A 226288-nucleotide genomic window follows, 5' to 3' on the forward strand; every position below is an offset into this window, starting at 1 on the left:
ATTGTTCGCTGTTGCTTTGCATTCCAACATTGAATTGCCTGTACTAAAATTTGATAAGTATCTTCTGGAATTATATTTTCTGAAATATTAATTTTCATTTTCTTCTTATCCTGAATTAAGTTTTTCATATTTATTTTATGGATCTTACATATGTTATATCTTATATGTTCGTTTATTATAGAGATTTCTCGCTTAAATTAAACCAATTTTTCTGACTTTTTTTTGAAGACTTCAATATTTTTTTTTATTAGAAAGACAACTTACGCGTGGGAATGCATTTCCTAAAATTGACATATATATATATATATAAATATATGCGTAAGCAAATACAGGTTACAGTTATTAAAAATAACGGGATTTTTATGTTTAAAGAACTTTCACTTTGACAAGTGCTTGTTCCTATTTAAAGGTTAGACCGGGGAAAGTTAGTAGCAGAGATAAATTGACAACGTGCGTCTATGTTTAGAGCTTTTTTTTTCAAAAAAGTGCCAGAAATAACGCGGATTCTTCTAAACTGACCGTTTCATCTTTCACTGTAGTTATGTAAGGATTCGCGCATCAGAGATATTGGGATTCGTATTTTTGAACAAAAACATAACTTTAGGCATCCATTGCTATTTTATTTTATGAAGAAAATAGTAGGCTGTATGAAATAAAAAAATTGTAAAAATTTTAGTCAGAATTGCCGTTTTTAAGAAACAAGTGGTCTGAAAAACGGCCAATCGTTATTTGATTTTAAAAACCATTGGAGGGTTTTTTTGTTACTTAAAAAAAAGCTTAAAGTAGTTTTAAATTTTAAGCTTAAAGTTTGCAACAGAATAATTGGCAAATAACATTTTATAAGTTTTAGATAAAATTTTGTTTATAAATTAGTAAAAAAAAAAATTCTTTGAATTTTGCACTTAATAATCATTTTAACAGTTTACAACTTACCCCTGTGTGGGGTAAGTTGGAGTAAGTTTTTTTTTGATGAATGTGACTTCAAGACTCATTTTCAACTCTTCAAGATTACATATATATTTATAAAAAAAAAGTGCCATTAGGGCTACGGAGTTCAAAGAGTAAAAGCAGATGGAACTAGCCCTAGTCTCTCCATACAATATTAAACACATAAGATACAACAAAACGTGTTTAAAAATACATAGGCTTTAGATTTAATTATTTTTTAAACTCAATATAAGATACCCAGTTTAAAAATACAAGATACGCGGTTAAAAAACTTTACCAAGGTGTTAAATTTCATTTTATTCTCTAAAACTTTTTTTAATAAATTAAATAATCAACAAAAAAAATAAAAACAAAGGTTTTTTTAAAGTTCTAGATATATTCCAGGTTTAAAAAACACTTCCAGGGGATTAAAGCAGTAGTGACCGTCTTGCCAAGATATTTAACAAATTAAGTTTAAAGGTACAGACCAAAGAAGAGGTTTGAATCTGAGCTTGGTTAAATGTATTTAAATAATTACTCATAATAAATGAATAAAATCGTTTCACTAATGAAAGAAATATTTGTGACCGTTAGTAAATAAGTTGCAATTAACCCTTTTAATCAGATTTACAATAAAATATAATCAAAGTAAATACTATTTAAACATTTCAATAGAAGTATAAAGAACATAAAAAAATTTATTACACAGACAGCGTCAGCAATTAATAAAAATAACTTTTGAGATTAATCTAATAAATATAAAATACGAACAAATTGTAAAAACATTACGTCATATTAAATATACGAAAATAAGCCAGCTCAAAATCAGTACAATAAAAATTAAGCCCCCAAAAATATTTTAAAGTTATTAAAAAAATATATATGAAAATCATGTTATAAAAATAGAATAAAAAATATTAATCAAAAACCTATCAATAAATAAAATGTTCATCAAAAATATTCTTTGAAATAAAACTGCAGTAGCTTCAAAACTGGTGTCGAGTTATATTTAGGCATTAAAAAATTTAAGAACTTGAATAAATTATCGCAATGAAACTCAAAAAAGTTTATGCAATCAGCGGCGTATTTATGCCTCCCATAATAATCTTATCAAATTAAAATTTACTCGGACATTTTTTTATTGAAACAGACATTTTAAACTAATGTGGTATCGGTTTTAAAACCATCTATTTCATCTTCTTTTAATTCATCATTAAATTTTATGTTATGAGCAATTGAATCTCCTGAACTTAGAGAACGAGATGGAAAAAAACGAGGCTCAGGAGAAAAGCGATCATCAATACGTCTACTATTCAATGGATAACCTCTATCGTTATTTACTTGTGGGTATTTTAGATTGGGTTGAGAATTATCAACATAAATTCGGTTATTGTATGGGGGAGTATAAGCATGTGAAGAAGGTGTGATATTTGAATTAGTTGATCGATCGCTCCATCTATATGGTTTAGGCAATATAGGTGGTTTTACAGGATAACCCATTTCAGAAGCCAACTCATCTTCATCAGCCTGAGATGGAGTGTATGCCGGTGGAGCCGAATTAAAATCATATGGGGGAGGAGCATTACTAGGATAAGATGAATCTAATCTTGAATCCAATTCCATGGCAAGCTCACGTTTAGTTTTTTCTCGTTCAAAAGCATCTTGGAAGCTCTCTTTGTCATCAGAACCACCTAGCGTAGCCCTCAAAAAACTGGATTGCCTTGTTATTGGATTTTCTGGTATTTTAGGTTGCTTCTGGATGTCAGGTTGAGATCTACTTAGTGCAGGGTCAAAAGGAGTTTTTGCAGGTCTTCGAACTTTTGGCATATCAGGTTGTTGATATATTGGACTTTCTTCAGCTAACATAGGTTCAGATCGAGCAAGCTTTTTTTGTTCTGTTAGATCTGGCCGTCCAGGACGAGCTCTTGGTCGATTTAAAACCTCTTCAGATCCTCTTCTGTGAAATAAATATACTTATCATAAAATATTATCTAGCATTATAAATTGCAAAAACACAAACGCACAAACATTTATGTATGTATGTATGTATGTATGTATGTATGTATGTATGTATGTATGTATGTATGTATGTATGTATGAATGCATGTAAGAGGGAGGGCAAGAAAAAGTACAACTGGGGTAAAAGTAAAAAAAAAAAAAAACCTAGTAATTTAGTAAAAAAAATGAGGTACTTCCTACATGTGCACGACTAAATTAGTAACTACTAATTAATTAAAAAGTTAAATGAATATGCTAATATTATAAATACTGTATAACCATTATTATATATAATTAAGACTGTTACTTCTCTAAAAAATCTGTTGAGGTCAATTTAGTGTTTTAAAGGATGTAATACGAAAATTTGAAATTATGATAGTTTATTAGATTTGAAATTATGATTCAAAACTTTGTATCAATTCAAGCATTATATTTTCATATCTTCGTCTAAATATCAACACCATTAACCTATATAACTCAAACAATGTTGTCACATGTAACCAAAACATTTTTGAAACAAAAGAATAAAGTAGATTTACAAGGTTTTTCTCTGTAAACACTTCATTTTAAATTTATTTTATTGAATTTACTTAAAAATAATTAATTTATAATATTAACAAATTTTTCCAAAAAGAAAATATTTTTCATCTGCTGCAGGTAAATAACGAGATTCAAGCAATTACACGTAATGGTTTTTGTTAATCTTTTAGCAAAATAGTCAAATTATTAAAAATATTTGTTCTCATGTAGTGAAAACAATTTGGGCATATTTTATTTGGACATTTTTTAACTTGATGTCGACCTTATTACTTTGTTACTATTATGTTATTTTTTAACTATTATTTTTACCAATATTTTCTTAATACTTTCAAATTTTAATCTAAGTTTTTTTGGTAGTGGGTTTTTTTAGTGCTACCAAAAAAATTGTCATCGTATATTGTCAAGTATATTGTAAATAATGTAGTAGAAACAACTATTATAAACAATTAATAATAAAATTGAAAATAATTACAAACATAATTACTATATTTTTTGGATTTTATTAAACATAAAAATTACCGATTTTTTCCTTTTGATAAATTGCCATCAGATCTCTTGTTAAATTCTGATAAAATTTCTTTTTTTGTTTTCTTATCCATAGAGTCACTCCAGTTTTTATGATTTGGATCATTAGAGTAATGGTTAGCAATTGATGTTGGATCAGTAGATTGCTGTTGTGAATCACTATCACTGTCATGAGATTTTCTAACAGATTTTGCGATACTATTTGTTGATGACCTTAATGTATCACTAAAAATGATTGCATGCAATATTTTATATTATGGGATAAAATATGTGGAATATATTTATGGTAATAATATGTGAAATAAAATAACAATAGAAATATACAAAGTAAAGATAAAATTAAAGATATGTAACATATTATTAAAAAAAAATCCATTTCCTAACTAGTAAAACTTGTAACATAGATAAACAACTTATGTATGCAGTTTGTTATGTAACAGTGAAAATTTAACAATATTGTTTCTATGTTTTATGGTAAAACCTTTGTATTTAATTTTTTTGCTGACCTGATGCTGACCTCAAGCAGATTAAGGTCGGCAAATTATTGCAGACCTCATTTTTTCTGATTCCGAGGGCTGTAAATTAAGTAGTTCACGACTTGAATTCCCTCTATGCCTCTGGAAGTACCGCACTCAACCTGTTTTTCCATTAAAAAAGTGTTTCAGAGTTTAGGGTTATAAGAGTTGCAAAAAATTTTTAAAAAAAAAAAAAATAAATTGTGTAGCCTCCTGAAGAGTCTTGGGGAAGTGAACCATGAGGAAGCGAATCATGGGGAAGCAAATCTTGGGGAAGCTAATTAAGAACACCCAGTTCAATGAACTTCACTAGATAATCATCTTTTAAATTTTTAAAACCACTATTAAATCATTTACACTGTTATTAAAACACTTACAATTTATAAATAACTATATATGAAAAATTAATAAAATTATGGATTTAAAATCAGTTTATTTGTTTTTAATGATAAAAGACAAAAATTAAATAGTTTTATTCACAACTTATTGATTTATTCAAACTTATTGATGGTGAAGACTTCATCGAAAAACAAAATAAAAAAAAATTTGAATACTTTTTCTGAGTAGCTTAACTTAATAGTTTTTAGTTAATGTTCATCAGCAACTGAAACCACCATGCTGTAGCAGAAGTGAGATCCTTTTCAAGCTCAAATGCCCTCTCCAAGCAATCAGAGAGTATTGGCTTCTTATCAAGACAAAAATAAACGGTAGTATCACCAGCAAATAATGCTATCTTAGATGTGAGAATTTCTGTAATGTAGATTAAAAAAGTATAGGGCCATAGATAGAACCCTAAGTAGTAGATAGAACCTAAAGGAACCACTGAAGTTACAGAAAATAAAAAAGAGTGCTGACTATTGAGGTTAACTTTTACTACACTTAGTAAAAGTTAACCTCAATAGTCTTTATACTACAATTGGTAAGGAAGGATTCAATATTCTTAAAATAATTACCTGATACACCTTAAGAAGAGAGCTTATGGAGAAGACCAGGATGCCAAACTTTATCAAAAGCTATAGAAAATATGAGAATAATAGTCCTATCCTCTCTACATCTATCTAATACACAATAAAACCTATCAGTTATTACTGTTTACAAATTAGCAGTAGAACGAGAAGATCGGACCAAAAGTTGTAGAAGAGTCTAAGCAGGAGATCACTTTAGATACAAAAGCTGGAGTGATACGAATGTCAACCTGTTTGTTGGCTATCAGGTAGGATGTGGTTAGTGGAATCAAGAGATGAGATTAATGAAAAGTTTTTAGCAAACTTTTAGCTTTTAGCTTTGCCTTTAGGTGAGGTAACAAAATCTGAACAATGCAAGAGAGGTGGAATAACAAATTTAACCTTATTATAGACACAGTAAAAGATTCTTCAGAAGTCTCATATGAAATACAAGATTTCGTGACATGAGAATAGTGGGCTTTGGCGATAGACAAAACCTTTTTACAATGGCTTCTAATGATAGTAAACAGACTTCTGTTTTCTGGAGAATTGTTTTGGCAAAATAGCAGCTGCACAACAAGAGGAAAACCACGGAGAAGAACGAGGCTTGACTTAGAATCATTGAGAGGGAATAAAAGATTCCATGCCAGCCTGAATCCAAGAAGTTACATAAGAAACACATTTGTCAGCAGGAAGATGAAAGATTTCTACCCAAAGGCCATTACAAAGATAATCACAGAAAGAGTCTCAGTCAGTTTTAAGAGATATGATGATAGTATATATAGATATAGATTGTAAGTGATATGATGATAGTATATACAGATAGATTTAATGAGAGAAAATGGTTGTGTTTTAAAGACCCCATAATTAATTTTTCAAAAACTCTACATGATATTAATGAAAGAAGTTGGTAGTTTCATACATTAAGTTTAGATTCTTTTAACTGATTGTTTCCTCTCTCTCTCTCTCTCTCTCTCTCTCTCTCTCTCTCTCTCTCTCTCTCTCTCTCTCTCTCTCTATCTCTCTCTCTCTCTCTCTCTCTCTCTCTCTCTCTCTCTCTCTCTCTCTCTCTCTCTCTCTCTCTCTCTCTCTATATATATATATATATATATATATATATATATATATATTTAATATTAATATGTGTATGTATATGTTTTTTTTTTGTTTTTTTGTTATTCGCCTCCGAGAAGGCCGAGAAGGCCACTACAGATGAGGAGGCTACTTAATAGTGGTTATAACCCTCTCTCAACTCTATAACTCCGAAACACGAACCTTGACAAACAAGGCCGCTGCGCAGAGAAACAAGTTGAGCACGGTACTACCAGGGACATGGTGAGGATCGAACTCGGAACCTCTCGCTTATGAAGCGAGCTCTTCTAACAACTTCAATGAACTTTTGATTGCTGGGAAATTTCACCATTCCATTTAATGTTAAGATTAAATGAGACAAAAAATAGCAACCAAATTCTACATTTTTTAAAACAGATAACAACATATTCAACTCAAATAATCTAATGACTAAATTAAATTTTATCAGTATAAACCACTGTCATTTTTATTTAACATGTAAACTTTCCAACATATTTATTAAATATTATATATATATATATATATATATATATATATATATATATATATATATATATATATATATATATATATATATAATATATTATAATAATAATATTATTATTATTACATATTATAAAAACTGTTTCATAATCAGTTTTTTAACGTTTGCTTGTCTTGCATGATCTTTCAAATTTTAAAGATCTTAAAAAATACATTATGAAAATTCAAATTTTAAAGATCTTAAAAAATATATTGTAACTTGTGATGCAAATAAATCTTTAAACTTGACATCTTTAACTTGACATTTCATTATATTTACATATATTTACATTTGTTATAAGCATAATTGAACCTGGTGTTACTTTCTTCACTACTAAATCAATTTTCAATACCTAAGTTCTAAGTTAAAGCATATAGATCACTTTATGTTTTAACTTAAAATTAGTTTCTATTAGGAGTTGGTTTTGTTGCTAAAGATTATTAAATTTAAAATTTATAATAATTATAATAATTATAAAAACTTATGATAACTTATATGAAGCAGTCAGTTCCGTAACTGATTGAAACGCCACTATTCAGTGGATCTAAAAATCTTTGTGAGTCTTATTTGTATAAATAAAGTTTACAACCCACACTATATTATGACACACTATATTACAGAAATCTCCTGTAATCATAAAACTATTCAACTCTGTCTAACTTATGGTTTCACTTTATTCAGACCTTAAATCAATTCAAACTTTTAGAAAAATGTTTTATGTTCTTAAATATTTGATCCAAATTTTAAATATTTTGTGGCACAAGGAATATCTAAAAATAATATGAGTTAATTAACATTATTTTTGTTTACTTTCAAAAAGAATAAGCTTTTAGATTTAATAAAGATAAGCTTTTATTAAATAAGTTTCATTTGTTACTAACTATATAAAATAAAAATTTTATTACAATGATTCCATGTGTTTTGTTTGAAAAAAATAATTTGATCACTACTGTTACTTGATGGCAATAGTCTTTTTAAAAATGCAACTGGATTTCTTAGTGCTACTTGTTTTTGCAGTTATGATTTAATAATTACTGTTACTTGTATATTTTGTTTTTCTTTTAGAAGACTTTTTTAGAAGAAAACTCTGATTAATAAAAAACTAAACTAGGTTTATTTTATTTTTGTTCTCTTCTCTCTCTATATAAATAATTTAAAAAATCATTAATGTGGACAGTTATATCTGATCGTGGTATGTCAGAGCCATTGTTTTATGGTTCCAAGGCTGTAGCAATTAACACATCAATCAATATTAATAAATGGTTAGAAAACAGGTTTCTTCTGCTCATTCACAAGTCTCATGAACAATTTTTTTGGCCAGATTTAGCAAGTTCTCATTATTTTAAAGTCTCTCTGAATTGTATTGACGAATATGTCAATTGTGTTGACAAAGAATCCAAACACCTAAATGTACCTCAAGCACAACCAATTGTAAACTTCTGGGGACATAGCCACAAAAGGTTTATAAGGGAGATTGATAAGCTTCAATCTAAAAGCTAAGTAAATTTTTTATTCATCATACAACACAAAAAAAATATGAATCTTTCTATGAAGCATTTCATAGAAAGTTTTCTCTCTTCTAACAACTTCAATGAACTTTTGATTGCTGGGAAATTTCATCATTCCATTTAATGTTAAGATTAAATGAGACAAAAAATAGCAACCAAATTCTACATTTTTTAAAACAGATAACAACATATTCAACTCAAATAATCTAACGACTAAATTAAATTTTATCAGTATAAACCACTGTCATTTTTATTTAACATGTAAACTTTCCAACATGTTACAAAAATCTCAAAGAACTATCTACGCTCAATTTATTGTTTACTAAATTGCAGTAATGAGTATCTGAGATATTGCAAGGAACAACCCCTGGCAGCATCATGCATGAACATTTAAGTATTATATGGGAATATACAACTCAAAACAACTCAACCATTTAACATATCTCTAACCACCATCACAAATATGCTTAAATTGATTTTAGTAATTGCTAAAAGCTAATTTTATTTGCAAAAACTCATTCAAAATAAACATTGTGGATGGTATAAATTTCGTAGCAACTAAGATGTCTAACCTAACACCAAACATCATAAACAAGAGAAAAAAGACCTAAAATTATGCAAAAGATTACTTAAGCAAATGTAATTTGAATTTTTGGTTAATAAAACAAACTTTCTTTCGTATGTTAAATTATAACAAAAATCAAATTCAAGATCATTGTAAGACAAATATCACTAAATAAGAACAAAAACGGTTTTTAAATAACCTCTATGCTTTTTTTTTTAAAAAAACTTGAAGATAGCAAAGATACAATAAAATTTTTTTTCATCTGATAATAAACACTGTAAACAATACCTAATAATTAATAAAAAATTATTATTCATGTTAAATTATAACAAAAATCAAATTCAAGCTCATTGTAAGACAAATATCACTAAATAAGAACAAAAACGGTTTTTAAATAACCTCTATGCTTTTTTTTTTTAAAAACTTGAAGATAGCAAAGATACAATAAAAATTTTTTTTCATCTGATAATAAACACCGTAAACAATACCTAATAATTAATAAAAAATTATTATTCATAGGTAAAATCAGCATCAACATTCATACATTTTATACAACAGTTCATACATTCATTACAACAGTACCATATCATTTTGTGCACCGTTAAAAATAATCTTCATGAAAAGCTTTAATTCAAGTTCAGTTTAAACCGAGTTAACAAGCTAATGGGAAGTATAATTTTAATTATAATTCCATAATGGAACATCTAATAACTAATAATTTTACCACTAGCAACAACATGGTTCCAAAATGAATTTTTGAAACTAAATTGTGAGAGTGTCAAGATTTCGGTAATGCAGTGTTAGATAATAAACTTCAAGCCATCATTTAACTCAATGGTTTTATGAAAGCATCTAACACTGTATCGAATTTTTATTGGTTTTAACAATAAATTTGCTACATAGATAAAATCATTCTTGGTTATAGACACCAACGAGTAGTACTTAAAACCAGTCAGAATAATATATTATAGGTGAAGTACTACAAGGATCAGTACTTGAACTGCTTCTATTCTCAATGTTATAAACTACCATCTTTGTTAACTTTTTTATGTAATAAAAATCTGCACTGATGGCACTAAAACTCTTGCAGAGCAGGACAAAAAGAAGATACAGAGAACAGAATCAGAAAACAATGTATAAATTTCTTATACCAATTAAAACAGTCAAACTATTTGAGAGTATTATTACTTATTAAGAGCGTACCATTACCTAGTAGTACTACCTAGTAGTCTATAATAACAATTATTCAACTAGTACACAAAAAAATATTTATAAATACAATTTACCCTTTTTTTGAAGATGGTGCCAAAGTACTTGGTGAGCGCAAAAGCCTTTCATTGCTTTCATCATTTTGAAGTAAAGACATCTCAAAACTGCTTATCTTCTGACCAGGTTTAGTTGTTACTAAAGATAAAATATGTTCTTTTGTATTTTATTATTATTTTTTTATTATTATCATTTTTTAAACAACTTTGCTTCCAACAAGGCTGCAAGCAACCACTAATTAAAGTTGGAAGTTACTGGAAGAGAAAAGGTGAAGATTGTAGAGCAAGATAACAATTGACGGACAACTTAAAGGATTGCAAATTATATGAATCAGGAAAGCAAGATAAAGGAAGTGAATTCCAAAGAACTGATGTTCGAGGAAAAAAACTAGATGAATAAGCGTTTTTGGAGCACTTAGAAACAGTCACAAAAAAAGGATGAGACTTAATTGAATGACCAGTAACACGAGAATGAATTTTAGTAGATGGCACAAGAGACGCTAGCTCTTTAGAGCAGTACCCATTATAGTATTTGTAGAAAAGAGAAAGAGAAGCAACATTACGACGATGTGATAATGGTTGGAGGTTGGCTGCAAGAGCAGGTCCAACTATGTTTACAATACATTTTTGCACCTTGTCTAAAAGAAAAAAGGCATCATTAGAAGATTCGCCCCAAATATGGCAACAGTATTCCATACAAGGTACATATACATAACAGTATTCCACACAGATATGGCAATACATAATAGAATACATAACAGTATTCCATACAGATATGGCAACGGTATTCAATACATTTGAATAAGATATCTCAGGCTAAATACTTTTATTGGTTAAAATGATAGAGACACTACTATTTATCTAGCTATAAAACTTTTTTGCCATGAACCAATGACAGAAACTATGCAAGCCATTTTTTTTTTTGTGCCAGGTTTAGGATTCGAGAGCTTTTTCTTTAATTTTTGTTATTTCTATTGTCAAGTTGGTTCCTGATGGTAAGCAGGTAGATTGTTTAGTCAAGATGGTTTATCCTGCAAAACTTTTGCAAATTTATTGTAGATTTTTGAGGAAATAGATAGTGGCATATTTAATGGAGTAAAAGATTCGATCTTCAAGTTTTTTTTCCTTGAACTAAAGTTATTACCTGACTGAAAAAAAAAAAAAGTTTGTTTATATGTTTATTGATCTTTTCTGTTATGTGTTTACGTGCTTACTACTGGTTACAAGCAAATGTTCTCTTCTTAGTTCTTGACCAAGATTAATTAAGTAATTGAAAAGAGATAAAAGTTGTAATTCAAAAACATAAGATATAATTGGAATTTTGCAAATTCTAATATAGAAAAATAAAACATTTAATTATTTAAAGATACTAACTCTAAAGTCCTGAAAAACTCTAATACTTTTAATCGAATTACATATTTAATGAAATTAAAAAACGCTATGACATCATACTAAAATAACCATCTGTGAAATCTTCAGTACATTCAAACTCTTTTTGCAGACACTAACACAGTTTACACACACACACACACACACACACACACACACACACACACACACACACACACACACACACACACACACACACACACAAACAACTGAATTCATAATCCACAAAAAATCAAGGGAAAGTGATAGAAAGTGATAGAAAAATGCTTAAAAAAAAAGAGTTAAAATAAAATTAAATAGTTTAAAAAAATTTATATATGAGTTTTATATATCAAATGCTTTTATTTAAATAAAATTATATTGAACTTTTACGTACTATATATTTTTTTGTTTTTGAAATGATAACAGCAGCAAATTGTAATAAGCAGTATTACAAGTAACAAAGAAATAGCAACAACAAATATAAACCAAATTTCTCTGTAAAATGGTTTTTCCAAACCACTGCTTTTAACTAGAAACAAAATTTTTTGTATAAAATATATTTTAGAAAATAATAATTATATTAATAAAAAAAATCATCACTATCATAATAATGTCTATATTATTAAAGACACTTTGATAGAAAAATAAGCTGCCACAGAAATTACCTGGTGTAATAGGTTTTGATGGATTACTATAAGGTGATGTCCCTAATGCAGTAGTAGATCTTACACGAAACCTGTATGCTTTTTCTTGTTTTAAACCAATTATAGTATAGACTACAGCTGTTCCATCATAACGTAATTGATCAGGCGTAACAGTTTTAAAGTCAGTCCATAAGCCATTTTCTAAATAAAATGAATAATTAAGAAGTCTAAGAAGATTTTTGAGGTACTAGTTAATAGATAGTTAATAAGATAATAAAATCTCTCTGTCAAAAATAAATAAAAAATAAACAAAAAAAAAACTAAAAAATATATAAAATTTTATCATTTAACAATTTATTAAATGATAAAATGCTTTTTCAATGTATCATGTGCTTTTTTAATAATAAATTTATTATTTACTTTTTCAGCCCTCAGAATTAGGGCTGACATTTGGCAATGCCGACCTAGAAGTGTTTGAAGTTGGAAAAAAATTGCCAACCTCATTTCTATGTTTTATGGTTAAACATTTCAAACTAATTTTTTTTGCCAACCTGATGCCAATATCTATAAGATTAAGATCAGCAAATTATTGTCAACATTTTTTTTTAATTCCTAGGGCTGCTTTTTCAATAATAAATGTATTTTGTGCTTTTTTTAATAGTAAATGAATCATCTTTTTTAATGATAAATGTGTTTTGTCTTTTTCAATGATGAATGTGTTATTTGCTTTATCAATAATAAATTTGCTTTATTAATGAATAATTTTTTAAAATGATGAATTTTCTTTAATTTTTATTTGTTTTACAAAGAGATTTATTTACACTTAATAAGTGTAGGAATATTCCTCCTAACTACTATTTCAACCTCCTAACTACTATTTCAACCTAGGGAACATAAACATAACTAAAATCATTTTGCAATTTAAAAATAAAATTGTGGCAGGCAAAAATTGAAAGTTTATAAAATGCATTTTTTTTAAAAAAGCAATACTTTGTAAAAGTCCTCATTTGACACCTTTATAATAAATGTTAAATTTAAAAACTAAAAAAATTCTAGACTTACAAGGTTAGCTTTTTATTTTTTAATTATCAAGTAATAATGAATATTTATGTAATTTTTTAAGTAAATGTTGTAAATTTATAAAAAATAATGAAAAAATTGTAAAATATATCAAGTAAAAATAATAAATTATGTTTAAAATAAAGTTAAAATCTTTTTAGTAGTAGTAAGAAATAAAACTATACAGGCATTTAAGTTAAGTAGGTTTATTTACACACAAAAAGAAAGAATTTACACACACACAAAAAGAAAGAAAATAAATAAAGTCATTTTATACTACATAAAAAAACTATATATGGAAATTAAACTTTTATATATAAACAAGGCACAGCTTTTTATTCCTAAAAATTAACTTAACTGATTGTGATTTTTTATGCATTTAGTAGAATTAGTCACAACTTTATTTACCATTTTAACAAAATATTGTATTAACAAACCTAAGCTATATTGAAGATTAAATAGATCAGCAGGTATATTTCTAGTATCTCCTTCTTGCCATTGAATTATAAGCACACCAGGTTGATTTTTATAAACTTCTGGGGCATCAGGAGGACCAGGCGCAAGAGGTGGATCTATTTAATTAAAATCAGATTAAAAAAGTAAAAATAACATTTTATATTTTTTGATAATATTGACTTTTTTTAAATTTTATATTTTTTGATTTTCAATTACAAGTAAGAATTGAAAAGAAGAATCAAAGCATATTGATTGGACAAAGAAAGTTAACAGTAAAAAATTGACAAAGAACTAACACTTACTCAGTATTTCTTTTGTGTTAAATTCAATTATAGCATTAAGACCATAACCGACTTCAGTTCTAGCCGATAAGGACAAAAGATAAGATGTTAGAGACCTCAAATTTGAGATGCGAATACGTCGAGTGTGTTTATCATAATCTACTGTTGCAAAAAATCCTCCATTTTTCTCCTTGTATTGAACTCTATAGCCAAGCACTTGACCATTTGGTTCACACGGTGCAGCAAAATCAACATCAATCAAAGTTGTATAAACTCTTTGGGACAATAAATAAGGTGGCCCAGGAACTAAAAATTATTAAGATATATATATATATATATATAATATATATATATATATATATATATATATATATATATATATATATATATATATATAATAATAATAATAATAATAAAAATAAATAAGGTGGCCTGACTTTCAAATAAAAAGTAAAAAATTTTAATTTAAAAGACGTAAACAAAATGTAAGTAATTAAAGAATGTATAATAAATAATATAATATATAGTTTATACAATAAATACAATAAATAAATTTATTAATAAACAAACAAAAAAAAGCTTCACAAAAAATAACAAAATATTTTGTATTTTCATACATCATTCATAATCATCATTAAGAAACTTCTTTATCATTACATTACCTAATAAGTAATGGTCATGTAGTGAAACACGCCTGTTAAACTTTATAATTAAATTTGTTTTTAGTTGCAAACATAGTTATGATGCTAAAAGTAGTTGTTGCTATGACATTCGTTTGTCTACAGCTACTCATTATATTTGTTGTTTAAACAATAACAAGTTGTCCAAAAGAATAATTTATAATTTCCATAGTAAAATACAGCATTTTTAATATCCTTCAGAAGTAACAATTGCAAAAAAAAAAAAAAAAAAAAAAAAAAAAAATAGAACATTATTTATTGGTAACTTATTTTTTAGGCCAATCCAATCCAAAAGAATGTCAAATACAAACAGAAAAAAATTTAACACTTCTTGGAAGATTAAGTTTTATTTAGTTACAAATTATGAATCTTGCATAATGTACATACAATCATAGAAAGAAGACCAGGGTGTTAGCTAGCCCAATGGCGCCGCGTATAACGCTGAATTCCCAATGGGTTTAAAATTCCCAAAATTCAATGACCCTTTTTTTTTTTAGAGGTAAAAGGAAAATTTCAATGAAAATTCCGAATATTTTGGGAAACAATAACGATAAAAATTCCCAATATCACAAAAACGCGGTATAAAATATTTTCCTGGCTAACGCCCTGAAGACATATAGCAGACAAAATCAAAGGAAAGGGAGGGGCTAGAGATTCAATGTAAAAGTATGTACTTTTATATTTAATGTACGTGGGAGAAGACTAGGGGCAGGGATTTTAAAGAAAGAAGGGGAGGATCAAATTTTAAATTTTTGGCGTACATGCACTTTATGGATGACCCCCCTGAAAAAGCTTTTAATAACTTTTTAAAATTATGAGCTAGTGGAAAACACAATTATTATTATGTTTTTATACATTAACCAAACAAAACTTACTATCAGATGGAGTAGTAAACTGAATAGAAGGACTTTTAGGTCCATCACTAAAAGAATTATAAACTCGAACTGTTATTGCATAACTCGTATATTTGCGCAAATTTTTAATCGTTACTTCATATGAGAATGGACCTGCAAGATGTGTTTGTACAGCAGGAAATTCTTGGCAGACAGCATCTAAAGATCGCTTTGACCTCTGAACAATACTTCGGCGGCGACGATTTGAGCCTATTCGAGTAGATTCAACCTAATTAAAAAATACTTTCAAAATTAAAAAAAAAAAGAATTAGTAAAAAATGTGAAAAATTGGAAAATTTGTTCTAAACTAAAACAGCATGACTGTTGTATGTTAATGTAAATGTATGTAAATAATATGTCATAACAACTTGACTAAATGACATGACTAAAACCTTCAGTCAATGTACATTCATATGTTTAGTACATTTAGTACACAAAGCTAAAAAATAAAAAAAGGCTAAAAGCATTTTAGAGCATTAAAGTTAAAGCGAAAATTTTTTTTTTTATTAAACATGTTTTTTTTTTCTAACATTAAATTCATAATTTTACTAAAATTTCTCAGAAAATATTTTTTATAAACTTCTTAAACTAAACTAACAAAAGAAACATCAAACCTTAAAACCCTGCAAATAGCCTCTAACTGAATCTGCTACTGGAGATTCCCAGGTCACTCGAACAATACTAGCCCCTTGGAAATTTACTTTGACATTTCGAGGAGCTTCAGTTGGAGCTAATTAATAAAAGAAAATATTTTTTTTAAGCATAATTAAAAAAAACACTAAATTTTTAAATGTTTAATAAAAAAAAATTTTTTAATAAAGAATAAGAATAAAAAACTTTTGAGCAAACTTAATTTTTTAATAATTTTAACAATAATTTTAATAATAAACACACAATACTGAGCTAATAATACCAGCGTTATATTTGAGAGTATTCTTATTACTTTTTAGTTTTATTAGAGGCATCAATAAATTTAACTGGTTTTTAGTTTTATTAGAGGCATCAATAAATTTAACTGGTTTTTAGTTTTATTAGAGGCATCAATAAATTTAACTGGTTTTTAGTTTTATTAGAAGCATCAATAAATTTAACTGGTTTTTAGTTTTATTAGAAGCATCAATAAATTTAACTGGTTTTCAATCTCGTACATGCTCATCATATGGTCATCTTGAAAAAAAAACTTAGTGATAAATATTTTTTACTTGATAGAGTAATAGTATAACATATATGCCTGAGATTAATTCAGTTCCATGTTGACTTAACAATGTCAACATGGAACTGAATTAAAGATGCAGTTGTATCGAAACAAATTTTTGAAAAAAAAACTTGCTATTGATTCTTAATAAAAAATTCTTATGAAAACCTTAAATACATCTGCCAAAGTTTCTTCTCTTTTTTTATATTCATTACTCATGGTTTCATTTTCTATCACTATAAATCATTATATTCTTACTCATGGTTACATTTTCTATCACTATAAATCTTTTATTTATTCTTGTGTACTGTTGTCATATTTGGGTGGTTTTTCTAATGAGGCTCTTTCTATTTTAGACATTAAATTATAAACTTATTTGGACCTGCTCTAGCTGATAAGCGTAAATCTATCCTAAGGTATCCTAATCTATCATAAAGTTGGACCTCCTTCTTTTTTCTACAACTAATACCATGATCGCCGCTAAAGCAAGCTATCATCACCTGTTAAAGCAAAACACCTTGCTAAAGCAAGCTATCATCACCATTAATCAAAACTCAATCTTACGTGACTTGCCATTCACTAAAGTTCCATCCTTTTACTGTAACTGTTTTCTTCATACCTGAAAAAGTTTAATTTGTCTAGTTTTTATTTCGGAACATCTGTAGTTTGGAATTCTCTCCTTTCCTCATGTTTCCTCACTCATACAATTTACAGTTTTTCAAGTATTTAAGCTAAGCTCTCTTTTTTGTTTTTTTTGTTATTTAACTTCTTTCTCTCTTCTTTGGGTTCTGTTAACTCCCGATATATTTTGTGATTGCTTGCAGCCTTGTCGGGAGTGAATTTCCTAAAATAATTTATTAATTAATTTGAAGAAGTTTAAAGAGTCTGTATTATCAAGTTAAAAACTTATTATTCAGATTAATTGAAGTTAAGCTGATTACAACTTATTAAAACTTCATTTGACGATTTGTCCATAAATTTGACAAAAGTAACTCGGATGAGATTGAAAAGTTCAGACAGTTAAATTAAATCAAATCTAAAAAAATTTAACTTAAGTTTAAAAAAAGTTTTTGTATTTTTCTCCAATAAAAACATAGCAAATGCTAACTTTGTATTGTACTGTATATATGGTTTCAAAGCCTCTCTTTATTGTGTTTGCTATTTTCTAATTCCTGATACCATTCGCTGTATAAGTCTTTTATTTGTCCTTGTATGGAATACTGTTGTCATATTTAAGCTTGTTCTAATAATGAGATTATGTTATGATTAATGTGGGGGAAAATTGGATCTTGGTCAAGAAGAGTAAGTCAAAATAAGATCTCATCTTGATAGATAGAGTCACATGTATGTGACTCTGATTCATCAATTGATTCAGAATCTAAAACATTTTATCTTACGCATTGAAAGGTTTGTATCTATAAAGCCAAAGATAATTTTAGTTATATGATTGCTGTATCTTCGAAGCATTTTATATATATAATTAAATAAAAAATTCTACTATGGATGTAACTCTTAATTTTAAATTCACTTAACCACAATATTTTAAGAGAGTAGACATTTTTTTCTTTGTTTCGAAATATTTTGATATATAATTTATGCAATGTTATCTATAATTTATGCAATAATGATGTTTTGCATTCTTTGTTCATGTTTATGTTTGGTAGTTTAGTATTATGTTATAATAATATAAACATTTATGTCTTGGAATTTTATAAAAATACTTGTTCAGACTTTTTTATCATAAACAGCTTTTTTATGGGAGCAATTTAATAAGAACGATTCACCTAAAGTATTACGCATTACTGATGTTCATTCTGTTCTTAATTTTAAATTATTTTTTGCTTATTATGCTGTTTTTTGTTACTGTGAGCAGATTTCTAATATTAAGTGAATTTGAATTACTTTACTTTTTCATCTGGTTTTTGCAAATCTTGTTTTTAAGTTGTTTTACTAGTAAATATATATAAATATATTTTATATTTATATATTTAATATTAAATATTTATAAACATATATAAATATATATATATATATATATATATATATATATATATATATATATATATTTATTTATTTGAAAAAATGAAAGAATTAATTGATCATTAATAAAAGTTTTTATATTAAGCAAAGAAAACTAAATAAGAGAAAAAATATATATATATATATATATTTTGATTAATTAGTTTTATAAAAATAGTTTAATAAAAAATAAAATTTTTACAATTTTTATTCCTTTTTTTTTTTCTTGCTTTATAGAAAGACTTTTATTAATGATCAATAAATACTTTTGCTAAACATTTAAAATGTGACAACACTGGTTTTTCCACTGAGGTCTTCATATATATATATATATATATATATATATATATATATATATATATATATATATATATATATATATATATATATATATATATATATATATATATATATATATATATATATATATATGTATATGTATATATATATACACACTCACACATACAGAGCTTGAAATAACAAACTTTTTTTGTTCCGGACAATTTGTTCAATAAATTAAATTAAAGTGCGATTAAACGACATTCCTGACTATGCATAAAATGTTTTATTTTTACAACTTGACCACGCAATTTGTTTTGACAAATCAAGGCATTTTAAAATGCGCTGAAAATAAAACAAAAATTTGTAAGATAAATTATCTATAGAAATAAAAATCTTAAAGAAAAAGAAAAAATCTAAGCTCAAAAAACTAAAATTTGAAAAGGAAAATATATTTATATTATGTCTTTTAAAATTTACTATGCTATGCAAAATGCTTTGTAAATGATTAAATACATAAATTACTATGTAAATATATTAAATATATAAACTATGTAATTATTAAATACATAATTAAATATATAATAAAAATAAAAAATTACTAAATAGATAAAATACAATGTAAATATATTAAATACATAAATTATTAAGTTTACTTATTACTTTGTTGAATAAAGTAACAAAATAATTAAAATATTTACAATAAACCCATTTTATTTAAATGATCAAAGAATATTATATGTAATAACATTTATATAAATATGTATTTTTTTATAAATCTTTTCAAACTTTGGATTAATTTTAAAAACACTTTAAATAGCAAAAATTTTTAGCGCGATAACAAAGGTTATGTAACAACTCAAATTTAATTGTGTAATAAAAAGTACTTTTAATAAGCATTAAAATAACTGCAATGTTAAAATTTTTATAAAATAAATTTAAAAGCTAAAATATTTGTTTGAAATTTATAAAAACCATCAGACCAAAATAAAGTAAATACTAAACTATAAATTTAAATTAATAACTAATCGCTAAGTTTTAATATAAATGATAAAAACCAGGCTACATAATCCAAAAAAAATGTAATGTCTTGGCACCTTTTAAAAAATTACTTAACTCAAAAAAAAGATGTCTTTTATTATCATAGCCATGTGTTCAACTTCAATTTGTTTTTTTAATATAAAAATAAAAAGTTCAAAAAATAAAGTTTACAATACTGAATTTATTAATAATTTTGGAACAACTGTATGTATATATATATATATATATATATATATATATATATATATATATATATATATATATATATATATATATATATATATATATATATATATATATATATATATATATATATATACACACACACATATATATATATATATATATATATATATATATATATATATATATATATATATATATATATATATATATATATATATATATACACATATACACACACATATGTTCATGCATCCCATGAAGGTTCATGACCATAAACATATTGTCTTGCATTTCAACCTGTTCAAAACATCGTTGCAATTAATTTTTTGAGAGAACATCTTTCTTTTTTTTAAATTTATCTAAATCCATATAGCAAAAAGTGAAAAAATTGTAACTTATTTAACATTTGTTAATAAACATTTTTTTTAGTAGTTATTTTTTAGTAGGACTAAATAAAATCTTTTTATGAATTAAAATATCTAATTCATTTCAAATAAACTAAGACTTGTAAAGAATTGGAACAACAAAAATTTATGTTTAACTAATCCAAAATTTTACCAGCTTCTCCTGTTCTCCATTGATACACTGGTGTCCAAACTCCAATATTTTGATCAGTAAATGCACCAATCCTTACATCATATGCTTGGAACACTTTGAGATTAGTTAACTTGAAAGAAAGTTGTGAACTACTTACACTCATCTTTTTCTCATCATCAATTCCACCAACCTCTTTGAATTCTACTCTATAACCACGTAATTCTTGCAATGAAGTTGATGAAATTGGCGGCTTATTAAAGCAACAAAAATAAAGATATAAAGTCAATATAAAAAAAAAAAGACCAAGATATAAAAACTTTTTGTTAATAATATAGATTTCATAAATAATACCTCCCAAGCAAATTCAAGAGAAGTTGATGTCTTTCTCGTCACATAAACTTTGGTAGGACCACCTAATGTATCTGGACAAAAAATAATAACATAACTAAATATAAACAAATGGAGAAAAATAAACAAATATTTATAATTATTTTCAAAAGAACACAAATAAAGCTATATTTGTATATTGTATACACATATATAAATTATACATGCACATACACATTTATCAATTATACATGCACAAAAGCACACATAAACTAATAATTTAGGATTTTTTTTTTTTACTTAGCTTCATTATTAAAATTTATATATATTATAATATTTTTTTCTTGTTTTTTAAAAATTTATAACTTTTTTACTTTTATTCTATTTTATTCTACATTATTCTAAATTTCTATATTTCAGTATTTTAAAAATTCTATATTATTCTAAATTTATATATAGCTTATTTAAATAACTGTTTATTATCATTAAAAAAATTATTAATAAAACACAGTAAAACACAAAAAATACCTACCAGGATTTTTCGTTACTTGCTGTTTTGTAACATCACTCCAAGGACTATCACCAATATCATTAATAGCCTTGACACGAAATTGGTAAGTACTTGCTGGAAATAATTTAGTTACTTCAGCTTCATGCATTGATGCAGGCAAATTAATAGTTGGTGGGATTCCAAATTGAAATGTTTTCCAAACACCATAATCTTTAATATATTGAAGATTGTATGCTCTTATTGGTGAATTTCCATCAAATCGTGGTAACCAACTGACTACAATTGACTCAGCGCGTACGTTAGTATCTGGTATAGGAAGGATAACAGGGCTGTCAGGAGCAACTAAATTATAAAAATATTTAAATGAACAAAAAATTCATCTAGTTAATAATTAAAATTGCATATTTTGTATCTACATATTTTGTGTCAACTGTAAAATTATTGTGATTGGATTTTATTCATTAAATTCCTAAAACTTTGATGCAGTGTATAAATATAATACATTAGAACACACTAAAATCATTAGAAGGCATAGAAATGGCAATGATAAATACTTGATAATGTAATCAACTAAATGTGCCAAGCATCCAACAATAAATTAACCATATAATTTGACAATCAAATCAGCATTGTGTAATAGTATACTATAAAAGTTACACAACTTTTTCATGCTCTCATTAGTAAATGTGTTATTAGTGCCAAAAAAATAAAGCAGTGTTTAATATTTTACTATGGTCTGTTTACCATGGTTAATAATTATACAATTGTTGTTTTTGAACTTTGTGAAGCTAACCAGCAGCGTTTAAGATTGTCATTCTGTACATATCAGGGACTGTACTTTGTGCTTCTAACGCTTTACTATGGAATTAGTTAATAGATATACAGCTGTTGATTTTGAACTTTTAACAAAAGTTTGTGCATCATGAAAATGATAAAAGTTTTATTTTCATCTTCAAAATAAAACTAACTATTAGTTATTTTTTACTTTGTTCATTTTTGCAAGGAAAAGTTTGACTGCTAGTAAATCATGGAATTGTTTTTATTGCAAGCCACTCAACTGCTTTTCAAACTGTTTGTTTAGTGAACTCAGAAGAAGCTATTAAATTTTTTAAGAGAAAAAGCTTAGCAAAAAACAAAACAAAATTTTTATATAAATTATACAAAGAGGTATTTGTCTGCGCTATCACTTCTGATGGTACCCTCACTTTGAACTTTGCCTGCTCTGCTAGTGTAAAACTGCTACCTGCAAAGATCCTTCTAAGATGCTTCATATATATTTCATATTTGTCTAAAATCATTTTCAGTGCCTGGATTTTGTCGGCAAAACAGCATGTTCCTAATTAATAAGGTATAAAAACTACAAGGACGTAATTAGAATTAGTATTTTAAAAAAAAGGACAGAGAAATTTTTAGAAACATCTCTGCCATTTTTTTCAGGAGAGGTAATAGGATCACATTTATGTATGAGAGATGAAATGTTAGATTTTCCTTTATTAATGACATTATTTAAATTCTTTAAAACCTAATATCTAAGAATTAATAAAAGATTTTGAAAATAATGAATCTTACAGCCACGGCCAAAAAAGTAAAGACGCTCAAAAATTTTATTTAAAATAGGCATACAACACTAATAAAAGCGTTGATGGATAAAAAAAAAACAATTTAATACTTTGTGGCAGCACTCTTATGTTTAAGCACCAGTTTTAATCTATTCCGCATGGAGTCTACTAGTTTTTTACATAATTCAACAGTTATTTCAGTGCACCAAACTCGTTTCAGCCAATATATGAGATCCTGCATGTTCGATGGAGCATGGATTACCACTTTTCTCTTCATGATACACCAAAGATTCTAAATTGGATTTAAGTCAGGAGAGTTTCCAGGTCAGTCTAGAAGCTTCATTTTGTTTTTCTTTAGCTAGATGGCTATGACTTAGGCGGTATGACATGGAGCCGAGTCCTGCTGGAACGTATTACACTTCTATATGGCCATGATGGGTTTCAGCTTGTTTTCCAAGATTGCCTTATACTTGGCTGCATTCACAGTTTCCTCTTTTGAAATGATATGTATGCTGACACAGCCAGCATCAGATATACATCCCCAAACTATGATTTTTAGTGGATGTTTCATGGTTGGCACGGTGTATATGGTTCGTACCTTGCACTGGATAGATGTCTAACTCCGGTAACCCAAACACTAAACTAGCAAAACATCGATTCGTCACTGAAGAGTACTTTTCCCCACTGGGCAGATGTCCAATGTAAGTGCTTCTTGCAAAACAGCACTTGTTTCTTTGTCTGGACATCATTTAGCAATGGTTTCTTTGCGGGTGTTCTTCGACATAGCTGGAAGTCATCCACGAGTTGTCAACAAATGGTATGAGCACTAACTGCAATAGGCAGGGATGCAGCAATTTCGGATGACACAGCAAATGGGTTAGAAACAATTGCTCATTTAATGGCATTGTCATTGCATCGGCTGGTCTTCATGTACCTTCCTGAGCTTTTTTTGCGGTTGCTATTACTTGTTTCTCTGAAACTCTTTACAATACAACCAACTGTAGATTTCTGAACATCTATTTTCTCAGCAATATTCTGATATGACATGCCAGCATTTGCATAGGCAATAACAACAGATGCTTTCCTTGGAGTAATGTCTTTTGTTTTACCCATTTAAATGTGAATAAACTAATAAACAATAATACTGACTATAGAGTTCAATAGAATATATAATAAGTCATTAACACAAAAAATGATAAAAAGTAAAAATATGAGTGAAAATAAATATGATATAAATGCTTGGAAACAGTAGACCAGTGACTTACACATAATAATAATTAATTTACCAAGGTCTAAAATAGGTAGAATAACAAAAGAATAAGACAAAACTATAAAAAAAAGTTTTTTTTGTTGTCTCTACTTTTTTGGTCATGACTGCAGTCAAGTAATACTATAATTGATTTCTTGCAATAATAAAAAAACAAAAAATGTAAAAGAGCATCATTAAAAAAATCACAAAAAAAGTCTTAAAGACGTAAATAAACTCAAATAAAAAAGTAAAAAATCAAGAGGAAGTGCAACAATAGGATGAATCACACAATAGAATGAATCACAACATAGATAAAGCACAAGAGAAAAGCTTTAATGAAATCATAGTTTGACACATCTTACATATCTAAAGGAGAACAAAGAGAAACTGAGCACAAGCTTAGGATCAGAGACAAGAAACAAATCAAAGTTAGTAATTAGGTCTGTCAGGAAGCACTGAAAAGGTGTGCTCGGAAGCATTAAGAGCATTCAAACCCAATTTTACAACAAACTCTTGAACTGATATGTAAGTGTATGCTCAGACTAAGCATGTGAGTATGTCTTTCAGAATAAACATGTGAGTATGTCTATGTGTCTTTACAAATCAAAGGTCTTTACAGCCATCAGCACTAAGATACCAAGCTATAACAGCTAAACTTAAATTAGTCCCACAAAGAGGAAATAAGTCTGATGAATTTTGTAAAAAGTAAGATTCCATCAGGGACATCTTCTATGCGCAACATGGGTCTGATAACGCTATGATGTTTTACAGCTGTTGACAGAATTAGCCTCTCTGAAAGCTACTACAGAGTTCAGGTAACCTTGAAACTTTCTGTTTACATCTAAAACTGATGAAAACCTATTACTAAAAGTTATTAAAATATAACATTCTTATCATTTAAATTGTTCTTATTATGTTTCATCATCATCATCATCATCATCATCATCATCATCATCATCATCATCATCATCATCATCATCATCATCATCATCATCATCATCATCATCATCATCATCATCATCATCATCATCATCATCATCATCATCATCATCATCATCATCATCATCATCAACATCATTACCATCACCAACTAATAAGGGACCAGAGCTGATATTAGACCGGGGCCGTGTTTGATAAACCATAGCCGGGGCTGGGGTTATGGCTAGGGCTGTCTTAATCTTGACGAACCTTATAAATGAAATAAATATTTCATCTTGGATTTATTTTGGATTGTGTTATAAATATATATATATATATATATATATATATATATATATATATATATATATATATATATATATATATATATATATATATATATATAAATATATACATGTATATATTTTTTTTTTTTTTTAAACATCTTCGCTTCCAACAAGGCTTCAAGCAGCCACTAATTAAAGTTGGAAGTTACTGCAAGAGAAAAGATGAAGATTGTAGAGCAAGATAACGATTGACGGACGACTTAAAAGATTGCAAATTATATGAATCAGGAAAGCAAGATGAAGGAAGCGAATTCCAAAGAAATGATGTTTGAGGAAAAAAACTAGACGAATAAGCGTTTTTGGAGCACTTAGGAACAGTCACAGAAAAAGGATGACACTTAATTGAATGACGAGTAATATTAGGGTGGTCCAAATTTTACACATTGTTTAAAATGCACACCCCACAACCCTAAATGTTTTCTATATAATAAAATAATACTGGAATTAAAAAACTTTTGAAAAAAAAAAATATTTTTAGGGGTAGCTAAAGTCTCTTAGACATCAGACAAAAAAAAAAGTTCTTTTAAAGTATATCATGTTGGTTCTCAAAAAAAAGCAAAATTTTTATAAAAATTTCTAAAATAGTTATTATTTTATAAAAAACAATAGAATATAAAAATATAACAAAATTTTTTTGTAAAAATATGAATTTTTTATTTTTAGTTAAAAATGTCATTTTCTTGACAGTGAAATCTAAAATAATAAATACTAACAAAAAGAGTGGCATAAGTTAAAGCAGTAAAAACAAGATTTTAAATTTTTAACTGTGTAAAAATAAGAAACTAACACAAATGCAACAATTAAAAAACAATTTGTTTTTCAAAAAAGGAAAGCACGCCAATTGTAAAAAATCATAAAAAATGCAACTGATCAATAGCTCAATAATAATTAACAAACAAAATAAAAATAAACAAACAAAAAAATAAAAACTAACATCTTTCAGATGTAATAAGCACTTTTTCAATTGCTGGTTCACCCCATCCAACAGCTGTTCTAGCTTTGATTTCAAAAATATAGTATGAATTGTAAACAAGCCCACTAATCTGAGCTGTTCTTGGTGGTAGTTCCTTATCTCTTTGATAAGTAATCCATTTATTTTCATCTGCATTTTGACAATACCTAACTTCATAAGCAATAATAACTCCATTAGGGCGTAAAGGTTCTTCCCATGTTAACTGAGCATAGCTGTAAGTAACCACTGGAAATCGGACATCATGTGGTTTTCCTGGAACTAAACATAAACTTATATAAATATACATATATACATACATATATATATATAAGTATATATATATATATAAGTATATATATATATATATATATATATATATATATATATATATATATATATATATATATATATATATATATATATATATATATATTTATATACATACATATAAATATATATATCAGGCCTTGTTACGAGATTTCGCTGCGTAGCGAAAACGCGTAGCGAAAACTCATCAAATATATTTTGCATCGTTAGAAGTTATATTGCGTCACTCGCGTCTTTTTAAGTACCGCATTGTAATTAAAGTTATTTTATTAACACGTTAAAAATCATACAAACAGTTTGTTTTTTTCTCACTATAACAAAAGTTACAAATAAAATCTAAGTTCTCATTTAAAAAATCATTTTTATTTTTTTTTTCAAATATGAACTAAGTTTTATTTTGAAAATAATATTTTTTTCATGAAACGTAAAACAATGTTTGTTTATTTTCTTATGATTTTACAGTTGGTTTTTGGTTATTTTATTAACTGTTAATAAATTTTTTCTTATTTAATATGTGAACTCATTTTAAAGTTTTTAAACAAGAAAGAGTTTTTTTTTGTTGTTTATCAGTTACTGATAACATATTTGTGATCATAATTTATTTTCATAAATTAAACGAACGTCATTAAAACTTTACGTTATTGAATTAACAATAAACAAAATATCTTATTAATAAAATATTTACATCAAAATAAATCGTGCATTTTTTAAAATATTATGACTAAAAATAAATTTTATATTTAAAAGAAACTTATATATTTAATTCCTTAAGATAAAACTTAAAACACTTAGTTTTTTTTAACTAATTTTTAACAACAACAAAAAAATTATTTAACAAAACTGTTTCTTTAACAAAAAATCTATTAGTTTACAATTGTGGTTAAATGCTTTTACTTATGACTTTATTTCTTCTAAAAAAACGTCACGTTAACGACAATCAAAAGATAATTTAAATATTCTAAAAGATATAAGTTTTTGCGTAGCGCAAAACTGCTGAACGCGTAGGCAAATCGCCTTTTCGCAAGCAAAATGTGAGCTGCGTAACGCTTCTTAACAAGGCCTGATATATATATATAAATGATATATATATATATATTTATATAGATAAATATATATATATATATATATATATATATATATATATATATATATATATATATATATATATATATATATATATATATATATATATATATATATCATTTATACAACACTTGCTAACTCTGTAACTTGAATATAAAATTGCGCTCATCTGATGAAAACTAGGAGGGAGAAAACTATTAGTTATTTTTTGATTTGCAGCAAGTTTAATATTGTTGAAAAAAATATTTATGTAACTATTATGCAGATAGTTTTAAAGTTTTTTTAAATAAAGTAAATCATACTTTAATTCATCTTTCTATTGAGTTTGAAGTAATCCATGGTTTAATTCTCTTAGTTAAGATTACTTGGCTTTTTTAGCACTGCATACTTGTCTCGAAGAGAGTTAAGTTAATTAAAAAGAAGAATCTTCGTATGATTAGCATTTAAAACTTTGATGACTTTCTAGTTTATTTCAAATGATCCTTATCTTTATTTTTTATCTTTAAACTTTTTAAATTTTTTATTTTTAAGTTTTTTGAAATTTCTAAAAAAATATTGCTTTTACAAGAATTAATTTTTCCTTTTTTTAAAATGTGAATAAATTGAATGGTTTCTTTGAAAAACAACATAAGTCAAAATACTAAATTTTGGTAAATTAAAAAAAAACATCCATTTCTGTAGATTTGTATTTAAATAACATATTTTAATTCGAGTTTTTAGTGAAACAAACTTCAATATTTTAGGTTTCAAGTGAAACAAACTTCAATATTTTATGCTTAGGTGATTGATTTAGATGTTTGAATATCTATGACTTAAGTTGTTTTTAAAATATATATCAAATAATTTAGAAAAAATATGAAAAAAAAATCTACTTTTTTTTTTCATTTATTAAACAAATAATAACTATTAGAAAACCTCACACAAAAAAACGTCTAAACAAAATTAATATGAGATATTGCACATTAAAGTAAAAAAACAAACAAATTATAGAACAAAAAAATACAAATTTGTATTTTTTTGTAAATAAGTAATTATATTTATATAATATCATATTCATAATCAAAATCATTTGTTTGTCATGCATAAATTTTATTAAAAAAAAGTTACAATATTTTCAAGAGGCAGGTAAGGCTTAAATTTTAAATATCTTTAAGTATTTTTTTAATAATTGGGATACACCCATGTGGATAACACATTTAGCACAGATCCTGATAATGCCTACCTAGCTCACCCAAGAACGCCACTTATACGGAAAGATAGCGTACACATCAAGGTACCCTGTGATGCAAATTTTGAAATTTTTTAATTTTGTCCGCGGTAAAAAATTTATATTGAATGTTCAAATTGAGTAAAATTTTGACTTCATAGAAAAATCATGTGGAAATTTGGTTCTACCATCTTGCTGCTTGATGTTTGGTTTACAGTTTTAAAAAGTTTCTTTAATCTGTTATTTGATAGGCCCATATTTAATTGTACATTTACAGGGGCTATAGTGGTCAATTTTGGAGCGCTTGATGGTGGCTGAGCACTACTTTGAACTAAAACCAAAACATACATATTTTATAGTTACAATAAACTTTGTTTATAAGCAAAGTTTCTGGTGGCTATTTTGTTAAGCTTGGAATTGATGGTGGCAAAAATTTTCTCAGGTTTTGCCTAAGCATTGTCAATGCTGTGTTACGAGATGAAAGCAGCTCACCACGACAACAACAACTTCTGGTAAGGACTGGTAAAGACACTGGAGTCAAGAGACAAATTCTTGTTGGGGTATCAGAAGATTTGCCAGAAACACACTACAATATTGAACAAATCTGGTAACTTATTAATGCAAATGGAGTTAAACTAATTTTGGCTTGTGATATGAAAGTTGCAAATATATTTGTGGTCTTCAAACCCATTCAAGTACACACCCTTGCACATGGTGTGATGTCAAATCCAAGTGTCTTGCCAAATCTGGAAAATTGCGAACACTGGGCTCAATCAATTAAAGCCTCGAGTCTTTTCAGCAATCTGGTGGGGTTGTTGCTAATGCAAAGCTGTTCAGCAATGTCATTCGAAAGCCAATCATCTGCAGGCCTGTCAATGTTCTGATTTTGGAAATCATTCCACCGATGGAATTGCATCTCCTCTTAGGAGTTACCAACCATCTTTTCAAGATCCTTAAAACTGCTTGGATAAAAGTTGTTAAGCCCTCCACATTCAACTGAGCCCATATCATGGGGGCCAGTTTGAGGGAAATGAATGCAGGAAACTTTTAATAATGTGGAGGTGCTGCAGCAACTTGCTGGTACAAACATGGTTCCCAACATTTTGTGCATAATTGAAGCATTCAAAAGCTTCAATTTAGTTGTGAAGGCTTGCTTTGGATATATCCTTCAGCCAGATTTCACTGAAAAAATTGAAAATTTCGAAAGGTGTTACTAAATGATAACTAGTGCAAGTGTAACACCTAAAATTCATGCTGACTTCTACCACATCAAGGATTTCATCAGTCACAAAGAATCCCCCTTGGGGGCCTATAGTGAACAAACTGTCATAACTTCTCATCAAAATTTTTATCAACATTGGTTGAGGTATAAGCAAAACAATAATCATCCAGAGTACAAAGAAAGATTGTTGTGCTGCATAACTAATCTAAACAGTAAGCATCTTTAAAGAACTGCTAAAATAATTTGAGTTATTAGAGATAGTCCAGCTGAAATTCATAGCATACAGTTTATTATAAACATTTTCATCATCTTTAAAAATAGTATTATAGAGTATTTGTATAAAGTGAGTACATTGAGATATTTTTTTAATAAATATTTTGTGGAGAAAATCAAAAAACAAATCTTAAAATGTAATCTGATACTATTTTATGGTAATACAATATAAAAAATCAGGTTTAAATCGTTATTTTTTCACTTAATTTTGAAAGTAAATGTATTTAAGATGGTTTCAAGAGTCAATACAAAAAAATTTAAGAGATCTGCTTTTTTGTTTGTTTTATAAAGTGGTAGTCATTTGACCAGGTTTTGCACTTTTTTTAGCATTTTGGATGTAGTTTATACTTTAGGAAATGTTGGTATGTTCACGCTATGCATTCATGGCTAGGGGGCCATGGCCTACCCACTTTTTTTTTAGAGGACCTTTTGTTTGAGAAATGTAGGCTCCTTTTTTTAGAAATGTTGTTTTTTATTTAGAAATAGAAGAGTTGCCCCCCCCCCCCCACTTTGAAAGCCATGTTGGCGGATTCAAACCACACTTTAAGTAGCAAATCAACATTTTGGCTGATAAAATGAAAATGGTACATGTACCAATAAAATATTTATAATAAAAATTGTTGGTATTACATAGTAATACCAACAATTTTGAGGTATAAGTAGCAAAAAACTGACAAAATTTAAACTAAAACTGCCAAATTCTAATGCCTAATCCTAAAAAAAATCCTAAACCAGTCTGAAATTTTGTCAAGAGTTTGGTGTGGCTATAGGCTACATTTGCACCAACTTTTATCAAATTATATAGAGTGGTTCATATTCTACAAGTGTTTTTATTGGCGCACTATGAAGTCAAAATTCTACTCAATTTGAACATACAAATTACATTTTTTTCCGCAGACAAAATTAAAAGATTTTAAAATTTGCATCACAGGGTACCTTGATGTGTACGCTATCTTTCCGTATAAGTGGCGTTCTTGGGTCAACTAGGTTGGCATTATCAGGATCCGTGCTTACCGTGATAAGTTAAAGTTAACAGAAGTATTAAGGGTGTTTTATTAGAATTCATTAAAATAAATGCGTCTTCCTCCAGACCTTCTATGAATATTTTAGCCGTAAAAAGTCCCTTGTTTTCTTTCGAATGAAAATAATAGATAAATTGATTATAAATAAATAAATAAATTTTGAAACTAACTTTCATACCCTTAGGGACATTTTTTTCTGGCAGTTTCTTCTGACATGTTTTTTTTGTTGTAAAATAATCACCACCATTGTTTATAATCAACTACATCCTAAGATTTGGGCAAATAAAATTTTTTATCATAATAAGAATTTTCTGCAACATTCTGTATGGTGTAAATGCAATTTTAACTTTCTCTTCATTTCTCAAAATTTTTATCACAAGACACAAAAGAATGTCCTTTGATAAAAAAAATACTAAAAAAATACTGATACGCCATTTTAAGTCTTCCTGATCCTACTAAAGAATTTACCAACCTAATAGAACCCCACAACCATTCGAAAAAATATACAAACTCTTAGAATTTTACAAGAACATATGTAAATATTTCATGATGAAGAAACAAATCTCATTAGGGCTTTTTGTTTCAACTCCTTTGTGATATACAAAGAATGTGGTCTCTTAAATTGTGAATACAAAAAACACAAACAGTCAGTTTTTAATAAAGTAAATTGTTTCTTGTAAGGGAATAACTGGTGATTGTAGATTTTATCTATCATTTTTAGATCATATTGCACCAGCCTCTTTATTTTCTTAGGAAAGATTTGTAATTTTTTTTAGTTTCGAATAAAATTTTGACACGTCTCAAATTAACCATTTTTTATGCAGCATGTACTAGTTTGTCTGAGTCATTTAAGGCTTTACTTAAAATTTTTTTTTAAATTATCTACTTTTAATTCTTTGCATGTGCAACTCACATCAACCTGTGGTCGTTAAAAAAAAAAGAGAAAAATGTTCATAGAAGATTTTTATATAAAACTTATAGCTAATATAAATATCTGGATGACGCTTTGGAAACAGCTGTACAATACCAAAAAGCGTTTCACTTAAATAATGATATTCTACACTACTAGCTGGAGCGGCTTTATCACAATAATCTTTTGGTACTTTTCATTCATTCAGCAGGCTATCTTTTGTCTTATATTTAACTTCTAATTTATTACATCTTTGTCATGCATTGCTACAGTTCACCAACTCCTAACAAGATTCTTTAAAATATAGTATAATATATCACACCAGTATATAGTATAATATTTTATATTATTACCAACAGTATTAGTTGCAGTTGTCACAAACATGAAAACATATGAGAATTAATGTTTCAAATTTTACACTATACCTATAGGTTATTAATACATAATATAAAAATATACAAAATACAAAAAGAAAACAAAAATAAAAGTAAGAAAAACAACCTCCTTCCAATGTTCGTACAGTTACAGGGTTTCCTCTAAAGTTTCCTCCAACTCTAGTGTATGCCATTAGATATACTTCATAGTCAACAAACCCAACTAACTTGTTAATGGTACCACGCATAGTGAGGTTACCTGGGAAGTCTTTAAAAAGCTCTGTATCTGGTAGGTTTTTGATTGAGTAAAAGGCCTGAAAAAGCCAAGTAGTTAAAGCTTTAATTTTAAGACACAATTTATAAATCTAATTATAAAAGTATTTAGGTTGAATAGATAATGTATTAGCAGCAGTAGAAGACATTTCAACCAATCTCACTATACATGTAGCAATGGTATTTTAAAAAAATGTTTATGCGTATAAAAAAAATAAAATAATGCAGATAATTAAATAAAAATTAAACGCAAAATTATATAAATACATACATATAAATGTGTATATATATATATATATATATATATATATATATATATATATATATATATATATTGGGGGGGTTCAAAAATTAGTTCATGGAAAAGTTTTCACTAACAAATAGGCAATTTTTTGCAGACTATAATAAAGAAATAAAAAACTGCTTTTCATTTTTTTTTAATCATTTTTTTACCTTGCGCTGGCCTCATAAAATTTTCAAAAAAAATTTACTTTTATAAATTGCGTAATATACCGGGAAAAAACCTTTCTCAACCCTATTTTGGTTATTTCAATTTATTTATATTTTCTCATTATTAGGAATAACTAATAAGGATTGGAAGGGATTTAGCAGTATTAGCAAGAAAACAGAAATGTGTCTAACAAGAAAAAATAAGGTTACATCATAATTAATGATGTAATCATGTTTTTTCCTATTAAACACGTTTTCGTTTTCTTGCTAATAATAATAAAATCTTGAAGTCATAAAAAAATTAAAAATAGATTTGTTTAGTAATAATAGAAGATTTGTAGAGAGTTTTTTAGTTGTAGAGTTGTAAGTTTAGTTAGTTGCAAAAATTTTAATATAAAAATAATAATATTTAATATAAAAAGCCAAATTTTTTTCTGTGATTTAGCTACTTAGTAATTTTCTTTGTATAGCTGTTATAGTATTTTTAAAAACTTTTTTGAATCAAATGGCAATTATGTAAAATATTTAATGTAAATCATTTAAATTATTAATAGAATTAAAAAATGAGTACAAGAAAGAGAGAATTAGAGCCTGTTGACAGTGGTAGTGGTTGTTCTAGCTCTCACAAGCCCCAAAAAAGCTGATCATAAAAACAAAGAAATTGTTTTTTTATTATATTAACTAAGATAACTTGCTTTACTATTTATAGGACTATTCTGGGCTGACCACAAGACACTTATTAAAGCTATCAAGGTTGGTAAGTTTATATTCAAGGAAGACAACGCAAATGACATTGCCTTCATCAGAGATCAGATAACAGATCGCAAGATGTGTATCAAAGATCTGGGCAAAGCCAGAGCTGAATATTCAAAGCAAAAAGAAGAGAAAAATCTGGAAAGAGTGACTAATAGAATACCTTCTATTGTAAACGGTCAGGATTCAGTACTTAATACTTCAAATTCATCTGACACACTCAGTTCAAGTGGCAGTGAATATCAGCCTAGTCCTGCAAAAAAAAACTATCAAGTTCTTAATCTCAACATATTGACATTAGCAAAGACACCATACATAACACAATAAGAACAGCTCTGGGAGCCAACATATCTTCCAATAAAAATCATTGCTACTCTAACAAAGTTGGTTATTGAAAAAGTAGGAGATCCAGATAAGCTGCCTCTTCCATATTTAAGTGTATATAGAATGAAAAATAAGATACTTGATAATGATTTTAAAAAGTTAAAAAAATTATTGCAGTGTCACATCAACCACAAGGATGGCAAGCTTGAACTACGTTTTGATGGCATAATATTAAAGGATTTAATACCTGAGCACTGTGACAAAGTGAAGGACAGGATCTGTGCACTTTTAAGTTTTGGTGGCAAATATTGTCTACTAAGTGCACCAGGCATTGACTCTGGCACTGGCCTAAACCAGTTTAATGCAACTAGTGACCTTTTAAAGGAGATAGACAGGCGACAATGTGCACTCAATATGCTTTGATATTATCAGCAGCAATACTGGCAAACTGCGTGGAATTATATACAGGTGAATAAAAATAAGAATAAAATTTATTACTAACTTTGTTGTTTGAATTTTTAAAGTGCTATAGCAATTATGTAAGGCTACAGAAATATTGATCATGATTTAACTGCGTTAAATATAAAATGAAAGAGCACTATGTACTTTTAAGACTAAGATCTGACCTTTGCAAGCCCTTACTGATGTTGGCCTGCCATCACCACGTAGAAGAGGTCCACATCAACCATTTCAAAAAGGCTATTAGTTGCAAAGCCAAGTGTTGGTCTTGAAAATCCTCTTTTTAAATTTCTTCATAAACAATGGCATTTCATTGATACTGAAAGTTGCCAGCTGAATAGGTTTGAATGGAAATCTGTTACTGGAACTTGGCTAGAAGCTCAAAGTTCCACTAACAGATTTCCATCTTTTAGCGGATCTTTGAGCTTCTAGCTAAGTTCCACTAACAGATTTCCATCAGTAGGAGTAAAAACCAAAGCTTTTAAAAACTCAGAGGTTAGTTTAAAATTATTATAAGCAGACATTTATTAAAACTCTAAATAATCATTTTTAGTAGCATTTTTTTCATTGCGTTATAGTATCTAGATTTAGGAAACATTCAATAAAAGTGTAATAAAATTTTACACTGGAAAGAGATAACTACCATGACCTAGCAGAGTTATGTCTTATGTACTTGGACCCAAGCTATATCTGCAAATTTAAGAAACATGGTACTATGCACCATGCCAGATTCATGGCCGAAGGTATTCATTACATGAAAATTCTCTTTCTTAAAGATTCTGTGCAAAAGCATGTAGATCTAGATTTAGTTTCTGACTAATGAAAAAACAGGCATTGCTTCGTTACAGGTATTCAAACAAAACAAATATCAAGTTTAAATATAAATTGACTATTACTAAATTTCATGCATTAAAACTATATATTTATAAAATTACCAAGATATCATTTTTTCTTTATCAGGACTTGAATTCTATTTGGAAGATGTCCAGGTATGTTGAGGATGAACCTGCTGTGAGTGCAGTGTTCAAATCATGGGGAAACCATAGCTGGTACCTAGATCCAACTGCTGTTCCCATTGTGCTGGCAAATTCAGATGATTCAATTACTGAACAAGAAAAGGAGATGATCACCAAAAAGCTATATAACATACCCATACCAAATGACTATGACATGGATAGACATAACAATAAAGGTTTCTTACCTGAAACAAAAGACATGTCTGTACATGACTAGCAGTCAGAACTGGTTGACTTCATCACTGCTGACTTAATCACATTAATGGCTAATTTGAGATTGAGAAAGAGGGATGACAAAACTAAGTCCAAATTGATGATTTATCCAGCTAGCTCCTGGAATATTGATTTTGATTATATGGAGTTCCAGTCATATGTCAAAAACTTGGCAGTCATTAATGATTGTAGCGAGAGGATTATAAAGCTGGTACAGGAAACAGTGTGTCAAGTTAAGTCTGAGATTAAGCTGCAAAAGCTGCTCAAATTCAAAAACAACAGGACCATGCTTTCCTCAAAGACCAAAACTGCCTACTGCAAATAAACAGAAAACACCAGCTCAACTTTTAAAAGAGTTTTCTGTTATAGAAGATGTAAATGTATTAAGCTTCTGTGAAATGGACACTGAATAAGATAGCAGCACTGATTTGTTTCCTTATGTTAATGCTGTAGAACAACTGTTTGGTAACCATAAGGTTGCTAATGACAGGTAGTTAATTATTTTTTGTTGATTTTTGTAATTTTTCTTTAATACATTTTTACCATTGTTTGTTTATTATTTAAAAAGATTGACTGGGGTGGGCTCTCCTCACTTCTTTTTTTTTTTAGGCAGTTAATCAAAATACACTGCTGATTATTTTGTTTCTATAAATTATTTAAGCATACATAAAAAAATCAGAGTTCTATTTTCATCAGTAGACCCACTGCCAGAAAAACCTGGATTTCATTGATTGATTGGTTGCAACCAGTAAAAAGTGTTACAGGTCTGGCGGTAAACAATGGTTACAGGTCTGGCGCAAAGCATGAAAATGAACCTACAATGATAATTTTTGGTATGTCTTTTAAATAACATAAACATTTATTTGTTAAAATAATATCCAGTTTTTTTATTTTTTCCTTGGTATATTGCCCAATTTATAAAAAAAATTTTTTTTTTAAATTTTATGAGGCCAGCGCAAGGTAAAAAAAATAATTGAAAAAAAAACAAAAAACAGTTTTTCATTTCTTTATTATAGTCCGCAAAAAATTGCCTATTTGTTAGTGAAAATTTTTCCATGATCTAATTTTTGAACACCCCTAATATATATATATATATATATATATATATATATATATATATATATATATATATATATATATATATATATATATATATATATATATACATATATATATATATATATATATATATATATATATATATATATTTATATATATATATATATATAGATATAGATATAGATATAGATATAGATATATATATATATATATATATATATATATATATATATATATATATATATATATATATATATATATATACATATTTAAAATATTTTATGATATCGTCAGGGATAGTACAAATCTGTGTACCTAGCATTGGATAATACTGTGTATCTGCACAAACAAATAGTTTTACAGGAGAAGATTAAAACTTTATATATTTTTTATTTCAACAGGTTTTGGGCTCATTTTGGCATTCAGAGTTTTATTCATGTTTTTTGTAATATCAACAATAGATATTAGGTGTATAAGTTATTAATTTATACACTGAATATTAATTGGCTGCATTTGTCAGATATGCTGTATTATCCAATGCTATTTACATGGATTTGCCCTATCACCGACGATATTTTTATTTGAGAATAAAATACAATAACTATTTTATGTATTGGAGTGCTCAATAATAAATAAATAGGGTTTATTTATATTGTTTAATAGTGCATTATATATACTTTTCATGGTATTAATAGTTTCATGCCTAAAATGCAATCGCCAACCATGTAATAAAAAACAAGAAACAAAAAAACAGTTAAAAATATAAAGTTACAGTAGAGTGTGCTAAGTTGTCAAAACAAAAAAAAAAAGATAAGAAAAAAATAAAAAAAATCTGAAAATGCCCTCCTAATCAACTGTATTGTATTTTGAAAGAAGAAATTTGCTTGTCTGTGTTTACATTTGTCTACAAAATATTTATATTTAGATAATAACATTTCTCTATTTAATAAGTTATCATTGGTGTTATTTTTACGTACTTTTTATATAGACATAAATTGCATTATTGTGGAATTGTAAGACCTAGAATATTTTACCATTTTCCATTCAATTGTCAGGTTTACCTCACATTTTTTAATACTTCCTTAGACAATTCAGTATTGTTTTTATATTTTTTGATATTAAAAGATTTCGTATGATTAGAGCATCTAATTTTTTTTTAATTACATGATGCTTATGCAAGTTAACAATTGATCTGATGTTTAGCATACAACTGTAACTTACCTAGTATTTCTGTTAAAAATCTTGCGGTATTTATGGCCAACTGAGAAATACTGTAATATGCTAGGAGGGTAATCGGAATCAACATGTATATAACTTAGTTATCATTTGGTTTACAAAACAGTCTAAACAACTGGTCATCGAGGTTAAGTGTTACATCAAAGAAGTTCACAACTTTCATGTTGCATTTTATAGAGATAGTAAGATCGTTATTTTTAACAAAAATTGATAATAAAATTTTAATAAAATTTAATAATATAATTGTTTCCATGGGGTGGCCACTAGCATTTTTAAAAACCTCTATTCCATTGTTACAGTATAAGCCAAAATCTGTTTTGTTACAATGCTGGGATAGCTTTTCAGTTTTAATGGTTACATATTTCAGTTTTAATGGTTACATATTTCTCAGCAAATTTAATCACATCACTCAAAAGATTTTCATCGATAGAAGGATGATAACAGGGTTTTTAAAAAACTTTTATCCAAATAGCCATTCAATAAAGGTGGTAAATTGACTTCCTAGTTGTCACAGTTTATCAATTCACTGTAAAATTTGGTTTCCAGATTTAGTGTTGTAGGATGTTGTAAAATGTATATTGTATTCGTTGGACTTGAGTGTCCTTTGAATGGTTACAGTTCTAACTTGTTTTCAATCATTATTTCATCATTTATCATCATCAGTTCATCATTTATCATTGCCAGTAAAATATTATCAGTATTAGCAAAATATGAGTTTTGAAACTTTCTTCATTTTAAATTTTCTTTTTACATTAATCTTCATTTTTGTATTTTCTTTTTACATCAATCTCCATTTTGTATTTTACATCAAGAACTGCATTCCTAATTATCTGATCAAGGTATCTGAAATTTTGAGTATCTGAAATCTGAAATTTTGATAATCATTGATTAATAAATAGTGTGGTTTGTTTTGAGTATCTGAATATCTGAAATTTTGATAATCATTGATTAATAAATAGTGTGGTTTGTTTTGAAACTATCCTGTTCAATTGTATTACATAATTTTTGCAACCATGCCAATAAGTTCTTACATTTTGTGACCAATAATGGCCATTCATTTATTCTTATTAATTATAATTTTATTATTTACTTATTAATTATTTATACTCTGTATTATTTATTTTACTATTGCACAATGTTTAAATAGTTTTGTAAAAATATTCAAAAATTGATTAAATGACCTACTTTATATCCTATTATCTGCCCATTTCTTTGAAATGGTGGAACTGGTTCCCATGTTAACTGTATAGTCGAAGAATCAAGTGCTTTTGCAACAATATTAATGGGTGCTCCAGCAGGATCTAAACTCAAACAAGTTAGTTATATATTAGTTAATTATAAATTATATAATTATAAAAAGATAATTATATATTTAAAAGTTAACTATATATTAAAAAGTTTACTTTATATTAAAAAGTTAATTATATAACAAAAAGTTATTTATATATCAAAAAGTTAATTATATATCAAAATGAATAAAGTTTAAAAGCAAGAAAAAGTAAATTTTAACAATATTTATATTAAGCCATTTATTTAGAAATTACTCACAGTCTTCTGAAGTTCTAAAAAATACAGGAGTACTCCATGGACCAAAACCTTTATCATTAAACAATCGCATTGTGATGTTATACATAAGGTACTTCTGCAATCCTCGAGCTAAATAAGACTTAGCTTGGGTATCATAGTAATCAACAGTTGCAAACTGTATTTCAGGATCAATGTCTTTAGGTTTGATAATAAATTGATATTTAATTGACCCACTGTTCCAAGATTCTGATTCAGGTGGCTAGAAAAAATAATTAAAAAAACAATAAAAGCATTAAATTACAGCGCAAGTTTAAAACTATTATGCATCAGATTGAAATATTAAAAGTTTGTTGCTTCTAGCCTACTTTTGGATTTATTTTTATTAGAGTTCACTTTTTAGGTAAAGTTTATTTCTTCTTTTTAGGTTTAGTTCATTACTAGATCTTAGGTTTATTTAATACAATTTCTTAGGGCTTTAGTTCATTTCTACTTCTTCAGTTACTACTTTCTTCAGTTGCCAAACCAGGAACCTTGACAAACAAGTGGAGTAAAGTACTACCAGGGTTAGCTGCAATTAAGTTAGCTTCAAAATTAACAATAAAAATTTTTGTTTTTTATATAATAAAAATGCTTGTTTTTAAAAAAAAATCTGTTCCCTGAATGCAGGAAAAAAATACATTTAAAAAAGTATTATTAAGACAATGATAGAGAAAACTTGATAAAATGAAAAGCCTAAATGTAAAAGTATTTCTAAAAATAGATTTACTTAATCAAAGTTTCAAACAAACAACGATGTTTTTAATATTAGTAGTCTAAATTGTAAAGATTATTTTAAAAATCCCAGCTGTTTCATGCAATGTAAAATTGGGTGTTATGTTACAAGTTTATTAAAAAAAGAAAAGAAAAGAAGATTATTTCCGCATAAAAGTATAAAAATTATCCAACTTTAAAATTAAAGTATTTTTTGCCATAAACACTTTCATTTTTTAATCTAAAAAAAAATGTTAATTATTTATGCATTTATATAAACAAAGATTTTTATTATTCAAATAATTTTATTGATCCAAGATAAATAATATTTTTTTATGATGGAAGGTGATTAGAATGGAAAAATTTATCTGTGATTTCTGTCATAGCATTATAGCATTGAGCTTGGTTTTGAGTGTTTTCATCTATTAATGATCATTCTTCCACCAGCTTATCATTATGAATGTGCAAACAAAAAATGTGAAAATCATTTCACAGAACTTAAATATCTGAAATATTTTAAAACTTATTTTATTTCTAGATAAATTCCTTTTAAAAAAATTATTCTTATTATTTTTTGTAACTTTTAGTCTGACTTTATTAATCCCTCAATCTGTCTAAATTATACTTTAGTAATATTTTTTAGAACTTTATTTATATAAAAATGTTTAAACTAAATAATAAATACCAATATATAGGTTTTAAAACTATTTTCAATATAAAATAGCATGAAATTATTTAAGTTAAGTTTAAATTGCTAATACTTATGGTTAAACTTCAAAAACAAATTTTATGAGTGCTTTTAAACTTTGCATGTTTTTCTCAAACCAATAAATGCACACACTGAAGGCATTGCAACTCCCTTAATAAGTATTTAGATTGCCAATCTAAGTGCGCTTTTATATTTGTGTAAGTAAATAAATAAATATATATATATATACACACACACACACACACACACACACACACACACACACACACACACATACACACACATGCACCACCTACCAACTTATTCACCTCAATGCACAACCTACCCAGAATTTAGCTAGTTTAACCAATGAAAAGTGTAACCAATAGACTTTTCAGCTTTGGTACTACAAAACTCTTTTTCAAAAAAGTTGCATATTCATCAGCTAGAATTGCTGACACTGTTGCACTAATACAATGTATTAATCTTGAAACTTTAGTCAACTCACTGTATAAAATGCAAGCTGCTTGCAAGAACTATTATAATTCCATACTCTTTGCTCAAGACACCTACCAATTACTAAGAAAAGTAACGTCATTTATTCAGTCAATGAAGGATAAATTTCTTTTAATGAAAAAAAAATTCTGAGAAACTAGCAATCCAATTGCAGGAAAACTTTCAATATGTTTGGAGTGATAAGAAACAACCCAACTTTTCACTTTTCATGAACCGCCAAGCAGATCTGTCTACTATCCCCATTTTTACCCTGAATAATATTCAAACAAATTAAAAATTGGCAGGACCAGATAATTTTTCCCCATGCTTACTCAAATTTGCTTAAAAATTACCCTATAACTCTAAATCCTATTTAATGACCTCATAAAAAACAGTTACTTCCCTGATAAAAGGAAATTAGCTAACATAACATTGATTCCTAAAATCATATCTACTTTTTTGACTAATGACTATAGTCCGATTGCAATAACATCTGCAATACTGCAAAGCTTTTGAACACATTATCATCAAATCTATTACCTACCACACAAAGCACATCTTGGTCTCAAATAAACAGTTCTGTTTCCACTCATCCCCTAGTATAATATATGTATTATTCAAGTTAATGTGGCCTGGAGTCATGCTAAATATAATAACAAATTAATTTTTGCAATATTGTTTGTTTTTGCAAAAGCTTTGATCTTGAATCTTGGCAAGTTACTGCAAGTTAATGAATTTTTTTCTTACAATCATGCACAATATTGAGTGCTCTGCTGCTTTTTCAATGAATAATTAAGGTTTTTTTTTTACAGGTTATTTAAATTGAATTTTTAGCTAACTTTAGTATAATATTTAGCAACTGATAGGATTGTACATATAATTATTTAAAGTGCTACTCAATTTTAAATAATTATTTATGTAAAATCATTTTATTTAGAATAAAAAAATGATACTTAATTTACATACATCCCACTCAATTAAAAGTGTTTGTCTTTCTGGTGTAGATGCCCAAACTCTATAGGGGGCTTTAGATGGAACTATAAAGACAAAAGATAAACTTAAGAAAGCTTTAATGATAATGAATTGAATTTACGGAGAAAACATGAATAAGTTCACTTACCCCCTTCACTGGTTGTAATATCAGCTGATACATTGCTGTAAGGAGACGGGCCAACAATATTAAAACCCTGCATACGAAAACGATAAGTTGTACTATGTTTCAGCCCTGGTATATTTGCAGGATTTTCAAGTATCTTAGTTAAGTTTCTTATTAAACGCCAAACAGGAGGATACTGGCTAATATGATATGCAGTATCATTGTTATATTCAATCAAGTAGTATAAAAAAACAGCTCGTCCACTATCTCCAGGAGTCCATCCCAAAGAAATGTTGCTTCCCCATATTCCATAAGATTTAAGGTTTGATGGAGCACTTGGCAGAACTAAAAAAAATTTCACTTAAAATATTGCATTTGATTATTATATGATTATTATGTATTCAAGGTGATTAATATCATGAAATAATAATAATAACCTTGATAACATTTCATGATAATAATCACAAGGTGATTATTATCATGAAATGTTAATAATCACCATAATTATCAGAAAGTGATAACTGTAATAATCTGTAATAATGATCATAAATGTTTATGATCATCAGAAAATGATCATACTGTTTATAAGTATAATAATCTTAACTATTATCAATAAAATATCTAAATGTTATGTTATTAAATACAATATAAAACACAAACCAGGTGACTCAATGGTTTCAACAGATGCACTAACAAAACTCCCTGTTCCTTTTGAAGTAAAAGCAGCTACACTCACTTCATACCTTGTACGTGGTAATAAAGGTCTTATAACTGCACCTAGTGCTATAGGAACTTCATCAAACTCTGTCCATTGTGCAAGACTGTATATTCGATACCTTTAAATAAAAAATTTCTAAAAACCTATTTCCAATTTTATAAATTATCAAATAAAATTATGATTTATAGGTAAAACCTTAACATTAAGAATGATTTGTTTTATCTTTAACACTTTTATATTTAACAATAAAAAGCTTTTCATTTCCAAGGATTTTCTGTTTTTAATAATATTTAAACTATTACTACAAACACATTAATACAGTTTTGTTTGTATACATAGTTTTTACAATAATACAGTTTTGTATATATACATATATATACATATATATGTATATATATATATAATATATATATATATATATATATATATATATATATATATATATATATATATATATATATATATATATATATATACATATATATGTATATATATGTATTTGTCAGTCGATGTAGCAGCACTCCCTTGCGAGTCTGGCTATTTGTCAATCGATGTAGCAGCACTCCCTTGCGAATCAGGCTATAAGATATTCGATGTAGCAACACTCCGCGCATGATTTACAGTAAAAAAAAATAAAAATAAAAACATTTTATTAAAAAAATTAAAAATAAAAACATTTTATTAAAAAAAATAAAAATAAAAACATTGTTTATATTGTTAAAAACATTCAGAATGTTTTTAAAACATTCTGGTCAATTAAATTTGCGTTTTTGTGGTTTTTTAAAAAAACGATTTATTTGTAATTAAATTAATGGTTTTTACTTTTGTCCAACACGAAAATGTTGGACAAAAGTCAAAAGTAATTAAAAGTGACGTATGTGTTGGCGTAAGAATCACTTTTTTCCTTCCGCTCTTCCCAAAGACAACAAACTATAGATCTATATATATACAGCTCTCAGAATTTCCTTTAAGTATTTGAGGTCGGCAAAAATTCCTGACCTCATTTCTATGTTTTATGGTAACCCCTTTAAGTCAAAATTTTTTTTGCTGACATGATGGTGACCCCTAAAAGTTTGAGGTGGCAATAAATTGCCGATCTCTTTTTTCCTAATTCTGAGGGTTGTTTTATATATATATATATATATATATATATATATATATATATATATATATATATATATATATATATATATATATATATATATATATATATATATATATATATATATATATATATATATATATATATATATATATATATATTGGTAAGAAAAACTAAAATGACTGTAAAAAAAAATCCAAACAGTTACTTTCTGCTAACTTTTGGTCAAGATCTTCAATAAAGTTTATGGTGTAAGATCTTATAAATATCCTAGTAGCTTTGGATAATATAAGTAAAAATCATAGAAATCAAAATTTTTATTTCTGTAATATTTAGAATTCATTGTGACCGTTACCATTGTGAAAAGTAAAGAATTGACAAAAATTGCTAGGAGATTGAAGTGCTCTCAAAAGAAGGCAAAACATTTGAGAAATAGGACAACAGTTTGGTATGCCCAAATCAACTGTTCAAGATACTCTGAGAAGAATTAAATGGAGTATTCCAAATTTGCCAAGATCTGGACGAATACGAAAAACAACTCCAAGAATTGATAAAAAAACTCTGTGAAACCAAATGCAACAGATATTGCAAAACAACTTGGGGAACTCGAGTTAGTCCATATAAGTCCTCGAACTGTTAGAAACAAGCTAAGTATGATTTACATGATAGAGCACTTGCCAAAAAACTGTTACTTACCAAATGACATATTGCAAAGAGGGTTGCATTTGCAAAGAAATATCAAAACTGGACCATTGATGATTGAAAGAAGGTAATATGGTCGGATGAAACAAAAAAATGCCTTAATGGTTCTGATGTTGGACATTGAACATGGAGAAGACCAGGTAAATTAATGCCTCAATCTTTTATATTGATTATTTTACTTAATAAATCTAAAATGTATAGTCCAACAAATTCACAAATCTCTGTCATAACTGCCCATTGTTACACCAAAGCAAATTTTTTCATATTTTTCTAGAAATCCTAAATGAAAAAGCTACAGAAAATTGTAATTGTAAACAAAAAAAAAATTGTCCAATGAATAGAAGTTGTTTATCAAAAAATGTGGTATACAAATGTGTTGTTTCCTCTAAGAATGTACATGATACACAATATATCGACATAACAGAGGGTGAATGGAAAAAACGTTTTGCCAATCATAAGCAATCTTTTCTAAATAAAAGGTATTCAAAAGACACCATGCTGTCAAAATATATATGGGAATTAAAAGGTAAAAATATTGATGATTTTATAGTGAATTGGTCCATCTTTAAAACAGCGCCTGCATATAACAATATTTCCAAAAAATGCATACTATGCCTACAAGAAAAATTTGAAATAATTACACATGCAAACCAAGAATGCTCATTAAACAAAAACTTGAAATTAATTTCTAAATGTAGGCACGAATATAAGTTTCTCCTAAAAAACTATAAAAATAAATGAGCTCAAATGATAGTTACATTAAAACCCCCTTTATAAAAAATATTTCTTTATAAAAGCATAAGTAATCATTTCTAAAGAATTCTTTTTATAACAGTGTCAGCAAATTCCACAAATGTGTGAAAATTTACAGTAGTTGAGACATTTGCAACTTCCTGTAATTCATTTTTTGGTATAAATTGAAGTTTTATTAATTTGATCATTCATTTCTGATGAGTCTTCATTGAGGAAACACAGTGTTTAATGAAAAAAAAAGTTTGTTAAGTGATTTTCTACTAATTTATAACTGCTCTGTTTTTTTAAGAACATTGAGCATTCTATTTTGTAGAATACATTTTAAAGTTGTTTAAATATATATATATATATATATATATATATATATATATATATATATATATATATATATATATATATATATATATATATATGTATATATATATATATATATATATATATATGTATATATATATATATATATAATTAATTAGTAAAAAACACTTATCTAATTTTTTTTACTAATTAATTATTGCTCTGTTCTTTAAGAACATTGAGCACTCTATTTGTAAAATACACTAACATAATTTACATATATATATATATATATATATATATATATATATATATATATATATATATATATATATATATATATATATAAAAAGGAAAAAGTAGTCAAATTTTATTCTCTTTTTCCGCAAAACCAAGAGCAACTTAAAAAAATTATTTAAGTACACTTCTCACGTTTATGCATATTGCCTTATTTTCATTAAGTTGTATTTTTAAAATACTGCAAAGTATTTACATTTAAATCTTTTAAAATATTTTTGATGTAAAAACTGCTATCACAGTTTAGGAGTGAGAGGGGTATATGTGATCGTTTGTGACAGTAGGGAAGGGGTTAAACTTTTAGCAAATGAGTATTAATGTATATTCTAAATTAATTTATTAAGTAATTTTTATGATTCCGAAAGTTACGGTTTTTCTCACTGTCGCTTGATATAAAAAGTATCATTGTAAAATGTTATTGTAACCATCAATTCATTTTCATAATCAGAATTAGTTTAGAGTGAAAATTGAGCTACATGTTCAAATTGTTGTTGGTCAGATTTTACACTTCATAAAATAAATATATTTCAAGAAAATAAAAAAAGAACTTTTGGAATTTTTATGTAACCCAAGTTAACAAAAATATGATAAAGTTTTCTTTTTTAATTTTAATTAAAATTATTTATTTTGTTTTTTTACTTGTTTATGTATTCTTATTTTAGTTGACATAAAAATGTAAATAAATAAATAGAAATAAGAATTATATAAATATTTTATCTAGACATACAAAAAAAAAAAAAAAATTTGATTGCTAATATAAACAATATAATATAAACAAATTAGTTAATATAAACAAAAATATAAACAAATTAGTTAAAACCTTTTTTAATTTTGTTTTAGAAAAACAAATCAATTGTTTTGGGGGTGTTACATAAAGTACATCATCTATATTTGTCAATTTTTAACCCCTTCCCTACTGTCACAAACGATCATATATACCCCTCTCCCTCATAAACTGTGATAGCAGTTTTTACATCAAAAATATTTTAAAAGATTTAAATGTAAATACTTTGCAGTATTTTAAAAGTACAACCTAATGAAGATAAGGCAATATGCATAAACGTGAGAAGTGTACTTAAATAATTTTTTTAAGTTGCTCTTGGTCTTGCGGAAAAACTGTTTTCAATCTGATAACTTTTATAAATGTTATAAAAAAATCACTCAGGAAGAGTACCACCAGTTTTTAAAATTTCTTTTGTTAATTATTTTTAATGAATGAGTTCAACACTTTTGCAATTTTTTTTGTTACATAACTCTATCTCTTAATAATAGATATAAAAAATCCATGATAATAATTGCTTGGTAACCTATGTGATGCAACGTAAGTTAAATATATAGTATCGAAAAAACAAGTTCATTTTTTTAAATCCGTCACCTCTGATAAATTTTTATATATTTTTTAAATTAGTATAGAATTCTCAACATCTTGCAAAAGTTTCTAATACAAATCGCTTTTCTGATTCACAGATACCAGACCTAAAAGTTGAAGCGATTTTTTTACCTTGTTTTCCGCGTAACATAAGTTAAGTGGCATTTTCAGCAATAAGTTCACTCTCTTTTGACTCAAAACCTTTTAGCTTATTTTATTCTTTAGACTAACAGCTTTCATACAAAACAGATAAAAGTTTAATTTACAGCTTAAATAGGCAAATATTTGATTAAGTTGTTGCACATCTAACATAAGTTAAAAATGGAATTGCCCATATATATACGTATGTATATACATATACATATATATATATATATTTATATATATATACTTGGGAGCTTGACCGTGGCTTTTTAACTCCTCAAAAATGCTGAAAAAACTAAACAAAAGGAAAAAGCAAACTTAACTATAAAAAAAGGAGAAATTAAAAAAAATAATTAAAAACTATATCTATAAAAAAAAATGTCAAGTAATATAAAACTAAAAAAAAATTATTTATTTATATTTATTAATATGTTTGTTTTTTATAATCATTAAAACTTTGATCTTTTCTAATGTTTTTGACTATACTAACTTTAATTCATAAAGTCAGTATATTCAAAAACATTAGAAAAGATCAAAGTTTTAATGATTATAAAAAACAAACATATTAATAAATATAAATAATTAATTTTTTAAAAAATTAAATTTGTTGTCACCATTGTTTATAAAATTAATAAAAGATATGAGATGAATAAAAATTTTATTTAATATTCTATGATAATTTATTTAACAGTTTAAAACTTTTAAAGCATTTAGTGTAATGCAAAAGTTATTAAAAAGTTTACAAAGATTTATAAAAAAACAACTTATTTTTTCGACTATTAAATTTAATATATTCATTTAAAAGTTTGTTGAAACAATAGTTTTCGTTGTTGTTTTTAAAATTAATTGCACAATTGTTTTAAAAACATTTACATTCATTGCAAAAAGTACACATTTTAACTATATAATATCTTTTGATAATTTATATAAAATGTTTTTTATAGTACACAATCATTAAAAGGAATTTCTCACTTTATTACTATATTTTGGCGCATTTTTAAAACAGTTGTATATACATTAGAGAAACAAAAAAGAGAGTTCTAACGAGATGCTTTGAACATCTTTTTAGAACTCTCTTCAAACAAATTATTTAACAGGTAATTGGATACCTCTTACCGAACATGGTTGAGAATGTGATGGTATGTTTAATTGGTCATGACCTAAAACTCTATGAAGGATCTAAAATGAGAGAATCACTTGAAACTAACTATGCCTTAACATACCAAGAAAAAAAACACTCCCATATTTCTCAACCACGACAAATAAGCTAAAGTATCTAGTAGGAGACCTCTGCTTTAAAGAATTATACAAAAAAACAGAATTAATATTTGCTTTACTTTAATGATATTTTTTACTTTAATTAAATAATATTTTCAATTACAGTCCTTCTCAGAAAACTCTGAAAAAACAAGGAATACCAAAAAAACATTTCAATAATCCAGAAATTATTTTAAAACCTTATAAAGGTAATAGCATCGTCATATTATATAAAGAAATTTACAAAAATGACATTTATAAAATTATTAATGATAAAACAAAATTCAAACAATTTAAAAAAGATGTTACCATAATTAAAGAAATTCAACTTTATAAGGAAACTAAAAATTTTCTAGGGAAACTGAAAGCAAAAGATTTTTATAATGATTCTACAGGCAACAAAGTTTATCCTTAAGGATCCCATCCTTCTGGTATCTATGGTCTTCCAAAAACTCCATTAAACTTTTCTGAGACTACCATAAACTTCAGACTTATTGTATTATCTATTGGTACTTATAATTATCAACAAGTCAAATTTCTTAGAGATTTTTTATCTTCCCTAATATCCACTGAGTTTTGCACAAAAGATTCCTTTTCCTTTATTAAATAAATAAATCAATTCAATTTCCACAATAATTTTTTAGTACCATATGTGACAAGCTTATATACCAATATTCTGCTTCAGAAATTTATTAAAATTACAGTTAATTCATGTCTAAATATAAAATTTAGTTGCAAGTCTAAATAAAAATTATATATATATATATATATATATATATATATATATATATATATATATAATATATATATATATATAGAGAGAGAGAGAGAGAGAGAGAGAGAGAGAGAGAGAGAGAGAGCAAGAGATAGAAATAATAAATATATATAAAAATATATAATAATAAAAAATAATAATATAATAATAAAAATAATAAAAATATAATAAATAAAATATAATAATAAAAAATATGTAATAATAAAAAATATATATATAATAATAAAAATATATATAATAATAAAAAATAATAAATATTCAAAAAATCACTTTATTCTATATCCTTTGAGTTCACCAGCAGACTCTTTAGGTAATTTCCAACTAACTGTAAAAGCATCTGAATATATCCCTGACACCATTAAATCGCGAACAGCATCAGGTACTGAAATCAAAAATTTAATATTATAATAAAATTTAAAAAAATGTTAAAAATTAAAACCAATTTTTTTAAACATTTGATAATATAATTTAATATAAGCTGATATAAAATCTTCCTGTTGCAATGGAATGATTTAACTGCTTTATTTTTTTGTTTTTATTTTTACAAAGAATTGTTTCAAAGCTTTTTTTTTAAACTTGACTTACTAATAAAATGATTAAAAATTAAATCAAACTTTTTTTAAACAAGGCTTTGCTTAAACTTTCTTAAAAAAAAAAAAGAAGGTTTAACAAGCAATTTTTTACCCCCTTCACTGGTTTTAAACTGTACTGCTGAACTTCCTGGACTTGGACCGCCTGACGTAGCAACCGCAACTGCCAAAGTATATTCAGTATTAGGTTTCAAATTTGGTAATACAAAGGTTTGCTGGTATAAAGAAGAAGGATTATAATCTGTCGAATATTCTTGTTGGTCTTGTGGACGACCAGGAGGCCATGTTCTTGCCTAAAGTAAAAACAAGATGGTTACAAAGATAATTACAAAAAGAATCCCAGTCAGCTTTAGGGTAGTTGCAAGTAGATTGGGTGAGCCCAAATAAGTATAAACTGAAAGATTTATAGAGATCATGGTTGCATGGTTGGAACTACCTAAACAAGAATAGGAAGAAACTGAACACAAGCTGGGGTCTGACACAAGACACAAATCAAGGAGTGAAGTAAGTGATTAGGGTTGTCTGGAAAAAAAAAGGCGTCTGGAAAGAGAAAGGTGATAGAGTGAAGAGCTGCTAAGCAGAAGCGCATAAAAAAATGGTCAAAAGATTTAAATCTGATTTCTTGACAAATAAATAAAATAACAAAAGCAAGTGACTATGGGAGACTTTATGAATCAAAGGATATTAATACTGCAATTTTTTTTTTACAGGCTTAAACAGAACCACACTTGTAAATTTTTTATTACAATTTCACCACGGCTGTTTCATGTTTTAACAATTTAAATGAAACAAAAAAATGGTTATGTTATGAATAACTTTTAATTGTTGATCTTTTTTAAAGTTTTTATTTTACGTGAAAGCTTTAAATAAAATAAAAAACTGATTATAATTATTCTATAAAATGAATGTATTTTGTGTAAATTAAATATTTAATTATTTTAGTAGGCATGTACTTTTTGTGACTAATTTAAACATATGAAACTATTTTTTCATGTCTTTCTAAAAATCTTTCAAAAGATTATTTTTTCAAGTTATTTTAAATTATAAGTTACTTTAAATTATGAATAAATTTTAATGTTACTTTAAATTAGTAATAATGAATTAATTTTTTAAATAATGAATTTTTTAAGTTACATTTAATTATGAATAAGCACATAACAATAGTCACATACTTTTTGTTTTTCTAAAGCTTTTGATGTTTGGCATGCTGTTCTTCTCGATAAGCTTTCTTCTTACGAAGTATCAGGTAACATTTTTAAGATTATTGAATTCTTCCATACCATTAGTAGTATAACATTTGTCCTTGATGGACACCACTTTTCTTCAAATCCTGTAACTTCAGGGGTTCCTCAAGGTTCTATTCTTGACCCTATACTCTTTTTAATTTACATTCTAACAATCTTCCGGATATTCTCACATCTAAGGTGGCATTGTTTGCTGATGATACTACCATTTATTCTTGTCTTGATAAGAAGTAATCACTCTCTGATTGCTTCGAGGAGGCATTGGAGCTTGAAAAGGATTTCATTTTGACTTTTTTTTTCAGTCAACTGTTATCGCAATTATTTAGATCTTCCTTTATTTATGAACGGTAATGAATTTGATGAGTCATCTACTCTTTATCTTATAGAAACAACTCTCACTTCCAATCTTTCTTGGAAACCATATATCATATAACCTGCTCTTGCTGCCAACCTCCAACCATTACAGCACCGTCATAATGTTGCTTCTCTTTATCTTTTCTATAAATACTATAATGGGCACTGCTCTAATGAGTAACCATCTCTTGTGTACTATCTATTAAAATTCATTCTCATGTTGTCATTCAATTAAGTCTCATCCTTTTACTGTGAATGTTCCTAAGTTTTCCAAAAACTCTAATTTATCTAGTTTTTTTCCTCGAACAATATAAGTTAGTTAATATAAAATCTTCTCGTTGCAATAAAATGATTTAACTGCTTAAATTTTTTGTTTTTATTTTTACAAAGAATTGTTAAAAAGTATTTTTTTTTAAACTTGACTTACTAATGAAATGATTAAAAATTACTATTATAAAAAGACTACATTATTATTTGGAAAAAAATTTTTTTTGCAATGTTTTGAAAAAAATGTTTATACAATTTTAAAATGTTATATTCTTTTCTTTTTAATAATTTAATTTCACTTTTCAACTATTCAAACAAAATTTGTTTATTTATTAGAATTAATTTAGAAGTAATTTGTAAAAGCATTTTGCTTAACTTTTCAAAAATTTTTCAAAAGATAAGTTTTTAAGTAATTTATTTCAAACGCAATTAAAAATCTAACAAAAGGTAATTTTTGCTTTAAGTTAGAGTTTTTCCAAGTTTTATTTTAAAGCTTAAATATAGTTGTTTTCACAAGTAATTGTTTTCTTTTTTCTTTTGTTATTAAAATTTTTTTCCTAGTTGTCAGACATAAAAAAAAGAATTAAAACGCTAAGCTAAACTGTTTAGCTTACCGTTTCTTTTTTCAGCGGATTTTTGAAATGCTTAAATCATCAAAACATCTAAACAGCTGTGGTCAAGTTGTCTAAAAAAAATTATTTGCGTGGTCAGCAATAGTGTTCGATTGCAAGCCATTCCTGTCAAGCCTTTATATGTAATAGTTTTATATATGTAATAATTTATAGTTTTTATATGTAATAAAACGAAGTTTATATTTTGTAAAATTAAATTTTTTTTAATTAATAACCTTTGAGTCACAATGAACTATTTTAATTGAGTTAGCCATACATTTGGCAAGACTGGAAACGAATTTAAAATCATTATCATAGAATGGTTTTAAACTGTGGTAAAGACAATTTACTAAGGTGTAAGAAAACCTTTTAAAAACAATTAAAGAAATTTTAAATCTAAAACATTAAAGATCAAAGAATATACAATAACTATTAATTAATTTACTATTATCTTTGTTAATTGTCCATTCCACTGTTGTTGGGGAGGAGATGTAAAACTGACAGAAACAGTTGAAGCAGTTAAAACAGATACTGAAACATTTGTTGGAGGAGCAGATGGAACTAGAAAAAAAAAATAAATAAATAAATATATATATAAATCAAGGGCTATTCTAGATTGGTTTTGACAGCGCCAACAATTTCTGAAATTGGGCATAGCTTAAATTCAGAAACTGTTGACCTTTTTTTGTGAAAAAATACCCACATACAGCAATGTTTCCGCCAAATTTCCTTATGGCAGGCGCCTGCACCTGGGTACCGCCACCCAAATTATTTTCCTAGAATAACCCCTGCGTATATATATATACGCAGAAAAAATACCCACATACAGCAATGTTTCCGCCAAATTTCCTTATGGCAGGCGCCTGCACCTGGGTACCGCCACCCAAATTATTTTCCTAATATAACCCCTGCGTGTATATATATATATATATATATATATATATATATATATATATATATATATATATATATATATATATAAATATATATATATATATATATATATATATATATATATATATATATATATATATATATATATATATATATATGTGTATATATATATATATATATATATATATATATATATATTTATATATCAGGGGCTATTCTAGACTGTTTTCAACAGCGTGGCCCGTATTTGGGTGCTCATTTGGACACTCCCCAAATTACAAATTGAGGCTCTTTTTTTCGTTTTTTTTTCTCACTGCAAACTTTGTTTATTTTATGAGAAAACACCTATATTCTGCAATATTTTTGCTAAACTTTGCTGGGATGAGGGTACCACTGCCCAAATTACTTTCCTAAAATAGCCTCTGTATCTATGTATGTATGTATGTATGTATGTATGTATGTATGTATGTATGTATGTATGTATGTATGTATGTATGTATGTATGTATGTATGTATGTATATATATATATATATATATATATATATATATATATATATATATATGACTTCGAAACAAAAACAACTTTAACTAGAAATGCAAATTTAAACAATTAATTAACAATAAAAGAATATTTAATTTTAGTAAATTCCCTTTGTGTAGATGAAATTCTTATTTTTTATAAGTTATTCTGTTTAATAAGTGTAGTTTTATTATTAAAATATTATTTTATTAAAAAAATAAACTTTGATATACGATTCTAACATTTTAGGGTTAAATAATGGTCAGAAATAAATATAGTAGCTTATTTAAACAAAATGAAATCAACGATTTCAACAATGGAATTCAGCAACTTGAACTATCTGTCAAGTATAACTAAACCATCTAACTACACGAGCTTTACAACTATTCAAATATTAAATAAAAAAATATTTGAATACTCAAATAGCTCATCAAAAGTAAAATGAACTATTAAAAAAAAGTGAATAATGATAATAATAATTCAATAAAAAAAATGTTTAAAATTAATTGTGAATGATTCTATTATTCTTTAAAAATTTTTTTTTTTTAAAACATTTATTATAAAAATAAAAGTAATCGAAAAGAAAATATAAGTGAATATTTCAAAATTTAAACTTGACCTTCTTTTTGTTTTAATTGAACCTGCTGTTGAGAATGCTCTTCAGAAGCTGTTGAGGCGAATTGTTATCAAAGCATGATACAAAACGCCCAAGGTTGTCAATCATTTTTTGAAAGAATCTTATTGACAAAATTCTTCAGTGCAATATATTTATTAATTTGGCAAGGATTTTGTGTATTTTGTGGATCTGAAATAGAACTTATTGCAATTTGGAGTTCTTTTTGCAATCCAACTTGTGATGTTATTTCTATTAAATCATCAGGTGAAGAAGAGTTAGTTATTAATAATGAAATGCACATCTATAAACATTTAGAGATGTATTTGTTACATAATTTTAACACCGAATAAATTGCTGCTGCTAAAATAATTTTCTGAAGAATATTTAAAATGATTGTTAGAACTTGGTATAATTCCACTATGTAGATAAATGATCAGAGTCATTAAAACTAGATCTCTTCTACTGTCCATCCTTTTTTTGACAGCATGTATCAGTTTTTCGGCTATACTAGTTTGCATTGATTGCAACTTTTCAAAAAAAAAAATTTTCAATTCTTATAAAACTTGCATCATTTTTACTCAAGGTAGCATAAAAATATCATTTTCTGAAATGGGATTAAAATTAAAATTGATTAAAGACTTATTAATACATTATAGTATTAAAAATTGTTATTAGTATTAAAAATTGGATAGTATTAAAAATTGGATAGTATAAAAAATTGGATAGTATAAAAAATTGGATAGTATTAAAAATTGTTGAATCATTCCATTCAAGGAGTTACATCAAGTTTTTATGTATTATATATTAACTTTTTTTAAAGTTTATATACTAACTTTTTTTAAAGTTATCCCCCCAATATTTTAGTTATATTTTACTGCAAAATAGAATGCTTAAAGCCGATTTTTTAAACATTTTTATTACATTTTTTAAATTGGTGATAATTTGATCAAAGTCAGTATTTAATGTCATAATAACATCTTTTTCTTCACCAAAATCAGGATTGCAATCAGAGTACTGATCTTCTATGGGATCTTAATTTAAAACACCTAACAGATTGCCATATTTTTTTATTATGCCTGCCACTGTAATTACAAATTTAAACTTTGCATTTTTTAATTTTTCATAATTTTTCTAAAGTTACATTTTTCATTATAAAAGCTATTGATATACTTTGAAATAGTTGTCGGACATTTTTTTTTTGTTTTTGGCATTATATATTCTTTTTGTTGCACATAACCAGCAAAAGCTTGAGATTTAATCATTGCTGTAATCGCCATCAACAGCTGCAACTTTTGACAATATTTCATTTAAACATTCTTTTTTGACTAATTTCCAAACGGTAATTTTTTTTTTTTTAAAAGAATATTATTTACTCCACAATTTTCACTTGATTCTGATTTACATATTAATATGCTATATCGTACAAAGATCATCTAGGTCAGACTTAAAAAAATCCAGAAAACATTTTGAAAAAATTAGGAAATTTTTTACCTCAAGTTTAATTGAACTTTAAACTAATGGCTTTCTCAATTTTTTGAAATTTTTTTTCTTTTTTGTATGGGTAATGACTTAAAAAGTTTAATAACATATATAGTATTTATTTAAAATAATTATTTAAACTTATGTTGAACGGAAGACTCGTTGGTAATCCAGAAAAACTAAAAGTTGTTAGAAATATCCAGAATTCAATATATATCTGAAAATTTGTATATATCTGGAATTCCCGAAATATCTGTAATTCCGTAAATATCCGGATGTCTGTATATATGGAATTCCATATATATAAGGAATTCCATATATATATATATGGAATATCCGCAATTCCATATATATCTGCAATTCCTTATATATATCCACAATTCCGTATAAATCCGCAATTCCGTATATATCCGCAATTCCGTATATATCGGCAATTCCGTATATATCCGCAATTCCGTATATATCCGCAATTCCGTATATATCCGCAATTCCATATATACCTGAAAAAGATAATCCCTGGATATAGCTTCAAATATTTAATCATAGCAATGGTTGAACTTTTCCTTCCTATGTTTGTGTTGTACTTACACGGCTCCACCAATTTTTTTTTTTTTTTTTTTAAAAACTTTTATACCTCAAATTTTTTTGATAAAAACTAAAAATGCTGTAAATGTAATTATGTAAAAAAATCCCACAAATTTTAATATCCACCCTTATTATGAAGCAACAAATTGTATTTTTATCAGAAAATATTTTTACTATTTTTAATAAATAGATTAAATTTATGGAACAATTATAAGTATTGATTATGATTATGTAATATTTATAGTAAACTATTAAATTTACAACCATTTATAAGCAACTTAAATAACCAACTGTGTTTTAAAAACCAACTAAAAAAAATGGTACACAAAATTAAAACCATACCAAAAATGTATTTTCATTTCTTCGCATCAAGCCTTTGTAAAAATGTTTAGATTTTTTTTTGTATTGTCGTTTTTTTTTAATTCTTTTTAATAGTAGTATATATTCTTTTTAATTCAAATATTTACATACCAAATATTTATTTTAATTATTCCAATATTTTGCTGCAAAACTCTCTTCTTTTTTTTCTTTTTCTTTCAAAAATTATTCCAATACTTTGAAAAAAAAATTTAAATATAAAATAGTCAAAAAACATGCAAATATATTCGAAAATCAAGTATTCAAGTTGGATGGACTAAGGATAACTTAAAAAAATTTTAACTTACTGATGGATCAGCAAATAAAAGTCAGAATTATTGGAAAAATAAATTACAATGAAGGTCATCTCACTAAACATCGCAATAAAGATCATCTTCCCAAACATCAAAATTAACTGATTTTAGGTCAGTGAAACTTGTGACAAAATCATCAATTTGTTACTGTATGAGATGCAATTAAAGAATTAGAACTAAGTTTCAGAAAATGCTCAAAGAGGACACCTTGACATAGAAAATGCTCTAAGAGGACACCTTGACATAGCAGGACTATTTAGGAACAAAAAAATAATTTTTTTTAGAAAAAAATAAAAAGCTAAATTAGAATTTGCTCATGCTTATAAAAATTGGATAGCAGAACAATGGAGCCACATTTAACAAAGCAGTGAATCAAAATTTAACTTGTATCCAAAATGCAAGCAATTGAACCAAAGGTATAGAATTATAGAATTTCTTCTTCAAAATAATAGTTTAATAGGAGTAATAATAGCAATTTTAACAGGACCCTAAAGATATGTCCTAACTTATTAAAACATGGTTTAATACTAGTAAAATCAGTTTAATGAAATAGCCAGTTAACTTACCAGATTTGAAACCCATTGAAAACCTCTTGAAGCAATCAAATGACTCCATCTGACTGAAAAGAACAGTTTTTAAGGCTGGTCAGTTCTAAACTGACCTGATTTTCAAGTTTTTTTGTTTTGATATTATTGGTTGTTATTTATTTTATAAAATGCAAGAGTTTTTTAGTTAAAAATATTGTTTTTATAATTTTAGTATTTAAAAGACACATTAAATAACAATTTGTTATCTAAATACATATAGTAGAACTCCGATTTTCCACTAAATATCTCCAGGACTGGGGGTATACCACCCAAATTTTTTTTCCTAGAATAGCCCCTGATATATATAAATATATATATATTTATATATATATATATATATATATATATATATATATATATATATATATATATATATATATATATATATATATATATATATATATAAATTTAATGCATTATAATAATATTATGTCAAACTATAATACTTTAACATACAACACACACACAAACACATACACATATTACAATGGATACAAGTCTTAATTGTTTTTAAATAGAGACCTAAATATATATCTTGAACAAATAATGTTATATAGTATTTAATAAAATTTTCATACTTCCTTGTTTTGTATCAACACTTAAAATAGAGCTCCATGGTCCGATACCAGCCTTATTATATGCAGCAACTTTAAGTTCATAGCGTGTAAATAACGGGAGACCTGTCATAGTATACATTGGAGTGATTCCTTTGACATCAATGTTAGTAAAATCCATACCATAACCTGCCAGCCTATAACCAATGTAGAAACCTAACAGTTCTCCATTATGAGTTGATTGTGGTGGAATCTAAAGCAAAATAAGTAATAAAAAAACAAATTTGTTTTTTTTTAAATATTCTTATTTTAAAATGATTATACTTCTTTTTTATTTTTAAAAAACATTCATAAAACAGCATTATCGTTTTATGTTTGCTTTCTCACAATTTAGTTTGTTTTTTTTAATGAGAGGGCAATTGTTTATTGTTATTAAAAATTTTTTAACAAAATTTAACAAAATTTAACAAAATCTTTACCAAAATCTTTGCCTACTTTTCATAAACTAGTTAATCATATCTAATTATGATTAATCTAAAAAATTAACAATAATGAATTTTTTTTTGTTATAAAACAATTTCTAAATCATCTTTTCATAAATTTGTTGTATATAAAGTTTACTAAAATAAGGATAAACAATAATTGGCAAAATCATTTTAATCCGCAAAATAAGCATTCAGTTGTAAGCATTAAGCACATATTAGAACTTTTGTGACAGGATGAAAAAAATTTATTGATTTGAAACTATAAATAAGTAAACAAAATAGTTTAATGTAAAAACAAGCATAAAAAAGTAACTTAATACAAAGAATTTTCTTTTCTTTACCATAGTTTGGAAATTTTACATCTTTAAATTAAAAAAAAAAAAAATTAATTTAATTTAATAAAACAAATTTAAATTTAATATTTAATAAATTTAATTTAAATAAAATAAATTTAAATTGAAAATTTTTCAAAAATGGAAAGTAGAAAAAAATTTATTTAACTATCTGTTTTTTTATATAAAAAAAAATTAATTATTTCACAACTATGGTGAAAATGTTTTTTTCAACAATAAATTACAAATTATTTTTATAATGAAATTATGTGCAACAACTGCTACATGTATATCAAGGGTTTAATTAAGCGATCGCGAAACCCAATAATTGGAAAAATATCTGGTCTTTAAAAATTTAGTTTAAAAACTGTGAACATTGTTTTCATGGGCATAAATTATTTTAAATTTGTTAGTTGTAAGTTTATTGTTTTTTTGGTTTTTATAACTTCTCAATAAGTTAATTTGCTGATGAAAACAAAGTTCGCAGTTTTGCATAAACTAAAACTTTGAAGACCACCTTTTCTTCCAGATTTTACATTTTGCGATTGCTTAATTCAACCCTTGTATATACAACTCAAGGTATAGCTTATTAATAATGATTTTTGTAATCTTTATAATGATTTATGCAGTATAAACACTTAAAAGCATTAAAACAATATTACAATAAACAATATTATTTATAGATATTATATGCGCACTATATTTAGATATATATGTACATATTTAAACATTACACAATATAGTCCACAATAAACATATTTACTAGTAAATTCTGCAGAATTCCTATTGTGTTTGTTTTTTACTTAACTTCCTCATTTTTATCTTCTTTTTCCAGAAAAACAGTGACTTTGTTAAAACATTATTAGTATAACACAACATTGAAATAATTGAAAGTATTATCATCATAAAACAGCATCCTGGTAAACAACATTATAGTTAAAAAGCAGTACCATGTTAAAACAAATTCCTTGAAAGTCAAAATAAATGAAAAACAGTATTTTTTAATTGAAAGCAGAATCATTGTAAAACAAAATTAGGAACAATGTCATGATAAAAATAATCATTGTATTGTACTACAGACAACTTGTCTGTAGTATAATTTTTGTGATGGTGGTTGGAGGTGTCTTATTGATCCATCCAGAGGCATGCTTAGATTTGATCCATCCAGAATGAGAGGGAGGGGGAGGCATACTTAGATTTGATTTATTCAAAGCAAAACAAAAATCAAAAGTACTTCAGCTTATAAAATTTATCCACTGATACCTCTAACAAATTTATGAAAAGAATCTGCTCATTCTTTTACATTTGCAGTATTAAACATAATGCTTTAGTGATGTAGTGGTAGAGCAATAATTTTAAAAGTTCCAAGATCCTGATCAAGTCCCTGGTAGCGTAGCACTTAACTTGTTTCAAAAAAATAATCTTCCACAGAACCTCCACAGAGTGTTGACACTAGTGAGAAAGCAATTCCAATTAACTGCACTAGATTTTTATTCAAATCTGAAACTCATTTAATGAACCTTTTATGGCACTTGCAACGGTTTTGATTATTTGACTCTTTCTTTTTACTGCAGCTTGCAAAGCCCTAACCAGGGCCATGCTAATGCCTGTCAAGATATCTGCTATGAAGATATCTGCTATCTGTCAAGATATCTGTCAAGATATCTGCTATCTTAACAGAGCCATTTAATGAACACATGTTATACATGCAGGAAGTAATTGTCAGTAACTGGTAAAAATTTTTTACTTTCCTATTTAATACATTTTACTTTGTAGTTTAATGTTCAAAGTTATGGATTTTTCTTCAGAACCAAAACATCTTTAAGACAAGAGAAATTAAATGGAGTTGCAAATTCTTTATTATTCATTCTTTCAATATTGAAATAAATGGGTGAAATCTTTTTGAATATGCAGCATAAGTTGTGCCAAATGCTAGCGAGTTATTGTATTAAAAATATCCTCATAACTGATGTATATACCCACACCTTCAGTCCGACCTGGAAAGAATATTCTTTAATTGTTTGATTGTAGTGTAATTGCATTTTGGTCTAGGCTTTTAATTTTTTTTTTTTTTTGCAACTTGGTGTACTTACGGTAATTTAAAATTATTCAAATTCTAGAATTAGGAACCCACATCCATTTACCAATGTATTATGTCCAAACAATAACTTTAGACTTCTTAATTTTTTTTGCATTAGGTTTTTCAAATATTTAAAGGGATCCCACAGTGCCAACACAAGTTGTGTTTATTTTAAAGAGAATGTTTTTAAAAAATGTTTGGGCTGATTTATTCGAGTAAAACAAAATAATAAACATATACCAAGAAAAACTAACTTTGTAGTCGAAGCTTGGTGCCTCCAATTTAGTACAATTTATGAGTCTTTAAAATACACATTGCAATCTACAAACTTTATAATTCAAGTGCATTTAATTCACAAGAGTTTTAGTATAAAAAATAATGCCATTGTAGGATTTTTTGTTTTTAGAAACTTCAAAAAAAATTTTTTTCCATATACAATCAGCAAATCAGTTTTATTTGTATAACTTTTCACTAATTCTCAAATTAAAAAGAAGTTTTTTTGCTTCTTTAAAATCTAACAAAGAAATTTATTTATTTATATTTATTTATAAAGATTGTCAGGATACTTTTATATATCTTTGATATAATTATAAGTTTATATAAGTAATACAGTACAATTTCTCTAATTAAAAAATCTTTAAATTTTTTTTATTCAAAAAAAAAAAGTCAGTAATTTTAAATGACATTTATATCCTTAAGAGTCTTTGTCAAATTAACTCTAAGGTTAAAATAAAGACTGTAATTTTCAAGTACAATGATAGCATGTATTGCTTCATTCAAACTTGGTTTTGTAACATTGTCAGAAACAAAAATATGGTCATTATCAGATTCAACTTCAGTTTCAATAGCATCATATCTAGAAACTTTTGCAATGCCATGGAGCATTTAGTCAGTTAATGAGCAATTTGAGCATTTTTTAACAAAATCTTTTGTAAAAAGGTTTCATTTAAAAAAGATTGTTATTTATAAAACCTTTATAAAAGTTCACTTTTCTTTTATAAAACCTTTATAAAATTTCACTTTTCTGTCTCTCCTGTAATCACTTCGTGATTACAGGAGAGACAGAATTTTGCAAAAATATTTTCAGTCATAACCTAAGTATACATACATTGAGTGACTTAAATAGGGATAGAAGCAGTTGAGTGTACATACATTGGCTGAGGGATAAGGTTTTAGCAGACATTCTTTTAAAGATAAAGATAATCATTTAATAAGATAATATTTATTTAAGTAAGTTAGTATAATTTGTTATTATTTTAGTTATTGTATAACTATATTTAAAAAATTAAATTGAATTACACTAGATTTTTAGTTGAAATAATGAAAATAATTGATGACTTATGTTTAAATACATGCATACAAATAAGAAAAAATTAGTTGTACACACATATAAATAATGCCTACCATTTTTAAAAAATAAACTAATATACATTGTATTAAAAAAAAAGTAACAAATGTTTTACAGAATAAATTTTATTAAATATATTATTATGACTAAATAAGAATTTCTAGAATATGTGTACCTGATGAAATGTCTACAAAATAAATGCTTCTAATTATACTTTTATACAGTTAAACAATCAAAATTACAAAACAATCTTTTTTATCAGAAATTTGATAAAAATAAAAATCATTTAATAACATTAAATATGACACAAAACCAATTATACCAATAAACAAACTTAGAATATCAGAAAAATTTTATTAATATTTTTATTATATTTATATTAAGATTTTATTTAATAATTTTTAATGCGAATTTTGCAAAAATTAAAAAATGAATAACCAAATTGTTCAGTAATTTATAAAGAATTAAAAATTTTAAAGAATTTTTAGATTTCTTATCAAAATTTTACCATGACTTCATATAAAAGAACTCTTTGGAATTAAACAGACTTGAATAAACTATGTCTCTATAAAGGCACTTAATAAAAAATTTTTTTTTTGTAAAGTGTCTTTTTGTAGGCCTTGATCCACTTTAGATCCTAGTTCTGATCAATTCTGTTGCATATTGTCTAAATATATTTGTCAAAATACAACATTTATATTGAATTTTATATAAAATTTCGTGCCAATCATAGGTCAGATATAAGTCATTAAATAATCAACTTGGTGTTGTATGGATCATTTCTAGGTAATATCATGAGTATATCAGAGGTAATAGGTAATATCAGAGTAATATCATGTGTTGTGAAAAAATTTTTTATTTTTAATGATCAAAAAAACAAAACATCTACCAATAACATAAGATGTTTACAAAAATATCAAGTAATTTGCATATTTGCATGTGATTGTATATTTGCATATAACATCAATATCTACATGTAAATAAAGATAATCACCTATCAGACCCTTAAGTAAGTGACAGTCTGAAAGTTCAACATAGGATTTTAACACTATTATTATTTTTAAATAAATTATCTAAATTCAGGTTAATTTTATTAAAATGTACCTGATTTGAATATTCCTTTTATAATGCTTAGACACCATGGTTATATCTCCATGTTTAGTTTAAGATTTATATAGAGAACATTAAAAACTAAAAGTAAATTTTTTTTTCATGTTTTGCTAATCGTGCAGCTAAATGTAAATAGCTAAATATGCATCAATGTGATACATAATATGACATATCAAACACATGATATATATATATATATATATATATATATATATATATATATATATATATATATACATACATACATACATATATATATACATATATATATACATATATATATATATACATACATATATACATATATATATATATACACATATATATATACATATACATATATATATATATATATATATATATGTATACATATATATATACATATACATATATATACATATATATGTATATATATATATATATATATATATATATATATATATATATATATATATATATATATATATATATATATATATATATATATATATATATACAGATATTAAACTCAAAAATTAGCAAAAATAAGTCCAAAAAAGCCATATTTATTGGCACCTCATCAAACGAAAGTAATCGACTTGAAAAAAGAGAAGAAGAAACTAAGACAGTTCAAGATATTTTGCATTCACTAAATCTCAATGGCAATGTCAAAGCATTTAGTTCAAACCGAAAAATAAATGTGAAAACACAGCCGCAACCAACAGTTATAGTTGAACGTGAAAATAACAATGCACGCAACCAAGCAGCTGCTAAATACCTTTGTAAAGGTATATATAAAAACATCCACATTTGACCTGAAAGAACTATAGCTGAACAGGCTGAGTTTGTTAAGTTATTCAAAGAAAGACAGGAGGATAATGAAGATCTATGCAAAAATGGTATTCTTGATCAGCCCTTAAGATTTGTCATCCGCGGTGACTGGGTCCACTGCGTTGATGTCTCACAGACCCATTTATTTAACGGAAAAGAAAAACATCCATTCATTGATACCAAAGCAGCAGCTAATGCTTGAAAACCTCAACAACTACAAAACTTTTAGCAAAAATTCTACAGTAAACAATAAAAAGCAACCTTTTATAAATTCTATCAATAATAATAATAACTTCCTAAATAATAATGATAATAATGATAGCTTAAATGTCTTTATACCAATTCTACATCTTTAAACAAAGAAAAGTTACTTGAACTATCTGATAATGCTCTCTCAACATCTATAGACATTATATTTATTACCAAAACATGGTTTAATGAAATATCATCTCTGAGTTATGATCTTTTCAGACATGACAGAAATGGTCATGGAGGAGGAGTTGCTATTTATTCAAGAACTTGCCTAAACGTAATTGAATTAAGCTTTTCGTAAATTCATTCTTGTTTTACTTTTAAACATTCTGAACAACTATGGCTTTCACACTCAATCAGAAAAGTAACAAGTTGCTGATTGGTTGTATATACCGCCCAGCAAAAATGATGGAGAAAACTGCTAAAGAAATTAACAATTGCATAACTTTAGCTAAAAAATCTATTGATAGTAACCATTTTTCGAGATTATTACTCACAGGTGATTTTAATTATCCTAACAATGTTTGGAATAATGACTATTCAACAAACTTCAAAGGACCAAGCAAACCAATTGAAGCAAATTTTATTGACACACTCAATAATTCGTTTTCGTATTAATGCATACACTCACCAACATTTATACTTAAGAAAGATAAATCCATTAACACATTGGATCTTGTTATAACAGACTCTCCAGAAAAAATAAGTAAAATAGCCTTTAATTCGCCTCTTGAATGTGCAACACAAGGTCACTTACTGCTCAAAAGGAATCTCATCATTGAAAAATCAAATTACTCAACCCCATTTCTTTTTTAAAAATTATGTTATAAAAAAGGTAACTATGCAAAACTAAATGAAGCTTTTAATAGTTATGATTGGATTGCTATGTTTAAAAATTTAAGTATCAATAATTCCGAACAAAAAATGGACAGATATATATCATAAACTACGTGCTAAATCCATACCTCCTATATCAAAACACACAAAAAAAAAGCATTAACCTTGGATCACAATTGACATTATTAAATTAAGCAAAACAAAAAAAACAACTATGGTACAAAAATAGAAATACAAAGTGGAAAGTTCCATATCTAGTTAATCTTTATAACACAGTTTGTAATCAAATCAAAAAGTATACTTGTTCAGCAATTAGAATCTTTGAAGAAGATTTAGCAAAGAATAAATGCAATCCAAAAAGACTTTTCAACTATATTAATTCTAAACGTTCATCATCAAGCCCTATTAATGCATTGATCACTGAATCAGATATTAGCATAAAGAAAGTAGATAAAGCAAATGTAATAAATTTGCAATTTCAATCAGTTTTCACAAGCGGAAATGTACACACACTACCGCATTTCCAAAACAGAACATCAAACACAATCAGGTTATTAAAAATAGACCAACCTCTAGTAGAATTACATTTACTCAAATTAAATCCAAACAAATCGTTTGGCACTGACTGCATAAGTCCATCAGTTCTACAAAAGTATGTAAAATCATTAGCCAAACCATTATCGCTTATATTTCAACATTCAATTGATCAATCTGAATTACCAGAGTCCTAGTTAGAAGCCAATGTTACTCCATTATATAAGAGAGGCTGCAAAACAGATCCAGCAAATTATCGACTAGTCTCCCTCACTTCTGTTACTTGTAAAATTCTTGAGAAAATAATTAGAGATAAAATCACAGAACATTTATCTCATAATAATCTTATATCTACCTGTCAACACAGATTTGTCACAAATAAATCAAGTGTCACAAATCTTTTGGAAACTATGGATTTTATAACCTTTGCAAAATCAAATAAAAAATCGACAGATGTTATACTCCTGATTATGCTTAAGCTTTCGATAAAGTACCGCATAAACCTTTATTATTTAAACTAGAAAAATACGGAACTGTTGGTAAACTTTCTTCTTGGATAAACTATTTCCTTTCAAATCGTCGACAACGTGTTGTTTTAGGAGAAACAATATCTGATTGGGTTCCTGTCACTAGCGGTGTTCCTCAGGGTTCTGTTTTAGGACCTACTTTGTTTATTATATACGTTAATGATCTGCCTGATAAGATAAACAATGTTTGTAAAATGTACACTGATGACACAAAGATACTTGCCACTATTGAAAGCAAAAAAGACTGTGAACGACTGCAGAGTGATATTAATTGGATTACAGAATGGACAAGTATGTGGCAAATGCAACTCAACGAAAGCAAGTGTAAAGAATGCATATTCTAGGGAGTTTTAATTTACAAAAATTTGATTACTATATAAATGACCTTAGCACACACCAGAGAATTAAGCTTGAAGTAACAACAACTGAACAAGATTTAGGTATAGTTTTGTCATCTGATCTTAAATTTTATGATCAAATCACAAAAGCATCATATAAAGCTAATCGAATGCTTGGAATTCATAAATATACATTTATATCTAGAAATATTACTATATAGAGTAAACTTTATAAAGTTTATGTGCGACCACATTTAGAGTATGCAGTGTCAATATGGTCGCCTTATTTAAAAAAAGATATTAAATTTTTGAGAAAATTCAAAAACGTGCTTCAAAGATACCACACAATCTTCATAACCTTAATTACTCTATTTGCTGTTCAGCAATTAAATGCTCATCACTAGAAAAGAGATGCCAACGGGGAGATCTAATTCAAAAATACAAACTAGAGAATTTTAAAAATAAAGTAGTCTGGCACAAAGAACCTATGAAGGTCTCTCCACGAGCTGACCAACATTTACAATACCGCAGAGAAATCATAAAGAACTGTGCTCAACAGTATCATTTTTTTAACAATAGAGTTGCTTCGATTTGGAATACACTTACAGATGATATTGTCATGCAGCAAAACACAAACTCTTTTAAAAACAACTTGGACAAATACATTGAACAAAATTTAAACTTAATAATCTAACGAAACTGCAAAATGAAAATGCAGTCCCGAAGTTACTATGGCTTTCTCATTCTTTGGCGTTTAACGTTGTTGCCTGCAACAGATGAGATGCTTTACACAAAAAATGACAATAAAACTTTTTTGTGAGTAACTTAAGTTACTAATATTAATACTAATACTAATATACATATATATATATACAAATATATATATATATATATACATATATATATATACATATATATATATATATATATACATATATATATATATATACATATATATACATATATGTATATACATATATATATATATATATATATATATATATATATATATGTATGTATACATATATATACATATATATACATATATTTATACATATATATATATATATATACATAAATATGTACAAATATGTATATACATATATACATATATATGTATACATATAATATATACATATATATACATATATATGTGTATATATATATATATATATATATATATATATATATATACATATATATATATATATATACATATATACATATATATATACACATACATATATATATATATATTTAGAAATAAAAAGTAATATAGGTATATATATATATATATATACCTATATATGTATACATATATAGGTATATATATATATATATATATATATATATATATATATATATATATATATACATATATATATATATATAGATACATATATATATATATATATATATATATATATATATATATATATATATATATATATATATATATATATGCATATATACACACACATACATATATATATATATTTAGAAATAATAAGTTATAAGTAACCGAGCAAAATTGTAAAGAGTAAAATAATGAAATATACAAAATATATGAAATAAAAATTATATATATAAAGTAAAACAAAAAGATTATAAATATGAAATAAAAATATATAAAAAAATTTATTTAATTTTTTGAAAGAATTTAACTACCATCCAAACTAAGGTTATTGAATCCATGCCAATTGACGATAGGCGAAAACCATCTGGAGCTACTGTGGGAGCTGAAATTTCATATTTATAAATTGTAAATTTATTCAAAAAACTTTTGTAATAACTAAAAATTCTTTTTAAAAAAACATAAATCAAACCAAGTGCCTGAGTTTCAATCCAACTCGTTGGCTTACTATCAAATCCTTTCCCAAATTTGTTCAATGCAGCTATTTTAAAACTGTACTTTGCTCCAGCAAGTAAATTATTCACTCTAAAAGAAGTCATCTCTGGTTGAAGTTTTGCAAGAAGGGGGAAATTATCCATGGTGAAGTTACTCATGTATAATTGATAGCCTAAGTTAAAATTAAAAACAAAATTAGTCATGAAAATATTAAAATCAAGTTTTAAGTTTACTAAATTAAGTTATGAAAGAAAGGTTAGTTTAAAAAAGATAAACTTTTAAGGTAAATTAACAAACCTTTGTGTTTAAAAATATTAATTCATTTCATTTTAAAACTCTTATTAAGTCAGGGACTATACTAGTCTACTAGTACTTTTATTAGTGTTAACATATTTCCGATTCCAGTTCAAGTCCAGTGTAAACTACTTGACATATCTTATATTTTAAATATATATATTAATTTATATTTCAAATTGATGAATTAATTTCTAAAATGTTATTATTGTATTGTAAAAAAAAGTAAACACAAGTTTAAATATACTTTTTACAACTATTTTATATGGTTTCAAAATCCATTTTATTATCTTTTCAGATAATAAAACAGATGTTGCTCATTATGCTGGGTGAATAAAAAAAAGCAACTGCCTTTACTCAGCGCTTTTATACTAATTGCTCAGCTTTACATGAACACATTTTTTATTGATTTTTCTCAAATTTGTATTCACATAAGCGCAACAATTACTTCAAAAATGTTGAGTAAAAGCACTTGCTTTTTTTATTAACCTGACCTATACAAAAATTAATGAAAAGTTTCAAATAAAACTAATTATTTTAATGCAAAGTTAAAACAAGCGCAAAGCAAAATATATTCCGGACATTTTTTGCTAAATATTTTCTGCATTAGAATAAATTTGGATTGAATGAATGCTGAAATAAATATATGCTGATACACATTAACTTTAAAGTAAATCGATATATTCGTTAACCATATTTATTTATATATTTTAACTATTTTCATATTATAATTATTATTAATTTGTATACAGGAGTCGTATACAGGGATAAGCCTCTTCTGGAACCCTTGCAGATATATTTTTCAACTTATAGTTTTTCCGGATATCCAAACCAATTTCTATACATACAAGTTTAGGTATAATTTTTGTTTTTTAAGCTTTTCACTCAACATTCTAAGAAAAATAAAAAAAGTTAGAAACAACTCAGCTAAAAGCAAAATTAAGAAAGAAAAAAGAGAAAATATATTCCAGATATTTTACCTTAACAATTTTCTGCAATTTAAAAATAAGACATGGATGATCTATGCATATAAATCAACTCATATTTTAACATAATTTGCGCATTCAATGTTTGAACATTGCAAAATAATTGGTTAATTGTATCTTTAAAGAATCGTTATGATAAGAGTTATGTTTAACTAAGAAGCCAAGAAGAATATAAGAGAGTAGAACTAAAAAAATTTATAAATTTTTTATATTTCATTCGAGAAAATAAAATAAAATTAAAGTGTTATTAATGATTTATTTACTAACAACCTGTTTTATTAATGAATTATTTATTAATAACCTATATTAGGGGTTGCTTACTGCTAGTTTTAAATAATATTTTTTCAACCAAGTAAAAAAACAGACTTTATACTGTAAATAACAGATTGGTTAATTAAGTTTGTTTTAAAAAACATTAAGGCACATTAAAAATGAGAGAACAACATGTATATAAATTTTCTTTGAATATTACTTAATTTGAAGAGAGTATATAAGTAAAAAATTATAATTAAACAAAGTTTCAAAGAGTGGTATATTCTCAAAAAACAAATTTGTGACCCTGTATCAAGTCAAATGAAAGGGCATCATTTGAAGATTTGCTCCAGATATGGCAACAGTGTATAAGGACAGATTTGGGATTTATAGAGAAGAAAAAAAAATCCGGAGTAAGAAAGTGGCATGCATGATATAGAGATGCTAATTTTGCAATAAATTTGATATATGATTTCCAAAGAAAGAAAGGGAGTAAGAATTAATCTTAGTAGATAAAAGGTAAACGACTCATCAAGTACATTACCATTCATAAATATAGGACAATCTAGATTATATGATTGTTATACAATTTGTAAAGAAGGATTCAATAATTTTAAAGATGTTACCTGATACACCATAAGAGAGCTTATGGAGAAGACCAGCATGCCAAACTCAAAGGCTTTAGAAATGTCGATAGCCTTAATCTCTCCACATCTATCTAATGCATGATTAAACATATCATTTATTACTGTTAACAAATCAGCAATAGAACGAGAAGATCGAAAACCAGATTGTGTCAGATTGCTCTCCAGAATTTTTGAAAATAAGGATAACAGTTACTGCTTCCTAGCAAGCTGGAAAACAAGACTCCAATAAGCACTTGTTAAATAGTTTAGAAAGTATAGACGACAGCTCTGGAGAACATTTCTAAAAGACTATAACAGTTATAACAGCCAGACAACAAACTATAGGAGTCTAAGCAGGAAATTACTTTAGATACAGAAGCTGGAGTGATACAAATATCAAGCAATAAATCAACCTGTTTGTCGGCTATATCAGGTAGGATGTGATTAGTGGAATCAAAAGATAAAGGATGAAAATTTTTGAGATAAAACATGAATAGCTTAGTAATGGAAATAAGATAGAAAAGTTAAAAAAAGGTTTTTTGTTAATATCTCTATAAATAATTTTGTCTTATTTTCATTTTAACTTGTTGACTAGTAGTCCGCTAAGTTAACAAAAAGAAACGTGTTTTTGTTTCGGTAATTTTTTAGATTTTTATTCATTTGTTTTAGTAAGTTTAATTCTAAACTTATTTTTTAAGTTTTGTTTTGAAGACATGAACACAACTAATCTTAACACTTGGGGATCCCTTTAATTATAAAATCTTGACTTGGTCTAATTGATGTCAAAAAATAACAAAAAATAACAAACCATCCTTGAAAAAAAAAAATCTTGAAACCACCCTTAAAGGTGAGGATATCAAGAAGATTATAAACAAAAATTATAAATAACAAGAATATAAAAAATAAGAATTGGGACTTAAAACTTTATGATACCTATACGTTAGTGATACATCAGGTTTTAAAATAAATAAATTGTCTGTTTGTTACTATAGATCAAACAAAAACAAAAACAAAAAAAAATTAAAAACCTGTCAATGGACTTCCGCCATCAAATGGAGCATCCCAAGTCAACTGTAGAGAAAAAGGTTGAGTATCGATTACACGAGGTGTAGAAGGAATCATGGGAAGCTCTAAAGCAAAAATAGTGTGATATAAAAATATTTTTAAAAACTTCTAAAACTACGTTTTTAGTTTTAAGTACAATTTTTTAGATTTATTACTCTACGAAAAAAAGAATTTTAAGTTTTAACTTAAATAATAATTAACCAATAGTAAACAGCAAATTAAAACACAGACAACAATTTGTTCTCAGATAATTGTTATAACGAAATTTACTTTTTAACAAAATATTTTCTTATTTAAAAAATTTATTAATGAAAATATTTGAACTAATGAAGGTAACGCTAACTATTGTGCGTAATAAAAAAAAAGTTGTTAGGCATATATAATTAAAATTGGGTAAAAACTTTAGCGAACCTGATATTTTATAAATTACAAATTTTTATAAATCACAAACCAATAACAAATTACAACAAAAATTGCTCTACCTGTTACTTTGTAAATTAAGTGTTGGTCTGTAAATTAAGTGTTGGTCTGTAAATTAAGTGTTGGTCTGTAAATATAAAAAAATTCTTTTTATGGTAGCAGTAACAACAAAAAATTACTTACGAACAAGCACCAAAGATGTAGAAACAAAAGAATTTCCCCCTAATGAAAATACATGACAAGAAAAGTCAATGCCTGTATCTATCTCTTGCACATGTTGCACTATTAGACTACCATCAGGCTGAACAATGTATCGAGGGTCTTGAACTATAAGATTATTGTATCGCCATTCACGTGTATAATTTATATTGGGATCACTTATTACAGTGCATGCAAGTCGTACATTTTCCCCTTTGGGAGCATATGTTTCTCTTTGAGGATATTCAGATATCTTTGTTGGAACTTTAATATAAAAAACAAATTATTTTAGTAATTGCATATATATAGTTTAAAAAAATATTTTTTCAATAATTTTATCTAAAAATTAATTACCAATTACAAAAACTCGAGAATATTTTCTTGATATACCAACCATATTATCAGCTACACAAGTATAAACACTACCACTACCATCAAATTTTTTTATGATTAAGGAACCATTCGGTAGCAATGTATAGTCTGAGTTTGGCTGAAGATAATAAAGTTTTATCATATTTAACATCATTATTGATATAAATTAATTATAATATAAATTTTTGATTTTTTACCTAAATTAATAATTCTATATATTATATTATTATGAATACATTTATTTATTATATTGTAATATTTAGAGATGAAAAAAAAGTGTTTTTTTGCTATCGTTTTTTTTTTTTACTCAAAAAAATTTGTTTGGGGTTTTTGAGTTTATATGGAGTTTTTTTTTGGCTTTTACAGTTCCTTTTGGTGCTCTTATTTACTTACTATTAACTTTTTTTCCAACTTATCTTAAATGTTTTTATTTAGTTCTGTTTAAGTATTTTAGATTCTATATTAGATTGTATTAAAAATTACTGATTTTTTTGTTGGTAAAATGGTTAACAAATTATTTGTTCTTTTCAAAAATTGAATTCAAAAATTGATTAGAAACAATTTTATTTTAAGTTTTTTATTTAAAACTTATCTACAGAAGAATCTTGACTAGTAAACTCTGATTCTTGGTCAAGTGACTCAAATTTTTGTTTAGGTGACTCTTCATCTGAAACATTTTTTGATTCGTGACATTCAAGATTCGTAGTTGTGTTGCACACATATCCATTGCATCAAGTTTTAATTTTTGTAATACATTTAGTTTTTTTTTCATTTGTTAATCTGTTTCTTTTGGCACTGTGAATATTTGCATAACTGCTAAAATTTTAGTATTTTAAAATTTTAGAATTTTAGTAGATAACTTTTTTTTTTTAGTAGGGTCTCTTAAATCTACTAAAATTTTAGAATTTTAGTAGATTTAAGAGACCCTAGCTCTTTAGAGCAATGCTCATTATAGTATTTGTAGAAAAGAGAAAGAGAAGCTGATGAATTCTTGCAGCTACTTTTGATAATTCAGTAGATGAACATAATCCCTTCCACCAGTTTGATGATGTTTAATGATTATTACGTTCTAATCAAACAACTCAATCATGTGATTACTTTGATTAGAAATTTGCTTAATTAATGCTTACAATACCTTATAATGACTATATTTTAAAATTATTTCATAATTCAATTATTAAAAAAACTACTAATGATAATTGAATTACTCAAATTTACTTTACTATAATTTATGATAAACTGGTACATTAAGGTTTTCAAAACAACAATATATCATCATTAATATTCTTATGTTTTAAAACAGTTACCATAAAGGTATAAAATTAAAAGATAAAAATACTACAACACGCTTATGCAATACTATTTATAACATGATTGAAAATACTATTTCCACTTTCTGAAATTAAATTTTAACAAATTTAATTTATTTGCAGAAATAAATTTAAAAAACAAAAAGCATAAAATAAGATAGCAAAATTAAATAAAAACAACATAAAAACTATGCAAAACTTATACAATGCTTATAAATTTTGCAATGCAATGTTATTTCATTTATAAATTAAAAAACTTAAGTTCTCATTCATTCTTCAAATTACAAAAACTAGTTTTCATTCATTCCGTTAAAACATTTGTTTTTAATGTGAAGGAAAAATTGTTTTGAACTCAAAAAACTTATCTACATTCAAAAGCAAACAAAAAAAGACAAATCTACCTTTGATGTCTTATGATGTTATGATGTCTATGTATTTTATAAGAAAAATGTTTTTTAAATAATTTTTTCAATTTTATTTTAGCTTATTATAAGTCATTGAACAACAATTATTAAAGTTATTTGATGAACATTTGAAGAACTTGTAAAACAAGACAGATAAATGGTATGTTAAATAGGAGAATGACAAAGTCTTTTAATATAAATCACCTAAAAACACACTTTTTAGGTGATATTTATTTAAATGTAATATTTATTAAAAAAAAAGCCTTAAGTTTTTTGAGCTGTGGTAAAATAGCAAACAAGGAATTTTTAAGTCTCGAATTTCTTGCAAAAACCTGACTTTTTTTTACTTTCCCAACTACCTTGGAGGTAGCTTGGTAAGTCTAAAAAACTATAATACACTAAAACATAGTTATTTAAAAAACTTATTTAAATTACAAAATCAGTTTTCATATTACTAATCTATGTTAAGTTCTTCATTAAAATTGATAAATAAAAAATTTGGGAAACTTTTCTGATTTTTATGGGGATCTGCTATTTTAAGAACTTTAAAAGCAATATTAATAAAATCATATGTTAAATAAAAGAATGAAAACTCTCCTTTAATAAATATCACCTAAAAATAAAATTTTTAAATTATTTCAATGTCTAAAATAAGAAAGAGTCATTAAAAAAAAAAAAATGAAGCAGTAGATTTTTTTGGCTAAAAAAACGGTTGTTTTTTTTGTTGCTAAAAAACTAAAACCAAAAAACGAGTTAAATCTCCAGCAATATTATCAAACATATACAAATTTAAAGGAGCAAACATTTCATTAAATTTAAGGGATTCCCAAGTGCTGACAAGTTGTGTTTATTTTGTAAACAAAGAAAATGGAGTTTGTTAAACTTACTAAAATAAATTATTTATTGAGATATTAAACAAACAAAAAAAAATTGTTGTTTTGCCATTACACTTCTGGTTGAGAGGTTAATATTAACTTCATAATTCTGCATAGTTTTTCTGTTATAAAAATATCTGGTTTGAATAATAAATTTACTCACCACCAAATCTTTTTTAATGATTTAGTGTACACAATCAGATAGAGTTTTCCCTTTTCATAAAAACACATTTGCTTTCCATTAAGCATTTCAGTTCAACTTTTGAGAAAATAAAAATTGTAATTAGGTAAAGAATATCATTTTTCTACTTTGTTTTATTTTTACATGCAATTAAGTATTTCATTTTCTTTTACTTTGAAATTAAATTAGTCGGATTATATTTCACTAAACCCAAAAATATAAAATTGTATTTTCGGTTTCAAGATTTTATTAGGAGAACTTGTTTTTAATAAATGTCAGGAAAAATTTTTTAAATTTAATAACTTTTATATGATTTATTTGATGATGTGCTTTTTTTGCTTTTTGGTTTTCAAATAAATAAAATATAGGTTAGACTTTTAAAGCGTACTTATTCCTTCCTATTCTTGGTGTTATTTTTATTCGCTTCTTATACATTTTATAAAAGGCATTTTTATATATTAGACATTTATATATATTAAGACATTATTATATGTAGGTATTTTTCAACATAAAAATTAACTGCAAAAGCGAAAACTAAAATATAACTTATCATTTATAGCTTATTATGAGCATTATAATTTTTCTTAGTTATTTGAAAAAGCTATTTCATATCACGTCATTTATTAACTACTTAAATGCATTAATCAGACCAAAAAGAAATGGCCATTAAAATAATGAAGTTTTTTGTTAATATCTTGATAAATAATTTGATTTGAAAAATTCAATTAGAATCTTATTTTTTCAGGATTATTTAAGATATGAATACAACTTGTCCTGGCACTTGGGGATCCTTTTAATATTATTGTAATTTTATTTAAATTTTGTTTAATTTTTTTAATAAAAGTAAACTAATATGTAAATAAGATTAATTCTTCATAAAAAAAATAATTACAAATAACTCAGTACTTTTTGTAAAAATAATTTTAAAAATGAAGTACTTTTTAAAAAAATTTTTAAAAACAATTTTGAAAGAAAATAATTAATATAACATAATAGAAATTTCAACAAAATGTATTTGTTATAAACAATCTTCTGAAGTAATTTTTTATTATTTAAAAGCGTTTCGCATAAATGAGAAAATAATTAATTAAAAGTTATTTTGAAATATCGAAGTTACTTATCGCGAAAAAATACATACTTTTTAAATATAAAATAAAATATATTACATAATATTCTTGAATAATTTTAATAAACCTTTTGATAAAACAATAAACATTAATCAAAAGTAATTTGTTACTTTATGTTTAAAAGAGTTTTTGCATAAAATAGTCAGAAAAAATCAAGGTTTTGAAGTTATTTATTCCTAACATAAACTATAAACATATAAAATTAGAGTTTTTAATTTTTATTTTTATTAATTTGATATAATAATATAATAGAAAGCTGTAGTAGTTCGAAAACTACGAGTGAAATTAATAGCAATTAATTTCACTTTGACAGCATATACATTGTGTAGTTATTCTAGTTAAATAAATTTAATTATAAATTACAAATCATATAGCCCTAGATATTAATGCGAGTTTTGAATTTGTTCAAGCCTTCACTTTTGATGATAAAATCTGGTAGTTTGTTCCACATTGATGAGACTCTATTGTTTAAGAATTGATGATGAATATCGCAGTTTTTAACAATTTCTCTTCTGATTTTGAAATTATGGCCCCTTGTGTTGGGCTGATACAAGGCAAAATATTACAATCTAGTTCTACAATATTTTTTTAAATAGTTTGTACATTTGAATTTAGTCGCCTCTTTTACGTATTTTTTTCAGTGTGGTTAAGCCATCTATTTTGATTCTTGTTTCATAACTTTGTATTCAAATGGTATCCATTTAGTGGCATAACAACGAACTTTTTCAAGTGCAATTATCTCGTTTTTAAGGTATGGGCACCATGCTTGTATTACAGATTCAAGATGGGGTTTTATAAATGTTACGAATAGTATCTTAAACATTTTTCATTAATTTGATATACAATTGGTTATGTGACTTTTCCATTTGTTTATTTGACATTCCATTAATTAAAAATATATTAGCTCTTTATGAAAGAAATATGATAAAGCAAGTCTATATTTATATTTATAAATTTACTTTTTTAAACTTTATTAGTTTGAAAATCCAAGTCTTTTCTGACTGTAAGGATCTATATCTCACTCAGGTTAAAGATATCAAAAGATTTAATATAGTCAACCAGAGAATGTTTTTGATCAAAAAATTATCTGGTTGACTTTTCACTTTAATTGTAGTAATAAAATTACTCAAACTAAGAATACATTTAAAGACCTCAAAAATACATCATTAAAAAAAGTTTAATTAAAGCATGGTGCTTTAACTAAATTTTGTTTATCCTATCTGTTATCTCAGTTAATAAAATTTATCAATACTCCTATATATACTAAGAATAGACACATCAAACTATTAAATATTGAAAACTACTTTATGGTTTTAATGTTGAAGACAAATAACAACAGCCAAAAAAATTTAAAGATAGGATTTTGGAAGAATTATTAAACAAAAAACGTTGTCAAGAAGAACATGCAAAATTTTTGGGAGTAACACAAAAAGCCATTTCTATGCATTTAAAAGCAGACATTGAAAAACAATTTTGTATGCGGGAAATGCTGCTTGAACAGTATAAAAAAGAAATTAATTTTGAAAAGTTAATTCATTATGATAACTCAAATTATAAAAAGGGATACGTTTGAGACAAAAATCCAAAACTGTTGCAACCAAAGCAAGATATTTGTACCATACTAATGCTCTATAATTAGTGGGATCAGAAACGTGTTTTGTATTTTGAGAAGTTGAAATTGGTTTAAAAATGTTTTGAAAGCTACTTAGAAAATAGTGGATATGAAGTTTTTGCCTCAATTACCAAATAGCTTAGACCGTGCCCTGCCTGACTCTCATTTATTTCATTTAATGCAAAACCCACTAACTGAAATATGCTTCACTTCAGAACAGGATATCTGAAATTGGAATGCGTTTATTTTGGCCTTAAAAAGATGAATGGTATTGGGATATAATCAATAAATTACCAGAGAAATGGTAAAATGTTAAAATTGCGAATAGACAACATTTTGAATAATGTATTGATTCAACTTGTAATTAAAATAAAGTCATATTTAGAATAAAAAAAACCCAGAAACTTATTTGTAAATCCAATAAAAATATTCATACATATTTAAAAAAATACTTATTTTGATTACTTACAAAGCTTATGCGAGAGTTATTTATCAGCCAGTAAATTATAGGCATTGGTGCACCCACAGCAACACATGGAATCTCTATGTTACTGTTAAAACCAGCGTAGATATCATTGGATTCACCCAAAATAGATGCACTAATATCTAAGAAATAACAAGATATGATGCAGAATATCAAAGTATGCAAATATACTTTTTATTACAGTATTTTTATTTATTACATAAGAATACTGTAATAAAAAATACAATGAATACCATCTATATGATATATACAATCTGTATGATATAAAACATATATGATAATGAAATCATGCGAAAAAACAATAGGAATTAACAACTAAGTATAAAATATAATAAAATGTAATATAGCATTAACATAGCATGAAATAATATATTAATCCACTATAAATTGCTTCAAAAGAGGCAGGTGATGCTCCATAGCTGTACCTAATAGAAGAAAAACCCTGATATAAAATCCCAAATTTATTGTGAGTAAGGGAAAAAGGAGTTTATAAACCTTGGATGATTTTTCTCATGGTAGTGTCGAAATTAATATACTCATTTGCAAAATCTTTTAATGCCATAATTAACTGAAACCCATTCAAACATAATTAAGATAAAAATTTAATACATATAAAAAATACATACTTAGGACTTTAACTTGTGCTTGAGCAAACACTATGCTTTTTATGTTACTTGCGGCACATTGAAACAGACCATTATCTTCCCAATTTAATTTATTTAAAAGCAGAGTGTTATTGGGAAGTATTGTATGCTTTCCAATAATTGAAACTGGAATACCATTACGATACCATGTCACATTGACACTAGGAAAACCTTGAGATACACAATTTAGTGATGATGTGTTGTCGGTGTATCCATATATATCAGTAGGTTTTACTAAAATCTCTGGGGTACCTGAAATATAAATAATGTTAAGATTATCATTATTACTATCAGTTTAATGGCAAAAATAATTGTAGGTAGTCAATTTCAGATGAGCTAAAACCAAGTTAAATTTTTTTTTATGTTTTATTACCTTTATAGTATTTTACAAATTAAACCAATTCTTAAAATAGTCATGAAAATAATAACAATAATAATAATAAAGTAAAAAAAAAGATTAAAAAAAATAAAACTATAAATTATATAAAAACTTGATAAAATTAAAATAATATTTAAAAACATTTTCTGATAACTTTGAGGATAAATATAATTTTTATTATTACATTAAAAAGTATTAAATTTAGATTTTTTATATTTTAAATGGTTACCAAAACCAAATCATTTTAGTAGACAACAGAAAGTATATTTCCTATTACTATTTTCCATATTACTAATTTATTGTGATTAAAATTTTCTCCATATTACTAATTTATAGTGATTAAATTACAATAGAAATTCTTATTATAATTAATGTTAAATTTTCTATCTAAAAAATTCAACAAAACCAAATGAGTAGAGTCAAAATCGCACACTTTCGTTCTTTTATGGATTTTAGATTTGGAACAACATCTTGGTTTTCTATTTGTGCTTTAATAAAACCACCACACCTCTGAAAACTACAAATGGCAGCTGCTGCTTTAGCCGCTTGCTTTATGACTCTTTCACAAGACTGGATGTGGGGAGGGAAGAAGGAGAATCTATTACCTTCTCTAAATTTTTTAAAAACCAATAAAACCATCACACCTCTCTATACTATAAATGGCAGCTACTGCTTTAGTGATTTGCTTTACAATTACAAGACTGTGTGTGAAGAGGGAAGAAAGATACTTACATAGGAGATTTTAATACTTTCTCTAAAATTTTTATTGTCATTTTAATTGGAAGGTTTGGCTCCAAGATTTTCTAGTTACTCTAATTAATGAGTTAAGGAAGACAGCATCAGAGTTGAGTGTAAGTTTTTTCAGTATCTACACTTGCATCGCCTAACTCTAAATCTCCTCTAACATTCATAATCATGTCGACTGCAAAAGTCTACTTTTATATGATTAGCTTGCAAGTAAAGAAATTGGAAGAAATTCAGAATGAGCATGACTAGCTCTTGTAAAAGTAACCTTAACTTTGACAGTTTGACTTTCTATTAGATAAAGAAGTTTAATCAGATGACGGGGTCTATCAACAATAGAATGCTTAGCTGTGATTCTAAACCATATAAAAGTATATTTAAGCCAGAAACTGAGTAGTAATATTTTATCTTTTTTAAATATTACTTTCTTAAAATGTCATCAGGAATTCAACTCAGAGGTTCAATCTGACTAAGAGATGTCAGCACTAATCAAACTTCAATAATCCTTTATTTGGTCTACTTTAAATAATAGTTTTTCTATGAGGTTTTATTTTCTAAATCCATCCTTGGATTTTGAAGGTTCATAAGGATTTGCAATCAACTGTTTAAGAGTAGCTCATCTGTATGCAACATGCAACTTGATCAAAAAATTTTTACCTCTACAGAAGAATCCATCAAATAAGAGTTTATTATCTACCATCCTTACCAGACCCAATCATTGAGTCTGTTGAGTTTAAGCATATCAAAATCATAATTTTCACAATTATATTTATTCTTTTTGGAAACATTTATAAAAGTTATAAAGCCCAATGGTTGGTACTTTGGTTGGTTTGTTTGAACTTTTTGAAGGTGTAAAGACTGTCCAGAATCATGATAACCCATGGGATTTTTTAAATATTTTGAGAACCACTTAATCGATTTTAATAATTTTTTTTTTTTTTAAGCTTTAAAAAAAATCATTTTCAAGCTGATCACAATATTTTCTCAATTTAGTGTAGATACCTCACAACTTTGGAAAAACAGTTTACATAACTTTTGTGGTGTCACTCCCCAAATTTAGTAAAATTGACCGATTTCTGACACAATTTTTCTCTTCTAATGCTTTGTGTTTGGCCAAAAAATTTTAATTAACTAATTTTTAAATTGGAATAAAATCACCACCATTGTGTTGATAAATTTCTTGAGTGATGGCAAGATGCAAAATCAGGCAAGAACAAGGTCATCTGGGTGGATCACCATGGTGGATGGGTGGATCATCATGTTTTTGTATCATAGGCATAAATTGCTTTTATAAACATTTTTTCATATTAATTTAGGAGTTTATATTTTAGTTATCAAAAAATAGCTTGAAAGGCAAATAATAACTTTCATGCCAAAAACATTCTTACTTTTTAATTTTATTCGTTTTTAGCAGAATATCAGCCTTCCTTTCGGGAATGTATAAAATTGCTGGCATAGGAGCAAACAGTCAAGATTGAAGCAGGTTTCATTATCCATTATAAAGCACTTTTGATTTGGTTGAGGCTTTTTTTGTAGCAGTTTTCAACGACGTTTACTAAAATGTTGGGATCTTCCAGGGAAATCCTGCTTTTTGTATATCTTGTAGCCATATCTTTTTTTGACTATTAAGATTGTCGATTTGGGAATACCACTTTTTTTTTTTTGTTCCAAAGTTTTTTGCTTGATGGTATTTGAGCTTCATTTGAGAAGTTTTTCATTTGCATCTTCAAACTTTTTAGGTTTTAGATGAATAACGTTTTATTTTAAAAACTTAAAATTTTAAAGATGCATATGAAACTTTCACTGATCCACATACATCATTTTTTGACTTTTCTCTTAACAAACAAACTTTAGTTTCTAAGCAATCTTTTCCTACTCCAATATATTTAGTCAAATTATTTACTCTTTGTAACAAAATGTTATATTTCTTCTATCATTTTCTGCAAAACAAAAACAACTATAACATAAAGTCACAAGATAAATTCAACAAATACCATAACTTTTTGATCATGGTAAACTTTTAAATGTGCTTTTTGATGCAAAGATGAAAACTTTAAGTGGATTTAATTAATTAGATATTTAAAAGACAATAGCAAAGTTTTGTAAAAGTTCTATTGTAAATATGCAGTTGTTATTGTTTATTTACATTTTCAATTTTCTACATTAAAAAAAAATATATACCAATTTTTTTATTTTAAAAAAAAATTTGTTTATTTAAATACTGTTTAACATGCCCTAAACCATAGTAAGCTCACCAAACGCCATTTTTATAAAAAACTATTAATTCTTAATTATAGATTTATATTAGAAAAACAACAACTCACTATAAACATTTAGCACCACTTCTTTCTCATTGATAACATTTAAATTGTTGCGAATAGAGCATTTGAACTTTCCATCATCGTCTTTGTACGTTGGAGACACTATACTTAGTCTACTGCCATTATCTTTTAATATATATTTAGAACTGTTAGGAATTTGCTTTGAGGTTCCATCTTTATTGATTTTATTCCAAATTATCTGGACCTGATCCATTAGCCTAAAAATCAATACAGTTTTACTGACATGACAAGATGATAATCATTAGCATATCATCATTGTATACCATAAAATCGCCTAAGTTCAGTCACTTAAGCTTTGAATATTTATTTATCACGCATAAATAAATAAAAAATTTTTCCTAAAACATACAGAAAATTATATTGATAATTGATATTGTAAAAATAAAAAAATGAAAATTAAAAACTAGCATTTAGTATTAAATTTAAAATGAAAACATCTACTGTGACCGAACTTTCAATACCATCTCATAAGTTCGGCCACTATATAAATACTATTAACATATCACAAACTTAACGTCACAAAAAAAGAAAAACTAATTTTTAAATGTTATTTTATTGAAATATTATGATATAAATTCATGTAATACCAGTAACTAAGGAGGACATCACCCCAGGTTCAAAAAAAAAAAAAAGTCTTTTGAAGCACCAAAGAAAACAAGAAGAAGCACATAAAAAAAGGCCTTTTTAAATATAAGTAGTAGTATTTTAAATTTTTATTGTAATAGTCAACTATTTTATTACTTTGGCCATTTTCACATTTGCTATGCCACTGTTTAATAAAATTTAAAAATTTTCAATTAATTTTTTCAATTAAGAAAAAAACACTACTTTGCTTTAAATAAGCTTTGTATGTTTATTGGAAATTCTTGCACGTATCGTTGACCATAGTAGAACAGCACGATCCACACAACCAATCGTCACAGGATTCGCAACGCATCTATTATTGTCATTGAGCTGTAATTTTATCTCCAAAAAAAATGTCACAATCTTGATATTTTTTGAAACTCAAAGAACCGTCAGTTAATTTTGAAATTATGAACAAATTTTTTATTCAAATAGAATACCATGGTGTGTATCAATTACAAAAACGTCAAAATTTACTGGTAAATTTACAGGTAAAGGTACCAGTAAATTTTACATTTGCAACACTTATCAACATTTCACAATATTACTGTTAATTGTCTCCTTTGTTGTTTATCCGTGAATGACTGAAGTTAGAGCATTTCAAAATTTCACTAATTTTTATAAAAAAAGTAGTTAAGTTTCAAAAATTAAAGATTTTTTTTTTGTAAATATAATTAATTTGGTAATTCTTGTTAATACTAAAATTAAATTTGATCGTTTATTTTAATAATTTGCTTATTTTAGATTTTAATAGTATGCATTTTTTCAAATTGTTGTTTTGCTAAAGAATTATTTCAGCAGATTGCATATAAACATTTTTTTTTTATAGATTCATATTTATGAACTAATTAAAAATATTATTTGAGAAAAAAAGGTTTGTAAAATCTGAGTTTTGTATGCTTTTTTAATATTTTTTTTAAATGACCGAAGTTACATGGTGACCAAACTTAGGCTTTAACACACTAATTTTTACAGAAGTGCGGGAGTCCTACTGATAATAAGGACTCTCGACTTTGTTCCCAGATGAAAAAAAAATTTAATCAAATTTTATTAAATTTAATTTAAAAAATTTTTTTAATTTTAATTTTATTAAAATTTTAAAATTTAAATAAAATAAAAAAAAAAGATATTATATTTTGATATTCATTTTTCCTTATTTCAAATTTTATAATTTTTGTTAAAAATAATATAAATCTTTTTTACTGAAAATTTCTAATAGCAACCAAAAGCTACTCAAAAATTCGGAAAAATTACATAATTTGTTTATTTTTTTTTAATTTTAGCACAGATATTGTGAAACAATGCAATTAATAACAAAGTCCTATTAAATTAAAAAAAAGAAACATTTCGCACAAAAATATTCTATCCAGTAAAAAATAACTTTCATAAAAAATATGTATTTTAATCATTTTTTGAATATTTTTGAATGGCATGAACATTTTTATTCTAAAAAGTTGCAAAAAAGTTTGTTTAAAAAAATAACCTTGTCTTTTTAAAATAATGAAGATTCAACATTGGAATCAGTCTAATAACCATTTTATATTTATATTTTTTATTATTTACATTTGCACCCAAGAAACAGATGTTGAAATATTTTTATATGTTGTATCACATTTGCATCTTTTAAAAAAAAAAAAAGGTCTTCTATTTCTAAAATATTATAGGACTTTCAGGATCTGGTAAGGGTTTGGGGGAAGCATAACCCCCATATCTCCCTTGGATTCTTTACTGCCAAGAAATAACTATGTATAAGAATGTATTAACTAAATAATTCTTATTGAAGACACAAACTTAGATTAAAGTCATCTTAAATTTATAAAATCATCATAAAAAAATGTTGTATAATTAAAAAAAAAAATTATATAATATTCTTTGATAATTTAAATAAAATGTGTCTGCGATTTAAATAAAATATACTACCAATAAGCAGTTTAATTTAATTTTAATTTGAGCATTACAAAACAATTTGTAACTTTATTAATAGGCATTGCATGTTACGAATTTAAAAATTATTATAAAAGATTTAATTCATGTCTATCCAGGTTGAACTAAAACATATTTGTTTATAACAAAAATAAAAACATTACAAAACACTTCAAAATTTTTTCATTATTTAATAAAACACATGCAAGAAATATATAATTAAATTATAATTATAAGTATATAAATTATTGAATATTTAAAAATTTTTTTAAAAATGTTCCTACACTCGTTCTTAACAACTAGTTGTTAAAAACAGAAAGCTTAAAGAAAGTTTTTCTTTTAAAAAATAATTGTTTAAAAGAATTTAGAAAGACATGGAAAAATAGTTTCAAATTTATCATAAAAAACACATGCCTACTTAAAAAAAATTTATATATAACTTTTTTTGCTAATTAATACTAAAATGTGTTTGTTTTAAATGACTGTTATCCACAATTAAAAGTTATTTATAATGTAACAATTTTTTTAATTGCATTTAAATTGTTAAAACATCAAAACAGCTGTGGTCAAATTGTAATGAAAAAAAATTATAAGCGTGGTCAGTTACAGCCTGCAATCGCATGCCATTCCTGTCCAAGCCTGTTCCTGATGAACCTACTGATGGAGAAACAAGTTATTGAAGAAAAAAAATTTGATAAGTATTTTTACTAATTTATTATTGCTCTGTTCTTTAAGAACATTAAGCACTATTTGTTTCTATTTTTCTATTTGTAGAATACACTAATATAACATAGAATAACATAATTTATATATATATATAAATATATATATATATATAAGGTAAAAAAAAAAAAAAACATACTGCCCAGTAATGAAACATTCAAGAGTGACAAAAGCAGTTTCTCCTTCAACAGCATCTTGTTTCTGTGACACATATATAATATCTGCAGTATTTTGTGGACTCGAACTCCCTTTTAATAAAAAAAATAAAACTCTTTTATCAAAACTTTTCTAACAAAAAAACATGAAAGTTAAAAAATAGATTAAAAAAATCCACATACCAAAGATACTCAATACTACAGTTTTAACAAGCTGATTAGCATATGGAACATTTTTATTTTGAAGAAAAGTATTTTCTATATTAAGTGTGTAAATTGCATCATCTGAGAGATCAAGATTGGATATAAATAATTCACCATTACTATTTATTCTTATTCTTGATGTTTCCGCTAATTGAACACCATTTTTACTCCATATATATTTAGGCTTTGGTTGAGTATCAACATCAGGTACAGCAGTATAAAAGTTATCATTGATTTTCATGGTTACTCTTTCAACATTTTCAGGAATTTTTTCAAAGTCTTGATTTTAAACAAAAAATATATTTATATATATTTCAATACATACGGAATTTATATATTTACATAACAAATCTCTTTTTTTTATATATATATATTTTAAGATAAATGTTTTTTACAAATTTATACACACAAAATTGTTTGCCAAATTTTGCATTATTTTAATTATGAAGTTTTACTTACACATTAAGTCATTTTTGTTACATTGAAACATTAAATCTATTAGAATATTTATACTGTACTTTAACATTATGTGTCGTCTCCTAAAGATATTTCAGTATGCTTTTTGGTAAAAAACAGATTTTTAAATTTCTACGATTAACTGCATAATAACCAAGTTTACTTTTTTTTATTGTGATTATTTTTCATAGCTACATAATATATTTAATAAATAATAATATTATCTATTTAATATAATGAAAATACTCTCTATATAATATCTCTGTATGTTTCAACTAAATTAAAGTAACTTCTATAAAGTTAATTAAAAAGTTATTAAAAAATGGGGGTTTAAAAACCCCATTTTTCAATAACTTTTTTGGTTAGACATTTTACAGCATTTATACACACCATTTTATATATTACCTGTTTAATAAAAAAAATATTAACTTGTTTTGAAATGAGCTTAATGCATACATTTCACATAAGTTTTATCATATTATAAGTTAGTTATCCGAAGAACATAAAATACTAAACTTTAATCTCTATCTCAAAAGGATCTCCAAGTACTGAGACAAGCTAATATCTTAAACTTTAGAAAATAAGTTTAGAGTAAATTTAGCTTTAAAAAACAAATTAGTTTAGTTATGAACAAAAAATTTCATTATTCTTTAATTAATAAAAGAACTAAGAAAGATAGATCAAATCAACATAACTGCACTGTTTAATGCAATAAGGAAACAAATATAAAAATTTTTTTTACAGAAAATTGTTAAAAATAAGTCACTCTAATAAAATCTAAAAATAAAAAATAAAAAATTTCATTTTTGGATTTAGCAAAAATTAATACAAATAAATTTGATTTACTTATTATTGCAGAAAATAAAACACTGTGTATTTTTCAACAAAAAGTAGATTTCAAGAAAAGCTTTGTAAATGTTTATTTACATTTTTCATTTTGCTAAAACTACCCAGCATTTTCATAAACATGAAATTTATGAAATGAAATGCAGCACAAACACCTTATAAAGTCAAATTAAAAAGCAAACTTGCAAATTGTTTAAAAAAACTTCTGTAGTAAATTAAGACATTAATCCAACAAGATATTTTTATAACATAAAATCTCTGGATAAACGCAAGCATTAAGTTAAGATTAGAAACGTAAGATAGCAAACAAATAAAAAAGATAGCAAACAAATATTTGTTAATAACTTGATAAATAATTTTTTTCATTAAGTAATTAACTTAAAACTTATTTTCTAATGCTTACTTACTGAAATAAACACAACTTGTTTCAAAATTGTGTGGGTCCTTTAGAGTAATACTAAAATAATATTAAATAAAATAAAATTTAATAAAACTAAATTAAACAGTTTTATTAATATAATTAAAAAAAACAAGATTTTAAAATTAAATAACAAATTAAATAATAAAAGTGTGAGAACAACAGATAATTTGAAAAGAAAGTTTTATTAACTGTTGTATGAATTAATGACCTTGCTATGCTTCTTACAAATGAATCAATGAAATTGCTTAACTCTTTTTTTTTTTTACTTTAATAAACTTTGTTTTACATAAATTTTATTTGTTAGGGCAACTTAATCGAACTTCGCCCAAATCCGCACTGAAATTGATGTTGACAGACTATTATTAGACCTACACAGCTGCACTATATATCATTAGATAGCTTATTCCTTTAGCTACAAAACCATGAAGAATTCTTTAGATTTTATGAGAGTATTTGGCAGTACCATTATAAATTGTACAGTGTGTCAAAAGCACTGATTCTTGCCCACTTGAACTTAATCTCGCCATGTTGATTTAAATTCATCCACTGTGTGAATTTTAAAAAGAACTTATAATTGCCTAAGGCAACATTATGCAGTATACTGGAAATAGAGATTATACAGTATACTGGAAAGTGAGATCAAATCTCGTTAGTTAACTTGTATGCTCCATTGCACCATTAATTAATTAATAAAGAAAGTATAAAACCATGGGGTTTTTTTGAATGCAAAAGTTTCAAAAATTTTTTTTTCTAGTCCAATACCCGTTTCTTCTTTTTCTTTGAGTCACTTAGCAACATTGATAAGTTGCTGTTGTTTTCTTTTGAATTTCTTTCTTTCCTGTTGGATTTTGTCTTGGTGATATATCAGCTTTGCTAAGTATGCTTCTTAAGAAGTTACAACGAAGTATTTAAGCTGGTCTTCTCTGTTCGCTATCTTTTTCCGTGCGGTTGCCTTAGGATATGCCAAGACATTACCAACTTTATCACCTGCATTGATAAAAACATATACTCAATAAATATTTACAATATTTGTAATAATGTGCAAATATTTCAATAATTTTAAAAATTTTCTTTGTGAAATGATTGACTTGCCATGGTAGGAAGAGTTTGCAAATGGAAAATCTGAAACTGTCGTAGAATTAAAGTTTGGTGGTTCTAAGATTTCTTATTCTTTTCACTTAGTAAGATTGAAAAAACTATTCACAATGAAGTCAACATTTTTTTCCTTAACTGAATTGATCAAATATGCAATTACCATGACCAACTGTTTCTGCTTAAAAAATAGAAGCTTTGCTTTGTAACGAATTATGAATTCCGTTATCTTCTTCAGTGCCAATTTGTAATTGCTCAAGATGATTAGCAACTACTCCATCATCCATAGAAGCATCAAAGTCTGAAAAATTAATTTCTTGAACAATTGATGATTGGAATTTCTAAAAAAAACTATAAATAATACTATTGAAATGCAAGTTAGTAAACTTAATGCTTCATTCAGAACTTTTATCAATTTGTACATAAAACATTAGTCACAGTTGCTAGCTAAAGTTTAAATTATAACTTTTATTGTATAGTGGTACTAGCAAAATCACAATAGTACAATACTAACCGAAAAACAATTGTTTTCAGTAACATCTGTTTCTTTTGCTAAAGCTTGATTTTGATGCTCAGATATATTTTTGGACATGTTGTTAAGAACTAAACATTTCAGTGCACACCAGGTCACAAACTGGTTTTCGCAAGCAAGATTAAAGCCTTTTTTAAACAAATAATTGTAGATTGTCAACTGAGCAGAATTCATTTCAGTTTCCATTATTTGGAAGCATTATGATGCAATTAGAGTCATGACATTATTAACATTAATAAGAAGTCCACTTTCTGCTGCTTTCTCATGCACATTCTCAATACTCAACCATAGTACTGCAATTAGCAATTTATCTTTTAATTAGTTTCCTTAATAACAATACACAGAGGAGATGTATTGAAGATTAATTAATTTTTAAAGGCAATCAAAAATACATTAATGTGGATATAATCAATTTTTGTCAACGCAATTATCAATTAAAATTGGGGTTCAATTTTACGCTAATGCCAATGATGTTGAATTAAGGGTAATTAATTTATAAAATAATTTCCTCAATAATATATCGAATAAAAATACATTGAAATATACTTCTTGTAAGCATTAAAAATTTTAAAAATATGTCATCCCAATTTAATCAAAAAATAATGGGAGTCACGGTGAAAGGTTTTTTGTTAAAACTGCTGGTAGCGTAAGTCTTCATATGATATGCTTCATCTATTTTCGCCCACCCGGGCGAGATTGAATGCATTGGGCGACAATATATTTATTCTGTGGGCGAGATTGAGTTAACTTAGGTAGGTTGAACAGAAAACAATTTTATACATATTCTACCATTTCTAACGATTGTAAATGTTATTACAATCAGAGAACAAACAGTTAAGAACAAAAATAAACTACAATCTAAAGTGCACAATAAATAATTAACTCGGTAGAGTTGTATTAGCTGGTTTGAATTCAGCAAATTAAGTAGCAAAAAAACTACCGAAAATCAACAAATATTTTTTAAGAGATACTTCTTTATTTACGATTCTTTTGAGGTCAATGTTGATAAGGCTGGTTTGCTGCTCTAAATGAACGTCTTTTTGATGGTGCAGCGTGTGAATTAACTGATACATAAGCAATTAAAGATGGTGGGCAAGATTGAGTGATGGGCGAAATTATGTAAAGTTACCGTGTGTGTGTGTTTATAAAATTTATCAAACATCAATAAAACTAATAGTTATAGTAACTAAATTATAAAATCATATTTAAGGTTTTTATTTTATTATTTAAGGTATATTTTTTGTAAATTTACTTTATTCTCTCAGATTTATAACCATTAGAGTTTCAGGTAGACAACTTTATGTCATAGACAAAACAAAGGACATTTTACTAATAAAAAAATTGAATGTTGAATTTCCTATAAAAAAAGTCAAAAAAAGAAGTAATTAGGATATGATATTTCTTATTAATTTGCACTATTTTTGAAAAAATATATGTCATTCTGTAATCATTTTTAGAAAGTCCTAGAGCTTTAAAAAACTTTAAAGATGCTGTAGAAATCATTAAGAAGTATAGTGTACCATACTTTTTAATAATTATACAACATCCTCATCATACCAGACCTTTTTATTACTTTTAGTTGCAACCCCATGAAAAAACTTAAAATTTATATCCAGATCAGACTGAAAGAAAAAAAAAAAGCCTAACTTGGTTACTTAAGTATTCTAAGTCAAATTAAATTATCTCCTCAATTATATTTTTAAGCATGGCGTACTAGAAAAAGTTGTAACCCATTTCAGATCATTGGGTTTCAAAAGGTTTGCCACAAGTTTATATTTTACTTCACTTTGCAAATAAAGATAAACTTTAAACAGAACAGGATCAAAATCTGCAATAACTTAATATTTGTAATAAAATTGCAATGAAAAGCGTGAGGCAAGTAAATATAATTTTACTCCATATTCATATTTGCATCATTAAAAGTTAAATTACGTCAATTGCATATTTTAAAGTACTCCATTTTAGTTAAATTTAATTTGAAACCACATTAATATCATTCAAAGTCTTTATCATTAAAAAATTCATTTTAAAAAATCTTTAAATAAACAAATTGAAAAACTATCGATAAAATTAAATATGTTGTTTGAATTTATATATATATATATATATTCCAGGGCTTGGGATAAAAAAATTAACCCAGCTTGATATTTAGAACTCATAAAATTAATTAATTGTGATCGAGTGTGATTATGCATGCTCGAGATAACATCTGCAAGAGCGGTTGTGAGATTTAAAAATTAGTGAAGACCATCTTTATAAAAAAATTTTTATTTATTATACCAAATTCAATTATTAAGGAAATTCTCAAAGTAGTATATATATATATATATACATATATATATATATATATATATATATATGTATATATATATATATATATATATTATATTATATTATATTATATTATATTATATTATCAACTGACGGGTGTACTGGGCAGTTATCTATTATGAACGCTACTTTCTTCTTTTCTTTTGTAAACTTTGTATCCATTTCTCGTATCCACTCTTCAAACAGTATGCTTTCCATCCAGCTTTTATTTTGATTTCTGTATCTGCAAGATAAAGGTATAACTCCTTTGAAGCAGCAAGGTGATTTTGATTTTCCTATTACAAACATAGGAATTTTATCACCGACTGCACTTGCTGCAACCTTTCCTGCAACCATCCCTGTGCTTTCCCCCTATATATGTTTCAGATTGAAGATTTAGTGACTTATTAGGTTGCATACGAAAAAACAATCCAAATTCATCTGCATTATAAATTTCATTAAGTTTATACTTAGATAAAATTATAGGGAGAGTTGTTTCCTTCCATGCCGTGGTCATTTAAGCTGTACAAGAGCTGCCCTCTCCACATATTGTCTTGAAAGAAACATACCTGTTTTTCAACAATCAAACCAACCATCAGACTCTTGAAATCCATTTATATTAATTTATCAGCAAGTTATACATATAAGTGTATATATATATATATATATATATATATATATATATATATATGTATATATATATATATATATATATATATATATATATATATATATACACACTTATATGTTGTCTGAAAGTTTTCTTCCATATTTTGTTGACAAAAAGTAAAAGTTAAAATGCAAGACCGGATTTTTTTTTTTTATTAATTGATAGACTGCCTGCCCCAACCAAACCCTCAGTCGATGTAGCAGCACTCCCTTGCGAGTCAGGCTAAAAGATAGTAGATGTAGCAGCACTCCGTTGCAAGTCAGGCTATTTGTCAGTCGATGTAGCAGCACTCCCTAGCGAGTCTGGCAATAAGATAGTCGATGTAGCAGCACTCTGTGCATGATTTACAATTAAAAAAATAAAAATAAAAACATTTTATTAAAAAAAACAAAAATAAAAACATTGTTTATATTGTTAAAAACATTCAGAATGTTTTTAAAACATTCTGGTCAATTAAATTTGCGTTTTTGTGGTTTTTTTTAAAAACGATTTATATGTAATTAAATTAATGGTTTTTACTTTCGTCCAACACGCAAATGTTGGACGAAAGTCAAAAGTAATTAAGTGACGTATTTGTTGGTGAAAGAATCACTTTTTTCTATCCGCTCTTCCCAAAGACAACAAACTATAGATCTATATATATATATATATATATATATATATATATATATATATATATATATATATATATATATATATATATATATATATATATACATATATATATATATATATATATATATATATATATATATATATATATATATATATATATATATATATATTTTAATCTAAACATACAAATCAAATGATGTCTATCTATCTATACTTGATCCAATAAATCTGAAACTTTACTTTTGTCATCTTTCTTTATATCTGCGCCATCAGTTTTAATTGATTCTTCTAAACCTAAAATAATAACGTTCTTCTCTCTTTCTTCAATTTCTTTATTTTCATTTGAAATCATATTAATAATATCAATCTGAGAGTTTTATTCAATTTTCTACCAGTTACAATATTCCAAGCTTCATTTGGAGCAGAACAATAACATTTAAAATTTTTTTGTTTAAATCTTTATTCTTTTTAGTTAAATCAGCAACTGTTATTACTAACGATTCTATCTTTTTATTCAAATCTGCTACAGCATTATTAATTTTTTATTCATATTCAATTCTCAGATTACTCTCCAGAGCGTCTTTGAATTCTTTTGCATTAACCATAATATATTAGTTATAAAATATTATTTATTATATACTTACTACCACAAGTACTTTTTAACACTTATTACACAGGGACTGAAATTTCAGTATGTGTTTTTTTCCGTCTAAATATATTATATAATATAAATATTAAAATTTGTTTTACTAAAATTAATTTTATAATTTTATACACCAAAATTAATTTTACTAAAATATTTTAGTAAAATTAATTTTGGTAGTTATATTGAAAATTGTTTAAAATACTCTAAACAATTTTCAATAATTATTTAGTAATAGCGTGGTATTTGTAACAAAAGTATTTATCAAAGTCTTTCTAAATAAAAGCGTTTATTAAAGAAAAATAGCTTTTTTATTGTAACTAAAGAAACATTGTCCCCTGGTAAATTCATGTATTCAAAAAAATGCCTTTAAATCAACTCTTTGTCTTAGGATAAAACTAAAAAAGATAAACACAAATGATTATAATGGTGATTGAAAATATTATTGAAAAAAAAGATAAAAAATCATTGTCACGGCACCAGTTTTAATTAGAGAAGGAGGAGACGGATGATGAGGGGATGCGGGTAACTCAAAAACATCACAACCCCTCCCAAACATTGCGGGAAATAAAGCGGTATATGTATATATATATATATATATATATATATATATATATATATATATATATATATATATATATATATATATATATATATATATATATATATATAGTTCTATAGTTTGTTGGCTTTAGGAAGAGCGGAAGGAAAAAAGTGATTCTTACGCCAACACATACGTCACTTTTAATTACTTTTGACTTTCGTCCAACATTTCCGTGTTGGACGAAAGTAAAAACCATTAATTTAATTACAAATTAATCGTTTTTTAAAAAAACCACAAAAACGCAAATTTAATTGACCAGAATGTTTTTAAAAACATTCTGAATGTTTTTATAACATTTTGAATGTTTTTAACAATATAAACAATGTTTTTATTTTTATTTTTTTTAATAAAATGTTTTTATTTTTATTTTTTTTAATAAAATGTTTTTATTTTTATTTTTTTTTACTGTAAATCATGGGCGGAGTGTTGCTACATCGACTATCTTATAGCCTGACTCGCAAGGGAGTGCTGCTACATCGACTGACAAATAGCCTGACTCGCAAGGGAGTGCTGCTACATCGACTGACAAATAGCCTGACTCGCAAGGGAGTGCTGCTACATCGACTGACAAATAGCCTGACCCGCAAGGGAGTGCTGCTACATCGACTGAGGGTTTGGTTGGGGCAGGCAGTCTATCATTATTAAAAAAAAAAAATTCCGGTCTTGCATTTTAATTTTTACTTTTTGTCAACAAAATATCCAAAAAAACTATCGCACAACATCTAAGCGTTCTATATATATATATATATATATATATATATATATATATACGCGAAAAAAATGCAGTATATATATACATATATATATATATATATATATATATATATATATATATATATATATATATATATATATATATATATATATATATATATATACCACTTATATATGTGTATGTGTATATATATATATATATATATATATATATATATATATATATATATATATATATATATATACCTATAGTAAAGGGCTTAGATATACAGTTTGTGGTAAAAAAAAACAGCTCTTTGATTATCTGTGGTATTTAAACTGATAAAATTAAGTTTGATTATAACAAAATTTGATTGTGGAAACTAATTAAGATTAAAAAACCACAAAAACGCAAATTAAAAGACTACAATGTTTTAAAAACATTCTGAATACTTTTATTTTACTTTTTAAAAATAAAAAACATTCTGAATGTTTTTATTTTATTTTTTAAAAATAAAAACATTCTGAATGTTTTTATTTTTATCTTTTTACTGTAAAACATGCATGCAGTGTTGCTACATTGACTATCTTATAGCCTGCTGCTACAAGGGAGAGCTTCTACATCGACTATCTTACAGCCCAACTTGCTAAAGAGTGTTGCTACATAGACTGAGGGTTTGGTTGGGGCAGGCAGTCTATTAATTTAAAAAAAAAATTTTTTTAAATTATTAAAAAAAAAATTATTTTTAAAAAAAAACGACCATGAGAGAGTATATATATATATATATAAAGTATATATATAGAGAGTATATATATATAGAGTATATATATATAGAGTATATATATATAGAGTATGTATATATATATATATATATATATATATATATATATATATATATATATATATATATATATATATATATATATATATATATATATTATATATACATATACATATACACAGGCCCTGATAGGGTCTGTGCATATGTTTATGTATATATAAAATATCTTACCCAGCTCATAACCTCTGTTAGAATAATTTTTAGCCTGGACTAAAAATTATTATAACAGGGGTTATGTAAAAAATCCCATATTTGGCCTGGGCACTGGTCACTTGATGGGCAGAGAAACAAGTTGAGTTAATAAAAGAAAATTATAAGGTAATTAAAAGCAATCAATAGATTTAACTTTTTTTTTTAACTTACATGCTATATATATTTGACGCTTTTGAGATACCAAACCTCCCAGAATATTACTTGCAACACACTGATAACGCCCAGCATCACTTTTTTGGACACGAGAAATTTTTAAATCTCCATTTGATGTTAATATATTAGTATCTAAATTCACAAGCTTATCATCAATAAGCCAATTTATAACTTTCGGATTTGGATTGCCAGTAGCACTGCATGGCAACAAAACCTCTTTGCCAATTTCAAATGTTAATCCATCCACTGGCAAGTTTTGAAATATAGGAGGAGAAAACTGACTTTTGATACCTTTAATTAAAAATAAAAAATTAAAGATATGTTACAATATTGACATTAATACAGAACTAAAACAACACAGTAACATCATACCTTGGTAAGTTATAATAACTAAAAAAACTCCACAGATTTGCATATTGAAATGGTAACTTATTGAATATTTCATTAGAGCTTTTCTTTACATTTTTTTCATTCCACACTAAAAAAGACAAATAAATTTAGTTTTAAATTGATCATATACCAAGCAAGAGTATTTATATATACATAATAGCAAGAGTATTTATACATACACTATGTATATATATATATATATATATATATATATATATATATATATATATATATATATATATATATATATATATATATATATATATATATATATATATATATATATATATATATATATATATATATATAGATTGTTGCATTTGGGAGTATGGAAGGAAAAAATGATTCTTATGCCAACAAATACGTCACTTTTAATTACTTTTGACTTTTGTCCAACATTTGAGTGTTGTCAGAGGTTAAAATCATTAATTTAATTACAAATTATTCGTTTTTTAAAAAAAATGCAAAAATGCAAATTTAATTGACCAGAATGTTTTTAAAAACATTCTGAATGTTTTAAAAACATTCTGAATGTTTTTAATAATATAAAAAATGATTTTACTTTTATTTTATTTTTTTTTAAATGTTTTTATTTTTATTTTTTAAATGTTTTTATTTTTATTTTTTTTACTGTAAATTATACACGGAGTGTTGCTAAATCAACTATTTTATAGCCTGACTCGCATTAAAGACCTGTTACATCGACTAACAAATAGCCTGAATCGCAACAGAGTGCTGCTAACATCTACTATCTTTTAGCCTGACTCGCAGGGGAGTGCTGCTACATTGACTGAGGGTTTGGTTGGGGCAGGAAGTCTATCAGGTAATAAAAAAAAATTCTGGTCTTGCATTTTAATTTTTACTTTTTGTCAACAAAAAACGGAAAAACTTCTTAACAACCAGTTATATATATATATATATATATATATATATATATATATATATATATATATATATATATATATATATATATATATATATATATATATATATACATATACAGGGTTGGAAACTAAGTTTTTGCCGAGTTATAATTTGTTATATCTATGTGTTTATGTGAGAGAAGTAAATCGTTTGTGTTTCTATGTATTCATAGAATATTCTTACTTCATAATTGCACTTAAGAAATGAAAATAAATAATATTCAGGTATTTATTTATTGTGAAAATAAAAAAATGAACATTTTTGTTTAATAGGAATTATTGCCAAGGGTATTGTTTTGCGTTTTTTTGATTGCATCAATGAATTTTGACAGAGAAAACTAAATGAGTGGAAATTTGTCGAAAGAGTGGCACCGTCAGATTTTTATTTATTTTCACCCATGAATTCGGCTTTGAAGGGGAAAATTTTCAACAATACTGCCGAAATTATGCAGGATGTTCAGCTCTGGATCAATGCAAAGCCCCCTTAATTTTTCGCAACTGGCATTGCCAAGCTGCCAGACAGATGGCGAAGATGTATTGAGAGTGATGGTAACTATTTCGAACTCGTTAGAGAGGATGATTAATAAATTTCTTGTTGTATGTTTCGTGATTCTCGTAAGTCGGCAAAAAAAAGTTTCCAACCCTGTGTATATATATATATATATATATATATATATATATATATATATATATATATACAGCCCTTGGAATTTGCCAACTTAACTGCCGACCTTAAATGTTTGAGGTCGACAAAAAATTGCCGACTTTTGTATAAAATTTTTTTGCTGACCTGATACCAACCTTAAACAGATTAGGGTCGGCAAAATATTGTCGACCTTATTTTTCCTAATTCTGAGGGCTGCATACATATATATATATATATATATATATATATATATATATATATATATATATATATATATACATATATATATATATCAGGGACTATTCTAGACCATTTTCGACAGCATCAACCATATTTAGTACCAATTTGGGCGCTGCCCAAATTAAATTTGAGGACCTTTTTTTTACGGCAAATTTTGTTTTTTTTTGCAAAAAAAATGCCAATTTTCTGCTTAATTTCCCCAATTGAGAATAGCTCCTATATATATATATATATATAGGAGCTATTCTAGAAAAAAAATTTGGGCGGCAATACCCATTGGGGGGTATTGCCACCCAAATTTTTTTCCTAGAATAGCTCCTATACATATATATATATATATATATATATATATATATATATATATATATATATATATATATATATATATATTCAGATTTGGACGGGAATGATGTGCGATTCGATGCTGTAACTGACTATACTTATAATTATTTTTTACTACAGCTCGACCACAGCTGTTTTGATGTTTTAACAATTTAAATGCAATAAAAAATAAAGTTAATCATAGTAATTGTATAATAATTGTATTAATTATAATAATTATAACAATTGTTTTAAAATAAACCCATTTTATATAAATTAAATGTTATATTTAAATTATTTTTTAGTAGGCATGTATCTTTTATAATAAATTTAAACATTTGAAACTGTTTTTCCATGTTCTTCTATAAGTCTTTTAAAAGTTTTTTAAAAGATTCATAGAAAAACATGTTTAGTCAAGTTTTTAAAATTGGTAGCCATCACTATCTTAAGTAAATTGAGAAAATCATCAAGAGACTCATGCTTATTTGTAAAAAAGTTAAAATTTTCAAAGTTACTATGAGTCCCAATCTGTTACAGAAGTGAGATCAGATTTAAGATAGGGTTCCTGTTCTAAGCCATTGTAACTAAGCAAGTGTGAGTGTGATTTAAGCCACTTTAGACGTAAGGTTGCCAGGAAGATTGTAGATATGAAACTAATACTAATGTAGATAAGAATTATCATTAATGTAGATAAGAAACATTAATGTAGATAAGAAACAATCATGACCAAGGATAGAATCTTAAAGTACATCAGAAGTTCATGTAAGATTTTTTAGTTAGCTAGAAGGGTGATTAAATTTAGCATATATATGACTTATTGAATTATTTAGCTAACAGTATAATTGAATTAAATTGTCATTAGGATTTAACGCTCAGATAGTAAATTATTTTTAAATTATAGTTGATGGGTATAAAAAGATCATTATTTCAAAAAAAAAAACTTCAAAATACTTTTTTATTATTTTCATTGTGGGACACTCACGTTCTTAAAGATTGCTTAATTATCATCTCGATGCAATCAAAACTCATCTTTGTTTTAAGACATAATAAATATAAATTAAAACTCTTGTAAAACATCTTGAAAACTACTGTTTTAATTGTTAATTACTATTACTAACAACTATTTTAAATTACTATTTAAAAAAAAATAGCTTAATAATGTTCTTAAAAAGTAAAACATTTGTAAATCGATTAAACTATGAAAACTTACCCTAAACTGATTTTTAATAAGGGATTTCATATGTTTGACTGTGTAACTTGAATATAAACAAATATAAATCGCGATGGTTTTTTAGAACCTTAAAGCGTTGTACAGTAATGAATTAATGTGAATTAAAAATGTAATGTTATAAAACAAATTTCGAGGTAATATTTATCTATAACGTGTTTTTAAATAAATCATAATTAACGGACATCACTTTGCGCATCTACAGACTACGATCCGCCAAAACATGGCAAAAGAACATGTATTGCACGCACCTAAATAAACGATAACAAAACCAAATTACTCCTTACAAAAACTATTTTAGTGTGATGTGCTGACGTAAACATTACTATAATAATTTTAATTTCAAGTTTAAAAAGTACTTTAACTAATATTTGTAATTAACTGAAAATAGTAAAAGTAAAAAAAGTTAAAAAGTTTTTATAATATTTTGTTTCTAGTCATTTTAAATCATTACTAATGATTAAGGCAATATTAGTCTTCAATAACCATGGAAAACCGAGAATGATAAAGTTTTTTACGCACTATGTAAGAATTTATGACGAAAAGTGTAAAAGTGTTTACAAAAATATTTTAGTTTCATAAGTTAAAATCAAATGCAGTATAATACGTATATATATATATATATATATATATATATATATATATATATATATATATATATATATATATATATATATATATATATATATATATATATATATATATATATATATATATATATATATATATATATATATATATATATATATATATATATATATATATATATATATATGGATTATGGCTTATTAAATTTTTGTAAAATAACTAATTTCCTGTGTCATAAATGTAATGAATATTCTGATAATTATGCTGACCACTGATATGCTAACTATTATAGAAGGAAGATGTGCAGCAACAGATCATTCGTGAATCATTTCACCTAGTGTCAAGAAGAGACGATGCAGTCTGCAATTTTTTAGAAGGAGGGACGTAAGAAATCTTTATTTTCAAATTTATTTATTATAAAATTCTCTACAAATAAAATCTTTTATATTTCACAAGTTCTAAAATTTGTTATATTTTTTGTAATTTATTACAAGTTCTGCACAAGTAAAATAAGCCTTAATATTTTACAACTTATCACAATTAATAGAAAATAATTTAACAGAACCTAAAGATGTTTAACAAGTTGAAGAAGTTAATTCAAAAACTATATATATTTTCTTTTGTACTTTGATTGAAGTATAAATTACTGAAAATAAAATATAAAGTTTCCTGCTTTTTAAAAGCATCAAATGGCATCAAAGTTATTAATGTACATTTAAATTTTTTACAGTTGTTTTTACACCTAATTTTCCGAAAGACTAGAGTGCCTAATTAATAATTACTCAATTTATATTAATTTTCATCATAATGAATTGTTGTTCAATTTATTATCACTCAAACTATCATCATGTTAATAATTACTTTATAATAACTATTTATATTTGTTGTCATCTCGATGCTTCAAATTTTACTTTCAGAAAGTTTTATAAATATATGTCTTGCAATTGATAAATTTGAAGATATAGATTTATCGAGACCATTCATCACATTAATAGACAATACCGCTAGACTTAGAGTTTTATTTTGTATCTAACACATTGACGTAACTCTGCTCTTATCCAAACTAAATAAACTCTAAACTGAATTGAAACCATTTTGAATTATAAGTCTTTTTAATAATATTTTCCTTTACAGTTAATAAAAGAAAACTTTTTTTTTCAAGTATGAAAAATTTTTTTTATGCTAAAAATACCTTAGTAGATGTTTTTAGAAGTTAAGTGTTTTTTGAAAAAGATTTTAAAATTTTTATTAAAACTTTAGATAATGCTTTTTTAAGGCCCTATTGTCAAGAAAATTGAAAAAAAAAATTATAATTATAAAGACATTTTTTATCATTTTTTTTTTTATTATTAATTGACCTCCCCAAGACCCAGAAGGCCACTACAGGCGAGGAGGCTACTTAAATGTAGTTATAACCCTATCTCAACTCTATAATTCCGAAACACGAAACTTGACAAACAAGGCCGCTGCGCGGAGAAATAAGTTAAGCGCGGTACTACCAGGGACGTTATTTATTGTGAACATGTCAATTAAAAATTTACTGTACTCACTCACAAAATGTTTCACAATCACAAATTTCACAAATCAATCACAAATTTCAAATCAATCACAAAATTCACTGTAATCACTCACAAAATGTTTCCATTTTTTGTTATTTTTTCTTTTAATCTTTAATTTTAATTTTGGTTACTATTTAAGCAACTTATTTCACCTCAATGAATCTTGATGTGTATTTGATGCATATTGCATTTGTGAACACATAATTTAAATAAACACTCTTTATTAATTTAGTGTAATATTCGTTAATTATGAGTATTGCATTTTTGCATCTTGTCTAAAAGAGAAAGGACATCATTAAAAGATCCGCCCCAGAAATGGCAACAGTATTCTATACAAGGCCAGATTTGAGAATAGAATCCAAAGTAAGAAAGTGTCGAGCTCGATAAAAAGATGTAACCTTAGCAGATGCTAATTTTGCAACAGATTTGATATATGGTTTCCAAGAAAGATCGGAAGTAAGAGTGAATCCTGAAAGATAAAGAGTGGATGACTCATTGAGTGCATTACTGTTCATAAAGATAGGAAGATCTAAATTATTGCGATATTGATTGGCTGAAAAAAATTGAGTTTTATCTGAATTGAAGTTCACCAGCCACTGTGAGCCCCATGCTGTAGCAGAAGTGAGATCCTTTTCAAGCTCAAATGCCCCCTCCAAGCAATCGGAGAGTGTTGGCTTCTTATCGCAACAAGAATAAATGATAGTATCATCAGCAAACAATGCCACCTTAGATGTGAGAATATCTGGAAGATCGTTAATGTAAATTAAAAAGAGGGTCAAGGATAGAACCTTGACGAACCCCTGAAGTTACAGAATAAGCAGAAGAGTGCTGTCCATTGAGGACAACTTTTATGCTACGATTGGAAAGGAAGGATTCAATAATCTTAAAGATGTTGCCAGATACACCGTAAGAAGAAAGCTTATGGAGGAGACCAGCATGCCAAACTTTATCAAAAGCTTTTAAAATGTCAAGAGCGACTACCTTAACCTCTCCACCTTTATCTAATGCGCAATAAAATCTATTTGTTATTACTGTTAGCAAATCAGCTGTAGAATGAGAAAATTGAATTCCATATTGATGGTCAGAAAGTAAGTTATTAGATTTAAAATGAGAAATTAGGTGTTTGTTTATTAAAGATTCAAAAACCTTGCTTATGATAGGAAGAAGACTAATAAGACGGTAATTAGGTAGTTAGATTTACATGTATTAAGTATATTACGTCAAAAGCGATTTTTATGTAAGCAGTAAGCAATATCGGTTAAGCAACTTTTGATCATTTTTTAACTCTTAAATTATACTATAAGCGGTAAGATAAAAGAAGTAATTAATATTAAAATAAGTCACAATAACTTTTGAATGACATTCATGTAGCATATTTGTTACAAAAGTTTGAATGACAATTATGTTTGATATATGCGCTATCTAAATAATAAATTTATTCATTAGTAAATATTTACTAATGAAAAAATCTCAAATAAAATTACAAGTTTATTTATACTTTGTTTTTATTTTATTGTATTTATTGTTTTTATTTTATTTGATTGATTTTTTAAGCATGAAGCAAAGATCATAAAAATATAATTTAATTCTGATAAAAAATATATGATTTAATTTAAAACTAATTTAATAAAAATGTATAATTTTATTCTGATGAAAAAAATATGTAATTTAATTTAGATATTAAAAAATATGTAATTTAATTTTGATCTTAGAAATATACTTAAGTTTATTAAAATTAAAGTTAATTGTTACTCACTAATTTTTTTTAACTAAAAAATCATTTGTAGCTGAAAAACCGCAAAATTAGAAATTTAAGAAATAATAATTTTAAAAACTCAAAAATTTAACATATTTTAATTCATTTATGCAAATGTCGAGAAAAGAAACAAATTTATTAATACCAAACATTTTTTAACATGCAATATTAAATTTGATTATTTAATATAAAAAATAAATAAACAATCCCTTATATATATATATATATATATATATATATATATATATATATATATATATATATATATATATATATATATATATATATATATATATATATATATATATATATAGGGCTCAATTTAACGGTCGGACATCAAACGTTGTCCAGCTAAAACCTTAGATTGTCCAATCAATTTACAAAGAAATCGGACATTTTGACCGACGAGAATTAAATTTTTCAAAATAAAGTTTGGACAGGAATAGCGTGCGAGCGAACGCTATTGCTGACCAAAAAAATGAGTATTTTGGTTCACAACTTGACGACGTTTTGATTATTTGAATGTTTTGGAAATGCGTTGAAAAAAGAAACTATAGCCTAAACTTAAATTAGGGATTGTCCATAAATTACGCAACACAAAATATATTTTAAAAACAGAAGTTGGCGAAATTAAGCTCTTTTAGGCGGTGACTTTCATTATGCTTTATGGGCTATTTCAATTTGGAAACATGGAAAAATAGTTTCACACCTTTAAATTAATCATAAAAAATACATATATAGGGATCATCCAAAAATTACATAACGAAAACTTTCGTTATGTAATTTATGGACTTTTAAATCGTTGCCTAACTCGGTCTTATAAATGCGTAAAAGTTATATTTTAATATTTTAATTTGATCAGACACTGCCTGACCCGAACAAGTTTTGATTGGACATTTTGTCATGGACTTTATAAAAATTTATATGTATATATATATATATATATATATATATATATATATATATATATATATATATATATATAAACACACACACACACACAGACACACACACACACACACACACACACACACACACACACAAAATATCTTATAGTTCAATAAATAAAAATTTAAAAATAATTTAAAATTTTTTTTTTAGTTAAAGATTTGATAAAATGAAAAGAAAACTATAATATATCATTTCGATTTTTTTTTTCAATTTTTAGTTTTGTTTTACTATATAATTTTTTGTTTGTTTATAATGATATTTCAGTTTTCTCTGATTTTGATTATTAAAAAAATAGTTGAGAGTAATATCACAAATGATTAAATAAAAATTTTGAAAATTTTGATTTGTTAATGATATATATGATGCAATTATACTTAATTTACAACTATATAATTGTTTAATGAGTTGACATAAGTTTATAATATAATTTTCGATGAAGCCGTTTATAACAAAAATTTTTATATTTCAGTGCTCTTGGTGGTTCTGATTCTCGTTTAATATACAGACATTATGCTACCTTGTATTTTGTTTTTTGTGTTGATTCCTCTGAAAGTGAGTTGGGAATATTGGATCTCATACAGGTATATCTTTTAAATGAACTGATGTATAAATATCTGATGTAATTTTATAATATGATAATATTTTAATATAAAAATTAAAAAGACATTTAAAAGTAGAGTTATGGTTTAGTTAAAGATAAATCATGAATAAAGGTGATATTTGAGTTGGAGTAAGTGACTTTCAATCAATCAATCAATTCATATATTCTGAAATAGTTGTTACATTCACGGAAGTTCACAAATAGTACATGTACTAATCTTAAGTAAAAACCTTGTAAATAAAAGCTACTAAATATAGTGGTAATTCTAAAAGTAATATAAATCGTCCACAGCTGTAACAAAATGAACATTAAAAGTTAAATGAGTAAAATACTAATAATGATAGTAATAAGAGTGGTAGTAGTAACAATAATAATAATGCAATGATAAAAGTATAATGATAATAATAAAAATAATGATAGCAATAAAAATAATTACAATAATTATAAAAAGAATAATAGTAATTTAGTATTAGTCACACACATTAGGGTAGGTCGATTTTAGCTTTTTTTTTGAATTTTAAGTTGCATAATGTTGCAGATACTGTGTCTAGGTTAGAAATGAGGTTTTGCCAAATCTCAAGTATCCTGGTTTATAAATGGCTTGCGGATTTACATTTCAAGTCTTAATTTTGGACTAGTTTTGTTTAATTGTTAATTTTAAATGTTGAAATATTTTATTTTAAGTATAATAATCTTGTTTTAAAATATCTCGTTTCCAATTTATAAAGTAACCAATAAACGATTTCTTAAAAACCGCAATTGTTTTAAGAAGCCAATAAATTTTCGCTAAATCGTTTACACGCATTTAAATTTAAATTTTGCAAATCTTTTTTGCATTTAAAAGTACTTGTTTGTATTTAAAAGTATTATATCTTGTTTGTATTTAAAAGTTGGTTTTAAAATTAAATATTAAGTATTAAAGAGTAGGTTCAAAAAAAAAATTGCAAATTAAAGAAATCTGTTAATGCCAAAGATAAACTTATGATTATTATATTTAGAGTAATGTTTTTACCTATTTATACTAAATAATTTTTGTTTTGCAACTTTTCGAAGAAACTAATGGATTTACTTAATTTAGTCAGAGGAACTTATGGTTTTACTCAATTCCTGAATGAAAATGATGGGGGCCCATGGTCCCCTCATTTTGAAAACGAGAGGACCATGGGCCCCCAAATTTTTTCAAAAAAGTTTTATTTTTTTATTTTTTAGCAAAGCCGATTTTTAATAGTAAGTTTTGATATTTTAGGTTTTTTTAGAGCTTTCACCCCCACTAAAAAGTCACGCTGTTACCCATGACTTTAAGTGTTATACTTTAATACAGTTTACATTTATAATTAGTCCACGAGAAATGCCAAAAGTAAAGGCTACAATTACACGGATGAAAAGTGAAAAAAAATATTGTGGTGGCCCATGTGAATTATCAATAACAGATCCAAGCACTTTTAGACAGGTTATTCAGTACTATTACTACCTTGTTCATATAAATCCAAATGCAGATATCGTATTAGTGACTCAACAAATAAGCAATAACATAAAATCAATTTGGGCTACAGTAAACCCAAGTTTACCTCTTATAACGGACAAATCTATTAATAAGAAAGTTAAAGATCTTCTCGTACTTGTTAAGGATATTAATCGCAAGCACGGAAAAGCAATCGCTCAAATCTATCAATAAGAAAGTTAAAGATCTTCTCGTACTTGTTAAGGATATTAATCGCAAGCACGGAAAAGCAAGCGCTAAAAGAAATCTTGATGCAAACTTAGACAAACATTTTGTTATTTCTGCATGTTCCTGTTCATTAGATTTGTTTCCCTGTAGTGACAAAAAAGTTTCATGTAATAAAGAAAATTGCATAGAAGAACATATTGTATGCCTTTGCTCTCAAAGTAATAAAGTACCTCTTGAAGACAGAGCTTATCTTTGTAATCAGAGGAAAAAAATTGGTTTAAAAGGTGCATATCAACTGTCTTCCGTTAATAGATTTTTTGTCAAAAGGATTCAAAGACTTGATAAAGAACGAAAAAAAAAATCTCATTAGCTAGTTGATGAAGATGAATCCCTCATACGACACTTAAACTTAATTGAAGAAACAAGTGGTTTAACCATTACGGAGGTAAATATTTTATAATTACATGAAAAATTTGCAGTAGATGAAAAAAAAAGTATTTTATTGTATTAACTTTTTTTAGGATGAAGGTGAATGAAAACCAATAAATAATCCTATCGGAAAATACAACTTGGTTAAACTTCCAAGATTTGCAATGGAACTAGTCAGAAACGAGTGTTCGTCAAACGTAAGTGCAGCCCTTGCAAATGCTTTACTATACAACATAAAATATCTCCTGAAAAATGATGTTGATACGAAAGATATTTTGATTGATAAATGCAAATTAGATAGAGCCAAGTCAAAAGTAAAAATTGCTAGCGAAGACGCGGACTTAGAACAAAAAAAACATTTAATTTGTCTTGGGGTTGATGGCAAGCTCGATCAGATAACTAAAACAAGTAAAGTAATAAACTCACCTCAAGGTGAAATACTAAAGAAATGCATTAAACCTGAACATCACCTCACATTTACCTATAAAGATGGAGAATCGAGTGGAAATTATATGACTCATAGGACGATTCCTGTCACTGGTGCTACAGGCTTAGTTCTTGCTACCGAAACGTTCAGCGTTTTACAAGAACACAACAGTTTGGAAAGTATACAAGCTGTTCTTCTTGACAATACTACCAATACTGGACCAATAAGTGGCTTAGTTGTAAAACTAGAAGAGTTTTTAAAAAGAAAACTACATCTAATTGGATGCGCCTTACATCAAAATGAACTTCCGTTACAAGCTCTTTTTGTGAAACTTTATGGTGACACAACCCGGCCAAGAAGCTTCAGGTATTGGTAAAGTTTCTGATAAATGGGCTGCGTATAAAATTGGACTGTTTAACCATGCAAGATGGTTAACACTAGCTATTCGCCTTCTTTGTTTGTATACTAGAGACAATCAACCAACCGTTTCTTTAAAAAAACTTGTACATTTTATTGTTCGGGTTTACGCTCCAGCGTGGTTCGAAATGAAAAAATCTTCAAAATTTCACAAATCCCCACGCCTTATTTTTTCTACTATTACTAGAATAAATAATTTCCCCTTTGATGCTGTTAAACATATTGTTAAAAAAAACATTAAAAACAACACATTGTGTTTAAAACCTGAAAATATTCTTTATACCATGCTAAAAGATAATGACAGCAATATACGAAACTTTGGTTTTCAAATCTTACTGGCTCTAAGGCAAAGGTATTTTTTTTATAATTAACTAAAATAAATTACAAAAAAAAGACACATAAAATGTAGTAATTGCCTTTGATTTATATTTATAGAGTAAACAACAAAAGTTTGGAAGTAAATTTGAAGAAATTTAAATCTAGAAAGCTAATCAATGGTATGAGTTGGTTGACATCATCAATACTAAATTTACGGAGCCCCCAACAACACAACATTTTTCAATTAAGCAAATCCAATATATGATTGACAATAATGATGAACCTGAAATCCCCGACTTTCCATCTCACTCCCAGAGAGTTGAGTCTATGGATTCGAGAATCGACACAGCTGCATTTTAACTAAACTACTTAGCAGGAAGATGCGTAAACCATATGTTTCAAATGGGCATTATTTCCATTCTTATGATGATATTTTTTAATTAAAAATGTTTTCCTAAATATATATAACCATGTTCAAAATGTTTTAAATTGTAAAAATAATGTTTATTTTGATATTCTTATGTAAATATAAGAATAAAAGTTTCACTTTTTAAATCTTCAAATAGTTAACAAGTTGTTATAAAATTAGCTTAATTGTTATAAATTATTATAAACTTAAATCATTCAGAAATGCAGTTAATTAAAAAAAAAAAATTAAATATGAACATATTTAAAACGTCAATTTTTGCATATAACGCCTTTTAAGGTGTTTTTTCGCATAATCCTACAAGTCTTAGAATTTATATCCGCAAGCGATTCTTCATCCAAAATCTCTCAAATTTTGAGAGTAATCATATTTTAACTGTCTCCAACTACTGCAATATTACGCAATATGCGGAATTCAAATCGACCTACCCTAACACACATACACCTTTTATTAATGTGATTTATATTATTATCATATTTTATTAATGTGATTTATATTATACTGTGATTTATAAACTCAAATAGATTATCAAATATATTAATAACGTTGGTTATATAAAAACCTTACACGGCAGTAATTATGAAGATATCAGAATATAAATATGTTCATACACACATTATGTTACATACACACATATATAGACACATATATAAACACATATGTATACATATATATATATATACTTACATACACACACACACACACATATATATACACATATAAATATATACAAACATACACATACACATCCATGTATACATATACACATACATACATATACACTCACACTTATTCGCATGCGCTTATCACAAACACTTATACATAGATACACATATCTTTGGATTTATAAACTGTATTTGATTAGGAAGGAATGGAATAGGTTACTCTTAAAAATACATATTGAATGGATAGCTTTTAGGCCATAGGGAAGGTTATTCCAAGATTTTATACTTTGGTTTTTTATGGACTTATATCCATAAGTAACAGAACAATGATTTAAGACTGCAAGATTGAGATTATCAGTTGATGGAAGATAGTATCGGCTATTTGCATTTTTTGGGAAGAAATTGTTGAAGGTAAGAGGTAGGTTTTTGTGTTGGTGGTTCTAGACAAACTGGCAATTCAAGAATTGAACAAAGTCACATAGTTTAAGGATCTTAAAAGTAAGATAAAGCACATTAGGATTGGATTTGTATTTCTGAAAATGTATTATTTTTAAAGCTTTGTTTTGAAGATGAGATATCCTTAAAACTTCTTGCTGTTGAGATTGTCCCCATATTTGACAAGCATATTGTATATGCGAGCCAAAAATGGCTCGATATATGTTTAATAATGTTTTCAGATTGACATAATGGCAAACTTTAGCCAGCATTCCATTTGATCTGCTCAATTTTATGGCTAAGTCTTTGAGGTGGGATACAAACAATAGGTTGGAATCAATTATAATTCCGAGATATTTGATTGAGTTTACAGGAATGATTTTCTCGCCACTTAATCTAAAGTTTAAATTTTTATAGATTTTTGTTTTTTTAGATTTGAATATGACCAGTTCAGTTTTGTTACAGTTGAGGGAAAGCTTATTTGAGCGAATCCACTGAATTAAATTGGCAAGATCATGATTAATGTATTTGTTAATTTTTTTTAAAAATTTGTTGATAATGAGCAAGTTAGTATCATCAGCAAAGTGGTAAGAAGTTGCATACTTAATTGAGTTATTAAGGTCATTAATATAGAGAAGAAAAAGTAGTGGTCCTAATACTGAGCCTTGAGGAACATTGTTGGAACATTTTATTTGAGTAGATTTTGACTCATCGACTGAGACAAACTGAGATCTGTTGTGAAATTAGGAGGTAAACCATTTAAGAGGTATTCCTCTGATTCCATAATAATCTAATTTCTTGAGTAGGATAGAATGATCTACTGTATCAAAAGTTGTAAAGTGTAAAGTTTTTATTTTCAAGAGCTTTTTAATTGACTCAGTAATTTTAATAAGTGAGTGAGTCATGGAATGACTAGCACGAAACCCTTACTGGTGTTTGTAAAGGCATTTAAATTTATTCAAAAATGCATAGAGCCTCTTATGCATAGCTTTTTCGAAGAGTTTGCTTAGGTTTGAAAGAAAATAGATAGGTTGGTAGTTGGACATATTCATTGTAGAACCTTTCTTAAATATTGGAATGACTTTACCAACTTTGAAAGCATCTGGAAATAAACCGTTTTGAAATGAGTTATTTATAATAATACTGAGAGGTTTAGAAATTATGTCTGGAATAAGTTTAAGAAGGAATGTAGGAAGGCTATTAGGACAAAAGCTTTTTTTCAGTTTTAGGGGTGCTTTTAATAAGATTAGAGATTTCATTCTCTGTGACAGGATCATTAAAGAACATATTAAAATTCGGAGAGTTGATATAGTCAGTAAATTTGGATGTTGAAGGTATGTTTTTATTTTGAAGTTTGTTTTGGATAGTAACAAAAAAGTTGTTTAATATATTCATTACAGTAGTTTGATCTGTGTTAATATTTTCTTTCAATTTAAGTTTGAGAGTTGAATTATAGTAGGAAGGTTTTATATTAATGATTTCTTTTATCCCTTTCCAAGTATTCTTAATATTGTTTAAGTTTTTACTAAAATGGGTTGTGTAATAAGATTTTTTACTAATTTTTAGTAGATTGCTGATTTTGTTTCTATAAAACTTAAATTTAGAAAACAGTTCATTTTTAGTACTAATATCTTTACATTTTGTGTGTTTTTTATATAGTTTATTTTTAATAGAAATAGATTTAAGTATGCCATTGATGATCCATGGTTTTGATTTAAGTTTAATTTTCTGCTTAGTTAGTTTTTTGTATGGAGCATGTTGGTCTAATATTTTTTCAAATGTCTTTAAAAGAAAACTGATAGATTGACTACATCATCATCTTTTTTAATATATAGGGCCCAGTTAATGTTGAAAACATCTTCAATAAATATATTTTTGTTAAAGTTCTTGAAGCATTACCTGTAGGATATACTTTTTTTAGGGTGAGTTTTTCTAAGAATGCAGATAAATTGAGCCATATGATCAGATATTGAAATAGTAAGATTGCCAGAGATTTGATATATATATATATATATACATACATACAAAAGTACTTCTCCCTTTTTATAAGAAAATAAAAAGTTTTTAATTTGCTTTTGCATATTATAGTTTATGATAATTTATGATGGAGAGACTTGTTTTATATAATAAATTGTTTAGTAAACGATAAGAAAAAAACTTTTTTTATTAAAGATTGTGAAACTATTTTACATTCCTTCAAAACTAAATTTAAATTTTTAAAATCATATTCAATTTAAAGTCTTTTAAAATAAAAATTTTTTGTAAAATAATTTGTTCTTTAAAAAATTCTCAGTTGCGGTTAAATGCTTTTTTTTTATGACCTTATATTTTCTAAATAAACATCACATAAACAATATTAAAAGATAATTTAAATATTCCAAAATAAAGAAAGTTTTTGCCTAACTGAATGCTTTTTTTAATTAGATTTTACAAAAATATTTTCTGTTAACTGAGCACTTTGGACATTCACAAAAAATGTAAGCTGTGTACTGCTTACGAGGCCAGTCAAAGTTTTGTTTTTTTTATTGTTGTTTTTTATGGCAACTAAAATTGAAAAAATAAAAAAATTTTATTTAAGTGATAAAACTTTTTAGTTTTTATTAAGGAAGTATGTTATTAAATACATTTAAAGGAATTAAAAAATACATTTAAAATATTGAAAATACGCTTGCACAATTTTCCTATGTTCTAATTAATAATAGAAAATGCAAAAAACAAAATTTGATACTGCAACTTTCAAAATATAGTTTTATCATTTTAGATGATAAAACTTTATTTTTCCTTTATATAGAGTTCTTAAATTTAAAAAAAAAAAAAAATTAGAACTGCCAATAAAACCCAATAGTTGTCCTTTTGGACAATTTTAACAATTCCATCAAAGAAATATCTTTAGTCGCCCCTCACAAAATTCGGTTACCTGGTACCAATGGGCGACCACAAGTGTACTTTGTTCAGTAAATGTCAATGAGAGCAAACATCAAATCTAAAAAAAGATGACTGAAAAATGTCAAACTTGTTTGAGAAGGAAGGAAAGTGAAATGGAAATCACACTCCCATCATTGTAAATATATACTTCTCTCTCCAAGTTCATCAATAAGTGTAAAAGATATTGCTTGAGTTCAAGCAAACACAGGGCTTTCAAACAATGGCATCAATAGGTTAGCAGCTACTATTAATTAGTAAACCTTACTCAAATTTGATAAATTTTGATGTACATCATTTCACAAGTTCATCAATTCAAGATCACACTGGATATGTGAGGACGGTTATACATTGCAAGGACTTCCATGAGCTTAAAAATAAAATTATGGCCGTGAGAAGTATGTCAAAAAATCAAAGGTTGGAGTTGACAAAGGAGGTGTGTTTCTGAAAGTTAGCCTGGGAGTTATTGAATTAAATCATAAACCTAGCATTCCCCCAGCAAAACTCAACTGCACAAGCAAGGTTTTTAAGGACACTGGTGTCAAAGCTGCTGTCTCTGTGGAACTTCAAGAAAATTATACTAACGTTTTGCAAGTATTTAAGTTGATTAATTTGAAAGACCAGATATTTGTCCTGTCCTGTGATCTAAAACTTACAAATATTATTTGTGGGCTTTAAGCACATTCAAACGCACATTCTTGCACCTGTGTGTGAATCTGGCTCAAGGGAACTTAATAAATCCAAGGAAATTGAGGATTTTTAAAATATGAGGATTTTTAAAATGCTGAATAAAAGAGTAAGATATCTATTTCCAGAGACTTTAAAATTTTTAAAGTCTTTGGAAATAGATGTCTTGCTCTTTTATTCAGCAGGTTCCAATATCAGAAAAGCTTGTGACTACAAAAGTGTTGTCTATGCAGTATTTTTCTATGGGAAAGATTTCATCGACAGACATGGCCAAGCTCTTGGGCTTTAGAACAGCTTCAGAAGCATGCATCTAAACTTTCAGATACATTGGCAAAGTACAAAAGACCCAAGCATCATCCAATATGCAGTAAGAAGTTGTAATGTTGTCTCGTTGACTTTAGTAAACATTGCTTATGAAAAATTATTTTAAGAAGGGATTTAATAATTAATTATAATTTAGAATTTGTTCCATTTAAAAAAACAGTTCTTTTGTGAATATATCTAATGTTTGTTACTTGTGTTACTTCAAGAATGTAATCTTCATTTTGCAATCCTTGTTTATATTTATGTATATTGGAGATTTTTACTAGAGTAAAAAGCAAAATAAGCTGTCATTTTGCATGTTAGTACAATCGATAAAATATTCCAGTAAACACAAGACAGGTTTTACACGTCTATAATACATTATAATATTTATTAATACATTTATTAAACCTTTAAAATACATTAACTGGTTGAACAAATAAAATTAAGGACATTGTAATCTGATTTTTATACTTATATCTATGTAATCCCCATAGTGTGGGCTATCATTGAACCAAAGGTTTTTCCCAGGTAAGAAAGTTAATGTTAGAACCTGTTTTATAACATTGTGTAATATTTTTACATCATTGAAACACTTTTTAAAGGTATCCCAAATGTGCCAAGACAAGTTGTAATCATATTAGAGAGAATGGTAAAAAAAATGTTTAGGCTAAATTTTTTTGAGTAAAACAAAATAATATAGGTATACCAAGAAAAACTATCTATGTTAGAATCCATATAAGTCTTTTAAATATATGCTATAATCTACAGACTTTATAATTTATTCAAGCGCATTTAATTCCAAAGAGTTTTAGCTTATGGCGTCATGGTAGAATTTCAATAAGAAATCTAAAAATTCTTTTTTTTATCAAATAATAGAGTTTTTTTTTTTTTTTTTTCATTATTGATTACTAAGAATTTTGTTTAGTTACTTATTATTATTATAAATTTTGGAAATGACAACTTTAGAGACTCCGCGGCTAAGAAGTGACTTGATCCAGCAATTCAAGATATTTAAAGGTATTGAAAAGATTGATATTAAACAAAATCAAGCACTGAACTCTATATGCTCATCAGGTCCAGCATCTAACATTAGAGAAGCAAAACATCAATTGAAACCTGAATTGGTTAGAAATTGCATGAAAAGGCAATATTTTTTCAGCAATAGAGTCATTTATGGATGGGATAGTCTACCAGCAGAAGTTGTTCAATCTATTACACTTTAACAGCTTTAAATCAAACTTGCAATCGGTTGATTTAAAAGCAATAGCAAACAAGACGAAAATCAAGAAAGCTTATTATTAACGCTTTTTTTATTTAAAACTGAGCAGTAATTAATATATACCGGCTGTCATAGATATTGCCTGGCGCTTTATCTCATCAGCATTAACTATTATATTATATAAAAGTTTGCTTTTTTTCATTATTAATTACTATTTTTTTAGTTATTTTAAATTTTTTTTTTTTTTATTTATTACAAAGTTTGCATTAAAAATACAAATAAAATATTTCAGATAACTTAAACTTGTCTATTGCTTTAAATTGTTTTGTGTTGTATTTATTGTTATTAAATGATTATTATCCTTAATAAGATTCTGTAAAAAAAATATTTCCTATTATTTAACTCTTTTACTACTGCAAGTCACTGACAGCTGATTTTTTTAAATTTTGGCTGCAAGCCGATGGTAGCAGCTTTCGAGTATGCTTCACAATTTATCTTGTTTTGTACATAAGTTTTCACTCTAGACATATATAATTTGTTAGTTCTTAAGGTTTAATCAATTCTCTTTATAATCAAGAACAAATAAGTTGTGTGATTATAAAAAGTTATCACTTGACAAAGTTAAAAAATCTTCAGTAATCCTTGATTAAAAAAACTTCCTTAAATTTAGTTCTAAAATTAAGCAGCGTTAACACTATAAAATTTAACTTGTAGAAGTGTATGAGTATTTGGATGAGACAGCGAGCTTTGAGTAAAGCAACAAAGTTAATTTTTCTTGGTATACGTTCGTTATTTTGTTTTACTCAAAAAAAATTTAGCCCAAACAATTTTTTTTTATCATTCTCTTTAATATAAAAACAGCTTGATCTCTTTAATGAAGTAAGAAAACACTTTTTATGACTTTTTATATAAAGTGTTAATGAACTGTTTTTTTATTTACCAAATTATGTATTTTTTATGATAAATGTTAATCTTTTGAAACAAATTTAAAAAAAAAAAGTAAAAATGTTAAAACAAATGGTTTTTTAAAGCATAATTATTTACAAGAGTGTATTTACATGGAAACTTATATTTTTAAATTATTAAATAAATACACTTGTTAAACTGAATACTTAATATTAAGAAGACAATCGTTTATGAAACACTACTTTAAAAACTGCTGATGTTTCATATAATGAAATATTCACCTAATATATATATATTTTTTTTTAAATCCTATTATAGGAAAAAAAATGTACTGTTAATTTAACTATAATTCATTCATTTATTGTAATTTGTGGCAAAAATTTATGAGAAAATAAATACAAAGATTTAAAAAAAAGAAAATCAAAGTTAAAAGTACAGTTAAAAAAAAATGTTTTTAGTTAAATACAAAAATTATTGTATATTATTAAAATGATGTATTAAACATTTATATTAAAATGATAATAAAAACAGAAGTTCTATCGTTTATGAAAAAAAAAATTTCACAACCAGTAAAATGAAAGTAATCTAAATAAAAAAAGCAAAGCAAAAAAATTCAATAAATATTAAAAAGATCAATAGATATAGGCAACTCATATAGTTTACCTCAATTTAATATTATCAACAAAGCGAATTAAAATAGCATATCCTAAACAGTATAACTATTTTGAACACATTTTCAAAACTTAAATGATTTCATGAAATTTTAGTACATGCATTTTCCAAATTATATCCTGATTATTTGTCAAACCTTGTTTTTAAAAACTCAATTTTTTTTAACCAGTCAACCATGACCAACAAGAATTCATTTTGGGAGGTCAAAATAGCAAATTTAGTCATTTCAGGTGGTCGTTGACCAGTTATTTTCCAAGCTAGTAGTGTGTTGTGTAAATTTATTCTTTTTAAGTTCTGCTGTATAAAAAAAAGTGCAATAACTTTTGGTTTTTCAAAATTTTAAAAATTTTATCCATTCTTCCAATTTTTATTTACTCATCTGCATCAAGCCAGTTGCTAAAACAAACAAGGTCATTCACATTTTTAGATGATAAAGAAACTCTTATTTTGTATAATATGACCAGCAAGAGAAAACAACCTTTTGCATAGTACAGATGTTGTAGGTGTTGCCAAGTACATCTGTGCAACTGAGGCCAAGCTGCTGTGTGAACCTGCATGTTTGGATCACCACTGTAATGGACAGGCCTCTGTACTGATGGTGGGCTCTACTCTGTATTAATGCATACCATTCTTGAACAAGTCTTCCTCGTGTTCAGACTCTGATGAAGCAACCAATATATAGAGCAGGGACGGCTGCAATAAAGGCCCGCGGGTTGCATCCGGCCCTTAGCAACCGTTTGTCTGGCCTTTTAGTTATATAAATTTTTAATAATAGTATAACTCAAAGAGATTAATTTACAAAGAAATTTAAAGTTTATAAAATTTTTATAAAATATTTACAGTTCTCTATCTTCTAGTCTACAGAAAATTTTTTAATTATGAAAATTTATTTGTAAACATTATTTAAAATTTGCAAATTTAATTTAAATGCCATCTTTTTCAAAACAACAAAAATTTGACTTAATACATCGTGTATTTAACAGTGAATGGCCAATAAAACACTTTTGTGAATTTAATTTGGTGCCAGTATGTTTTATATGTAATGAATCTGTTTCAATGTACAAAGAATATAATTTAGGAAGGTACTTGTAATCAGTTTGTCAAAATGATATGGAGCAATGGAGGTCATGAAATCTTGTATTTCATCTCAAAAATTAGACTCTCGTGACTTCTGGAGAATCTTTAACAGTAACTATAACAAGAGTAAATCTGTTATTCCACCTCTCTTGTATGGTTCAGATTTTGTCACCTCACCGAAAGACAAAGCTAAATTGATTGCTAAGAACTTCTCATCAATATCCTCTCTTAATTCCACTAGTCCGGTTCTACCTGGTATAGCTGAAAAACAGGTTAGTCTCTTATTTGACTTTCGTATCACTCCAGCTTTTGTATCTAAAGTAATTTCCTGCTAAGATTCTTCTACAGCTTGTGGTCCAGACAACATACCTGTTATAGTCTTGCAGAAGTGTTCTCCGGAGCTGTTGTCTACACTTTCAAAACTATTTTAGAAGTGTTTATCAAAGTCTTGTTTTCCAGCCTGCTGGAAAGCGGCATTGTTATCACTAGTTTCAAAAGTTCTGTATAGCAATCTGACTCGCCTAACTACCCTCCAATTAGTCTTCTTCCTATCATAAGCAAGGTTTTTGAGTCTTTAATTAAGAAACATTTAATCTCTCATCTTGAATCTAATAACTTACTTTCTGATCATCAATATGGATTTTAATCTTCTTGTTCTACTGCTGATTTGTTAATGGTAATAACTGATAGGTTTTATTGTGCATTAGATAAATGTGGGGAGGCTAAAGCTATCACTCTCAACATTTCTAAAGCCTTTGATAAAGTTTGGCACGTTGATCTTCTCCATAAGCTCTCTTCTTACCGTGCATCAGGTAATATCTTAAAGATTATTGAATTCTTCCTTACCAATTGTAGTATAAAAGTTGTCCTCAATTGTTATTGCATCAATCTAGATCCTCCTATATTTATAAATGGTAATGTACTTGATGAGTCATCTACCCTTTATCTTCTAGGATTAACTCTTACTTCCGATCTTTTTTGGAAACCTTATATCAAATTGGTTGCAAAATTAGCATCTGCTAAGATTGCATCCTTTTATTGTGCTCACCACTTTCTTACTCCTGATTCTATTCTTTATCTCTATAATTCTCAAATCTGTCCTAGTATGGAATACTGTTATCATATCTGGGGTGGATCTTCTAATGGTGCAAAAAGCATTGTAAACATAGTTGGACTCTTGCAGCCAACCTCCAACCATTATCACATCATTGTATTGTTGCTATTCTTTTCTATAAATATTATAATGGGCACTGCTTTAAAGAGCTTGTGTCTTTTGTGCCATCTACTAAAATTCATTCCGTGTTACTCATCACTCAATTAAGTCTCATCCTTTTACTGTGACTGTTCCTAAGTACTCCAAAATATCTTATTTGTCTAGTTTTTTTCCTCAAACATCAGCTCTCTGCTTTTTTCATCTTGTTTTCCTGATTCATACATTTTGAAATCTTCCAAGTCATTTCTCAACCATTATCTTGCTCTATAAACTTTATCTTTTGTCATTCAGTAACCTACAACTAATAGTGGTTGTTTGCAGGATATGAAGATGTTGGAAAAAAAAAATGATGGGGAAATTGTTAAGAAATCTTTTAACTTTGTGTTCAAAAAATATTTACCAAAAAGTTGAAAATTTTAAATATTTAATTCTTATAACAAACAATTGTATAAAGAACTAAAATAGGTTATATTGCTGATGATCTGAGTTTTTCATTGGCTGAAAAAACAAAAGTAAATCTTCTTTTGTGGTTTTGATAAAGATTTTCTTGTTACTGATGAGCTACCTGATGTTTATCCAATCCTATGCAAGGTAGAATAACAAGAGAAAACATCAAGTCCAGCACTTTATAAAGTAAACAATTTGAGGCATTTCTTGATGAAAATGACTCTGAATATGGTGGTCTGCTTTATTATACTGAGCTTAAAAAGATTTTTAGAGGTAATATGCTGAAAAGAACTTTTGATTTGAGACAGATAATAATAGCTTTTTTCAAAAGTATAAACAAAGACTATCACCAGAGTTAAAAGAAATGAATTTCATAGAAAAGTTTGCTTTTCTGATAGACCTCACTCAAAATTATAATATACTTAACAAATAATCTAAGGAAAAGATCAGGTAAATGGAAAAATGTATAACCTTATTCAGTTAAAACTAACTTTGTAGGAGTAGCAGTTAAAGACTGGAAATTTCAGGCAATTTCTAACCTTGGGTGAGCTGAATCCTGGAAACACACCAGAATTTGTTACCTCTATTGCTGATTTAAAAATAAGATTTTCAAAATAGTTTACAGATATTAAGAAACATGCTGATAATATTAAATTGTTCACAGTTTCAATTTCAACAGTTTCTATTGAAATTAAAACTGTACCAGAAAAATTTCAAACGGAGTTAAATGATGTTTAATGCAGTGAGATTTTGAGAAGCGTATAATCTAAAAAATTTGATTTTACAAAAATCTTGACCAAAATAAGTAGAGCAGCCTAGTTGCCAATGCAAAAATGACAGATGATTGGATTGGTGGCACGTGCATGTGTATAAATGTGTTTTCTCAGATGAAATTCTCAAAATCTAAAATAAGATCGGTACTGACAAATACTAACTTGCAGGATACTTTAAGAATAGCAACCAGTCAGTTGCAGATTGACATTAAAAACATTGTGAAATAAACATAGGTTCATGATTACCAATAAACTATTATTTGTACTGTACCTAACAGTCCCCAGTTAACAGCTAAAAAGCTAACTTTGGTTCTCATCAATAAAATTGTGAACACCCCTGCAATAGAGTAAGCTTTCCCTTTGATGGCTTTAATGTTGTTGCTTTCACAGTTTCATCTGCAATAACTCTTTGTTCCCTAAGTAAGTTAGTGACTGAGGCCCACACCTCACCTCTCTTAACTCTAGGTAACTTGAGATCTTTGAATCTCAGGTCCAATGCGGTTGCAATCTTCAGATTTGCAATGTTGGCATTTTGCTTGCATTTCTTCAGCTCTGTTCTGAATGTAGACTTGAGTTTGACCATTTAGGCAGGGTCATCATCTGAGCTCTCTATCATCCGAGAGAGATGGAAAAAGCAGGCTGAATCACAGAGCATGAAACATATGCCCATTAGACTTGGGTGAAGGCAACAGTTTGTGCACATTGTAATGTGGCTGTCTTTATAGTTCTTACCTTTTACAAAAATTATTACAGACAGCTTCACGAAAGAAAAATTAAATAAAGTTTGTGAAGCTTAAAAAAAAATGATTGACAAACTCAATGTAAATTTAGCAAAAAAAATTTATTTTTTACCATACTAAAAAGTGGAGATTACCTTTTTAGTTTAAATTTAATAGTTCTGTAAACTAAAGATTGACTGGTTTGTTTCACACAATTCCTGCTAAATTCTTGTACAGGCTTGTTTATCAATGTTTAGTTTAATTTAAAATAAAAAATTTATTTTTTACTTTCTGATTTTCAAAATAAAAATTACATTAATGCGCAATAAACTGTCGGTATTAAATAATTAGTGCATTAAGACCATAAAAACGCATTAATTTGCCCAGCCCTAATATATATATATATATATATATATATATATATATATATATATATATATATATATATATATATATATATATATATATATATATATATATATATATATATATATATATATATATATATATATATATATATATATGTATATATATGTATATATATATATATATATATATATATATATATATATTTATATATATATATATATATATATCAAAAAAGTGCTCATTACGTAAGCTTATAAGTTCAAAAGTTTTCTTTTAAAACATCTAAATTCCTAATGAATTTTATAACTTGCAAACCTTAAGCAATAATGTTGTTTTATTAAATTTTTTTTTTTTGACACAATTCTTAGTTCAAAAGATCTGTTTGAACAGAGTTCAAACTCACAACATTTTTAGATGTACCACACCTATTTTGCACAGTAATTTTTTAAAATCAAAATAGATAATAGTTTGGGGTAATTAATCAACATCTTGTTAAAAGCTAAATGTATTCTTGTTTTAAAATTGCTTGTGAAGTTAATATAAAAATATAAACTTACATCTGCACAGACTTGTTTGTCAAGGTTCACGTTTTCGAGTTAAAAAAAAAATTATTAGCTTTCTTGACTATAGTAACCTCTTAGACTTGAGTTAAAGTTTTACTTGATTTAAAGTTTTAAGTTTCTAAATTGAATTATTATTAAATTATTAATAAAGTGTTCAAATGTAAAAGTAAATAAGTTAAAAGTTAAATATAAATTGTTTTATTTAAGATTATAACTGTTTAGCTAGTACATGTTTTAATGATTGTTTTTACTTGTCACTATAACTTTGTTTCCAATTTTTTCTACAAACAAAATCTTTTTACATTAAATTTGCTTTTTTAAGTAGATTGATGAAAACATCCTGTGCCAACAAAATTATGAAAGTATATAATAATTCATAAAATAAAAATATTTGTTGGATTTTCCAAATTTTGCAACTGATATTTACCTATATAAATTGATATTTACTTTTACCTATAGCAGTTAGTATAATACTATTTTTAAGTTTAGAAAGTGTGGTAGTGTTTTGGGTTAATAAGGGTGTATTTTACAGAATATGGTTTAGTTTTTCAGTTTCTGATCAACTAGTGGCTATGACTACTATTACTTTTTTCTTGCACTGCTTCACTAATGCAACACTTATTGATTTTAAGGTTTTCGTTGAAACCCTAGATCGTTGTTTTGAAAATGTTTGTGAGTTGGACTTAATTTTTCATGTTGATAAGGTATAAGTTACATTTTGTGCATTTTAATGTTTTTTAAATAAATAAAAATGTTACATTCGATTTAATTTAATTTACAAAAATGTTTTTATAGAAATGTTTTATAAATATTTTGTCTACAGGTCCAATATATTTTGCAAGAAATTGTTATGGGCGGAATGGTATTAGAAACAAACATGACTGAAATATTAAGTCATATTGAGGCACAAAACAAGTTAGAAAAACAAGAGGTAACTTTTATTGCTTTTGTATTTTATTAGTGCTCTCCCTCTCTCCCTCTCTCTCTCTCTCTCTCTCTCTCTCTCTCTCTCTCTCTCTCTCTCTCTCTCTCTCTCTCTCTCTCTCTCTCTCTATATATATATATATATATATATATATATATATATATATATATATATATATATATATATATATATATATATATATATATATAACATGCTGATAAAATTAAATTGTTCACAGTTTCAATTTCAACAGTTTCTATTGAAATTAAAACTGTACCAGAAAAATTTATATATATATATATATATATATAAATATAAATATCTTAAGCTTTTTTTCTTTAAAAAACGCTTAAGACATTTTTTTCCTTAGTAAACTCTAAGTTTTCTAGTGTTGCATGTTAATTTAATGTTTATTATACTCTAGGCTGGTTTATCAGGTGGTACCACAAAAGCGTTTAATGCTGTTAAGAATATGAGCCCTAATCTGCCGAAAAATATTAACCTACCAAATATTTCATTACCTCATCTTTCATTTAATAGATAGCTTATGTTTTATATTTTATTTTGCTTTTTTTAAAGATTTCCTGTGCAGTTTGGTTTCTTGAAAAAATAGTTTTTATAAATTTTTACTTTGAAAAATTTAGTTTTCCTCATATTATATTTTTTGTTATTTTTACAAATATGGTTTCTGCTTGTCGAGCTCAAACAACTTTAGGCTTTTTTATTTATTTATATTTTAAATTATCTTTTTTTCTTTATACCTTTACTCTGTATTCACATTTCTTAGAATTTAAAATCCAAAAATCAATTGAAGACCTTACTGAGTGACGTTTTATTTAAATTTTACCTCACAGTATTGACTGTCTAAAATTATCTTGAACTCCGCAAACTTTCTTTTCTTGTCAAGGAGAAGAGGTTGAATTCGGATTTTTTTAATTAGATAATATCTTTGTCTACCTAGCCCTTCAATTGTGTAACATAAAAAACAATATTTGATCTGTTCAGCACCAGATTTTGGAATATAGTTTAAATTTTAAGTGTTTTTTTTTTAATGCATAAATTTATGTTGCGTGACGATTTCTTAAAAAAACTACATTTTCCTTATCAAAAAACTTTTATTCTCTTTTAATGTATGTACTTAGTTTAGATTATGTTATTTAGTAGCTATCAGGACGAGTGACAACTATAAATAAAAAATGTCTTCCCGATCACCTATGGGCAGATTTTAAAATACTTGCTGTTCTTCAGTGACTATATTCATATCTCCGTTAACAAAACTTAACGGAGATAAGATTTCTATTTTGCTTCATAAATAAAAAAAATCTAAAATGGTTTAAAAAAAAATGATTGTTTTAATACTTATCTTGTTCGATTTCTAAAATTCTCAATTTAAAAAAACACGATTTTTATGACTAGCTATACAACCAGGTGACCCGTCACAATCTGATTATACCAATATCATGTAAAATTAAGTTTTCACCATTCAAAAATTAATCCGATCAGTATTAAATGCGTGAATATTATATAGCGTCGATTACATCCAGAAACGCCTTACTACGCAGCTATGTAACCATTGACGCAGTTGCCATATAAAAGAGCAATAAAAACCACATCAACCAAGGGAAAGCTGTCAATAAAAATCTGTTCAAAGTTATTGTGGATCAATAATTAGAAGAACAATCTTTATATTATATAAAAACTGGGTCACATTGTTCATGAAAAAAAATTTAGTATTGATCAGATTAGTAGAAAAGAAAAACTTAATTGAAAACCCTTCTTCCCCTGTAATTATTAAATATTATCTCAGATCATATCAACAAAATACAATCTTTGATCATATCACTGTTGAAATATATATGTGTGTGTGTGTGTGTGTGTGTGTGTGTGTGTGTGTGTGTGTGTATGTATATATGTATATGTATATAAACACGCACACATTTATATGTACATTATATATACATTATATGTACATTATATATACATTAAATATAATATATTTATAATATATTATATTTAATGTTTTACTTTATCAAAAGCTTTTGCGTTTTATGTGTTTTAAACAACTTTTTTGAAATACTTTTGTTTTGTTTCATTGAACCTCTATGCACTAGTAAAAATTTTCTCGAAATTTTCAAGTTGGGAAATTCACCAGAAATTTTGAAATAATTGATATAAAAAATGTCTCAAAGTTCTTTTTTGTTTACTGCGATTTTTTTAACGCATATAAAAACGATAGATAAAAACAAAGTGTAAGAATAGGTATATGCAAAAAAAAACAATGAGTAGTTGATCAGTGTATAAATTATAATGCACAACAAATCTAATCGAGACTATCGACGCTATTAAATGCAATAGGTAAATCATTATGCGTAATATAGTTTGACTTTGCAAAGGTTTTTGATTAAATAAAACACAAAATATTATTGAAAAAAAAAATTAAAACATATAGCATAAGCGGCAAATTATATAAATGGATTCAAAGTTTTTTTACAATTAGGATACAAAAATTAACTATTGGTAATTCAGGTTAAGAATGGGTATCTGTTATCGAAATGTTATTCGTTAAATTGTTAAAACATACACTATGAGTGTAAATGGTGTAATTTATGACCTCTCAAACAGTGTATTAGAGAGAGGTCTGGGTATTTTTGTACAACCGGATATGATGTGGAAACATTAAACACAAGAACGTGTTTACATATTAACAAAGCTTCAAAAATAATGGGTTTATCAAGAAATACTTTTAAAAGTAGAAATTTTAAATACGGAAAATTTTGTACACTACATTTTTTTTTAGAGCAGCACTGCGTAAGAGCATTTAACTTGGAAGTTCACGCCTCCTTCATTAACAATGTTGCTTTTATTAGGATAGAGGCGACTTTGAAACTCCTACCTCTTGATTCTGAGCGAGAACTCTAACCAATGCGCCACAATTGCATTACCTATTAGCGACCGTATCTTGAATTTGCGGCTCCGGCATGGAGTGCGTTAAACCTAGTTGAAACTTGGTTGAAAAATTCAACCTTTTTCAACTTGGTTAAACCTAGTTGAAAATGGTTGAAAAAGTTCAACACTGTGCTACGAAAATCCTATATTTGAAATTTAAGTATAGAATTTTCGTAGCATTTAAATTAACTTTATTTTAGCTAACTTTATTTTATTTATTATTTTATCTATTTTGTTTTATTTTTATTATTTTAGTTAACTTTATTTAAGTTAAATAAAGTGCTTCTTTTTTTTTATAAAGAGCGGCTTGTTAAAATGGGTTTAACAACTTTAAGTCTTAGAAGAAAACGCTAATACTTAGTAATAATAATACAAAGTATTAAACCATTTAAAAATTTTCACTCTGTATGTCAAACCAGTTTTTAAGTTAAATGTTGAATCAGTTGACCTATGTTCTTCAACTAGAGGTCATAAACATAAAATTAGTGTTTTACCCTTGTGCATTAGTTTAAAAATCCATTTCTTCTCAAACACAGGGTGTCAAATTTATAATAATCTTCTAGATTCAGTTATAGAGTTTTAGAACTTAAACAAATTTAAAGCAAATTTAGGCGAGTGGTTTACGAAAAATGAGAAAACATTGGGTTTAAAATAGCTTGTAGTCTAAACTTATAGATTTATTACGCAGTTTTACCACTAAAATTTAACAAATATCCATTTAAGTAAATATTACCCGCAATACAACATTATTCTCACTTGAATAGATGCAAAGAAAAGCAATACAGTAATTATATAATAATTTATAGGTATAGCTATAATAATATAGTAATGTAGGTATATAGGTAATATAATACCGACACTAATTTCGAGGGTTGGGTATAAGTTATACCGAATAACTATGAAATATAAATTATAATTAAAGTTTGCAGTTGATATAGACTACATGTTTAAACTAAGTATTTCTTTTTAACTGTGCTAATTAAAAATAGTTAAAATATACTCTGAGATTTCGGTCAAGTCAAGATTAGTCACAAAAAAAGTGTTATCAAAATGTAAAAAACGGCATATATTTGCTCACACTGCAACTTTACACCCACACAAATCAACGAGAGCTAAAGATTATTTAGTTACATATTAACTAAAGTTTCGAAAACTTAACTAAAATTCCGAAAAAAAAATTGCAATAGTTGTTATGAAACAAGCTTTGCTTCTAAAATGTAACATTGAAGTTCTGTAATGAGAATGGCTGTGAAAAGCTGTTTTTCGAGCACTTTAGAAAAAGAAAAGTTTTTTTAGTTCGACCTCTATTTTTTTTGTAATCAAAAATCATATTTTTTTGATTAGGTGTAAGCATAAGAATTGATAAAATAAATATTTCAGTAATTTCCCCTCTTACCATACGCAGTAGGCAGTTATTTCAGCATGCCAGAAAGTATAATCTGAACAATTTTTTCTTAAAAGATTTAACCTGGCTAGTTTTCTTCCAAACGTTACGCTCTGATTCATAATCTTTTAGACTTTTTTTTTATACAAACCAATATAAGTGACTGCGAGAAAAACAAATTGTTTTGTTCAACCTGTATCAAAGCTGCCCACATGAAAATACCTTTACCTCGTTATTCAAGAGAAAAAGACTCATACGAAGCATTTATTTCAAACGGATTTTTTTTTTGAACGGAAATATTTTGCCTTTGCTTTAGCGACGCTACGCTGTGTAAATTACCAGAAAGTATAAGATGTTCACAATTCTACAGTTTGATAGCCAATGAATCAGCTAATATTTCCACAAAAGAACGAGTTTCAGTATGCATTCAGCGTGTTATAGAAAAATTAAGGAGTTTTATGGGATTTTACCGAACCGAAAACATCAAAAGCGCAACTTTGTTAAATTTTTTGGATGGATGTTTTGTGTCGCTGTTAATAAAAAATATTTTTTATTAAAGGGTACTTCCAGACATGTAAGATAATCCGCCAATATTTTGGCGGATTATCTTACATGTCTGATTTTTCTGATGAACAGTATTAAATTAATAGAAATTCATCCGTATTACAGAAATAAGATAGTTATCATTCACTTCATAAAATTAAGAAAGACAGAAATGCGATCCTGCGGGTTTAATTGTGACAGAAACATGTGCTTCAACTCTAAGTTAACAATCAATTTTTTTTCAAATAGCTATTGTTTCACTTAAATTAACCATCAGAAAGAAAATTGTATGATTAAATAAGAAGTCTTAATACACATTTACTTTAGATCCGTACATCTCCAATATCTAAAGGAAACAAAAGTACTGATTAAAAAAGAAACTGAACGTCTTAAACAGAAATGAATAGACTGGTCCAGTGTGGGGTAAAGCTAGAAGTAGCAGAAGGCAAACTTGATACAACTATCATATTTAAGTTTAGACAAGATTTAACCATCTTTGATAGTATAGTCGTAAATGCTCTCAAGCATAACTAAGCCTTTTAGTTTCCCAAACAGGGTTTCGACAACACTAATGATGAAAACACTTTCAGAATGACACTTAAAAGTGCTGACATTTTTGCTGATAAAACGGTAGTAAGATCAGATGTAACTATCAGATTAAAAACAATCCTAAAATCAGTATGCTGTTATGAATTAATCTCTGAAAGATTTGAACAGTATTGCTATGAAACTACAGCTCTTATACTCAAAAAATACTACTAGTGTGTTATGCCTGCAACTGTTTATAAACCCTTATAGCATTGATGCAGATATTGTTTATAAACCCTTATAGCATTGAAGCACTACAACTCCCTATGGATTACTTCTCTGAGGAATCACTATACCCTCAGAAAAAAAGTAATTCTCAAAGCTTGATTGAGCCATACAGCAAAGATATCTAGAAAGAATTTTATGATTTATTATTTTATGATAAAGAATCTAGAAAGAATTTTATGATGAACCAGTACCAATACGCGCCTTAGGTACACGTAAAATTTATTTCTAAAATACCTGATATGCTTTTATATGGTATTTTGGATCAAAAAGTTTAAACTTTTTTCTTTAAATCATTATTTTCGCGCGTGAACAATGATAAATAGAAATACACGCATACGCGTGTGTATTATTAATTAATATCAATAATTTTTTGATCCCAAAAACGCTGGTATTGATGTATCTTATGTTTATACTTAATAGTTATACAACTTTTGTCGTTTTCTTACGTTTTTGACTATACACCGATTTTCTTGACTCAAATGAACCAATTTTAAGCAGTTTATTTCAAAATTTAAATATTGTTAAATTTCTAATACTCTGTAATATTTTCCAAAACAAAAAGCGTCATCCATCCTCACAGAAGACGCTTTTTTGATTAATATTCTCAAGTTATCGCATAATATATGACAAAATTATATGCAAGTGCATTCATGGTTTTATATATTATTTTACATTTTGATTACATCACATCATTACATACATTACATTACATCACGCCTGTCTAGATTATAACCAAGCATTCGTAACATTCATATATATTTAAATTTATATATATATATATATATATATATATATATATATATATATATATATATATATATATATATATATATATATATATATATATATATATATATATATTTGTATTCAGAGGTTAATTTAGTTTTATTTGATCAAAATTTAATGCTCCTAGTTTTTTTATTGTTTCCTTTAGTAACGTGGCTGTTTAATTTTTTATTTCTTAATAAAGCTGCAGTTTCAAACAAAGGTACAGACTTCAGCAAAGCCACCACTACTTGTTTTTCTTCTTAAAGCATTCTATGTACTTGGCTGCCTTCGTAATCAAATGCTTGCTGAATAGAAGAATAGGTTTTTTTAATACTTGTTTTAACCTATAGAGATATAAGTGCAATATTAAATAACATATTTGATTTTTAATACTTGTATATAAAAACACGTCAAAACATAAAATATAAACTTAACTTTCTTTAACTTTACTGAAAGCAGCATTTTTTTAATCAGAAAAAAAATCTTAAAACGGAACCAAATACTACATGTAAGAAAAAGACCCGGTGGGAAATCGGCTGGCAAACACCTAGCTATAATTTGGCCACGAGTATCGCTAGCTTTTTTAAGTTGTCGAAAAACTATCGACATTTGTAAAGATAAAGACAGCTAGCTAAATAAGCTAAAGACTCACTAGCAAATGTAGCCAGCGTCATATCGTAATAAAATCGCTGTTTAAAAAATTTTGATATTAACTATAACTTGTTATTTGTAGATGTTTTGTAGCTAGCTACAAACCTACGATTAAAATGAATAACCGCATTGTTTTGCATATATTGGTATTTTAATGTGAAAATGCGGTCTTTCAAAACATTAGCAACTTTTTTATAGCTAGGTATTCTAGCTTTTATCCAATTAAAAAATATCTCTTGCTTTTTAAATAAAAACGTAAGTGAGAGATATATCACCTTTTTTTTTTTGATAGGCAATAGAAACGTGATAAATTATCAGATTCATATAAATATAAAACAAAAATATTAATAGACTATTAAGCTGACCAATCGTGAACCTTTTGGAAAGTCCTCCTTTTTTAGGTCCTGTTCTACCTTAATTAGTGTCCTCCTACTTGTACTCCTTTTTGATATCTTAAAATTGATTTTAATATTTTAAAACTAATTGCAAATTAACTGTTTAATATGAATAATTTCTGACTAGTTAAAACCACTTATCTTCTCGCTTTAAGTCAATTCTCGACTCACGTTAGGATATTGCGTTTTTTTTCCATGCTTTATATAAGATTACTTTCTATATATATATATATGTTTGTGTGCCACAAAATTTGAAATCAATTTTTGAAAGCTTTTTTCTCAACCAATTTTGCTCAAATTTTGCACACTTAATCATTTTCGATGACAATACAAGGAAATGGAAAAATTTGACCAAAAAAAGTTAATTAAGTTAACAAAAATTTAATTTGTATTTTCCCATACATTTTATTTATTTGATATGAATTGCGTATTACGTCACAAAAATCATTGATTTGCAAATTATTTGCAGTTTCGAAGACATTAAAGCGCAGCGATTCAAAACCTATTGTTTTTTAAGTCTTAAGTTATTAAGTTAAAAAACAAAAATTTAGTAAAAACAGTAATTTTTAAATTTTAAAAAAAAAAAAAAACAGTAATTTTTCCTTCTACAAAAGATAACAAAAAAAGAATTTCTAGGCCCAATAGAATTCTGCTTGCATAAAGCATGGATTTGAAAAAAGAATTTTTTTTTGATTTACTAGTTATAGCGAGCATTCGCTGCTTATCTATTATTGTCAATCGTTTAACTAGTACTAGGGGGGTCCAAAATTGACTTTTTCAGATTTTTTGTAGTTTAACCACTTTTTCTTAATTAATTTTTTATGCTGATTTCGAATTCCCAATGTTTTTACTTCATTATCAATATTTAGCCTTCTACTTCAATTTTAACAAAAGTGATTATTTTGACAAAACAGTTTACTGTTAAATTAAATGAAATCATTATTATTTTCAAATATAAGCGATGTAAAACATGGTAATTTTTTTTTTCGTTTTAATTATAAAACATGTTATCATTATTCCTAGTTATAAATAACAAAAAAAATTAGACATTGCACATCATCAAGATTAAGTCTAATATTAATAATAATTTGTTTCGATCTCTATTGATAGTGCGAAATAACTTTGTGGAAGTCATCGTAGATGATTGTGGATTGCTGTGATGACTTTCTAAGTAAAACCTTTAAATTAGCAGCATATTCATCTATAAACATAAGACGGCGCTTTTTTGTATTTTTATCAAAAATCGTGGTTTTAAAAAGATTTGATTTTCGTGGCAATGACCTACTTGTATCTCTAAAATAAATTACTTCATTCTTCAATCGTTTTTGGCATTTTATCAGATCTTGCTCTTTTTCAATATGTTGATATGATATCTGATCCACAAGTAAATGGGCCACCTTGTAGTTTTAAACAAGTTAAAATAGAATTACTCCTGGACGCATGATGTAAAGCTTGTTGTTCTTTTTTAGTTAAGCCGCTTTGTCTCTGTTGAATCTGTCGCTGGTTCCAACTGTATTCTATACTTTCAATTTTTCTAACAATAGGACCCATTTTCCGAAATAGTTCTAAATTATTTGAATCTTCGTTTCTTAAATGGTTTGAATATTTAAGAACATTACCACGTGAAACTGTTGAAAGTGACGGGTTTTTTCGGAGTCGATTGCTGTGAGTTCCACACTGATGCTCAATTTCAATATTATTTGATCGATCATTATTTCTTTCTCCAAATTCATAATGGTTTCCTCTTTGGTGTTGAAGAACTACAGCTAAACTTTGCCGAACTATATTTGCAAGAATAATGCAATCATCAAAGTTCTTTGATGCGTATTTTCGAACTACATCAACAACTTCTGAGCCATAATCTTCTTTAATGAGATTTTCAAAAAGTCTCTTTGATACTCCTTGAACACGTGGCTCTTTAAATTCAAAGATTTGTTCATTTATGATAAGCTTGCATACATCTTGCTAAAGAATATTTGCAGTTTAGAATGCGTGGCTTTACCTTTAGTTTTACAGAAAAATGGTGAAATAACTTGCATTCCAAAAGCTGCTACCACGACTAAAGTAACTATAATATAATCAAAATTTATAGAATCTCGGACTAAACAAGCAAGTTTATTTGTGATATATTCATGTTTGTCTAAAAACTCCTTAAAATTATCTCAGTATATCAGCTGTGATTTTAGATATTCCTATATTATGAACAATACTGTCAGTCATATGAACATCTGCCTTCTGGTATAGTTCTTCTGAGGTGTATTTTGAGGCCTCCTGTAACATTTCGAATGTTATTTTTATTCCATCTGCAATATTTGCTGTAGTTTCTGAAGCAATCGCTAATGTAGGTAAAGGAAAATAATATTCTCGGGTAATATGTAAACCAGAAGGTGCAAAGGTCCTAACATGCTTTCGAGTGGTAGAGTCAGTTGCGTGAGTTACTATATCGCCACTATTTTTAGCTTGAACAACTGTCTGCAATCAAGCCAAGAGAATACGCGTGCATCTGTTTTAGTTTTTTACGTATGGCACTGCATGTTGGGAGTGTGTTAGAATCAATAAATGTGTTCTCAATAGCTTCACAATCATTTTTATCGTACTTAGGTATACGGTCAGTTTCATCTGGAATTTTCCATTTTGTTTTAAAAATTTGATTGCCGATTATTTTCAGTGCAATTTGCATTTCCCTCATCGAGAATCCTTCTCCATCTAACTCTGCACATGCATGGTAGATATCACTTAAGACTAAGTTTTTTGATTGTCGCACATTAGGTGGAGCATAAGCAATGTGAGAACTATCTTCAAATATTAATTTTGGTTTTGATCTCGTCATGTATGGCAGTTCACTTACATCAACAAACATAACTCTCTTTTTTTAAATTGGTTCAGTGTCTTTTTCAAAGAACTGATATTCATTTTTTGTTAATTCTCTTTCAAGAAATTCATCTTTGTCTTCAAATTCACTTAACTCGATATCATCATTATCAAAGTACATTGTCAGATAAACTGCTGTTTTATTTCTTGTCTTTTTCTCCATTTTTCTTTTGTCTTTAATAACTTTTTGATGGAAAGTTTTATCAACATTTTGAGATTTAAAATTCCTGTTACCGCGCATGTTTTCTAGATACGAGTAGTCTTCAACATTCATTGAAATACCGAAAAACTTCTTTAGCTTTTCACGACGTTGTGGATTGAAGCAGAAAATGTCAAAAAGTTTTTTAAGGGATTTGTTCACAGAAATACATCTACTTAAAAAACCTTGCTTGTTTTTTTCAACACCTTTTAAGTAGCTATAATCATTGATTTCACTTTGCAGACGTTTTAAAATGGCCTGATATGATATTGTGTATATATATTACGTTCTGTCCAATGAATTTCTACTAACTTTGCAACTCTTCGACAAGCACTTTCAAAAGATAATTTATTGTTGACTTCGATAAAAACAAGTGAAACAACATCTCTGAGTAAAGGCAACTTTGTATGATAAAATTTATCAACTACAGGGAGAATTTCTAAAGGAGTTTATTTTGATTTAAAACTATTTTGTTATTACGTCGTGTTACAATTTTTTTCATTTTAATTGATATCTAAATTTAGTTAACAATAATAGAAGCAGAGTATTCTCTAGCAAAGTAAAACAAAAGCTGTTTTTTAAGTATTTATAAAATTTACGTTTTAACAAAAAAAGTGTTATTACATTTTTTTTTAAAACGCAACTATTATTCAATTTAATTCAAATTTATCCAATCAAAACTTAATTGCATAAATTTTAACATAAAGTTGCGTAACTTTATGCGCAATTGTTTTTTCAAACTTTTCTAAAGAAATTAATTAAGATTAACTGGTTAAACAAAAAATATAGAATTTTGGACCCCCCTTCTAGTACTAAGTGTTTTTTTTAATATTTGCAAATATTTTACTCAAGTAATTAAAATCTGTATGTTTTATTCTTGAACTCATAATTTTATTTATACATAATATGTTTACATTATTATTATTATTACGATTATTATTATCGTTATCATTATTATTAATAATATATTTTTGTAATTAAATGATAGTAAATTTTGAGGAAATTAAATATCTTGTACAGAGGCGTAGAAAGAATTTTTTGGTGTTTGAGATAGGTAACTTCCAGACATGGAGCAAACTCCAAACATTTATATGTTTATACTTATGTCAATTAATGAGAGTTTGCAAAAAATTGCGATGATTGGAGGCTGGGAACAAAAAAGCCCCAAAATTTTAAACCCCTTCCCCCCCTGCCCCAAATGTAAGAGCAACAAGTTGATGAAGTATTTTTTGTACTATTCTTAACTAGACTTATATTTATCGATAAATTTTAAGTTTCATAGTATAAGATGTTTTGCTGAGTCCAAAATATACTTTTTCTTTGTATTCCATATTGCTTGAATAAATGGTGGCCTGATAAACAATGTTGTTGGAAAGGCAATGGTTGTTCATAGGACATTTGGATTTTTCAATAAAGTTGCAGTTCATTTCATTAATTTTTGCCTCCTTATATAAAACGCTTTTATTGTGAGAGTTTATGATGGATTATATGTTTAGCATGCAGGAATAACTTATTTTGATTGTGTTTCTATTAAATATTTTACGAAGCCTGTGGTTAACAGGAAAGTGGAGGTCAATGAGCTTCAAAAAGCATTTACATATTTTTGTTACAACATTTACGCTGAAAGAAGGGTTATATGAAATTATCTTGTGTTTATGATTGCCGTTTGTTGATTTTATACTTGGATGGTATGTAAGTTCGCAATTGTACCCTGATTTTTTCAAGGCTCCTGATCAAGAAGCCATTTTTTCAAGCAATCCGGAATACAAAGAAAAAGTGTACTTTTGACTCAGCGAAACATCTTATAAAGTCCGGTATGCAAACCACTTAAAACCCTTTAATGCAATTAGATATAAGATTGATACAGAGTTATCTAAAGAAGTATGGAAATTTAAAGAAAAAAATTTTACACCTTTTGTCAGATGAAAGATTTTTAAACAATGCAAACCATACAACCCAGCATCAAAAATTTGCAACCTCTGTTTGAACAAGAAGTTCAAATTGTAAAGTTTCATAATAATAGTTCCATAATATTTCTTTTTCGTTTTTAATTATAAAGTTGTAATTGCACAAATGCAAAACTTTTTAGTTTAAAACTTTGGTTGTCCTTGCTTGCCCTTGTTCTATATGACAATAGTAATTATTGGTCAAAATTTGACGCAAACTAGATGATATTTAGGTTGCCATGTTTTGTCACATTTTTGGTGTACAGTAAAACAATTTTTTATTTTAAATTACTGAATAATTATCAATTAGTATATATTATGGACAGTATTTACAATTTTGGAGGCCCTAGGCTGAATGAAATTTTTCTCCCAAAAATAAGAAAAAATTAAATGCGGTGCAAAATACTTAATTAAAAATTTTTCAATTTAAAACAACTTCTTTCTTATCTTTCCATACCAAAGGTATTAATTAGTTCATCAAAATTTCATTCTTTCATTTTATCAACATTACTAGGTAATATTGCCAGACCATTCAACAAAAATTGAGACATAGTAACTCGATGGCTGTTTTTTTTATTTTTTATTTTTTGAGGTGCCCAAAGCAGACCTAAAGGTCTTGTCACAGAGCACCTTGGAAGTGCATTTAACCAGGAAGTTCACGCTTCCTTCCTTACCGTGACGCGAAAATATGTCCAGAGCTCTTTTCAAACCTCGATCTCCTGCTTCTTGAGCAAGCGCTCTAACAACTGCGCCACGGCCGCACACGGCTCTAACCACTGCACCACGGCTGCACGTTTTATTCAACTTTAACTTTGAAAAGAACCTTTCTTCTGAGCAATTAGTGAAAATGGGATACAAATTCCAATAAATGAAAATTTGGAAATTTCCAATTTTTTCTCGTTGATAATTTCATAAATTTCCAGGTGATTCAAGTTATAATTTTCGCTGGAGGCTTTTACGAAAAAATGTAGATGTTTAACTTTTTCGAGAAAATTCATGTTGATGTCTTTATTATAAATTTTAACAATTTCGACGACTTAAGCTTTTAAATTTTCCTCGTAAGTTTCAATCAGAAAATCAAAATTTATAGTGACAAATATTTGTTAATATTAGATCTCTGCTCTAAATTTTCGATTACACTATTAATTGAAGTTAAAAATACTTTTTCTTTGAAATTCTTTTTAGGTAAGATGTCACAGAATCCGCTTCTTTGCCTGGATTTTCGTCAAAAAACTTTTTTTTTAGCTCTTTTCCTAGTAACTTTGTAATAAACATCTAGGAGAATATTTTTTGCTTTTTTCTCAATGTGATCAAACTGATCATCCAAAATTTTAAAATAATTTATCAAAGACGATAAAAGTGACGTACAAGTATCCAGTGTTAACTTAAAATTTTGTAAAAATTGAGAAACACTGTTAATTCTATGCAAGAAGTTATCCCACATTTTGAAGAACGAATTCGAATTCCCCCATTTTTTCTAACATAAAGTTGGGCATCTGCCCTGCTCTCAGTATAAAAATCTGAATTTTAGACGATCTCTTCTAAAGACTCGAGGATTTGAGAAAAATTATTTGAAATCACCTTCACTGAGATTGCATGAGCATTCCATCTAGTGAGCATCTCATTAGCATTCCATCTAATTTTAGAGTTTTTAGCGATCGAGTGCTGTGTTTAGTTAATACGTTAATTAATACGCTCCCAGGAAAAAAAGTTCTATAGAATTTCTATAAACTTTTGGAACATATGGCCTATATAAATTATATAGAAATGCTATAAAATTTCTATAGAATGTCTCTTAATTTTTATAGAAATTGCTATAAAACTTTTTTTTCTATAAAATAAAAAGTTTAAAAAAAAGTTTTATTGGAATTTCTATAGAAATTAAGAGAGGTTCTATAGAAATTCTATAGAATTCTATAGAATTTCTATAGACCATATGTTCCAAAAGTTTATAGAAATTCTATAAAACTTTTTTTCCTGGGCTGATACCTTTTGGTTGAGTATTTAAAGAAATTATATATTATCTGGATGATTGCAAAATAGTGTTAAATTAATTTAGTTAATACGTTTAATCAATTCGTTACATAATAATTTATATAATAATATTTATTAAATTGATTTAACAAATACGTTTAACTAATACGTTAATAATTTTAGTTGAGTATTCAAAGAAATTATGTATTTTCTGGATGATTGCAAAAAAATTCATACATTCTATAGAGGAGTTCACACTTAGAGCTCCTACTAAATTCAAAGAATTCCCTGAACATGAAAGGAATTGAGCAAACTTGTTTTTCTCTTTATACTTTCCTTTATATTTTCCTACTATGTTCGACGCATTGTCGTAAGATTGGCTTTTGCAACCTGAAAAATCGATTCCACAGCCTAAATTCCAAAACCTGAACACAGTTTCACCTAGATAGCTACTACTGTGAGCTTCAATTTTAAGAAATTTTTAGAGTCTTTCCATTGGATTTGCTTCTCCTGAAAAAATTTTCTTGTGCCACAATTTCTGGACTAGAAATTTTTTTGTCCTGATCATTGGCAGAAGTTGAAGAATTTCTTAACTTGAGGAGTTTCTTACCTTTTCAAACACTGTCTCTAACTTGTGAATTTTTTTAGCGAATTCATTTTTGAAAAGCTTTCTCTTGCGTTTGGCAGCTCCACTTTCATAATTTTTTTTTCGTTCTGATTTTTTCTGCAAAAACAGTGTTATAAAAAAGTTTCTGTTGTAATAATTTGATTTTTTACTTTATTTTATTATTTTACCACCTAATTTTGCTACTTTTCGTCAAATATATATATATATATATAGGTTTATAAAAGATATTGCCAAATTTACTTCAGTTTTACTCAAAAACTCAAAACGTTAAACAACAAAGCAATTCAAATACACACAATAAATAATTGCGGTGTCATTGTGAATGATTCACAAAACACCCAGTAAAAAAATTTTGTTTTAAAAGTCATACACCAAAGTCACCTATACGGTTAAATCAAAAGTATTTTATCTAAATTTTTCTAGTTAACTCTACGATGTGTATATGTAAAATTAGACTTTACCGTTTTAAATCAAAAATTGAATATTTTTGTATTTATGCAACTTATGGGGCAACAAATCGATGAAAATCATTAAATATTTATCATAGTTTTTTCAATAAACTCTTTATTTTTTCAATTGTAAGCTATAAAGCTTGATCAAATTTGAGGATTATGGTCAGCCTAAGCCTAAATCCGGCACTGATTATGAGAATTTTTTATGTTTGCTATTTATAAACAATACTGCTAAGGAAACATTAGGTATCTAAGTTTATAACAATAAATCAAGTTCACTTAGTACAGATACGTATGGTATTGCAATGTATGCAGTGTACTACACACATACTACTGCGTATTACGCAATCAAAAATCAATTATCTTTATCAACAGTCATTTACATCAGGGCAGACTTTGATGCAACTAGAAAATCTTTTGTAATGCTTTAGGTAAAGGATTATATAAGAGCTAAGCTTCGCTCTCTGCATTTGTTGACGACCTTTATTTGATATGTTAAATTCATTTACCAAGATTTTTTCATTAAAAATGATTCAGCTTTTTCTTTGTCATTCTTCAAAATAAAAATTTTTGATCGAAAATCTTTCTTGTTTCTCTTCTAAATGATTGAAGATTTTCTTTTGAAAAAAGTCTGGAAGTCAACAGATCTTGTGTTGTTTTACCAACAAGTCACACCTCAACAGAAGGTAGAAGGCATATTATTGATTTCTAAATTGAACGGAAAGCAAGATGTTAGCAATAAAATATTATACAAATTATAGTTTATAGATCTAGTTTATATTCTAGCAATATAATTACTATTTTGGTAGCATTTGGACAATTTATCTACTAAAACATGGTAACCTTAAAACTACTTCTGTTAGTTGACTTTTTAATACACATTATCGTACTTGAAAATGGAACACAGGCAACCTTGAGAAGAATGCTTTTTGTGACATTTATTTTTTTTCTAATATAATGTGAATAACCGTAATATATATATATATATATATATATATATATATATATATATATATATATATATATATATATATATATATATATATATACTTTTAAACTACTTAATATGAAATATTAAAAGGGTTAAAAAAAAAAAAAAAGAAAAAGGGTTAATTTTAGCTATAATTTTTATGTTTATGCAACTAATCATTTTAGTCTCATATTCTCAGCAAGCACATCAATGTTGAAATAACGAGAATGGGATTGTTGCGAAAGTTAAAGTAAATTTAATGTGCTGCTTGTTACACCCGACATGATTAGAGTTTTTTCAATATAGTAGCGCTAAGAAACAAAGGATCGGTGTTCAAATCCCACCTCTGGGCATGTTTTGCTGCATCGGCTTGGAAGGAGGCGTGACCTTCCTATTAAAAGTCACGTCTCCTTTGTGATAAGATCGTAAAGACTTCACGGGGCACCAAAATAAAAAAAATAGTATAATAAAATATGGAGTTAAAGCAGTCCTTGCGTAGTAGTTAGAGTGCTGACTTGGGACACGTTGTTAAAATTTTCTTTGCTACTTAAACTATTAAATGGCTTCCTAAATATATTGGATTTATCGTATCGAAAAAAATGTGTATTAAATTCATCAAGTGTGTAATAATGTTAAAGCAAAAAGTAAATGCAGGCAGTGCCAGAAAAATATTTTTAGGTAAATTGCCGGTAGGATATTTAAAAGTTTTATAAAAAATAAAAATTTATTATTAAATATCATTTATTAGATTAAAGTTTAATTGGTGCCTCAAAGTGTAAATACATCAACTGATAGAGCCGTAGGCAAAACATACGTCGACTGATTTAAAAATAGGCTTAACAAATTCTAATTACATAAACTGACTTATAATAGAGATGGGCAAATTGAAGTCTACACACATCGACTTAATGCGATAGGGTTAGACGTGTGTAAAGTGTACATACGTCGACTATGGGTTTTAGTCCGGACAGGAAGCCTATTATTTAAAAATAGGTCTTCGATTTTTGTAAAACTAGCGGGAAAAAATTTATAAAAATAAATTACTATTACATAATTTAAACTGTTTCTCCCACTCTACCAAATTGCGATTTGATAACTATATTTATTACATTTAAATTTTTTCTTTAACCGTGCTGCCAGTGATACAAAATGAATTAACTCCCCGAAAAGTTAACTCCCGGTTAAACCGTTTTAACTCTTCGGTTAATCTATTTCGAAATAAAGTTAAACTATTTTAGAATATGGCGAAACGGATTAACCGCGGGCTTAAATATTTTTAGTTTCCACTGAATAAATTAACCCTTTTTAATACGCGTTTTAAATAATTTAGCCTATAATAAGCAACTATAGACAAGCATATATATATATATATATATATATATATATATATATATATATATATATATATATATATATATATATATATATATATATATATATGTATGTATTATATATATATATATATGTATGTATTAGTATGTATGTCATACTAAAAAATTTTTGAAAATTAAATTTGGGAAGTGATTTTATTGTGGGTTGGGGTAAGTTAAGCAATATTCAACAAAAAACAATTTAATTTTTTTTTTGTGTGTAAAAATTAACTTGAAAAATGTAAAAAAGCGTTAAAAAATGCATCTTTGCGACAAAAAATTAACAAAACTTTACTAATGTCTTCTAAATTTTTAGTTATCTAATTTTTAATAAGTCCATTTATTGTTGTAATTTATGAATTATAGAACATATTTTGTACTTGTTATTTGCTTTGCGTTAGTAGTGAATTTCATAGTGTATATTTCAATCAAAAAGTTGCAATACTTGTTGCATTTTATTTGTGGTTTTCCATTATAGTTGTTTTTGTTTTACAGTAAAAAATAAATAAAATAGAACATCGTGTTATGGAGAGTTGAAAATTGAAACAAACTAGACATTCTTTCACAACTAACTTAACTAAGTATCTAGGAGTAGGAAAAGATAGGTTGGAAACTGAAGTTCCTATACTGAGAGATGTACAAAGGAAAAGTCTACATATTCAGAAAAGTTTTCTTCTTTCTGATGATCTGATAGGTGAGTTTTTTGAAACAATTTTACGTCATAATATAAACAATATAATAGAATTTTAGTGGGCACAGGACGTCTAATAACATCCATAGAGCATCCATTAGACATCTGGACATCCGCTGGGCGTCTTAGGACGCTTGTTTTTATATCTTAAAAAACGCTGTGAGATAAAACTAAAAGAAACAAAAGAAAAAACTGTCAAATTGTGGGAAGGTAAGCTGGACAAATTGTTAGATATAACAAAATGTAGGTGTAACATATTACTTTGTACAGATGAAAATTCCCCTTGTAAGTTAAATTTTTATTTGTACAAAAGGTTTAAGGTTTTAAAACATGTTTTAAATCAATCCACTTTAGGCGAAGTTTCAAATTTGTTTACAATAAATCTATTTTCAAATATGTTCAAAAAATCAAATATGTTCTCAAAATATCCACTTTAGACGATGTTTCAGACATATTTTAAATAAATCAACTTTAAGCAAACTTTTACACATGTTTTATATAAATCCACTTAAGCAAAGTTTCAAACACTTTTAAATTAAGGAAAAGTTTTTTTCTTTAGGCAAAGTTTCAATCATCTCTTACGCAAATCCGCTTTATACTAAGTCTCATACACGTTTTTAAAAAATTTACTTTAGACGAAGTTTCAAACAAGTTTTCAATAAATCCACTTTAGGCAAAGTTTCAAACATCTTTAAAATAAATCCACTTTTAGGCTAAATTTCATACATGTTTAAAAAAAAATTACTTTAAGCAAGTTTCAAACATGCTTTTAATTAACCCACTTTAGTCAAAGTTTCAGTTATGTTTTCAATAAATTTATTTTAATAGAATTTTCAAATATGTTTTTAAGAAATCCACTTTAGACGAAGTTTCAAACATGTTTAAAAAAATCCGCTTTAGGCGAAGTTTCAAGCATGCTGGCAATAAACCTTACCATAAACAAATTTTCGCACCAGTTTCCTTTTTATACAATCATTACAACTCCTACATTAATTTATTTTTAAAATTTTGATGTTATTTCATTTCTAAAATTTATTACTAATTCGATTTTTTTTTATTAAATATTAGGTAAATGTGGAATAGTCCACTTTAGGTTGATCTAAAGTTATTATTTTCGTTAAGTGGAACCTTAATTGATGAAAAAACGCCAAGTGGACTTTTTTTTTTTTTTCAATTTTTTTGGCATACAATACTCTCGTTCGCTTCACATCCATTTCTGATTACTTTTCAATATGATTTCATATAATAAAAGCATTTTTATTAAAACTTTTTGGAGGTTCTGTAAAATGCCACTTTCAGTAAAGTTTTTGACAAAAGGCCACTTTAAGTCAATCTATCGTTATATATATATATATATATATATATATATATATATATATATATATATATATATATATATATATATATATATATATATATATATAATATATATATATATATATATATATATATATATATTAGGGTGTCCCAAAAAATTTTTTTTGGAAAAAAGATATCTGCGCTATCTAGAACTTGGTTACTAGGTATATTATGACCAGATATATCAGAATTTTTAAATATAAACGGTTATAAGTGCTTGGTGTAAAACTTTAAATTTTTGATTTTTTTTGATTTTTTGCTATTTTTACGATAAAACTTGTAAATATTAGAAAAATAATTATGTTAAGCATTTATCATATTAAAAATTATGTGAAATATATGTTGCATGTGTTGAAGAATTGTGGAAAGAAATATTGAACAAATATCACAAGCACTTCAATTCTGATTTAGCTGGTTATAGTCAGATTTTTATTCAATGTTTTTCTGTGGTCTTTGCAACCAACAAAACATTCTGCTTCATATTTTCATTTCGGTATGACATAATAAAGTCTTGGATCAGTTTTTAATTTCTTTCTGCACAATCATTGGTGACTATCACATTTTTAACAAAAAACTTAAAGTTGTTTAAAACAGTCAAGTCCCCTTGTACAGCTAACTTAACCTGGTCATGGGTAACCTTAGCTAGGCAAAACAAAATCTAGCTCTGATCACCAACTAAATTTGATAGTGTTGTAGACGATGTAATTACAGGCATTTTAGGTTTACCCTTCATGAATTCTTCAGGAACAGGAAACTGTAACAGTTTTTAATGATAAAACTGTAACAGTTTTATGATGTTGAAAAAGATGAGAAGGAGTATATTCTCCTTCTCATCTTTTTCAACATCATCATCAACTAAAGCCATTACAACAAGCTGCTGACTTAAATACCAGGAATGATATTGCATGCTTTTTAGTATTGATTGAGAAAACTCGGGATATTCTTTACTTAAATCAAACACATCTTTGAATGCTGCTAAAGCATTAACTGGTGCTTTAATACTAAGAGAGCTTTTGAAAAACCAAGGACAGTATGTTAAAGATATAAAAAAAGAAGCTGTTTTAACCATCTTCTTCTCCTTTTCATTCATGATGTTTGAGATGTTCTTTGTCATTTCTAATGTAAGCAAACAAATTGCATCTGCCATAAACCTTGCTGCATGGCAAGCTCCTGGTTGATGAAATTTTATAGCAGGAACATGACCACTAAGGTAGTAAACATATAACTGACGAAGATTTTTGTAGTCTCCTCTTTTGAAAATATTTTCATGAAGTGCAATTTCCCCAAACTTTAATGCTGCCTTGGCTATATTATAGACAGGTGATCCAACCTCTAAAGAAATCCAGTTAAACTTAACCAGATTGTCTGATGATGTGTCTATCTTGTCAACAATTGTTGGCCAAGCCTTCTGTAAGCGCACATAAGTTTCTCTTTTCGGAGACTTGGTCTCGGCGCCAGTCAGAGAATGTTTTAAAATCATAAAATAGTCATAGTCATAAAATGTTTTATATGTACTTCATTAATATGGTGACGACACTTGCACCAGACAAGACTTGTATTAAGGATAGTTGATAGGATTGTAACTGCTCCCGCAAATTTTCCAGTGTTGGATGCAGTTGTGTCGCAGCAAACACCAATGATATTGTCGACAATATCATAGTATTCCAAAAGATTGAGGATTAAATTTGCCTGCTCTGACCCAGTTGAATTTTTTGCCTGCACTACGCCAAGCAAAAAATCATCTCTACATTCCAAATCTGGGCTAGTTACACTAACTGCAATTCTCTCACAGTTAACTGTCAGATCATTCTCTTCTTCCAGCTGTCTAACAAGTTTCTCATCAAAATGGACTATGAGTTTTTTTCTTTTAAAACATCAACAAGATCCTGTCGTAGTGTTTCTCCTAAATCAATTAAATTATACATTTAAAATAGTAGAGATAATAATAAAAATATACTTAATCACTTAGGTGAATAATATTTGCCAAGATTTTCAATAACTCTGTATCTTTTTCTGTGTTTAGTAGATCTTGATAAATTAATCTCATGCAAGTCAACACCTGCTTTATTGTAGACAGCAGAAATTATAGCAGTCTGGGGCCTAACACCGATTCTATACCGAACGCTAACAGCAGAAGTAGCTTCAATTAGTTTGTCTGGAGTTAACTCTAAAATTATTTTCGATTTTTTTGATTTGGATACATCATATTCAGAATCATCACTTTCTTCACATAAAATGGAATTTTCAAATGGGCTAACATCATCTTTAAATTCAATTTGTCCATCCAAAGTTTTGTCAGTACTCTTCTCGTCTGTTGATTTCTGCAATCTGTCAAATGTTTGCAATGTCCTTTTTACTTTTTGAGCCTTTGTGTGTTTTTTTTTTAATTTCAAATTATTCATCATGATGTGCAGTCATGGTCATATTCCTTTTAGATCTCTGGTCTTCGTAGAAGGCTGCATCTTTTTTCTTTGCATCTTTGGTTCTTCTCTGATCTTTCATTATCATGTCAATTATTGTAGGAACAGATATATCAAACAAGGTATTAACCTCCACCTGGAAATCTACTTGCTTTTGAGTCCAGATCCCTTTACTTGAACTCCAGTTTAGTTTACTCCATCCTTTTGTTTTGTTATATTTCTCTGTGAGTTTTAGGATCCTTTCACTAAAAAAAATATTACATAGCTGAAGTTACTAAAAACAAGATAAGCCTATAATAATTTTTTTGTGTGTAAAATTTACCTAACAGATCTTCTACTAATAATGTTGCACGTAAAACCAGCTTTTATCCAGATGTCAGTGACAGCTGAAGTTACGCATCTATTGATTGATCTTTCGCATGCTCTGTACTGGCAAACTAGACTTCTGGTTCCTGTTTTTGTTGGACAAGCAATAATTTCTTTGCTGGACTGAAATCTGGTGCTCCTATATAAAAGAGAATTAACTGAAATATATAATTATATTCATGAACTGTATGTTGAGTAAATAAATTAGAAAAAAACTAGATATTAAAATTACGTAGAAGATTTTAAAAAGTGAAAGTATTGCAGGATATTTCTGACACTGGGCAGAAGGTTGACTGGAAGCTCATTTATGGAATATTTTAACAGATATAGAGATCGTCTTAAACTGCTTTGAACAGTGTACTTTTCTTTTTCCCCTGGTCCTTTTTTGCTGGATTTTTTTACTGTACGACTTATTTTTAACAATATATTTAATCATGAAACTAAAAACTTTGAAACAGTTTTAAATCAGATGTATATTGAAGTAATCGAAGTTCTATAAGTAAAAAATAGCAATGATCAATAAAATACAATAATCAAGAAAAAAAGTTAAATATACAATTGAATAAATGTAAAAGATGACTACTTTAAAAAATTAAATTTAAACAATCCTACTTTTGAATAAATTTCATATTTTTTATATCACATGTACAATTAAAATAATAAAAACTTAAAAACATGACAAAATTTGACATTTTTAAAAAATTTCAAGTTTTACACCAAGCTCTTACACTTGTCTCAGATCAATATTTTTTTATATATTTCGTCTTTTTACATATAAGAGCCAAGTTTTTTATAGCGCACAAAAAAATTTTTTTTTTTGGGACACCCTAATATGTATATATATATATATATATATATATATATATATATATATATATATATATATATATATATATATATATATATATATATATATATATATATATATATATATATATATATATATATTATATATATATATATATATATATATATATATATATATATATATATATATATATATATATATATATATATATACATATATATATATATATATATATATATATATATATATATATATATATATATATATATATATATATATATATATACATACACACATATATATCAACATGCAATTAATATCATTAGGCCTACTTAAATTACATTTCGTCATCCGAGAAGAAAGAAGCCATATGTCCACATTTTTTGTTTTTTCTATTTATTATCAATAAATATTTAACAATTTATGCGTCCAATAAATCTAATTTCAAGAATGAAAATTTTTTTTTAAATATTTAAGAAATTAGTTGAACATTCTGACAGAAAGTCTTCACAAACATTTTTTTTGTATATTTTCATTTGTTTAATAATTAATTTCCAGTCTACTTCAACCAGACTTTTTTTTTTTGCTCTTTTTTTTTTAAATATTTTAATTTTTAATAACTTTTTGTTTAAAATTAAGAAACACCGCCAAATGCATTGGCAGTGTTTTTTCAACTTTCAGTTTCGCCTTATCAACAGTTTAAGGTAAATAATAAAATTAAAACCATGATGTTGCATAATATCAATTCTTTGAATAGGAGTTTAACTTACTGCACTTAATTTGTGACCAAATGAATATTGCAATGTTGCCAAAATACTTGTAACTTATATATTGCAATGTTGCTAAATTAAAAAATTTCAAAAGTTTTTTTAAAAGTATTACAACAAAGAAACTTGTAGCTTATATTAAATAGTTTTGCAAATACATATTTTAACACTCACAACGGTTTAGTCGCCATGCAAGGCGACTGACTGCTATTTTTTTAAACTTGAGTCGTTGTTTTATAGCACAAGTTGCTCCATACTGCCTATCAAAATGTTACACAACATACATAAAAATTTTTGTAAAATGTGGTAAGAAAAAATGGTTAATCGAGTATAAGTTGACGAAAATTAAATGTTGATAAAAGAATAAACAAAACAGATCAAGTTACTTAATCTAAAAAGTTTTTTCAAAAGAATTTAAAACTTTTTTTATGATGACGAAACCTAAACTGAAATATTTTAAATAACTGAAGTATTTTAATGGTTTTGTTTGTTTACAATTTACAAAAAATTTTTATGAGTCAAATTTTTTCTTTATATTAAACTGAATATATATATATATATATATATATATATATATATATATATATATATATATATATATATATATATATATATATATTAACTCTTTTAAAACTGCAATGGTAAACAGTTTACAACCGTTGGCAGTATTTAGTGATTTAGTGATTGGTACGGAAGAAAGCGTTTACTTTCTGGTTAAATGCTTATCCGCGGTGCTCTGTGATAAAATTGTTATGTCTTTTTAGAGCACTTTTATAATTATAACTACCTCTAATTATAAATATCTCTCTCATAAGTCACGTGATTAAAGATTCAACCATTTTTTCTTTAATATAATATTTTACCGTTTAATAAATATTACTACGCATGTAGATATTACAACTAAATTAATGGCAGAGCGTAAAGACAATTAGTTTGTCTTACCGCCTAGTACCGCATTACAACTTTTTTTACAAAGCTTTAACAGGATTATATACCAAGAATTAAGGGGCTGTTCATAAGGGTGCATCGAAAAATAAAATTTGGATTTTTTATATGTAATATCAATAAATAGTTTGCTTTTGCTTTAAAATAATCAAATTTCAATAAAAAAAAAAAAATTAAAATCATAGTCTTCAGAGAAAAAAGGAGCCAAAAAAACCTGAAAAACTTTTTTTTTTAATTTTTGAATCTTTTTTTAAAAATTCGCGAAGTTTTAGTATTCGCGAAGCTAATTGTTAAAAAAAAATTAAAAAAAAAAAAAAATTAAAATGAGTTCTTGGTCTTTTAACGCGTTAATGAGTTCTTGGTCTTTTAACGCGTTAATGAGCTCTTGGTCTTTTAACGCGTTAATGAGTTCTTGGTCTTTTAACGCGTTAATGAGTTCTTGGTCTTTTAACGCGTTAATGAGTTCTTGGTCTTTTAACGCGTTAATGAGTTCTTGGTCTTTTAACGCGTTAATGAGTTCTTGGTCTTTTAACGCGTTAATGAGTTCGCGTCAAATTCATTAACGCGTTAAAAGACCAAGCTTTTAACGCGTTAATGAGTTCTTGGTCTTTTAACGCGTTAGGAAAACCATTTTTATAAGTTATAATAATTTTTTATTTAATTTTGAAAAATAAAGTTTCACAGCTTTACAATTGAGTTTCACAATCACAGCTTTATACTAATTTAGTTTAAATAATTATTTTAGTTTAAAATAATTGAATCCCCAAAAAATTTTTTTTTTTTTTTAATTTTTTTATTTAATCTTTTCGTTCTTTAATCCTTACAAATTCGTAAAATATAATAGAATCTTTACAGAGTAAAAAAAATTTAAAAAAAAAATAATTACAATAATAATTACAAAGTTACGTTATACAAAAAAATATATAATGTAAAACCGTAAAGTATTAGAAATTACTTCAAAGAACGCGGAAAACTTGCAGAAGACCGACGGTCTTGTCATCAAGAAACCGCTATGCGTTACTAATATTTATTATGGTTACTAATATTTATTATATAATAATTATGGTCTTCTAAATAAAACTAAAGTGAAAAAAAAAAACATCTTTTTTTTTCTACTTTTTTAGTGCTTCATTTAGTTAAAAAAGTTACATTTCTGACAACTTTTCTTGAAATTCCTCATCCCCTTTTCAGCAACTGTAAAAATTTCACAGACCCTCTCTTCCCCTCATTTTGTTGACGTAATTAATGGACAACCCCGAAATAGATGTTTTCAAAAGTGTAAAGAATGAAATAAAACCATATTAATCAATAAATAATAATAATTTAAGAAAATGTGAGAAAATGTTGTTTGTGAATGGTAATTTTTATTTTTGTTATAATTATTTTATTTTCGAAACTTTATATTAAAAATAACTAAATTGTTATTTAGATTCTAATTAACTTTATTTTTATTAGTCTTTAATTAAATTATCGATTTTAGAAGAAACATTTATAACAATGTTACATGTATAAGAAAATAACATATGTAAAAATGTATAACAAAATAAATCAAAATATGTGATAAATATGTCGTTTTGATTTAGCCTCAAACTGGTTTTTTTACCTTTCTTGGAAACATTTTTCGGAACGTTTTATAAAAAAAAGGTTTCCGAATCTGAATTGAATGTGAATTTATTTTCAATTATAGTACTGAAAATCTTGTATCATTGTTAAAAAACTTATTAAAAAATTTATTAAAAAACTAAGTTTTAAAGATTTTGGAGAGTTGTTTTATACAAGAACTGTAAAACAGGATGGATGTTAAGTTTGAAATTATTATAGTTAATTAGTATTTAATTATTAGTACTAATTTATTTGCTAGCTAACATAATAAAACAAATTCTGAATATCTGTTTAAAAGTTTTCAGAATTTATCAACTGAAAAATGATTGCAAATAGTTGTCATGGCCAAGCAAGGAATTTATCGCGAAGACATTGCTAAACAGGTGAAAGCTGGATTATCAACGATCAAAGGTAAAAGTAAGAGAATAGAAGACTTTGGGAAAACATCTTTTATTGTTTTCTGTGGAATTAAATTAGATAGTTCGTAGTTCCGTTCAAGCATGGAAAAGGCTCTTTTATGGTATAGGGTTGCTTGTCGAGATTGGTGTCAACTATATGGAAATATTAAAACCACAACTAAAGCCATCAGCATTTAAACAAAAACATCATTATTTAAAAAACAATTATTTAACAATTATCTAACAAGGTTTTGTTTAATACTAATTATTGACTAATTATTGTATGGAATACACAAAATGTGCTCTAACCAACGTTATTGAACTGCGTATTCAAATTCCTGGTTTAAATCCCAGCAAATACTTGTTTGAGAAGTAGGGGAACATGTGGTAAGATGACGAATGGGGCAAGATGACGACCTACAGTTATCTCTTAAGCAAAACTAAATATAACAGTTGACTTTCGCTGAATAGGAAGTAGATTAATTTTACTAGATTTATCAATGGTTTCTTTTTAAATATTCTTTTTGTGACGAAAGTTAAGTATAAAAAAATTTTTCCGACGTTAAGAAAAAAACTTTTTATTCTCGTTTGACTTAATTTATTACATGGGTACATTGTTTCGACAACTAAGAACCAGGCTTTGACAACTAAAAACCAGATACAGTCTATTTCAAGACAAGTGTTGTTCTTGAAGCACCTGAGGGACATACAAAATAATAATTTTTTAGCGCAATTTAAATATGCTTATGTGCTAAACACTTTACAATGTTTAGTTACTTTTATTACAAAATAATTTTATTTAAATTGTTCTAAAACTGCATACAACTTACTTTTTTTTTATGCCTTTTTGCCGGTTATCAACTTGCAGCATGCAGAGAATTTCTTTGCAAATTCTTAAAAATAACTTTTTGCTCGATGATATTTTTAGATTTTACAAGCATCTTTAAGACAACTTTATCCACTTTTTAAACATATTGAACTATACATATATAAAAAGTATATATAACATATATATTTTTTCAATATGTTTCTTATTTAGGTAGGCACTGACTGTTTTTCCGTTGTTTTTATGTTTTTTCTTAACGAGTCATGCTTTTATCAATTTTTCAGTTGTCATTTGTCAATGAAGAATTTTTCAATTATTTTATTATCTTTAAGTTTTTTAACTTTATTATTTTTGTTAATAAACTATCAAGTTAATAAATTCATGAAACTTTAATAGTTTCGTAACAAAGCACCACGGAAGAGCATTAAACGACGAAGTTTGCATGGCAAATATGATGCTTATTGCAAGGAAGTTTGAATTGCATATATGCTGTTTACATTTGGTTGAGCGAATTAAAACATTTTTTTTTCGACTTAGTTCGAAATTCTTTGTAAAGCATTTGACTTTAATGGTGACCATTAAATCGCAGTTGTAGTCGAAGGCTCTAAACTAAATTGTTACTGCATTCTCTTTTATTACGTTCAAATAGATGAATATATATTCATTATGTTTACTTTTGTGACGTCAATCAAATTTTTTTAAATTATCAATCACTAATAAAAACTGACAGTTTTATTTGATGTTTGGTGGGAATCATAAAGAGTAACTTATAAAAATTTGAAAAAAAATCAAGTTCTACCTGTAAGTTGACTAGTAATTCTGAATGTTAGCAAACGATATGGAAGAAGAACTTGATTATAGAAATCTTCTAGAAAAAAACCGTGTGGAAGTCATAAGGTGTTTGAATCTTGACCGACAGTTTTTATTTAGTTACTTACGAAGTCATTCAGTATTAGATGACGAGGATTGTGAGATAATTTTAAATGCTGGTGCAAGTCGTCAACAAAAATGTTCAAAGTTTCTAGATGTTTTATCAACTCGAGGTCCACGTGCTATTGAGTATTTTATACAAGCACTAGAAATTGACCATGAATATTTGTATGAAGTTATTACAGGCAAGAAACCACTAAATCAACGTAAGCACAAACTGTTTATAATTTTTTTAAATTTTCTATTTTCTCATACCTTGTTCACATTGACACAATAGGTTTAACTGCAGCTAAATGATGTTTAAATAAAACAGAAGTGCGTCCTTCTTTTATTAGAACACAATTAATACGTTTTTTAGATTCAGGGTTGGAGAGAAAATATATATATATTTTAGGTTTAACTTGTGTTTTTTAAAAGTGTACGTTTTAACGCAAAATGGATAATAATTTATTATATTTCATAATTTAAGTTATTTAGTTTAATGTTAAACTAGTTTTGTAATACCGAAACTTTTAAAAAGCATACAATTCAGTTTCTGAATAAGAAAATTTTTTAAACCGTCTGGTTTATGAAATAAGGTTTCCTCATGACTTAACAAACAATTGATGTCAACAAATACGAAAGATGTTGACAAAAACAAAGACAAATATGTGAGTTATTCTAATGTTTGTACAATCACTACTTATTTATTTTTGTACAGACACATTATTATATTTGTACAAACACGTGTAATACGTTTTGTACAGACACATACAAATGAATTGTTTTAAAGTTCAAAATTAGCCGTAATGTTTAAAAAATTATAAAAAAAGGTTATGAGTTAAAGATAAAAAAATTTAATCCAAGTCTTTTATTGTATTTGTAAAAGTATGAATAGAAATTCTTGCCCAGCGAGCATGCGTCGTCCGGAGGAGACGTCCGTAAGACAACCAACGGATGTCCCCCAGACGATGCATGTCCACTGGGTGAGAGTTTTTTTTCTTATCGTGATATATTTGCCAAAATTTTGTGCAAAGAACTACGATATAAAAAGAAAGGTCTTTTATTAATATTTCTAGGCGTGCTCCTTGACGAAAGTTGAATGTATGTTAAGTTGATATGGAATGTATTATTGAACGCAGCTAGCACACATACACTGGGCCAACGTATGTAAAACCATCGCGAACGTTGTCTGTTGTTTCCAATGCAAATGCAACTTTGATCCGATGTCATGTTTTCAATAATAATATAGATTAAAGGATTACATACTGACGCAACTAAAAACAGATTACACATATACATTGGGTCAACGTATATAAAACCATCGTAAAACATTATTGTTTTTACGATCAAAACCCAACGTTGATTCAATGTGTATAGATTAAGGTTGACCCAATGCATATTATCCAACATTGATTCAATATATATGAATCAATGTTGTTACAATAAAATAAGTAAGTATTAAAATTTCAAACCACAGGCAAAACAAACATCATCAGTTTGCGTAAATTTGATTAATTCGTATAGTTATAAACAAGTTGCTTTAAAGCTTTCGCCTTTTCATGACTTTTAGTATTTATATAACATATATATCTAGTATATGTATAAATAACAAGTCGACGCGCGAATACTCCATGGCCAATGTCAACAGCACGCTTTATCCACTCGAAAAGGTTGTAGTCAAACAAGATCTTCGTTTGATGATCTCCAATGACCTTAAGACCACAAGTAGAGTCAGCTGCATCAATAGCAAATAGAACGCTAGTGTGACTCAATACAATATTTCGTAGTTGCAGTTTTTGTTTATGGTGCTCATTGTATCTTATTTACATTTGCCCCAACCATGAGTTTGCTATGCAAGCCTGGTCGTCGCATTTATTTATTATTGTATTTATTTAATTAATTTCTTTGATAACTAAATGAAATATATATATATATATATATATATATATATATATATATATATATATATATATATATATATGTATATATATATATATTATATATATATATGTATATATATTTTATATATATATATATATATAATTTTATGTGTAAAATTTTAAAAAGTAGTAACAAAATCTAATTCCGATTAAAATTAAATGTAACTTTGATCCAACTTAAAAAACAAGGCTTTACCAATTAAAAAATACAACGTTTAATCAACGTAAATATTACACTTCGCTAACCTTAACGGGTGATGAGGAAGTTATCGGACAAATCCTTATTTCATTATTTGAGCATAATAATTAGTTTTTGTGGTTTTATGCGTAGGCATAAACGTTCTATAAAATATAAACTTTATTATTTGAAACACAATTATTTAAAATGAAGGTAAATGCAGCTGAACGAGAATCTTTTCGAAAGCGACTAAAAATGTTTTTTGTAAATAAACCTAATATAAAAAAAAAAAAATCGTAAATCATTTTGAAAAGGAAGGATTTGCTCGAAGTACAATATATGATAACCTAAAAAGACTTGAAACTGTTCAATCGTTTTCTGATAGAAAGCACCCTGGTCGTCCGACATCCTGGACTAGAGAAAAGAAAGCCGAATTAAAGAGACTTGTCAACAATCGTAAAGGGGTCAGTCAGAGAAAAATAGGTATTAAATTCGGTGTAAATCAATCGACAATTGGTCGTCAGTTAAAAAAAATGAATATTAAATAAAGAAAACGTGAAAAGACTCCAAAATACACTATAGAACAACAAGTAAAGGCAAAGAAAAGAAGCAGGAAACTAATTAACCAACTCTATAACACAAAATCGCTTCTAGTCATCGATGACGAAAAATACTTTTGTCTTGCAGGGGACAACATGCCTGGAAATTCTGGATACTACACAAACAACAAAAAGACATGCCCAGAAAGTGTTCGTTTTATAGGAAAAGAGAAATTTCCAAAAAAAGTTATTAATGTGGATAGCCATATCTGACCGTGGTATGTCCGAGCCATTGTTTCGCACTTCCAAGGCTGTAGCGATCAATTCATCAATCTATATTAATGAATGTTTAGAAAAACGACTTCTTCCATTTATTCAAAAGTATCATAGAGACTTTAACTATTTATTTTGGCCAGATTTAGCAAGTTCTCATTATTCTAAAGATTCTCTAAATTGGATGGACCAATATGTCTATTACGTTGATAAAGAATCCAATCACCCAAATGTGCCTCAAGCACGACCAATTGAAAATTTTTGGGGACATTTGGCACAGAAGGTTTACGAGGGAGATTGACAAGCTTCAACAGAGCAAGTTTTGATTGATCGCATTAAACTAAAACTACAAGAAATTGATTTAAACTTTTTACAGTCGCATATGAAAGGCGTCAAAGCAAAATTGAGATCAATTGCAGATGGTGGTGTTTTTCATATAAAAATTAAAATATTTTTATTAAAAGATAAATGCTTTATTTAAAAAAAATATGATAGTAGTTTGTTTTTTTATTTATAAATAAGTTATTGACGTTTATATTTTGTCCGATAACTTCCGCATCACCCGTTAAATACAACATTGTGCTAACGTTGTAATCTAACACAAGGTTCAATTTTACTACTTCAAAAAATCTTTTGAACCATGATCATTAACCACATCTTTCTATAAAATATTAAAGTTGAAATCAAAACAAAAATAGGTAATTCACTTAACTTTTATAAGTAAATATGAAAATGTTACCACAAAGTTTGTTTTGATATAATTTAAATTACGATTTTAAAATTTTGAACGCCATAAAAAATTTATTTAAAGATTTATACACAGAGCTTACTGAATTTGTAGCCTTATATGCAAAACAAGCTTTTTACAGGGGTGCGCAAAACAAATTGAAAATGTGAAAAATCAAACTAGGGTTGAAGTTATGTTGAAAATTATTTATTTTTAAATAAACTGAAAACAGAGGAGTATTAAGAACCTATTTTTGTTTGAAATAACTAAATTTTGATGACAACTGACATATTACCGACGTTAGGGTGCTTTCTCCAAAGTTCTTTGCAAGATGTTCTTGTCAGATTTAGTCTATATTTTGATAGACTTTTCTTAACTTCATATCCTCCATCACTAACCAATCGAAAAAATCCATTGGAATAAAGTAAAGTAATGAGGGTGGCTGCATATTTATCGTTCAAACGTAAGAAATTTCATTTTAAAGAAACTTGACAGTTTTCTTGGCTTGCTTTTGCTTGAACTTCTTGTACCAGGAAGCAATTGCTCACTCAAAAATTCAATATAGACTTCTGAGTTGATTTTTATTTCCATCCCAAACAATAATTCCTGCAGTGAGCTGTCTCTTTTGAATGGTTCTGCCTTCATCTGGAATGTCTTCTATAGAATTTCCAATGATCCTGTCATTGTATCGATTTAGTTTAGGTTGAACCACAGGAATGTTGTGAGCTTGAAGAAAGTCTAACAAAATGCGCCCTTTTTTTTGTTTTTCTTTCGTTGCTTCACTCATAAGCTGTCGTTTGCTTTTTACAAAACTCTTTTGGCCTATTTCTTAGTGGATAAGTGTTTTCATCGATTGCCTTGAAGTTCTAGCTTTTGATTTCTAGCTTTTCTGGTAAGTTTAGAAATTGAGCGGTGTGGATTACGTCGCAACATATAACCAAATGCTTATACAAGCTTTTTGGTTCTTGCATTTCGTTTTTGACTAACTTTTTTTCCATAAATGGTCTCGATAACCAAGACCGTTAGGTCTTTGTAAACATTAGATCTTTTTAATTGTTGGTTCTTTTTTTTTTACAATTTCTGATTTCTTCAGTCCGCCTGCCACAGCCTTTTAATGGTTTTATGCACAAGATGAAATGCTGCTTTAAGCTCTTTTACATATCTTTCACAATACTTTTGTAAAATCACTACATTATTGTTGCAATTAACTTCTTCTAAAATTTTCCGTGCAAAACGTTTACATTTGTTCTGAAAAAAAAGTAAAGTTCAAATTTGTGCCGATGTTTCGAGTACTACTGTAGATCAACTTTTTTTCCTTACCTATTAAAAATTTTCTCTCTATACAACTCATCAATTTCTCATTGAGCAATTCAACAATGTCATTTTCATTTATCAATTTTTTTGCCGGCTTGAAAGATTACCAAATGTTTTAATTATTTTTTTGAATGAAAAATTAGCAAAAAAGTAGATTTATATGTAATTATTTTTTATGCGGTTTTTTTGTTACAATCTGGTGTTTGGTATTTGGCCAAATAGTTGAAACAGTCGAAAACCGTACATTTAAAAAGTAGCCGAGTAGACCGAATACCGAAGAGTCACCGAATATTAATGACATTTAATATTGTTTCCTAACTAAATATTCCAATGATCTACTTTGTCACTAGAAGTGAAGGATAAATTGAAAGTTGATTGCTTTAAATTGATTAAAAGTTGAAAATTGATTTTCAAAATTTTTAAATTTTGTTTGTATGTTTTTCTATTAAATTATTTATCTTGATTAATTAATAATTTATTTAAATTCATATCATATAAATATAAAAAATACTTTTAATATAAATTACATATATAAATAATATAATATAAATTTAACCCATGATAATTTATAAAATAAATTAAATGAGTATAAAAATAAAATTTAGCATGTTTTAACTCGTTTTAGATGTCAATTTAATTTTAATTTATTTTAATAATATTTTTTATTGCAAAATTTAAAGTTTTCAGAGTTTTTTTTTTTTTTAGAACTTTTTTAATTGAAAAATATCTGTTATACTCAATAGTATATGAGATATTAGTAATATTTTGGTATTATATTTCAACCATAAATTGATATATTGTATTGATAATAAGACCTTATTATCAAGACATATATTAATTTAAAATAGGTAAAAGATGTCTAATAAAATAGAACGAAAATAATATTTTGTAGAAAAATAACTTGATCATAGAACGTTTTATTTTCAAGACCAACTTTAAAGCATCTAATTGACAAACCAGTTATTGCAGAATTCTTTCACTAATCCGAAAAAAGTTTAAAAGTTCAAATGGAACAAGTGCAGTAGTTGAAAATTGTTTTAATGTAGTATCTTTCAATTACTGCACTCGTGCTAATAAAATAATAACGCAATAATAAAAACAATAACTTAAGAAAAAGAACTTGTTATGTTTACTCAAGCTATGTATAATGCTTTTTACACCGTATTTATAAATTATTACCACTCTTAGGGTTATCTCTTATTACGATATTTATATTCAAAATATTGCTATATTTTATGTTGGACGCTTTTCAGATGTGTTTATTGAATGAGAGTTCATGTAGTCTCACTTGTATAAGTACAAATCTAAAAAATTTTTAGCGGGTAGCAAAATATTAGATTTATAAAAATTGAATTTTTTATATAATATATAATTAAAGAAATGAGATAATATTTAATAAATAGATTTATAGTGGTCTAAGGAAGCAAAGTTTGTTTAAAAAACAGTAATTATTTCATTGCAGATTAATCTAAAGAAACATATCATTATAAACTTGATTATTCTACTTAATTAGTTTAATTTTATTAATTTAATTTTATTATTCTATCTATTTCTATATCTATCATACCATTTTTCATCTCTATCTCTATCTCTATCATACCGCTTCGTAAGATAAAAATAAATGCAAATCCAAAACAAAATAAGCTCAATACTGATCAATTTTTGTAACTTGTTTATTTCTTCTTGAACTTTTCAACGATGGCAAAAAGCAAGTTTTTTTTTGAGTAAAACAATGTCCTTTTTTTTTTTAAGGACGTTACAATTAATAAACATGAAATTATAAATTGAACAATGATGAAGAAAAAAAATATTTAAACACATCATTTTTACAGTAATCAACTTATATCAATCCTACTTAGTGTGTGATGCATCTTTAATTGAAATAAACCTTCTATCTTTAGTTTAAAAAGCAATAGCCGACACATAGTTTCTATTTTTCATACCTGGCTATGGAGAGGGTAAAAACGTGCTAGTTCAAAAATCTTTTTTCGGCACTAACCTCCCCCATATTAACGGTGCGACAAAAAATTATATTTAAAATCTTTCAAATTCAATGCAAATTAAAAAGATATTAAGATACAATACAAAAAAATTTTACAATGCAAAAAAATTAAATTTGCACGGAATAGTCGACAAAAGATTATTAGATGACATAAATGTTGTTAAATAAAACAACTTTGTTAAAACAAGGTTAGTTAAAATACGCGTTATTAAAACACTCTATGTTAAATCACGATTTTAAAGCACGTGTTGTTAAAACACGCTTTGCGTGCTTTTTGTTTTAAGCAATATTATGGATTACTGTATCAAAGTCTATAAGTTTTGCAATTTCATACTCAATTTTTAGCGTAGCAAGGTTGTAAAGGCAATCCTAATTCATGGTGGATCAGAGATAATATTTTATGTTTAAGCTTGTTGAAGCTTTATTCTGCTTTTACTGTTGCTGTTGTAGTAAGGAATATCCTCAAGCTGACTGAGACTGAAACTTTGAAAAAAAATTATAGTTTGCACCCTGCCAGAAAATGTAACATTTCCAGTGCACCCAAGGAGTTTTGTATCAAAATTGGCTCAGTGAATCAATGTTATTTGTTTCATTTCTTGCACAAGGTCTTTACTAACAACATCTTTAGATATTTGCGCGTAACTAACTGTTTTATGTATTAATTCCTCTTTTGTCATTTTTTGATAGATCCAAAGAAAGCTGAAGGTTTCAGAAAAATGTTTAGCAGTTTTAAAACAAAATGTAAGTCCTACATTACCATCATCCAATACTACGTAAAAAATTTGTTTTCGGAATTTAGCTTCCAAATAAAATATCTTTGCCACGCTCATTTTATTCACATTTTTATTGTCGAACTGATTTCTAATATTTTTTTCTAAACAGTTTTATTTATATATGAAGGTTTAATAGAACAAATTTCATCCCACATTGCTTTTCAACTGTTACGGATAGTTAATAGTTGCGAAAACACGCTTTCTTTATTTAAAACTTTACTCCTGGAAGGTGCGTAACAAATGTTTTAACGCTCTCAACGCAATCTGACCTTCTAGTACAAGATATGTTATAAATGGTACAATAAATATAAATCTTTCCTATCTGTTTGAGCTTGAACTAAAAAAGACTTTTTTTTGCATAGTTAGGAGTAGTTTATGAAACACATTTAGTAGCATCATTACCACATAAGTTACGTATGTGGCAGCTACAAGAAGAAAACATAGCGGTAGGTCTCTGTTCTTTTATTATAGCTTGCGCCCCCTGGTTTTTGCCGGACATGTTTGACGCATTGTCATAATTTTGCGCCCTTCAATCACCGTGTGAAATAGCATTACTTTCTAACACTTTTGTAATCATTTGACCAATTTCAGAATCATTTTTGGTTCTGAATCTTAAAAAAATGATGACATCATTAATTCTTTGCAAAATATGGTACTATTTTTCCTATTTCACCTTAATTGATGATTCAATAAAATTATCTATATCCACTTGAACTGAAAAACATCTTATGCACATTACGTAATACATCAACACCATCGTATGCACTCATTATAACGTTAAGAAGTACAACTTTTTTTTTGAAGCCACGCTTCGTTGCTAAAAAATAAAGATTTTTTTATATAATATATGATAATATAAATAATATATAACAATATAGATATTATATAATATGTAATAATATAGATATTTCTAAAGTATAAATAGTTTTCATCAAGGTTCCATTTTTACACTAATAAGCTGATAAACTATTTTGATGTTTTGCAGCTGTTTTCTAAATCAACAAAATGATCAATCACACCTTCCACGTTAATATCTTTCATATGGATTTTTTCAATTTAAAGAACGACTAGAGCTGACAAGCGTTTCTGTTCATTATTATACCTGATCAGTTTTTCACTCTTTTTAAAGTTGAAAAGAATCTTTTCCCATACAATTTGTAACAGCAGCAGAAAAAAAAATCTTTAGAACAACCTCAGCCTTAGGGAATGTGGATACAAGTTTCTTTAATCGAATAATTGAAAGTAAATCTAAATAGTTTAGCTTTTTAGTATCATCGGTACCAATTTAAATTGAATTGAAAACGAAGCTCTTGAACTGCAGACATTCATTTGAAAAATATGTATCTGCATTGTTTGACTAGATTTTTAAAAGTTATATGGCGTGTGATGTAACTGCAACTGCACCCATATTTGGAAGACAAAAAAAAAATCTAAAGCGTGAGATAACTAAAGCAGATGTATGCTTTTGCCTCTCAAGCCAAAAGTAGATGCATGATGATATTAACCTCTTAATTTTTCTCTTCCATGTTTTATTTTTTTTATGCCTTAATAGACATTAATCCGTCATGTTGGCTTTTATGCACTCGTTTTCGTTTTCAAATTTACCAAAATTTAATATAACCTTAAATATGAATATAATATAAATTTAATATAAATCTTAAACAAAAATAGACAGTGCTAAACAGTTCATTCGCCACTGTCAAGTCAGTTTTTACAGTTTAAGCATTTTGTTCACTATGTTGAGCCTTTTAATAATTGTGTTCCAGAGGACTATCATGACGGCTGTCTACTTCATTTCTTTTAAGGCTACCTTGAAGTTTGTACACATATTTTATATATACAAACAAATAATTATTATTTATAACTAAAAACTTAAAAAACTATACCTTATAACTTAAATAACCCGTTTGAAGAGCAGAACACGCATCTGCACGTGCAGGTCATTTAGTCTGTGAGTAACTTTTTACAATCATTACACCGTTTTCTAGTTTTGATTTCAAGACTTCTCAGCGATGTGTTGAAACAGAAAAAAAATCATATTGCTGTTGATAATAGAAAAAGAAAGATGCAGCTGTCACTCAAGACTCATTTACTTCATTTTGAAAAGATGAAGTAGATCTGCTCCACCTCTCATTGGAATGAATGATAAAAAAACGTTCACCTGGGGTCCAAGATTGCAGGCTCTTTATTGAAATCTTCATTACCAATCAAGAAATCTGGAGGATAGCTGCTTTATGTGCGAGAATACGCCTGTGATATGGTATCAGATTTTTTTTTGCGAAAAATGTTGTCAACATATGACAACATTTTTGTTGTCACATGTTGTGACAACAGTATTTTTTTGTTGCCATAGACGCAGCAACATTTAGGCTTGCAATTTGTTTTAAATTTGCCTATTTTTTTTTTTTGCCACCAGACTTTCTTTTGTCAGGCTCATCCATGTTATAATTCACTTCAGACTTCTACTTGATCACTTTTGACGTATTTTTTTGTTCTGAAAGTTCGAATTATTTTTCACTAACATTTTTACACATATGATTGAATAATTATTGAATCACTATACTTTTAAAAAAGTATTTTAAAGAAAATAATTTTTTTCTTTTTTTGTATTACACAGCCTGGTTTTTACTTTTTTTTTGCGATAAATAATTTTAGTCCTATATTTATTTTAATGCTTATAGAAACCTTTTACGCAAACTTTTTAAGAGGCATGTAACAAAATTTACATGAATGCGTAAGTTTTGCTTGCCTTGGTATAAAACAATGCAGCAAACAAGATTTCTTTCTTCAACATGTATACAAGAAAATTAGTTGTTTTTTTTTTGATTTATTTGATTTTTTTTATTGATTCAAAATTTAAAAATAGAATTATAAAGATTTTGTGAATTTTTTTTTTAACTTTTATAATTTCTTAAAAAAAGTTTTTTTTTTTAATTAACTAAAAAATTTGATTTCTTGCTGGCTGACCTCTCCAATGGCCCTGGCCCAGCAGTGACTGCCTAGGCTGAACATGGGTAAAGACGGGGTTGCCTCCACAGCTAATACAATTAGTTCGCGGCAGTTTCAATAATCAATCTACCCTATTTACAACAATCAGACCAACACAGTTACAACATAATTAAAAATGCAGATGTGAACCAAAAAGTAAAAATTAAGAGAAATTGAAAAAAAATTAAAACGATTAAAATAATTCAATATTGTGTAACAAATCATTAGACTATTGTTAACAAAATTATTTATAATCTAAGATTTTATTGAAGTATGTTAACGAAATAAATAAGTTAAAAAAATAAGAAAAAAGCCTAATATTTCTTTACCGTTTTTTGTAAGGTAGTTACCATATTTTAAAAGAAGATTAACCAATAAAAAGTTTTAAAATTGCGGTTTATGTTCTTCTTTTCTTTCTTACCACTACGTCGCATTTATAAAACCGATAAATTTTAACGTAAAAAAATGATACATATAACAATTGGTAGAATTAGAAATTTTATAGGTTTTTAGAATGAATGCTCTTTTTTTAGGATATATCTATATATATCTCTTAGAAGATGTCAATTATGAAATAGCAGGATTGCTACTGAAGATGAAAAAATTACTTTTAGATTAATTTATATTAACTTATTTTTGTATTTATTATTCATGTTAAATTTAAATTATTTTAATAAGTCCAAGCTAAATTTAAAAAAGGTCGGGTCTAGTCATAAACTAATTAAGATTACTTAGAACTGATGCATCAAGCAATGTGTAGTGGTAAAGTGCTCGCTTCATAAGCGAGAGATTCCGAGCTCGATCCCCACCACGTCCCTGATAGTACCGTGCTCAACTTGTTTCTCCGCGCAGCGGCCTTGTAGGTCAAGGTTCGTGTTTCAGAGTTATAGAGTTGAGAGAGGGTTATAACCACTATTAAGTAGCCTCCTCGTCTGTAGTGGCCTTCTCGACCTTGAGTAGGTGATTAAAAAATATATATATATATAATATTTCAGCTAACATAATAAACACGTTGCTGATTTTATGAAAAGGCTTTATGATAAAAAAAAAATTTATGAATAGGGCATATAAGCATATTTGTGCTCTGTGCTTGAGAATAATTTTGAGACACAATTATTAAACAAAAAAAAATTAATGTTATATTTACTAAACATGGTTGATTACTTATTAGTCCAAACATTAAAAAAACGTTTTTAAAACTATACCCGTAAAACTATATCTGTCAAGCAATCTTGTTTGCCAAGTTTTATTTCAATTTTATATTCAATATGCAATTAAACATTCAAAAGAATTTATCTAACCATACAAGTTTGAAAGACTATACTTGAGACCATCAAGTGGGCACAGAAAGTTCTTTAGACGTCCAACAGGATTGAGACGTCTTACAGATGACTGTACCCGCTGAATATAAGCCATGTTTATTTTTTTTAAATAAAAATTTTAAATTCATTTATTTCAAAATCTTATGAACAATTTCATCTTTTTATTTTTTTATTATTATGTAACGGGTGACAACTAAAAATCCGGACAAAAAGAAATTGTGCGCAAGTCATATTCAGTTGTTTAACTTTGCCACTTCGTTACATTATCAAGTAGTGTATGATTCAAGTAATAAGTTTACATAGTTTTTGTTTGACAATTGTCAATTTAGTTGTCATAAAATGTCGTCTAAAGAGAAGCTTCTTCAAGAACGTGTTGTACATTTTTATGAACGCCATAAAAGTGTTAGCAAAATGTTTACTGTAGAACATTTTTTGAAAGAAGGTATATCGAAAAGTACAACTTACGATATTTTAAAACGTGGTACTGTTGTAAGTGGTACTGTTGTACTTACTATTTTAAAACGTGTACTGTGAAAGAAAGCAAGGATCCGGACGAAAGCCCACAATAATGACCAAGAAAAATTTGAAGAAGTTAAAAACTCGATTTAACAACAAAGATGGCATTAGCCAGCGCAATGCTGCTAGAATATTTGAGTGTTCCCAGCAGTATATTAGTAGGGCACTCAAAAAGCTTTAAGTTAAACCAAGGAAAAAGCAGAAATTGCCATCCTACACCGAAAGTCAAATTACTAAAGTAAAAAAAGATTGTCATTATCTTGTAAGAAATTTTGGATGTTAAAAATTAGTTTACTTTAACTAAGCCCCAAATGCCTGGTAACAAAACTTATTCCACGACGACTCTTCTGTTACATCACCTGATGTTAAATTCAAAATGCGATGCAAATTTGAGAAGAAAGTAATGTTATATATTGTTGTCTCCGACAGAGGAATTTCAGAGTAATTTTTCAAAGAAAGTGGTCAACCAAGAAGTTTACAAAAACCAATGCTTAACTAAAACTTTAATCCCATTTATTAATAAATATCATTCAGATAACAATTACACATTTTGGCCCGATAAAGCATCGTCACACTATGCGAAAAGTGTTACTGAGTTCCTCCAAAGCGATAATATTCCTTTTGTACCGAAGAATGTTAACCCCACCAATCTTCCTCAATGTAGACCAGTTGAAGATTTTTTTGGAGAACTAAATTCTTTAGTGTACAAGGGTGGTTAGAAAGCTCGAAATATTTCACAACTCAAGTGTAGAACTAAAAAATCCTTGAAAGAAAAGGACACAACTGGTGTACAAACAGCTTGCGCGAACATTAAAACAAAGTTGCGCAGAATAGCGGATAAAGGACTCTTTGTGGAAAACCATTAATTTTATTGTATATTTTAAGTTGTCATCAATTATATATCAACTATATAAAATTGTAATGAATAAATTATTTTATCAAAATTAACATTTCTTCTCATTCAGGATTTTTAGTTGTCACCCGTTAAATTGGTTTTTAGCGGCCTTCATTAATCAATTAATAACATTAATCGTGTAATTGTTAGTAATATCATTTAATTTTTTTTTTTGCTTTCTTAATAAGCAATTATTATCTACATTTGGTCTACTAGCAAGTTTATTAATTATATAACTGCAACATTTTAAGTAAAAGATTTCATGCACTCCACAGTGGGCCAGAATGCACTTTTACTGGACAAAATTCATAACTAATTTAATATTAGAGCTATATTCACTAAAATTAGTATGAGTACTAATATGATGTCTGCGCTTTTTATGAAGGTAATATTTTTTTATTTTGTTGCTATGGATACCTTTATTTTGCTTAGCAACAACCTACTTTTGTTATCTGCAGATATTTTATAAGTGCTATATTCACTAAATTTGGCATGAGTACCAATATGAGATCACACTTCTTAAAAAAGTGATAATTTTTTAAATTTAGTTGTTATGGATACTTATATTGCTTAGTTACCGGATACTTTCCTTAGTTACAAAGTGGTAAATTGATATTTGAATATCTTATCGGATTTTTGACCCACCTATATTGAATAAAAATTGAGTATTTAGGTAAATAATGTTTTAGGAATAATAAAAGCAAAAAATAGTGCAAGAAAACGTTATCAATTTTAAATTACATCAAAAAATTATAAAACAATAATATCGTTTGAAGATTGTTTAAGTAATTGTAAAATATCTGAAGGAAATGCTTTATGATTTGTTTGGTGTGATGTTGATTTACGCAATGATGAAATAACAGGATCACTGGAAACTAGGAGTCTATTGATAAGATCAGTATTTGTTGCTTTTCTGGATGTTTTTCGGCTGAAATTTTCGCGATAAGATTTAAAGTCTTTATTTCTAGCCTCTTGAGCTTCCTCTGACATAAGTCCGATGGGTAATGAAAGGCTTTTAATTATGTCATGTCCATGTATCAACACTTTGTGAACTGATTGAGCCATGTAATACCATGGATAAAGGGACACATATAGTCTAAAAGTGTCAAAACAATAATCCTTGAACTTTAAGCAGTCTATTTCATATCCTGAAGAGAGCGTTACCAAGATAATGTAAAATCTGAATATAAGGTTTTGGTCAATACCCAGAATTTCAGCTGTTTTTTCATATGCTGCAAAAGCACGCCTTGAGGTATTGCCATCATTACTTGTTCCAGAACCACCACTTTTAGGGAAATCAACAACAAGTCCCATTTTGTTCATAAAATCAGTCTGAATCTTTTGTTTAGCTACAGATGCCTTTTCTTTGTGTTCTTTAGATCTTGCTTGCCACTTTCTTGTTTCTTTTTTATATGCAATGTGCAATAACATCTCAAAAAATCGAATCCATGCATGAAGACTGGAAAGACCATATTTGAACTCTCTGTTAGTGTAATCTATATTAAGGATATCAAGACTATTCATATTTTTTGGAGAGATACCACACACTGAACAGCATTGGTATGAGTTATTTTTTTCAGATAATATTGTTTGAACCTTCCCATCAATCATTGTAAGTTCAATAATACAATTCACTTCAATAGAAGATCCGCAAACCTCTAATAAAATCATACCCAAGCTTTCTATCTCACTTTTAATGTACTGATCTTCTTCAATCACAGATTCCTTGGATTCCATTTTGTATGCAAATCTTATGGGTCTACAATAGGCTGTGGAGGACGACTTTTGATTTCTCCAAATAGGCACCTTTTCGTTGCTGTTGTTAAATCCAGTCAAATCCAATGGGACAAGACAAGTAATAAATAATGATTCTTCACGCTTTAAATCTCTGTTAATGTCGGGTTCTGATAAAACTTGTTTATAAATGCTTTGGCCAGTAGCACCATCAAAACCAGCCTTACACGTTAGTGTCATTATTTTTATTGCTTTGTCGTTCAATATCAAGTGCCTTAGCACAGGTTCCTGAACTGCGCAGATTCTTTGCAAAGTATGAGTCATTAAATCTTTTAAAGGAACTGAAGCTGAATAGTCCTCCACTGTTATGTTTGCAGGATAACATTTCAATTTTGCATCTTTGACATCATTCTAAGCGGGGTAGATGTTATATTCTTTCTCCAAGGCTCCGCTTCTAATCAATTGATAGGAAGCTTTTGTCAGACTTGCATCAATTATTAAAGCCAGTGCTTCGTCTGCTGAATATTTAGTTGCTTTATCTGTATTTGATATATTTAAAACATTCTTGGCAGCAATAACAACAGATTCATCTCTAAATTTTTTATTAGCAGCAAAAAATAATTCATTGGATGAATGAGATTCAATTAAACAAGATACACGCCGTTTTATTAGAACTATTATCAAATGCAACTGGTTTTCGACCACGTCTACTTGCAGTTGGTTCATTGTCTTTTTTTCTGACAAATAAATATTCATTAAGCCAGTTCACAAACTTCTTTTCAAAATTTTTCACAGTATAGTTTGCAGATTTCCACTTTTTTTTATACAAGTAAACAAATCGTTGAACAGCATGTCTAAAATGAACGTCTTTAAAATCAGCAAATTTTAGCTGAATAAATTTTAATATATCTTCAGTAATATTTTGTTTTGAAATACTAAGATTGTTTTTTTGGAGAAAATTATGAATGTCTAAGTTTAACAAAACCATATCTAAATAATTATTGTAACAAGTATTTTGTATTTAAAAGTAAAATGTTATAATATATGTGCCGCCTGGACTACTAATACTTGTTAGTAATTAAGTTACTACAAGTGTTAGTAATTAAAATTAAAAGTAATTAAATTACTGTCAGTGTTAATAATTAAATTACTAACAACTACCGAAAATATGTTGTTGCTATGTTATGCAAAGTAAGGTATCCATAGTAACCAAAAAAAGTTAACCTCATAAGAATTCTGAATCTCATTTAAATACATACCCCCAATATTGTGTATTTAGCGCAAGTAAAATACTGTTAAAACAACGTTAATGTAAAAATGAGTTGTTGCTATGCAAAATTTAGTACCATAGCAACCAAGTTAAAACATACATAAAATCTGAACGGGGATTTAAGGGGACGAGCAATCAATTAAAACTCGATTGAAGCATCATATAGCTCAAATAAATATAAGACAACACATGGCAAATTGTGGTAATTATTAGTTATTGTGCGGCAAAAAATAAGTTTCTTAAGAAATTTTTTTTTTAATCTGTGATTTTCAAAGTATAACTGAGATAACATGCTATGACAAATTTATTTCACACATTGGTTTTTCTTATCTCTAAATACTCTAGAATAACATGTACTAATTTTTTGTTTCAAAAACGTAGATGTAATTGAAATATAACACAACGCTGAGGTCACCGTTAATTACTTATTTATAATTTTTTATTTTTTTATTTTATCTCAATATTCAAATGCTTAGATTCCTGGTAACTAAGGGATTTAATATAAATAAATTATCAATAGATTTCTCCTAATATATGTAGATACTAAAATTAAATAGGTTTTCAAGATTAGACAACTAAAATTTTTCCCATTTTGTCCACCTACTGGCCCACTGTGCACTCGTTCAAAATAATTTTTTCCTTCTTAAGCCATTCAATATACTTTTGTATTACAGCAACTTGACGGTATTTAAAGACTCATTTTTTATTTTATTTTTTTAGTTTTATTATTTTTACCTTAATCTCTTCAAGTTTCTTTTGCTTAATGTAGCCATTTAATGCAGATATGATTTAACAACACAGTACATAGTACTGACGCACAATATAGTACAGAGTAACAATGCAAACTAAAATAAAGAATCATCTTATTAAAAATATAATCACAACTTTAGTCATCTTTCCATCCTTTAGTAATGCAAGAGTGAATGGTGTACACCCCTCCCACTTAATAGTGAGAGGGTGTAGTAAATATTCGGATGACAAATAATATATTGTAAAAAATATATTATTTGTCATCCGCATTTATTAAAATAATAGGTGTATGTCAAATTTCGTAGTTATCATAAATTTAATTTTTTTTTTTTTTTCACTATTGGAAGTTAAAAAATTTTAATGGAAACAAAAAAATAATTTTAAGTTTGTAAAGAAATAAAGTTGATGGTATTTATCATTATTTTGAAATGCATTTTTAATTTGTTACTGTGAAAAAAGATTTGAAACTTTAAGAAAAAAAATTAGTTTAAGAAAGGTCAGAAGAATATATAGGGTAGACTGGCGTAATTCCATCCCCAGGGTATTTCCACCCCCTAAAAAAATATGGAACAATAAAAATAAACTAAAAAATTGAACCACCTTTAATATGTTTTTGATTGCCAACTTCCTGTTTTTTACAAAGTATATGCTTCGTGTATTCATACTGCTTTAGAAATTTGTTTACAAGACTTTTTTTGGGAATCCAAAAGCACCTTCAAAGTACCATATATGTACTTTAAAATGTATTTAAAAAATACATTTTTGGATGTGTTTAATGTGTATATTTATTTCGTTTTACAAGTGCAATTAAGCTCAACTAAACATTAAATTTGTTTAGTTGAGCCTAATTGCAAACTCCCCCCCCCCTCCCCTCAATGATGAAATTTTTAATTACAAAATTTGAACCTTTATACTATTATATTATTATTTATTTTACACATTTTACTATGTTATCTATAAATTTAAACAAATATATACAATTACAAACTGACTGGGGCAAGTAGAAGTCAAAACTTATCATCAAGCCCCTTCGTGAAATACAGAAAAATCCAATAAAATTTTACATATTCCATAGGGTTATTATATAAAAAAGTGAAATTAATAAGTTTGAAAAAAAATAAAAATTTAAAGGTTAAAAAAGAACTTAAAGTTAAAAAAGAAGTTGAAAAAAAAATTAAATAAAATATAAATATAAATAAATAAATGAAGTTAAAAAAAAAATGAAAAAAAAAATGAAAAAAAAATTACAAATCGGTACATATGCGTATACATATTCAATACAATTTTAAAAATAAATCGAATACATTAAAAATAAAAAATTATTTCAATTTAAAAAAAAAATGAGAGAATGTTAGTAATGTTTAAATTTAGTGTTTTTTTATAGCTCTTTAAAATCGATAGATTTTATTTTTTTCATATTTTCGTCAAGAACCGAAAACAAGCGTGGTTTCCGGCATATATTCGAAAAGTCAGATTTTTTGAGTGATGTTAGTGGGATGTAGTAATTACTCATTGAGTGTCTTGTTTCAAATTTATGATTAATTCGAGTGAATATTTTGGAATCATTTCATTTTGAAGTTTAAACATAAATAACAAGTTATGGTATATATTTAGATCGTATACGTTTAGAGCATTCATTTCTTTGAGTAACGGCTCGGCACTTTCGTATCTATCTGCGCCCAAAACTAATCGACTTGCTTGCTTTTGTTTTATATAAATATTTTTTAGGAAAGATGAATGATTGTTTGCCCAGGCAATATTACAATAGTTAATATGACTATGTATAAATGAAAAGTATAAATTTTTTCAACATAATTTATTCAAAAGATGTTTTGTCTTGTACGTAATCCCCAGGGTCTTTGAAATTTTGTTCTCGACTAGCTTTATTTGGCTTTTCCAATTTAAATGTTGATCGAATATTATTCCAAGTATTTTCATTGAAAAAACTCTTTTTATTTTAATATTGTTAATTGTTAGTTCAGGTAATTTAAGTGGAAGGTTCTCGGATTTAGATGGTTTAGCAAACAAAATATATTTTGTTTTTTCAATATTAATGAAAGTTTATTTGCTATAAACTACTCATTAAGATATATTAATTCTGATTTTGCAATATAAAAAATATTTTTTAAATTTGAGTTAAAAAAGAAAACATTAGTGTCATCAGCAAAAATAATGTAATTAAGTATTTTTGAAGACAAATAAATATCATTAATATAAATTAAAAACAGCAGAGGTCCAAGTAATGATCATTGGGGAACTCCGCAACTTATTCATTCAAATGGGGAACATTTTAAGTCATATGGTACTCGTTGTTTACGATTTTGTAAAAAACATTGCAGCCACTTTAAGTTGGAGTGAACTACTCCATAATTGCGTAGTTTATAAATAAGAATCTTGTGGTTGACAGTTTCAAATGCTTTTGATAGATCTAGAAAAATTCCGAGTATGTTACTGTTGTTATCAAAACCATTTAAAATTTGGTTGGCAAGATCAAATACTGCATGTTCCGTGGAGTGGAACATGCAGTATTTGATCTACCATTCAATTTTAAATATATAACTATTCATAACTTCAACCAAGTAAGACAATTTTAGTCATATGGCAAAATTCACACTTCATCTTGAAAAACCAGGAAGGCGGCAAAATGGTCAGGTATATGGCGAATGCCTCACTTCAGATGAATGCATCGGCAGGCTCACTGACAAAAAATGAGGATAAATCAAGTCAAAAACTGTAACAAAAAAAAGCAACAGTGAGTGAAGCCGCAGACATCTAATTTTATGCATCATGATGGGGTAAATATGGATGACCCTAAAGTTTGCGATCTGAGCGTGATGTGTGACCTCTATGGTGAGTGGTGCGGCTTAAAATGCTCTTAACTATCTGCAGAAGATGCCAATAATTCTGACTTTTGTTGAAGGCAATGTATTCATGCTAACATAAAATGAAAAAATGCTCTCTCAGGAATTCTTTATGTATATTTATATTACTATTTTTACGACATTTTGGTTTAAAATTTGTTTTTAATTATTATTTATCATGTTTACATCATTTCATGTAAAAATTTATACTAAAATTGAATAAAAATGCAATTAATGTTTTTTTTGGAAAGGGGTGGACTTGCCCCGATTTTTTACATAAGTAAAATTTTTAAATAATGTTTTTTTTTTGTTTTTATTTTTTTTTGTTAAAATTAAAAGTAGCTGGTGGAATTACCCCAGAAAATCCTCACCCTACTTCAGCTATTAATGATATTTTAAAGATCTTTTATTGCAACAAAAAAAAGACCTGATTCATTGTTTTTTATTTGCTAACTGACCGTTTTGTAGATTTAAAAATCAATTCATAAGAAAAGAAATGTCTCCAGAACTGAATAATTGCAAAAACCAACCACAAAACAATATTCGTAAAATATAAATTTAGTTAAAATCCTCGTTAATTTCCATATGGTACGTGCTTTTAAAAATGAGAACATTTTCCAAACCGCGTAATTGAAATTTTTAAAAACTTGCGTTAAATGTTCTAAAAATTGTACTTTTGTGACTTAAATGATTTTTAAATTAAGGTGGTTAAAAAAACAATTTTTTTTTTAAATATCTGCAGCTCTCACCTTAATGTATCTTATATGATAAAATAATACTGGATTTAAAAGGCTTTTTGAATAGAAAATTTTTTTAATGGTGCCTCAAGACCTCTTGAACATTTAATGGGTTCCTAATATTATTAAAGAAAATTTTTTCAAAAATATGTCTTCTGAGGTCTTAAAAGAAACGTAATTATATAAAAATTTAAAAATAATAGTTAGTTTATGAAGAGACGTTGATAAAAAAAAAAAAAACTATAACTGAAAAACTTTGTTTAAATATTTTCTAGGCTGTAAAATCTAAAATAATATTTTTTTTATAAAATGATGATTATTTTTAAAAAATTTTTTATAATTTCGCTTGATTTGAGACCCAGCAAGATATTCTTTAAAAAAGAAATTATTAATATTAGGGACCCATTTAATGTTCTAGGGTCTTGAGGCACTCCTGAAAGTATTTTTTATTTAAAAAAAACTTTTAAATCCAGTGTTATTTTATCATTTTATCATATAGAAAATATTAAGGTGCGAGCTGCAGATATATTCGTATTATCTATATTATTCGTATATTTGTATTATCTGTTTTTTTTTTAAATATTCGAACGCAAAATGTCCAATTCACAAAAAACAATCTCTTTTAATCTTAACAGTTTGGGTTTCAAAAGAATATTTCAACGGATCATGCCATTATTGAATTAGTTGACCAAATAACTAACGGTTTTGAAAAAAATAAGTTTACACTTGAAACTTTTATAGATTTGTCAAAATCATTTGATACATTAGACCACTCTATACTCTTAGAAAAAATAAATTATTATGGTGTAACAAACAAAACATTTTCTAGTATAAAAGCTAGCTTACTGACCGAAAACAATATTTGATAAATCCGGATTCTGGTACATTAAATATACTGTGTGGAGTACCACAAGGTTCAACTCTCGGCCCTCTCCTTTTTTTAATATATATAAACGACTTCTGTAATGTATCTGCAAATTTAAATTCAATTATGTATGCTGATGGCACTAATTTTTTTATGTCCAATAGTGATATTAATCAGCTATATGGTGAAATGAATATTGAGCTGTTAAAAGTAAATAAATGGTTCAGAGCTAATAAACTCTCAATAAACGTAGACAAAACTCAATATACATTATTTTATTAAAAAACGCAGGAAGTACGTCTGCCACTAAAGTTACCATTTCTTTCTATAAATAGTATAACAAATTGAAAAAACAAGAATGTTTAAAGTACCTAGGAGTCTATGTAAATGAAAACTTATCTTGGCTTTCCCACATAAAATACATTGATTCAAGAGTTAAAAAAATTGGTATAATGTATAGAGTAAGTCCTTAAAATAATACTCATAAGTCTTAAATTAAAATACTTCAGCTTAATTCATAGCTATATTAATTATGGTAACATTGCGTGGGCAAGCACACAATCCTCTAAACTTAAAAGGATATTTAGTGTACAAAAACTTGCCTGCAAAATTATATACGGAAAAAACAAATTTGAGCATGCAAAGCCATTAATGAGGGAAATGAAGATAATGAATGTATACGAAATAATTACATTTAAACGCATGATCTTTATGTGTTATCATTTAAAAAATCTCATACCAAAAAACTTTGAAACAAAATTTAAGATAAATTAAAACAATAACTATTCTCTGAGATCAAACGAGAGACTCACATACACACTACCTCGTAAACTAACTAAATACAAAGAATATAGTATAACATATCGAGAGTCTAATAAATGGAACAGTTTTAAAAATAACAACATCAATATGGTGAAAACAGTAAATTCATTTAAGTTTTATATAATCAAATGATAGCTTTGAAACTTAACATATACACTATCAATTTTTTAATATACACTATCGTTTTTTAACCTAATTTTTTGATATATTCAAAGGAATTTATTCCATTTATTGTGTTTTTTTCTCTTTATATTTTTTAACTTTTTTTTTACGGAGTTTTGTTATTTTTTTAAAGATTTTAACGGAGTTTTTTTTTTTTTATTTTTATTTTTTTTTATTTTGTTATAATAACTTATTTTCTTTGCACTTGTTAACGCTCACATTGGGGCTATGAAAAGATTGTGGTGACTCTGGTCATCCACATCTTCTTTGAGCCCTTGTCTGTTTATATAAATGTATATATATATATATATATATATACATATATTTTTTTTTTTTTATTGAATAATTTTTTTATATTATTTTATGAACAGCAAAATATATGAAAAAAAAAAAAAAAAAAAAAAAAAATATATATATCTATATATATATCTATCTATATATCTATATATATATATATATATATACACATATATATATATATATATATATATATATATATATATATATATATATATATATATATATATATATATATATATATATATATATATATATATATATATATAGGGGAAAGGCGCCTATGATGGCATACTTAACTTTGAAGCCTCATTATTCAGTATCCTGAAGACCTATAATAAAAGTTTTGATATGGATACATTCCTTGTTACATCTAGAACAATAATTACTCTGGGAGTTTTCATCAGTTTTATTTTTTTTATAAGTTATTCTTATTGCAAAAAAAAGCACAAGTATGCCATCATAGGCAACCACTGCTCCTATGATGGCATAGGGGAGGATGGGGCTAGTTAGGATCGAGGGTAACTTAATGATTTCATTTAACCTTAGAGTCTTCCCTCAGAAAAGCCAGAAATTACTCGAAACCATCCTAATTTACCATTTCATGCTACACACCAGCATTGTAAAATTTTGCGCATGCGCATAGGATATATTGCGTTTTACGTATTTTTCGGACCCAAAAAAAATTTTGGAGCATCGCTCTCTTTTAACTTTACTTAAAAATAAGTTTTTCTTATAAAAAAAAAAGGTTTTCTCAACTCGTCAATATTTCAACACCCCCAACTCGTCCGTATGCCATCATGGGTAAAAGTCATCATTTTCATTAAAACAAGCTGTGTCTGCTTTGTTCAAAAGATAAAATTAAAGTAACTATTCCACTAAATGCACAAAACTTAAATATAAAATGCATGAAAATTTCATTTCTGCACAGTTAATAGTAAAATCACAATCTTAAATATATGAAGGAAATAAAACTACAACAGCACATCCCAAAATCGATTTTTGTTGATTATAAAAACAATACTTGTGCACAAGGGACGTTTTTTCACTAAAACTAATGTAAAGTCAGTATAGTCATGTAGGTCTAATCATTTTTTTACCAAAACAAATTTTAATGGAAATATGACCGGTATGCCATCATAGGCGCCATGCCATCATAGGCGCCTTTCCCCTACATAGATATATAAATGTGTGTGTGTTTATACAATTTTGTTAAACTATTTGTTTACATAACTATTTTTATCATTACTATTATTTATTTATTTTACATGTTTTTTTTTTTCAAGCATTGTCATCAAATTATGTGGTATCCTTAAAACCAGGTAATATTTTTCATTATAAATAAGAGCTAGTGATAAACGGAGTGGCATAAATTAAATTTTACTCAGTTATAGATTTGTAAAGTTTTATTTTCTCTTTATAAGAAAAACATCTATTACAGGATGTGACAGAAATAATTCCCATATTTCAAAAAAAAATTTATGTGGTCTACAAATTGAAGGTGTGTTGTCCATTTTGTTAGAAAACGTACATAATAGAGTTTTCATTTGTTACAAATGGTGTGGTTGAGTGAGCATCAAAGTTTTGTAGGATTTTTTGATTTTTATATAGCAACTTAATGACTGTCACGCATTGTTTACCAGGCTGGGAAACTTTTTGGCCAATGTAATTTCTCAGGGCGGAAACTTTTTGAAAGATATAGTTTTTAAAATTTAAAGTTAATAATCTTTTATTTAGTTAAATTTGGAAAATAAAACGGTATGTATTTTAAATGCAACAGTTCTTTGAAACGTGGAAATTATTTCTGCCACACACTAATTTATAAAATAAAAATAATGAATTATTTATTTACACAAATATTTTTGTATTTAAATATGTAAGCATTAACAACAGTTAACAACAGCATAAGTATATAGTGCTTAAATACTTACACAACACAGTGTCATCAAATGCAAATTAATTTGAAATTTCCGTTCAAAAAAAACAAACCTTCTGAAGTATGATAGTACACAAATAGGCGGTAAGATCAGTATAAATCCCCAAATCAGAATATTTCGTCTGTGAAAGAAAAAGTGATTTTAAATATGAAAAATTTATTTTTCTATAAAAAAATAATAGTGTACAACTTTAAACCTCCTGTTATAAGAAAAAATGGTGGTTCATACCCTTGAAAAAAATTTCAAAGAAAACTAGTTATTTCAAGTGCTTTTTTGAACCTATATAAATCAATGAAAAGTTTCCATTAAAATAAAAAATAAAAATATGCATATACTTTTGTCTATTTTATTCATACTTTTATGATTAAAAAGACGAAATTTAAATCTGCAATTAAGCAACAAAGACTTGCTTTTTGAACCTAAAATTTTCAGGCTATCATTATTAGGTAGTTAGACATGAGTTGAAGCAGATTCAGAAATTTTCTACTTGTTTTACAAAAATTATTACAAAAAAGGCAACAGTTCAATAGGGGTGTATACAAAAAAAGCTATTAAATCTACTTTTTTGAAAATTTTGCCTTTGTTCTGCTGCAACTTTTTTATACCACTACAGTTATACCCTGAAAATTTTGAATCATTTTGACTATCAGATCGAATGATATAAATATAAAACCAAAAATAACTAAAAAAAAAAATATGTTAAAACTAAAATGCAAAGAAAAAAATGCAATAAAAAAATTAATAAGCCCTAGCTGCATAGGCTGGTCTAGTTTCACTTTGTTTTTCTTCATCCACAAATCCTTTCCTAATGGCTCTCATTTTCTTTTTTCTCTCAGTTCCCTTTTTAGCGCACTTTTTATTTATTAATGTTATCCTTTGATTGTTCATTTTCGTAGCATTATTAATTAAAAAAAAACTATATGGTATACCAAGCTCAACATAAACAGGTTCCAGTCCTACAACTCCATCATTAAATTCAATAATAGCTGGAAAAACAGATAACTCTAGTACTTTCGTGGATAAAAACACAGTTTTAGGGCACTTATTCCAAACCCCTTTTTTCAATGACTCGTTGTTATTTTGTGTTTGTCCATCTAAGCATTTATTAAGAAGTTCATCTTTTGAAAGATCTTGAAATACTGCTACCAGAAGAGATTTAATAGATAGTGGCTAGCTTAGTTTTTTTCATTTCATAAAAATATTATATTCATTACTTAGAATATCCATCAGAGGTTTAGTAATACCACTAATTTTTTTAAGACTTACAGAGACATTTTCATTGAATGACAACAACTGTTTTTTTGGAAGGTCTGCAGCATGTTGGTTACCACAGAACTTTTTTTTATGTTTTGAAAGAGTTGATCTAGACATACTTTAATTAATTTCCTCTAAAATTAAACACCCTTGATTTATTTTTATTTGGAATATATAACAACAATAGCAATAAATAAATGAGAATCACTTGGAAAATGTAAAGACTGCAAATTAAACAACTCTAATTTCACGTGGCAAAAAATGTTATTTTAAAGTATGGATAATTTATAGTATTAAATAAGTATTGTCTTGCTTTTTCAGCTTCAATAATAATTTTTATCAACTTGATAATTGAAGTTTTCAAGCTTGTTATGAAATTTATTTAAAAATTAAGGAGCCGTTTTTATGGTGTTGTTAAGGGCATAATTTTTATAGGGTTGCATAAAAATGAATTTTAGTTAATATATTCAATATTTTTATAAATTCCAATAATATATTTGAATTTATTTTAAAATTTTTGCATAACAAAAAGCCAAAAATATTTTTTTGGATTTTTGACTAAAATAAGGGTATGAACCACCATAATGCTCTAAATCTGTTCTAAAACAAAAAATAATATCCATTACTGGTTAAGCTTACTAAAAAGTTTAAATACCTAAATGGTTGGTTATATACTGTTTTTCAAAAAAAAACTTTAAGTAATTGTAGAAGAAAAATTAGATTGTATAAATATTTTAATAATACTCTAAAATGGAACTAATATAATTCTAAGTTTCAAAATAGTATAGTATCACTTGTTTAAAATCCATGCTTGCTGTTATAGTCGAACAAGCAGATCATCAGTTTCTCTAAATAGACTGGATGGTCACTTGATCTTTTGTAGCGTTGTCGATATGTTCATTATACACATTTTTGCAGAGTTGTCAATGTTGGCAACTGAGCAGTTAATTTACCTGTAGCTGGAATCAATTGTCTACCGTTGGAGGAACCTGAAAAAATAATTTATGTAAAGCTTTTATTATATAAGCTTTACCTAAATTTTTTTTTCAGGATCTTCCAAAAGTAGATAATTTATTCCAGCTACAGCTGTGTACCTAAGAATTTAGCAAAGAAAGTATATTATATTTTCTGTGCAAAACTCTTAGGTGCACACTTACTAAAGCTTTACTTTATTTAACTGTTTAAATATTCAATTTTTAAATTTAAAAAATGATGAATCTAAAAAAACTTATTTCCCGAAACTAATAGAAACGGTTTTCCTTTTCCTTGGTTCAGTTTTACAGTCCTATGATTAAGTGATTAAGCGTTGTTTGTAATCACGAAAGCAGCTACTCTTTCTTTTTTACTCAGTTATAGCATTGTTTTTTGTAGAAGCATTTAAAAAATTCTCTATCAGCTATTATATCAATTTTTGTTGGGGCGTTCAACAAATTTTGTCAAGTGTTTGTACGGTACAGCTATTAGGAATGCCTTTACCGATGATGGAAAAGGATGTTGAACATTGTTTCTAAACTGCTGATTGTTTTGTATTGTAAAATATTTGGGCAGTGCTAACTGGTGGAGAATTGTTAAGTTTTGTTTTTCCTATGCAACAAATCAAGCAGTCATGAGTCGGCTCTCTAGAGAGTTGAACGAATTTTTTCTGCTTGATAGTCAGGCAAGGAGTGTAGAGTAGTAAATTCTCTTGAAACTCTATTTGTAAGAGCTATGCGGTACTTTTCAAAAGTTCTAGTTGACACCCGAAGATTATCAAAATCAATTTAATGAGCAAAAACCTTTGCAAACGCTCAAACAAAAAATCAGTTCTCTCTCTGTTTTTTTTATGCTTCATCGCAGATTTTTTGCATTCATCGTGATTTTTTGCTTAATTTGACATTTGAGAGAATTAAGTAAGCCAGGTTAACACTTGTAGGTTAAAACAGTAAAGTTTATATTTCCCAGCAAATTTTGTGCATTTAATTGTAATAGAAACTAAATTTTCAATTAAAACAACACTTTATACTTCTATAAAGTTATAATTTTTTTTAACTTGGAGTCTATATATAGACTCCAAGTTAAAAAAATAAATAATAATAAATTAAATTTGAAAATATTTATTTTTATTAAAAAGTGAAATTAGATTTTTCTCTTGCGGATGTAATAGCCTGATTTTGGGATTTATACCAATGTGACCATCTAATTGTGTACTATCATACATTAAAATAATTTTCTTTATATGTAAAGTTTGAATTAATTTGGATTTTGTGACACTGTGACCAGTAGCGTAACGATAAGTCATGCCCACCCCTTCAAAGTTTTCTTCAAAAAATATTCAAAATCATTTTATTTAATGACATCACATCAACTATATTGTTCAAGATTATTATTGATGTTAAAAATAATCTGAAAAAGATTTTTCGTTTCTTAGCGACATAATAAAAAACACAAATTCTTAAACGTTAACTTTTGAGTCATGTTTTACAAATTTTCTTAAGCTCTAGGTCATTTCTAATAGCATTAAGGCTTTGGCTATACTACTGATTTAGACTAACCATCATAAGTTCAATGATTTTAATACACGATGAAATCATCGAAAAACTGGTAATCTAAAACGTCATTTAAAATTTAGTTTTTTCTAAAAGTCGAGTTTAAGTTTTTCTTGAATGTAAACTTTACAAAATAATATTACATCTTTATATACCTTTTTGTATATAGTTTTGTCAGAAAAAGAGTTACATGAACACAAACGAGAATACCTCTTAAATGAGTTGACAAAACTTGCAGAGGAAAACCGAAATCACGCTTATTTGTACTCCAAAACACTTACAGAAAAAAACGTTTTAGAAAAACGTTTGAATGATTTAAAAGAAGAAATGATTGAAAAAGAAAAGATAATCAACAGTCTGGAAGAAGATATAAAGCTTAAGAGCTTAAACAATTGCTCTAAGTTGTATAGTCATCATTTTAGGGAGATGCTAATTGAAAACGCAGATAAAAGTAATGTTATTATTGGCTTACAAGCCCGTCTTCTTTTACTTAAAGAAAGAAATGAAATTATATCATATAATAATGTTGAGTTGGTTAAAAAAAACGAAGACCTAATGAATCAAATAAGAGATCTTGCTATTAAATACGATTTCAAAAGATTGGAGTCCAAGCGTCTATCTTTGCAAATAAACTTAAACAGTGACAGTTTAAAAGCTGCCTCGGATTGCAAAAAAGAAATTTATTCTCTGAAATTCAAACTTATTCAAGCCAATGAAGAAAAAAATTATGCTGAAAAAAAATTAGAGGAAGCACAGAAAGTAATATCTGAAATGAAATTGCAACTAGAATTTTTACAAAATAAAAGTTACAAAACCGAGACAAAAGACCAGGTTTTAATAATGTTTATTGTTTTAACATTCTTTTATGTTTATTGTTTTAACATTCTTTTGTATTAAAAACTTTATTTTTTCTCCCTTTTTTTACACTTTTTTTTTTAATTATTTTTATATTTTTTCCTTGGCTTTTGTTCCTGTTATTATTTATTGGGTCTCATTAATAAAAGCGATTTTTTTTTTTATTCTCATTATTTTATTTATTAAAGGTATCACTTAGCTGTTTGGAATTGGAAGAAGAAATTAGTAACATGAAATTAATTCATGAAAAGCAAAAGAAAAAAATTGAAGGTCTTGAAAGAAAAATTAGTCGGCTTGATCAAGAAATTGAAACACACAAGGAGGAGAAAGCGTTTTACTTAACAGAACGCCAACAAGCCATAGGTGATAGAAACCGAATAGAAGAAGAAAGGAACGAGTTGCAAAAACATAACAAAGTTTTACAAGATTTAAAAGAAGAGACTGTACAAAAACAAATAAAAATATCTTCTCATTATGAAAAAAAAAATAAAGAGCTCTCTGCAGAATTAGGTACTTTTAATATGTTAATTTCTTCTTCTGCAGATTTTTTTGTGTGTGTGTGTACTTTTCTTAAAATAATGTAATTATTGCACATATTATAAACAATGTTTACATTGAATTACATACATATATCAAAATAATTGGCTGGAGCAAGAAGAAGGCACATTTTGCTTATATATATATATATATATATATATATATATATATATATATATATATATATATATATATATATATATATATATAAATATATATATATATAAATATATATATATAAATATATATATATATATATATATATATATATATATATATATATATATATATATATATATATATATATATATATATATATATATATATATATATATTGCAGCTTTTTATTTGATTGAGCTTGCTTAAAAGAAAAAGTTAAGGTTAAGGTTAAAAAGTTAATTGTGATCCATAAACAATAATAATCTTTGTGATTCATTCTTAAATTGTGCTTTTGTTGACAAAATCAGGAAAACTTTATTGCAGATAAGGTCCGCAATATTTAATTGAAAAGGAAGGTAAATTTAAGTTATATTATGGAACAACTAAGTTGTTATCTGAAAAGTTTTTGAGGGCTTAAAGTAAATTAGATTGAAAGATTTGTTGATAACATAAACAATAAAATTTAGTATAAATTGGGTTTATACATATTTAAAGCATCGAGCACATTTCTGGCGGATCCAAATACTATTCTGCACGCATATTTTTGTTTGTTGCATATTTCTTTAGCTTTGTAAGGTTAGTGCTAGCTCAGAAAAGTCATACAACCCTTTGAATAGTAATTTTTTATTTCATACTCAGCAGTTTTCAAGTTTATTTTTTATAGTAAATTGCGATTTAATGTATCAAAAGCTTTTGGCAGGTCAAAGAAAACATCTTATGTAAAACTGTAATTATCTAAAGCGTAGATATTTGATCGGAAAGTAAACAACTGCGTGTTCAGAGGAACTTTTTTTTAAAACCAAATTAATTGCAATACAACATGCCATTCTCAGTTAGATGATTATATTGCCTATTATCTACATTATTATCTACTAGTAACTTTGTCAAGCTAGGATAGATATATTATTTAAAATATTTGACTTATATCGAGATTTAATTCGAGAAATTGGTGTAATACATCAGTTTTAGTTTTTGAAGAACATCACCAGATATAAATGAAAGATTTAAAACTTGAAGTAAATAAGTTTCAGTGACTTTAAATACCGATTTGACAAAATAAACTCTAACTTTATCAAAATCTTTACTTTTTTTTCACTTTTCTCAACTCGCTCAGTTTTAAATGAGTGTCGTCCATAAATTTATCATTAGCCTTTAAATATGAATCAAATAGAGAAGAGTTAGGAGGAATTTCATGAGCCAAATTTTGACCAATGTTAATAAAGTAGGTTATATTAGAATAATATGAGCACCTTTAGCGAAAATTGGAAAGTTTTCAAAAATAATTATGCTGGATCCAAAATTTTTGCAAATAAGCATTTTTTAGGGATCCCTACTCACGATTCACTTAGATATTTTGGCACCCAAAATTTTTTCTTAAAAACACAGAGGTTTTAAAAAAGTAGCAAAATTGCTCATATTACCCAGACCACTTAGTAACAGGAGAACTTTAAATTAACTCAAACAAATAACATTAATTAGGTAAAAAAATACCTACCTGACAATAAGAACCAATTTTTGGAACTTAATGATTTGTTATTAACAAAACTTATTATTAGATGATCAAATTTTAAGCGATTTTTTGTTGAAGCAATAGAGTAAAACCGGGTCAAACTGCACACCATATCATTCCGCACACTGATCGAAATTATTAAATAAAAACTAAACGGATATGGCCATGAAAACAATAAAGATAGATTCAAATACAGAACTATCTCCTCTATTTAAATTGATAAAATTATATGATGATTCAACTTAATTTTTTTTTATACAACTTTGACGGGGAGCCAAAATAATATATATATTTTTTATCGTTGCGAACAAAATAGCGCTTGAACCAAAACAGATAAAAAAATAATTTTAGCACTATCATGTTAGAAATTTAATTTTAATTCTGATTGTATAATTTTTATGCAGCTAGAACAAAAAGTTAAATAAAAAATTAAAAAAGTAAAAAAAACTCTTTTTTTTGATAAACCGCACACTCGATTAATTACTTAGTTTAGTTTTTCGCTAGTGACTAAGCGCTTATCTTTATTTAATTAACTTAGTGTTAATTCCGGTTTAATTACGAATGAAATATAATATTATTTGTTAATATAATAAACTCTTACTCATTAAAAACCAATTGTTATATTATTTCTCAATATAATCATCACTCACTCAATTCAATGTAACTCACTCTTTTTAACATGTCAACTAAAAAAACAAAAGCATACAAGGAAGACGATGTACTAGCCGCATTAACTGGTATGAAAGAAAATAAAACATCACTGAAAAAAGCTGCATTCAAACATGACGTAAAGTAACGATTGTAAGTAACAACAGCGAAGGCTTCCATGGCTCAGGTACGACAACGGTAGTCTCAAATGAACTATAAAAAGATTGATGGTGCATGCGTTCCAATTACTTGGTGACTGGGGTTATGGTTTTACTCGAAATGAAATCCAAGAATTTGTATGTGGCTACCTTAAACGCGAAGATCAATTGCACTTATTCAAAAATGGCAAGTCTGGTAAAGACTGGTTTTATGTCTTTATGAAAAGATGGTCATAAGAAATTTCAACAAGAAAAGCGGATAACTTAGCATCTAAAAGAGCCGCTTCTTGTACGCCAGAAATAATTAATCGTTATTTTGATTGCGTCGCTAAGCAATATCAGCCGACTGCTATATCTTCTGGGTCGCATATTTGGAATTGTGATGAAACAGGTTTTTAGGGTGATTAAGGCAAAGCAACCGTAGTGTGTCGAAAAGGGACTAGACGTGCATTTAAACTTACTGGCAACAATGAAAAAATTTAACCATGAGCGAGACTAGGTTTTTTCAAACCGAGACGAGAGCGAGGCGAGAAGTTAGTACTTCTCGTGAGACCGAGAACGAGACGAGAAATTTAACAATTTTTGAAAACAAATTCATTAAAATCCAAGTAAAAAAAAAAATGTAAACATGGTTTTGACAAATAGACACAAATGACATTTTTCATGTAAACAACTTTTTTTAAATATTAATTCAGAATTTTTTTGCCAAACTTTGCCAGCAAGACAATGTTTTCTCTGATTAAGATGATTTGTTCTACTTTTTCTGAGTGTAAGTTGTGTCTGGATGATCGGACGACATTTTCACCTGAGCTAAAAACTCTCTCTGATTTAGTTGAACTTGCTACAATAGCTAAAATTTGTCTAGCTAATGAAGAGAGTTCTGGCAATGTATTTGAATGCAATTTCCACCAATCAAGAATTGGAAAGTCTTTTTTGGCATCAGGGAGATATTCATACGGGTACATTTCGCTCAAAATAGGATTCAGTTCAGATGTTGGCTCTTGTGTTTCAAGTCTGATGTTTAACTTGCGCTTCAGTTTTGAATTAGGGGACAAACCTGCTGAAAGGACTCTGGCAACAGGTTGACACTCTACATTATCCTTAACCTGTGAGACAAACCATTCTTTTGTTATTTTAAATTTTTTGAAGAGCTTCAAGAGAAGTCCCTTTAAAGAAGGATTTAAGTAGTTTGCTGCAGCACTCAATAAGTTTCTGTAGCTTCTTTAAGTGGTGCTAAAATTTCTACTGCTCCCTCGATTGATTTCCACTGTGATGCACTGATGGTCTTTAAAGAAAAAATATCTTCATTTGCACATAAGCTGATAATTGCACTCTTTAGATGTAGGGCAGAAGCCATGCAATCCAGTTCACTATTCCATCTTGTGTCAACAGATTGGCGTAACTGTTTAAAATTGATTCCTTGAGCGTCTGATTCTGATTCAAGCAACTCAGCTGCAACTGTTGGCTGGTGAGTTAAAGAAGCCAAATCTTTGCATGTTTGCAACGCATCATCCATTCCAGCAGTCATTTCAAATGAGTTTCGTACTGCACATTGCAAAATATGATTGTTGCACAAGTGTTGGTCAAGGCGCTTTGACAAATTGACTGCAAGTTTCATGTATCTTGCCTGGTCGTTCACGCAGTACATTGGCAAATCAGCAGGCAAATTTAGTTCTTCTAAGATAGAATCCAGCTTTCCTTCAATTAAGATACCTGTGTGTCTGCCTGGGAACTGTTGGACATGGGGTGTCCAGTGATGTAGTCTCCAATTTTTGTCAATAGCATGAAAAGTCCAAGAGGTGTAGCTGTTCTGAGCTCTAGAAGTCCGAAGGTCAGAAGTAAATGCAGCACTTTTTAGATTTGACGTAATCTCCGTTATTATGCTCTTCATTCCAGCATGAACTTCTCTTGACCGAATTGAAAGCTTTCTTGAATATGTTGTTCTGTGATGAAGGCTCAGTTTAGGGTTTGCAATGTCAAACAATTTCTTGAAACCTCTTCCTTCGACTGCTGAAAAGGATGCCAGATCAGTGCAAAAGTAATCCAGCATTGCATAGTCAAACTTTTTTTGAATGAAATTGTCTTTGTCATATTTGGACTTTGTTTCAAGCATTTCGACCATGGTTCGTTGTTTCTTCTTAGGAGGAGGAAGAAGAGAGTCGTCAGTTTTTTCAGAATTCTTAACGTAATCTTGGCTGTGTTTTTTTTCGAGGTGACGATGAAGTCCGCTTTTATTTCCATCTTTTGTTTTCAAAGACTTTTTGCATGCCTTGCATTCAGCACCGTCACTTGTTTTTTGAAAATATCTCCAGATTTTGTTTTTTCTTGGTGACATTTTTGATCGTTGAAATGAGGCAAGAATATTTCTTTTCAATATGAACAATATGTGTCAAGTTGAATTCTCGAGATCTCGCTCATGGTTAAAAAAATTCATTATACTGTAAACAATTGCTGCAACGCTGATGGGCATTTTGCACCACCATTTGTGATATACAAAGCCAAAAGAAACTTTCGTCTTGACTGGGCAAGAGGTGGTCCAGTTGGCACCAAATATTCAATTTCAAAATCAGGTTGGATGAAGCACGATACGTTTATTGAATAGCTGAAAGAAGTATTTATACTCAAAACTGATAATATTGGTGGTATTCATATTTTAGTACTAGATGGGCATACAACTCACATAACTTTGGAAGCGGTCTTGCTATGCAAAAACACAATATAATCTTGATTTGTTTACCAAAGCATTCTTCACATATTTTAATACCATTAGATAGAGGTGTCTATTGTCATGTCAAACAAGCATGGAAAGTAATTCTTACAAAGTATTACAAAGACTCAAAATGTAAGAATTTAGATAAAAAAAATTTTCACCGTTGCTCAAACTGCTGTAGAACATGCAATCGCTAGTTTCCAGTATACTAGCTTATTTTCAATTAATAAAAACAACATGTGCGGCCGTGGCGCAATGGTTAGAGCGCTTGCTTTATAATCAGAAGATCCAGGTTCGAAATGAGCACTGGACAAATTTTCGCGTCATGGTAAGGAAGGAGGCGTGAACTTTGTGGTTAAATACACTTTCACAGTGCTCTGTGGCAAGACCTTAGGACTTCTTAGGGCACCTAAAAAAAAATATAAATCATAAGACGTTAGCAATCACACAAACGTTTAATCTACTTTCATCAACTTTAGCAACCTCCACAGCACCTACACCATCTTGCTCAGATACAGCTTTATCATCTTCAATAGCTGCCACAGCACCTACTCCAACTACACACCAATTACCATCTTTCTCAACTACACTAGCTTCAAGTTTTGATAGGTATAAAGCATGTGTTGAGCATTGCGAAAACAGTATCAAGATAGAGTTTAAGCAGTTTTTTCAAGCCAGAAATCAATCGGATGTTAAGAAATCGAAGCATTGCAACATGTCAAAAATTGGTGGAAAATGTATTATTGAAGAAAATGTGATCGAGTTCCTTAAACAAAAAGATGAAGAAAAAGCAACAAATGAAGCCGTGAAAGTTGCTAAACTTAATGCAAAACGTAGATTCTCTTTGCCAAGTACTCAAATGCCTGATCATAACAATGATGAGCAACCTCAGCAAAACAATAATGAAGAACAAAAACCAACAACCAAACGATTAAAAGTTTAAAAATGTAAAAAGTGTAGAGTACAGTTACACACAGAAATGTTGCAATGCAAAAATTCGATGTGTCGGGAATAGTTGTGCAAAGAAACATGTTTACCAAAAAAATATGTAGTTGGAACTAAATTTTTTTGTGGCAAAAAATTTAAAAACTTTTATACAGTTTCTCAAATATAAGTTGTGTTAAAAATAATAATAAAAAAAAGCTAAAACTTAAAAGTTTCAATGTTTTCTCAAGTGTGCGGTTTTATCAGAATGTCGTCTAAAACCGCACAATTTTTTTTAATATATTTATATTATCTCATGCAGTTTTTATTGCCTATCTAATAAAAAAAAGTTATTTACTTTTTATTGATAAGTGTGCGGTTTGACCCGGTCTTACTCTACTATTCTGTTTTCCGCAAAAAAAAAAAACAAAAAAAAAATTAGTTCGTTATTTTTTCAATTTTATAGTCAAACTTTTGTACGATAAAAATTTAAATTTATTGAATTTCAGAAAAATATTTAGTGTTGTTAAAATATGAAATTTTTTTGCTATGTTTTGTTTTTATTTAAAAAGCAATTAAAACCACTGCTATTTTAGGGCTTAAAACAAGGTAATTTTAATGAAAAACACTGGGTAATTTCAGCATTTTTTTTTTTTTTTTTAGTTTACAATTATTAATCGTAATATAACAATATAACAATACATAAACTTGGTATCTGAAAAAAGATCCAATAGATCTTGTCGTCAGAACCATATAAAATATATCAAACATGTATATATAATATAATAAAAATACAATTGATTTAATAATTATTAACAATGTAGAATAAACAAAAACAGAAAATAATTTTACATTTCAAAAATATTTATATATATTGTCAGTAAAAAGAATAAAGTTTTTTAATTTAGTTTTAAAAACAGAAAACGAAATTGACAAATCAAAATTTGGAACAACAGTTTTGTTCCATAAATACGGTGCTCGATAGTTTATGCAAAAATGATTAAACTTTGTTCCACAAAAGCGTTCAATTATTAAATTATTATTTCGTAAAGTATATTTGTTTATAGCTTTATGGGTAAAAAGATCTTTAAAAATGAACAATGGTTGTTCACTTTTACAACAAAACATAAAGTATAAAATATTATAGGCATTGAGTTCGTAAACGTTAAGTGCTTTAACGTTTTTAAACAAAATATTAGAATGAGAAAAACGATTTTCAAAACATATTAAACGCATTGCGTGTTTCTGACGATGGTAGAGATTTCGTAACTTACATTTAGAGGTACTTCCCCAAACAATATTGGCATAATTTATATAGCTATGTATAAATGAGTAGTAGAGTTGAATTAAATTTTGTTTATTTAGATAGTATCTGACCTTATATAGAATTCCAATACTTTTGGCCAATTTATTAGAAATAAAGTCGATATGATACTTCCATGTAATATTTTCATCAATGTAAATGCCTAAAAATCTTGTGACCGACTCCTTTTTTATTTCAATTTTATCAATATAAAGTTTAGGTAAATTATTTGGTAAACAACGCTTTTTTGCGAGGGAGTGGAAAAGGATCCATTTTATTTTGTCTATGTTTAAAGTTAACTTGTTGCACTTAAACCAGTTGGAGATGTGATTGAGTTCTTTATTCATATTTGAAAAAAGCTCATAAATGTCACTGTTTGACAGAAATAAATTAGTATCGTCCGCAAAAATGATACTCATAAGGTTAGAAGTTTTTTTTAAATCATTTATATAGACTAAAAACAAAAGTGGGCCTAGAATAGAACCCTGTGGAACACCACATTTTATGTAAATTATTTTTTCATTTTGAAAATAATCTCCATAGAAAACAAATTGTTTTCAATTTGTCAAATAACTTTTATACCATTTTATTAATTTGCCATTAATTCCATAAAATTTGAGTTTCTTAAGTAGAATTTTGTGATCGACCGTGTCAAATGCTTTTGATAGGTCAATGAAAATACCTAGTGTATATTGTGATCTACCAAATGAATTAGAGATTTCACGAATGAACTGTGTAATGGCTTGATTTTTATATAGAAGCTTATTTAGATTAAGGTAATTGTATGTTCTATTGTATATATAATTCTTTCTAAAATTTTCGAGAAGGTTGAAAGAACTGAGATAGGGCGATAATTACTAATATTTTATTTTTTTCGTCTTTGTAAATTGGAGTAACTTTAGCTATTTTTAATTGGTCGGGGAATACACCTTGCTGTATAGATGCTCTGAACACTTTATAAAGAATACATTTAAGATTTTCAAAGCAATCTATGACTATGTTGCCATTTATTTCGTCCGCACCTGTAGCTTTGTTTCTTTTAAGAGATTTGTAAGCTCTCTCAAACTCATCAAAAGATAAGTCAGAATATAAATTATCTATAAAAAGCGATTTATTTATAGGCTCTAGGAAATCACTAAAAGTGTTTTCCGTAATAAGAATCTTATTTGCCAATTTAGTTCCTATATCAATAAAATATTTATTAAACTCGTTTGCAATTTCGTTTGGTTCATATATATTTGTTTTATTTATTTTAATTACTTTAAAAAGGTAGTTTGAATTTTTTTTTTGTTTTCCTGTTACTTCTTTCAACGTTCTCCAAGTATTTTTTGAGTCGTTTTTAAATTTACTAATTAAATATGAATAATAATTTTTTTTTAGTTTTTTACGAATTTTTTAAAATAAATGTTGGTAATTTTTATATTTTTGTGGTTTTCATCTGATTTTGTTTTTAAATATTTTATATATAGTTTCTGTTTGATTTTAGAGGATTTTCTAAGTCCTTTGGTAATCCATGGACTATTCAAGGTTTTTTTTTTGTTATTTGTTCACAAAGTGGAAAGTTTGCATTGTATATTGAGATGAAAGTATCAAAGAACTTATTATATATTGTATTTGCGTCATCACTAAAGTTAATATGTTTCCAATGCAGAAGTGATAATTGATATTGAAAGGATTTTATATTGTTTTCGTTGAAGCATCCTCATATTACACAAAAACGGCATCTTTAAATAAAGTCTGAACTAAATGTTTTTATGAATTGTTTTTCAAACAAAAATGGATTGGATTTTTAGCTAACATGTTTTTCTTTATGAAAAAATTAATTTCGTTATTTTAGCACCAAAATTTCACGCCACAGATTTATTCATGCGTGATGATTTTATTTTAACAAAGCCAAAACTTAACAGCGTTTTAATTAGATGATAGCCGCTAAGTACTGCATATAGATTTACTCTTACTGTATTAATTCCTGTTATCAACACATAAAGTCGATTCAAAAAATACAAAGCAACTTTAACTTTACTGCTTATATCTAAGAAATCTTAAAGTATGCTCATACTGCCAAGGTACTCATATTACCCTAATCTACACTAATAATTATAAATTACCCTAATTTACCCTAACTATTTAGTACTTCAGCTATAATTGATTCATGATTAATGATTTTTCCACTAATTAAAAGATTTTTGGCATAGCGTTTTTTAAAAATTATAACTCTTTCCAATTAAATCCTTCATAACATTTCTTCATAACAAATCCTTCATAACAAATTTCATAACATTTTGTTATGAAATTTGTTATGAAGATTTAAAACGAAAAATGCCGTATTTCTTTAAATTCTAATTCACTTCCAACTAGGAAGCATCCACTATTAAGTTACTAGAGTTACTAGAAATCAAAGAGTTGAAGAGCAGCGAAACTTTGAGCATTGACCATGATATTATATGTAGAAAAGATAAAGTGATGCAACTTGACGATGATGGGAGAGAGACTCAAGCTTGGCAGATAAATCAGGTCCAACTAAGTTTACAATACATTTTTGAGCCGTGTCTAAAAGAGAAAGAGCATCATTAGAAGAAACAACCCAAATATAACCGTAATATTCCATACAGGGGTCAATGAGAGATTTGTATAGTTAGAGGATCGAATCAAGAGTAAGATAATGGCAAGCAAAACACGAAAAAAAGCAACCTTATTAGAAGCTAACTTCGCTATATATGGTTTCAATGAAAGGTCAGTATTAAACAATTATCGAAAAAGACTTAAAAAAGGAGACTCATTGTTAGCATCACTCAATTGCATTATCAGATTACATTTAATGCAATTTTTTAAACAGTTTTAAAATTATTAACGGTTCAAAAACTGTTTAAAAAGATGCGACAATATTGCCACAAAATAAATAATATTTTGTGGACAGATTTATAAAAACCTCTTAAAATTTTAAGATGTTTTCATTGATCTGTCCCCAAAATTTTATTTATTTTATGGCAATATTGTTACTAAAAATGTTATTGGTAGTTAAAATTGAATAAATCATTCTGAATTATACATGTGCAAAAAGAGTTTAGATAAAATTTGTTAGTTATGATGTTATCATAGTCTATAGAAATATACCCGGTATATTTCTATAGACTATGATGTTATCAAGTAGAGTAGAATACTTATTTGTGACTCTTGTTGATTTTTCATTGCTGGGATAAAATGATTTTTTAGAAGAGTGTTTATAAATTCTTAGCATTATTATTTGAAGCTTTATCAGGTTGATGTTAAACTTCCTGACCAAATAAATGTATTATCTAGAATTTATTGTTTTGTTTCGGAATGTTTTAAGATGAGTTTTAAACTTTTTTATATTACCAGATATATTAATGGTCTATATGGAGTATTTATAACTATGTTTTTTAGTTTTGTTTACTAATTCAATTCATATATGCAGTATAATTATTCATTTCATATATGAAACAGATTGTAAACCATTATAATGGTTTAAAATCTGTTTCATTAACACAGTAGTCGTTACGTACAATTTAGTTAAGTGAATTGCGGATAAAAATGCGCTTCCACCTGCATTTAATTTGTGTGGTTAACGAATTATTGTGTTATAGCTTGAGTTTATAATTTGTTTCATCGCATTTACACCAAGTTCCGTCAGACATATAATTTTGAAGTTAAGTTAAAGTTCATCCAATATTATTTTTAAATTTTTAAAGTCTCTGTTTAAACTTCAAATATTTTTATTTAAAATTAGAAAAGCAATTTTTATTTTGTCCAAAATGTTGTGAAGGTTCAGAGAGAAATATTGTGAAGGTTCAGAGAGAGAGTAGTATTGACTTTCTAAGATTTTCTGATTAAAAAAATTAGAGTCAGTGTCATTATCGCCGAGAGTATGAAAAAAGTATTTGAAAAATTTTTTTTGCTTATCTCAGCTACCCAATTGCAATTTTTTTATTGGTAATAACATATGTAGTAAACTTAATAGTAGTTCGCTTTCTTTGCGGTTTTTACTTTTGCAGGCGTAGCAAAGTGTTTATCGCGCTTGCCTCAGAAGCTCGAGATCCGTGGTTCAACGTCACCTCTGGGCAAGCCTTACAACGGTAAAGAAAGAGACTTGAATTTCCTTTAAAATGCTCTTTTGCAATACTCTCTGGTAAGACCGTCAGGACTTCTTTGGGCACCTAAAATTAAAAAAAAGACCTTACGAATATTGTCCCATAAGAAAAATACATTTTTCCATGATTTCTCTGCCTTGAAACAAAACTTTATGAAGGTCAACAGACATAGAATATCAGTATTCAATGTATAGGTTCATAGTAACTCTTGCATAGATTTCGAATTTATTCAAATTGACATAATGACATGAATTTATGCATTCTAGAATAATTCCTAAGCGCTTGATTAATTCAGCTCCTGTTATCTCAGCGGACTTCGCAGTGTTCCTGAAAAATGTTCAAGCAAAGTTTCCATTGTTTGTTTTACAAGTTTGCTGTTTGAATACATCAACCAAAATATTTAATTAATCTATAAACTTTTTTGAATTTCTTTCTTTTTTCTTTCCATATCTTCTTTATTTTCAGTCCCTTATGTATTACTTCTAAGCGGTATTAATTGTGAAGAATGCATTTTAAAATTCTCATCCAGGCATGAAGAGATGATAATCCAAAGAAAAGATTTTCTTTGTTAACTTCTCTTCTCAATAACTTATTTAGATTATTTATTTCAGAAAGTTTTGCCCCACATAAGTAGCAACATTGTGCAGAAAAACGTGATGACAGCGCATTGCAAACTTTTTCGCCTACGATGCAAAGCATGATAGTTCGTAAATTTTTATGTCAAGATTTGTTTAGATAGGCGCAAACATTTCGATTTGTTATCTTAAATCATTACCTTTCTTTGATATTGAGTATGTAGATACCTTCTTAAAAACTAGTTCGTTATTTTGAAGGTAAATATTACTAAGTTGATAATGTGGCAGGGTTTTCCAAATTATGGTTTTAGTTGCAAATTTGTTGCATGATCATATTGTTTACGATTTGTGAAATAATTTTTAACTATTTTGAAATACTGCCAGTTTGTCCGTAAAATTTTAGCTTTCTAACAGGGATTTTATGATCAGTTATATCAAACACTTTGGCTAAATTATTTAAATTTCTCTATGTAAAATTGAAAGCTTTAAAATGCTATGCTTTTTAGCTAAACATTCCATGAAAATTCCAAACAACATTTCAAACAACATTCCAAGCAACTCTATTGAATCATTATTTTTGAAATATTGCTTTTTTTCATTATAATATTTATTTTGAAGAATGAATAATGTTCTATAATAAAATTTATTTTATAACAACATTTATTTTGAGGAATGAATAATGTTCTATAATAAAATTTATTTTATAATAACATTTACTTTGAAGAATGAATAATGTTCTATAATAAAATTTATTTTATAGATAAAAAAAGAGAAGAGTTAGCTTTAAAAGTAAATGAGATAAATTTGTTAAAAAACATCAATCAAGCAAAAGATGATCAAGACACAGAAAGAAAAACAGATCTAAAAAATATGAATTTGCATAAAAGTATTCAATGTTTACATTTAAATACTAACAAAAATGAGGTGAACAATTATTTTTTAATATATAATCATTTTTTAAGCTAAATCATTGTGGGGATTACGAACTGTTCAGAAAGAGAAATAGACATAACTGGTTTGTAACAATGTTTTAATTTACAAAAAGCTAATTATGTTTGTATTTCTCTGCAGGTTAATGAAAGTAATGAACATGTTTTAAGACAAAGTTCTGAGTTTGCATCAGTAAATATAGACGAGAGTGAGAAGAACGAAAACACTGAGAATAACGAAATCAACGAGAACAATGTGGTAAATGATTATTTATTATATTATCCAAACAAAGTTAGTTTTAAACAGTTGATTCAAATATATAAAAAAATTTTTTTTATAAAAATGAAAGCTACTAGGTATATCATCTGTATTTTTATGGTAAATAATTATAAACGCCTATAGAGATTATATATAAAACGATTATAACGTTGTTAACGCTATTAACGTTAGCGTTAACAATTTAAAACAGTTACACAAACATCCTCAATTAAAACGACTATATAAATGCTTTAAAAAACAACTATATCAAAAAACACCGAAAAAAAAAACTGGAAAATCTTTAAAGCTATAAATTTTCTGATAAATTTGTAACTTTGTAAAAAAAAACTTTCATCTAACAGTTACAGTGATTAAAACAGATTAGCAAAGCTTTAAATTAAAGCGACAAGCCCGGTCGAAAACTAAGAATACTCAGTTAAAATCTTATGGGCCAATGATGAACGTGATGCACCAACCTAAAGAAGGAAAAAAATTTAGGTTAGCACCTCAGTCCACTCTTAGGACCGAAGCTAAACTTTTTGACTTTAGCAAAGCAGGTCATTAAAAAAATAATAAAACGCCATTGATTGTTTTTTTATAACCATAACGCCATCTGTTGATTAAGTTTCTTTGTAATAAAAAAAAACGAAAGTTCCGAAAATATTAAAAAGTTCCGATATTTTATAATTTTTTTAAGACATTTTAAGTAAAAACGTAACCGAACGTCACGTTATGTCACGGTATTAAACAAAAAAAAACTGGTGCGGTTTGATCTTGGTTGGTGTGGTTTCCCAATCGGGAAGTGAACCGGGACGTGCGGTTTTAACCGTTACCGTACCAACCTCGTCTCGATTAAACCAAGACGTTACCGTACTTTAAAATTTTTGTCCCGATTCATTTTTACCGATACATTCCTACCGGGATAACGTGATTCCCGTTTCAACTGTATTAGTTATAACGTCAACACGAACAAATGCATTAGTTATAACGTCAACAGCACTTCATTTCCAGTTGGTAAATGCTGCTGCTTTAACGCAATAGTTTCATATGTAGTTACATTTTGTTGCATTAGGCGTAGTTTTAACTAACGTTAAAACTACGTCTCTATACTAATACTAAAAAATGCAGCTAAAGTGCATTTTTTTTATAAAATATACTTTTAACCTACTGTTCAGTGATGTATCCAGGGGTTAGAGGGGATGGGTGTATACATCCCCTCCCCGCCCCCCTCTCCCCCACCATAACCTGAAAGTCCTAAAGTATCTTAGAAATTGAGGAATTTTTTTTTTTTTTACGTGTTTTAAATGTGGTACAAAATACAAAAATAATTAAACACACCCCCTCATCCCCCACAAAAATTTCCTGGATTCGTCACTGTTAGCCTGACTTTTGAGCTTCTCCATGCTTTCTTTCTAACTTTAAATTTCCTTTAATTTGTACTATGTATTTTTGTTCTTACTCTCATTCTGATTTCTCTCTATTTTGATTAAAAGCGGTTTCTTAAGATTTTAGTATCTTTGGCCATTTATAAGCAATATAAAACTAGTTGGAGAAAAATAAAACACTATACCATCAGACGAAAAATCTTTTTTTCTGCTCGTATCTTTTATCTTGCTGCTTTTAATTTTGCTGGTTATGACGCTAAGTGTGTGTGTGTGTCACTGTGTGTGTATCTCTGTGTGTATACATACATACATATTTAGATACATTTAATAAATATAGAATACAGTATTTAATATTGTACATGTCTCACTATAGGTTAACACAAGCATTGCAACAAACCATACTCCTAACCAACAAGCATTTGAGTACGATGGTAGTCACGTATATAAAATGTTCAGAGAACAGAAATCAGCAGCGGCAGCTTTGTTGATGGCTGTACCTTTGTTTGGGGCTGCAACTATATTTAGTAGTAAAGAACCGAACAACCACGGTACTGAGGAAAATAGTTCACAGCAAAAAACAAATTTTGATAAAACAAAGCAAAATTCATCACAAACTATGTAATACATTATAAATTTATATAAATGTTATAAATATTATAAAAGATATAAAGAAACATGTATGTATTTGCATATAAATATCAAATATTCAGAATAACTTGCGAGTTATTAATCTTAAAAATATCGTCGGTAAGCAGGGGCGGTTCAATTAAGATTTCCCTCAAGTTGACACTAGTTCAATCTTCGGCAAATTTAAAATAGGATTGAACCCTTCTCAATTTTGGGTGGTAACAAATTCTGTATGGTCATAATTTTTGAACAACGAGAGGTCATGCTGTGAAACTTATCAATGATTGAACTTTATTTATAAATTGAAATTTATCAATGATTGAACTTTAGTTGAGAATAGTAAAAAAGAAATTATATCACTTTTTGCTCTCACATTTAGGGCAGGTAGGGGTGAAAATTTTAGGGTTTTTTTTGTTTCTTAGCTCCAATCATCGCAAAAATTTGCAGATCCTCCTTAATTGACATATGTATAATTGACATATGTATAATCCTTAATTGACATATATATATATATATATTTTTATATATATATATAAATATATATATATATATATTTTTTTTTTTAAGGTGCCCCAAGAAGTCCTAATGGCTCGCCTTCACGCCTCCTTCCTTACCGTGACGCGAAAATTTGTCCAGAGCTCGTTTCGAACCTGGATCTCCTGCTTATAAAGCAAGCGCTCTTACCACTGCGCCACGGCCGCACAAATATATATATATATATATATATATATATATATATATATATATATATATATATATATATATATATATATATATATATATATATATATATATATATATATATATATATATATATATATATATATATATATTCTTGGGGCACCTTAAAAAATATATATATGTATATATTTATATATATATATATATATATATATATATATATATATATATATATATATATATATATATATACATATATATATATATATATATATATATATATATATATATATATATATATATATATATATATATATATATATATATATAAACAACTTTTGATGGAACTCTGTTTCATGCCTTTCGGCAATCATCAGCCGTTGTGTATTTCGTCACTTAAAAACCGTTTAAAAACTACAAATCAAAATTACGGTGGAACGAGTTCTAAAGTTACAAAAACAAAACAAAACAAAAACAAAAAGATGTCAAAGGCTTTAGTCCCCGGTGTCGAATAAGGATAGTAAAAATTTCTTTGAATGCCGGCACTTTGATACTATTTCATATCTTTTATTTAGTAAGTTTTCTCCTTTATATGATAATATATAAAATTTCTCGCGGAGACAAAGATTAAAAACTTTTGATGCTTGATTGTAGGGCTTACATCGTGCTAATATTTTCCTCGTAACAACAGGTTTTATACTTTTCGATTTTAGCTTCCATATTTCTTTGGCAAGCTCAGTGTCATTTTCATACTTGGGTGCATTGAAAGATTTAAGATGGTTGGCATATCTTAATTTAAATGTGGTTTCACTTATACCAAAATAAACTTTGTTTTTGAATTGAGGATCTCCAGAACTTACAGTGGTTTGGTATAAGGCATTGTTAGAAAAGCATTGGTTATTTAACGGACAAATTTTTTTGTCTATGCAGTTGGGTTTTTTTGATGTTTTATTTTTATCGCTTTGTAAAATTTTGTTGTTATGTGCATTTGTTAAAGACTTGACATTAGGCATGCAACTATATCTAACTTTAATATAGTTTTGATTAAAAATTTTATAAAGCCTGTGTCCTACTGGAAAGTGTTGGTCAATTAAAGCTAAGAAGCAATTTCTAATTTTAGTTTCAACATTTTTGCTCAACGGAGGGTTGTACAATATAATTTTACGTTTGCGATGTCTTTTTTGATTTTTGTTTATTTGCGGTTAGTAGGTGAGTTTTGAATTGTATCCTGATTTACGTAAAGCCTCTTCATACGGAATAATAGAAATATTGAAAACTGTTCCATTTACTGCCATAGTCAATAATCTTAACTCAATAGTGCGAGGGATCTCGTTTATTATTTTAGATGGATGGTTTGAATCAGAATGAACATACAAAAGTTGGTTATTAGGTTTACAATATGGTTGATAAGAACTGTCAATCAGGTTCAATGTTACATCAAGATAATTGACAATTTTAATATAACATTGGATGGAGATAAGTAGGTTGTTACTTTTAAAAATATGTGTAAAATGCTTTTTGATTTTTTCCATTTGTTGGCCGCTTCTGTTTTCAAAAATAGCAAGTCTGTTGTCACGATACAAGCCAAAATTATTTTTATCGTAATGTTGAGAGAGCTGAAACAATATAAAAATACCAACTAGTTCGCACACTTCAGTTCCATCAAATGCTCCCATTGTGACATCAAGTAATACGTCTTTTTTCTTTATCCAAGCTTCATCGTTTTTAAAAATTAAAGATTTTCTTGCATGATATATTAATTTTTTATCGTCATCATTTATAAAAACATGTTGTTCGGCGAAACTGATTGCATTGATAAGAGTGTTTTGACTAATAGAAGGGTAAAAATCATTTATATCAAAAATTAGATATTTGCAAAGGTTGTCTTACAGAATCAATATTCGAAACGTCTTTTTTAGGCACAAAGTATATTCATCACTTATTAAATCTTATTTATCGCTTTCAAAAAATCCTAAGGTAAAAAACAGGTGAATATTTAACTTAATATTCTTAACGACCTTTTTCCTTTATAAAATCGAGATTTAAAATTTCATTTTTGTTCATGTTTGTTCAAAAACATTGTTGTAAAGATTTCATAACTTAAATTCTCATTATTACTAAATTTTTTATTTCGACGCAAATTATTTTTTGGATGCGAATGTTTTTTAATAAATCGAAATTTACTTTGCTTCACTTGTTCTCCGTCATGTTTTAAATTATGGTTAATTATAAGCTAAACAACAATTTCAGTTTATAAAAATGATTATACAGCAAACGCGGCGCAGTGGTTTAGAAGCTTGCTTTAGAAGCAAGAGACCTAGGATTCGAAGCAAGCACTGGGCGTATTTCGCACCATCTGAAAGGAGGAGAACTTCCTAGTTGAATACTTTTCTTATGTACTCGGTGACAAAGCTATTAGGTCTTCTTAGAATACCTAAAACAAAAAAAGTTGATAAAACTTACAAAAGCTCATAAAAAATTTCTCCTTCGGTATGTATTTTGGTAGGAGGATCCATTTAATCAGCTTTCTGTTGGTTTTTTTTCGAGTATTGTATTTCGATTTTTGTATGTTTTGAGAATTGTGTGTTAAATGCTTCTCGCGTTTCGAATATTGTGTTTTAATTAACTTCTATTCCTTTTTTTGAGTATTGCGTGTAATTTTAAACTTAAAAAACATTTGTTAAACATCAGCACTATAGTCTCTCAACTGAGTCTTATTAGTACTACTGAACCAAAAAATATGTAAAGCTCATTTTTTAAAATATTTTATGAAATTTACGATGTAAATTTTCCAAAATGCGAGATTTGTAAAACAAATAAAAATATAAAATCACCCTGGATTACATAAGATTTAAGAAAATCCTCGAAAAGAAAACAAAAGCTGTATATTAAATACCTAAAATTTAAAACAATTGAAAATAAAACACTCTTTAAAACTTATGCAAAACAATTTGAAAAACAAAGAAAAAACCTTTAAAAAAATTACAACACCAATCTATTTGAAAAATACAAAAATGTTTCTAAAAAAACATGGAAATGTATAAATGAAATCATCAGTAATCATAAAATAAAAATGAACTCTCTACCCAAAGTTATTGAAATAAATCGCGAACTCTTAAATGATCCTATTAGAATAGCAAGCAAAATAAATAAGTATTTCGTATCACTTCAACCAAACTTAGCTAAAAATATCCCTATTATTACAAATTTACCAAGTGACTCCCTCCTCTTTAAACTCTTCTCTAAATATTTTTGAAACAACATTTGAAGAATTTGAACTGGCCTACACAATGATTGAAATTACCAGGCGGTTGGACCAGACGATATTAATGGAAATATTGTTATTGGTTCTTATGACATCATTAAAAATATTATTTTTAAATTTTTAGTTATTCAATTAAACATGCAATATTTCCAGATGCTCACAAAATAGCTAGAGTTACTCTTTAAAGGAGAACTAACTAAATTTAAACTAATTTAAACTAACTAAATTCAATAAACGCCCAATTTCAGTTCTCCCTGTTTTTTCAAAAAATTTTGGAAAGAATTTCCTACAATAGAATATCTAACTATAAATAAAATATTACACAACAATTAATTTGGATTCAAAAAAAATAACTCTGCTGAACATGCAATACCTCAACTTACTAGAAGTACCGCAAGTTCATTTAAATAATCACAATATACTCTAGGCATCTTCATAGGCTTATCAAAAGCTTTTGACACTATTGATCACGAAATTCTTTTTAAAAAACTGCAACTCTATGGAATCACAAGGAATGTATTATTATTGTTGAAAAACTATTTAAAAAATCAGAAGCAATTTGTTACAATAGATTCAACCTCATCATCAAGTTTATTAAATATGTCATGCGGAGTTCCACAAGGATCCATACTAGAACCTTTGCATTTTTAAATTTATGTTAATGATCTCTATAAAGCATCAAATTTGACAACAATTATGTTTGCAATTAATATTTTTTTAACTGAAAATAACTTACCAACATTATTCAACAAAATGAATAATGTTGGTAAGCTACTTTTACCCAGCTTTAAAAAAAAATCTTCTCGAATACACCTTCCTTGTATATTGGTAATACTGAAATAAAGAGAGTTACTAATTTCTTGGGTGTTTACATTGATGAAAACCTCACATAGAAAAATCATGTTAACAACCTAAACAATAAAATTGCTAGAAGTATTAGAATGCTATACAAATCAAGAGCTTTTTCAAATAAATATTATTTAATTCAATTATATTACTCATTAATTCATTGCCATATTAGTTACGCTAATCCTGCATGAGGTAATGTAAATAAAGTTTCAGAAACAAGCATGCCGTATATTAACAAACGCAACTAGAAATGCCGATTCTAAAGATTTAATGAAGGAACTGAGAGTTCTTAATATCTACGAACAAAATATCTATTGCATTCTTTAGTATTATAAATATTTTATTATATTTGTATTTGGTTTATATTTTTTTATATTTTGTCAACGACAAAAATGGGGCAAGATGATAAGACTATTGTCTTCTACTTGCTCCAGTCATATATTTCACGATAAAATGTTGTACAAACTTATATGCTTTTTTTATTAAAGCTAATACCAATGCTTCAGCAAGATGTTCTGCCAATTTGGCAATTTTAACCAAGATAATATTTAATATTTAAGCTTGTAAAGTATTTTTTAACTGGGTTGAATTTAATTAATTTATTATTACCTTAGATCTTCTGCTTCTATCACCTAAATCTTCCCAGTTCTTCCACTTTCTAACTGGACCTGCTGCAAACTTTTTTTGTCAATAGTTACATCTTTGACCAACCAAGTTTGCTCGTGTTCTAAAAGTTTAGAGAAGAATCTTGAATGTTTCCGCAACTTTGATCGGAATTTACATTTAAATATTATTAGAGTTTTCTTTAGATTTATAATTTCAGGTTTGTCAATACTTTCATAGTATAGACCGGAAGGTCTATACTATGAAACTCACGTAGAAGAGCCTCGAGTAAGTTATCATGATTAATTTCTAACTTTTGAATTATAGGAACTAAATGTATTCTTTTTATGTTGAATGTAAGCAGTATTATTTTCATAGTATAGACCTTCCAGTCTATAAAACTCACGTAGAAGAGCCTCGAGTAAATTATCATGATTAATTTCTAACTCTTGAATAATAGGAACTAAATGTATTCTTTTTATGTTGAATGTAAGCAGTATTATTTTCTAAAAGTTTAGAGAAAGAATCTTGAATGTTTCCGCAACTTTGATTGGAATTTACATTTAAATATTATTAGAGTTTTCTTTACATTTATAATTTTAGGTTTGTCAATACTTTCATAGTATAGACCGGAAGGTCTATACAATGAAACTCACGTAGAAGAGCCTCGAGTAAATTATCATGATTAATTTCTAACTCTTGAATTATAGGAGCGAAATGTATTCTTTTTATGTTGAATGTAAGCAATGAACTATTGTTAGTTATTTAAAAATTTTAATTTTAAAACATTAATTTTAATTAGACGCTTTTAATTTGAAACATAGATTTAAGCTAAGTTTCCGATACTGTTATATGCAACTAACAATGTTGCGCAACAGTTTTGTTTTACAGTTGTACAACTTATTGTCGGTAGTACAAAACTTACGTTGTAAAATAATTGTTGGAGAAAAAGAAACAAACCAATTTTAGCAACAGTTATCGTAGGGACAGACGAGACAAGATGACGAACGTCTTGAAGCAATAATACTTTGTGAGGATTTTTGTTTTACCATAATAATCCATTGCCTGCCTGTGTTTTCAGTTTGCAAGTAGAAAAATATGTAATTAAAATTAAAATGCAAAATTTATAAATTTTTTCATCGGGTAAAGTAATCGGAACAAAATGACTTAATATGCGTTTTCATTTTCCAATGTTATTTAAGTATATATAATAAAACAGTACATATAGTATATATAGTATAATTGTATAAAGTTTCAGGAACTGCTAAACTGCTGGCTATTCTATCTTAAATATGGATGAATTAACGACATCGACGAAAAGTTTAATGAAAAAAGTTACACTTGTGAAACACCACTCATAAGCAATTATTTTTTGATAATTTTGAATAATAATTTTTAACAATAGTTTTTTGCCACTAATGCTTGAAACAAAATTTTATACACAAATTATAGCTAATGAATACAATGATTATTTCATTAAAATTGGTCCTCTACCAGATAAAATACCAATCACTAAAACTTTTTTTTATGATTTTCAATTACCTATTGATAAAAGTATTTACTATGATGAATTATCGTCAGAATTAACTTTTGAAGAAGTTGAGAAAACTTTTAAATCTTTAAAATATTGAATAAATGGAAATATTGTTATAGATTGCTATGAACAAATATTCTTTACAAAATTTTCAGAGAATTCATTCATCAAGAAAATTTCCCTGAGAGTTTAAAGATTGTAAAAGTTTTTCCTACCATAAAGAAGGCATCAGATCCAACATCAATAATTATCAACTCTATCGCATTTGAAGCAAGAAAAGTATTTTGAAAAAGTTACCTAATTTCACTTCAGAACCTTATACTTATTACTCCCATATATAAATTAATAACTCTCAACTTACCACACCTTTATTAAAAACTAAGTGTAAAAAGGTAGAAACAAGAAAAATTGGAAACATACAAGTTCATGTTGTTGTTTATTTCAATTTCAAAAGTCAATACACGTAAAGCACATGTTTTTGATATAAGTTTTAACATGAACAAAATATTGGTTATTGTATTGCATAATTGGTAAAAAAATGTTTATCCTTTAATAGCAACTGATGATAAATATTATTAAATTTTTTATCATCATTTTATATTTATTATGATAATAATTTATTTTACATTATATACTGAAGAAAAATATGTGCTCTAGAAGAATTAAAAAAAAATCTTAAATAAAATGTATTACGTTTTTCCAAATTTTATGAATAGTTTCATTATGTAACTTTTGGTATAACCGATAAAATCAAGTGTGCTTTTTTTGAATTTCTGTGAATATCGCTTGTATAATAATATAAAAATTGAGACGTGTCATGTTTTATTTTGAAGTAATGTTATTAATTTTTTTTCGAAAACTTCTTCAAATGTAAAAACTTGTTTGATAAAGCTTTTTTTATTTACAATAATTGTCATAATTCACCTTTATTTTGTTAATTTTTTTGAATTCAATACTCTTTGCTAGGTTGTAATTTGAATGCTTATATGTAACTGTACTGCTTCAGTAAAAAAACAAATAAATATCACTTTTTTTGTTAAATTTTTCAATAATTTATTAATATCCAATTTTCATCTTATTTATATATAAGTTAAAATATCCTGCCTAAGTTTTTTTAATTTTTCACAAAGTGTTTGATGGTTTAAGGATGATTTTTATTAAAGTTAAGTAAAGAAAAATATTGACGTTCTACTTATCAATCTTCTCAAAATTTAGGTTAAACTGCAATTTCAACCGAGTTCGTAGATTTACATGGAACATGTAAGCTAGTTTGGTAAAAAATCTGTAAAAATTTTCTTTTTCTAAAAACTTAAGTATTTAACTCTTTATAATTATCTGGTTGTTAAAAAGATCAGTAACGAGCTTAGAACCTCTCCCTCAGCTTAAAATATACACTTTAATTACTTTACCAGTAATCTGTTGCAACTGCATATAAACTTTGAATCGAGCAAGCTTTATAGAACATAGCCAATATATTTGACCAGAAACACATTTAGAAATCTTTCAAAATTGCACACATGCAAATTTAAGTTAAATATTTCAAAATTGTATACATAAAAAACTTTTAAAAATATTTAGCAAAAAATTGTATAATGACAAAAACATTCATAGTATGACAACTGATTCTGTTCTTTTTTTTTGATAATTTTCATGTCTTTTCTTAATTACCTTTTTTCATTAAAACGTTTAATTTTAACCACTTAGTTTTTTTTTTTTCAATCTTATTCTTTTAATTATTACAATTAAAAAAATGCTACAACTATTTTCATTTTTTTGATGCTATATTCCACTTTTATTTTGTTAACTTATTTGATTTCAATAGTTTTTCTTGCTTTTAATGTCAGTGTTTATATGTAACTGTACACAAAATTACTGTTGAGTAGACAAACATTTAAATTTCAGATAAAATTTTCTTCACCAAATACTTTATTGAAATTTTGAGATTTTTACGAGTGAAAATTCTCTTGTACAAATAGATTTTGATACCTTTTAAATACTCTGAAGAGTACTAAAATAAAATGAATTTCCTGTGTTGAGTAACACAAGACTTGATTAACATAGTTTATCATTTCTTTAAAATTTATTTCGAAAATCTGGTTGTTTTGGTTTTAATTATATTTTTCAGCAAAAGCGTACTTGCCTTTCTTTTAAAATCAGCGAATCAGATTGCTCATATTTCTGCCGATTCTGAGCCTGTATAGAGTTTCAAAATATGCGGCCGGATGAATAAAAAACAATTGCTTTTACTCAGCATTTTTAGAGTAATTGCTCAGCTTTACGTTAACAAAAATTTGAGCAAATATCCTTAAATATTTATTCACGTAAAACTGAGCAATTTCTCCAAAAACGCTGTGTTAAAGCAATTGGTTTTTTTTATTCACCCGGCCAATTAAGTATTTTTATAGATATTTTATAGACTTTTCAAAACTATTTGATACAAATGACCATAATATTTTAATACAAAAATTAAATATCACGGTTCAGCACAGCTCTAATACTCATTTATACACAGCTATATAAATTATGCAAGTATAGCGTGGGGTATTGAAGAAATAAGGAAAACACCTACATCGCCGTCAAAATTATGCGAAACCCATTCTTAGTTATGTTAATCGTTCTTCGCATACAAGACCTTTTTTAATGAAATTAAACTTGATGTGTGTAACTTGAGGTAATGAAATAAACTTGATGTGTGTAAACTTAACATCTTTAATGTTTTATGTTATATGTTAAAAAACAATTTACCGCTACTTGTTTTTATTGACTTTTTTACATTGTAACTTTCTAATAAGTACTCCTTAAGAAATAACGATTTGCTAAATGAATCAGTTTGTAGAACAAAGTTTAATCAATTTTGTATTACTTATTGTGCACCTAACTTTTAAAATAAAATAGTTTCTTTTCATTCATTTTCCTATTTGAAAAAAATATCAAAAGATTCGATTCTAGCTATTTTCCACTGCCTTTACAACATTTACTATTATTAAGTTGCTATTAATTTGAAATGAACTTTGATTTATAAGAGTTATATAAACAGATTTATCTTCTTTGAATTTTAACAGGTTTATAAAACCGATTTTAGTACGATTACTTAATAAAAGTTTTTTATTACGTTCCTCTACCTGTCACTTTTTATTACTGTCATTCTATATGTTTAAATTTTTAGCTTTATAGTATGGTTTGTTGTTACTTTTTACTACTTTGTTTTTAAAATTTTAAAGGTTTTGACGACAAGATTTGTTTTTTTTTGTAAAATGTGATATGTATTTTACGACAAATGTGAACAAACAAAATAAACCTTTAAGGTTTGTTCTTTTTTCTTTTCGTTGCGTAAAGTAAAAACTTGTGCATATAAAATCAAGTTAATATTATAAAAAAAAAAATGAAAGCTGTACAAATAGCTTTGCAATTTTTTTAATTTTTCGTTGAATTCTTATATGAAAAACTGCTATACAAAGTATAGTGCGACTATTCGAAAGCTCTAGTAAGAAAAGAGTGTACATTTGTAGCATCAATTACTGTTTTTTTAAACTGCGTTGCCATATTTTAACGCTTTTTGGTAAAAAAATTAGTTTTGTAATTATAAATAACATAGTCTTTTTTTTTTAATTTTATTTTTATTATTTATTTTAATCTAATTCTTTAAAAAGTAATTAATCAATTTCTGAAACGAATCAAGTAACTAATGGAATTCTGAAAATTAAGGTATATCAAATTAGGTTTTTGCACTGAACTTTCTAAAAAGCAACCAGTTTCGTTTTTGACTTAAGACTTTCATAACTCAATAAAGGATAAATAAGTTAACGATTGTAATGTTTAGACTCAATTAATTAGTAGCGAAGAGCCGAGAGCAAAAGGTTAGCGCGAGGTCTTATTGATACCCTGCAAAATTTGCTAAATTTTGTGCAGCCAATATCTATAAAGAACTTTTTCTTAAAAATTTATTTAAAATATTTGAAATTAAACTCTTATTGATGCTTCTAAGCGCACTTCATGACAAAAATAAAAGTTGAGAAACTTGATTAAAAGAAAAATTTAGAAAAATGTTTGATTACTTTTATAAAGCAAAAATCTTCTCTTATTAACATAATCTGAAACTTATTTTTTGAATTAGGCGTCGTCCACAAATTACGTCACGCAATTTTTTATCATTTGAGACCCCTCTCTCCCCCCTCGTCGCAACATCGTAACACTTAATAACAAGCTCCGTATGAGTCGTCACTAACCACTAACCCTTCCCCCCTCCCTCTCTCCTTAAAGTAGTTTATGGACGACCCCTTACACTAAAGTTATCATGGTAACTATGGAAACGCTGTTTTCGGTTTATGGAAATATTGTTTATCAGAACAGATACCTAACCAGATTTTCAATTAATTGATACATTCAGCCCAAAATTTATTTTGCGGCGACTGAATTTTTAATTTCTGCTAGAGGACCAAAATTTTGGAATAAAACTTTTTTTAAAGTTTTATAAAAATAAAAAAAATTAAAAACTTTTGAATTGCAAAAAAAAAAAAAAAGAATTGCAAAGCCAAATGTTAAGGGCACTCAGGATTTTTAAATATAGACTTTGCAATGGAAAGGCATGTCGCATGAAACCACGATTTACAACTTTCACATTTAACCATTTTTCTTTTATATTATTATTATTATTTTTTTTTTTTTGGTTAATTTAACAATATTTGCTGGTAAAATTGTCGTTGTTACATAATATATGAAGAAAACGGAAACTCGTCGAGGATCGTAAGATCCTGTCACCGAGAACCGTTTAATATTACAAAACTAATAAACCAATTATTTCAAAAAAATATAAAATGAAAAGTAAATACCGTTTAAGAAAACCTTCATACAAATAAAATAAGATATCTCAATTATAAAACACCGTTTCACTAAACAATAAAAAATAAAATCAAATATTTTAAATTATATCTAGATAACACTTATAAAAGATAAACGAATCAGAAGAACTCGAAAATATTATCTATTGAGAAAATTACTTTTTTCAGTTTCTTTTTGAAAGTAGAAAAATTCCAACTTTGGGAAAAATCAAAACTTTTTTAAACTATTTGGTTCCACAAAAAAGTTCCGCGATAAGATATAAGAGACCTTCCATAACTTGCATGCGAATAATGTTGATAAAAAAAGTTGTCACTTCTCAGATCATACTTGTTTTAATGCCATATTGCATATAAATTTTGAAAAGATATAGGAGTTAAATTTATCTTATTTATTATTTATTTATTATTTATTATTATTTTTTTTTTCTTCGCTGTTTATATAAAAATAAAATAATAAAATTACAATGAAACTTTTACGTTACACAAAGAAAATATATAAAACAGACAAGGGCTCAAAGAAGATACGGATGACTGGTGTCACCACAATCTTTTCATAGAGCCCCTTTACAATAACATTTAAAGCCCACATGGCTTTATTAAATTTACAATAAAACATTTTTTCTGAAAAATACTACGTGAAGAATAAACTCAATAACATAATTTACAATAACATTTAATAACATTTAAAGCCCACATGCCTTTAGTAAATTTACAATAAGATATTTTTTCTGAAAAATACTAGGTGAAGAATAAAAACTCATATATACATCCTCATATATGCACATACACATACACAAACACATATACAAACATACTTACACACACATATATAAACATACTCGCATATATATCAGAAGTTAAGGAGATGCAATTTCATTTGTCGTTTAAAAGAGGAAGTGCTTTTCAAATCTTTTGTATTGTTATTTTTTAATTGATTCCATAATGACGGACCTTGGTTAATAATTGAGAAATTTGACACTTGCGATTTTACTCTGCTCAATTGATCGTTATGGTTGCTATTTGATCGAAGATTGTATTTTTGTGAAAACGCCAATGTAAAAATATCAGAAAATACTTTTGGCAGCAAATTATTCTTATATTTATACATAAATATTAATATTTGAAGCGAATTAAATTTTGATATATTTAACACATTCATGTATTTCATTACAAGGGAAGGGTTTTCTAATCTTTTTAAATAGTTAACCGCTTTACATGCGTGGTTTTGTAGCCTCTCTAATCTTATTAATTTAGTTTTGTGTGTGTTAGCCCAAACAATATTAGCGTAAGAGAGATGACAATGAACAAGACTGAAGTAAATCATTTTGCGTGATTTATAATCAAGAAAGGCCTTAGATTTATATAATACACTTATAGCAGAAGTTATTTTTGCTTCAATAAGACTAATATGTTTTTTTCATGATAGGTTCTCATCAAATATTACTCCCAAAAACCTTGTATAATTTACTCGATTTATTTCATTTTTATTAATTGACAGTTTTGGCAACTTTAATGGAAGATTAGTTGATTGTCTTATTTTATGGAAGAGAGTAAAACTTGTTTTTTCACAATTTAATGATACTTTATTAGCTATAAACCATTGGTTAAAGCTTTCCAGTTCAGTGTTCATTGTTTCGAACAATATTTTTACATCAGAATTGTTGTAGAATAAATTTGTATCGTCTGCATACATAATTGACGATATTTTATGAGAAGCTTTATTCATATCATTAACATATATTAAAAAAAATTAGGGTCCCAAGATCGATCCCTGTGGGACTCCGCAATTAATATCAAGAGCTCCTGACTCCTCCAGGACAACAAACTGTTTTCTATAAAAAGATAACTTTTAACCCACTTATATGTTAGGATTTAATGCTGTAATGCTTTAACTTTGAAAGCAAATTTCCGTGATCAACGGTATTGAATGCCTTAGAGAGATCGATTAATACTCCAAGTACTTGTTCCCCTTTATCAAAGCACATAGAAATTTTATTGGAAAGTTCAATATTATCTTACATTTAATATAATCTTACATTTAAATATAAAGCAAAGAATGTTAAAAACATTTATTTGGTATATATTAAAAAAACTCATTTTGAATAAAGTGGTTTTGCATGAGTAAAACGATCTTTAAAGTTTATTAGTCGTGCTAGATGATTCTGTTGTTTATAAAGAGGATCTAATTGACTTTTTTTAGCACTACCTCATGCGATATTTTAATAATTTAGATGGCATTGAATAAGTGAATAATAAAGTTGAACTAATGCGTGTCTATTTACAAAACTTCTTGCTTTATATAATATTATAATATATTTTGAAAATTAAACAAAAACAAAAAAAACAAAAAAAGTGATAATTAAATACTTAAGGTTGCTTTTTTCCTTTTTCGCTTATTTTATTGTTTTATCAGTTTTTATAAAAAACGAAATTAAATAATTGTAACTAAAGCATATTGTTAAATGCATTGTTCTTGCTCATAACTTTTTATTCTAGGCTCCTGTTTCAACATAAATCTCTTGATGCTGCTAAAAGGTGACGCAATCGTGATTGTTTTTGAAAATCTTTGAACTTTTTAACAGAGGATTTTCACGATCGTACTTGAATCTTTTCACAAAGACTTAAATCAGAATATAAGGCTTGAAATACGTTTACTGAGTTTTGATCCGTGCTTAAAAGGTTAAAATAGCAAGTCGATGCATTTCACCATAATGTAAAATTTGCATAAATTTTCCAATTTGTAATCTAAAATGAAGTTTTGATCCTCGAATATTGTTTCGCAATCCTTATACATATTAAAACTGCATGGATAAAAGTTGTTTCGCTTTATTGATGTGCAAATCAGAAATCTCATAAAATTCTTTAATAAAGAAGAATTGAAGATACTTAACAGAGTGCTGCATTTTTAATAACTTTTTTTTTTATCAGTGGTTTTAAAATTCGCTAACAAGATTGATTGTAAGAATTATTAAATAGTTCTCTTATCCTTTTTTAGTCTTTCAGTTTCTAATTTTCAAATTGTCTACAACTGGAGGGACTTTAGGCAATCATATACTTGCTAAGTTACCAAACATATCAACAGCTAAACCGGTTCAGCATTCATATTAAACTAAAGAAAGATCTTTAAAGTTAACCATGTTTTTTGATAAATACTTTGTCGACATACCTGGTAAAAGGTTTGCTTCAAAAAATTTGTTAACAATAAATTTAAAGTATAAATCTTTGATTTCTTTTTTTCTGGTGATCTTAATTTTATCTGTAATTTGGTTAAAGCATTTCATTGGAATTAAAGTCACATTTATTTTACATAGATTTATTTGAAGTAAAAACACTCACTTAATTTCGGGGATGTTCACTTGAATTCAGATTGGATGGTAAACAGATAACAGCGATTCAGAATTGTCTCGGAAATCAGGCTATAAGCAATGGTTGCGTTTCCACGTCTGAATTATAACTTTCCAGCTAACCAAAATTTATAAATAAAATTTAACAAATCAAATATTTCTTTAAATTAATTCATTCCAAAAGTGGATAAATATTCACAAATTGCTTTAGAAAATTAAAATTATGTATGATAATTTTGTTTGTTAAGAAATGGAGAACATTGAAAAATTGTATAATAATAAAAATTAATAAATTAAAAATATCAACAATGGATGGACTAGTAATTAACAATAAATCGTTAATCAACGCAACTTTCCCCTCTCACGAAGGTTTGTACCTCGAAAGATGAGTTCCCTATTTATTTACGCATACCAGTCTTTGTTAGATTGTCTATATCTTCATTTTTCAAAAAACTTATATTTTTTTATATTACATATATTTAAACAATTTTTAAAACGCATTCTACAAAATAGAGCGCTCAACGTTCTTAAAAAAACGGAGCAATTATAAATTAGTAGAAAATCACTTAACAAAAATTTTTTTCATTCAACACTGTGTTTCATCAATAAAGACTCATCAGAAATAAATGATCAAATTTATAAAACCTCAATATATACCAAAATTTAAGTTACAGGAAGTCGCAAATGTCTTAACTACTGTAAATTTTCACACATTTGTGGAATATGCTGACACTTTAAAAAAAAGGAATTCTTTAGAATTGATTACTTTTGCTTTTATAAAGAAATATTTTTATTTAAAAACTTTGGCATATATATAATTCTGACATATATAAAATTCGCCGAATGGTCACACACGAGCAGTGAACGCCTGAGGGAAGAAATGAAGTACATTAAAATAAAGGAGAACTATTTTTCAAACAAAGCATATTTTGACAGTTGTCAAAAAAAAAAAAAAAATTAATAGAGGAATATTTAAAATATAAATAAGACAGACAATTCACCTAAACAGTACTAAGAATAACAATAAAAAATAAATTGTTATATAAATACTAATATGAATAAAGATAAACAAAAAATATATCACCAAACAAAAAATAAATAAAACAAAAAATAGATTAAAAAATAAAAAGTATGTATACAACAATGAAAGGCCTCAGAATGGAAAAAAAACATTAATGCCAATGTGTAAAAATAATTTGTGTAGTGATTAAGTAATAAACATCTCCTCAGAGTCGCGTCTATTATTACTGGCGTTTCGATGAGGATCAGCACTTATAACTAGTTTATCCCGTCAGACGTCATCGCCACTTATGCTTTACCCCGCGACTTACCCCTATTCCATACTGCAGTAAAATAGGATTACCTTCAAATAGCCAAAACCCAACCATACCCAAATTTGTAAAACACTAACATTTTTTTGATGATATGATATAAAAAGTGTTGATCTACTGCACAATATAAATAAAAATAATTAAATAAATCACTTACCAAACCACCGGTAGAAAAAACTAATAATATGTTTATTTTAAGCTATTTAGAATTAATTAGGATTAACTAATTAGAATTCTTTAGAATTGATTACTTTTGCTTTTATATAGAAATAATTTATATAAAGGAGGGGGGGGGGGTTAATGTAATTATTATTTGAGCTCACTTATTTTTAAAGTTTTTAAGGAAAAACTTATTTTCGTGCCTACATTTAGAAATCAATTCCGATTTTTTGTTTAATAAACATTCTTGGTTTGTATGTGTAATAATTTCAAATTTTTCTTGTAGGCATACTATGCATTTTTTGGAAATATTGTTATATGCAGGTGCTGTTTTAAGGATGGACCAATCCAGTATAAAATCATCAATATTTTTATCTTTTAATTCCCATAAATATTTTGACAGCATAGTGTCTTTTGAATACTTTTTATTTTTTAAGGATTCCTTATGATTGGCAAAACGTTTTTTCCATTCACCCTCTGTTATGCCAATATATTGTTTATCAGGTACCTTCTAAGAGAAAACAACACATTTATATACCACATTTTCGGATAAACCATTTCCACTCATTGGAGAATTATTTTTTTGCTTACAATTATAATTTTCCGTAATTTTTTCATTTAGGATTTCTTTTTTGTTTAACAAAAAACATTATTGTGACCTTTTATAACTCTTTCCATATTTTTTGTGCAACTGTAGCTAACTTTAATTGTATTTCGATTAAAAATCTTATGTAATTTACAAGAGGGCGGGAAATGCTTATCAACTAATTTTAAAAACACTTTTCCTATATTAGTGGAAACAATAAAATTGACTGTACATTTATTCAATTTGACATTAATGATTTTTACCCATCAATAACTGCAGATATTTTAGATAAAACAATTGAACTTGCAAAAAGCCATACAGTTATTCCAGAAGAAACAATCCGTATAATAAAACATTGTAGAAAAACCTTACTTTATTTTAATAAGGAAACTCGGAAAAAGAAAAACATACATGACTGCTTTGATGTAACAATGAGCGGTTATGATGGAGCAAAAATTTGTTAATTTGTTGGACTATTTATTTTAGATTTATTAGGTAAAATTTTCAATATAAATGATATAGGTCTTTATCGCGACGATGGTTTAATAGTAATGCGTAAAAAATCTGGTCCACAACTCGATAAAATTAGAAAAGATATTATAAAAATTTTTTAAAATATTGGCTTTCAAATAGAAATAAACATAAATTTAAAAATTGTAAACTTTCTTGACGTCACATTTAACCTCTCTGAAAATTCATATAAGCCTTTCAAAAAACCAAGCGATGAATTATTCTATTGTATTGTATTATTGCGAAGGAAAATATAATCAACAGTCTGGAAGAAGATATAAAGCTTAAGAGCTTAAATAATTGCTCTAAATTGTATAGTCATCATTTTATTGAGTTGCAAGCGTGTCTTATTTTGCGTACAGAAAAAAAATGAACATATATCATATAAAAATGCTGAGTTGGCAAGAAAAAATTAAGATCTTATGAATCAAATAAAAAATCTTGCTATAAAATATGATTTTAAAAGATCAGAGTCTAAACGTTTATTGTTGCCGGTTTAATATAAATAGTGATGATTTAAAAGCAGCTTCGGATTGTAAAAAGGAAGTTTATTCTCTGAAGTTCAAACTTATTCAAGTCAATGATGAAAAAGATTATGCAAAAAAAAAATTAGAAGAAGCACAGAAAATAATTTCAGAATTGAAAATGCAATTAGAACTTTTACAAAATAGAAATTACGAAGAAAGACCATGTTTATATTTCTTTGTTTGCACTTTTTTTACCTTTATTTTTTTTTTACAATTTTTTTCCTTGTGATATAGTTTCATTTTTTTTTTCCTTGAATTTTGTTTCCTGTTATTACTTATTGGCTACCATTGTTAGAAGTGATTACTAATTTGATTGTTTTGTTTACTAAAGGTACCATTCAGCAGTTTAGAATTAGAAGAAGAAATAAATGGCATGAAATTAGTTTATGAAAAGCAAACAAAAATTATTAAAGGTCTTAAAAGAAAAATTAATCGGCTTGATCAAGAAACAAATCATTTTCAAAAAATAGCGTTTTTGAGCATAAGAGTAAGGATGTTATATTCATAAAGGGTAAGGATGTCATATTAACTAAGAGTAAGGATGTTATATTAATTAAGGGTAAGGATGTTATATTAATAAAGGGTAAGGATGTTAAATTAGTTAAGGGTAAGGGTGTTATATTAATAAAGGGTAAGGATGTTATATTAATAAAGGGTAAGGATGTTATGTTAATAAAGGGTAAGGATATTATATTAATTAAGGGTAAGGATGTTATATTAATTAAGGGTAAGGATATTAATAAGTTAAAATGTTAAATAATAACTTTAAAATTCTCTAATAAATTCGATTTTGTACTTTTTTATATCACTCTATTATAAGGCGACCATTTCTTTTCAATGAAAAGGTACTTTTTATTAATAAAAGTTTATATTTACGTAAAAAAATGTTTATTTACGTTTTTAAAAAAGTGCTACGTAAATAAATGCAATACTTTATTAAAATAAAAATATGCTTATCGTGCTTTCATTCCTTTTAATTAAGTTGTCTTAAAGTTAAAATTAACTAAAATTAAATATCTAGTTAAATGAGTATTTTTCAATTAAGTGGATATATTTTGTCAATATGTTGTTTTCTAACAATATGTTAGAAATTTCAGAGCAAAATATGTGTTTCATATTAAATTTTACAGTAAGTGCTGCTGCTAGAGTATCAATATTTAATCTCAATTTTTACTGATCCAGAAATCATTACCAATTGAAAAAACTCTTTCGACTGCTGCATTATTACCATGACAGCTTAAAACAAATTCAACAAGAATTGCTAAATTTTTATATGAAATGCGTTCATATTTGAAGTGATTAAATATTTCCACCCATCTTTTATCTATTCAATATATTCATTTTTCTATCGTTCTAATTTATCTGAATTTAAATATAAATTTATTCTTTTTATTTCATCATACAAACTACAGTCATTGATTTTAATATCAGGGATTTTTCTGTTGATTTTTCAGGGATTTTCTGTTGATAAAAACTCAACACACTTTTCAATATCTGCCCAATTAACATGTGAGTTCAAAAAATACCATTAAAAAAAGTTATATTCTGTGATATTTGTTTCAGACCATTCTTCGAAATATTGGAAGCATATTTGGTAAAAGTTCTGCACTTCTTTGGTAAGTTTATCTCTTACCCCAAGATTTAGTTTTTCTAAATTTCACAATTTTTTTTTTATCAATAAATTGATCAAACTATCTTTAGTTCGTGATTTATATTGAAGGATAAAATCGTTTAAAATTAGAGATATATTGTAGCTTTCAATCTTTTGAATCGCTTCGTGAAATAAATTTGCCTGCTCTTGTGTACAAAATACATAAATATCTCTGGTAATTCGTTATTGAAAAAAAATTCCAGAATTTTTGGACATTTTTCTGAACTTAAAAAATAGGAACGGAGGTTCAAATAATTTTAAAATACGCTCCATAGCAGGTGTTTAAGCAAGCCATCTAACTTTCGAATATCCTAAAAGCTTTTTGCATTCAAAATTGGCTTCTTAGCAAAATTGTTTTAAAGTAGCCACACGGACAGTAAAACGAATAAAATACAAATAAACTGTGGTAATTATAACTTCTGCATCAATAGGCAGTGCACATGATACTGTGTTAATTGCATCTAACAAAATATGGGCATTGCAACCGATTCCTAGTATTTTCTTTCGAATTAAGTCTTGTAATTTTACATGAATATTATTTATTTATTTCTTTTTTTTTTTCTTCACAAAAAATTTGTTCTATCAGCTGTTAGTGTAACAACTTTTTAAATTTTTTTCATTTCGTTGTTGTGATTGCAACATTTTATCCTTAATTGATTCTAAATTTAAAATATTTACTTGAATGTCCTTGTTAACATTAAAATATCTTACTAGTTTTCGATACATATTGGTTTCATTGTGACTTGAGACATCAGATGAAATCGTTACAAATCTTGTATTTTCTAAATCTTCTGCAAGTACTTTATCAAATTTTTTAAATACTGGTTAACAAAAGCTTCACATTTTGTCCTAGCACATGAAATTTAGCGTTATGAAATTTTAATGAATTTACTTGTGCAATCTATACTGCTAAAACTTCGATTATGAATTATGGTATGATATGCAAATGTTTCCTACATCACAGTTAACTGTGACATCACAGCTAAACGTGATGGTATCTCTCTTTGATATGAGGAATGCAGACTCATTTTTCAATAGATTCAAATTTTTTTTTTTTAATTTTTTTTTTTGCCATATAAATTTATTAAAGTCGTAAACCATTCATACAAATAGCAGGGGCAAGATGAAGACATAATTAGTCTTATCATTAAGCTCCTTAGTCTATACCGTAAATATAAGACAACAAAAATTAAAAAACGTAACACTATATAATATAAAACGTTTTTCTAAAAACTTAATAAAATAAAAATCATCGGTCCTAAAGTCCTACTTTAACTTTTTATTTTTTGTATTGGATAAGAAAAATTAAAAAAAAGAAAAAAAAGAATTAGTACAAAGAAACTATATTACTAAAAAGCATGCAAGCAAAGTTTAACAGTAGCAATGATTAAAACTTCAGAAAAAGCTGAGCGCTACGTTTGATCCCACGGTGGTTCTACAACTGCTTGCGAATATTTAACTTGATACCGTAGTTTTCAAGAATTTATTTTAGATTTTTGTTAAACTGTTAAAATGTGTAGCTCCATAAAATTTTGTAATTGTCGCAAACACGTTTAACATAACAATATCACCTACTTTTAATGTCACCTACTTTTAACGTTTGAAGTATGTTGGAAAAATAAGTCGGTAGACATATCAGTTATATTTTTATTTATTTACTTTTTACTTTTTTATTAAATTACAACACAATAATTTAAATGCTTCCACAGTTGCACAGTTTAAAGGGATTTATATGATGCTATTTTTTTTAAAACAGATTATGGAAGAGTTGAAGCCGTTTTTTACAACCGTGTCTCTCATGGGATTTATCTAATTTGCAGACCAGAACTGAGTATTTTAATTGTGATACTATTAGTAGGATGATAATTATCTAAGGTTTAAGACCTCCTACTTGCTCATAATCAAAATGAAGTTTTTTTAATTAGAGATTTTCTTCTCCTCCACTGCTCTTTAGTTGTGATGAAGTTGTCTTTACCAAGGTAAGTAGTATCATCTGCCACAATATGACACCAGTTTAACGTTTTGACTTGGATGTTATCATTGCAAATACGTGCAACGTTATAAACAACATGTGTGAAGCGTTTGTTCAAGATTAAAATTATTTTATAAACCAAGTATTGTTTTTGGGCAAAAGAATTTGTAACTTTTGTTATTATTGTTGGTTTCTTTTTTCCCTTTTATGTTTATGGTTGGTTGGTTTCTTTTTTCCCTTTTATGTTTTTATATTATGTTTATCTTTATTTTTCTTTCTGTTTATTTAACGATAAATTATGAAATTTACAATAACATTTTATAAATTTACATTAACAAGGTTAGATGTTACTCGTATAGTTAAAAACTAATCAATGAAGTGACATCCAAGTAAAAAATATATTAATTCAATCAAGGAGAATTTTTTTATTTGAAAAAAAAAAAAATTTTCAATGAAAAAATTGTTAGACGACTTAATAAACTTGTCAATAGCCTTTGGCACTGTAGATTATCCAATCCTACAGTGGCTCAAAAGCTATCTATATAACAGAAAACAGTGCGTTACCATAGAGATGAAAATTGCTTCAAAATTACTAAGAATAACATGTGGTGTCCTTCAAGATTTTATTCTTGCTCCTCTTTTGTTTCTAATCTATATAAATGATCCTCCAAAAGTCTCTAACAAACTTGGTATTGTTAAAATTGTACAAATTTATTCCACTTTTCCGCAAATAAATCAAGGGTCTGTATAAAAATGTAAAAAAACTTCAAAGTTCATGGTTTAAAACAAAGTAGTTGTCATTAAACGAATTTCAAAAAACACTTAAATTCATTAAGAAACAGAGAAATGCAATATAAACATTTCTGTCTACTCTAAAAATAGAAAATATATTCCTTGAAATATCTTAAGAAACTAAGTTTTTAGGAATTGTAATTGATGAAAATATCTCTTAGAATGCTCACATCAATGCATTAAGGACTAAAATATCAAAAATTGTAGGTCTACTTTATAAAGTTAATCTTATGTTATGACAAAATAACTTACATATTTCTATTTTATACGTAGTATATGTAAAAATAACTCGGGCAAGTACCATATAACAAACGTTTAAAGACCTATATGGATGTCAAAGTCATGCTTTAAGATTAATTTATCATAAAAACAAACTCAGATAACGCATATATGTTGACCTAACGTCGGGACAACGTCGAAAGGTTCGTTGACCGATGGTCGGTATAAGTAGTTTTTGTTAAATTTTTGTGATATGGTATCATTATATTAAATTTAATATTTTTTGCTAAATACAGACAAAAAAATTTATTTTTTTTGGCTGTTTTTTGCAATTTTTATTTTTTTATTTAATATATGATTTGGCTAGAAATATTCAGAATAATTGTTCAAATTTTAAGTATCTAAAATTCATTACCTGGAGATTTAGTTATCTAAATTTCAGATTGATTGATCTTTAGATTTTAGTTTTTTGTAAAAATAAAAACCACGAAATGAATTAGAAAATTGGGAGCGTTTTATTTTTTTGAAAAGTTAAATTAATTTTAGATTTTGAAAGATGTAATAAAGTAAACTTTTAAAATAGCTACTTATAAATGAATCTAACTTCTTTAAATCTAACTTTAGTATAAAACATTTTTTAGTATAAACAGTATATTTTGGTATACGTTAGTTTGATAAAGTACATTCTTTGCTTTGAGTTATAGTTATGTTTATTATTCATTTATAGTTATAAATAAGATTAATCTTATTTGAAAACCTTATTTCTATTCGTTTTAAACATTTTTTAAGATTTTTAAGAATTAAATTTTAAGAAATATTATTAAAAATATCTAAGGTTTTTACAAAAATATTTATTTGGAATATTTATTAGAATATTTACAATATTTACAATTTGGAATATTTATTAGAATATTTACAAACAGAATATTTAAAAACAGTAAATGAAATATAAATAGCTGTAAACTAAAAAGTTGTAAACTAAAAAAATTCATGTTTAGAGTGATGATAATACATATGGGGGTATTAAAGATATGGTGTCTCAATAAAAACACTCATCTTGGGCAGATGTTAAATGCATCCGGCTACTGTCTTGTTGAAGGCCTTCTAGGCAAAGGCTTAAGGGGTAAACAGATTCTATGTGTTGACCAGCCTTGCAACCCTTCTTCATCTATTAGGCTGACGTAGATGTATTTATAATACATTGTTTCTAGTTGAGAATGCTAGATCTTCTTAATTAGATGCATGGGTTTTGCTTGTGTCTCTGTTTGACTAGGCAACTCATACTATTATCTCCTAATGAGGGTACAGCTCTAAAACTCAATTTTATCTCTTTGAGGCTGGCTAGTAGTATGTTTTCCCGAACACTGTAATAACTTGCAGAGAGGCTGATTCCATCAACAGCTGTAAAATATCAGAGTACTAACAGTGTCATGTTGCGCATGGATGGTGTCTCTGTTCATACTTTTGGTGTGCATAGTCGAGGCCAAGTTTGGAGCCCTTTGTTTAGACTTAGGTTCTTATTAATCAATAGTAATAAGTCAATTGCTTTGACTATTAAATAGTGTACTAAGTACTATCTGTGCTTTGAGACAAGTTTTTTAACAAATTCAAAAATGATTAAAGTACCAAAAACCATAAAACACGAAAAACCATCACTAACATTTGTGGCTTTCAAAGTAACTTTTCTTCTGTTGAGTCTTATCTCTTTCAAAGTTTACCAGACCTACTTCCTCTTTGTTAGACTAATTTTATTCGGCTGTCTCATCTTGTGATTAAATGTTGATGGTTATCTTCCTTTAATTCGTAAAGTCACCAATAGTCACATGCTTAACCTGGGCATTTACTACTGTGATCAAAAAGAAAGGTGAATTTTTTTATAAAATGAAAAATCTTTATTTATTCTTCCAAATCTGTATCGTCCCCCTCAAAATAATCCCCCCCCCCCTGCCCCAATGCACTTTTGCCAACGTTTTTTCCAGTCTTCGAAGCATGCCGAAAAGTCCTCGGTAGGGATAGCCTTCAATGCGCGTGCCGATTCACATTGGATCTCTTCAATGGATTCAGAACGATTTCCCCGGAGTGGTCTCTTGAGCTTTGGGAACAGCCAGAAGTCACACGGTGCTAAGTCGGGCGAATACGGTGGTTGTGGAGCAACATAGGTAGAGTTTTTGGCGAAAAACTCACAAAGAACCAGTGCTGTGTGCGAAGGCGCATTATCGTGGTGCAAAATCCAAGAGTTATTGGCCCATAATTCCGGTCTCTTTTTGCGAATAGCTTCACGCAAACGTCGCATAACGCTTAAATAATATTCCTTGTTGACAGTTTGGCCAGTTGGAAGGAATTCATAGTGCACGACACTACAATAATCAAAGAAAACAGTCAACATGACCTTGATTTTTGAGCGACTTTGACGTGGTTGCTTCGGTCTCGAATCGCCTTTTTCACGGTATTCACTCGATTGGTCGGTTGTTTTAGGGTCGTATGTGTAGACCCAAGTCTCATCGCCAGTAATAATTTGTTTGTAGACGTCTTGATAGTCAGAAAGCATTGCTTCACACGTTTTAACGCGACGCTCTTTTTCAAAGAAATTGAGAAATTTCGGCACCAAACGTGATTTGAGTCTTCTGAGGCCCAAATGATCCTTCAAAATCGCTTGCACCGACCCAAATGATATTCCAACCATGTCAACAAGGTCTCGAATGGTTAACCGACAATTTGCAAGCACCAATTCTTTGATTTTGTTGATGTGGCGATCATGAATCGAAGTCGATGGTCGTCCGGAGCGTTCCAAGTCATCAACACGTTCTCGGCCTTCTTTGAAGTATTTGTACCACTTGTAAACATTTTTTTGAGTCTCTTTTTGATGTTATTTCTAATCATATTGACCAAGCCCTCACTCTTTATCCATCCGCCTATATTGTTGTTGTCAGTGACTTTAATGCTCATCACACTGAATGGCTTGGATCTAGTGTCAGTGATTCTGCAGGCATTAAAGCCCACAACTTTTGCCTTTCTCAATCCCTAAATCAAATAGTCAACTTTCCAACTCGCTTTCCAGACAACCTGAATCATTTACCTTCTCTACTCGACTTATGTCTTGTTTCTGATCCTATTAAGTGCTCAGTTTCTCCACATTCCACCTTAGGTGCTTCTGATTACAGTGTGATCTCTCCAAAACTACTATCTAATTCTTTTTCATAATCAAAATCCCTCTATCATCGTTCCTCTTACAACTATCTTAAAGCTGTACCTCTTACAACTATCTTAAAGCTTAAACTTTCCGTAATTTTCTTTGGGATGGCCCTTGGGTAAAAATCTTTCGTCTTTCTGCTGACAAATGTGCTTCTTACATAACTTCTTGGATTTAGGCTGGTATGAAATCTTTTATTTTTCTCGACAATTCCAAGTCATGTCTCTTCACCTTGGTTTTCCTCTTATTCTGCAGCTCCAATTTCTAATTGAAATCTTTGCTTTCATATATATTAGCTAAACAATTCTCCAGAAAACAACGTCTATTTTCTATTGCTAGAAATCATCATAAAAAAGTTTTGTTTAACGCCAAAGCGCGCAGTTTTCAGGACAACCATTAGCGGTTCTTCCACCAACTATATACATATATAGCTGCAATAAACGTACCCGAATCCGAGAGGAAAACAATAATTATTAAAATATTTGTCACT

General features: G+C 27.0%; 3 protein-coding genes across 3 annotated transcripts; 2 read left to right on the top strand and 1 right to left on the bottom strand.

The window, feature by feature from the left end:
• Positions 1-1434: 1434 nt before the first annotated feature.
• LOC101235934 (protein sidekick-1) lies at positions 1435-102604 on the bottom strand. The gene is made up of 36 exons (XM_065802679.1): positions 102314-102604; positions 98956-99061; positions 98581-98874; positions 88473-88772; positions 88274-88382; positions 84847-85061; positions 81382-81651; positions 80741-80877; positions 74745-74880; positions 74376-74654; positions 73736-73837; positions 70527-70721; positions 70369-70439; positions 60072-60300; positions 54586-54701; positions 51759-51957; positions 51345-51456; positions 44324-44499; positions 43688-44008; positions 43534-43604; positions 40656-40893; positions 40293-40408; positions 33452-33638; positions 26889-27185; positions 21903-22223; positions 21395-21465; positions 21065-21293; positions 16401-16516; positions 15769-16015; positions 14235-14519; positions 13914-14048; positions 12439-12618; positions 12168-12302; positions 10424-10541; positions 3985-4215; positions 1435-2884 (listed from the first exon to the last, which is right to left on the bottom strand). The coding sequence occupies exons 2-36, from the start codon at positions 99026-99028 to the stop codon at positions 2083-2085; spliced, it is 7113 nt and encodes a 2370-aa protein (XP_065658751.1). The 5' UTR covers positions 99029-99061; positions 102314-102604; the 3' UTR covers positions 1435-2082.
• Positions 102605-102667: 63 nt separating this feature from the next.
• On the top strand, positions 102668-125928 carry LOC100207070 (AP-3 complex subunit sigma-1). Its single transcript, XM_065802680.1, has 7 exons — positions 102668-102686; positions 102769-102856; positions 103212-103303; positions 107655-107766; positions 125079-125150; positions 125270-125377; positions 125796-125928. Exons 2-7 carry the CDS (start codon positions 102788-102790, stop codon positions 125913-125915), a joined length of 573 nt encoding a protein of 190 aa, XP_065658752.1. The 5' UTR covers positions 102668-102686; positions 102769-102787; the 3' UTR covers positions 125916-125928.
• Positions 125929-154188: 28260 nt separating this feature from the next.
• Positions 154189-199835, top strand: LOC100211148 (caspase recruitment domain-containing protein 11). The gene is made up of 7 exons (XM_065802703.1): positions 154189-154602; positions 178630-178665; positions 183229-183890; positions 184103-184424; positions 197308-197471; positions 197619-197735; positions 199494-199835. The coding sequence occupies exons 1-7, from the start codon at positions 154290-154292 to the stop codon at positions 199740-199742; spliced, it is 1863 nt and encodes a 620-aa protein (XP_065658775.1). The 5' UTR covers positions 154189-154289; the 3' UTR covers positions 199743-199835.
• Positions 199836-226288: the final 26453 nt, after the last annotated feature.

The sequence above is a fragment of the Hydra vulgaris genome, chromosome 08, assembly GCF_038396675.1.
Source record: "Hydra vulgaris chromosome 08, alternate assembly HydraT2T_AEP".
In the NCBI taxonomy this organism is placed as follows: Eukaryota; Metazoa; Cnidaria; class Hydrozoa; order Anthoathecata; family Hydridae; genus Hydra; species Hydra vulgaris.

Bases quoted from the DNA above. Each gene is read 5' to 3' on its own strand.
- LOC101235934 (XM_065802679.1), bottom strand. From the start codon at position 99,028: ATGAAATATTCAATAAGTTACCATTTCAATATGCAAATCTGTGGAGTT. The intron at 70,440-70,526 runs GTTTGATTTATG...ATGAAATTTCAG, and splicing joins GATTGAAACTCAGGCACTTG to CTCCCACAGTAGCTCCAGAT. The intron at 16,517-21,064 runs GTAAAATTTTGG...TTTATTAATTAG, and splicing joins ATGGAGAACAGGAGAAGCTG to CTCCAACTGAAGCTCCTCGA.
- LOC100207070 (XM_065802680.1), top strand. From the start codon at position 102,788: ATGATTAAGGCAATATTAGTCTTCAATAACCATGGAAAACCGAGAATG. The intron at 102,857-103,211 runs GTAAGAATTTAT...TAACTATTATAG, and splicing joins TAAAGTTTTTTACGCACTAT to AAGGAAGATGTGCAGCAACA. The intron at 103,304-107,654 runs GTAAGAAATCTT...TTTATATTTCAG, and splicing joins AATTTTTTAGAAGGAGGGAC to TGCTCTTGGTGGTTCTGATT.
- LOC100211148 (XM_065802703.1), top strand. From the start codon at position 154,290: ATGTTAGCAAACGATATGGAAGAAGAACTTGATTATAGAAATCTTCTA. The intron at 184,425-197,307 runs GTACTTTTAATA...TTTATTTTATAG, and splicing joins AGAGCTCTCTGCAGAATTAG to ATAAAAAAAGAGAAGAGTTA. The intron at 197,472-197,618 runs GTGAACAATTAT...ATTTCTCTGCAG, and splicing joins TAAATACTAACAAAAATGAG to GTTAATGAAAGTAATGAACA.